The following is a 218636-nucleotide window of genomic DNA, read 5'->3' on the forward strand; positions in this document are numbered from 1 at the left end:
AAGTCACCCTTGTCCTATTCCCTTCGTAAATCCTGACGACCCCAAGGGGATGCCCCCCAATACCAACCCGCAATCCCCAACTCTTCCAAAAAAGCTGTGAGGTGGGCGGGCTGAGATGACCCCAGGGGAACCTTAGTCCCTTTATCTTGTCACGTTCCTCGATGGCCAGCCGAACCATGGTGCTGGACATCTCGTTCCACTGCCCACATACCCTTTAAAGCCAGGGCCGAATTCCCTTAGAGGATGGGATCTTCTCTTTCAGGGATGTTCAGTCTCGGTCCCTGCGGAAGGGAAGGGAAGGCCGGGTGGGTGCTGGGAGGGACTAGCCGTAGAGTGCAGACTCCCTGCCGGCTCCGGAGCCCCCACTCTACCCAGGACGGTCCCTGGTGGCGACAGAAAAAAACCTACCAGAGACTTGGACGCAAGGGAGGAGAGGACGGTGGAGGAAACTACTAAAGGAGTAAAGGGGGGACTTCCCTGGCGGTCCAGGAGTTAAGACTCCATGCTCCCACTGCAGGAAGCGCAGGTTCGATCCCTGGTCGGGGAAGTAAGATCCCGCATGCCGCACAGCACGGCCAAAAAACTAAAGAAGTTAAATAAAGGAGCAAAGGACTTGGAGTACTCTCCCACTCCCCTTCCCTCACTCGTACCCCCAATCCACTCTCCGTGGGGACCAGACGCCAAGGAGTGGATTTGCGTGAGCCTAAAAGGGGCTCTGGGATTCTATCTCGTCTTTTTCATTTTCCAAGTGTCGGCACCCTACCACTGCCTGAATTAGGGCTCTTGGCCCCCAGCCCGACACTGACGCCCGCTGAATGAAGGGGGAGCCCAAATTGCAGCATCTAGGGGGCAGGCCAGCCAGGGGAGAAGAAGCGAGCGTCCGATTTCTCTGAGACAGAACCTCCCCTCCCTCATCACCTGGTGCCACCCTCCCGCTCACCCTCTTTCCCTTCCTCAGATCTCTTTCTAAAAACTTCCTTCCATCTCTCCCATCCTACTGACCCAAAAGCTAAGCCTGATGTGGAGACGGGGTGACAAGTGGGAAGAGAGGAGGGAAGGGGCGGTGCAGCAGCGTGGGTTGAGGAGGGGGTCCCCTCCATCCCCACCTGGGCAGCCCCAGATTCACATCCCCACCCCACCCCCACCCAAACCGCCCCTGGTTTGGCACCTCTGGGTGCTTCCTCCTTTGGAGAACTCCAAGGAAGTCAACCGATTAGCGGGGAAAGCTGGGGGTTGGGCAGGGAGGAGGGGAGGGGTGGGGAGGGAGGAGAGAGGAGGGGGAAGGGGAACGCTGGCTGGGAGGCTGGGTTTGGGAGGTAAGGGGGCTCGTCCCTCTCAGCCCCGTGGGTTGCAAAGAATTGCTAATTGCAACTAAACGAGGCCTCGGTTTGGGGGAAGGGGCAGTGTCCCGGCTGTCAGGGGCTACCGCCTCTTTGAGTGCCCGAGTAAGGACAGGCCAGCCTGCTCTTCTCATGTAAAGCAGCTTTTTGTCCAGGGGAGCCAGGGCTGGGGCCAGGGGCTGGGGAAGGGGCCCAAGCCGTTAGCAAGCTTCTTGTTCCCCAGAAAGGGAGAAGGGTGCCGAGGCTTCCTTAGAATGAGGACACCCCCCTCCTCCTCCACTCTCAAGACTTTTACGGTGGGGCTTAATGGGGTGCTGCCTAGCGGGAGGGGGTGGGCCTGGGATTCCAGCACCCCCCTTACAGGGCTGTGGGAAAAAACTGAGCACAAAGAAGGGGGCTGGCCCAGCTGAGTCCAGAGACAGGGCAGCTCTGATCCAGGGATGCCCTGAGCTTGAAGTACCCATCGCTGGAGCCCCTTCTCCCCAGAGAATGGCCCCAGTGGCCACCTGTACTTTATCCGACTTCGTCATTCACTTTGCCAACCCTCCAACCCTTTTGCACTATGGGGAAATGAGGATCCAAGCCTGTTTCCTGCCCGAGCCCAACTGGGAAGGAGAAGGAATCAAACCTCTAGAGAAATCCTCTAAACATAGGAACATAGGCATAACGCTTCCAGACCCTGGGGCCACATAACCTCTAAAGACCCAAGAGTCTTGCCTTTTAATTCCGATGCCCCATTTTATGAGCTTCTATAAGCTTGGACAAGAAATTACATAACTTAATTGAGCCTCAGTTTTCTCATCTATAAAATGGGGGCAATAATACCATGCTCTTAAAGTCCTCGGGAAGATATAAAGAGAGGCAAAGCACCCATGTGGCAGTCCCCGGCTCTTGATGTGTTCCCTTCCCTTCCTGGGAACATCCATCCTTTTACACACACACACACGCACACACACACGTGCACGCATACACACTCCAGGGATAATGATGTCTTGGTACCTCATTTTTGAATTTTCCAGAATGCATGTGTCAGCTCTTGAAATACACTAAGTGGAACAGATTTTTTTCTCCTTATTTGATTGGTGATGAAACCAAATTCAGAGGGACAGTCAGATCTCCTGACTCCTCCGCCACTGCTCATCCCACTCCACAGTGTGGCCTCAGAGATGTCACCTCACAGATTAGAAAACAGAGCTGAGGGCCAGCGTGAAACCAGCACTGATGGCATGGTCCAGGCACCAGCCAGGTTTCTCAGGTATACGACTTTTCTTGGTGGTCACCTGGGCTCTTCCCCTAAATCGGTGCTTGTGTGGAAACTTCAGGACCATGTGGGTCCCCTTCATTCTGTTCCATATTAGGGTCCCTGAGAAGCAGAGGGCTATGGGTAGGAAGGGTTGTCTGCTCCCCTCCCACCCTGGGAGCCTCTGAGAGGACACCTTCCCTCTGGGAGGTAGAGGGGAGACACAGGGGGAAATAAGGGGGTCATTCAGCTCTTCCATTTCTCCCTTTACCTGCGAGAAGTTGGCTAGTTCACCCAGGAGTGTCTCCTTCCTTCCTTGTCCCCTCTATTTTAGGGACCCCATGGTATCTCCTCAACCCTGGCTGGGCCTGCATCCTCGCAGCCTCTTGTCCAGGTGGAGCGTGCTAACCCCCGCCTGCCAGACACCCAGGGGCTCCAGATCCCACAGGGCCTTCGGCCAAGGGGCTCTGGCTTTGGGCCAGGGCCTTTCTCACTGCCTGGCTCCCTCCCCACAGGGCCTTAATCCATCTCACCCAGCAGGAAGCCCTTAAGCTGCCTTTTCAGCGGCCTTCCCCAGCCCGCTGTGGGCTCTGCGCCTTTCTATACCACCCTTGGCAGGAGCTATGTTCTACAAGCTGGAGAGAGCGGCCCCTGCAAAGAGGTCATCGTGCCTAAGGCAGCTTCCAGCTCCAGCAGCCTGTCCTCTCTGGTCATCTCCCCAGGGTTTCCCCCTCTAATGCCCTGCCTGGGTATCCGTGGACACTGACAGCCCTGGCTAACTCACATCAAAGCCCCAGGCTGGATCCAGGTGGGGGAAGGGGGGAGGGATTCCAAGGGGACAGCGGGCAGGAGGCCAGGGGCTGGGGAAGTGTGGCAGGCAGGAGGGGGCCTCTCTGGCACTGTGCCTTTGGTCCTTTTGGCTGTTCTCTCCATTTTTCCTCTGATTCCAGCCCCTGCCCCCAACTCCTCAGAGCTCATTTACAGCCTTCTCAGACTCAGTTGTACAGCCCAGACTGAGATCCAGGAGTGCCTGGCTCCTGGAGAGGTTACAAAACAAGATGCTCCCTGGCCCACCACCACTGAGTGTTCAGATACATAGGGAGAGAGGGGCCAAGGGGAGGGGGAGAGAAGGCTGGGGGTGGGGGGGGAGGGGGATAGACTGGATTTTTTCTCTCCTCCTGGATTATATTTGGGTGACTGCTTGTACTCCTGGGGTGGAGACCTTACAGCTGAGGACAGGCTTGATTTCAAATCCCCAATCTCATGGTCCCTGCGAGTATACTCTTACCAGTTCTGATTTGGGGTCTGAAAAATATGGTTCTTGTATGGCCTAGTCCCTACCCTGCCCTCAATCCTTTCCTCCCCTCCCTCTCCAGGGAAAAAGTCCCCCCACTGAGGCCCCTTCTCCGGAGCTGTAGCCCAAACCCCATCCCTGCCTCTCAGCCAGTCTCCAGCTCCAGGAAGCCAGCCTTTAGCTGGCTTGGAGCGGTTAGAGGAGAGTTGGGGGTGCCTCTGGGAGGTCTGTTTGTAGTTCAGATTCTTTTCATTCCAGGCTCAGCAGGCTCTCTCTAAGGGAAGCGCCTGGGATTGGGGCGGGGGGGATCCTTGGGGCACCAGCTGCAGGGAAGGAAGGCTTCCCGGAGAGAGGAGGGAAGTGTGTTTTCTCCTCCCAGTGACCACCATCCTCTAGGTAGGACCTGCCTCTCCCAGTCCTATCCTTGGTGCCCACCTCCCCAGTAGCCGCCTCAACATTAAGGCCCTTCCGAGAAAATGGAGATATGCAGAGGGCTCAGCTGAAGTCCCGATCTCTTTCTTTGCTTCCTAATGAGTCAGCTTCTCTCCTTTTGGGATGCTTAGAATGTTGGGAGGAGTGGAGGAGGGTGTCAAGACGCCTGACGAGTGACTGGGTCAGCCCCAGCTTCAAAGAAGCCTTGTCACCCTGTCCCCCAAACTGAAGTCTCTTGTAGATTTTTTATTGATGGATTGATTGATTGATGGCTGGCTGCGTTGGGTCTTCGCTGCTGTACGCGGGCTTCTCACTGCCGTGGCTTCTTTTGTTGTGGAGCACGGACTCTAGGCACGAGGGCTTCAGTAGTTGTGGCGCATGGGCTTTGTTGCTCTGCGACATGTGGGATCTTCCCCGACCAGGGATCTAACCTGTGTCCCCTGCATTGGCAGGAGGATTCTTAACCACTACCCCACCAGGGAAGTCCTCCCTTGTAGATTTTGACTAAAGTCAAAATCTACAACATTAACGTATTTGTCGGTCTATGCTGCCAGCTCTCAGGCCATAGAATTCCTCAAGGGTTAATCGGAGTGATGCAGCCATGGAGCAAAGCCTTCTGAACTCCTCAGGTCTTAGAAGTCTGACACCTGCTCCAGTTTCCCTGGGAAACCTCTCCAGCTGCCTCTACCTGATCTAGGGGGAGGAGGAAATATAAATCCTAACGACTTGTACCGAGTGTCTACTAAGTGAAGTTGCTGCTCACTTACCCCTTCATCTGAGCCTCCCAACCCTCAGAGAGAGAAGGTTAACATCTCATCTTATAGATGAAGAGACTGAGCTTCAGAGAGCATGAGTGACCTGTCCTGGGGAATGTAGCAAGGAAGTGGAGTGGAGATTCAAACTTCCTCCGCTGTGCAGGTCAGTGCTCCACCCCAGTGTCCCTTCCCAAAGCAATTGTCCCTACAAATCCATTTTCTTTTTTCTTTTTTTTTTGTCTGCACCCTGTGGTTTGCAGGATCTTAGTTCCCCAACCAGGGATCAAACCCATTTCCCCTGCAATGGAAGCACAGAGTCCCAACCACTGGACCTCCAGGGAATTCCCCAAATCTATTTTCTCATTCAATCCTCAGTTCAAAGGGAATAAGACAGATTTTATTGTACCCATTCTGCAGATAGAGAAACTGATACTCAGAAGCAAAGTGATTCACGGAAAGTCAGAGAGCTAGTAAGTAGGTCAGCAGTGGCCTATCAAGGCCATGACCTGAGCACTTAGATCTCCTAGGTCCACTTCATGGGTTCTCATTATTACGTCAAATTTGTTGTTTCCTTTACTTCTTCTAAGATGAGACACCAGAACATATTTGCAATTAAATATGGCTTCAAGGAACTGGATAATCTTGTCAAAACTGGAGGCTGAAATGGCCTCCAGACCCAGAAATGGCTTGCTCATTTCTCTTCCTCAGAGCTTAGCTTCTCTCTTCCTGAAGTGTGGGTTCCAGAATGGGGCAAAGTGGTCAGGGTAAGGGAGTTGGGCTGGGCGTCCAGGGCAAGATGCTTGAATCTCTAGATTACTGAAGCCAGGGAGTTCTTCAGGCTCTGTCCTACTTATAGTGGGCATTGATTCACTTAACAAATGTTTACTGAGCACCTACAATATACCACCCATTATAAGCACTAGGGCATGTACAAAAACTAAGACACGGCCTCTGCCCTCAAGAGACGATCTTGTTGAGAGTGGAGGGTAGTTAACACATACATAAACAACACATACCAAATGCTAAATGCCATAAGATATGCACAAACCCAGAGAAAGGAGTGTGGGAATAGTATCAGGGAAGCATCAGAGAAGGGGCCTTAAAAGATTTACAGTGGTGGAAGGACATTTTAGAAAAGGCCCATTGGAGCAAGGACGTATATCGTGAAAGTACCAAGTGTTCTGCTCTGTCTAGTTCATGGGTAAAGTGAGGATTCGGTGCAAGAAACGCACCATTCTAGATGCTTTATGCAGAAGGGTATTTAATACAGGTGATACAGACTGAACTGTGTCCCCGTGAAATTCACATGTCTAAGCCCTAATCTCCAATGTGAATATATTTGGACAGAGGGCTTTTAAGAGGTAATTAAGGTTAAATGAGATCATAAAGGTGGAGTCCTAATCCAATAGGATTGGTGGCTTTATAAGAAGAGGGAAAGAGAGATTTTTCTCTCTTCTGCAAGTACACACCAAGGAAAGGCCATGTGAGCACACAGCAAGAAGACAGTCATCTGCAAGCCAGGAAGAGAGTCCTCACCAAAACCCAACCGTGCTGGCACCCTGATCTTGGACTTCCAGCCTTCAGAATCGAGACAATAAATTCCTGTTGTTTAAGCCACTTGCTCTATGGTATTTTCTTATGGTAGCCAAAGCAGACTAAGACAACAAGGAATTAGAGCTTGCAAAATTGTTAGATGGACTGGAGGAGCAGACTTTCTAACGTAGCCATAGAAATGAGCCTCCGATGGGAGCTGTCACTTCTGCCAAAATCAGGTAGGGAGAACCACGAGGCTGCCACTGGAACTTAGGTCGCAGATGCAACCCCATAGCCTCATGGCCCCATAGGCATCAGTGCCAGGCTGCTACTGTTGTCACAGAGACTGAACTGGGTGCTGCTGCCAGAGGAGCCCCATCTCCAGGACCTTGCCTGCAAGCAGAAATAGCTAGAGCAGCAAGAACATGGCCATATCTCCCTTCCACCTTCCAAGTCTCGAATGAATGCATTTTGCATCCAGAACGCTAGCCGCAAGGGAGGCTGAGAGATGAGGTTTTTGGCTTTTCAACCTCTGCAGTGCAGGAAGTACCTAGAAGGAGGTGAGAATGGATGCTGAGGGCCAGTCCATCTTGTCCACCACAATGGGGCAAGTGCGGTAGAAATTAATACTGGAAAGACACATCGGGGTTAGATTTGGAAAGGCGGTTGAATGGGTTTGGAGTGGGGGACAGAGCAAGACTGGGCGGCTGCCAAGGTTAACCAGGGCTCTGAAAGCTAATTGAGTGGTCTGGAAAGCAGAGAGCTGGAGCATGTGCTTAAGAGTCACTTGGGGGGAATTCCCCAGCGGCCCAGTGGTCAGAACTCAGCACTCTCACTGCCGAGGGCCCAGGTTCAATCCCCGGTCGGGGAACTAAAATCCCACCGTCACTTGGGGTTTATAAATTCCCGTCATTTGGAGGGCCCAGGAATCTGTATTTCTAATAGGCAGATCCTGCCCTGGTGCCCCTTCTCCGATGATTCTGAGGCATGTGGACTCTAGGCTTTCAGAAACATTGTCCTGGGGCAGGAGCTCTGATGGGTCCGTCCCACATAGTGCTGTGAGCTCTGAAAAGGTTTGATTTGTGGGACGCACATGCTGAATTAGCCTCTTCTTCTCCTTCCTGAGAGTTAGTCCTAAAGGTTGGATGCTTGAACCCTGAAAAATACCAGTGATGTGAGGGTGCAGGGGAAGGGGGCTCTGCCGGAAACCCAGGAGTCCAGGGATCTAACCCCCACCCCCTTGGGGATTCCCTGGCTGTCCAGTGGTTAGGACTCCATGCTTCCACTGCCGGGGCCTGGGTTTGACCCCTGGTCGGGGAGCTAAGATCCCACAAGCCATGTGGCACAGCCAAAAAATTAAAAAAAAAAAAAAAACCCACACTCCCCCACCCCACCGAGGAGAACTAGGTGGTCAGTCAAAGAGCTGCACAAGCATCTCCTGGGATTGTTAGTCACTTTGTTCTCTATTCCCACCTTGGCCCTGGGGTCCAGGACTCTTGGGACCCTATTTCCGTTGCTGAGGCTCCGTTAGAGAGCACCTTACACCTCGAGGAGTTTAAGGATCTGACAGAGGAGAGGCAAGGTGAAACAGAAACGAAACGGATGGGAGAGGAAGGGAGCAGGCAGGTGGCACTGCCCTCCAGAACGGCCTTGAGTCTCCACTGGAGCCCAGTGGTGTCCACGGCCCACACTGAATTTCAACACAAAATAATCCGCTCAAATAGATTTTCCTTTTCTTTCTCAGTCATTTTCTTTTTCTGGTTCTTACTCTCCACCCCCAGTCCCCAACCTCCCAGTTCTGAGGGAAAGGCCACAGACAGATGAAGCAGCCCTGGCCTCCTCCTGTCGGCACCCCCAGCCCAGCCCCACATCTCTGGGGAGGGGCTCCAGTCAAGCCAGAGAGGACCGGGTCTAGAGGGCCAGGCTGCCTGGACGGAGGGACTTTCCTCCTTCCCAGGGTTCCCCTCCCATACCCAGCTCCCTTAGAAGCGTCTGCAGCCTCACTTAGCCAGGGTCCCCGGGGCCTTGCTCCTCTGGGCTGGTTCTGCCAGGACAAGAACAGGCTTTCAGGCTTGGGGAGGGAGTCAGGCCCCCTCACCCCCCAGTTATCACCACAAAGCAAAGTCCAGGGAAGGAGGGGGGAGTGGGCAGGGCTGGGTTGGGGGGTGCAGGTTGGAGAGCCAGGTCCTTGCTAGTAAATCAAAGCTGGTTTCCCAGATGGAGCTGCAGCCGCTTTGATTTCTCAAGTTGCCCCCCTCCCCCTCTACCTCCTCTCACCCCCGGCTCCAGGGTTTCAATTCCTCCCTGAAAAGCAGTGGGGCCTCCTTTCAAACCAGCCCAGCTCCTCCAACTCCCAACAACAGCTTAAGTTACAGGAAAGAGAAAGGGGAGGGGGTGAGGTGGCCCAGCCTGGAGGAAAAGGAGAGAAGTTCTGGGAGGAGGGAAGGGGACAAGGGAGAGTGGAAAGAAAAAAGAAAGAAAGAAAGAGGGGGGAAAAAGGGCAAGTTAGGAGATGGGGTGCAGCCCCAGGAAAGGAAGTGTGTGTTCTGCTGGAGCAGGTGGGGAGCCCCAACCCGGACGCAAACTTGTCTCGGCTCCTTCCCTAGTGAGCACCCCCATCCCCATCCCCCCCAGGACCCCTCCACATCTACAAGTCTACGGTTCAGGCTCCCCCATTCCTCTCCTCTTGGCATTAGGTTCTAGAAGTTTCCAAGAGACAAACTATCTGACTCATTCATTCCCAGGGATGCTGATTTCCTGGGCCAAGAAGGCAATCACCCCCAAGAACCTCGCTAACCAAACTCAGCACTGATTCTTTCGGCTTTATTTTCCCCAGTCTGCTCTGAGAAGCCCACACCTTGCTTTTGCTTGGCCTAGGCCTGGGCTAACTAAAATGCTTAATTAATAGATCATCTGTTATATCTGTTTAATCCTTTTGTGGCCCATTTTGCCATCCAGAGACCTTGGGAAAGGGTGCTGGAGGGATCAAGGGGATAACGTCTGTACTCTGCCAGTTCCCCACTCCCTCTGTCCCCAGAGCTTGTCCCCGGAACTTGGGGTGGAGGAGGGTGAAGTGCAGTGAATGGGACTTACACGTTGGGGCTCCAGGAGTCCTAGACTTCCTGATTATTCTGTGCCTGAAGGGCTGGTTTCCTGAGAACTAAATGGAGGATGGAGTTCAGGGAGAGGGAATTTGGTATCTCACCTGAAGGTGGATTCCAGGCTCAGGAAGAGAGGAGGAAAAGGAAGCTTCTCAAACAGCAGAGGGATACCTTGTGGGTTGGGAATGGGGGTAACCAACTAGAGTCTCTGAAGACTCAAACCTGTTTTCCACCTAGCGTCCAGAACCTACCCCATTGATAGTAGAGTATGTTTGCCCAATCAAACCTTTGAGGATTCAAAGTATCTGAAATCACATTCTCATCCTCAGTCCTCCCCTTCCTGAATGGAGACACACACCCCTGCCCTTTAGGGTGGAGGGACCTCAGTGCTTCTGGAGGGAAAGAATACTGACCCGGGATTGAGGAAACAAAGAGGGGACCTGTAACTGCTAGGGAGGATGATTTCTCTGGAAGGAGGGGGTTTTAATGCGAAAGAAGCAAGGAGACAGGGACACGTGCAATTACTAGGACTCTTTGCAAAATGAAACGTCAGAGGGAATTCCCTGGCAGGCCAGTGGTTAGGATGCTGAGGGCCCTGGTTCAATCCCTGGTTGGGGAACTAAGATCCCACAAGCCGTGCGGTACCGTAAGAGTGGGGAGTGCTGGGTAGAGACCCCCAGGTTTCCATAGCTTGGAGAAGTTCCCTGCGCTCTCAGAGCATACCTGTGGTGTGTTGGCTGTTGTTGACTGGCTATAACACACAAGCCTTTCACCTTGTCCAGCTGGCACCCAGCAAGGACTGTTGCGATGATCCCAATGTATTATATTCACAGCGTGGCTCAAAGGTAAAATCTATAGACTTTTAAAAAATGAATTAATTTGGATGCATTGTGTCTTAGTTGCGGCACGTGGGATCCTCGTTGCAGCTCTTGGGCTTCTCTTAGTTGCAGCGCCTGGGCTTTCCAGTTCTCGCGCACACTTGGTTGCCCTGGGCATGTGGGATCTTAGTTCCCCTACTGGGATCGAACCCACGGCCCCTGCATTGGAAATGGATTCTTAACCACTGGACCACCAGGGAAGTCCCAATAGACGTTTTTATGATCCCCTCATGCAGATGAGGCAGCTGAAGCTAAGGGAGGAAAATGACTTGCCTGAGGCCGCTCAATAGGCGTAGGTGGAGCGAAGCCTGCAGCCCCAAGGCATTCTGAGCCCCAGACCAGGTTTCCTTCTTCTCCACCAGCTATTTGCTCTGCTCTCTGGTAGGGTTGAGACTTCTGCTCCAACAGACCATCCCACGGAATGGAGTGGGTGGCATTTTTTTTTAATATTTATTTATTTATTTGGTTACACCGGATCTTAGTTGCCACACGTGGGATCTTCGTTGCCGCATGCGGGGTCTTTGTTGTGGCATGCGGGGTCTTCGTTGTGGCATGCGGGTTCTTTAGTTGTGGCATGCGGGATCTAGTTCCCTGACCAGGGATCCATCCGCCTGCATTGGGAGTGTGGATTCTTAGCCACTGGACCACCAGGGAAGTCCCTGGGTGGCATCTTTACAGTGGGCACTCAACTCTTATCCCAGATATCAGATTTGTAAGCCAAGAGGTAATTGACAGTAGTGTCCCAGGATTTGGGGCAGAAGTGGCAGTGCACTGGGCACTGGGAACACCTGGGTTCCCAGTCAATAGCAGAAGCCCCAGACCAACCGGAAATATTCCTCAGGAAGGAACAGTAGCCAGGTTCTCTGCAGACCATCACCCGCTAGACTGTAAGCTCCCTGAAGCTGCAGCCTAGGTCTCTGCAGACTTTGTCTGCTTTGCATATAGTAGATGTTCAATAATTTGTTGGATGAAAACAATAGCTATTATTTACCAAGCTTTTAGCCTAGCAACAGGTCAAGCTAGTGCCATAATCTATCTCATTTAATTCTCACAACTGAGACAAGGTGAATAAAAATTCTGACTTGAGACTCTCAAGATCCAGGAAAAACAAATCTGGGACATTCTCCTGTTGGCTAGAGTCTTTCCTGGCCCTACGGCTCCTACTCAGTGTCCCTCCTCCACAGCTCATGGTTCTGAAATATTGACATCCCTGAAACTTTAGTCTTCTCACCCAATCCCCTTTCCCTAGGTGATCTTAGCCAATCTCATGGCTTCAGCCACAGGCTAAAGGTACCAGATCTAAATCTACCCAGAGCTCCTTCCTGGTCCTGTGTTAGAATAGCTAACTGTTTTCCGGACATCTTCTCTTGGACATACTATAGGCTTGACCTGTCTTGACTGTGCTCATTATCCACCTGTCCCTGCATTTCCTAGCCTGGTTAATGACATCAGGGCATCTAGATCAGAAAACTTGGTTGGCCTCCTCCCTTACTCTCTCTTCTCTACACTGCCTTGGCTCAGTTCACGCCCTCAGCATCTCTTGCCTGGTCTCTTGCAATCTATTCCTAACTGGTATCTCTGACTCAGCTGACTCAAGTCATGCTCCTTCTAACTGTCCAAATGCACCATCTAAAACTTAAGTGTGGAGACTTCCCTGGTGGTCCAGTGGTTAAGACTCTGCGTTTCCAATGCAGGGGGCACGGGTTCGATCTCTGATCGGGGAGCTAAGATCCCACATGCCATCCCACATGCCTCACGGCGCGACCAAAAATTTAAAAATGAAAAATAAAAAAATATAAAAGTTAAGTGTGACCATTTCACTTCCCTAAACACTCCAGTGCTCTCCACCTCCAGGAGTCCAGATTATGTGCACAGTATCTCAGGTCCCTACTTATTTAAAACCTCCTCTGCCGGGACTTCTCTGGTGGTTCAGTGGTTAAGAATCCACCTTCCAATGTGGGGGACGAGGGTTCGATCCCTGGTCGGGGAACTAAGATCCCACATACTGCGGGGCAACTAATCCCAAGCACCACAACTACTGAGCCCACACGCTCTGCAGCCCGCGTGCCACAGCTATAGAGAAGCCTGTGCACCGCAGCGAAGAGCCCTCAGGCTGCAACAAAGATCCCGCGTGTCACAACTAAGACCCGACGCAGCCAAATAAATAAATAATCAATTAATTAATTATAATAATAATAAAAATAAAACCTCCTCTGCCATCACTCTCCTAGATGTTCACGGGGCTCTAACAGGACCAAAGTGCTTGTATACTTGTGCCCCCTGCCCCTTCCATCCATTTCACTGCACTACACCCTTGCACATGGTGTTCCCTCTGTCTGGAAAACCTATCCCTGCCTTGAGATTATAAGTTCATATATTTTAAAAAATTTATTTATTTATTTTTAGCTGCATTGGGTCTTCATTGTGGTGCACGGTCTTCCTCTAGTTGCGGCAAGTGGGGGCTACTCTTCGTTGCGGTGTGCAGGCTTCTCATTGTGGTGGCTTCTCTTGTTGAGGAGCACAGGCTCTAGGCGCGCGGGCTTCAGTAGTTGTGGCACATGGGCTTAGTTGTTCCGTGGAATGTGGGATCTTCGTGGACCAGGGCTCGAACCTGTGTCCCCTGCGTTGGCAGGCAGATTCTTAACCACTGCTCCACCAGGGAAAGCCCCTAAGTTCACATTTGTATACCTAGCACCTTACACATGGTCTGCAAGGCCCTGCAGGTGTCACACCTGCTGGCCTCTCTTTACCTCATCCTATTTTACTCCTCAGTCCAACCTCAGAGGCCTCCTCTGCCCTCTCCAACTCAGTCAAATTCCCTCCCCAATTATGCTTTCATAGCACCATGGACTTTCCCTTCGTAGCACTCAATCCTATCGCAATTTCACATCCATTAAAGTGACTATGTGAGCTTCCCTGGTGGCGCAGTGGTTGAGAGTTCGCCTGCCGATGCAGGGGACACGGGTTCGTGCCCCGGTCCGGGAGGATCCCACGTGCCGCGGAGCGGCTGGGCCCGTGAGCCATGGCCGCTGAGCCTGCGCGTCCGGAGCCTGTGCTCCGCAACGGGAGAGGCCACAGCAGTGAGAGGCCCGCGTACCGCAAAAAAAAAAAACAGTGACCATGTGATGACTGTGAATCTCTCCCACTAGAATATAAGCTCCACAGGAATAGGGGTTGGGTCTGATGGTCAATATATATTTGTTAAGCGCGTAAACGCACACAATTTTTATAGACATTAGGGGCTGTGTGGTGTAGGAGACAGAACACAGCTTTAAGATTCAAGCAGGCCTGGGTTTAAATCTCAGCTCTGCCATTTACTACGTGACCTTGAGAAAGTTGCCAGATCTCATCAAGGTCAGATTCTTCATCCATAAACACAATGCAATACCTACTTTGTAGGCATGCACGTAATGTATGCGCAGTGCTCAGTGAGTGCTTGATAAACCTTAGTAATTACAATTACTAGGCATCCATTTCAGGTAAAAATGCAGATAAATGTAAGATCTTCATAGAATCACTTTTCTTCTGGGATACCGTCAACTCGTAAAGGGCAGGGACGCCGTCACTTTTCTCTGTCTTGCCCACAGCACCTACCACAGTGGTCTAAAATCAGAAGACTCAATAAAAATGCGTTGCAGAATGACAGGTTGACTGAGTGAATGAAAGGATGTCTTTTATTTCTTTTTTCCAGCTTCAGCTCCCCCTTTGCCTTGGGGGTGGCTGGGGAACGGATAGCTGTCGCTTGTCACTCAAGCCTGGCCCAAGGGTAGGAAAACAGGTTTGTCATGGAAGGAAATTGAAGATGCTGCATTTCTATTGGAGATTTACTCTCAATTTCCTATCGGACTGTGAGAGCTTCCTGAGTAGAGTGGAGGAACCTGTCTTACTCATTTTTTGTTTTCACCGCTCAGCTCAGAGGCTTGGTACCAGCTCTAGAGATGTCCTGGAGGTAGAGTAGGAGGGGAGATTTGAAGGAGCAGCACCTTGGGCTTAGTTTGGGTCCCACAGAGCAGGACAGCACAATTTTCCCATCTCTAGACTGCTCTGGGGTGAAGGTGGACTTGTGGGTGGAATGGAAATAAAATGGAGAGCTAAGACATAGCCCCCTGATTTTGAAGGGAATCTTTCTGCCTAAAGTAGTGAAAAGTCGACCTGTCCAGGAAGTGATAAGGAGAATTTTCATGTTGTAAAGAACCTGAAAATCTGTATTTCATTCAATCAAGAAAAAAAAAAAAATTGAATCCTATCAAACCTGGATCCATTGTTTTTATCTATGACTTAGAATTTTCTTTCCTTCTTCCTATTCTCTTCTTCTTTTTTTCTCTTCGGTTTCTCTTTTTGTTGTTGTTTGTTTTTTGGTTTTGTTTTTAAAGCAGTCCTTTTCTAGATTGGATCAGGAAACAGCTCGCCAGGCTGGGAGGATTTGGCCCATACAGAGAAGGAAGGGGGTTTTCTAAACTCAATTTTCTTTCTTCTTTTTACGTGTCCCCCCTTCCCTCTGAGAGACAATAAAAATATTTGATCCACCATCCAGTACCAGGCTCAGGAGATTTACATGCAAATTCCCCCTCTCCTCCCCAGAACCCCCTCTCAAACTTAAAATCCAAGAAGGCAGAAAACAGAAGAAAACCTTTCTAAGCTAGCCGGAACCCTGCTGGCCACCGCCATCCACCCCCAGCCAGGTAAGTGTGGATGTGTGTGTGTGGGGGGGTTAAACCACACAACCCCCGCCTCCTCCCTCGCCACACACACCACCCGTTTCTGCTGTGGAATCACTTAAGATTTGGGTAAAACTCCCCTCTCTCCTAGGAGACCAAATCTGGAAGCTTTTAGGGGGCGGGGGCAGAGGTGGAGAGAGAGGAGGAAAATTCCCCCAAACGTCCTAAAAGAGTCATCTCTTCAGCTCAAAACTGCTCGTCATCCCCCACTCCTCACCATTAACCTCCGATTAAGACCTCCTCGTTATGGCAACTAAACTTTACTTTGCATAATTAAGATTTGCCTCGGAAGAAAGGGGAGGGAGAAGCCGCAGCTCTAGGCCATTCTCCTTCACCTCACCCCCTCCCACCCCCGCCCCAACCCTCCAGCTCAGGGCCTCTGAGTTCCTGAGTTTTCTCACTTTGAGGTGCCACCGAACACAAAGAACCATAATGGGCTCCTTTGTACTCGCTACGGGGCAATTACGCCCCGGAGTCCAGGCCCCTTTAAGAGCCTCTTAAAGAGACAGGCTCTCGTTTTTCAGAGGGTTATTTAAGGGTGTATGCAGGGGGAGGAGCGAGGCAAACTCCTAGGGGTCTACATATAGGGCGACAGGAAATTTTGTCTAGATTCCATGGGAAGGGGCTGAGAGAAAAGTCTTTGTAAACTGATAGTTTTTAAAAAGTCTCTCCCTTAAACAATTTTTTCTCAAACTTAATACTTTTTTTACTTGATCTGAAAAATTGGACTGGAATAGGTGGGGTTCGAGGAGCAGGGGCGGAGGCAAGGATTTAAAGAGGCCCTATCCCGGAGAGATCCGTGGCCCCCCGGAAGAAGAGTGATCCAGGGCTGAGTGACTCGGGTCCGCCGCAGTTCGGGGAACGTGTGTCTCCGGATCTCGCCGCCGCGACTCCAGAGAAATCCCGTGCTGGGCAAAGGGCCCTTAATATAATAATAGCTTGTCTCTTTAAAAAGCAAAAGGCGGGGGGAAAGTTTTGTTGGCATCTGGTTTCTGATCTCATTATGTTGTGGTTGACCAATCCAGCCCTCGGGGCTGATCCTCGGGTTTAAATCTCATTGGCCGAGAGAACATTTTGGGATGGTGCTTAGAGCTCGACGGGGCGGTTTCAAGGATCCCTTTTTTGGGGGGCTGAGGAGAGGGCGGGGCCGCCGGCGGGGGCCCCCTTGAAACCGACTAATTGGGATCGGAGAGGCCGAGGTGAGGGCTGGAGGAAGGCACAAAGGAGTCGCTGGGCGGAGAAGGGAGGGGAGAGGCGAGAGGAGGAGGACGAGGAGGAGAGAGGGCAAGCAGCGCGCGGTGTCTCCGGCGGCTCAGTCCGACCTCGGCGAGCCAGCGGGCGGGTGCGCCGCCCCCCTCCCCCGCCCGGCCTCCCCAACTCGGCAGCCGCGAGCAAAGTTTGCAAAGAGACGCGGGAGGCGGCGGCCGCGGCGAGGCGGCGGCGGGGAAGGCGCGCGGTCTCGGGGCTGGGGGCGGGGGCGGGGGGGCGTCCGGGAGCCGGGTGGGGGGCGGCGGCCAGCATGCGGCCCCGCAGCGCCCTGCCCCGCCTGCTGCTTCCGCTGCTGCTGCTGCCCGCTGCGGGGCCAGCCCAGTTCCACGGGGAGAAGGGCATCTCCATCCCGGACCACGGCTTCTGCCAGCCCATCTCCATCCCGTTGTGCACGGACATCGCCTACAACCAGACCATCATGCCCAACCTTCTGGGCCATACGAACCAGGAGGACGCAGGACTGGAGGTGCACCAGTTCTACCCATTGGTGAAGGTGCAGTGCTCGCCCGAACTGCGCTTCTTCCTGTGCTCCATGTATGCACCCGTGTGCACTGTGCTGGAGCAGGCCATCCCGCCGTGCCGCTCGATCTGCGAGCGCGCGCGCCAGGGCTGCGAGGCGCTCATGAACAAGTTCGGCTTCCAGTGGCCAGAGCGCCTTCGCTGCGAGCACTTCCCCCGCCACGGCGCGGAGCAGATCTGCGTGGGCCAGAACCACTCGGAGGACGGCGCGCCCGCGTTGCTCACCACCGCGCCGCCGCCGGGCCTGCAGCCGGGTGCGGGGGGCACCCCGGGCGGCCCGGGTGGCGGCGGCTCGCCCCCGCGCTATGCCACGCTGGAGCACCCGTTCCACTGTCCGCGCGTCCTCAAGGTGCCGTCCTATCTCAGCTACAAGTTTCTGGGCGAACGCGACTGCGCGGCTCCGTGCGAGCCGGCGCGGCCCGACGGCTCCATGTTCTTCTCCCAGGAAGAGACGCGCTTTGCGCGACTCTGGATCCTCACCTGGTCCGTGTTGTGCTGCGCCTCCACCTTTTTCACCGTCACCACGTACCTGGTGGACATGCAGCGCTTCCGCTACCCGGAGCGGCCCATCATCTTTCTGTCAGGCTGCTACACTATGGTGTCGGTGGCCTACATCGCGGGCTTCGTGCTCCAGGAGCGCGTGGTGTGTAACGAGCGCTTCTCCGAGGACGGCTACCGTACGGTGGTGCAGGGCACCAAGAAGGAGGGCTGCACCATCCTCTTCATGATGCTCTACTTCTTCAGCATGGCCAGTTCCATCTGGTGGGTCATCCTGTCGCTCACCTGGTTCCTGGCGGCGGGCATGAAGTGGGGCCACGAGGCCATCGAGGCCAACTCGCAGTACTTCCACCTGGCCGCGTGGGCCGTGCCCGCCGTCAAGACCATCACAATCCTGGCCATGGGCCAGATTGACGGCGACCTGCTGAGCGGCGTGTGCTTCGTGGGCCTCAACAGCCTGGACCCGCTGCGGGGCTTCGTGCTGGCGCCGCTCTTCGTGTACCTGTTCATAGGCACGTCCTTCCTCCTGGCCGGTTTCGTGTCACTCTTCCGCATCCGTACCATCATGAAGCACGACGGCACCAAGACGGAGAAGCTGGAGCGGCTCATGGTGCGCATCGGCGTCTTCTCGGTGCTGTACACGGTGCCCGCCACCATCGTCATCGCCTGCTATTTCTACGAGCAGGCCTTCCGAGAGCACTGGGAGCGCTCGTGGGTGAGCCAGCACTGCAAGAGCCTGGCCATCCCGTGCCCGGCGCACTACACGCCGCGCATGTCACCCGACTTCACCGTCTACATGATCAAATACCTCATGACGCTCATCGTGGGCATCACGTCGGGCTTCTGGATCTGGTCCGGCAAGACGCTGCACTCGTGGAGGAAGTTCTACACGCGTCTCACCAACAGCCGGCACGGCGAGACCACCGTGTGAGCCGGAGCTCCGGCGCCGCGTCCCCAGCCGGGCCGGCACCTCGCGCTCCGCCCCCAGGGAGGGGGGGGGGCGCTCCTACAGACTCCTTATTTTATTTTTTTAAATAAAGAACAATCGAAACCATTTCTTTTTTAGGTCGCTTTTTAAAGAGAACTCTGCCCAACACCCCCACCAGGTTTGTAATTAAAACTGTAAATAGTTTTTGTAAATTTAATTATATATTTTCTATTTAAAAGAAAAAAGGAAAAAAGGGGGGGGAGCAGTGAGGGGCGCCAGGCCTGAGGAATGGGGAAGAGGGGGAGTTGGGGGGGTTCTCCTTTCTTCAGTCCCCTTTCAAACACCACCCCCTACTTCGGTTTGAGTATTTTGGTGATTTGACAGGGCTGGGCCTGCTGGAAGAGGCTATAAGTAGTTGGGAGTTACATTCAGGTTCTAAAGCCAAATTTGTGAGCCTTCTCACTGACGCTGGTCTGTGGAAGCAGTTGGATACTTTTGATCAAGACTTGGATTCGTTTTGATTTCCCTTTCCCCCTTTCTCACTTGTCCTGTCTCCTTCACTCGCTCTTTGGAAACTTCCCAAAGGAGATGAAGACGTGGAAAAAAAAAAAAAAAAACCCGAACCAAAGGGTGGGGAGAGGGCGGAGATCGTGTGAGGAATGGCCTCCACCCCTACCCTCCGGGCCCACCCCCCTGCTGGCAGGAAGATCTTTCTTCTCTGACTCTTCTTCTTTTCAACTCGCTGCCCCGAGCACTTGGAGGGGGCAGAAAGTGTTTTGCGATGTGTGTTTTGAAACAACCCAACCTCCCCACCCCACTACGTTGAGTACCGATCCTGACCGCCTCCATTTTTAGGGGGAGCATCATCAGCTCGCAGATGCTGGGATCTGGAGATCACCTTGCATCTTCTCCTTTCCCCTGCTGTCTGCTCCTCACCTGCTCTCCCCCCCACCCCCAACTGACTATCTCCTCTGGCATTCAGGTTAGAAGTTTGTGGGGTGGTTTGTGCGCTGTGTGGGGGGTTTTGTTGTTGTTGAAGTTTTTCGTTTTTGTTTTTCAAAAGGCAATAAAATGGGTTTGGTTGGAGGGAGGGAACGGATGGATGGGCTGGTGGGATTTTTAGTTTTCCTTTGACAAAAGACTGGTTTCTTTTCAAACTTGTCCAGAAGGGGGAAGGGGGGAAAAAACGTGAGTATCTTTGCTTTGGAAGAAGGCTCTGGGCAGGCTCTTTGTGACTGTGGGGGTGGGGTTGAGTGTTCACATGACATTCTATATCACAAGATTGATAGAATGTTTATAACATGTTTCTTATCTTCCCCCTAACTCCCACAAATAAAAGTCAAGACTTCTCTTAAAGTATCTTTCACGCTGGTATGAGAATTGCAGTTTCCAATACACATCATTTCCCTCAACTATTTGGAGTATTTTAGAATTTTAATTACCATGGATCGATTTGAAGACCAAGGGATGGGGTGAAACAAGTTTGCCCCATAACTCAACTTTTCAGCATCTCCTGTTTCTTGATAATAGTGCAAATTAAAGCTAATAATCATCATAATAAAGTGCATTTAATTATCTTCTAGAGAGCTAGCCCTTTAATTGTATTTAACAGGGTTGTAACATTTTATTAGTTTAACCAAACCAAACACCTCCTCCTTCCATCTCCCCCTGACCTAGTTGGTTGGGGGTGGGGTGGAGAAGAGGTTCCCTGCCCCGATCTTGCTTTTTTAGCCAAACCGTGGTAGGGAAAATGGTGCCTTAACACCCTTTGTTAGCAGGCTTTGGGATAAGGGAGAAAGTAAGTTAGAACCCCTACTTCGAAGTGTTTGCCTGTGTTAGTTTATGTTGGGGGAGGGGATCTGGAAATGTTTGGTGGTAATTGAACACGTATGTGGGGCTTTGCTGGGAATTGAATGAGGCCTGGGGATTTCAGCAGAGTCCCCTTCCCCAAATGTATAACCCTCCCCCAGATGATTGGTACCAGTGGCCAACATTATAAGTTAAAACTAGCCTCTTCTCAAATGATGGTGTGTGTGAAGTCCCAACAGGAGATTCCCTCAACTATCCAAGAAGCAGGCCAGGGAGGTGGCACCGCCCTGTAGCTCCATTTGTTGCAAGATTCTAAAGGAACCCCACAAGGGCTGCAGGAAAGAGTTAAATTACAAACAAATTGTGAGCGTCTTTCCTGGAAAGAATGGCCAAAGCTTGCGAAAGGGGGGTTGGGGAGGTGGGGGGAGGTTTCCAGTGGCTGGGATGGAGCCCAGTGGGAAGAGGAGTGCTCGTCTCTGCTGAAGATTTGGGAAGAGCCTCCCCTGCCTCTCAGCCCCCAGATCCCAGTTCTGTGTGCTCTGGGTACATTTTGTCAGTGGACCGTCATGCTGATGGCAGGAGGAGATGGTAGACTAGCAACAATACCTTTTTCTTCCCGGAGTGGGGTGGGAGGGAGGGAATTTTGGTAAAGATCCTTCTCAACCCTCCTCCCTCAAAGTCGCCAACGGAGGGGAAAAGGGCCTGAGAACACTGAAAAAATAGGTTCTGTGGCTGGGGAGAGGACAGACAATGAGATAATTGCCTCTCTAGGAAAGGATACATCTTCTAGATGCCCTTCCCTTCTCTAAAGGGCTGAATTACCTTACAGAAAGTATGGGGAACTTTCTCTCTGGCTGCTCTCGTTGCTCTAAGGAAACAACTCTTAGACGGAGGGGGTAGAGGATTTAGGGGACAAAGTGCCCTGGAGTGGAGACCCATAAGTGCAACACTCGAGCTCACTGCCACCCCTGGAGAGGGGTCTGTCTCTGCTCCCTTGTTAGGAAAACCCAGTTAAACACGTGGGCTTGGAGGTGTACTTTCACAGATTTCTAGGTCGCCCTTTAGATAGGACACGGTTTACCCCTTGTAAGTGGGTTGGTCCCTCCGTCTGGAAGACGGAGGCTTTGTCTGGTGAAGGGTCAAGGGCCCAGTAAGAAAGCCCTTCCACTGAGGCCCCCAGGCCTGGGGCAGGTGTTAGGCCACAGCTGCTTTCTACCTGCCCTCCCAATCGTACCCCCTCCCACAAAGGAGCAGCAGTGCTTGGTCTCTAGGAGCAGGGCATCTCTCCTCCAGACTCCCCTGCCTCATGGATCAGACATTTGCTTTTCCTCCCCCACCCCAGATGCCCCTCCCGAAGATGCTTCCACTGCTGACAAACTGTCTGTCCTTTGAAGTGCCCCAGAAAAGAACACTAAGGTTTTCTAAGGCAAAATGCTTCTGGACATCCCCAAAGAGTGAGGATCAGTGGGACCTGGACTTCTAGATCTTTCCAGAAAGCTCTCCAAGAGGGTGTTGGGATCCCTGATCTGGGCTAGATTCTGGAGGTGGGGAGATGCTGTCCCAGGGTGCTGTGGGGCACATGTTTGGGGGAGCAGAGCCCAAGCTCCTGCCATTTCTGAGGCATCATCCCTTTGATAATCCCACTGCTCACTGTAGTAGGTCCCTTCCTTCTTCAGACATAGTCTCCTCACCTCAAAATGCATCTTAAACTTCTGGGGCCACTGACTCCTCTGAGAACCTGAAATATCTTTGGACATCCTCCTGGGAAAAAATGGCCAGACCCCGGAACACAATTTTGTATGTAACGTTAGGGGGGTTATGCACTGTCTAGCTGCACACCCCTCCCCCACACCATCCCCGAGCTGGTTTTTCAGTCCCTGGTTTAGACGTTATCTAGTCTTCATCACTGGGTAGCTCGCCTTCTCCATGGGGCAACCCTTACCTTCTCAGACTCCAGTATCCCCCAGCCTGTAATTCCCTCTGCTGTGGAAAGGAGGGTCAGGAGGGAAAACCGTCAGATCTACAAAACCAGGAACACCCTCAGACTAGGTTATTCACTAGATCCTGTCTCTCTTGCAGGTATCAAGACGCAGCAGAGTAGAATGAATGTTAATACTTTCATAGTCGAGGGAAAAAAGAAGAAAGAGACAGACCGCGTGTGGGGAGTTACAGGCATTGGCATGACACAGTGCAGCTGTGAGTCTCTGGGGACATCTAACCTCTGAGCCTCAGTCCTCATCTGTAAAAGGTGATAGTACCTGTCTGCAAGGTTGTTGTGAAGATTAGATCAGATGATGCATGTACAGAACCAACACATAGTAGAAGCTCAATAAATTGTAGCACTCTTCCAATTACTCAGGATAAATTCCTAAAAATAGAATCACTGGATCAAAGAATGTACATTTCTTGAGGACTTTTGGACTTACTGTTACTGGTAGTTTTAACAAAGCAGAATGATTTCCTGTGCTCCTACTTTTTCTCCCTGACTCGGGGTACCAGCTCACAATCTAGAGGATCCCCGGGGTGGTGGTGGGCAGTGTTTTTCTCCCTTTCTCTCCTCTGATTAGGACAGAAATGTCTTACCCGCCTGAGTGAGCAGGGCACACACGCAGGCGGGCTCTCTCGCTGGCCGGCTTTGAAGCTGGCTAATTAGGGCTAGGGCTGTCACAGCTGGCTTCCCCTGTGCCTCTCCCTGCCCCTGCGCCTCTCCCTCCCCCTGCTCTGCCCCATCCCCAGTCTCATAGCCTGAGAGCGCCTCCCCAGCTGCCTTTCCTTCCACTGCAGGCTTGCGGCTCTTCCCAGCCAGCTGGGAAGACCCTGGGATTTGAGGCCTGGAAGGGCCAAGGTGAAAGCAGCCGAGAAAGGACAAGATAGGACCTGGGACATGGAACAAGCTCATAGACCATTGGTTGGGTTTATAGAGGACTGTCTGTAGCCCCGGACCCCTCCTTATTCCTCATGCAGTCTGGAGAGGAGCCGGCCTGGGCTGGGGGCTGAGCCCTGGGCCCTTTGTTTGAAAGCCAAGCTTTCTGAAGGTTCCAGCCTCCCAACCTGGCCCTTATAATTAGCCCCAATCAGAGTGTTTATGTCGGGGCCTCGTGCAGAACTCAGAGCCCCATGATTTCATTCCAAACTTGGAGTGGGGGGAAGAGCGGAGAGGGAAAGGGATTTGTGTGGGGATGAGCAAAAGAAGGGAGGCTGAGGGTAGGAGGTGATGAGAGCGAGACCTGGGGTGAAGGGTAGAGGAGAAGGTCCTGGGGAGGGGAGGACCACCGCCCTCCATTTGGCCCTTGCAGGGGTCGGGACCCCTCCCAGGGTAGCTGGCACCCTAGCACCCTGACCCTGGGCCAGGCCTGCACGCCTCTGGGCGGGCTCTGTGGGTGGGTGGGCTTGTGCCAGTCGGAAATGGTTTGGATGTAATTAACCCGGCTAATCACCAGCTTCAGCCTGGTGGGAGGGGAGGGTACAGCCCAGAGCCTTGTCTCCCCCGGGAAGCTCTGGCCTCCCTATTCTCCTTCCTCTGACTGGGGGCTGTGGTGCGCCAGTCTCTTCGGCTCCTGGGGATGGTGGAGTCAGAGGGTGGGCAGGGAAGGAATGTAGGAAGGAAGGTGCTTAATTCTGATCTCTGGACTCACCCAGCATGTGACTGACAGGAGGGAGTGTGCCTGAGGTGGCCACAGTGGTGGTGGTTGGAGACTGGGGGGTGACAGCAGGAATCCTGGACACGAGGGAGAGAGGATGCCCAGCCACTGCTCCAGGTGGCACTAGGTGTGTCCCAGAATCAATCAGCATCTCCTTCCAGGTCTAGGCCTCCCAGGGAACTCTGGCATGGGATACGGCTTGTAGGGAATTAAGCGTACTGGGTTTAGTGTCCTGTGGGTGGGGAGAAGGCAGAGTATGGAGTCTGAGCTTCTAACTCCCCTGCTTAAAATACTGTGAAGCCAGCAAGGAATGTCCCAACTCCCGCCCTCACTCAGCACATACAGCTTTCCATGACGTGGATCTGGCTCCTATATCCCCAGTCCTACTTCCCATCATTCTTCCCTACACTCTCACGTGCCAGCCTCCAGAACCCTTATGTTCTCAGACCAACCATGCTCTGTGACTTTGCACATACTGTTCCTGTGGTGCAAATGCCCTTCCCTTCCCCTCACCTGGATATGAACTCCTAGCATCTCAGAACTTACCTGAGGTCAGGTGGCCCTTCTTCAGAGAGCCATATCCCAGGCCAATCCTGTCCCCACACTGTGTTCTCACCTGTCACAGCATATCACATGACTGTTACTCATCTCCTTTCTTGACTGTGACCTCCTTGAGGGAGAGTCTGTGTTTGGTCTTTTATCTCCTTATCCCTGAGCCTAGTAATATGCCTGCCACATAGTGGGTGCCCAAGATCACAGGTTCTGGAGCCAGACTACCTGGGCCTGAATCCTGCCTCAGCTCCTTGCTAGCTGTTGATCCTGGGCAAGTTAATCAACCTCTCTGTGTATTATCTGTAAATGGGGATAGTGATTATACTTACTTTGCAAGACTGGTTTGAGAATTAAACAAACTAATGCAAGTAGAATGTTTAAAAGGTGCCTGGCACCTAGTAAGTGCTTAATAAATGCTAGTTAAGCTTATTCATTCATGTGTTGGCTCCATAGATGTGTATTTAGTGCTTACCACGAGTCAGGCGCTCGCTGAGCTCTAGAGATGCACAAATTCAGTCCCTGCCCATATGTAGCCTGCCATCTAGTTTCTTGAATCAGTGAATGGATAAGTATTAGGTGTAGTACTTATGTGTTTGGTTGTTATATGTTTTGTTAAGCAAGTTCACAATTTAACTGTTTGAGAATGTGTCCAGGCTCAAATATGGGATCATGGTCTACTTGGATTGTGTAAAACAAGCAATGCAATTGGGGACAATCCCTGATAAAGTTGACATATGTAATCTTGGTGTTTGGCGAACATGGGACAGAGGGTCCGGGAAGCCTCCTGCTCAATCTTCACTGCTAATGAGAATGTTTTAAAAAATATTTTTTCTGCAAGGCAGAATAATTACTCTCATAGAAATATACAATGAACACATCAAAATTTTCATTTAACTCATTAGTTAGTGAAGGTAAGACATTCAAAGTAGAATCCAAAGAACAGAACATGTCTAGGCCACCAAGAAATAAATTTGCTTAATGCAAAACTGGGCAGTTTCCACTGGACAACAATCAATTGCATCTCCACCAGACACAATTTACATGGACAAAAATCATTTCCATTACTATCAGTTGTCTGAGTTGTAAAATAACTGAAGATAATAAAACTCAGAGACGATCTTCAAGGACATACAGTAATATTTTTGACCATTACAAAGTCTTTTAGTTTTCTTCGATAAGGAGTTCTGAACTCACATACCTGAAGATGACAAGTGCCACTCACCCCTTCCAATCAAAGAGCTTTAGTGCCAGTAGGGAGCCCAGTTCCATCCAGAGAGAGCTGGAAATCTTCCAGCCATCCCCAGCCTGGCACAGCTTTTGTCCACCTTTTCTTCCCCACCTTTATCTCTCTGGCTCTTCTCTCTCCCTAACCCTAACCCTATCCCCACCACTCACAACCCCTCTAATTGTGCAGCCAATCCATTCATCCCTCTATGTGGTAACCATCATTTATTGAACACTTTCTATATGCTAGACACTGCTAAGCTCAATACATTCATAATAGCATTTAATGTTCAAAAGAACTATGAAATGAGCGTTATCTTTACCTCAAATTACAGCATATTAAAGTACCTGAGGGAATCGCCCAGTGGTCCAGTGGTTAGGACTCGACGCTTTCACTGCCATGGGCCTGGGATCAATCCCTGGTCGGAGAACTAAGATCCTGTAAGCCGTGCGGTGTGGCCAGAAAAAAAAAGAAAGAAAGAAAAAAAAGAAAAAAAAAGTACCTGAGATTCATGGAAACAGCTATTCCAAGGGCACCTAGCTAGTCAGAGCAGAGCACATGCAGTCAGACTCTTTTTTAAAAAAATTAATTTATTTATTTTATTTATTTTATTTTTGGCTGCGTTGGATCTTCATTTCGGTGCGTGGGCTTCTCATCTCGGTGGCTTCTCTTGTTGCAGAGCACAGGCTCTAGGCACACGGGCTTCAGTAGTTGTGGCATGTGGGTTCAGTAGTTGTGGCTCGTGGGCTCTAGAGCGCAGGCTCAGTAGTTGTGGCACACGAGCTTAGTTGCTCTCCACCATGTGGGATCTTCCCGGACCAGGGTTCGAACACATGTCCCCTGCATTGGCAGGCGGATTCTTAACCACTGTGTCACCAGGGAAGCCCAGCAGTCAGACTCTTAACCACAGTACCAGAAATAGTAAATGGGGTCACTTCTCATGCCAACTGTTATTAACTGGTAGTGACTACCTGGAGGATTGTGTTGAGAAGGATTCTGAGGCATCCTCTTGGTTCAGTGGGTGATAGTGCTGGGATCTACTAGTGATGTCTGCCATGGTCACCAAATCAGAGAATGTAAAGGTTGGCAAGCATGCCAGATGCTTGTCAGGCTGGCTTTATACTATACTGTCTCGTGCCTCATCTCCTGAACATTCTTTTTTTTTACATTGCTGATGGCAGCTTCTTACTTTAAGGCCTGAGCTCTGAGCCCTCCCTCACTGTCTGGATCTCAATGCCACTTTTCTAGGTCTTTGCTACTTGAAGTGTGATCCCATCAGCTTTCTGCCCTGCCCTCCCCAGCCTCCCCCCACACCCAGCAGTGCCAGCACCTGGGAGCTTGTTAGAAAAACAGAATCTTGGGCCTGACCTCATACCTACTGTATCAGAAGCTGCATTTTAACAAGATTTCCAGGGGATTTGTTTGCACATTCAAGTGTGAGGAGCACTGGTCCAAGGGACCGCTTTACTCAACTGCACCTGCCCCCACCTCAGTAGCCAGAATCATCTTCTAGAAAGGTGCTGGCTCAGGCCCAGGTCTACATATTCCCAACGGACCCTAATACTTAGCCCAGCAGAACCAGATGCATTTACAAACTATTTCAATTGAGGTATAAAGACTTTAAGACATCTTCCCCCACCCTGGAAAAACCTTGCAGGATTCTCTGGCTTTTCCCATTAGGGCTGTGAGTGCCTCTGGGTCTGCTGGCCACACCTCTACAGCTCAGCACCACATCCTTTCCTGTTTTCTGAGACTCTGCACAGTCTCCCTGAGGCCTCAAGAATCCAGCCCGAACTTTCCACCCTAGCCTTTGAGACCTTTGCCCCTTCTCATAGCGGTCGGAGGAGTTAGATTGGAGTTGGATGGGCAGCACAGAGACGTGGAGGAGAAATAGTTGCTGAATCTGAGAGCAATAGGTGCTCATTCGATCATTGGTTCAACCCGTGGTGTTGAGAACTGTTCTGTGCCAGGCACTGAGGATGCAGCAGTGAATAGAGCATTGGTCTCTGCTCTTGAGGAAAGTGGACATGTAAGCAGGTAATTGCAATGGAATGTGACACAAAAGGCAGACAGTAGGGTTGCCTGGAAAAAGACAAGGGTCCTCTAGGCAGAGGGAACAACGTGAGCAAAGCCATGGAAGAACATGGCCTGATCAGGGAACAGCGAGGACAGTGGGCCTGGGGCATAGGCAGAGTGTGGAGGAGAATGGCAGGGCCCATCTAAGTGAGGATTTGGGCTGATCCCCAGCAAAATTTAAATCTCATGGTGGCTTGGGCCTGTAGCACATGTCTGAGCCACCCCTGCTTGCTCTTAACACCAGATCTCATTTCTTTGCTGACGTAAGCCAATCAAAATCAGGAAACATTCTCTCTCTCTCTCTCTCTCTCTCTCTCTCACACACACACACACACACACACACACACACACACACACACACACACGACATGTTTAACAAGACATGTTAAAGTGAAATGTTAGTGGGTTTGGGATCTATGGCCTCTCTCCAATCAAAGACTGGTTCCATCCCTGCCAATACCCCCTTTTCACACAAGTAGGAGCAAGAATGATCAGTGAATTAAGGAAAGAACTCTAGGGCAGGACTTTGGGTCTCATCTAGAGATGGGGGCAGGCATGGCTACATGTATGTACCAGATCTGACAGTGTGCCTGTGCCTGTATGTGTGTGTGTGTGTGTGTGCATGTATATGTGTGAGTGTACACATGCCACACCTCTGGGGAGGGGTAGGAATCCATTCCCTTGAAATCTCAGGAGATATCATTCCAGTTCCTTGTCAGAGAAAGAGCGATAGACTGTTCCATTGATGCCCCTCTAGGATTTCTATGGGAAATTTACTTGGGGCTTGAAAAGTGAGGGGACTTTAATACATAACTTCAAATTCTTTGACACTCCTCTTGAGAGGTGGGGTCTATGTTTCCTCATCTTGAATCTGGGCTCCTTTGAGCAGTTGAGTGTGATGGAAGTGATGTTCTGTAACATGCAAGTCTGGATCACGAAAGAACCCTTGCCTCTTGAGTGGCCTGAGCTGCCATGCAAGAAGTCGGACTAACCCGAGGCCGCCATGATAGAGAGGCCAGATGTAGGTGCTCTGGTTAATAGTTCTAGCTGAGCCCAACTTTGCAGCCATCCCGCCTGACACACCAGACATGTGGGTACAACCACCTTGAATCCTCCAGGCCAGCCTGTCCTCCAGCTGAATATCATCGTGTCCTCAGCGATGCCATGTGGAACAGAAGAATTACCCAGCCAAGCCCTGCCCACATTCCTAACCCATAAAATGGGTGAGATATACTAAAATGGTTGTGGTTGTAAGCTACTAAGTTTTGGGGTACTTTGTTATGCAATGGATAACTGAAACAAGTGGAAATAATAATAATTAAGTTTATTAAGTACTTACTATGTGTCTGGCACTAAGTATTTGACATGTATTAACTCTTTCATTCCTAAGAAGAGGATTCCTAACTCAAAGGAACAGCTTGTAAGTGGGATCACTTAGAATTGAACCCAGGCAGTCTGAAGCCAGAGCCCATGCTCTGAACCCTTACCTTAGACTGTAGAATAGTAGAGATTAAAAGGATCTGAGGACTTCCCTGGTGGTGCAGTGGTTGAGAGTCCGCCTGCCAATGCAGGGGACACGGGTTCGTGCCCCAGTCCGGGAAGATCCCACATGCCGCGGAGCGGCTGGGCCCGTGAGCCATGGCCGCTGAGCCTGCACGTCCAGAGCCTGTGCTCCGCAACGGGAGAGGCCACAACAGTGAGAGGCCTGCTACCACAAAAACAAAAACAAACAAACAAAAAAAAGATCTGAAAGATCACATGACTGAACTCCTTTATTTTACAGATAAGGAATGGAATATCATTAAATTCACCCTTGTAATGTATATAATTCAATGATTTTAGTATCTTCATAGAGCTATACAACAATCAGCACTATCTAGTTTTAGAACATGTTCATCACTCCCCAGAAAGAAACCCTGTATCTATTAGCAGTCACTCCCCAATTCCACTCTCTCCTCCTCGAGCCCACTGACATACTTTCTGCCTCTAGAGCGAGCCTATTCTGGACATTTCATATGAATGAAATCATACAACATGAGGCCTTTTGTGTCTGGCTTCTTTCACATAGTATCTTTCAAGATTCATCCATGTTGTTTCATGTATCGGTACTTCATTTATTTTTATTGCCCAATAATATTCCATTGTATGGACATGTCACAGTTTATCTACTTAAGAGATGGAGAACCAGGAGAATTAAAAGAAGAACCCTAGGATCCCACAGTCTCTTTGTGCCAAGTCAGGACCAGATCCCAAGTTTGATGACTCGGTCTATGGAAAAAAACAGAATGGAACATTCTTCTATCTCAAAACCCCCTTCCTCTGGACCACAGCAATTGCCTCCTATCCCAGGGTCACCTTACCAAAAATCTTGGTTTCAATCTCTGCCATTCACTGTAGGTGTGCAAAAATGACTAGCTCCTTCTCAGGACTTCTGGGTGCACACGTGCACGCACACACACACACACACACACACACACACACACACACACATCTTCATCAGAGCTAGGTAAAATTTCTGTTGATACCATCTCAGTGATCAGGATTTTTGCTTTCAAAGGTATCAACCTGGCTCAAGGTCCTGCACTAGGAACTTCTCTTGTCCTTCTCTTCTTTCCCATTCTTTCCTCGTGTCATTTAAAGTGGAAAAACTCTGTGACTACATGTGGTTGTCAGCTTCTAAGTTGGCCCCCACTGATCCCTGCTTCCTGGGGTTCATGTCCTTGTGTAATCTCTTTCCTGAGAGAGACTGAGGCATGTGAATGAGCTTGGAAGCAGATTCCCTTCCCCAAGCCCTGCCCTAATCAAGACTTTGAATGAGACCACAGCCCCAGCCAGCAGCTGGACTGCAACCACATGAGATATGCTGGGCCAAAGACACCCACCTAAGCTGTGCCCAACTTTGTGACCCACAGAAGCTGCAAGATAATAAATGTGTGCTGTTTAAAACTACTAAGTTTGGGGAATTCCCTGGCGGTACAGTGGTTGGGACTCGGTGATTTCACTGTGGGGGCCAGGGTTCAATCCCTGGTTAGGGAACTAAAATCCCACCAGCCGCATGGTGAGGCCAGTAAAAGGAAAAAAACAACTACGTTTGGGGATAATTATTTACATAGCAATAGACAACTATTACACTGCATATTGAAGAAACTTGGGGGTACAAGTGATGCATATGTTAAGTAAGAAATAGATATAAGAGAATTCTTTCCTCAGTCCATCTATCCATTCCTTCACTCATTCTTTCAACATGCTTTACTTGCTTTACCTCTAGGGACACAAAGATGAATGATACCATTTCTGTCCCTGAGGAACTTCCAGTCTAGTGGGGGAGGCAAACTTTAAATGAATTATTAAAATTTTAGTGAAAAATGCTAATAGAGGAAGGTTCAAGGCACCAGGGCAATACAAAAAAAGGAAGAAAATAATTCTGCCTGGAGATATGAATAAAGCTTTGGAGGAACATTTGGTTGGTGTTTTGAAGAATGAGTAGGAGTTTGCCAGACAGGCAATGGGAGGAAGGGCATTCCAGAAAGCAAGAGCTATAAGCACATATACTGAGAGACCAAGAAAGCCCATTATGTCTGGGGACTCACAGGTCATCCCACGTGGCTGGATATTAGACCACTAGGTGACAGGGAAGTCTGGCAAGGGAGGTTGACCAGGCAGTCAAGGTCCTTGGTACCAGCCTCAGGTTTTTGGCTTTTATCCTGAAAAAAAAAATGAAGAACAGGTGGAAGTCTTTAAACCAAGGCATGTTGTGGTCAGATTTGTGTCTTAGAAAGAGAACTCTGAAGGGTATGGAGGGTGGCTGGAGAGAGGAGGCTGAAGTCAGAGAGGTCAGGTAAGGTGCTGATTCTAATCCAAGGGAAGGGTGATGAGGCGTAGATGAAGCATTGTCTGTGAAATCAAGAGGAGGGTGAAGGAGAAAGGAGGAAGGAGCTTAAGGTGGTTTCTAGCTGGGATGACTGGGTGGATGAGAAACCACTTACCAAGAGAAGGAATAAAGATAACAATGGGGCAGTGGAGAATCTATTAGCCAGGATCATGCAGATTATGCCGCAGTAACAAATAACCTCAAAATCTCACTGGCTTAACAAAACAAAGGTCTCTTGTTTCCTGCCTCATATTACAGATCCCATGTGGTCAACAGGGGTCTCTACTCCATGTGATCATTCAGAGATCGAAGCTGACAGGGGCTCCCCCATCTTGTAGCTACGTCACCTGGAACACGTGGCTTCTTCAGACACCTCTTCAATTACACGGCAAGAGAAGAGAGAGATACTAGAGAACTGTGTATGGGTTTTTTACTACTCCAGCCCAACAGTGATGCACATCCACTTCCACTCACATTTCATTGGCCAGAACAAGTCTTGTGGCCTCTCCTAACCACAGAGGGTTGGGAAGCATAGGAGAGCACGTGGGGTACTTGGTGAGCATGATTATCTCTGCCACATGGAGGTGAGGAACTCAGTTTTGAACACATTTACTTTTTTTTTTTTTGCGGTACGCATGCCTCTCACTGTTGTGGCCTCTCCCGTTGCGGAGCACAGGCTCTGGACGCACAGGCTCAGCGGCCATGGCTCACGGACCCAGCCACTCCGCGGCATGTGGGATCTTCCCGGACCGGGGCACGAACCCGTGTCCCCTGCATCGGCAGGCAGACTCTCAACCACTGCGCCACCAGGGAAACCTTTTCCTTCTTTTCTTTCTACCTTCCTCCCATTCTTTCTTCCACCGGTGTGTGGTTAGTATATACCTTGACACAGGCATTCAGGAAACAGCAGTGAGCAAGGCAGGCTTGGCTCTTGCCCTGTTGGAAGTGTGTGCCCTACTGGGAGGGACAAAGTGAAGCACCAGGTCATTACAATACAGCATGATGAGCACAGTGCTTGTCAAGTCCAGGGTGCTATGGGAATTCATAGAAGAGGCAGTAACCCCCAACTTTATGGACCACAGAAGACTTCCTGGAGGAAACATCTAAGCTGAGGCTTGAAGGATGATTAGAGTATTGTGAGCAGTCACCTGTGTAAAAGCTACAAGGCAAGAGAAAGAATAGTGCTTTCAAGGAACTACAGGAAGTTCAAAGTACTAGTTCTGCTTGGCTGGAGCACAGAGTGCAAAGTGGCTGCAGGCCAGGCGGGGCAGATCACGAAGGGCTTTGTAAGCTCTGTTAAGGAGTCCAAACTTTATCTGGGAGCACTGGGCCATCACTGAGGCGTTTCATTAGAAGAGCAAATGAAGGCTTGGTTTATTTTATCTATTATTAAATTTGATTTTGAATCATTTTTTAAAAGGCATTTTAGTTTTGGGGGTAGGTACACACATGGTACAAAAGGGCACATAATGTATAGAAATGCATACCTTATTATATTAATTTAGTTGTTGTTGTTTTTTTGCGGTACGCGAGCCTCTCACTGCTGTGGCCTCTCCCGTTGCGGAGCACAGGCTCCGGACGCGCAGGCTCGGCGGCCATGGCTCACGGGCCCAGCTGCTCCGTGGCATGTGGGATCCTCCCAGACCGGGGCACGGACCCGCGTCCCCTGCATCAGCAGGCGGACTCTCAACCACTGCGCCACCAGGGAAGCCCCCACCTGCGGCTTTATAGTCTGGAGCCTTGGTCTAGGGGGTTCAGGTGTCCTGGTCTGTTGTTTCTCCAGTGCCCACATCAACAACTCCGACATCCATCGCAGGTTGATGACTGTTTCCTTAAGTCAGCCTAGGGTTGGTTCCAACTCCACCTTTGGTTTTGGGGAAGGAATTTTTTTTTCTGACATCATACCCCTGGAGGAAATGTTATTTCTTTGTATTCCTCATTTTCGAATGCAGGACTGAATACAAAGTGGCTGTTCGCTAAATGCTAGATGAATGACTAATGAGGTTCCCTTGGAGACCGTCCTAAACGCGGTCCAATTCCTGAGTTTCTGTCCCCAACCCAAACTCTTCAGTTTCTCTGTTTATACGAGGAGAAGGTCTCACCTCTCCCTCTCTCTCCAACTCAGGAGCTGGTCCCATAGCTGGGGGTGGAGAGTGGGGTAGGAGATGCGTAGTAAGGATGAATTAAAGGGCTCAGACACAATCAGAGAGCTGTCCCCTCTGTGCCTCCAAGGAGAAAGAGCAGGGGCCACGAGGAAGCAGGTGATGTGACGTGGGCAGGTGATTGATGGGGACAAAGACCTGAGAGGTCTGTCTGCATTCCTCAGCAGGGGCCCAGGAGGAGAGCATATGTGTTTGCTGTGTGTACATGACTGACCCCAGGCTCTCTGTCTCAGTGACCCTCTTCTCCCCTAACACAGGACTGCCACCAAGAACTCAGCCAGCTAGGAGACAGTCTGCCATTATCTGCCTCCCTGTCTAGTGGTTCCCCGGGGCAGGGACCACCCCACTTTCTCTGAATTGCCCCTCCAGGGGACCTTCCAGGCAGTCTCTGTTGACTGCTCTTTGTGGCCTGCCCAGATCCCATTTCTCCACAGCTCTGAAGGGACGGAGCATCTTCTTTGTGTCCTCAAATCCAGCTCTAGTCACAGTGGGATCTAAGCAGGGACTCAGGTGAGACTAGTGCAACCTTCTCCTATTCAAGATAAGGAAACCAAGGCCCAGGTCAGGGAAGTCACCTGTCCGAAGTCCCCAGCTGGCTCATGGCAGAGCTGAGGCCAGGACCCAGTTGGTTCCCTTGGTGGCCTCCAGCCTCTAGTGGGGCTCTGCTCTCTCTGGGTTCCCTTGTCTCTTTACCATTCTTTCTTCTCTGCTTCTCTCTGTCCCATGGCCCAGGAGAGGGGCACTTCCCATGGGGGAGGGAAGGCCAGCTGGCAGCCTTTCCTAATCAGTGTGGAACTTACGAACCCCACTTCTGCACACTAAGAGGTGGATGTGTGCATCTGCGCACACACTCGTCCACCCGCAAACACCATCAAATAGTGCCATTTAACACAGCTGCTCGAGCTTGGGCACAGAGACACACGCACGCCCAGAGAATCATACACACGCCTCTACTGGAGTCACCTGTGCTCTCCACAGTCCCCCCCCCCCCATGCCCATGGACCCTGGCACAAACACAAGTCACAGGACTCCTCGCCTGGCCTCAGCCCTTGGTGTCCCTCCAACTGGCCCAACTGGTGGCCCCTGAACAAGGACAGCTGAACGATGGGTCCTGGCCCCGGATCCAGAGGTGGGAATGAGAAGACAGGTGCAGAGCGGTCATCAATACAGGCACGGCTTTGTCCACCCAGGACTCCTGCCACTGGGTCCCTGAATGTCCCTCCCTGAGTGGATAATGAGAGGGTGAGGACTCACTTTCCTTCTTCTTCCTGCTCCCTTTGCCACTCCCTCCCCTTTCTTGATAAGAACCTGTTTGGATGAAGCTCCTGCCAGGACACAGCTGGATCTCTTAAAACACAAGGGGAGATGTTTATCTTTCCTCTCAGCCTTGCCCTGTCACCTCCCCCTGGGCACTGCCAGCCAAGGGCACTGCCTGGTGAGACAAATTAGGTACGACAGAGCTGGGCCCCTGGAACCTAGGGCTCAGAGTGGGAGCCCTGTTGGCGGGGGAGGGTGGGGGAGGGTGAGCAGCAGAGCGGGAGAGGGAGGACAGGTAGGGCAGGAACTCCTGAGGTGTCCCTTCAGAGTTTGTTCACCTCTTCCCATCTCCTCTCCTCCCCAGCCCAGCCCAGCCCCGGCCCCAGCCGTTCCAATGCCCCCCACCTCTGGAAAAGCCGAGTTGGGATTCGATCCCCAGCCAGTTGCTGGAGTTCCGGAGCAGCTGTCCCAGGCTTGTGGGGGAGGGGGCCAGGAATGCTGGGGCTGAGGCCTGGGCCACCCCAGACAGAGCCGGCTCTGAATTCTGGGAATGTTTGTGCAGCTGGAGCCCATTAGGGGAGGGAGCCGGGCCGCTTATTAATCCCAGCCTTGTTCCCCGGGAGGGGCCAGGGCCCTGCACACGAGTGGAGGGGGTCGGGACTCTGCTCCAGGCAGGGTTGGGGGGAGGAGGCCAGCCCCCAGTCCCCTGCTTGGTTGAGTCTCAGACAGGAACTTGGAGATCTGGGGCCCTGCACCTCCCTTTGTGTGTGGATGGGGTGTGGGCACATGTAGGGGGCCTTGGGGGCCATGGTGAGGTTTGACAGAAGTGCTCCTACCTGGGGAGCTGAGAAGCACACAGTGCTTCTCACAGGACTCCTCAGGGGTCCTCACCAGCGGGGGCAGGAACTCCTGCTGGCTGGCACCCTGGCTAGTGCGAGAGGAAGAGAAGGAGGGGATGAATCCCTGATGCCCCAAGTGCCTGAATGTGTGCACAGAGGCGCTGAGGCCTGAGCGTGGAGGCAGCCACGTGAGTCACATCCTGCCCCAACTCCAGGGGGTACCATTTACCAAGGAGCACCTCTGGAATCGTGCAGTGTGTGACCTGCTCAACCACGCGCGGCGATCCTGTGTGTAGGGAGTCTGGGGGCCTGGTTTTGGTTCCAAGCTAGCACTGCTACAGGATATGTACCCCAAAAGGCCTGGTGTGGTGTTCCATCTCCACTGACTAGCTGTGGGGCCTTGGATACAGTTTCTACGTCTCTTTATCCACAAGCTGGGATAGGGTCTGTCCTATGCACCTTGTAGGGTTATATATAGATTGTATCCCTTTGCCTGTCTGTGTATCCATCCATCCATCTATCCATCCATCCCACAGACTTGATGGCTACTATATGTCGTACACTCTGCTGGTTACCAAGGTCACGAAAGTGAATAAGGACCCTGAGCATTAAGAACTCATCCTTAATAGCATGGGCTGGGGTGGGGTTAGTCATACACACACACATGCACACGCGCATGCACATACGCATGCGCGCCCACACACACAGTGTGAATGTGGACAGTGCTTTAACTCTGTGCCGTAGAGAGTGGAGGAGGAAGCACTGCTAGCCAGCCTGTCACCTATACGTTCTTCGGATGACATCAGTGAAGGTGCCCCGTATGCTGCTGTAAGGCCCAGCACAGTGTGGGAAGAGGCTCTGGCAGGACCCTCTGGGACGGAACTGAGCTCCCCCGTATTGACTGCTCTCACTGAGACCGCGCCACATCGCCGGCCTGAGGCTGGGGCTGTTAGATGCGCAGGGTGATAATTCCAGAAAGTTTCCAGAATAAACCCTGCTAGAGCTTTGGTAGGTTGGGAGCTGTGACAAAAATCCCAGCACCCTCTTTAGGGAGCAGGGAGGAAGGCTCTATGACCGATTCCTTAGAGAGGGTTAGCTTTGATGTCTTTGCTGAACTATAGTTGCAACTCACCAGTCATGGGAGATGGTGGGGAGGGTCTGGGGCAAACGAGAGAGGAAAGGTCACTGAGGGGCAGGGGCCTGGGGAGATATGGGAAGGGGTCAACTGCCTCAGCCATCCCGAGGCCTTGGCCAAGGGGAGAAAGGAAGACCTCTCCTCTCCCCCTCATTCCCCACCGGACTCCCTCAGTGTACAGGGTCTGCAGCTTAGGTAGGGTGAGCTCCCTTCAAAATGTAGAGAATTTCCCGGGAGGGCTGGTGGGACAGGAGCCACAGAACACCAGAGCTGGGAATTAGTGTGACAAAAATTTGGAATCTGGGGATGGGCAGGGAGTGAGAGCAGCTGTCTGAGAATTCCCAGGTCCCGAAGCGGTGGCCCCAATGGCTCCAGACGCCATCAGCCATTTCAGGCAGGGATGGTCTGTGAACCGAGTGCTTCTTATCCAAGGGCCTCTCTGCTCTTCGGTCCCAGACCACATGGCTAAGGGACTAACACCAGGCTGTGTGTGTTGAAGAGAATCATGGAGGTGAGAAGGAGGCCCACAGAATTCTGGAGGCTCAGTGTCTGCTTTGAGGTAACCCCATTCTAATAGGGGAGACGGCCCCTACCCTCAGGGAACTCCTGATGGAAGGGAAGCATTGTTTGTCCTCTAGGAATGCCTAGACTGATGGCAGAGACGTAGGCTGTGTCCTTGGGAAACCCTCAGTCTGATGGTGGAGGCAGTACACACACACACACACACACACACACACACACACTCCTAAGCTACAAAAAGTTATAAACATGGAGTGAATACGAGATGACCTGATGAACTTAATATCAGTCGTGGGCAGGCAGGAGTAGTAGAATGAGTGATAGGGGAGAAGAAATACGCAGTTCACTCAAGGAAGACCCTGTATGATGAAGTGGACTAGGGTCGGTTGGGGGACGGCGCTTTCCGACGTACAGGTACCCTGACCCCCTCCCCCTTCTGGGGGAGGGGTGTAAAGTGTCCACACTGAACTGGTTGATCCCTGAGATCCCTTCCAGCTCTAACAGCCTAGACTTCCTGACCTCAGCCCTCTCACCCCTGTTTCCTTTCCCTCAGAGCAACCCCACCCCTGCCCTTCCTCTCCATCTTCCATTTGGTCTCTCCTGAGGCAGGTGGTCCAGCCAGCTGCTTGGCCTGTGTGGAGATGAGATCCCACCCACAGTGTGGGGTGGCGTTCAGTGGGGGTGGGCTGTGGCCTGAGGAGCTGACAGCTGGGGCTGGGGCTCAGGCTGGGGGCACTGGGGTGAGGACATGGCTTGTGACAGTTTTTCCCAATCCCCTCAAGAGGGGAGGTTTGCGGGGAAGGAGAGGAGGGTTTGGGAGATGTCATGGGTCCAGGCTGTGGTAGGTCTGGGAGGGTCATCAGGGAAGAACAGGTTGAACTCCACTTCCCCGGAGCTGGGGGACATTGGGGTTAGAGCTGGGCCAGGCTGGGCGCTTCCTGCAGCTGCTGGGTGTGCTTGTTGTGAGGGAACTGGGGATGGGGGGGCGGCTGAGGTGTGGATTGGAAAGGACAGCTGGATCTGCCAGGAAGCCTCGCCTGCCACCCCTCCTGAGACACTTCCCCTCCCCCACCCCATACACATGGGCTAGGATGGGGGGTCCCAGAACAAGAGGTCAGACAGAGGCAGGGGAGAGGCTACGGTGGTGGTGGGGGGGCTGGGCCTGAGGGAGCCACGTTATTTCCATCTTTGTGCCTTTCCCTCAGAAAGGCTTCCATGAACAGAGTATCCAGCAAGACGGGATGGCTGGATGGCTGACCTGATGGACAAATGAGGATTCAACTCCTATTTTCACAGATTCAGCCTAGAGCACTTCGCACCCCTCTATACTGCTGGTTCTTAGACTTCAGCAGTGCCTAAGTGTCACCTGCTGGGGTTGTTAAAACAATGCCGCAGAGGCCACCTTGCTTCAAGGTTTTGATTCAGTAGGTCAAGGGTGGGGCCCAGAATATGAATTCCCAGCAGCTTCCAGGCGAAGCTGATGCTCCTGGTCCGCAGGCCCTGCTTTGAGCAGCGCTCTACTCCTTCTTCCTCCCTCCCTGCTCAGCTGTCTCATCCTTCTCCCAGCCCCGCCCCCAGCACAAGCCACTCCAGCTGTTAGGGGCTAAGCACATGGCTGGGGTGGCGGAGGGCCAGGGTCAGACGCTGCGGGAGGAGAGTGTGTGGAGCTCAGCTCAGCTTGGCTTTTTCTGTCTGACCCAGACGCTGGCAACACACTGAGGTGATTCTCTACCCCTTCCTTTCCTCTCTTCCCCAGCACAGTGACCTTCAACCTGTGGGTGCCCTGGGAATTCATAAGCAGACCCAACAGAATCTGTAGATTGCAGATTTCCCACTGTCTCCCAGATCTGTGTACTATTTTTTTTTAATAAATTTATTTATTTATGGCTGCATTGGGTCTTCGTTGCTGCACGCGGGCTTCTCATTGCGGTGGCTTCTCTTGCTGCGGAGCACAGGCTCTAGGCGTGCGGGCTTCAGTAGCTGTGGCACTCCGGCTCAGTAGTTGTGGCTCGCGGGCTCTAGAGCGCAGGCTTGGTAGTTGTGGCGCATGGGCGTAGTTGCTCCACGGCATGTGGGATCTTCCCGGGCCAGGGATCGAACCCGTGTCCCCTGCGTTGGCAGGCAGATTCTTAACCACTGCACCACCAGGGAAGCCCCCAGGGAAGCCCCCAGATCTGTGTACTATTGTTCTTCAAATATGTGTGGATGTTGTTGTGGTGAAAAAACATAAAATCATTTAAAAGTCTTAATGAATGTATGCTTTCTTAAACAATTATAAAATATATCACACTTACGAAGCATATTGGCATTTTGTCTAGACAAATGATCCCTAACACAGCCCAGGAGAGCACGCACAGCTTGCTGCAGCCCTGTCTAAGTTCCCTCTCTCTCCTCACCACACAAGCCTTTCTTCAGTTACACAAATGGACCTCACTCCCTCTGGCCTCAGGGCCTTTTCACATGCTGTTCCCTCTGCCTACAACAATCCATCTCACTCCACACCCACTCCCTCCCCTCCTTGGCCTGCTTAACTCTTACTTTTCCCTCCAACCTAGACTAATCACTTCCTTAGTGAATCTTTCTCATCCCCTGACCATGTTAATTCCCCCATTAGAGGCTCTCACAATACTTATATGTACTACATATTCCTCTCTCTGAAGCCCTCAACGTTTTTTTTGTTTGTTTTTTTAGGCTGCGCCACACAGCTTATGGAATCCTAGTTCCCCTACCAAGGGTTGAACCCCGGGCCCTTGGCAGTGAAAGCACAGTGTCCTAACCACTGGCCCGCCAGGGAACGCCCTCAACATTGTTTTAATTTTATATTGTGTACGTGGCTTTGATTAATTTCTGACTCCCCTATCGGTCTGAAATTTCCATGAGGCAGAGCCCACTTGTTGTAGTTCTAGAGGCAACCATAGTGCCTGGCACAAACCATGTGTTTAATGAACATCTGATAAATGATGGAGTCAATTATCAACAGAGAAAAATCCCCTGCCTTGCTGGAGGCGTCAGTCAGGGGCTTCTTTTTTTTTTTTTTTTTTTTTTAGGTGCTTCTTAATAACAACTGGTACACCTGTACTGCTGCTTATCGGGATTTTCTGACCACCTGTTCTCATAGGTGGACCATGGCTTTGGCTTCTGCAGTGGAGGTGAGGGAGAAGCAGAGGTGATTGGCAGGCAGCCAGAGTAGCAGGAGTGGGGAGGAAGAGAGGAAGTTGGAGGGAGAAGGGCAGAGATGGGAGAGAAGAGTGATGGAAAGGAGAAAAAAGATCTGAAGAGAAGCAAGAGGACAAAGCCCTCTTAGGACAAAGTGAAAGGAAGAGAATTTCCAGAGATCAGGATGGGGTCATCGGGTGGGGTCAAAGGGGTGTCATTTGACTACCTTGCTCCGTGACCTCCTCCACCATGCTCAGTCACCTTCTCTCTTTCCCCATGCCCCGCTCCCTCCCCCTTTGCCCCAGGAGCTGGGCTAGTTTATTTTCCTTGGGAAGGCTTCCTGAAAGGGGAGCCTGGTTTTCCTTACACATGAAAAGTGTCTCAGGCTGCCATCTGACACTTCCTGCAGAGCCCCAGCTCCAGGGAGTTTGTCTGACATGCAGTCACACACGTGGACACATGCACATATCCTGGCACATGGCACCCACATACACCCAGGGACCCCAGGGTAAGTCTGGAAGTTGTGTGACCACAAATGTGTATGCACACAGGCACCCCCTCGCATATAAGGTGTAATGCACATACACCCAAATCGTATCCCCCGCATGCATGCCTGGGACCTGTGTTTGTATGCTCAGCACATCATCTCGCTTGTTCACACCTAAGACGTTACTCCAGACACCCTGAGTGTGCCCATTTCCACTCTTTGCTGTACTACTGGGGCAGGAAGCATCAGAGTGATGGAGACGTGGCGTGGCTGGTGGTGTGAGGGGCTGGTGTGGCCCTGGGCCAGCTGCAGCTTCTCCCTGAATCAGAGGAGGCGCTGGTCCAGGAGACCACCCATGGCGTTGCTGTGGGTCCTCCCCCTGCCTGTGGGTGGGAAGTGGGATGTCTGTGTCCTCAGGGCTCCCTGACTTCAGGCTCTTTTAGAGTCCTCCTGCCATCTGTACTTCCACAGAGGGTCCCTAGGAATTGGAAGGGAGTTCTCTCTGACACACACACACGTGTGCGCGCGCGCGCACACACACACACACACACACTGGCTTGCTGACTCCGCCTAGCCTCATTGTCCCCCCTAGCCCACTCCACTGGGCCAAGGGCTCCGGCCCTCTTGAGAAGAGCCTTGTCGGGGAGTGGAAAGCTCAGGGATTGCTCTGCCCCCTACCAGTTATGGGACTGTCCAAAAATAATAATCTCAGCATCTACTACATACCTCTTCCCACATATTTCATGAACCATATCTTACTTAATACTTCCAACAAGCCTGTGAAGAGCCTTATACCCTTCCTTTAGGGATGGGGAAACTGAAGCTTTGGGGGATAAAAATCTTGCCCCAGTCAGAGAGCTCATGAAGCCGAGAGCTGGGATTTGGTCCCAGGTCTGTCTGCTGCCTAAGTCCATGGTCTTGAACCCTGGCCATACTACATCCAACTTTGCTTGCCTCACCTTGTCTTTGGCTGTTAAAATACCTATTTCAAAAGCTTTCCAGGAAGGAATTGAGATGACTTTTGTAAAATGGCCTGGCACATAGGGTGCATTTGAAAACTCAGTTTTCTTTCTACTTTGGGTTCCTGTATGGAGAAAACACTCCCCCGACCTGTGGGAGGGGACTTTGGCAGCAAGGAGTGAGGTGGGCAGGGTAAGCAAAGAGGCAAATTAGAAGCAAAGCCCTCCCACCCACCCTCTGACCTCCAGAACCGTGCCCTGGTGGGAAGCCGGAGAAACCAATGGTCATCATTCCGTGCCCGCCCACCCGTCATGGAAGGGACATGGCTGGAGAGGACAGGGAACCTCCCAACCCACAGCTTGTCCACCTTCTCTCTGACACCTCCAGGGAAAAGGAGGCATTCCCAGACTCCCAGACAGAAGGATGAAGGGGAGGGACTGCGGGGGAGGGGAGGAGGGGCCACCACACACTGAAGCCTTTGTGGGATTACCAAGCATAGAGGTGGAAACACTTCATATATCAAGTGTGTTTGTCCCTCCCTGGGGAAGGTGGAGGCAAGAGGGAGGGAGGCGGGGGTGGAGGCCAGGCGATCGGGCTAGGGCTTAGGGCCTGAAATAGGAAACACCAGTGTGTAACCCGAGTCAGGGGAGAGGGGTCCGCCCAGAACATTTCTTGAGGAAAGGACCTGTTCTTGGCTCCTGGGATCCCCATTCGAGGCTTTCACTCCCTTTCTCCAGGCCTCTAATCACTGTGCAGAAACACACACACCCGTCACTCCTTCCAGATCCTGTGCTCTTCCTGCCAGGCCCCGTAGCTCCCTCCCCTGCATCTTACTCTGGCTAACTCCCTGGCCTGCCCCTTGGTCCTCCCAGAACTAGCTCTTTTCTCCCCTCCCCATCCGCCACCGTAAGCCTGGGTCCCCTCCCTCTTCCTCTGTCTTCCAAACCCAGCTCTGGTTGAGCCCCTGAGACCCCTGGCCTCTATCTCACCTGGATCTCCTCCTGGACCTCACACTCTCTTCAACCACGGTCTTGCCTCCTTCTGCCCCCAACCGGTCCAGGATCCTCGCTCAGTCTCCTCTCTAAGTCTTCACACATTCCCTGCCTCTGTCCTCTGACTCATGGCCTTGACCCAGGCGACAACAACGTGATGATAACAGGGGTGTTGGGGCTGCACTGGGAGTCACTGTCCCAGGAACCTTGTAATGGATATGACTGTGATTGATTTTGGAAGTTAGTGCTATCCATTTGCTTATTCAAGAAGTATTTATTGGGCTTCCCTGGTGGCGCAGTGGTTGAGAGTCCGCCTGCCGATGCAGCGGACGTGGGTTCGTGCCCTGGTCCGGGAAGATCCCACATGCTGCGGAGCGGCTGGACCCGTGAGCCATGGCTGCTGAGCCTGCGCATCCGGAGCCTGTGCTCCGCAGCAGGAGAGGCCACAACAGTGAGAGGCCCGAGTACGGCAAAAAAAAAAAAAGAAGTATTTATTGAGCACCTACTACATGCCAGATCCTCTGCTAGATGCTGGATGCATCGTGAAGCTCACAGTTAGTATGCATCACCCTTAGGCTCCAAAAAAGAAGGTTCTCTGTTCTGGGAGCCTCCCGTTGCTCTCTACCGCACAGAACAAAGAGTCCATGGGATGCACCTACCCAGAGCCTACAGGGCCCCCTCTACGCTCCCTTCTAGATCATGCTCTGGGTTCCTGGCCAAGCCCTGTGTGGAACTACATTGAAGTCTGAAACAAAAAACAAAACAAAACAAAAATCAGTAATACCGATCCCATCTTCATTAAAAATTTTGATATTTTGTTTATTATGGGTCTTTTACATTAATTTTGATATTTAAAATATCGCATTAAAGTATTATTTATCATTTTTACTGAGTTTCTTGGCATCCTGAAATTTTGTCCCTGAGCTGAGGGCCTCACTGATCCCCAGAACTTCCTATCTAAGTGACCCCAGACTGTTTCCAAGGCCTGCAGAGCTCCTTCCCCATCCATCCTTCCCACCGAGGGCAGGCCAAATACAAGTGTGGATACCCTCAGGGTTGATGGTGGTCAAGGGTGGGCTGGCTATGGGGGTGGGTGGGGCTTGCACATGTGGGCTGGGGAGGGGTCCTCACCTGAGCAGAGCAGAAAGGAACTGCTGGTGGGAAGAGAAAGTAGGTAGGTGGGGCAGCGCCGCCACATTCCAGCACTAAACTCCAAAGTGATTTTAAAAGTAGATTTGTCAAGGTAAGAGATAGGTCTTATTTAACATTTGATTTATAACTTGTATTTTTTTTAATTTTTATTTTATATTGGATTATAGTTGATTAACAATGTTGTATTAGTTTCAGGTGTACAGCAAAATGATTCAGTTGTACATATACATGTATCTATTCTTTTTCAAATCCTTTTCCCATTTAGGTTATTACAGAACATTGAGCAGAGTTCCCTGTGCTATGCAGTAGGTCCTTGTTATAACTTTTATTTTGTTTTCTTTTTATTTATTTGTTTATTTTTTGGCTGCTCTGGGTCTTTGTTGCTGCGCGCGGGCTTTCTCTCTAGTTGCGGCAAGCGGGGGCTACTCTTCGTTGTGGTGCGCGGGCTTCTCATTGCAGTGGCTTCTCTTGTTGCGGAGCACGGGCTCTAGGTGCGCAACTACTGAGCCCGCGTGCTGCGCAATAGTTGCAGCACGCGGGCTCAGTAGTTGTGGCACATGGGCTTAGTTGCTCCGCGGCATGTGGGATCTTCCCAGACCAGGGATCGAACCCGGGTCCCCTGCATTGGCAGGAGGATTCTTAACCACTGCGCCACCAGGGAAGTCCCATAACTTTTAAATATTTAGAAATTTTGTTTGCAGCTTTTTATCGGTCCTCTTGCCCCAAGATCCGCAGATGTTAAGGGCAGGCCTGCTTACAGGGATGGTGAGTGGGCGGACAGAAGTTATCAGGATGGAGTAGACCAGTCTGATCTCACTGCCACTGCATTCCCTCCTGTGTACCTTTGCTCCTGTCCTTCCCACCACAGCTCTTACCCACCCGTTAAATCCCTTTCCTCCCTCTGCAAAGTCTTCAGCCATTCCTGCTGTCCTTGGTGGCTTCTTCCTCCTCCAAACTGTGACATTTACTGCCAGTACCACACCCTGAGCCCTCCTTGCGTGTAGTACCTGGCATCAGCAGCCCTCCAAAAGCTATTTTGTGCTGTCACCTAACTTTTAGTGTGTGTGTGTGTGTGTGTGTGTGTGTGTGTGTGGTGTCCGGGGTTATCAGTGTTTTAATGGTGCTGACGCTATATTATTTTATTCTTTAAGTTCCCTACAGTGTCAGACTGGAAAGAATGGGTTTGAAATTAACCAGAGACCTAGGGTTGATGCTGGCCCCACCCCTTATTAGCTCTATGACCTTGAGCAAGTTAACCTCCCTGAGTGTCAGATTTCTCCATATAAAACAGGATAATAAGGCTTGCTTGGCAGGGTGCTAGGAACACAAGAGTTAATCTGTATAAAGGGCCTGACAGAGTAGGCAGTCCATAAAATGTTAACCGTAACGATTATATTATTACACGTAATATATTACTATACAGTTTATATTTATTATGTGCCTGCTATTATGCTGTTCATAGGACAATTATAATTGTGTATTATTAAAGACATTACATAAACTAGATGATTGAATGGGACGATCGGCAGGCCCGAGAAACCTAAGGGAACGGAAACAGAGCCCTTTTGACTTGAGGCTTTCCTGACTGAGAGAGACTGAGGACATCTCCGGAACTGGGCTGCTTTGGTGAGGGGATCCTTGGAACTCATGCTTCCTCTCTGGGCATCAGGCGTAGGAATGAGCAATACGGGGCTCAGAATTAATCCTTCCACGTGGCTAAAGCCTCTTGACCCCGGGGCACTTCATTCAGCTACATCAGCCGCACCCTTGGCACAATCCTGTCCCTGCCCTGTTAGCAGAGGCAGCTGTGTACCAGGCACCACCTCCATCTGCTGCGGAGTTGGCCAGTCTTACCAAGTGAGTCCCCTGCCCCAATACACCCCAGAGTGCCTGCCTAGGAGAAACCATGGGAACGGAGGGCTGGGGGAGCAGGAGACGTTGGATCCTAGCTCCCAGGACCACCCAGCCTGACCTCCTCCCCTATGATTATTAAAAACATATTTCCAAAGGATTAGCAGCTATGCCAGGGATGTTGATCGCTAACCCTCAGTCCAACCAACGGTCTCAATCACTAGCTGCAGCCACATTAGCACTACTGACTAATGAGAGTCTGCAAGGCGGGGCGGGCATAGAGTGGGGTGCGGAGGGAGGCACCTGCTATACCATGGAGCCAAGGGGCCACCCTGGGAGAGAGTGGCTCAAAACTGCATTCCCCCCGATCAGAAGACCAGCTCCTTAGAGCATTGAAGACACTGATTTAGGGATGGGGAGCCTGTGTCTAGGCTCTCTGAATTACATCTTGGGGGAACCACCAGTTAGGCTCCCGGTGGGAGAGTCCACAAAGCAAGGAGGTCACCCGTGCTCGCCACGTTCTTAGACTGGAGCCCCTGTAAAGACCTAGCTCTTGGCTCACAAGCGTGTGCAAAATGCGGGAGATTCAGACTCAGAGACTTTGCCATTGTCCCACGGCAGGGATGATGGCTAAGTCCACTCCTAGTCTTACCTCCACCTGTCCCAGCTGGGATCCCATTTTTAGCATGTGATTGTGATGGTAAAGAATTTGTCCAATGGGGGTGGGGGCACTAAAGATGGCCATTCGTGCACTCAAGTTAGTTCCCTTTGAGGGAGCAGATGGGGAGTTAAGAAGGCAGGAAGGGCATAGCCCGGGACGATGATAGGAGAAAGAAACAGAGGTAAATGAGGCGGTGGAGGGAGAGTAGATAGGTTAAGGAGGGTCTGGAGACCCCTCTGGCTCTTAGTAACACCCTAGGAAGAAGGTAGTTGACCCAGAGAGGACTTTGTCCTTGTAGCTCATGGTTGGAATTTTTTTTTTAATAGTGATAGTTTCTTTTAATTACATTTTTGGCTATGAAAACATCTTACTTCTCTCTCTTTTTTATTTTCCGCACTGCACAGATTGTGGGATGTGGGGTATTAGTTCCCCGACCAGGGATTGAATCCAGGCCCTCAGCAGTGAGAGCACTGAGCCCAAACCACTGCGCTGCCAGGGAAGTCCCCTGGTTGGAAACTTTTCTGTTCAACAACTGGTTACCAAAGACCTGGCCCTGTTACTGTCCTCTTCTCTCTCTCTCCCTCTCCCTCTCTCTCTCTCACCTTTTGTTCATGCTCCGGCGAATGGCTAAGGCCTGGAGTTGGCTTCCTCTTCACTCAGTGCAGATTTTTTCCCAGGGCCAGTCCTAGGAGCTTACCTCCACCCAGGCCACCAGCCCTGCATCCTCTGCTATCAGCTTCCCTGAAAACAGCGCCTCCAGGCTTCCCTGGTGGCGCAGTGGTTAAGAATCCGCCTGCCAGTGCAGGGGACATGGGTTCGAGCCCTGGTCGGGGAAGATCCCACATGCCGCAGAGCAACTATGCCTGTGCACCACAGCTACTGAGCCTGTGCTCTACAGCACACAAGCCACAACTGCTGAGCCCGCATGCCACAACTACTGAAGCCCGCATGCCTAGAGCCCGTGCTGTGCTGCAAGAGAAGGCACTGCCATGAGAAACCTGCGCACCGCAACTAGAGAAAGCCCACGCACAGCAAGGAACACACAACACAGCCAAAAATAAAAATAAACTAATTAAAAAAAAAAGAAGTAGCACCTCCATCCGCTGTCTGGACAGAGCATCCCTCTTCTCCGTGTGCACACACCCTGCCAGGTGCTGGAGAATGGGCCATAGGAGGGAGGGGTTCTGCTCTAACCTGCAGGAACTCAGAAGTAAGAAAGGTGCGGATTCCAGAGCCTAACGGAGCCAAACGTTTGTCAAATAGCTGAGTACACATTCAGCCAATCAGATGAAAAGAAAAGCTGTAAAGACTTAAAGAAGGGGAGGAGGTGTTGAAGGAGCTGGGCTCCAGGCCCGGGTGCGGAGGGGCTGAGATGGTGAGGTGTGGAGTGGAGCGCTGTGTGCTTGGAGTGAGCCCGCGGATTCTGAGGTGAGGGTTGTATGGGGGTTGTGCGGAGGTGGTGTGGACTTGACCCCTGGAAGCCCAGACTGAAATGTCTGGCATAAATTTGAACGGAATGGAGGCTCCTCTGCGGGGCCCTGGGCAGGCGAGAAGGCAGCTACCCCTTGTGCTCTCCCCAGGCAGAGGCAGGCGTGGGGGACACAGTGTCCCGGGGACCGTTGCCCTAGACACTGTCTGGTAGCCCTCCACCCAGGCCAACCCGATGTCTCTGAAATCAAGGGCCCCAGCAGCCCCTCCTGTCCCACCCCGCACAGCCAGTGACAGCAGAACCATCTCTGAAATAAACACCATATAAGAACAACAACCCCCAGAAACTCCAAAGGGGCTTTGATGTTGGGGCCAAGGGTTTTGACTAAACAAACTGGAAGCGATTTAGGCCAGAGAATGCTGGCGGCGGCTCTGAAGCCGCTGCACTAGAGAATTGAGTCAGGTCGCCAGGAGCTAATAGGGGCCTCTAGCCTCCCCACCCCCAATCAGTCACCCTGGGACCTCAGAGACCAGTCCAGAGAGGCGAGGGTGTGTGCATTTCCCCTGCTTCCCTCCTTCCTCCTTCCAGAGGGGCTGGACCATCTAAGGACAACATATCCACCCAGCGAATGCTGGGCTGTGAAGCGGACCAGTTGGAAGTCTCCCCCTCCTCCGCCTCCAGCCCCAGCGCACACAGTCACTGCCCTCCACTTCCCCCCACGTCTTCTCTTCCCCAGCCAGTCCTTATCTCAAATGTCCTTATAAGGAACAACTAATTCTAGGAGCAAATCTTGCCCCAGTCCAAAAAATCCCTGACTCTCTAACAGCCACGTTGCTCCGGCGCTGAGTGGGATCAGTCCCAAATAGAGTGGCGAGTTCCATCCTCGGAGGTCACTGACTCCCTCCCTAGCGGGTGGCCTCCAGGAGGGCAGAAACTACATCTGGCTCGTCTGTGTCCCCCCCAGGATACCTAGCATCCTGCCTAAGGAAGACAGGTGTTCAGTACCTGTCTGTTGAATGAACAAATGGATTATCACTTGGGGGGAATCATGGAAGGTTAAAGAAGAAAAGAGTCCTGGTTCTATCATAGGCCTCCGTTTCCTCTGCCAAGAGGTATGGTCCAGCTCATAAGTGGTTTTATGAAATCATACACGCATACACACACACGCATATACATACATACATATATATACACAGCGCTGATACAAAAAGTATGTCCAGTGTGCAGCCCAGGGTCCAACATGCAGCAGGTACACAATGACTGGGTGTAAGTCTATGCTTTAGGCTACTTCCCAACTGGTCTCTATCTCATCTGTAGCCCAAAGAACTTCCATTGGTGAATATGCACAGAAGGGCTTAGAAGAAAGTGGCTGACATTCCTTCCAGGGTGGCGATTCGGGCAGGAAGGCACTAGCAGCTCCCTCCCCTGCCCAACCCTGGAAGTGTGGAGAAAGCTGAACCTCTCTGGAAGTGCACGGTGCCCTTCTCTATTAGAGAGGTTGGGGGAGGGGCTGGGGTTTTATCTGTACCCCTCAAAAGAGAACCTCTGCTCTCCCTTCTGACTCTACTCTGGCTGTTTCTGTCCCTCATACCCTCTCCCTGAAGGCCATCTGCCTTCCTGCCTTTTATTTTCTTATCTTAATTATTGTTTTACATTTAATCACCCAGTCTTGAGTAATAGGACCCTAAAGAGCTCGTGAGATCTCCCCAGGCTGGACTGACTCTCACAAAGGGACAGAACAAAACAAGGGAGCCACTCACAGAGAGCCAGACGCGCGCTTACACACTTTCTTACACACACACACACACACACACACACACGCACAGAGTCCTATACACGAACAAAGAAGTACAAGGAACATGGGCGTGCCGCACAAACACTCAGACACGTGCACTTAGACGCGTACACACGCTGTCTCAAACACAGATGTCTACACACACATACATTCACTACTAACAAAGAAACTCCAACAAAGCAGTGCACGCGCCCGCGCACGCACACACGGACTTACAGGAGACCGGATGACTGTACTTCAAGCTTCACCTCCCCAACCCAAGCCCAAAAATCTGTCTCCAATTATCTGGCCCGTGTTGGGAGCAGCAGGAAATCCAGAGCTGCCTCTGTCTTCTGGGGCAGATGCCGGGATTTCAGCCGTTTCTCTATCTTTGGAAAACAAAAGCCTTCTGGTCTTGCCTCCTTCTCCCTGCTTCCAAGGCAGCTGGGGCTAGGAGGGTGTGGGGTGGAGGGAAGTGTAAAACTCGAGCCTAAGAACCTCTTGGGAAGAACAGACTGGGAGAGCGGCCAGGGGTCTCTGAGCCCTGAGTATGAGCCATTCCAGCTTCCTCCCAAACACTGAACAGGGCAGTTGTTTGGGTCAAGGACAGGGGCCTATGGTGGGGACCTCGGAATCAGCAATGACCCTAGGCACCAGCCTCGTGGGGTGACAAGGCACAATAGTGCCACAACCACTAGGCTTCCAATCAGAAGGCCTGGGCTCGTGTCCCAAATCTGCCGTGAGGCCGCTGCCAGCGACTTCACTTCTCAGAGCCTCACTGGGAAAATGGGGGTAAGAACACGCCTTACGGGGTGGCTGTGAGCAGGCAGTGAGCTGGTCCAAGTGCCTGTGTAGCTCTTGCTATGAGACGGTGTCCCAACACGTGTTAAGCGGCCGACCTCCTGCCCAGATAGGAAGCTCCTCTTTGTCTCCCCCAGATACACTTGGCTATTCCCATAGAAGAGAAAATACTGTTTCAAGAAACCTGAATCGGCTTCTTCCCCCCTCTCCCCTTATTAGGTGGAGCAAGTCTTCCCATCTTGTAGCTTTCCTAGTTGACCGCACAGCCCGTCTCCCACCACGTCCACTCCCAGGTTTCCTCACATGATCTGAAGGCAACGGAAGTGGCTTGGGGCAGGGGAAAGACCGCTAGATTCGGGGATCTTGTTCTTTATACGTTTATTTATTGATTTATTTTTGCTGCGTTGGGTCTTCGTTGCTGCGCGCGGGCTTTCTCTAGTTGCGGTGAGCGGGGGCTGCTCTTCGCTGCGGTGCGCAGGCTTCTCACTGCGGTGACTTCTCTTGTTGTGGAGCATGGGCTCTAGGCGCGCAGGCTCAGTAGTTGTGGCTTGCGGTCTCTAGAGCACAGGCTCAATAGTTGTAGCGCACGGGCTTAGTTGCTCCGCGGCATGTGGGAGCTTCCTGGACCAGGGCTCGAACCTGTGTCCCCTGCGTTGGCAGGCAGATTCTTAACCACTGCGCCACCAGGGAAGTCCCCGGGGATCTTGTTCTTAAAGACACCTAACCCAGGGACAGCTTCCCCAGTGCAGCTCAGAGTTAATTTCCCTGGATAATGGACACTCTACCTGGCTTTGCTTAGGGAGGGTTAGAAATTGTGACTGCATACATGTGATGGTTCCCACGAGGGCTTTAAGGAAGCCTTTTGAAGGACTCTTGCCACCATCTCAACCACTCTCTGGAGCTTCAGTGTTTTGTAGGCTTTGCAGCTGGGAACATACTGCTCTGGGAAATAGTATTTCACTATTTTCATCTAAGTTCCTCCACCAGACAGGGACTTCTGGGTCACACTTTCAACACCCCAGTCCACTCCTAGCCCAAGCACGCAGGGAGAGTGGACTTGTGATGTGCTAGAATTGCAGAGGGAAATGATTCAGCAGCCCGTCCCCATGCCCCTGAGGTGGGACCATCTTTTTGGAGATGCAGACGTCAATGGATGCTCAAAACAGAGGGAATCCTAAACCAATTGAGTAAGATAGACGTGGAAGGCATTCCCCCCCCTCCTTATTATTATTTTTTTGTCCACTAAATGCAACTGCAAACACATTCGAATTATGATTTATTGTTTTCCACTTTTTTTATTGGGGTATAGTTGTTTTCCCCCTCTCTTAATTCTTTCTTTATTTATTCCTGGCTGTGTTGGGTCCTCGCCTCCATGCGAGGGCCCTCCCCAGCTGCGGCGAGTGGGGCAGGCTCAGCGTCCATGACTCACGGGCCCAGCCTGCTCAGCGGTATGTGAGATCTTCCCATACCGGGGCACGAACCCGTGTCCCCTGCACCGGGCAGGCAGACTCTCAACCACTGCGCCACCAGGGAAGCCCCACCTCCTCTCTTCTTTATATTGTGAAAGATCTGATGGGCTGATGTAGTGGATGGGAAACAGTAGGATGATGGGGAGGAGGAGAGAGGAGAAGAGAAAGGCATGTGAGGGCCACAGGTCAAGAAATAATCTTGAACATGGGGAAGAAAATAATGAGAGAGTGCCTTGTGAGGGCACGGGAAGCGGTCTGCTTGATTCTCACTAACTCCAGAGCTGGAGTTTGGGTCCCCACAGCCAGTCAGCAGTGCCCAAATCTTTTTTTTTTTGCCGTGCGCGGGCCTCTCACTGCTGTGGCCTGTCCTGTTGCGGAGCACAGGCTCCGGACGCGCAGGCTCAGCGGCCATGGCTCACGGGCCCAGCCGCTCTGCGGCATGTGGGATCCTCCCGGACCGGGGCACGAACCCGTGTCCCCTGCATCGGCAGGCGGACTCTCGACCACTGCGCCACCAGGGAAGCCCCAGAGCCCAAATCTTTTGGGGAGGAAGGTCAGGAGCTCAGATAGGTCCCCCTCCTCTGTTGAAAAGCACAAAGAGGACACCTTTCCTTGCGCCTTTCAGGCTCCCAACACATGACCTTTGAACATGTGGGGTCAAGGGGCGTGAAACAGTCCATCTCGGGAATAAAGAGATCCCAGCTCTGCCAGCCCAGCCTGGCCCTCAAAGGCTGACTCAGGGGGTCCACCCACAGTCCGAACGGCCCTCCTTTGAAGGCCAGGCTGAGAGGTTCAGCTTTCCAGACTGCGGTGCAGCGTCAGCAGCGGCGGTGGGAGTGAGTCACGGTCTAACAATGTGATCTGTCAAGTGCTGCAGCTCTCTGGGCCACTCGTACCCACAGCCTCCCACCGCCTGGATCCTCACTGGGCGTTTCTCAGTCTCACAAAACTCCGAGATCATGCCCTGGCTTTTCTGTGCCCTGTGCACCATCCCCAGGTCCAGTTATTACTTTCGGGAGAGCCCATCTAACATGGACACCAGCCAAAGAGATGGGTCAGAGATGGAAAATCCTGGAAATACAGGGCAACTTTTCCGAATTTGAGTGCAGACTCTTATGACTGGTTCCTTCAGAAGTATTAGGGTGGAGGGAGAGCAAAGGAAAAGGAAGCAAGTTGGTCTGGGTGGCAAAGAAGTTCTGATTAGTCTGCTGCTCATTACAAGAGGTTTAGAGGGTCTGTATACTAAAGCCCATTGAATGGTACACTTGAAAAGGGTGAACTTATGATATGTATATTACATATGTCAATAGAGCTGGTTTGTTGTTGTTGGTGTTTTGCGGTACGCGGGCATCTCACTGTTGTGGCCTCTTCCGCTGCGGAGCACAGGTTCCGGATGCGCAGGGTCAGTGGCCATGACTCACAGGCCCAGCCGCTATGCGGCATGTGGGATCCTCCCCGACCGGGGCACGAACCCGTGTTCCCTGCATCGGCAGGTTGACTCTCAACCACTGCGCCACCAGGGAAGCCCTGTTGTTGTTGTTTTAAATGAGTGTCTAAGTGGGAGGCAGGTGGGTCTGTCCCCAGAGGGGGATAATGCTAGTTGCGCAGGGTGGTGGGGGTGGACAGATGGTTAGAAGGACCTGGCTGCCTCCAGGTTCAGGTGGATCTGGGCTGGACTAAAGCAGTAACATCTATGCAGAGGGTGAAGTTGGGACCAGTCCCTGTCCATGGAGATCTGGGGCCCATCCAGAATGTGTAAGCCCTGCTGTGAGGGTTCAGTCTCCATGCTGGACACCCTGAAACACCACCACCCAAGCAACCCCTTTCACAGATTCAGAAAACACTTCCACAAAATTCAGCAACCTTTAGATCCACCTGTAGCAAACAAGGGATGCATTTAACCTCATTTTGGGCTCATTATGTTCTCACTCTTTTTTACCTCTGCTAATCACACTTTTAATTTATGCTAGTTTATGTCTTCTGTATCTTTCAAGCCTCTTGGAAATCCATTGCCCAAAATAAGGCAGGGCATAAATAACATTTTAAAAAATACAACTTGCAAAACACTCTTGGGTACATTTTCTCTTTCGGTGCTGAGAATAGCCTATGTGGAAGGTAGAGAAGGTGAAGCTCTTTCTATTTTTAGGCTAAGAGAGATGAAGGCACTTGGTCAAGGTTATCTGGCTATTGGATGTGGAGTAAGAATTAAAACTGGGCTCTTGGAACTCCAAGGTACCACTCTTTCCTCTGTGGAAGGCACCAGAAGCAAACCCTGGGGAAGGCCCAGGTTGTCTTCCTCCAGCCTGGCCAGGGCACACACCACCTCCCAAGGACGCAGATGGGACTTTTTTAACAGACAAGTGCCCCAGCCCATCTGCTTAGTGGGAGAGACCAGGGCCACAGGGCAAGGGGAGATGACTTTCCATTTCCTTTTCCTGGCCTCGTCCCTTCCACGGACTGGAAGCGAAAAAACGCTCCTCCTTCCAGTCAGTTAGACATGTAACCATGATAACCTCCCTCAGGAAAAGGGCAGACAGGACAGTTTTCTCCCAAGTCCCAGGCACGGGTGCCCACTGTTCTCTGTAGGGCTTGTGTCAGGAGATAATGGGGTGACATTATCTCCTGACACTAGTGGGGCAGCTCTGAGCCAAGAGGAAACCCCTCTTAGAGGAGGGTCTGAAGAGACCTTGGTGACAGGTCCCAAACTCTTCCCATTTCTCATACTCAAAGTGGGAAAGAGGGAATTCCCTGGCAGTCCAGTGGTTAGGGCTCTGTGATTCCACTGTGGGCTGTGTGTGCGGGGGTTCGATCCCTGGTCAGGGAATTAAGATCCCACATGCCACACAGCTCTGCCAAAAAAAGAAAAAATGTACACAGATTGGGCAAGATAGAGCTTCATGGGAGACGTATAGACAGCAGTCTGACTGGGGAGCTAAGGCGTGGGGGTAGATGATATCCTGCTGGTGGATCGATCTGAACAGGAGTCTTTGGGGGTAATTACATTTTGAGAAAGACCTGGAGAACTCCCTGGAGGTCCAGTGGTTTGGACTCCATGAGTCCACTGCAGGGGACAGGGGTTCGATCCCTGGTTGGGGAAATAAGATCCTGCATGCCACACAGGATGGCCCCCCCAAAAAAAAGAAAAAAGAGGACCTGGATGGTTATGTAAAATTTTTCTTTCATCTTTTTAAAAACCAATGACGCTTACTTTTTGTTTGTTTGTTCATTTAAGTTTTAAAATATTCTTCCTTTTTTCTTTTATTGAGGTAAAATTGATATATAACATTACATAAATATCATATGTACCACATTATAATTTGACATCTGTATACACTAGAAAGCAATCAACACTAAAGGTCTAGTTACCCTTTATTGACATACAGTTGATCCCCTTCACCCATTTCGCCCACCCCCAACTCCTTTTCCCTCTGGAAACCACCAGTCTATTTTCTGTATCTAAAAGCTTGTTTTTTTGTTTTTTGTTCACTTGTGGGGTTTCTTTGGTTTCTGTTTTTTTTGTTTTGGTCACACCAAAGTATGTGGGATCTTAGTTCCCAGACCAGTGGGATCTTAGTTCCCTGAACCTGTGCCCCCTGCAGTGGAATCTCAGAGTCCTAACCACTGGACCACTAGAGAACTCCCTGTTCATTTGTTTTGTTTTGTTTTTTCAGATTCCACATAGGAGTAAAATCATACAGTGTTTGTCTTTCTTGGTCTGATTTACATCACTTAACATAATACCCTCAAGGTCCATCCATGTTGTCACAAGCGGCAAGATTTCATTCTTTTTTATGACTGAGTAGTATTCCATTGTGTGTATGTCACAACTTCTTTATCTATTCATCCATCCATGGACACTTAGGTTGTTTCCATATCTTGGCTGTTGTAAATAGTGCTGTAATGAACATAGGGGTGCACATGTCTTTTCAAATTGGTATTTTTGTGTTCTTTGGATAAATACCCAGAAGTGGAATACTGGATCATTCAGTAGTTCTATTCTTTTTTTTTTTTTCATTTATTTATTTTGGCTGCGTTGGGTCTTTGTTGCTGCGCACAGGCTTCCTCTAGTTGCAGCAAGCAGGGGCTACTCTTAGTTGTGGTGTGCAGGTTTCTCATTGCAGTGGCTTCTCTTGCTGTGGAGCATGGGCTCTAGGTGCACGGGGTTCAGTAGTTGTGGCTCATGGGCTCTAGAAATCAGGCTCAGTAGTTGTGGCGCACGGGCTTAGTTGCTCCATGGTGTGTGGGATCTTCCCTGACCAGGGCTCGAACCTGTGTCCCCTGCACTGGCAGGTGGATTCGTAATCACTGTGCTGCCAGGGAAGTCCCCACATATGTTTTCTTCTAGCAATTTTGTGGTTTCAGGTCTTACATTCAAGTCTTTAATCCATTTTGAGTTGATTTTTGTGTATGGTATAAGACAGTGGTCTAGTTTCATTCTTTTGCATACGTCTGTCCAGTTTTCCCAACATCATTTATTGAAGAGGCTGTCCTTTCTCCATTGTATGTTCTTGGCTTCTTTGTTATAAATTCATTGATCACATATGCATGGGTTTCTTTTGGGGCTCTCTATTCTTTTCCATTGATCTGTGTGTCTGTTTTTAATGCCAGCACCATACCATTTTGATGACTGTAGCTTTGTAGTATAGTTTGAAATAAGGGAGTGTGATACCTCTAGTTTTGTTCTTCTTTCTCAAGATTGCTTTGGCTATTTTGGATCCTTCATGGTTCCATACACATTTGAGAATTATTTGTTCTAATTCTGTGAAAAATGCCATTGGAATTTTGATAGTGATTACTCTTACTTTTTAAACAAAGGGTGGGGTGGGGAGAGAGACAGAAGAGGGCATCAGTGATGGAAGGCAAACAAGGAGGAAAGCGTTCCAGGCAGAGGAGGGCTGCCAAGGGCACAGGCAGGGGGGTGGAATGTGGGCACACTTAAGAAGCATTGAGTAATTCCTCTTGATTGGCGCATGAGGTAGTGGAAAAAAGGACTGGAAAGGTAGACTGGAGCCATATCACCACAGAGGCCCTTAAATTCCAGGCTAAGGAATATGTGTTTCATTTAGTAGGCCACAGGGCACCCCCACAAGTGACTGGCTTAGCGTGTGCTTTGGGAAGAAAACTATTTGGCAGCCAAATATGGGATGAACTGGAGGTCCCTCTAGTTAAGCTATTAGAGAATGGTGGAGGTCTTCGCAAGGATGCTATCCTTCAGAACTGGAAGGCAGGAAGATATTCATTCAAAATTCCCATGTGTTGATTCTGCCTTTATTCTGAGGAGAGATACAAAGATGAACAAAGACACAGACTAGTTGATTTCTAGCCTTGCGGAGAAGGCCGGCAAAGGAACAGTTACCCTACGATGAGGTCAAGTGTGCTGGGAACCCAACAAAAGGAGCATTTGAGAAACAGTTCAGAGGTTTCTCTCTAAGAAGAGAACAATGATCCTAACATCTTGTCTTCCTCGCTTTAATCTAAATAGTCCTGCTCTTAACCATATTTTACATTTAGGAGGCGCCTAATCTGAGGAATTTCAACCAGCCAGTCATGAAGCAAATAATATCCACTGAATACAGACAAGTGTCCAGGTACCTGCTCTTTGTTTTCCTTTCTAACACCCCAGAGTGTTAGGCATTGACTGACCCATTTGACTGGGTGGGTCTGAGAAGCCCAAGGACTCAGGGCTAACTCTGACCTCAAGACACATGTCCCCCACCTCTCAGCTTTGCTTAATTGGGTTACAGGAATTAGTCTCGAGAAACAGAGAAACTACATTCTCCTCACTCCTAAGCCTCTAAAGAAGAGGTCAAGCAAGGTCGCCCCTGCTTGACCTGGTGAGGATAGCCAAGCAAGGAAAATAGCTTCTTGGAGGATATGATAGGGCAGGCCAGTGCAGGGTAGACAGGAAAAGACAACAGAAGTCAGATCTGGGACAGCTGGAGGAGGAGACCCCCGAACGGTGCCTGGCACATAGGAGGCACCTGCTAATTATTTACGGATTGCATGAATGAATCTCAGAGGTTGGGGGCGGGGACTCATTTTCAGAGAAATGCAATTAAAACTGCAGTGAGAAACCATCTTTCACCTACAGGATAGGCAAAGACCAGAAAGCTTGAGAAGATTTTGTGTTAGTGAGGGTGTAGGAAATAGACCTTTGCATGCCCTGCTGAGGCAGCAATAACTGGGTAGCCTCTGTGCAAGGCGATCTAGCAATATCAATCAACATTATAAATGTGTGTAATTGGCAGGCAAGCAATTTCGCTTCTGAGGATTTATCCTGCAGGTACACATGTGTGCAAAGTGGCCTGTGTACAGTGGCTTATAATTGTAGAAGATAAAAAATAACAAGGAGCTGGCAAAGTTGATGATGGTTTATCCATCCAATTAAGTATCATGAATTATAGTATGGATGGATCTGCAAGATAAATTACTTCAAAAAACTAGAGGAAGAATAGCTGGTGTAATATGGTACCATTTGTGTGAACAATAAAAAACAGTGTGTGCATGTTTGTAGGCTATCATTTGTGTGGGAAGAAAAATACATATTTGCTTACATAACATAGAATATCTGGAGAAGGAAACAGGAGAAAACTTCCTCGGTTTGCCTCCAGGAGCGCGATCTGGGTAGTTGTGGAGCAGGTACACCGTATACATGCTCATTTGTACCTTTAAAATTTTACACTATGTACAAGTAGTACTTAGTAAAACTTTTTTTTTTTTTGCGGTACGCGGGCCTCTCACTGTTGTGGCCTCTCCCGCTGCGGAGCACAGGCTCCGGACGCGCAGGCTCAGCGACCATGGCTCACGGGCCCAGCCGCTCCGCGGCATGTGGGATCTTCCCGGAACGGGGCACGAACCCGTGTCCGCTGCATCGGCAGGCGGACTCTCAACCACTGCGCCACCAGGGAAGCCCACGAAAACATTTTTAATATAAACAAATTAAAAAGAAGAGAGAGAGACTTATGGCTGTTTCCTCCAACAGGGTTCCCGGGGCAGCACGGTCCCTCCGAGCTGGTCTACAGCGCCCCCTGCTGCTGTTTGTGAGTAAGTACTGAAAAGTGGGTGTAGCGGGGTGACCAGCAGTGGATTCGAGGGAACGTGAGGCCTCTTGGGGAAAAACAAAGAAGAAAGAATAGTGTACGCTGTTGGAGCTGCGGGAGGTGAGAAAGGAAGGACAGGGTGTGCCCTTTGGCATCTGAGGTATAGCAGGAGGGGCACCGGAAATGAGCAGTCCTGAGTTCAAGTCCTGATTCTGCCCTCGCTGGCTGTGTGCCCTCGGACACACGACCCTCTTAATAAGTCTCAGCTCTTGCCCCGTAAATAAGGCTAATAATTTCTACCCCTAGGGTTGTTGTGAAGATCAAATAGGGTACAGAATGTGAACAGTGGTTTAGAATTGGAAACGTGCTATAAAAATGCTAAGGAATTATTTTAAATTAGCCCCCCTCATTTTATGAGAAAATAAGAGGTAGTATAGGACAGTGGTTAAGACGAGGACTCTGGAGCCAGAACTGCCTGAGTTGTAAGCCCAGCTCCACCACCGCCCACTGGATGGAACCATCTAGGGTAAATTACTTGCTTTGAAGACCTCCATTTTTCCATCTGTGAAATAGGGTTAACAACATTTCCAAAGGATTGTTGTGAGGATTGAGTGAATACGAACATGTAAAGCATTTGGTATCATGTCTGGCACACATTAAGTTCTAGGTAAGCATCTGCTATTAGTGATTTCTTATAATGCATGCAGTGCTTATGTGCTTCATATAGGTGCTTGATAAATGTTAGCTAGTCTTACCATTTTATATGTGAAGAAATTGAGGCTTAGAGAGGGGATGTGACTTGCCCAAGCCACCCAACTAACGAATATAATAATTCCAGAACCTTCTGGACATGAGTGCTCTAGTTTAGAGGGAATTTCCAGGTGGGGCTGTGCTTAATCCTGGCAACCTGAATTAGAGCTGGATGGATCCCTTAACCACTGCACCACCAAGGAAATCCCCCTGTTCAGTTATTCTTTTGCTGAATCACTGGACTATAAGAATCTGAGGGCAGAATCAATGTACCTCTAGAATAGCAGTTTTTAGACTTTTAAAAATAATAACCCAGGGCTTCCCTGGTGGCGCAGTGGTTGAGAGTCCACCTGCCGATGCAGGGGACGCGGGTTCGTGCCCCGGTCCGGGAAGATCCCACATGCCGCGGAGCGGCTGGGCCCGTGAGCCATGGCCGCTGGGCCTGCGTGTCCGGAGCCTGTGCTCAGCAGCAGGAGAGACCACAACAGTGAGAGGCCCGCGTACCACCAAAAAAAAAAAAAAATCAACCCATAGCAAGAAATACATTTTACATATGTCCCAGATCACATATACTTATAAAAATATATAAGTGGAACAAAAGTTTCTCAAGACAATACTTACGGGCTTCTCTGGTGGTGCAGCGGTTAAGAATCTGCCTGCCAATGCAGGGGACACGGGTTCGACCCCTGGTCCAGGAAGATCCCACATGTTGTGGAACAACTAAGCCCATGCACCACAGCTACTGAGCCTGAACCCTAGAGCCAGCGAGCCACAACTACTGAAACCTGCACGCCTACGGCCCGTGCTCCACAACAAGAGAAGCCACCGCAATGAGAAGCCCGCGCACTGCAACGAAGAGTAGCCCCCGCTGGCCACAACTAGAGAAAGCCCACACGTAGCAACAAAGACCCAATGCAGCCAAAAATAAATTAAAAAAAAAAAAAAAAGAAGACAATACTTACTCTTCCTACCAGCCATGCGTTCTGATCTTTCCTATTTGATTCTCTATTTTCTTTCTAAATGCCGCTTACATCTCACTAATTGATTTTACAACTCACTAATGTATTGTAACTTGCACTTTGAGAAACTGTTAACAAGCGTGTGAAAAGGTATAAGAACAAAAAGCTGGGTTTAAGCCCCACTTCAGCCATTAGCTGTGTGGCCTCAGGCAAATTACTTTGTCTCTCTGGGCTTCATTTTTCTTATCTGGAAAATGAGGAAATTAGACTTAATGATTCCTCAACTTCCTTCCAGCATTAAGGTCTTTTAGCTCATCAATACCCCCAGTGCTCCACACACGCCCTCACCCCCCAAATACACTCAAACATAGCGCCCAAGATTGGGCTCCTGTTATCATTGATGGAATGAATATGTCACCTAGGAGGCCAGTCCGATAAAGTGTCATCTAATAAAAAGAGTTATTGAAGTTAGTGCTCATCTAACATCTGCTTGGAGGAAAAGTCTTATAGCCATTTTACAAATCGTCAGTGCATTTGACCAAATTTGGTCATTATCATTACTTATTACCTCTCTGAAGTCTTTATCATGCAGTTAAATGATGATAATGGCTTGATAACTTACAGCAAACTGTAACCATGATGTTACAAAAAACTTATAAGCAGGTAAGAAAGATGCTATCATTATAACCCCCCTCCTTTTTTTAACAGATGAGAAAATGTACTAGGACCAAGTGTCTTGTCTGGTCACAAAAGTCACACGAGCTGCTAAGTGGTGTTGCTGCATTATGAACCCATGCCTTCTGCTTCCACATCTGGGGCCTCTGTCCCTGAGAACACAGATCCAGGACCACACCATCTCAGAGGTGGCCTGTCTTTCTGCACCTGTGAGGGAGAGGCGAGGCTGTGTGATTAGGGTTTGCTGATGTACCCCAACCCTGCCATGCCGTACTCTGAAGCCCATCTGATCTGTGTTCCATTTATTTTCCTTTCCACTTTAAAATGTGAGTCTCTTCTGAGGGAAAGCCAATCCACGTGTTTCTGAATCGTTTACACCTAATTTCTTCAAATAGCATTCTCTGACATCCCTGAGCTTCACAGTTTCTAGAAGACAGGACATTGGGAGATGCTGCGTGAGTAGATTGAGAAGAGATGGCACTCCCCAACACCCCCTTAGGAGAATTATGTCTTCCTTTCTTACAGTTGAGACTGCACCTGTCTTCAACTCCAGATACCAGCTCCAGCTCTAGCCAAGGAGACAGTTAAAACAGCTGGGCCAGCCAGCATGGGACTCCATCCAGAATATAGATTATAATGGAGCAAGGAATGATGTTGGTCCTTGATAGCTTGATCAGGGCATGAAATAAGGTCCTGTGTGAGAGAAGAGGTGATTCTTTGGTGCTTATTGGCTATCCTAATCATATACTTCAGCAGGAGGGCTTAGATGTTTCCTTTAAGCAAACCTGACTATAACAATAAAAGTGAACTGGGATAACATGACGGGTAGCCCTTGATGGAGGGAATATATGGAGACAGGACAACACTCTAGAAAGTGCTGTGTAGTCAGGCAGACTTGACTTCAAAGCTTGGATCTGACATTAAGCCCAGGCACTTTATTTTTATTTTTTTAAAAATTCTTTTCTTTCTTTTTTTTTTTTTAAACCCCACATTTGTTTATTTATTTATTTTTCTGGCTGTGTTGGGTCTTCGTTTCTGTGCGAGGGCTTTCTCTAGTTGTGGCAAGCGGGGGCCACTCTTCATTGCGGTGCACGGGCCTCTCACTATCGCGGCCTCTCTTGTTGCCGAGCACAGGCTCCAGACGCACAGGCTCGGTAGTTGTGGCTCACGGGCACAGTTGCTCCGCGGCATGTGGGATCTTCCCAGACCAGGGCTCGAACCCGTGTCCCCTGCATTAGCAGGCAGATTCTCAACCACTGCGCCACCAGGGAAGCCCTAAGCCCAGGCACTTTAGGTAAGTTGCTTTACCTCTGTGAATATATAGCATCAGTAAACCACCACTCCAGACTGTTGTAAGAATTAAATGGCATGACAAGACAGTTAATAGACACTTAATAAATGACAGCTAATGGTTTCATATCATCTGAAATTAAAAGACTGTGTGTTGAAGTCCCTCTTAATTTTCATTTAAATCATGCTACAGGCAGTCTTTATTGGACCCTGCTGAGTCCAATACGGAAATTTTGATAACCATCAATCAACAATAATTTACTGAAAACGTGACAGTGTAACTCCAGAGCGAGACGCTCTGAGGGTGGACTGGAGAAGAGGAAAAAAAAGTAGCAGGACTACAAGGCTGTTGAGGAGACATAACACAAGTCGCAGATGCTTGAGAAAAATCACAAAGCAATTTAGCAGATTAACAGAATCCAAGTTGAGTTTGGGCTACCGGGGATACGGAAGCAAGCTTGGAGGATTCAGACGCAAGCTTGGGGGATGCAGAGGCATGCTGGAGTAAGGCCTTAATCAGGAAAGTCTTCTCTATGATTCTGAACTTGGGCTTGAATTTTAAGCTTCCTTAATACACGGTAGACATGAAGCCTGAGGTTTTATAATAAAAGCTCAATTTTTTGTGTTAAAAATTTATGGATGGGGGAAGGAGGAAAAACTGTTTAGTGGGATAGGGTTTCCTTTTAGGGTGATGAAAATGTTTGGGAACCAGATAGAAGTGGTGGTTACTCAACAACGTGAATGTACTAAGTGCCACTGAGTTTTCACTTTAAATTGGTTAACTTTAAGTTACATGAATTTCACTTCAATTTAAAAACTTGTGGAGTAATAGCCTAAATGAGAAAATAATCTGAAATAGAACAGATATATGTATATGTATAACTGAATCACTCTGCTGTACACCTGAAACTAACACAAAATTGTTAATCAACTATACTCCAATATAAAATAAAAATTTTTTAAACAATTGTGGAAATAAAAACTAATATTTTTAAAGGAGTAGCCCTACCAGATATTAGAATTAGATATTAGAATTTTAAAGGAGTAACCCTACCAGATATTAGATATTAGATATTAGAATTAGATATTAGAATTTTACTTATTTATTGGCCCCACCACGCGGCTTGCAGGATCTTGGTTCTCCTACCAAGGATCCAACCTAGGCCCCCGGCAGTGGAAGTGCAGAGTCCTAATCACTGGACCACCAGAGAATTCCCTAGAAAATATTTTTAAGCTACAGAAATTAAAACAATGTGTTATTGACACAGGAATAGACAATAGATAGATCAAGGGAACAGGGTAGAGTCCAAAAGCAGACTCAAATGTACTTGGGAAATTAGTATTCACTAAATTAGATGGTTAAAATTAGTGCAGAAGAGACGGACTGTTCAACTGTTCAATAAATGCTGTTGGAACAAGAGCTAACTATTTGGGAAAAAATTAAAGCTAGATCCATACCTCACAGTTTATACCAAAATGAATTCCAGATGGATTAAAGGATCAAATGCAGGAGAATGGAAGCATGAGAGTTCTAGAAGGAAAATATGGTAGCACTTTGTATAATCCTGGGGTGAGGGGTTTTTTTTTTTTTTTTTTTTTTTAATAGGCTTGACATGAAGCCCTGGAACCAAAAAAAAAAAAAAAAAAAATTGATCAATTTGACTACACACACAAAACACAGAAATGAAAGCACATTCTGTATGGCAAAAATTAATATAAATAAGTTGGAAAGACAAATGACAAATTGGGAGAACATTTGCAACTCTTATGATAGATAACTAATTTCTCCAATATACAAAGACTTTTACGAGTTAATAAGAGAAAGCCAATCATTTCTATTGAAATGAGCAAAAGAATGGATACTTTTTAAAAGAAAACCTGAAAGGTCACTAGATATTTAGAATATGTTTCACCTTATTAGTAATCAAAGAATTATAAATAAAATCAAAAAGGAAAGTGTATTTATTCCTTACCAAATTGATGAAGAAAAAAAATTTATTCCCAGAAAATAGATCCTTTCTGCACACTTTTTTTTTTTTGCGGTACACGGGCCTCTCACTGTTGTGGCCTCTCCCGTTGCGGAGCACAGGCTCCGGACGCACAGGCTCAGCGGCCATGGCTCACGGGCCCAGCCGCTCCGCGGCATGTGGGATCTTCCCGGACTGGGGCACGAACCCGCGTCCCCTGCATCGGCAGGTGGACTCTCAACCACTGCGCCACCAGGGAAGCCCCCAATTGTTTTATATTCTAATTTTGTGAGAAAGAAAAATTACTAACAAAGCTTTCAAGAAACAATTTTAGGTATATATTATTAACTCACCCCAATCTTATCTATAGCTCCAGTGCTGTACAATGGTTATAAGATTTCAGACTCTATTCTGAAGGCATTATAAGAGGATAAACCAAAAATTTTATGTAACGGTTATCATAATTCTGTTGTTGGTATTTCTGTTCTAATTGCATAAATATTTGCTAGTGCATGTATGGTATATAACCACTTTCATTTAACCACCATACGGAATAAACTGTAATACTCTGTTACCTGCTCTTTCTGATTAAGAGGGAGTTCAGTGAATCTCCCTGTCTTCTGGGGAGCTCAACAAGTTTTTATTTCTGGCAGTTCATTAACATTACTCAATCTTTGGATGGCAAGGATAGAGACTATTGTCTCTAGGTTACAGATGGGGATGTGGAATCAGAAAAACTTAGAGCTATAAGGAACTTTAAAGCTTGACTAATTGGACCCTTTATTTTACAAATGAGAAAAGTGAAACCAAGAGAAGGTAAAAGACAGAAATTTGGAGATCGTCTGGACAAGAGCTGGAATAAAACATGAGGCCACTTGATCCCCCAGCTTATTTCCCAACAGTAACCCCTGATAGATTTCCCTCTTGTGCCCAATATTTAAGATAAGCTAGATAAGAAAAGCCAGGTTTGTTTAGGGTTTACCCATGGAAAAGGATTCCTGCCTCTTCCCATCCCCAGTCTAGGGTCTAAATTAAACTCAACTATAGAATCTAAGACACTTGTCCAAAGCGAGAGTTCTTTTTTTTTTAATTAATATTTCTGGAGTATAGTTGCTTTACAATGTTGTGTTAGTTTCTGCTGTACGGCAAAGTAAATCAGCTATATGTGTGTGTATATATATATGTATACATATATGTGTGTGTGTGTATATATATATATATATATATATATATATATACATATATTCCCCTCTTTTTTGGATTTCCTTCCCATTTAGGTCACCACACAACACTGTGTATATGTCAACCCCAATCTCCCAACTCATCCTCCCTTCCCCCCTTGGTATCCATATGTTTGGTAGACGTAGAGTGAGAGTTCTTAAATGAACAGAGATGAAAGACCTCTTTTTTTTTGCTCTTTTTTTTTTTTTTTTTTTTTTTTGCGGTACGCAGGCCTCTCACTGTTGCGGCCTCTCCCGCTGCGGAGCACAGGCTCCGGACGCGCAGGCTCAGCGGCCATGGCTCATGGGCCCAGCCGCTCCGCGGCATGTGGGATCTTCCCAGACCAGGGCACGAACCTGTGTCCCCTACATCGGCAGGCGGACTCTCAACCACTGCACCAGCAGGGAAGCCCGCAAGACCTCTTTTTAACTTTGACAATGAAGTGTGGTTGAAATGAGGTGCAACATCTCTCAGTGAGGCCCCTTTAGTCATTGATACTCACTTCATAACACTGTTCAGGGAGTTTGCTTACAAACTAGCTCATATTAGAAAGTTAAACAGCCCTAGGTGTAATCCATAGAGCAAGGAAAAAAGGAATGAAGGTGCGTGTGTGTGTGTGTGTGTGTGTGTGTGTGTGTGAGAGAGAGAGAGAGAGAGAGAGAGAGAGGAGAGAGAAACTCCTGACTGGTGCCAATCTACTAAGGAATGATGTTATTATTATGAGTGGAAGGAGCAGGTTAAGGAAGGAAAGTCAGAAAGAACATGGTTGCCAAGGACTGTTATCAATTAACATTCTGGAAACCACAGCCATACTTTTCTTTGGGGAGACTATAAAATGAGACCATAAAGATTCATTGAGCCAACAAGGCTTTGCTTGCATATTGGTGTGGGCAGTAGGGAATAAGGATCAAGAGGCTCACAAAGGGATCCAGACATCTGCTTTATTGGAGTGGAAAAACCATCATAGCAATTTCCACAATATATCTGGCAGGACAACGTGTCATGGAAGCCAACTAAACTGGCTGAGAGTAGCCATAAGCTTCATAAGGAGAGAGAGAGTTTTAATTCAAGAGGTGCTGCTGAGTTGTGAAAGAAGCGGGCCAGCCCTATATCATAGGCTCACATCTCGGTCTGATGGAAATGTCAATCCTGGGTTCTCTTGTTTTCTGAGAAAGAAGGACCCATCTTTGGAGAAACAAGCTATTGAACATCTCCCTGTTCCTTTTTGCTGGTTCCATGAATTCTTTGTGCCGCTCTAGAAGGCAATAACATTTTTGGCCTGCCTCTTTGTGGCCTAAATAATGCAGAGGTCAAATCTTGTAACCCCAAAATACTACTGAGATTTGGGCATGATGGTCAAGGAGTTGGGCCTAAAAGCTTAGCAAATGTTGGGAACAAAGAACAGGGTCAAGTTAAAAGCAGGGCCCTCTCCCAGGGAGTAAGTGGAAGCTGACAGTCTAGACTAGGAGCCAGCAAAGTTTTTCTGTAAAGGATCAGGTAGTAAATATTTCAGACTTGCAGGCCATAGAGTCCTAGTCACAGCTACTCTTCTGCCATTGTAGAGCGAAGGCAACCATAGACAATACATAAATAAATGAGCGTGCCCATGTTCCAATAAAACTTTATTTATGGGCAGTGAAACTTGAATTTCATATAATTTCCATACCATTTTTTTTGTAAAATTTATTTCCAACCATTTAAAAATTTAAAACCATTCTTAGCTCATGTGCCATACAAAAACAGACAACAGATTTGGCCCACAGGCTATAGTTGCAGACTCATCTAATGTGGTCCGATAGATGTATGATGAGAGCCATGTATGTAACCTAAAATTTCCTAGTAACCCCATGTCAAAACTAGACAGAAACAGGTGAAATTAATTTTAATAATATATTTTATTTAACCCAATATATCCAAAATGTTGTCATTTCAATGTTATCAGTATAAACATTACCAATGAGATATTTTACTTCCCCTTTTTTCATACTAAGTTTTTAAAATCTGGGGTGTATTCTACACTTATAGCACGTCTCTATTCATTCTAGCCATATTCCAAGAGCTCAATAGCTACGTATGGCTGGAGGATACCATGTTGGACAGTGCATGCCTTGAACAGTGTTTTCAAACTTTAGCTTGCATCAGAATCACCTGGAGATCTGTTAAAATACAGATTTCTGGGCCCTATCCCCAGAGCTTCTCATTTAGTAGATTTGGGGAAGGCCCCAAAACTTGAATTTCTAACAAGTTGCTAGGTGGTGTTGATGTTGTTGGTCTGGGGACAACACTTCAAGAACAAATTGTCTAGAAGCTGAGCAATAGGAGAGAAGCATCAGGAGCCAGGTATATGTAAAAGCAAGAGGTAAAAAATGAACATTAAAAAACAATGAGGTACCACTACAGACTAATATGGACAGAATTCAAAACACTGACATCACCAAATGCTGGCAAGGATGTGGAGCAACAGGAACTTACATTCATTGCTGGTAGGAATGCAAAATGGTGCAGCCATTTTGGAAGACAGTTCGGCAGTTTCTTACAAAACTAAACATACTTTTACTATGCAATCCAGCAGTCATGATCCTTGGTATTTAACTTTGTAGGTGTCCTAGGAAAGGGAAAGATGGAGAACTCTGCCTAATTAGGAGTCAGCTCAGAATCTGAGCAGGTTTTTAAAGCTTTTGCAATGGCATAACTATTTCCAGGCTCTAATATAGAAATTCGGCTGCTGAAAGATTGCAAAACGGAGGTGGGCTGTGTGTTTTCAGGAAGATTCTATAAATCCAGAATCTACTTCCCACCTTAAGGATACAAAATCATTCACTTTGAAAACCACATCTTTTGAGGAATGTCCTTTAATTTTTTACCTTTTAGAAGGAAGCCTGCTTGCAGCAGTATATCACAACACAAAGCTTTAATGGAACTTTAAAAAAGGACCTCTAGTAAGTTCTCAAACTCTGTGGTCTAAATTAAAACTCTGGATATTAATCAAAGAAAAAAGAAGAAGTTGTTTTCCAGTCCCTTGGTGTCAAAAGACCTTTCATTCGATAGCCAGGGGATCCCTCAAATTCAAGAGAATATTAAAGGCCTAAAGGAAATTTATAAAGACATCTTTTTAAAAATGTCTTTTTCTGGTGGCACTCATTTATGAATCTTTTCTAACCTCCAGTTCCAATCAAACACTGAGAAATAGCAACTCAGTTTTGGAGAGCCATGTAACAGAGGTATTCAGAACATTTCAATTTACAATGAAAACCCTAGTTCCATGCCTAATTCATAGCTTAAATATCAAATATACCCCCATTAGAATCCATCCAAGACATAAATGCGATATTTAGAAAAAGATCAGAATATTAAAAGATGAAAGAGAACATTAATTCTGACCTTTGAAGGGATAAGAGAAGTATTTGCCATATGAAATGCACATTAATGTTATCTTTGATAAATATCAACTCAAGTACCTCCCCCCACTCCTAGTAGAAACATTTGCTCAGCAAAGGTAAATGCATGAATTTTTCAGGGTCTCATCTCAAACTAAGTAGAAACCTACAAGTTTCCTGGAGCACAGATTAAGAGAGAATGACCTACAACCCCATCTAACCAGAAGGGGAAAAGCAGAAACAAGCTTACTACCTACCAAGGAAGAAGCTCTAAAACTAATGCTAGAGATCCAGAAAAACACTAATTTGAGTATACGAAAAAGAAAACGTAGTGTTTTTTTTTGCAGTACGCGGGCCTCTCACCGCTGCAGCCTCTCCCGTTGCGGAGCCTGCTCCGGACGCGTAGGCTCAGTGGCCATGGCTCATGGGCCCAGCCGCTCTGTGGCATAGGGAGTTTTTCACGGACCAGGATACGAACCCACGTCCCCTGCATCGACAGGCAGACGCCCAACCACTGCGCCACCAGGGAAGCCCGGAAACGCAGTTTTAAATAGCTCTAATAAAGAGCATTTTGTAAGCCTCCCAACAAGCTATTAGAGGTTGAGAAATAGTATCTGGCAGCCCAGTTAATTTCAAAAGGTATAATTTAAGGAGTTTAGTCCCTCAAATCAGAGAAGCCTGTGAAGAACTGCATGGTTGAAATCACAGCAGGTTTGCAGCCCATTTGAATCGTTGGACCAAGAGTCCATTGAGAAGCTGGAAAATTCATTTAATAGAGATGGGAGCATATATAACAATTCTGCAGCGATTTAATTATATACTGACTTGAAATTATATGACAGCTTTCTATGGAGGATTAATTCAGAGTTCTCTCTTTGGCATTGAGGTTGTGCCACTAATATTACACCTTGAATTTTCAAAAATAAGCACTTGGGGGCTTCCCTGGTGGCGCAGTGGTTGAGAGTCCGCCTGCCGATGCAGGTGACGCGGGTTCGTGCCCCGGTCCGGGAAGATCCCACATGCCGCGGAGCCGCTGGGCCCGTGAGCCATGGCCGCTGAGCCTGCGCGTCCGGAGCCTGTGCTCCGCAACGGGAGAGGCCACAACAGTGAGAGGCCCTGAGAGGCCCGCGTACCGCAAAAAAAAAAAAAAGCACTTGGGGACTTCCCTGGTGGTCCAGTGGTTAAGAATCTGCCTTCCAATGCAGGGGATGACGGTTTGAGTGGGGAACTAAGATCCCACATGCCGTGGGGTAACTAAGCCCACGCGCCCCAAGGAAAGATCCTGCACCAGCACAACTAAGACCTGATGCAGCCAAAAATAAATAAATAAATAAATATTGTGAAAATAAGTGCTTGATTTGAACTGAAAGTTTTTCTCAGGAGAATAATGGAATACTATTTATTACTCAAAACATTTCTACAGGGCAGGCTGATTTTTTTTTAATGAAACCAACAATTTATTTTTTTACAAAACAGAAGGTTTAAATATTTGTAAAAGTATAAAAAGGGCTTCGCTAATGTAACTGAAGAGTACCACATTGTACATTGTCTTTCAGGGTTGCAAGAAGAAGAAGAAGGAGAAGGAGAAGAAATTAACCTTTAAATATATTTTGGAGGAGAAAGTCTGCATTCTGCAATAAGTTTTCAGGATGGAATACATTTAAATTGCTCTTAAAGAATGTTCTTAAATATATTTTAAAAAATCATAAATTCAGATTCACTTACTTATCCCAAAAATAGCAAGAAAAAAAATGAATTTATTACTTGAGGGCACCATAATTCTGAGCTGGATCAAAGTTACTGAAATGTGGTCATCTTATGTAAAGATCTTCCCTGGTTGCTCCTATATAGGAATATTCAATAAATGGAGACAGGTCACCATTTCCCCCAAAACTTTAAATTCAGATGAAGGCAGAGAACACATAAAACAATTATTTGAGTATTTGTAACCCCTTCTCATTTTAGTCTGAGGTTTGTATATATCTTTAGGTAATATTGTGAAACTAATCCCATCTACCTTTCAACATACCCATTCAGAATGAGATCTTCCAAAAAACAAATAAAAGAGCTGAAAGAAAGAACTAACTACACACTGAATACTTGTTCTGCTCCATAACCAAAATGTTCCCTTTACTAATGTATTCACTTGAGTTCAATGGAGTGTTACATTTTCCTGTAATATTCATTTTCAAAACAAACCATATCAATACTAAACAAGACAGTACAACCTCAAAAATGAGCAAAGGGGCTTCCCTGGTGGCGCAGTGGTTGAGAGTCCACCTGCCGGTGCAGGGGACACGGGTTCGTGCCCCGGTCCGGAAAGATCCCACATGCCGCGGAGCGGCTGGGCCCGTGAGCCATGGCTGCTGAGCCTGAGCGTCCGGAGCCTGTGCTCCGCAATGGGAGAGGCCACAACAGTGAAAGGCCCGCGTACCGCAAAAAAAAAAAAAAAAAAAAAGAGCAAAGGAGTTAAATAGATATTTTTCCAAAGAATGTACACAAATGGTCAAGAAGCACGTGAAAAGATGCTTAACATCATTAGTCATAAGGGAGATGCAAATCAAAACCACAATAAGATACGTTACACCCTCTAGAATGGCTATTTTTTTTTTAAAAAAAGGAAAATAACAAGTGTTGGTGAGAATGTGGATAAATTGGGATCCTGATGCATTGTTGTGGAAATGTAAAATGGTGCAGCTGCTGTGGGAAAGTTTCGTGTGGAAAATGTTAAACAGAATTACCATATGACCCAACAATTCCACTCTTAGGTATATGTATATCCAAAAGAATTGAAAAAGGGAATCAAATAGATATTTGTACACTAATGTTCGTAACAGCATTATTCATAACAATGAAAAGGTGAAAACAATCCAAGTGTCCATCAGCTGATGAATGGACAAAATGTGGTATACACATAAAATGGAATACTATTCAGCTATAAAATGGAGTGAAGTTCTGACACGTACAACAACATGGATGAACCTTGACATTATGTTAATAAGACAGTCACAAAAGGACAAATATTGTATAATTCCACTTATATGAGGTACCTAGAATAGGCAAGTTCATAATGATGGAAAGTAGAATAAAGTTCCCCAGAGAGTGGAGGGAAGGGGAAATATGAGTTATTTTTTTATTGGGTACAAAGTTTCTGTTTGGGATAATGAAAAATTTCTGGAAATGGATAGTGATGATGGTTGTACAACATTGTGAGTGTACTTAATGCCACTGAATTTTACACTCGAAGGTGGTTAAAATGCTAAATCTTATGTATATCTTACTACAATAAAAAAGATACATAAGAGAATTCACAGCTTTTCAAAATCATTCTGGGTGTTATGGGAGAGAGAGAAAAGACAGTACGCTCTGTGAATGGCAGGGTGGAATATGCTCCACGTCAGCAACTTTAAGGGTGAGGTAGGGAAAGAAATGTAATTGGTACAGCCACGTCACCTAAACAGCTTTCTTTTTTTTTTTTCATCTTTATTGGGGTATAATTGCTTTACAATGGTGTGTTAGTTTCTGCTTTATAACAAAGTGAATCAGTTATACATATACATATGTTCCCATATGTCTTCCCCTTGCGTCTCCCTCCTTCCCATCCTAAACAGCTTTCTTAACTCAAAGCTGAGAAGAGAATCTGAAATAACTCTCAGAATAATACGGGCCAATAAAACGTGTCCCCCTATCCTATTTCCATTTGTGCCGGAGTTAAAAAGAACATCTTCCACTTAATTGAGCGCTTCTCAAATTTTTATTTTAAACATACGTGCCCTAAAGGTGGCTACTGTGTTTACTTTGATCGTCTTCAGTATTTCAACGCACACGAAATTGTTTAGCATTATCTGGGGAGAAAACCTTGAGATATCACATCCCCAAATGGGACCGCCGATGTGAACGGCCTGTCTGGTACAGGTCAGAGTAAACTTTGTTCAGGAGTTCCATTAGCACCAAGATGCCTTCACCTCCACCGAAGTGTGGGGCCTAGGACAGAGAAAAGCTCTCTTCCCCCTCGGAAGGGGCTCTCCCAACAACACCCAACTCCATAACTGTTTCCTCACGCTCCGTTAAGCGGGCCCAAGTCTATCACTCTCCGGGTTGCTCCAAAGGATTCTGGGAGTTAGGGGCGGGACCAGGGACAAAAAAGAAATGTTGGCCCAAGGTGAGCAGCCGATAGGTTTAGGATTATCGGCTGGTTGCTGAGCGATTTCTCAAATCTTCCCGACAACTTGCATCACTTCTCCCACCGGGTACGCCCGCGCTCCTTCTCTTCCTTCCACGCTCCGCCCCCTAGGCTGCCCTATTAGCCAATCATCAGGTGGGTGCTTGACGGGCCGGGCCAATCCCGAACACGCTTACTTTGAGCGGGAAAGTCTCAGAAGCTCCGGGAGAGAGAGGTCGCCTAACTGCCGGTTCTTGGCCTTGTCTCTGGGTGGGAGAGTGGTAACAGGCCCTGGAGGCAGCCGCCCATTGGCCGGGCAGCGGGCCAATGAGGGGTGCGAAAGGGGGAGCGGCCCTGCCATAGGGGGCGGGGCGAGGCGGGCAGGTGCCAGGTCGCGTGCTGGTAGCGAGCCGGTGCAGACAATGTAACGGCCTTTCCCCCCCACCCCGCCCCTCCCTCCCTGCTCTGGTCTCCGCACCCACAGACCGGCTCCAGGCAGAGCTGTGGGCGGCGGCGGCGGGGTGCGGGCTGAGGGAGCCGGGCCTCGACGCTCCCTCACCCCTGTACCCGAGGAGCTGTGCCTAGTCCAGGAGGGGCTGGGGGCACCATGGAGGTGAGCGGCGGAGACACCTGTCCGCCCTCTTACCCCCCAGGCCTGAGGGAGGGACCTGAGGTAACCCACGGGGATGGTCCGGGTCCGGGTGTTGGCCGGGCTTGGAGGACGGCAACGGTGAGGAGAGACAGAGGAGCGAGCGCGTCCCTGGACGCGGGTCTCTGAGGCGGCCAGGCTGGGCGGGAGAGGCCGGGTCACCAGCTAGGAGCCCCGACGGGGCGCCCGGGCCGCGCCGCGGGGGTGAGCGGGGGGCGCAGCAGTCGGTCGGGCCGGGGCCTGGGGGCGCGGTGCGGGCTGACAGGACGGGCGGCCGGGCTGGGGCGGGAGGTGATGGCCCGCGACGCCCGGGCTGCCGCTACCTCCTCCACGTTGGGCCGCGGCGGCGCTGAGGCGGAGGCCGGCGGCGAGGGCCCGTCGGGTGGGCGAGGGCCGCGCCTCGGGGTCGGGCCTGAAGGTGGAGAGGGAAGCCGGGGCCCCCAAATGAATGTCCTGGGAACTGATTCCGGGTGGAGCTGGGCGCACAGCCGACGTGGAGCCATCGTCCGGCCGTTTCGGTCCTGGCTCTAACCTGCATGATGTCTCTCTCCCGTTCCCTATCCCCGTTTCGTGCAGCGGAAAGTCGCGTTACGTGGAGGTGCGAATCGCTGCTGGAACCTCAGTGTCGACGCCAGCAGTCGGCTAACAGATGTCTTCAACAGCGTGATGTTGACTGGCTCCCCTTCCTTCTATGATTGCTACAAGTCGCAGGTCAGTTACTCGGCTCTGCCTTTGGTAGAGGATTTTTTTCTCCATCAGATCCAGCACCACCCCCACTCCCACCCCCCAGGCCATTCACATAGGTGTTTAAATTGCTCCATGTTTAGGACCAGACACCCGGTAACAATATTTTTTTTTTAATAAATTTATTTATTTATTTTTGGCTGCGTTGGATCTTTGTTGCTGCGCGCGGGCTTTCTCTTGCAGCAGTGGGGTCTATTCTTCGTTGCGGTGCGGGGGCTTCTCGTTGCGGTGGCTTCTTTCGTTGCCGAGCACGGGCTCTAGACCTGCGGGCTTCAGTAGTTGTGGCACACAGGCTCAGTAGTTGTGCTGCACGGGCTTAGTTGCCCCGCGGCATGTGGGATCTTCGCGGAAGGAGGGCTCGAACCGGTGTCCCCTGCATTGGCAGGTGGATTCTTAACCACTGCGCCACCAGGGAAGTCCCCGGTAACAGCATTTTAAATACAGAGTCTGCAGAATACACACTGGTTTCGAAAAAAAGTTAAGGAATAAGATTTTTCGTTGATTCTTATTTTTGTCTTGTCCTCAGCATGACGTGATGCCAGAAATGTAAGAAAAATCTGTATTTACTAAGACCATAAAATATTTCTTCCTTCCGGCGTTTATTGTAAGTCGGTGCAAACATACGTTTTATAATTTAAATTTTTCTTTACTCTTTTATTCTCTGGCTCTAACAATGTCTTTGGTGACATGCTGCCTTTTACCTCACGTAAAACATTCAGTTTTGTTGTTAATCGTGTTAAATTAAGCTTAGGTTAATGTAAGCCATTTTCATTTGAAATTATTTAACCAGGACATCACTGTTGATATTGTTATACTTTGAATTATAACAATCCTGAAATAAATAATTTTATTTAATTCACACTACAACCTTGTATAGTATTATACCCACTGTACAGATAGAGAAACTGAGGCTCAGAGCGTTTGACTTGTGCCCTAAGTGACAAAGCCCATGTGGAACCCAGCTCTTTTTCACTGCCAAGACCAGCATTCCACTGCTCTCTGTAATGTTTACATGACTACTAAAATTTACTTGGATTTAAACATAGCAAGGATAAAGTGATACATTTTGCAGTTATCTAGAGTAATTAATATGCCAACCCTAAGCATTTGCATATTTAATTTCCAGAAATATTTTGACTGAGAAGGATCCAGATATTTGAAGTATAATTGTTAGAATCCACCACATTACTTTAGTTGCTTGTTTTATCCTGGCATATTACAGTTAAATCAATCTTTTAAAAGGATTTTTTCTAATACTCAAATCTTACTTTAAAGTATAAAATATACTTGAAATAATACTCCCAAAATACATTTAGTTTCAAATACTGTTTACTTCATTTGATATTATATAATCTGAAAATGCTTATTTTGTTTAAGCAACTCTTTCAAAAAATGAACAATTATTTATGTCACTTTGGATACTTCAAACCTAAAAGAGAGTTAAGGGGGTCTGTGATTAAAAACTGCAGAACTAAAGAAATAAAATTATGAAAGGTTCTAACAATAAAATCCTTTATAAAAGTTACTGCTAACAAACAGAAATTTTGGAAAGGCAGTTTTTAGTGGCACTCTTAGCAAAATCCCTTCTGTGCCTCAGTTTCTCCAGCTTCAGAATAGTCAACAAAATATAAGCTATAAATGAGAAAATTATAATGTGTAGGTTTCAAATAGTAATCATAACTGGAATTTAAACAAATGGCTGTAAAATATTTGAGATTCTTGAAGGTGAGTGATTAGAAGTTATTAATTTTCATATATTATTGGTATAAACTCAGTGAATGTTTAAAGTGTTATTTTTCAATTATCATGTCTATGAAGAACAGAAGTTTAGGAATGTTTTGATCTAAACATGTTTTATCTCTTTTTACATAAATTTCGATTAAGAGAATGAAAGCAATTAGAAAATATTTTTAGCCAGGATTATATACCTTCTATATTTATAAGAAAATACTATTTCTACTGTGTTTATGCCTGGATATTTATAGTTATTACATCTCACGTTTTACTAGCTCCTTATTTGGAGAGTTAAAAATTGTGAATCTGGGCTTCCCTGGTGGCGCAGTGGTTGAGAGTCCACCTGCCGATGCAGCGGACGCGGGTTTGGGTCCCGGTCCGGGAAGATCCCACATGCCGCGGAGCGGCTGGGCCCGTGAGCCATGGCCGCAGAGCCTGCGCGTCCGGAGCCAATGGGAGAGGCCACAACAGTGAGAGGCCCGCGTACCGCAAAAAAAAAAAAAAAAAAAAAAAAAAATTGTGAATCTATACTTTCAGACTATTTTAAGTATTTAAAATTTGAGGGGGCAGTATTTTCACTGTACCTCAATCCCTTTGGGAAGGAGGCAGGACTTTTAATAATTCATTAAAATCTTAAAACTCAAACTTTTTATCTTATTTACTCAAAATTCATTATAGAAGTGTTAAGAAAATGAGCTTGTTTCTTCTAATTGTAATATCTTTAAAATTTCTTAAGATATAACATGTCTCATCTCATTTTTACACTTTCTCTTGGAAATAGAAACTAGGCTGAAAATTAAAGATATTGTTTTAAAAGGCCCTAATGTAGGAGTAAGAAGGCCTTGAGATTGGGTTTTAGTTTTGTCACCTCTTAGCTCAGTAACTTTTAGCCTCCATTTCCTCATTTTTAAAATATAGAGAATATCCATGTCATAAAGTTGACTGGATACAATAATGTTTGTGGAATTTCTTTGAAAATTCTATGTAAATGTACATTCACTTTTTTTTTCACAGATTGGGAGCAGTAAGACTGAGTTTTGTAAATGATTTATTAAAAATAATACTGCTATAGTCCACATAATGCTCATCTGTTCAAAAAATTAAAACTGCAATAACTGTAGGTGTTTTATACCAGTGATAAGCAACAGGTACTGAACGGGACCAAAATTTTCTTGGAATAACCACGCCCACTTGTTTACATACTGTCTATAGTTGCTTTGGTGCTAGAACAGCAGAGTTGAGGAGTTTCAATAGAGACCTTAACACAGCAAACGCTAGAATATTAATTATCTGGCCCTTTACAGAAAAAAATCGCCAACCCCTACTGTAAAGTAAGCATAAGTGGCTAAGTCTAGATTTGTCTCCCAACTCCTCAAATTTCCTATTATTTGGCTAATATTCTGTAATAAATGCAGTTTTGATTGTGTCTGGTATACAAACATGTCTTTAAAATTTCAGAGTGAAGACAGTGTTGACCTAAGGCAGACCTATGCTCCACTTTCTTCATCAACAGAATATGCAAGTTCTGTAGATTCTTCACTTTTCTATGCACCATCGTCTATGTATGGAGATGATATTAAACAGCCCTCTAATTCTCAGATCAGTGTAAAGAACAGGTAAATTAATAAATTAGATTTCTCAGGCTAAATGAAGTGTTTTTAAGTTTGATTACATGGGAACGTAGTTGTATTAGCCCTTTGTTCCCTATATCAGCATTTTTATGTTATGGCATAATTTTGTTTATCAAACTTTTAGGAAATCTTAAACAGGATAGTTACATGTGTATAATTTTTTCTTATTACTTTTTTTTCATTCATTAGAGGCAACCCTGAGTAAATCTTAAGTTCCTCTTTCTAAAGATAACTTATATAAATGAGTTACAGTTTTTCAATCTATTTTTTTAATCCGATTCTAAATTTTAGGTAATTTTTCCTTCACAAGTATACAACAAACAGGATTTTATCAAACATAAGATACTTTAATTATTTTTCTGTTCAATTCCAGTAATAATAAGGGCCTACTCTATGTCAGATTCTCTCCTACTGGGGATATTAGAATTAACATGGCAAAAATTATCCCTGCCTTTATAGATCTTACAGTAATGATGATGATGATGACGACAACTTGTCAGGCACTGCAAGTATAATGAGGTTTGAAAGAAGTAGTATAGAATATTATGGGAGCTTACTGCCAAGAGAAGCTTAAGGGAGTGACAATACCTTTATGTTAATTATAATAAGGGAGCAGTTAATAGAGGCCGATGCATCTTTAGTTTAACCAGGACATAATTATTTTTAAAATCTGCTAATTAATTAAATAATTGTTAAAAAATTTTAATTTGGTAAGTTCTCTAAAATAGTGATTTTATTAGAAGGACTATATAACATATAATTCCACAAAAAACAAAAATATTTTTTAAGTTGATACTAGTTCATTGAAAAACTTCACACTTTACAGAAATATATAAAGGCAAGCAGAATTTTACCATAACCTTGCCTCTCCACCTCCCAGTAACAACTATTAACAGTTTGGTATATATTACATAGAATATTTTTCTAGATATATACTAACATTATTAAACAAAAAAACTTTATATTGAATCTTTTTGAAATAACAAGATGTAGTGGAAAAAGCATTAGACTTGTAGGCAGACCATTTACTCAGCAAGTGTATAGTAAAGCATGGCAAATCACATGCCCTTGCAAAATTCAAGTTTCTTAATATCACACATGATCATTTATTCAACAGCTTAACGATTACTAATATCTTCCCTTCCTATGTTATGAAGATCAATGAAATTTTGAGTGTTATGCAAATATAAGGTATTTTTATTTATTTCTAAAATGTCCTAACACTATGAAATGATAGACATAAAATATGAAAAAACAAGAAATTACAATTTAAAACAACATATTACTTCTAGGAACAAATTACCCCAAATCCATAAGCGGTAAAAAGGCACCAATTTTCCATCTCCTTGTGGCTTTTACATTTTGTATTATTTAGATAGTTTTAGTCACTAGGTAGGATTTCAGGTACATGGAGTACCAGTCACTTCTTCGGCAAAGATTTAGGGGTAGCCTCCAAATCTTTTACATTTAAGGGACAACTGCAATGTTGCTGTGATATCTAGGATGACCATATCACATTTCACTTTTTAATCCAACGTTTAGTATGAAGAGTCACAAAATAGAGCAACAGGTTCATATGGTTTTCAAATCACAAATGGAAAAACTGAGCAAGTGTTGTTGATGTAATGATGTATACTAGGACTAAACATGATTTCAGGAGCAGCCATGGTACCAACCGTGTCTGCAACATCATGGATCAGAGATTTGTATCTTGATCACCTAAAACGAATAGCATGTGTTTTGGAGAAATAAGAGGTAAGCATACATTGTGAACTAGACATAGGATTTGGAATGAAGGAGAAATACTTATGTAACATAAACACTATGCTAAAGTGGAAAATATTCTGAGTTCCTGTTCCCTTTTTATTTGAAATGATGGTATAGAGTCAATCCAAATATTTTATTGAAAAATAATGGCAGAATAAGTCTGGAAATAGAAATCAATATATTGTATTTCAATATGAGCAAAAGTATTTACATGTGATATTCATTTATCTTTAGGATTCAAACAGAAAGAAATGACTATGGTAGTGAAACAGACTTATATGGACTTGTGTCTAACATTTTGGAAGAGCAAGATAAATCACAGCCATATTTCACTGAGGGGTTAGTATATTATATAAGCTATACAGTGTGTAGTAAACCTTTAAATTCCCAGGTACTAGATTACCCTATTAACTTTTATTTTTAGTTAATAGAGGATCATCTGACAGTAGACATCTTAATTCAGATATTTGTTTCGAGAAGCCTTGATTTTGCTGTGGTGCTTGCCATACAATTGAAAGTTTAATTTGCTATTAAGAACTTTCATTTGTTGAGGTGTGCTTAGAGCAGGGGGTCTGAAGAAATGGCTCGTCTGTTTACAACATACCCGACAGGAATCTGGGTTCATTGTGACAAGGGGCACAAAACTTGTGGCCTTCCTATGAACAAATACCCAACACGTATCCCCCTGCACCTCCATGTGGCTGCTGGGCAGGACCAGTGGGACAGGGCTCAGTACTGGAAGGAAAGCTACAGCATGCAGTGGGGAAGTTTGCCACGTGGAGCCTGTCTGGTCCACGTGTGGGTGGGCCATGAATGGTCTTATAGGCATAAAGGCTTTGAACCCCTCTCTTCAAAAAAAGCAGAAAAATAGATTCCAACTTATGCCATTCTGGAAAAGGCAAAACAATGGAGACAATAAAAAGATCAATGGTTGTCAGGAGTTTGCGGGGAGAGGGGAGATGAATACATAGAGTACAGAAGTTTTTATGAGGGGTGAAAATACTTTGTATGACATTATAATGATTTTATGTCATCATACTTTTGTCCAAACCCATAGAACATGAAACACTATTCACTTCGTAAAGTGAACCCTAAGATGAACTAGGGATGTTGGTGATTATGATGTGTCAATGCAGTTCAGCCTTGGTTAAAAAAAAAAGTCTTAAAATGAATTAACACTCGGGGTAGACGTTTTTGGCAAAACTTTTGTTTCACTTTTATATATGTATACACATTATATATGTGTGTGTTTGTTGGATTGTGATGTAAAATGTGCTTTTTAGATTAAAAAAGTTTGCAGGCTACTGTAGTTATACTGGCAAATAAAAGACAAATTAATTTTTTTTAAAAAGAGAACTTTCATTTGGAAACTTGCATAATTATTCTTGCATAATTCAGAGCTATTTCCCTTGAGTTCATGAGCTAAAATTTGGCTTAAAGAATATACATTCCAAGGACTTTTATACTTATACCTACAAAAATAAAACTATCATTACTGCTGTGCAGAAATATGTATGGATTTTATTCATACGGTAAAAATTTTTTAAGTATGCTTTAATCGTTTTATTTGGGTGTGGAAGCCATGTTATGCGGCACGTGGGATCTTTAGTTGCAGCATGCGGGATCTTTGGTTGCGGCCTGTGAACTCTTAGTTGTGGCATGTGGGATCTAGTTCTCTGACCAGGGATTGAACCTGGTCCCTCTGCATTGGGAGCACGGAGTCTTAGCCACTGGACCACCAGGGAAATCCCAGCACATCTTTTTTATTTAAAAAACATTGAGGTCAACAACACTTTTGTATTATATAATAACTTAATTAAAAGAAAAACTTATTTTGGTTTCTACTTACTATATATAAACAATTCACGTGGGGACTTCCCTGGTGGTCCAGTGGTAAAGAATCTGCCTTCCAATTCAGGGAACACAGGTTCGATCCCTGGTTGGGGAACTAAGATCCCCCATGCTGCGGGCAGCTGAGCTTATGCACCTCAATGAGAGAGCCCGCGTGCCACAAACTACAGAGCCCATGCACTCTGGAGCCCGTGCACCCCACAACTAGAGAGAGAAAACCCACATGCCACAGCTAGAGAGAAGCCCGCGGGCCGCAACATAAAAGAGCCTGCATACCTCAACAAAGATCCCACGTGCCGCAACTAAGACCCGACACAGATAAAAAAGAAAGAAAGAAAAATAAATTAAAAAACAAAACAAAACAATTCATGTAAGACCATGTAGTCACCAGCCTCAGGCCTTAGTATATGTCTCTTGGGAAAGTATAGTGAAGACATATTAAGATTACAATGCATATTTATATAGCATATAGCACATTTCAAGTTATAGTTATTTGGATGTAATGGCAGCTTATAAGGCAAAGTTGGAAAGGATTAGAGATTGGTGAGGTGGGGCAATATAAATGTTTTTGAAAGCCTTTCCTACCTTCTCCACTAAGAAAATAAAGACTTTTAAAACCTAAATTGTAATTAAATGTATTTACTTGTTCTAGGACCTGCTCCTCCAATTTAAAGTCAGTTTGGCCAGTGAACACAAGCAGATTTGCAGATCACCATGACCTCTTAACAGAAACCAAAAGGCCAATAGATACAGCCATCTCTCAGCAAGCTTTTTATACTGGTGAATCTGTGTCAGCAGTGGAAAAGCAGTACCTGCATAATAGTAATCTGATACCACAACAAAAAATAGATGAACTTTATCATGGATTTACTGGTTTAGACCTTGAAGAACAATGGATGTACCCCTCACGAAGTGATCATTCTAACTGTTACAGTATTCAGACAAATGATACAGCTAAGACGACATTTCAAGAATATCTATCTATCAAAAACTGTTTTACACCCCACATTGGTCTGTCTGACATCATGAAAGAATCAGGAGTTGATACCTCCTCTTATGGAAGAGAAAAAATATGTGCTAAAGGTCTTGAAGCACCATTACAGCAAAAGAGGGCAGAGATGTTTCTTTCCCAATTTAATAGATACAATGAAAATGCAGATTATTGTAGATACCCAGAATATGCTTATCCTAATAAGGCTAAGCTGAATAAGTGTTCAAATTTTAGTGTCCAAGATAGTAAAAAATTAGCCAGTGGCACACCTGAAACACCAACTGTAGAAGCAGACACCTACACAAAGTTATTTCAGGTTAAACCAGCAAATCAGAAAAAAATGGAGGCGACAATACCTGACCAGCAGAATTTCACATTTCCAAAAACTATACCACATCTGACAGAAAAACAGTTAGCAAAGGAAGCATTTACTGCTGATTTTGGCTTAAAATCAGAATGTGGACTAAAACCTCACACAGCTTGTCCAGCTAATAATGATTTTGTCAATGTCACAGAAAAGCAACAGTTTACTAAACCTGACCCCCCAAATTCTGAGTATTTTAGGTCAGTGAATTTACTAGCAAACTCAGCAGCATCTTCAGGCAGTATCAACTTAAACAGACCAACTTGGATGAATGTCCAAACAAAAAATAACACTCTTATTCCTTATCGAAATCAAGGTAACTTGATGAAATTAAATACTCATTTAAGTGCAGCTTCAAAAGGTTCTAACCATTCTTCAGATTTCCTGCAACTATCATCTACAAATTTAACAGCAAATAGCAATTTATTTCAGAAGTATTGCCAAGAAAACCCTTCAGCATTTTCTAGTTGTGATTTTGGTTATAATGGTGCAGAAAGAATTCAATCTGTCAGTCACATGAAAGGACTGACAAAGACTGGAGAAGAAAATCTCTTTGAATCTGTTACCGATAAAAAAATAAAGCAGCCAAATGGATTTTATGATAACTATTCAGCTCAGCAGTATGGGATCATTGAAAATGTAAACAAACATTATTTTCAAGCTATGCCCCAGAGTGGCCATTATGACCCTGAGGAAGGGCCAAAGCATTTAGATAGCTTATCTCAAAATACATATCAAGATCTGCTGGAGTCACAGGGTCATTTTAATAGCCACAGACAGGGAAGTGGAGAGAACAATATTAATAGCCGTGTGAATCGCACACAGGTGTCATGCTTTTCTAATAATTATATGATGGGAGATTTAAGGCATAATCAGAGTTTTCAACAACTTGGTTCAAATGGGTTTCCCCTAAGATCCACACACCCACTTGGCCATTCAGTTGTTCCACTGTTGGATTCCTATGATTTGTTTTCTTATGATGACTTAAGCCATTTAAACCCGTATTTCAATGATATGATGTATGGTGATAATTCCTTTTCTGGTTTTGTGCCAACTTTTGGATTTCAAAGACCAATTAAAACCCGTAGTGGACCAGCCAGTGAACTTCATATTCGTCTAGAAGAGTGCTATGAACAATGGAGAGCATTAGAAAAGGAGAGAAAAACGGTAACACAAAACTATCCATTTAGGTGTAACGTAGTATATCCCCTTTGCCTATCTTCATTTTATTTACCTTAGTGTAGCTTAAGAAAGAGTACTTGCCTTATTTTTAAGTTGCATTCTTCTATAATGTGTAGTATTTGTTAAGTTCATGACTATAGAGAATTAATTAGGTAATTTAGAGACTAAAAATGCTTGGGGTTTAAAAAAATTTGTTATTTTAAAGTTTATTTTGCCTATTAGGTAGACTTTTTCCTTAATGGGTTAAAAGTTTATTTCTTTGAATTTTCTAAGTATTAAACTATTGGAGTGTTTAGGTATTTTATGCATTAAGTGTGACAGAAAAGTACTGTGGTACTGTGGTTTGTATTTGTTGCCTTTTGATACCAAAACAATTTTTATCTAAAGGAGTAATTTTCAATTTACTTCTTAGGCCTATGAGAAATATTATTCATGATTGAATCATATTTAGAAAATTTAGCATCTAAAAGTCATATAATTTTTTTACAGACTGAATTGGCCCTTGCCAAAAATTATCCAGCGAAAAAGGTATCGAGTACTAATAATACTCCAATTCCAAGGCTAACCTCCAACCCATCTAGAGTTGATCGCTTAATTGTGGATGAACTTCGAGAACAAGCCAGAGTAAGCTGTGAAAATATCCAATAGCAGATTTTTTAAACTGATAAAATTTTAAAATGCTTCAGCAAGTTAGAATTCTGAAGGATTTTAAAATCACATTTATGTGTAACTCTCTGAAATGTATTCTTTTCCATGTTTGGACCTAGAACTATTAGTTATTTAGGAAAGGGAAAATAGCCCCACTCAGTCATTGAAATAGTAGGTTTAATAGTCTAAGTGGTTCCTCTTCAAGAAACCCAAATTAGCAATGGAACTAATCCTCAACAGAAAGAAAATTCTTTTTAAGCAAAAATCATTTTACCTTTTACAGGGAAAGTCCCATTTCTTAGTCACAAATATTTGTTTCCTAGCTTCATGAGCAAACTGCTTGCATTATACAAGATAGTAAATTAACAGGAAATTACCATATCTCATTTTCTTAACTCTGTACTCTTAACTTTATTTTTGGCTGCATTGGGTCTTCGTTGCTATGCATGGGCTTTCTCCAGTTGTGGCCAGCGGGGGCTACTCTTTGTTGCAGTGCATGGGCTTCCCATTGCGGTGGCTTCTGTTGTTGTGGAGCACAGGCTCTAGGAGCATGGGCTTCAGTAGTTGTGGCCCACGGACTCTAGAGTGCAGGCTCAGTAGTTGTGGCACACGGGCTTTGTTGCTCCGTGGCATGTTGGATCTTCCCAGACCAGGGCTTGAACCCGTGTACCCTGAATTGGCAGGCGGATTCTTAACCACTGTGCCACCAGGGAAGCCCACAGAGTCTTATTTTATTGAACATTAGTTTCTTACTTGTACCATGCTGTCTTTAAAATACAGATATGAACTACTTCAATGGAAAAAGATTGATTTTACCTAGCTTTCAGCCTCATTCAGTTGTAATTTTTAATCAAATTTGTAAATTTGTACAATGGAATTTATCAGTGGTATAGTCAGATACTGACATGGGTTATAGCCAAACGTTATAAAAACTTAGGTCTTCTGTTTTTTTCTTAAAACTGTTCCAAGTTAAATTTTCTTTTTCTCAGTAATACATTTCTAGGCAATAAATCAAAGGATTGCTAACTGTGGATATTAAGAAATATACTTTTTCCAGCCTTACTTAGGCTTCACCCTAATTTAGAAGGTTATGTTTATAGCTGTTATAATAATTTTGTTTATATTTAGCAGCATTAGATCAGTAATACACAAAGGGCAAAAATATTTTTATGTGTACCACTTTCTAGTTTGCTGGTTTTGTGGAATTCTGAAAAAAATCTTTTAAAAGTTTATTAAGGGCTTCCCTGGTGGCGCAGTGGTTGAGAGTCCGCCTGCCGATGCAGGGGACAAGGGTTCGTGCCCTGGTCCGGGAAGATCCCACGTGCCGCGGAGCGGATGGGCCCGTGAGCCATGGCCGCTGAGCCTGCGCGTCCGGAGCCTGTTTTCCGCAACGGGAGAGGCCACAGCAGTGAGAGGCCTGCATACCACACACACACAAAAAAAAGTTTATTAAAAATCACCTGTGTAAATTTCTTTCTTTACACGTATCATTTATTCAAAATGATTGTCTTATTTTAAAAATACATAATTTGTAGTTCACTGGAGTTTTTTCTATGGTATTTTCTTTTGTTGTCTTATTTTCCCCTCAAGAATCTGGCTGGTTGTACAGTTGGGAAGAAAATATTTTATACCTGTACACTTGTGTTTTCTCCATGAGCTTAAACTGGGATAGACTTATTCCAAAGAAACTTGATAGGAGTGTGAGGTTAGAGGCATCATTCAGGTGCTTATTAATTGAGAGGTATTTTTCTACTCTCTCCAATCACTGAACACCAAGTTCTTAATGTAAATTTTAAATCATTTAGCTCCCAAAGGCAATTATTGTATTTATTTGATGTCCAAATCCTACTTACTCAAAAACTGCTCTTTCCTTACACCTTACAAGTTTAGAATTTCAAACAAGTTAGGCATATACAACTATGAAACGTACTACCCTTACTGATATACAGTGCTCTTCTTTAAGCTTAATTAACCAGAAGATTGAGACTTCCTGATTTTCCTTAGCAGTTTTGACAGTTATAGGATTTATTTTGTATTAGTTCAGCATAAGTTTAAATTGGTATTTTCTGGATTATGGATTCCTTAAAACTACCGCTAGCCAGTATTATTTCTGATTTCCAAAAGGAGAACTTTGGAGGCCCAGAAAGGAATTGCTGAAGTCAAGATTAATCAATCTAGGATTTCTCCTTTTTAGCTCAGTTTTTTTCCCTTTTAATTACAGTAACTCCTAATAATGCTCTATTTGCAGGCTATTCTCTTATTTGCCAAAAAGAATGTCATATCTTATATTTGCACTTACTGTTAATAACATGGAAATATTTGAATGTTTGACTTTTTCATTGTTGCTTATTCCCAGTAACTGACTACCCTTAAACCTTTTAGAATTAACATACACAAATGGGTACAAATACCGACTTTCCATCTTTGTTTCCTCCAGCATGGTGTCAGGACATAGTAAGCATTCACTTATTTATTGATTATTACTGCTCTCATCTCTATTCTGCTTCATTGAAGATTTGTTTTAAGTTACTGACAGGGCAATGTGGTTACATGCCTCATCAAAATTTAAAATGTTTCCCTCAGGTTGTGACTTTACTGGGCAAAATGGAACGGCTTCGAAGCTCTCCCCTTCATGCCAGTATCTCTACAGCTCTTGATAGACACTTGGAGTCCATTCACATTGTACAGTCACGTAGAAAGGACGAAATTGTTAATGCTTCAAATCGGCAAAGGCAAGGTGTTCCTAGATGCCAAGATGACAGAGGTACAAACATTAATGCATATTCTTTTGATAAGGCACTGAGATAATTTGAGTGTTAATAAAATCAGACTCTAAAGTTAAAGCGTTGAATTTCTAACATTTATACTTATCTAAAGAATAAATTGTTAAATGGTGCCCACATAACTTACTCCAGAAGTACTTTGATCTATTTTGCTAATATTACCCATTTAATTATAATAACTCTGTTAAAGTCTGTGTTCTACCTAAAGCATAGTCATGGTTATACAAGTCAGAAATAAATACAAGTATCAACACTTTTAAATATTAAGTCAAGTACTTTGGTTAGCTCAGTCAATAGCCATCCTTCTTTTATAAAAATAATGTTTGATCATTTAGTAGCACAGCACGGGGTTTTATGAGTTAAGGGGTACTTAAATGGCATCTGATATGAACTGACCTCAAATATTTCTTTTACAGATGTTTTTGCCCTTGCTTCAGCAATTAAAGAGATGTGTGTGGCTACTCGGAAAGCACGCACTACCCTGTGGTGTGCACTGCAGATGACCTTGCCAAAAACAGCCAGTACAGCTGGCCAAACAGATGTGGAAAAGGCTTTACAAGATATAGTAAACTGTGAAGATAAAGTCCATGAAAGCCTAAATAGTAGCAATCCAATGAACCAGAGAGGTGAAGCAAACAAACATTAAGGAAATGCCAGCAGAAAGAAGAATAAAAAGCTGATAAGTAAATGTATCAAAACATGCTAAAAAATGTTAATGAACTTGTCAAACTTGAAAATTTCATTACATTAATTTTCTTTCACATTTAAAGGTAATACCTTAATGAAGTCTAACTTCTATTTAAAAATCTTCTATTTGGAATGAATCAGATGTAGTTTAAAGTGAACTCAAAGCTAAAGTTGACTACCCTAGGGGTTCCTGGGTAGTCAAAGGTAACAAGTTTAAGTAAATTAAATATTTCCTAACAGCTAAAATATTGCTGAAACCCATTCTGCAGTGCAGGTAAATGCAAATGTGAAATTCTTCTAGAAGATGTTTCATTTAGGTCTGCCTTAGTAAGTATAATTCCAAATAATGAATCTAAGTGACTGTAACCCAATTATGGCTACAGTCTAGTAACCAAGACATAGTTTTGATTGTGATATAAAAGTGTTTTCCTTACAAAACTGGATAATACCTAGGAAACAAAGGAAAACAAGGATGAACCCAATATTCATGTAAAAATATTTAAAATACTACCATATTTATAAATTTGAAATCTTAGTACCTAAGTATATGGAGGAAAATGCATCTGATTCTCCTAAAGCAGGGATAAAAGTGCCAGTGAAAAGACCATGCAAGTTACTGAATATAAAGCCTGTTCAAATCATTTGTGTATATTCTTTAAAATTTAATTATACTATCAATTATTAAATATTTCCAGTTTTAAAGTATTTTAACTGAATCAAAAACAAAACATTTCCTTTATCTGGATCTTTTAGACTTGATGCACAGTAACTAAAATAATGATTATTGTTTTAATATCCTTAGTTTGCTGCCTTTTATGAGGGTATCACGAAGTTCTAAAATGTATTTTTTTAAGGTTAATCTTTAACTTGTTTAGTTTGCAATTGGTTAGTGTATATTTTGTGTAGTTCTGTTCATTAGTTTGCTTCTGTATTTTTTTAAGAGCGTTCTTGAAAGCTTGGCTTTTTCTGTTTCTCATCACTTAATATCTTTGTATGGAACCTGAGTAATTCATTAATATGAAATGTTGGTATTATGTGACTCAGAAGATCTTGGGTTTTAACATTTCTAGCATGAGTTAAACTATGATATAATGTACTGATGAAATTTAATTGAACTATCCTTGACTAGAAACACTAATGTTTCAAATGTTGGTGTGTTTCCTAGTTTTAGAAATCCTGGTATTAAAAAAAAAAAAGTGTAATCACACCACATAAATTTTCTTTAGATGATATTCAGAAGAAACTGATTGAGAATGCAGGATTAACTGTAGGGAGAAACACTTTGATCACTGAAATGCCTTAGAACTACCCAAATGAATTACATTGAGGGTAGTCAAATAAAATAGATCATCCCACCACAGTCACTGTATAGAAAGTGGTTAAGTTTGACGTAAGACATGTTGGGTGTTATGAAAACAAATATTGAACTGAATTTAGTCTCTCAGGAAAAATAAATAAATTACTTTGTTGAAAATATTTAGTTTCATTTTTTTACATGTTTGTATTAGTTTTTTTTTAATATTTATTTTCTTTTATTCTTTTTTGGCTGCTTTGGGTCTTAATTGCAGCATGCGGGATCTTTCCTTGTAGCGCGCCAGCTCTTTGTTGCGGCGTGTGGGCTTCTCTCTAGTTGTGGCTTGCGAGTTTTACTCTCTAGTTGTGGCACACAGGCTGTCCAGGGCGCGTGGGCTCTGTAGTTTGCAGCACACGGGCTCTCTCGTTGAGGCGCGTGAGCTCAGTAGTTGTGGGAGCCGGCTTAGTTGCCCTGCGGCATGTAGGATCTTAGTTCCCCGACCAGGGATTGAACCGGCATCCCCTTCATTGCAAGTCGGATTTTTTACCACTGGACCACCAAGGAAGTCCCTGTATTAGTTTCTAACATTAAGAGTCACTCATGCCAGAAAACCAATTAAATTTCATTTAACTGATAAGAACTGGTGGTAAGTTTTAAATTTCATTATTAACACATAAATAATAGTGTTAGTAGATAATAAACCAATGCCATTCAGATATCCTTAGATCTAACCTGACCTCCTTCAAATAAATTTTTGTTCTGCCTTTGTGCTATTCCTGGCAAACCAGAATAAAAATTCTGGGGAAACTTTTACATGACAGTGGTCAGAAATTAAACACTAGTCCATTAACAAAATACAAACACAAAAATTCTTTGAAATTCTGTTAATCAAGTCATGCTTTGGATAACTCAAGTTAGTAGGTTGTTCCTTTCTATTGTATACCCTCTAATGGATGGTTCTTAAGCATTGTACTTCTGAATTACAACCTATGAATAATCTGGTACTATAATGTTTTAGAGGGTTGGGAATTAATGTTGTGACCGAAATTCCAAATTTGGCCTAAAATGTCAATCATACCACAGAAAATATGGTTGTTTAAAATTTGCCTTTTGCAGTATTGAATATTTTAGACATAAAGGATTTACTGGCACCTGAGTTAACTGGATAACCTTACTCAAAGCCTAATGAGCTGATCCTCTTTTTCTGTTTAAGCATTAGTTCAAGTGTACACTAACTATAACCTATGTAATAGAGTCCCAGAAGAAAGAATTGCCTACTGTTATAACAGATTGAAACTAGAACCCTTCAGGGGTCTATGGATATAACTTGACTCTGCTTCAGAGACCAAAATCAAGGTGAGAACCAACCAAAAATCCAAAATATGGGTTATTAAATTAAAATAGGCTCTCTCATATGCTATCTGTAGCCACAGCCACATATGAAACTAAGACTCCAACAGTACTTCAGAGACTTCAAAGCCAATCTACTGACTGTCCAAAAGAGAAGGTAACCTTTCTGATCTCCTAATATCCAACTCATAGAAAGGAAAACTGAGGCAGAGAATTTATAGATTCCAGGAAGAGGTTCTACTAGCAGAAGAGATAACTGGGCTAATCAAAACATAAGTAAAATTCAAACCCATTCCTAAGTGACCATCCACACAGAACTCACTTCCAGGTGGAAGGAATCAGAATAAATCAGAAGACAGTGATTTAAATAGTTTATTTTTTTAAAAGGTGGTTATTTAAAAAAAATTTTGCAATGCCACGGTTATAGGAGTGTATAGAGGTGACACATCATTTCCTTAACCATGCGTTTTACCTTCCACAGAAAGGTAAAAAAATTTGTTAATCTCATAGTTAATGGTATAAAACAGAGGTCAGCAAACATTTTCTCCAAAGGGCCAGGTAGTAAATATTTTAGGCTTTAAAGGTCACATAAGGTCTCTGTCACATATTCTTTCTTTTACAGCCCTTTGAAGATGTGAAACCCGTTGTTAGCTTGCACCGCACAGAACCAGACTGGGCAAAATTTGGCTGCTGGCAGTTGTTCGCCCACCCCTGGTATAAAATATCTACTTTCTGTCTTGACAGAGGAATTGCTGTCTTCAGGCTTCTTGACAGGCTACTGCCTGAAGTAGGGAAAGGCCTATTTACAGCCGAATGTGGCTTGTGACAAAAGTAGACATGGAGGAGAGTTCCTACTCACTTTTGACTCTCCCAAGCAGTTTTTCCATTCACTCACTCGTTCAATAAATTTGTTGCACCTACTATGTACACTCTTAAATATCTTTGTGTTAGCAGAGCTTTCCAGTGTTTCTTCCTTAAAAGGGTTTCTTTAAACTTGTAATTATCAGGTCCTTATATGTTTTAGGGCAGATCAGGATTAAAATCTCTACTAGCACTCAAGAGGATTCATGATTATAAAAAATGAATCTAGCTAACAATGATATCCTTGCACTCAATACTGACACATCCTTCTTAAAATCACAGCCCAGGGCTTCCCTGGTGGCGCAGTGGTTGAGAGTCTGCCTGCCGATGCAGGGGACACGGGTTCGTGCCCCGGGCCGGGAAGATCCCACATGCTGCGGAGCGGCTGGGCCCGTGAGCCATGGCCGCTGAGCCTGCGCGTCCGGAGCCTGTGCTCCACAACGGGAGAGGCCACAACAGTGAGAGGCCCACTTACCGCAAAAAAAATAAAAATAAAAATCACAGCCCAGATAAGGAAAAATATATAACTAACTCTTATTAAAAGACACTTTGTTTCCTACCATAGGCTGAAACTTTTAAAAAAATCTCAAATGTAGAACAGCCACCAAATAACTTCTCATTTTCCTAGTTTGTTGCCATGTAACATAAAGTCTGGATCCAGGTGGGGCTCTTCATCAGCTTCCTATTTCAGCCATAAAACAATACATTTAGGGGTGAATACTACTTCTGAAGCAATTGACACTCCTACATTTCATCTCAGGGAAGGAGTGGTCATGATTCTGCTCCGTCAGGACAAAAACTGTCAGCTTTCTGAATATTCCTGCTCTTTATCCCAGGTGAGGGAAGACTTTTTAAAGTGGCCAAAAGGAGTACAGGACTTCAGTATTAAAATATAAAGATTGCCCCCATTCCAGATCTTTGGTACAGACATCAACTACAATAATCTGCTTACCCACATCACAGAGACATGGCACATTTTGTAATTAGAAGTGTTTGTGATTTTCCTTTTGACCATGTAAACAAAAGGGGGAATGCCTTGGGAAACCACTTTTGCAATGTTTTCTCATTTCTCTTAAATACACAAGTGCACAACCAGTTCTCCCTTTGACCAAGTTCATGAGGAGAAAGAATAGAGTGGACCAAGGTTATCGCTTTCGCTCTCCTCTTTGAGTCCTTTTCTTTTCCTTTTCCTTGCGCTCCTGCTTGGCTAGCTTGTCCCTCTCCCTCTGCAGCTTGTCCTGTTCCTTCTTCCTTTGGGACTCATCCCGAAGAGAGTCTCGCTCCAGTTTTCGGGCATTAAGGACATCTTCCACGTTGGTGTTTCGAAACAGGGCTACAGGTGAGTTAAGGGATGAGGGTCCAGGTCACACAGGTCTCAACTACTGCTCTCTCCTCATTCTTGCTGTCATCTCTCTACATGCCAAGTCTTCAATACTCTCTACCTATCCCTAGTCTTAAAAAAAAACCCTTACGTTTATCTTTGGTCTAATGGGAAATCCTAAAACTACCATTAGTAAAAAACTAGAATAAAAATCTCATTCAGACTTATCTGAGTGTTAAATATTTCATGAAAATGAAATTTCATTCTACAATAAGTACTTCTATCATTCACTGACGCAATATTGTATAGTGTCCAGGCTAGTTTTAGTAACTAGAGTATTAAAGTAACTGGCAAAATTTTTATGTACTTGGCATTATTAAAATGCTTGAAAAGAGTTAAGTTGTTTAACCTTACTAAACTTTATCAGGTTGCTTTTTACCCTAGACCACTAAAGCTTAAGTGAAAATCATGTTCTAAGGAAATAAGTTTAACCAGTTAGAAAATACCTAGCCAAAAACTTTACTCTTCATTTCTTACAACTTTAAAACATAACCTGTTACTACCAGACAAGCTCCTCTTTACACTTAAAACATAATTTTTTTCTGCTTTAGTGCTTTAAAATGAGTAAGTCTCACTGAAATAACCCCCCTTCTCAGATAATCCACCTTACTCCTCACCTTTAAGGCGGATTTCTATCCACGTTCTCTAGGAAGCTGCTCATAAGTGATTCTGTTGGTAGGGATTTTCCTCAGCACGTATGTTCCAATCTGTCCGTATTTTAACTTAAAGTCTTCAGTGTTTGTAGTCTCTTTCCACTGAATTATAAGATCTTTGAGGACAAAGACCAAAACTGCAATATTGTTCTATTTGCTTCCACATTGCTCGGAAACCCAGCGCCATATGCAGGGAATATAGATTCTCATTTTCCCTTAGAAATCCTTTCTCTAAGCCCTTCACAGTTCATGTTAACATATTTTCTTTGGGGAAAATTCTTGCTAAATTGACTATTTAGTACTGTCCTAGGACTGAGGCTCACAATGCTGGCCTGACCTGTGTCATTGGAGGTAAATGGAGCCCCCAGCAAGGACAGTAAAATAAAAACTGACCCACAAGAATATTCTACGGAGGAACACATGGGGATGGACACAGAGAAGGATACATTTCTCAGAACCAGTGCTCATCATGGTGGCACCTGACTCATCCTTCTCATCTGCTTCAGTGAGTGACGTTAAGGAAAGTCAGATGGAAAACAAAGGTTAGTACATCCCAACCCAACATCAGAAAATAGTGACTAAGGTGATGGGTAGGAAAAGCGCGCTGAATGGAAGGACTCTGTCAGGGATATGACGGTAGACCCAGGAGAGTCATCTTGGGAAGTCTCAACTTGGGGAAGACTGCTCAGAGCTTCTGTAAAATCCTTCTCTCTCAGAGGCTGAAAAGAAACTGAAGCTGGTCTAGGTGGACTGCCACATTACCTGGGAGCCAGGGGATGGCAAGATAACCTCAAAAACGGTGGTTCTCAAAGTGTGGTTCCCAGAACTTGTGAGAAACACACATTCCTGGGCCCCATTCTGGATCTACTAAATCTAAAACTGTGGGGCATAAGGCCCAGCAATCCTCCGGGAGAACCACTGCTTAAAACATTCTTTTCTAGCCCAAGAAATGAGATTTTGTAGTTGGAACCTCAGCTCTGCCAAACCTGGCAAGAAAAATCATGAGGGAAAACTAGAAGAGGAGTTGGCCCCAAAGAGCCTGAGAATTCTTTCCTAACCTAGTGACGTTTCTGGTATGATGTCCACTCCATTCAAGCTGGCTCAGTAAGCTAGGCATTCCCTAAACAAACTTCAAATTCACGGGAAACCAGATCTGCCCCCACCAGCAACACCTGCTTTTCACACAGTCCCCGCTCAAATTCCAGGTTTATTCTGGTGTTGCTTTGGGGGGTTCAGTCTCACTTTGGGGGTTCAGTCTCACTTTTATTAATTATGTGGTCACTGGAATATTAAAAAAAAAAAAAAGATTCAAATGAAATTGCTCCAAATTTGGGAATCCAAATTCAAATCCAGGTTCTAGTCCTGGTTTTGCTATTAATTCTTTGAATGTCTCTGATCACCCATTCATCTCTTAGTGCCTCAGTTTCCTTATCAACTGTGAAAAAATATAAAGATGGATTATACATGTAACACTGTACTTCATAGAAAGGTATCATACAAATGTAAAGAATCATAAGTGTAAATCAACTATAAAGAATCACAGTTAGAGCATATTTTCTGAAAACACAGTAACAGTGGTCCATTCAGGCATTATTTGTTTCACACTGAAGTTTTCAGGAACATATAGATTGTGTCTTAAAAAATGTAAGTCCAGTATCAACCATTCCAACATCATTCCTCACGCCCACCGTGGGCTACAGATCACTGCCATTTCAAAGGAGAAAATTAAGCTATAGAGGGGGACTGGCAGCTTCCCAGAGCTCACTGTAAACCAGCAAAGGCTTTTGGCTCAAGCCTCAGGGAATAGCGCTGAGACTCCAGAAAGGATATTCCTCTTCATCTGTCACGTCAGCATACTGCGCCAGGAGCGCAGCTTTCCTCTGCTTCTCCTCTTCTGACACCATCCTGGGCTTCACCACAATCTGCGCCTGCTTCTCAATGAGGGTGGCAATGGCCTGGACCTCATCTGGGAGGTGGTGGGAGGGCAGGGAGGGACAACAAGGTTGTATGTGAGAGGAAACATGCTCACCGAACCACTAGTCCACCACCCTGGCAGTGCTTGGAGTAAAGGCAAGGGCATCTGCTGACTCCTTAGAGCTCTGGGGTGCAAAGGAGGTGCCTCGGGGGCCAATGAGAAAGGCAAGGAAAGGCCGTGAAGGCCAGGCTTTAGGTCTCGTATTCGTCTTCAATCAGAGCAGCCCTGCTTTTACTTATTTTATATAATGAAGTTCTGCTGCTTTAAAAAAAAAAGGTTAAAAAGCACTGCATTAGAACCATAGACAATGAAGCCTCCAAACATGAAACTTTCTCTCCTCTCAGCTCAGAAGCCAAAGAGGGAATCTAGCACCAACTTAAGCTGGCCTATTTCATGTTGATAATTATGCTAGGTGAAATTCTTATACTATTTTAAAATAAAATCATCTGTTAACTTCTCCATTCTCAAAGAAAGGAGGCAATGGTGTAAAGCAGTGATTCTCATGCCTGGCTGCATATTAGAATCATCTGGGGGAGCTTTAAAAAAGATAGCAATGCCTGGGTCCCCACCCCAAAGATGTTTATATAATTGGTCCATGGTGCAGCCCAGGCACAGGCACTTTTATTTTTATTTATTTATTTTATTTTATTTTTGGCTGTGTTGGGGCTTCATTGCTGCACGTGGGCTTTCTCTAGTTGCGGCGAGAGGGGGCTACTCTTCACTGTGGTGCGTGGGCTTCTCATTGTGGTGGCTTCTCTTGTTGCAGAGCACGGACTCTGGGCACATGGGCTCAGTATCTGTGGCATGCAGGCTCAGTAGTTGTGGCTTGCGGGCTCTAGAATGCAGGCTCAGTAGTTGTGGCGCATGGGCTTAGTTGCTCCGCGGCATATGGGATCTTCCCGGACCAGGGATTGAACCTGTGTCCCCTGCATTGGCAGGCGGATTCTTAACTACTGTGCCACCAGGGAAGTCTTGGCATTGGCACTATTAAACGTACAGCAAGCAATTCTAGTGTACAGCCATGACTGAGAACCAACATGCAGATGGCTTAGAACAGATTCTGTTCAAGTTTGGATTTATGATTTGAGCTTTCTGCAGCTGATTTGTCATCCTAATGGTAACATCTCTTTCATTTTAAAGGGTGGAGGGTTTAGCTGAATAAAGTAAAAGACCAATCATAATTTGTGTTATGAAATGAGAATATGAAAAAGATGGGAAAATATAGTTGACCCTATACCTGCAGAGCAAATCTACAAGGGGAGTGGGAAGAGGAATGAAAACGAAAAAAGAAAAAACCACAGTGAAGAGAGCCATGGTCAGCTGAAGCAGAAAAATGTAAAAGGAAAAAAGAAAACCAATGTTCAGTTAAAAAGTTAAAGTAGGACTTCCCTGGTGGCGCAGTGGTTGAGAGTCCGCCTGCTGATGCAGGGGACACGGGTTCATGCTCCGGAGCCTGTGCTCCGCAATGGGAGAGGCCACAACAGTGAGAGGCCCGTGTACCGCAAAAAAAAAAAAAAAAAAGTTAAAGTAAGCTGCTCTGTGTTTGCCAGTTTAACTTATTTTAGGGCAAATGAGCATCCACTGGAGAAAACTAAAAACTCTTTCTCTAACAGCTGTAGAGTAAAGGTTGTTGGAGATTAGACGTAAAAACTCCAACTCTACCTTCTTTTTTCACTTTGGTGACAACATTCTGAGTTTCCGACCATCGTTCCACAATCTCCTTGCAGATGTTAAGAAGGGAATCTTCTTCCTGGTTGGAAAAGTAGACCAATTAATTTCCTGAGAGCCCTCAACCTGAACAAAGTCTATGCAGAGGGCAGAGCTCCCCCTGCTGGTGATGAGAAGAAATCACAGGGAAGGTTTGGAAGCCACAGAATAGAGATTATGTTTCTCTTCTGAGGCTCCAAACACAGAGGTAATCCTATGTGTGAGTCCCAGAAGCCACACCTGCTAGGTCAAGAGCACCCACCCCATCCTGTCAAGCTCCAAAGGAAAGGATTCTCACCAACTCAGGGCAGTCCTTCTCCTTTCGGGGCAAAAACCTGTTGCTTGAGTCAAAACTCTATGAAATCTTCCTTGGCCAATTTACTCAACTCAGAACACTCTCCAAAGTTTATCAACTTTCTTGCTGGAACATATCCACGAGCTTGCTGATCCATAATAAAGAGAAGTTAAGTGAGTAGATGGTCTCCTATACAACCATCCCTCTGTCCATTTTTCATAAGCAGACATATTCTGCACACCAACCAATCTTCCTCCTTAGCATGGTATGACAAAAAGGATGTTGGCTTTGGTGTCAGGCTTACTTAAATTCAAATCCCAGATCTATGAGCAAGTTTCTTAACTTTTCCAAGCTTCACATCTTCCCAGGATTTGAGAGAGGATGAATGTGTATAAAGGGCCTGCAGTCCTAACCGCTGGTGGTCCAGTGGTTAGGACTCTGTGCTTTCACTGCCGTGGGCCAGGATTCAATCTCTGGTCAGGGAACTAAGATCCCACGTGCTGTGCACCGCCAAAAAAAAAAAAAAAAAAAAGGCCTACACCACTGGGCAAAGAACAGGCATTTCAACAAATATGGGTATTTCCCTCCATCTTCATTATGGCTGCCTTCACCACCTTCACCTTCTATCCCTCAGGATGAGTTGTCAGTGTTCACATTTCCTAATGTGTCAGGCACTGTTCAAATACATAAGAACTCTCAGAGTTCTTAAAACAGTCTCAAGAAGCACTCTCAATTTAGAGATGAGGAAACCAAGGCACAGAGGTTAAGTAACTTGCCTAAGGTGATAAAAGTAATAAGTGGATTAAACAGGATTTGAACCCAAGCATTCTGGCTTTGAGCCCACGTTCTCAACCGTTATATTACACCATCTCTCAGAGAAAAGTAAGGAGAGGCAGAACACAGACTTACTGTGGATATCCTTATTCTGCACCCAACAAAGGATTCCATCCTCTACCCTGCATACTTTTAGCATGCATGCCAGACATATTGGACTTCTTTGGTCCAGAGTTCCTGACTTGCAAGGATCCCCAGCAGGAAAAGCAAAGGGAGAGGAAAAGAAAAAAGGGTAGGAAAAGGAATGGAGAGGCAAAAGAGAAAGGGCACTCTTGGAGGACGAGGTGGTTTATTCCCCCAATCCCCTCATCCAAACCAAAGAAGTTCATTCCTCCATTCGTTCATTTATTCATCCAGATGGTTCCTGCCATATTCAAGGCACTAAGATGAATGCTAAGAGATGAATGAGAAACAGTCACTAGCCTCATAACACTTACAATTTAGAAGGCTGGTATATAAACAGCTGTGACGAAATGTAATCTCCTGTTTACTAAACTCATTGTGATAATCATTTCATGATGTATACTGTACACCTTAAACTTATGTAGTGCTGTATGTCAATTATATCTCAATACAACTGGAAGAAAAAAATGTAACATCCTCCTTAATGCTATGACCCTACTTAAAGCTGCTCACCCCTCCATTCCACTCCTGATCCTCTTACAATGCTCCTTTTTTCCTAGCACTAATCATTTTCTAACATACTATATAATTTACTGATTATGTCTTTCCTTACCGGAATATAACCCTTTGAGGGCAGGGATTTCTGTCTATGTTGTTCCCTAAAGTACCCCAAGCACTTAGGGCAGTGCCTGGCCGATGGATATTTTTATCCATCAATAAAAATTTGATTAATCAGTCAATCAGCGCGGGACTTCCCTGGCAGTCCAGTGGTTAAGACTTCGTCTTCCAATGCAGGAGGTGCGGGTTAGATCCCTGGTGGGGGAGCTAAAATCCCACATGCCTCACAGCCAAAAAACCAAAACATAAAACAGAAGCAATATTGTAACAAATTCAATAAAAGACTTAAAAGAAAAATCAATCAGTGCAAGTGCAATCAGAAGGAATAAAGGGAAGGATGACAGAAGCTTTTGTTTACTGTCATTTGCTCCCAATTATATATACTATTCTTGAATCTTACCTCAAATTGTTGCTGACAAACTTCTAAATTCCTAATATTGAATCTAGCCCAATATGGCAATTGAGTTGGCTATGCCTTTTGTTTTTCCTAGAATGGGAAAATAAAATAAATAAATTTTTTAAAAAGTAACTTAAATTGCTTGCCTCCTACTCTTTCCCTCTATGACCTGCAACGTAATAGTTCAAGGAAATATGTTATTCCACTGTGTTGTATTTCCACTGAACTTATGAGTTGCATCACAAGCTGTGTTAAGGCTTTCCCATTTATAGGTCGATCTCACCAGAGCAGGCTCTGGAACTAAAAGGGGGCCCTTGCCAGGAGGCCCTGGGACAGCTGCACTAGTGTTATGTTTTAACCACTTGACCAGTCAATGAACTGCACTTTCACCAAGTAAGTGTAGGTAGAGATGAGGGCAGGAGAAATGATCAGGTTGGAAAAGTGGACATCTTGGTGACTTACCACTTAAATACAGTTTAAATAAGCACAATTTCTGAATTCTTGAATCTGCTTCTAAAAGGCTAAGTATCAAGTTTATCTCTCTTCTTTAAAACTCTGATCTCTCTTACTCCCCAACCTACTCCCCCCAATGATTACTGCATTTCTAAATACAGTAAAGGATCAAGCACAAAATTGGTTTCCATTCTGCCTAGGCGTGAAAAGACCTCTACCGCCTAAACTGACCCTTTTTGGACTCCTGCCTCCAAAATAGGAAACCGAGAGGGTACCTCCTGCAGGCTTTTGTCAGGGGCACTGCCTCTTAAAGGGCACAGACATCTCAGAGCACTTAATTCCCCCCTCTGAACACTGTCAGCGGATGGGAATGAAATTGGTTGTTACACGTTTATGATAAAACTCATTCAGACATTTCAACGCCTTTGGAAGAATACTCACCCAGCTCACCGACAGGCATCTGAGAGGGCCTTGTCCTCAAGAATAAGGTAAAGCCTTTCCTCTCTATGCACCTGCAACCTTCCGGCTCCCAAAACCCTGGATGGGGAGCAACCCCCTTCCCCCGAGGCCCAGGGCTCAGAAGAGTATTCCTCTCCCAGGTGAGACCACTAATCCTCTGGGACACCAAGTAGGGGAAAGGGGATACGAAGTACTGACAGGGGCCGGCAGAGAGGCTAAAGGAATGTGTCCGGGCTTCTCACCAGGAAAGCAGAGAGGATACCCTGCAGAGCGTCCAGCTTCTCCTCTTCCTCCTCCTCCTGAAGGACACCCAGGATGTAGGCACCGTAAACGGCTCGGTCCACTCCCAGCGCCTCCAACCGTCCGTCTAGCCACGATTCAAAGCCGCTGCCCCCTCCATCGCTCTCGCCGGAGGCAGCAGCGGCCACTGCGCTGGGCGCCGCCATCTTGGGGCCAGGGTCCTGCCAGCCCCCAGGGCGCCTACCGCAGCGCCTGACGGGCCGCGCCACGGGCTCACTGCGCATGATCAGAAGCGAAATCCACGCCCCGGCGCGCGGGGCGTAGAACCTAGTCGACCCGTAGTGACCTGCCGGGTGTTTTGTACCTTCTAAGTAGAGCGCGTCTTGGTTTACGCACGGTCATGTGTTCTCTCAGGAATCCTGGCTGGTGAGTAGTCTTAACCGACTCTTTTTTTACAGTTGGGGAAGTTCGGAGGGGTTCAGTGACTTGACCAAAGTCACGCGGCTAATAACTAAACGGGACTGGAACTCACCTTCGATTCTAGCGCCTCGACCGGCCTCACCAAGCCGCCCTTTCACGCCACTCGTGGGAAGCTAAGCCACCCACTCCCACACAGCTTTCAAGGAGGAAACAGCTGCCTCTGTCCGGAATGCCGTCTCTATCAACTGCTACCACCTGCACCTTTCCATGCTCCTCCCGTATGAAAATTCAAGCTCCAGAAAACCTTCCCTGATTCCCTGCAATCTGTGTTCAGACCACTCCAGTGTGCTGCGGTTGCTTCTCTGCATTTACCGTGCTGTGCTTAACGCGCTACCGGACACATAGTGGGTGCTCAATAAATGAACAGGCAACCTCGAGTCATTTCTTTCATTCACTCAGTCAACACACAGAAATAACTCCGAGAGCCTTCTTTACCCATTGTCAAGCATTATCTAGGAGCTTTTGATACATTATCTCTTTAATCCTCCCAACAGCCGTGTGAGGAGATGCTTTTATTGTCCACATAGTAAAGATAAGGAAAATGAAACACAGAGTCACACAGTTACAGGGAGCCCAACCAGAGGCAAGTGCGCCTGCACAGCGGGCGGAGCCTCAGATGGCTCTCAAAACACCTGGCTCTGGGCTGAAATGAACTACCCAAGAACCCCGGTTAGCTTTCCCTGAACTGCAGAGGGGGGCTGGCAGGTCACTGGCCTGACTTTTTCATTCACTAAATATTTATTGGCATTGCTGCTAGGCACTGAAATATAAAGATAAATGTCACAAAAGCTCTCCCTTTAAAGGGTCTTCAGTGGAAACAGACATGTTTAATCATGACAGTACAGTGAGATAAGTGTTTCAATATCTAATGGAGATTGCAGTAGGTTGCCTGGAAGGAGATTAGGTTAACATTGCCTGTTGGATGGGAGTTGGAAACTGGAGATGGGAGATCTAGGAAGGCTTCTGGTGGAGGCGATACTTTCACTTTTTTGAAGAACAAGTGAAAGTTTTTTAGGCAGAAAGACTAGAAGAGAAAGGGAGCAGACCCAGATGCATGGCACTGTGTGGGCCCTCCAGAGAATCATGGATGGCTTGAGCAGCAGAGTTCAGATAGAAGATTTTCAAGGGATGACAACAAAAGGAAAGGAAGGGTCTTATATACCTGGCAGAGCGCCTCCTGAGAGAATCCTCTACCCTTATTATCGTTGGGATAATGTAAATGAATGAACATGGAACATTGTAAAGCTCAGTAGAAATACAGGATACTGTGACTATTATTCCCATGGCTTCTGTGTGCTCCCTAAGTTAGAATGTGACAATAATGGAGTCAGAGGCCGGAGTCAGCCCCCAAAGACTTGCCCCTATTTCAGATCCTCAGATGTACTTTCTAACCCAGTGGCTGTCTTGCAGGTGGGGTTTGTTGGTTAACAGATTTGAGAGCCATCATGACTCAAGGATCATAGTTTGAGGTCAGAGCCCCCACGATCAGAAAAGGAGCACAGGGGACTTCCCTGGTGGCGCGGTGGATAAGATTCCAAGCTCCCAATGCAGGGGGCCGGGGTTCGATCCCTGGTCAGAGAACTAGATCCCACATGCATGCTGCAACTAAGGAGCCCATGTGCCGCAACTAAGACCAGGTGCAACCAAGTAAATAAATATTAAAAAAAGAAAAAGGAGCACAAAATTTTGTTCCTTTTTAAGTTTTCACTTTGAAATAATTACAGACCCACAGGGAGTTGCAAAAGTAGTACTTAGAGACCTGTGCATCTTCACTCAGTTTCCCCCAATGGTAACATCTTACATAGCTATAGTATAATATCAAAATCAGGAAATCGATATTGGTACAGTGCACAAAGGCTTTTTGAAGACATCCTAGAAACTTCTTACAAAACTGAGTGAAGGCTCTACAGACCCTGCATTTTACAAAATCCTCATTGGCTATTTTATTACAAAAGTTATAGCTCATAGTTCAAAAAACCAATTCATACCACTGGACAAATGACAGAAAGTGTACAGAAAAAAATCAAGATGGCTTTTTACACTGGAAAAAAAAGAGTCATTTATAACTTTTAAAATATGCAAATTAAACTTGCAATGAGATAACATGTTTTCTTCTCAGATTTAAAAGTCTGATAATACTGTGTTGATCTGACATTGGGTAACAGGCACTGGAAAATGTTTCTGCAGAAAGTAAATCGGTACAATCTTGTTGGACGGCAATTTGAAAAGACCCAGCATTTATCCTTCTGGGAATTTATTATAATACATGCATGTGTGCAGAATGACATATTTATAAGGATATCCGTTGCAGTGACGCTAATTGTAGTGAAAAGACAGGAATAGTCTACATTCTATCTATAGGAGACTGACTCAAAAAAGCCACAGAAGGAAGTATTGTGCAGCCATGAAAGTGGAAGAAGCTCTTTATGTAGTGACATGTAACAAAATTCAAGATACATTGTTAAAGAAAAAAGTGAGGCTCAGAACAGTATGTAATGTTTGCTACCATTTGTGTTTAAAAAGTTGGAGGGATGGGGAGAAATACACACACATATCTGACCTGGCATGTGCATAAAATATCTCTGGAAAGATACACAAGGGAATGTGAAGAGGGTCGTCGCTGAGGAGGAGAACTCAGGGAGACTAGTTTTAAAACATCTTGTTTTAAAAGTATGAGCTATTTGTTATATTAATTTACCTTGCATCTTTTTTAAATATTTATTTTATTTTTGGCTGCATTGGGTCTTTGTTGCTGCATGTGGGCTTTCTCTAGTTGCAGCGAGTGGGCACTACTCTTCATTGTGGTGCATGGGCTTCACATTGCGGTGGCTCCTCTTGTTGCAGAGCACGGGCTCCAGGCGTGAGGGCTTCAGTAGTTGTGGCACGAGGGCTCAGTAGTTGTGGCTCGTGGATTCTAGAGGGCAAGCTTAGTAGTTATGGCGCATGGGCTTAGCTGCTCCGCGGCATGTGGGATCTTCCCGGACCAGAGATTGAACCTGTGTCCCCTGCATTGGCAGGCGGATTCTTAACCACTGTGCCACCAGGGAAGCCCCATCTTTTTGTTTTAAAGAAATAATGCGTCCAATCTCCTTTGCTTCCTTCCCTACCAAGAGGTAACCTCTATTCCTGAATTTGGTATTTGTCCTCCTCTTGAATGTTTTTAAACATAGTACATATTACTACATATGTAATACATATTATAACATATGTGTGTATGTATCCATATGGATGTATCCATGAACAATATATCACATTGTTTTGCATGTTAGACTTTTCATTCTGCAGTATGCTTTTTTCACTTAAGATCTTGAAAATATTTACCCATGTTGATACATGTAGCTCTTATTCATTCATTTAAAGCACTGTATAGTATTCCAGTGCTTGAATATAGCCCAGCTGATCCATTTCTCCGCTGATGGACATTTAGATTATTTCCCAGTTCTTCAAACAGTGCTTCAAGTCACATTCCTTTTTATGTCTCCTTGCCCACCTGTGGAAAAGTTTCTCTAGGCCAGCAAGCATCAAACGTATTTTTGCCACATCCTCTTAGCAGGAAAAATATTTTTGCTGTGCACCCCTAAAATATGAATATGTATTTATTTATGAAATACATATGTGAACCACTATTCCAAATTAATATGTCCATCATAAGATATACAAAAAGATAACTGTAAAAAGGGCAATTGAAAAAAGAAGGAAATAATATATTACAAATATTTATTTCTTTGTAGTACAAAAATCATTAGTGAGGGACTTCCCTGGTGGTCCAGTGGCTAAGCTCCACGCTCCCAATACAGGGGGCCCGGGTTTGATCCCTGGTCAGGGAACTAGATCCCGCACGCCGCCACTAAGACCCAGTGCAGCCAAATAAATAAGTAAATATTTTTTTAAAAAATCTTTAGTGAAAATAATGTGGCTGAATATGCTTCGTTACTTTCCCACTTATTATTTATTTAAAATTTTAACTGTGGCAAAATGCCCATGATATAAAATTTGCCATCTGAACCACTTTTAAGTGTACAGTTCGGTAGTGTTAAGGATTCATTACTGGCAAGAGTTTCTCTTGAACTTCAGTGATTTTCTCACCCACTGACCAGCTGACTCTCTCATTGAACCTGAGAGTTTGTACTCACACTTGTGTGAGAGTCATTAGGATTATTTGTAATCTTAATCTTGCTTCTTTGGAGGAATCTTGTTAAGCCTCTTGTTCACTTTTGGGGGCTAGGAAAATCCAAATAGCATAATCTGTAATTCCATTTATCTGGGGATTTGTAAACTGTGGAGAACAGTGAAAAACACGTCGCCAAACCCTGAAAAGAAAACACAGACAACCCCTCCACATATGAAGCTCCCTTACCCTTTACCCATATAACTCACTTGCTTTACTTCATAACCCAGGATCTCTGACAAGAGCACAGGGAGGGCGCCAGCATCAGTCTGTTTCCTAAAGATTAGTAAAACTTACTTGTTTTTCTTTTGGATAAAAAAATATATTTAAATACTAATGCTTCCTTTTGGCACCTCTGTGATTATCTTGTGTCTGAGGGGTGCACATCTCTCTTTGGAGACCAGGATATACCTAGAAACAGAATTGCTGAGTTGAAGGGCATAAACCTTGTGGATATCACCATATTGCTGTCCCAAGGGCTTGTCCCAGTTTGCATTCCCACCCTTGTCTTCGCATTTTTACTAAAACTTGCTTTTAATATACTTTAATTTTTGCCAGTCAAAGGGGTGTGAAAGAGCATCTAATTTAACTTGCATTACTAGTTTAATTTGCATTTAACTACTAGTGAGTCTGAGCACTTTTAATACATTTATCAGCCATTAAAATTTCCTCATCTTTTATCAGCTTGATGCTTTGTGACAATCTAGAGGGGTGGGATAGAGAAGGTGGGAGGGAGGCTCAAGAGGGAGGGGATATAGGGATGTATGTATACATATAGCTGATTTACTTTGTTTTTTTGTTTGTTAATTTTTATTTATTTATTTATGCCTGTGTTGGGTCTTCATTGCTGCGCACAGGCTTTCTCTAGTTGCAGCGGGCAGGGGCTGCTCTTCCTTGCGGTGCACGGGCTTCTCACTGCAGTGGCTTCTCTCGTGGACTGCGGGCTCTAGGCGCTCAGGCTTCAGTAGTTTTGGCCCACGAGCTCAGTAGTTGTGGCACACGGGCTTAGTTGCTCCGCGGCATGTGGGGTCTTCCCGGACCAGGGATCAAACCCGTGTCCCCCGCATTGGCAGGCGTATTCTTAACCACTGCGCCACCAGGGAAGTCCCAGCTGATTTACATTGTTGTACAGCAGAAACTAACACAACATTGTAAAGCAGTTACACTCCAATAAAGATACAAAAAAAAAAGAAAATGAGCAAAAGACATGAAGATATTTTACCAAATAAGATACACAAGTGGCAAATAAGCACATAACAAGGTGTTCAACATCATTAGCCATAAAAGAAATGTAAATAAAAAACACTCTGAGTGAAAAAAGTAAAAAAAAAATTTCCTCATCTTTGAATTGCCTGTTTATATCCCTTGTGGGTTTTTCTATTGGATCATTTGTTTGTCTTTGCCATGCTAATTTGTAGGAGTCTACTTTTTCTTTTTTCTTAATTTTTTCATTAATTTCATTAATTTTTCTTAATTTCATTAATTTCTATCCTTTATTATTTCTGACCATCTGTAGTCTTTGGGTGTACTCTTCATTTTCTGACCTCTCAAGGTGAACACTTAGCTGATTCCTTTTCAGTCTGTCTTATTTTCTAATATAGCATATACATTTAAGGTCATACATTTCTCTCTGGTTACTTAGCTGAATTTTACAACTTTTTAAAAGGAATCTCGCAGCTTTTGATATATCGTTTTTCATTGTTGCAGTTCTAGATATATTACAATTTCCACTGTAATTGTTTTATTCTCCTATCATGAATTATTTAGAAATGTGGTTTTTTAAATTCCAGAGTAGTGCATTTTGTTTTATCCTTTAACAAACAAACAAAAAACTTACCTTTTTGTTTTTGGTTTCTAACTTCATCATATCGTGGTCATAGGACGTGTTCTGTATGATGGCGATTTTTTGGTATCGGTTGGTACTTTAGTGGCATAGTATGTCAAGTTTTATAATGTTCCATGTGTAGTTGAACATATTTTCTAATATTTATATATTAATGTTTGTTAGTTATATCATTGAATCTTTTATATGTTGCTAATGTCGTTTTATTTTTGTTTCATCTATCATCTGTTTTTTGGAGAAAAGTATCTTAAAATGTCCAGTATATTTGTAGATTTTACAGTCTTCCCTTGTAGTTCTGGCTTAAATATTTTGATGTTGTTAGAGTCATATAAGTACCAGGTTATTTCGTCCCTGGCAAATTGTTTATCGTCAAGAAATGACACCTGTATTCCTAATAATCCTTTATCTCTTGAAATCTATCCTGTCAGATTTTAATATCACTGTATCAGTTTTCCATTTTGCCCTACACTGAGAGGCAGCAGAGAGCAATGTTAAGAGCATGGACTCTGAAGTCAGGTTGCTGGGGTTCAAATCCCAGCACTGACACCTTCTAGCTGTGTGACCTCAAGCAGGTTTTAACCTCAGTGTTCCCATGTATAAAATGGGTGCAGTTACTCCCTACCTCAAAGGATGATTATGAGGATTAAACGAATTACTATTTTTTTAACCTAATTACTATTTTTAAAGCACTTTGAACATCATAGTAAGCACTCCATGTGTATTTGTAAAATTAAATAATTAAACATATATATGTGCAGCCCTTTTCTGTGTCACTATTTTATAGGTATTTGTCTGACAAACACCATATAGCTGCTAGATACTGTAATGCTGCAGTAGATACCTTTATTACAAAGTCATATCCCATATGTCTGAGTGTATCTGTAGAATAACTCCTAGAAATGGGATTGCTGGGTGGAAAGATATGTGCATTTGTAATTTTGCTAGATAGTGCCAAATTGCCTTACATAGGAGTCTGGTGCAACCCCAATGTAAGGCAATTTGGCACTATCTAGCACAATCGATCTTCGCCAGGCTGTTAAGTGGAAAATGGTATTCAGTATAGAGGTAATTTGCATTTCTCCTGCTTTAAGTGAGGTTGAGCACATTTGAATGCTCTTTGTATTTCCTTTTCTGTGAATGTGCCTTTACCCATTTTCAATTCGGTGGTTGATCTTTTCTGGATCTATTTGTTAAAGTTTTTTAGATATTGGGAAATCAGTCCTTGTTCTATGATATAAGCTGATTTTTCTTTTCTAAGCACTTCCTCTCAGGAATCAAGAAAAACAATGAGAGAGAACAACTTGAATTATTATCTCAAAATATTTTTGCCGAGTGGTAAATGCTCCCTTTTTCTGTTCACAGACTTTGTGCTAAACGCATCTTTAATCTTTAAAACCTCACTTCCTGGTAGATATTATCTTCACTTTACAAATGAAAAAACTGAAGATCAGAGAGATTCATTTTTTTTTTCACTCACTCAACAAATATTCATTAAGAACCTACTAAATTGGGCTTCCCTGGTGGTGCAGTGATTGAGAGTCCGCCTGCCGATGCAGGGGATACGGGTTCGTGCCCCGGTCCGGGAAGATCCCACATGCCGCGGAGCGGCTCGGCCCGTGAGCCATAGCCTGCGCGTCCGGCGTCTGTGCTCTGCAACGGGAGAGGCCACAACAGTGAGAGGCCTGAGTGCCGCAAAAAAAAAAAAAAAAAAAACCTACTAAATTCTTGGGGCTTCCCTGGTGGTGCAGTGGTTGAGAGTCCGCCTGCCAATGCAGCGGACAAGGGTTCGTGCCCCGGTCTGGGAAGATTCCATATGCCGCGGAGCGGCTGGCCCCGTGAGCCATGGCCACTGAGCCTGCGTGTCCGGAGCCTGTGTTCCGCAACGGGAGAGGCCACGACAGTGAGAGGCCCGCGTACAGAGAAAAAAAAAAAAAATGGAGAATGCCAAACAGCATTTTTGCTTATGTGTGTATTTGTTATTTATTGCTGTGTAACAAATCACCCAAAATTTAATGACTTAAAACAACACTAATCATTTATTTTCTCTGGGTTGCTGCGGGCCTGCAATTTGGGAGCAGCTTGGCTGGGATTTTATGACTTGGGATCTCTTGTGAGGTTGCAGTCATCTGAAAGCTAGACTAAGGCTGAAGGATCTGCTTGCCAGATGGCTCCATCACAGGATGGGTAAGTTGGGGCCAGCTCTTAGCAGGAAGCCTCCATTCCTCTCCGCGCAAGCCCCTCCACAGGCATACTTGAGCGTCCTCATGTCATGGCTGCTGGCTTCCCCCATATCAGGTGATCTAAGAAACAGCATTACAGATACTGAAATATCTTTTATGACCTAGCCTCAGAAGCCACACATTATTATTTCCTCAATACTCTATTGGTACATAGCCCTGTTGGATGTGGGCATGCTATCAGGAGTCGAGGATAGTCAATGCAGGCCATTTTGGAGACCGGCTACCACAATGTGGGTATCTTTAAATTTATACTAATATATATATTTTATGTATTTGTGTGTATATATATTCTTATAAAATCATATTTGATATTTACCATCTTAGGAATTAAACCAAAATTTTAAAATACTAGTTTGTTCATTTAAAAATAAGCCCTCTGAGATGGGATAGGGAGGGTGGGAGGGAGGCTCAAGAGGGAGGGGATATACATATAGCTGATTCACTTTGTTGTACAGCAGAAACTAACCCAACATTGTAAAGCAATTATACTCCAATAAAGATGTGAAAAAAAATAAAAATAAAAAATAGGTGGGGCTTCCCTGGTGGTGCAGTGGTTGAGAGTCCGCCTGCCGATGCAGGGGACACGGGTTCGTGCCCCGGTCCGGGAAGATCCCACATTCCGCGGAGCGGCTAGGCCCGTGAGCCATGGCCGTTGAGCCTGCGTGTCCGGAGCCTGTGCTCCGCAACGGGAGAGGCCACAACAGTGAGATGCCCGTGTACCGCAAAAAAAAAAAAAAAATAGGGACTTACCTGGTGGCGCAGTGGTTAAGAATCTGCCTGCCAATGCAGTGGACACGGGTTGGAGCCCTGGTCCAGGAAGATCCCACATGCCACGGAGCTACTAAGCCCATGTGCCACAACTATTGAGCCTGCACTCAGAGCCCTCGAGCCACAACTACTGAGCCTGTGTGCCACAACTACTGAAGCCCACACGCCTAGAGCCCATGCTCTGCAACAAGAGAAGCCACTGCAATGAGAAGCCCGCGCACCACAACGAAGAGTAGCCCCCGCTCGCTGCAACTAGAGAGAGCCCACATGCAGCAATGAAGACCCAATGCAGACAAAAATATAAATAAATAAATAAATTTTAAAAAAATAAAAATAAGCCCTCTGAGGGACTTCCCTGGTAGCACAGTGGTTAAGAATCTGCCTGCCAGTGCAGGGGACACGGGTTCAATCCCTGGTCCGGGAAGATCCCACATGCCGCAGAGCAACTAAGCCCATGCGCCACAACCACTGATCCTGTGTGCCACAGCTACTGAAGCCCGCGCACCTAGAGCCCGTGCTCCACAACAAGAGAAGCCATCACGATGAGAAGCCCGCACGCAGCAACGAAGACCCAACACAGCTAAAAATAAATAAATAAATACTTTTTAAAATAAATAAAAATAAGCCCTCTGTGTATTAACATAGATGATGCATTTTTAATGGAAATAGAATTAGAAGAATGGCATTATTGTACATTTCTGCAAATGTCTTTAATACCTGATTTAACAGAAGAGTGTTGGATTCTCATTTTTGCCTCTGCATACTCCACTGAACATTCATGAGAGAAAGAGAGCAAAAATGGATAATGAGCATTTGGTGCCCTGAGAGTGAAGCTACAGGAGTGGACCTTTCTTGGGATAACCAAACCTATGCCAAGAGAACAGGCTGGAGACAGGTTCTGTGGTGTTCTTGATCACCCATTTATGGAATTTCAGAAGGGCAGTGGAGATTACTGCCAGGCCCAGCATGACCTCTGTGCAGACAAGTGAACTGTAGAAATTCATTACTACTCCACCGAGAAGCCCCCATAAAAGTGGCTAACCTGGACACGGAAGCGTGGAACTGAAATCCTCAGAGCATTGTACTTCCTTTCTACTGCCTCAGTATTACTGGATTGAAGAATTGCTGCTTTTTGTTAGGAGGTTCATTTCATTTCCCATTACTCCCAATTTCATACTCAAAAGCACTGAGAATTTCAAGTGCAGTATATTGAAGTAGACTCAGCTTCTTTGCATCATTTCTGTATTCAATTTTTAAAATTCTTTCATAACCCTATTGAGTGTTTTTTAACTAAATTAACATGGCTCAAATGATCCATGTGGAAGTCACAAGAACATGAGGTTTCTTATTACACACAATCCAACAAATGTGGCCTTAAGCAAATTTATAGAGGACCTTAAGAAGTGTGGAGTTACCACAATAGGAAGACTATGTGAAGCAACTTATGACACTACTCTCGTGGAGAGAGAAGGCATCCATGTTCTCGACTGGCCTTTTGACGATGGCGCACCACCATCTAACCAGATTGTTGATGATTGGTTAAGTCTTGTGAAAATTAAGTTCCGTGAAGACCCTGGTTGTTGTATTGCCATTCATTGTGTTGCAGGCCTTGGGAGAGCTCCAGTGCTTGTCGCCCTAGCATTAATTGAAGGTGGAATGAAATATGAAGATGCAGTACAGTTCATAAGACAAAAGCGGCTTGGAGCTTTTAACAGCAAGCAACTTTTGTATTTGGAGAAGTATCGTCCTAAAATGTGGCTGTGCTTCAAAGACTCCAATGGTCATAGAAACAACTGTTGCCTTCAGTAAAACTGGGGTGCCTGATGCCATTGCTTAGAAGTGGAAACTAGACGGGATGGAATTTGTCATACGTGTTAGCCAGCGCGTTGGCTTGGTGACGTCTGAGGAAGCTTCCATAGGAGTGTTGAAAAGCAGTTTTACCAGGCCAGAAACCTGGCAGAATTGCAACCTCTATGTTTGGGTTATGATCAACCTACTTGGACACTTAGCAAAAGATTCTTGCTGTTCAGCATTTAAAATGTGCTTATCATTTGTACCAATTGACCTTTCCTGAAATCATACAGTATTAAGTCATGTCTTTAAATCTGTTTCCATGCCAGAATCTTATCAATATATAAGAAATTTAGAAAGACTAGGTGCCAAAATACCCAGGACAATACTTATATATTTTTTGTATCATATAGGATTGAAATCCCAGGAACTATGAACACTCTGGACCTTGTGTGGTTTATTCCTTCCATCATTTCAAACATAGAAAGTAGGGCCTGTAAGCTTCTTTGCTCACAATTCCCACATTCATACCAGTATACATCAGATTTGCTCTTTTTTTTTAGTTAACCAAGTCTTACAGTGATTATCTAATGTCTTTCTGTAAATCTCATTTTGTGCTGTTATAGAAGACCTCCATTTTGAAAATCTACATTGTACAGAAGCACATGTTTTTAATGTCTCCAGACAAAAAAGCCTTAATTTTAATGTTTGCGCTTTGGGGTGCAACTTACATGGGGGGGGCCTGATGAAAGAATGGGAGGAGGCTATTAAGTACTTTTAGTAAAATGTTGCCTTTGTCTTGTGCAGGACATATAGAACATGCCCTTTAACTTAGTAAATTTTTTTTTTTTTAGTAAATATTTTTTAAAAGGTAGAAATACTTTGTTATTGTAGCTAAAACAATTCTTAATCATAAAATTTCTGAAATTCTTGTAATTATTTTTCAAACTTATCTGAAGTTGTTTACCAACTTAATTTTGTTTGAAGTGTGATTCCCAACCTCTCTTGCAAAAAAAAAAAACAAACAGAAGTGGGTTTACATTTAATACTTTATATGCCTTTTGAGCTGTGTAACTTAATATTTGGATACTTGACAATTTGTTTTATTATGTAATTGATAATATGGTGATGTGTATTAACGTTAGCGCAACCATATATTTATACTGCCCGGGAACATGTGGCTATAGTTCTGTGGGAGAAATAATTCGTCAGTGTTCACCAGCTTGTAAAAATCTAGTGTGAGGGCTTGAACCTTAAATAAATGATGAAATGCATTTATCGTCATTGAAAAAAAAATGGGTAATGATGTTAATATCACTGTAAAAAGTTTCAACCTCATGGAACCTTCTGAAAGGGCTGAACCACACTTTGACAATCTTGAGCTAGATTCTGATATGGTAACAAATGATGCCGAAATCTCAGTAGGTTACAACAGCAAAGGTTTATTTTTTTTTAAGGTGAATGGCTTTTTTTAAAAATTAATTTATTTTATTTCTGGCTGCATTGAGTCTTTGTTGCTGCGTGCAGGCTTTTCTCTAGTTGCGGCGAGCGGGGACTACTCTTAGTTGTGGCGAGCGGGGGGCTACTCTTAGTTGTGGTGCACGGGCTTCTCATTGCAGTGGCTTCTTTTGTTGTGGAGCACAGGCTCTAGGAGCGCGGGCTTCAGTAGTTTTGGCTCATGGGCTCAGTAGCTGTGGCTTGCGGCTCTAGAGCACAGGCTCAGTAGTTGTGGTTCACGGGCTTAATTGCTCCGTGGCATGTGGGATCTTCCCGGACTAGGGCTGGAACCCGTGTCCCCTGCGTTGGCGGGTGGATTCTTAACCACTGCGCCACCAGGGAAGCCCTATTCCTTAATCATGCTACACATCCATTATGGCTTGCCCATGGTTCTGTTCCAGGTACTCTTCACCAAAGAACCCATGTTGACAGGGCACCCTTTGGCTGGACATCACTAGATAGGGGAAGAGAGAACTTGGTAAACCAGCCTGCCTTTTAAAACGTATTCTTGGAAATGATGTGTCACTTTTTTCCTTGTTTCATAGCCAAAGCAAGTCACATGGCCAAGCTGGATTCTTCAGAGCTGAGATGTATACTCTTCTGCAGGGAGAGGCCCCATGGGAAGGGATACCAAGTATATGTGGTATATAAACTTCTACCATGGTGCTTAAAGAATATCACTGGTTGCTCATGGAGAATGGATTATACTGGGAAGAGGTAGGAAGCTATTCAAGAGTAGAAGTATGTTAGGAATTGACTGCAGTACTTTAGGCAAGAAATAACAGTGGGTTGGACTACAGTGGTGGCAGTGGTCTGATTCAAGATGTACTTTGGAGTTGGTAGAATTCGTTCTGGGAGTGGGGTGGGGATAAGGGAAAGTACTGAAAGATAACTTATAGGTTTGAACAACTGAGTGGATGATGTGACATTTACGGAGATGGGATAGGCTGAGAAAAGGATAGGTGAGTTTTTTTGGGGGGTGGAACAAATGTTAAACATCTTAAGCCTGAGATGCCTATTTTACACCTAAATGGAAATGTCTAGTAGGTACTTGAATATATGTCTGGAGATCTGGGGAGATGTCAGAACTTGGGCGTTAGCATAGAGCTGAATTGTAAGGCCATGGAGTTGGAAGAGATCTCCTTGGGAGAAAGTGTTAATAGGGAAGAGAAGAGGGCTGAGGGTTAAGGGCTAAAGCCTTGGCCTACGCCAACATTTTTAAATGGAAGTGGCTTTGGATCCAGCAAAGGAGGTTGAGGAGGAGCCATTGAGGTAAGATGAAAATGGGTAGAAATGGAAGCAAAAAGAAGAAAGTGTTTCAAGAAGGAGGGAGTAGGCTGTTTCAATGTTCTGTAAGTCAGATAGGATTGGGGAAAATGCAAGTCACAGTTGATAAGTGGAGGGGTGAGGATCAAACTCTAATTGGGTGAGTTGAAGAAAAGAAGGGAAGTGAGGAATGGAGACACCACTTTTGAGAATTTTTGGGGGGGGGTTGGATAAGTGGAAAAAGGGAGACAAAAGGTGTGAAGATGAAATTGTGTGTACGTGAAATCTTTATGTAAACTATAAGCTTTAGGCTTATTTTGTTAGTTATTATTGAACTCCTAGGAATTTCAAACTAGCTTAGTGTGAAGAATCACTAAGATGCTACTGCTAGTCTCCAGCTTGCTGGCTATTAAGCCTCAAAATATCTCCAGCCTATGAAAAGCCGAGACATGAAGAGACAGAAATAGAAAACAGAGCGGAAAACGAAGGGGAAGGGGGGGGAAAAGGTTTGCTGAGTTAATATTGTCCTCCCAGGGCCCCCGTAGGGCAGTCTCGCAGCTCTTACGTAGTTTTAGAGGCGGAGACGACAGGAAATTTAAACCGAAGCCGCGGCCCAGGGCACCTAGAGAATGATGTTATAGTTGCAAAGGAACAGCCGGTGCACGGGAGGCTGAAAGCTCATGGAACCCGCGAATGTGATACGGCGGCCTTAAAGGAGTACGGAGGCCGAGAAAGAGCCGAGAATTTGAGGAGGGAGCCGGGAAAGGGTACGGATGCCGGGAAGGGGAAGCAGGGGTGAGAAGCAAGGCGGAAAGGGGTCCTAAGAGTTAAAGAAGGGTGCGGGGTTGGGAAGTGGGCACAGGAATTGGGGAGCAGATAGGTCCGGGAGCTGGGGAGAGTAGAGGGACCGGGAAGGGGTCACAGGAATAGAAGGGATAGAGGTCTAAAGGGGGCAGAGGGACTGGGGGGACAAGAGCCTGGAGAGAGGCACGGGAATTGAAATGTAAGACAAGGGGTGGCGAAGAGGCCACGAGAGTTGAGGGAGCAGAGTATGAAAGGGGGCTGAGGGATAAGAACCTAGAAGGAGGCGCGGGAGTGGAGAGGGGACATGGGTTGGGATGGAGTTGAGTCTTGGGGTTCCTGGGACCCTCGATGGGAATTGTGCGGGGTTTGGGAGGCGGGAGGAGGGGATGATGGAAGGTCGAAGGCTAGTGAAGGTGGTTCAGCTGCTGTTTTGTCCTTCTTTTTCAGGCGACGATTGCCTTGAACTGGAGAGTTCAATGGCTGAGAGTAGGCTCCGGGCTCCGGACCTAGGTGGGTAACAGGTCAAACCTAGGGATGCGAGGTCACAGTTGCAACTCCCGCCCCAGAGTCTCTTGGGAAGAAAAGGCCGAGAAATGTTAGTTCTCTTAAGGTTTTCTAATTACTTTGTGTGGCGGAGGGGGAGTGGGGGAGTGGAGTATGTGTTGAGGGATGTCATGGATCATTTAGGAATTCATGATAAAGGTCAAACAAGAGCTTTCAGTCAGATATTATGAATAAGATTAGAGGACTTGCTAATTATTAACTTATAAAACCCGTATCCATGGTTATTTTTACCATAAAATTCTTAAAGTTATCGATAAACGGCCCCACCCAATTAGATAAGTATTCTAGCATGTAGTCACTTCCCTAGGTACTGCCTTCTCCCCTCTTAGCATCATCTAGTTTGAGTCCTGGATTGTTACAGATATGCCATTTGTTTGTTGCCTTTCAAACAGTGATACACCTCACTAAATTATTTACTCTCCCTTCCCATGTCTGTTGCTTTCTTCTGGATCTATTTCTCTTTTTGCTGATGAACTTTCTCCAAGAGTGTTTTCAAAAGGGGGCTTTATGTGATAAACTTTCTGAGGCTTGTATGCCTGAGAACATGTTTATTTCACCCTTGTGTTAAAATTCTTGAGTCAAAGTTTTTTTTCCTTCAACACATTGAAAAATGACGGTGGTTTCTTCTTGCAAAAAGCAGGTGCTGTTGAAAATTGATGTCAATCTGGTTCTTGTTACTTAGTTTGTGACCTGCTTTTCTCTGTAGAAGATTTTAGATTATCCTCTTTATATTTGTTCTTATAATTCACTATACCATAACCATGTGTGAATTTTGGAGGGTTTTAGTTTTCATAAAAATAAAATTATGAGAAATGAAAACAAAAATTACAGTTTTATGCTTACACAGTTTATTTTTATTTTTTAAAATTTATTTATTATTAATTTTTGGTTGCGTTGGGTCTTTGTTGCTGCACGCAGGCTTTCTCTAGTTGGGGCGAGCGGGGGCTACCCTTCATTGCGGTGCGAGGGCTTCTCATTGCAGTGGCTTCTCTTGTTGCGGAGCACAGGCACTAGGTGCACAGGCTCACAGAGTCAGTAGTTGTGACTCGTGGGCTCTGGAGTGCAGGCTCAATAGTTGTGGCACACGGGCTTAGTTGCTCCGCAGCATGTGGGATCTTCCCGAACCAGGGCTTGAACCCATGCCCCCTGCATTGGCAGGCGGATTCTTAAGCACTGCACCACCAGGGAAGTCCCTATGCTTGCACAGTTTAAAAGGCCAAGGTATGTCACATACACACACACACACACACACACACACACACACACACACACAAGAGTGGGAGTTGCTCCTCCTTTCGTAACTCCTGATTCCCACTCCCTAGGGTACAACCATTTATGCTCTTTTAGCTATTTCTTCTAGTATTTACCTTCTTATTTCTAAATAGTGTGCTCATACTGCTTTTGTTGTTTTCAATTTTAAATTATATCTATTGACTTTCTGATATAGAGGATAAAGAGATTTTTCTGGCCCCCTCTCCTCTACATCACACATAAACACATACACATTTCCCTCTTCTCCTCCCATTCCCCCAATATATATGTAGTAATTTTTGTTGTCATTTTTGTATTTACATGATGATGATATTAGCTGAGCCATATAGCAAACCGAAGTAAGCTTTGTTTTCTGTGTGTGGATCACGAATTCATGTCTAAATATAAACCAAATATAAACCAAAAATATAAACCTTCTCTCAATACTTTCAAGCTCATCAGAGAATCAGTTTCTTCTTTGTGGGGGACATACCTCCTGAGACCATTTGTCTTAGTACTACAGTCTGGTCCAGCTGTGCACTAGGCCTGTTGCACTGATTCCATCCTAGGATCTCCCTTCATCATTCTGTGGAATTCCCTTTGCCGCTTTCCTCTGTAGGGTTCCCTGTGTTCTAAATTCCATATTTTCCTCTCTTTGTTTACATCCTCATTTTGGGCGAGTACATCTCCTAGTATAGCTTCCTGAGAAAGGGTATGTGACAAGTAAATTTTTTGAGACCTTGTAGGTATGACAATTCTTTATGCCACATAAAGAGTTCTAGGTTGGAAATAAGTTTTCTCTGAGTTTTGAGGACACATTCCATCTTTTAGCTTCCACTGTGCTGTGGCCAAGTCTGACGTTACCAGTATTTCCACCCTCCTCCTGAACACTGACTGCAAGGGCCTAGACCCCATGTGCTCTGAACCACCCCTACCCCATCTAGCATGATTGCTGTCTAGCAACAATACTGTTGTTATTATTGTCTCTCCTTTTTACTTCCGAATTAGTCGTCATTATGGTTGTTTTACACAGTCAGTGACTGTTTAGATTTATACATATTTTTACCAGTTTGGGGACATTTCAGTCCTTCCTTCTGGGTTCAGTTTCCCTCTTTCCAAAGTATACCTTTTAGAAGTCCTTTAGTAATAATTGGTTGATGATAAACTGTTTGGGCTTTTGTTTAAAATGTGTTTAGTTTACCCTCATTCTTTATTTAATCAGATGTAAAATTCAAAGTTGACATTTATTTCCCCCCAGCATTGTAAATACTTATTTTAATAAAATTAAAGTATTTAATAATTTAAATACTTCTTTTATAGTCTATGTCTGATCATTCTGTTTGAAGCTCTTGGGGATCCAATCTTGCTGTCTTTAATTTCTGCTGATTCTTATCCATGATGGTTTGTTTTCTTTGTGTGTTTTTTAATGTTGGAGTGTGCGCTAATGTTTGATGATGGTTTTTTTGTGGTTTTTTTTTGCGGTACGCGGACCTCTCACTGTTGTGGTCTCTCCCGTTGCGGAGCACAGGCTCCGGATGCGCAGGCTCAGCGGCCATGGCTCACGGGCCCAGCCGCTCCGCGGCATGTGGGATCTTCCTGGACCGGGGCACGAACCCGTGTCCTCTGCATCGGCAGGCAGACTCTCAACCACTGTGCCACCAGGGAAGCCCCATTCCCTTTTTTTTAATTAAAAAAATTTTTTATTGAGGTACGATTGACATACACCATTCCTTTTTATTGTTGAATATTATTCTGTTGTGTGGATTACCACATTTTATCTATTCAACAGTTGATGGACATGAGTTTCCACTTTCTGGCTATTATGAATAATACTGCTGTAGACATTTGTTTCCAGGTTATCATGTGGACATATATTTTTTTCCATGAGTGTACACCTAAGAGTCATATTGCTCGGTCATATGGTAACTCTCTGTGTAACCTTTTGAGGAACTGACAGACTTTTCCAATTGGCTGCACCATTTTACATTCCCACCAGCAAAGAATGAGGGTTCCAGTTTCTCTATGTTCTCACCAACACTTGTTATTATCTGTCTTTTTTTGTTAAAGCCATCCTAGTGGGTATAAAGTGGTATCTCTCTGTGGTTTCAATTTGCATTTTCCTAATGGCTAATGACTTTGTGCATCTTTTCATGTGCTTATTGGCCATTTGTATATCTTTGGAGAAATGTCTGTTCATTGCCCATTTTTAAATTGGATTTTTTTTTTAATATTTGAGGGTTTTTTTAACTATTATATTTTTTACGTCCATTGTCTCCACTTACTGCTTTTCTTTACCTGCTCTTCCTATTTTATGTTTCTAGTATGCTCCCTGCCGTCTTGAGGATATTTATTATGCTTTAAAATTCTTTTTCCTGTCTGGTCCATTACTTATGAGAGAAAGACAGCCTATACCAGAGAAAGCATCTTTTATAGTACTTGCTTTCTTCAGTTGCCTCATATTTTCTTAGAAGCTAATGTTCTCTTGAGACTGTTAGCCACTCTGATTGGTAATGTGCTCCTGGAAGAAGATGCGAAAGCTTAGGTTCTCATGTTATGCCCCTCCTTTGAGTTTAGGGCTTGGGGGTTGGATAGAAGAGGAAAACCACCCCAAGGTGGGGAACCCCTGGTTCCAGTGTGGGCTCAGTCACCCCCCGCCTTTGCAGCAGCATTCTGAGCTCCCCAGTACACACACGTTGCTTTGTTACTCATTTGCAAGAACTGTTCCCTTGAGTTGTAATTACCAAACTAACCAAATGGATGGGGCAAGGGAGGGTGGCTCATTCGTGCCATCTTGACCTCTTGTTAACTGTTTCTCTTTCACACATACACACACACACACACACACACACACACAAAAGCATATTCACCCCAAGGTAGGCTCCACCACTGCCCTGATGTTACCCTACTGTGTCTGGTTGGTGCTGGGCTGCTTATCTGGCACTGGCAGTGACCCACTGAGCACAACTAGAAGGCATTCTCCAGTCTCACCCTCCTGCGAGTCCTGGCATTCCGCTCTAGGCTTGCTGTTCACCCAGCCCTCCGTTTCTGACTCTGGCATCCACGTAATTCCCTCTTCAGTGGCTTCCCTAGGATTAGGTCCTGTGGAGAAAGTCACAGGCCTTGTGTGAAAGTCAAAAGGGCTTATTCTGAGAAAGCCTTCTATACAAATATTGAATCCTTATGTTATATCACCTGGAACTAATATAATGTTGTATGTCAGTTATACCTCAATAAAAAGAAAAAGAGGGACTTCCCTGGTGGCACAGTGGTTAAGAACCTGCCTGCCAGTGCAGGGGACACGGGTTCGAGCCCTGGTCTGGGAAGATCCCACATGCCGTGGAGCAACTAAGCCCGTGCGCCACAACTACAGAGCCTGTGCTCTAGAGCCCGCGAACCACAACTACTGAAGCCCGCGTGCCTAGAGCCCGTGCTTCGCAAAAAGAGAGGCCACCGCAGTGGAGAGTAGCCCCGCTCGCCACAGCTAGAGAAAGCCCCCACGCAGCAACAAAGACCCAATGCAGCCATAAATTAATAAATAAATAAATTATTTTTTAAAAAAGCAAAGGAAAAGAAAGCCTTCTGGAGAAGGTGGCCTTGGGGAGGGAACCAAAATGGCTACAGTTATAATAATTCCCCTGGCTGACATTCAGCGCATACTCCTGGTATGGCTGTATCAGGTGTTTCTGGCCAGTCTCCATTCTGAATGGTTGGTGCCTGTTTTGAATAGCTCCTCAATGAGGGTGGGTGTTACCATTATCACTATTTCAGAAGTGAGGAAATAGGGTTTCATAGACACTAAGTGAGATTATTGTGACTTACCGAGGGTTACACAGCTAGTAAGAGGGTGAGGCAGGACTCAGAACAAAGACCTTTTCTGTAAAATGCCAAGCTGACTTTCCAGTATTTCCTGTCTCTATATACCTAGGACTTTCAGGAAAAGGGTGGTTTATGGGACCAGAAGGTAAGTGCTTGAGGGTCAGGTGCCAGCTGAGGATGGGAGAGCAGGATCTGGTTTAAGCATTATGGGAATGATAATGATGTGTAAGTCAGAGGACTCTTCCCAAAATAGTTCCCAGTCTACTGGGGAGATCAGAGGTGGACCTGAAGGAGTGAGTAAACAAGAATATGAAGCTGAAAATACTAAGAGGACAGACAATCAGTAATGTGGAACTCAGAGAAAGAAAAACAGTATCTCATCAGGGCAAGCAGGGTTTAACTGAGGGGGTCCAATCAAAAGTCTGGCTGGCTGGTAGATAGGAAAAATTCAGGAATTCATGGAGTCAAAGAGTTTTAGAAGATTTTAAAAAATACCAGGTCCATGGGACTTCCCTGGTGGTCCAGTGGCTAAGACTCTGCGCTCCCAATGCAGGGCGCTCGGGTTCGATCCCTGGCCAGGGAACTAGATCCCGCATGCCTCGACTAAAAGATCCCGCACACGGCAATGAAGATCCCGCGTGCCGCAACTAAGACCCAGCGCAGCCAAATAAATAAATAAATATTTTTAAACAATAAAATCAGGTCTAAACCCCTCATTTAAAGTCCAGCAGTTCTGCTAACTATATCTTGGTATCAGCTATTCTGGGTCAATTTTTTGAAGTATGTGTCATGCTCTTTCAATATGTTAGTTTCAAATATGCATTTTTATTTCAGGAAAGTTTTTAGAGTTTTTAGTATTCTGGGTGTTTCTGTTTGTTTTAGTTTTTGTCTTCAGAGACTCTGATTATCTGTATATTAGAACTTCTGTGCTTATCTTCAGTATTTGCCACTTTCTGTTGAATCCTTTTTATCTCTTCAAATGTTAACATTTTGTTGTGAAAGTTTTCAAACCTGCAACAAAGTCGAAAGTAACAGTGAGCACAGACACACCACTTAGATTTTACCGTTGACATTTTATTTGTTTTGTGTGTGTGTGTGTGTGTGTGTGTGTGTGTGTGTATGTGTTTTGGGTTTTTGTGTTTTGTTGTTTTTTGGCCGCATCACGCGGGTTTTGGGATCTTAGTTCCCTGACCCGGGAATGAACCTGGGCCCTGGCAGTGAAAGCACCGAGTCCTAACCACTGGGAATTCCCTATGACTGACATTTTAATACATTTGTTTTATCACATATCTATCCATCTTATTTTGATACACTTCAAGTAATTTGTAGACATTATAATAATTCAGCATGCATTTCATTGACCAGAATTCCATATTTGTTTGTAGTTTTTTTCCTTTTAATGTAAAATGTGTATACAATGAAATGCACAATGCTCAAAGGTATGTTCATTGAGGTGGGGTTTTTTTAGCTTTATTGAGTTATAATTTACATACTGTAAAATTCATGTGTTGCAAATGTACACTTGCAATGCTTTTTAGGTAATTTACAGAGTTGTGCAATTAACACAACAATCTAATTGCAGAATATTTCCATCACCCCAGAAAGAACCTCATGCCAGTTTGCAAACACTCCTCATCCCCACCCCCAGCCCTAAGCAGCCACTAGTCTAATTTCTGTCTCTCTATATTTTTCCTTTTCTGAACATTTCATAAAAATGTAATTTACAGTATGTGGTCTTTTGTGTCAGGCTTTTCTCACTCAGCATATTTCTGAGGTTCAGAACTGTAGCCTGTTGCTGTAGCCTGTGTCCACAGTTCATTTGTTTTTATTGCCAAATAATATTCCATCGTATGGATAGACCACATTTCGCTTACCATTTTATTTACATTTGAATTGTTTCCACTTTGGGGCCAAAATGAATAATGCTGCTGTGAACATTCTTGCACAAGTTTTATTTGGAAGTATGTTTTCATTTCTCCTGGGGGTATGCCTAGGAGTGGAATTGCTGGGTTTCATGTTAAGTCTATACTTAACCTTTTGAGAAGCTGCCACACTGTTTTCTAAAGTGGCTGCACCATTTTACATTCCCACCATCCATGTATGAGGGTTGGGTTTCTCCGCATCTGGGCTTCCCGAGGACAGGAACACAAGTCTCACGTCCACCTTGGTGGACGGGTGCCCGAGGCCTGGCCAGGTGCCATGCAGGGGCTGTTTGCGAGGGCTGATTGACCTGCAGGACCCTCTCTTACCTCAGGCTTCTCACTTTGCTCCCCTTTGTTGTTGTTTTCTAGGGGCTCAGCTAGGAGTTTCCAGTTGTCTGGGAAAATGCCCGAAGAGCTCACCGGATGCTGGGAGGCAGCCCTTTTCTGGAAAGTCCTTTTACTTGGATCTGCCCGCTGGCAAGAACCTACAGTTTTTGACGGGGGCCATCCAGCGGCTGGGCGGGGTATGTAACCTGCTTCCCTCCTGTGGTACCATGTGCCTTTGCGCGTTGTAGGGCAGGAGCTGGAGAGGGATTATATCTGTGACCTCCAGGTATTTTCAGGGCTATCACTACATTTTCCAAAGCAATTTAAGTATAAACCATTTTTTTAAAATAAAGTTAAATTTGTTCCCTAATTGGAAAAGTAATATCTGTTCATTCTAGAGACTTTGGAGAACATGGAACTGTTCAAGTAACAACCATCATTGTGATACATTTATTTTCTTGTGGATTCTTTTCTTCTTTCCCTTCCCTCCCCTCCCCTCCCCTCCCCTCCCCTCCCCTCCCCTCCCCTTCCCCTTGCGGGCGTGCGCGCTCTCGCTCGCTCGCGCTCTCTCTCTCTCTCTCTCTCTCTCTCTCTCTCTCTCTCTCTCTCTCTCTCTCTCTCTCGTGGCTTTATTGAGATATAATTCACATACCATACAATTCACCCATTTAAAATATACAGTTCAATGGTTCTTAGTATATTCACAGAGATGTGCAAATTGTGTGATTACACAGTCAATTCTAGAACATTTTCATCAGCCCCCCCCAAAAAAGGACCCATACCTATCATCAGTCACTCCCCATTTCCCTCAACACTCCCAACCCTGTATAACCACTCATCTACTTTATTTTATTTAATGCTTATTTTCTGTGTAGCTATGATCATGAATACATTTTTGATTACCAACTTTTTGCCCATAACCTTAAAGCATTAGCACTTGCCTATCATTCTTACCCCTCATGGACATTCTTTGTAATGAGTATATAATATCGTTTTGAGTAGATTATTAATTTATTTAACAGTTAACGTATGGGCATTTAGATTATTTCTAAATTTTAGCTCTTATAAATAGTATTGTGGTGAACAACTTTGGGGTAAAAGCATTTGCTGTATCTGAGTCCATTACAATATTTTCTAGAGCACATCATACAGTACTTTTAGTAAGGGGTTGACAGGGGTATTTCTGTGTTTAGAAAATAGGATGGTAACACTTGGCCCAAAAGAGGCAGGTAACTGGGGAAATTGCATGAACAGGATCAGAATGCAGAGGCTCTTTGCCATCAAACGAATGGAAACTCAGGGATATAGAAACTCAGCAATGGGGATGGACAGAATGAGGATTATACACCCCAACCAGCCCAAAATTACATGTTGAACTTTCAGTCTGTTCTTTCATTTAGCCTTTGCTGTGTAAAAAACCACCCCAGAACTTGGGCTTAAAACAATTTGTTGTTTCTCACTGTTCTGTGTACTGGCTGAGTGCTTTCTCTGCTGGTTTCATAAGGGCTCACACCTGCAGCTGCGTTTGGCTGCAGGGTCAGCTGGGCTGGAAGGACCCAAGATGACCTCCCCCACACAGCTGGCTGTGGGTGCTGGCTGCCTCTATGGGACTTCTCATACATTGTAGGAGAAGTGTCTTACATACGTCATAGGTATATACACCATCATATGTACATACAGCGAGCTAGACCAGCTAATCTACAAGGTGGTCTTAGGGCAGCTTTCCCAGAAGATGAAGGGAGAAGCTATAAGGTCTCTTGAGGCCTAGGCTATAGAACTCACACGTATTACTTTCATCACATTCTGTTGGTCAAAAGGAGTCCAATTCAAGGGAGTGGACAAATGGGTTCCATCTCCTGATGGGAGGAGCAGCAAAGTCAAAGGAGTGGGTTTGTTGGGATGGGAGGAACGTGTGGCCCTGAAATCATCTATCTTTTTGCCATATTACAGAAGATAGGCACACTCCTTCAAGCCATAGCTTTAAAGATTTTTTTAAATTGTGATAAAATGTATATGACATAAAATATGCCTTTTTAACCATTTATAAATTCATTCTTTTAAGTTCATTGGCATTAATTACATTCATCCTGTTGTATAACCATCACTATCTGTTTCCAAAACTTTTTTCACCCCAAACAGAAACTCTGTAACCTTTAAGCAGTAACTTCCCATTTCACCTCCCCCTAGCCCCTGTAATGCAAATCTACATTATGTTTCTGAATTTGCCCATTCTAGATACCTCATATCAGTGGAATCACTGATGTTTGTCCTTTTGTGTCTGGCTTATTACGCTTTAGCATAAAGTTTTCAAGGTTCACCCATGTTGTAGAATAGATCAGAGCTTCACTTCTTTCTCATGGCTGAATAATGCTCCATTGTATGGATAGACCACATTTTGCTTATCTATTCATCCATGGATGGACACTCGGGTTGTTTCTGCTTTTTAGCTATTATCAATAATGCTGCAGTGAACATCGGTGAACAAGCATCCATTCGAGTCCCTGTTTTCAATTCTGTTGGGTGTATACCTCGGAGCGGAATTGCCGGGTCATGTGGTAATCCATGTTTAGCTTTTTGAGGAACCTAAACTTTTTTTTTTTAAACCTAAGTGTCAGGTTTCTCATCCAGTCACACTTCAGAGAGATCAACCATCCTTACTTGCACAGGTGTGCTGGAGCTGGCAGCTGCTGGCTCACGGGAACCAATTGTTACCATCTCTTTCCAGTTCCACATTCACTGATGTCATCTGGCTAGCTTGAAATAAGCCACAGTAGTGTTTTACCCCACAGAAATCGGCAGATACTACAAAGCGGGTTTTTTCACCCGGAGAGTTGGTCATTAAGCATTTGCCAGCTCACTACTGCTTATTTCCGTCTTGTCTTCTTCCCACAGACATGAGTTTTGTCATTGCGTTTCCAGCACTGTGTTGGGTTCTTGGGATGTAAGATGAGTCAGACCCTCTCAGTGCCGTGACGGGCTCACAGGTAGGATGAGCAGATATTTAGGTAGCTGAGTCGTAGCCAAAACCCATTTTTGTTTCAGGCTTTTGGTAGGGTGGTCAAGATTACCGATGCAGCGTGTGGATGTCCCAGTGTATCTTCACAGCAAAATCATGGCTTAGCCAAGTTCTAATCTTCTCCGATCACTTCAGTGTGCTCTCACTCCATGCAGACTCAAACTAGTCAAATACTCAGAGCCTCCGGGCTTCTGCTGCTGGGGCAGGAGGAACTGCAGTTCTGGAGACAAGAACCTGTGTCATACCCTGTTGTATTTCAGGGTGATGTCTTCTTGGGGGCCTGGTACCGAACTGCATTTGGTCTATTTAAAGACATTGATTCTAGAACTTCTGGCAGCCAAGATTTCCTTCCCCTACCTCTCGATATTGATGATTCTACTTCGGCCTTCTGGGTTTTAGCCACCTCTGTGATCTGGTTCCAGGTAATTGAGGGGTTTCTGAGCAAAGAAGTAAGTTACATCGTGTCCAGCCGCAGGGAGGCGAAGGCCGAGAGCAGCGGGACAAGTCACAGAGGCTGCCCCAGCCCCAGCGAGGTCACAGTGGAAGCACTGTCCGTAGCCAACCCAAAAGGCAGCCGTGCCAGCCCCGCACAGAAAGCTGTGGACTCGGTAAGAACCTCATGGGGAAGGAAGTAGGCCTCGGTGAGCCCGCTTCGGCAGTTTCTGGTTTTAGTTTCATCTGGTTTATTTTAATCTCATATTTGAATTCAGGGGCTGAAACTGTCTTATCATAGCTCTGGATCCACACACCTCAGCGACATGCTATCCCCACGCCCTCCCTTCTGTGATACACGTTCACTTTTTCTGGGACTTCAGAGTCTGAGGTTCAGAAGCAGTAGGAGCGTCCTCTGTAAACCAGAGAGGGCTTGTTGGATTGGCCGAAGCTTGTCTGCTGGGGAGTGCGGGCTCTTCAAGAGAGGTCTCAGGACATTTGTAACGCTTGATCTTGGGTGAATTCAGAATGCCCTTCACCAGGCTCCAAGCTGCCTCGGCTGCAGCTCCCTGTGGGTGACCTGAACTTGAGTGTGGCTTTACCTTTACCTCTGAAAGGTTCTCCGGGCTCTCACTTCTGCCACTCCTCAGCTGTCACTGCTCCCAGCTTTCCGAGGGATGTGACTCCCAGACGTCCTTGCCAGCCCCCCTGGAAACTTCTGTTTGTGCACAGGTGGTCTCCACAGCTGCCCCCATTGCTCCTCTCTTCCACCAGGTGCCTCTGAGCAGAGGGAAGGAGCTCCTGCAGAAGGCCATCAGGAACCAGGTGAGCTGAGAGGGACGGGCTGGAGGCCGGTGTCTCTGGCACAGGGACGGAGTCAGCCTTGCCTCTGGAGGTTCTTCTGAAGCACTAACACAAAAGGCACACCCGGGCAGACGTGTAGAACTGTCGAGATTTTCTCCTTACAAACGAGGAAGTGGGGCTCAGAGAAGCTAAGTAATCTGCCCAGAGTCACCCAGGGTGGAGGTGGTAGAGCCAGGATTTGACTCCATGATCTTTCCAACTCCAGGGCCTCCCAAGAGAGCTTGGGAGAAACGCTGTGGCACGTGTCAGACTTTCACAAGTAGCTGTTTATCCTTTTTGTGAGAATCCAGGGCCATTACAGTGAAGTGGCAGGAGGAGGCGTTCAGGTGCCATCAGTGGGCACCTTGGCTGTGGCTGTGACGCGGGAGGGTGGTGTCGCCGGACTCGGGCAGCCAGTGTAGTTTCCTGCTCGATGATGGTGACTGTTTATTGTGTTCTTCTGGTCCCAAGGTGGCCGGAGCAGAGCCTATAGGCAGATCAGCAGTCCGTGCCCTCCCGATGTGGCCAGCCCGTGCGGAGGAGAGGCTCTTCCCGGGGGTTGGGATCAACTGTCCAGGCCCTGTGCTCTCGCGCCTGTCCGCCCCGCCCCACACAACAACCCCGCACATGGATGACCCGGGGCTCCCAGAAGCCAGGCCAGCCTGTCCCCTGGTGGTCAGGCCTTGGGGGGTCTCATGCTCCTGCCTGACTTGGCTTGTCTTTCCAGGGCAGCGGCGGCGGAGGCGGTGGCGGGCGCGGCAGCAGCCTCCTGAGCAACGCCCGCTCCTGGGGGGTGCGGATTCTCCACGTGGATGGTACCCTTCCTGCCCGGGGCCTGCGGAGGGGAGGGTTGCCAACTTTGTCTGGGAACCTTGGCTGTGATAGGGACCAGAGCCGTGTACTAGTTGAAGCCAGATGTACTCAGTTACTTACTGTGCTGCTCTGCTACGATGGGGGGGGTGGTGGCGTGGGGAGCAGCACCAGCAGTAGCAGAGCGCGGGCGCTGGGGAGGCTGCTTTGTTTAACCCACGCACAGCCCTCCTCAGCTGCTGTGACGATCCTGTTTTATAAATAAGAAACAAATCCTAATATCCATGACCCCTTATCAGGTATTTCCGCTGTGCTAGGAATCGCCTAATTTAATCCTCACCGCAGTCTTCTGCCCATTGTACAGATGAGGAAATTGAGCCTCAGAGAATGGATTAAGTAAATTATCCATAGTCTCACCAGGAGTGAATAGTGTGGCTCACATTCCCACCTATTTTGGCTCAACTAAATTTCATGTTCTTTCTTTCCTCTAGGGTTGCCTCACACTATAACCACCTGTTTGCAGGTTATAATAAATTTACATGAGAATAGCTGTCTTGAATCTGCAGCCAGCCCTCACACCCAGCTGCACTTTGCTTCTGGGGTTTTTTCTCTGACCCATTGAAGGGGGATGGTCCAGATCCAGCCCTAGATCTGTGGTCGGTGGGGGGGGTGCGGGTGGTAGGGAACTGTGCTGGGGAAGATCCTGGTCTGGGATGCTGGGGGGTTCCATCGCCGCTGGAAAACCAGCCATTTCTGACTTGATCTAATTTCCTGCCTTCCGTGTATTAGAGAAGCTGCAGCATGTGTAGCCCCTGCTGGGTCTGCCACCTAAGGGTGCATCTGAGTAACTGCCATGGCTTGGTCTCCCCCACAGAAGCCGCTCTTCAGTAGAACCTTAAAGCTCTTTATGGGTCATAAGGCACCTCCTGTTCAAGACTTGTATTCAGTGCTCCAAAGGAGCGTGAAGCCAGCTTAGGTACTTTTCCAGGGATAGAGGACCCAGCCCTCTCTTTTATTATCAGCAGGTGCAGAGATGACACGTAGCCAGAAGGTGGCAGGCAAGGCTGGTGTGATCCAGCAAGCCAGGCCGGGTGAGAAGTTTAGTCCCCCAGCCCCAAGACGGGGCTGTGCTGGGGAAATGAGGAGAGGAAGCCTTCGGCTGCAGCCCTCTGTTTCCTCCACAGAAATGATGATGCATGTGCAGCAGCTGTCTCTTGATGCGCCATGTGTGAAGAAGCAAGGGCCAAAGAAGCCAGAGGTAGGTCATTCCCCTGAACTGAAGGGCAACAGCAAAGTCTGTGACAACGCTGGTAAACCCAGGACCCACTCCAGCCACCTCCTTCTGGCCTTGACCGAGAGGCCTCTCGGTCAGCTCATCCCCGGTGCTCACAGCCCTGCGTTGCCCTGTCTTCTCTCCTGCCTGTGCTACCTGCGCATCCCCCGTGCTACACTGAGGCATTCGTTGCAGCCTGGGCTGTGGACTGCCTGCGGGTAGTCCTGGCCTGGATAAAACACAAACCCTCGTGGCCTGCTGGCCAGCCTGCCCTTCCGAGGATGGCTCTTGGCCCAGGAATGAGCCTACAGATTGCACGGGTGGCGGCAGTGGGGTGCTGGTGTGGGAAGTAGCTGCCGTATTCCAAATCCTTGTTTGGCTTTTCCTTCCTTTGCTGGAGTTAGAAATTGATGTGTAACACATCAAGAGAGCCGGGCTGATTTAAAGCCACGGGGTATTCACCCAGCCTGCATCCGAGGAAAAATTAAGCCCCACAGGTCCATCCAGGGCCTGATACCCAGGAGCAGAACCACATCCACACCAGATGGCGCGCTCAGCCTCGACACCCCTCGCCCCAGCCCCTCTGGTTTGGGCATCTTTAGGGTCTTGCTGCCGCTGCTGAGTAGATTTACATTGCTCGCATTTGGGAAAAGTATACAATGAAAGTCTCGTTCCCCTCCAACTCCTGCTCCCCAGCCGCCGAGCTCCCTCCCTGAGGCCCACAATGTGAACAGTTTCTCAAATGTCCTTCCAGGACTCCAAGCATCTACAAGCAGATACATCAAAATTCCCCCCTTTTACGCGAATACATAGTATTTTTACTTTGTTCGCTTAATAATCTCTTTTGTAGTTACTTGGGACCCTTTCGGAGCAAGTTCTGGGTACAATCTGCTGATAGGTGAGGGCAGCTGGAAGGCTTCTTCGGGCTGTGTTTGCCCCGGCAGTGCGGCCTGGAGGAGAATCTGGAACCTCCTCGGGCCCAGAGGCGCACACAGTCATGGAGCCGTTGGATCTCTCATCCTATCTGCACCCTCCCAACTCTTTAACTGATTTTTAAAAATTTGTTCCATTTGGTTTTTAATATTAGCTTTGTTTGAACTTCGCCTAAAAGTTGGTTTGTTGTTTTCTTTCTTTGTTTTATTTATTTATTTTTGGCTGCATGGGCCTTCGTTGCTGCATGCGGGCTTTCTCTAGTTGCAACAAGCGGGGGCTACTCTTCGTGGTGGTGCACAGGCTTCTCATCGCAGTGGCTTCTCTCGTTGTGGAGCACGGGCTCTAGGCGCACGGGCTTCAGTAGTTGTGGCACATGGGCTCAGTAGTTGTGACTTGCGGGCTCTAGAGCACAAACTCAGTAGTTGTGGCGCACAGGCTCAGTAGTTGTGGCTCGTGGGCTCTAGAGCACAGGCTCAGTAGTTGTGGCGCACGGGCTTAGCTGCTCCTCAGCATGTGGGATCTTCCCGGACCAGGACTCAAACCTGTGTCCCCTGCATCGGCAGGCGGATTCCTAACCACTGTGCAACCACAGAAGTCCCCTAAAAGTTGGTTTTGACAAACACAGTCAGGGTATGCGAGATAGGGCACCGTAAGCAAGAGGCGTTGTCTTCACCCTTTTCCTATCAGCTGCCCTGAAATGGCAGCCATGCCTAGAAAATACAGGCTGCCGTTAGCAAGCACATACTCTGCGTCAGGTCTGTTACCTGCTGGAATTTCATCTGTGCCACATCCAAAGAGTTAAGTGGGAACTCTGCACATCGGCCCCCTAGCCCTTGCTCTTTGCTCTGCCCTGCATTCCCTGTACAAAGTCAGCTGCCGTTGAGATTCACGCACAGAGTTCACCACACTTCAAGTCCCTGGGGAGGTGGAGGGAGCCGTGGTGCTGAGGTCTGCTCCAGCTCACAGTCCAGCCGTGGGCAGGAAGCTAAGTGGGGCAGACTGGTGGCAACTCGGCTTACTGGGCCCAGTTCCTCGACCCCCCCCCCCCCACGCCGGCTGCCTCACATCCTTAACCTATTTTCCCTTTCCATTTAGGGAACATGTCCAGCAGAGTCAAGAACACGGAAAGGTCAGTGTGATAGCTCCTCCTCATTTAATTGCCATCCCTCCCTCCCTAAATGCTTCCCCACGACTCCCTCTGTGGCAGCATCTGCTCGCTTTTCTGCGGCAGGAAGCAAGTCCAGGTTGTATGGCCCCATCGTGTTTCCAGGGCCTGAGCTTCGGAGAGGAGAGTGGTGGGAGAGAGGCCTCCATGAGCGAGTCCCGGGCTGCTGGGCCGGGCCTTCTCTTTACAGCCAAGACCTCAGGCGGTCGCTCTGGCTCCTGCATCCTCTGGCTGTTCCTGGTCACTGATCGCAGTTCAGCATCCTTTTCCTTCTGATTCAGGAGCAGTTTGGGGTGGGCACTTTGACAGCTGCCTACCACTTGCAGAAATGCCAGACTCCCTGAAACTGACAGACAGGCAGAATGGTAGGCCGGCTCTCCTTGGACAGCAGGAGAGTTTCTCCCCCTGGATGTTCCTCCCAGAGATGCTCTTTAAGTGGCATTTATTCGTGCACAAACAGGAGCTAAGAAAAGTCACTTGGCACCTCTCACATGTGAAATCCAAGGAAATCTGTAGGGGACTTGATTTTAATCACTGGCTCAGTTAATTAGAAAGACGAGAAGTCGCCCCAAAAAGTAATTAATGGGATCTGCTGCTACTCAAGGAGAAAGGCTGCTTCTGTTTGGGCACTGGTGGCCTGGAGCGGGTCTGGGAGCTGAGAGGGGCCAGCCTCTTTGGGGATTTGGTTCTGCCCAGGCTTCCAGTGCCTTGGCTTCTCCTTTGACAGGACTTCTGGTCATTGTGGGAGCGTGGAAGTGGTTTATAATGCCTAAGAGAGTCTGTAAACTGTGCAGATAGGCAGCTAGTAGGGGATGAATCTCTTGATTAATTGACTCCAAATCTGTCTTCTCAGCACCCCTTTGCCCTGTTTTTTCAGGAACCAGATTTCACTTTTGATATTTTTTTCCTGTCCTTCTGCCAGGACCTTGAAACACTCTTTCGCTCCCTTCCTCACTGCTCCTCCCCTAAAAAAAACCCAGGATTCTCGTGGAGAATTCTGTCTAGGAGCTGTTCTCAGGCCCCTTGGTAAAGGTCTGGGAAGGAGCTGAGGCTTTTAGCAGAAACCAACCGGGGCTGGGTTTCTCCCATGCAGCCAAGTTTCTGACGGTCGAGGTTGACAGCCTCCAGCACCCACGCCCAGGAGGCTGAGGGCGGGCACACCTAGGACCCCGGGCACCCTGCAGCCTCTCCCCGCAAGAGTTGCTGCCTCTCTCCCAGGTAGAGGCTGGAGGAAGTAAGAGTGGGTGCCTCACTCTGCAAGTGGAAAGGTGCACCTCGGGGCGGCGAGCGTTCCAGCTCCGAGAGCCCTTGAGGCTGTGGCAGAGCCTCACCTCCCTGCGTATTTCCTGCGTGTAGAGCTCAGGGCCCACACCGGAGCAGACAGATGGCTAACGGGCACACTCTTCCTTCCAGTGGCCAGACTGAAGGCACCGTTCCTCAAAGTCGAAGATGAGAGCAGGTGAGTGGGCCACCAGACGCAATGGAGGAGAGGTACTCGGGGGCCCCAAGCTGCCACGGGGACATGGAGCCCCTCAGCCCTGCACTTTTGTCTTCCCCGGAAGTCCCTTTGTCCCCTCTGTCATGGAAAAGTCGCACACGGTGCCTCTCAGGGGGCCCCGTGCCCAGCCGGCACTCCTCTTGGTCGTAAGTCAGAGGTTAATGATCCTGTGTGTGAATTCCCTCCTTTTAATGCTCTGCTTTTGCGAGTCCATGGTGTCCCACCCAGGCTCGGTTTTGCTCCTCGTTTCCCCCCAACATGTACACTGACACTTAATACCGAATCGTTGCTGGTATTAGTGCGAGTACAGTCTTGGATGAAGTGAAGATCTCTGGGGTGATATTGGGGTTCCCTTGTCAGACCACCTTGTACTTGATGAAGCCTTTCTGTCTGGCTGCGTAAAACCCTTTCCTGGTACATGTTATCTCGTGACAGCCCTGGGTAAAACCGGCATGAGGAGAGTCCATTCTCTTCCCAGTGGGGAAACTGAGGTCAGAGAAATTAAGGGACATGAACACGGCCACTTTCCTAATGAATCTTAGCCCAAAGCTAGAATCCACATCCAGCCGGGCGCCCTCTCCACTCTGCCCTGTCTGCCCCCACGAGGGCCCCTTCTTACCTAGAGCAGGAAGGTCACATTGATGATAACCTGATGAGCTGTTAGCCACCTGGGTTACCACTGACTCTTCCGTAGAAACTAGATCAGGAGTCTGTGAGAATCTAGAATTAACCCAAAAAGTTTTTTTAAAAGAGAAAAAGCCCACATGTACCCAGCAGCACCTCCTGCACCAGAATTCTCTGTGTCCCTCAGCTCAGGTGGGCCAGCTAGAGGCCCAGGCCCAGGAGCCTGGCCTGCCTGCCCACCCTCCAGATGGCACCGGCACACAGTACAGAGCTGGCTCTGGCAGCTCGAAGGCCAGTAGACAGAACACAGGGGTGGAAGGAGGCCCCCTCGTCTGCTGTGCCAGTGGGCCGGGAGGCACGTCCTTCACACTCAGCCCCTTCACAACCAGCTAAGTCAAGTAGTCATGACTCCAACGCAGTGGCTGAGACACCGCCAGGGCCTCAGTATCTCTGCACACGGCATGCACAGGCCGTGTCACTGGTAACCGGAGCAGGGTACATGGGTTTGTGTGCCCCTGGCATCGTAGGCAAGATCCAAGTGGAGTTGAGCTTTCTCACGATCCTTTTTTACATGTGGTTCTAAAGCAGGCGGTCTTCAAAGCCCAGCATAGCCACACCAAACTCAACTTTCCAGGCTCCTAAGCAGGAACAAAGAAACATGGAGGAGGCGAAAGGCGGGTACCAGGGCTGTGAAGGGCGCCTCCGTCTCCTTCAGGGTCCAAGAAGACTTTTTTTTGTCTGTGCCGCACGGCTTGCGGGATCTTAATTCCCCGACCAGGGTTTGAACCCGAGACCCCTGCAGTGGAAGCGCCGAGTCTTAACCACTGGACCACCAGGGAAGTCCCCAACAAGACTCATTTGTTAATTCACTCCTGAGGCCGCGGGGCTCTTACTGTGCCACCCAGCAACCCAGGGCCTGCTCTCCTCTGGAGCACCGGCCACTGCAACCCAACACGGTGTGCCCAGGGTTTGCTGAGCATCCACAGATCGCCAGATCTGGCTCTGAAAGTCTCCTGAACGTGAGCAACTTGAAGCAAACCCCCCAAATCACTCAGTATAGGTCTGACTATCCAGAACCTTCACTGTGCCTCTCTTCCTTCCAGAGCACCACCCCTCAGATAGTACAAAGGACCAGCCCAGAGCAGAGATGTTCCTCTTCATGGAACAGGAAGATCACTGCTCTGGGTTAAACATCCTTGCATTTAGATTCTGCCAGGCTAGAGTCCTCAGAGGTCACGTGAAGATCGAGAAACAAAATGGAAAGATGGGAGGAACTAGATCAGGATTTGGGAGACGTGGCCTCCCATCTGGACCTGGCCACTTACAGGTCGTGAGCCCTTGGGCAAGTCACAAAACCTTTTGGGCTTTGTTTCCTCTTGTGTAAAACAGGGTAACACCGTTGCCCCGCTCAGCTCAGAAGTTACAGGATTCAGGGGAGGCAGTAAGTGTAAACAGTCTTGGAAAGTAGACAGGAAGAGTGTTAATTTAAAATATTAATCTCACCTAGTAAGGCAGATGAGAGCATTGTTCTAGAATTTAAAAGTTGGGCAGGTGAGAGTGGAATTCTCGGGAGTTGGGCCAGCCCCCCTTCCTCACCCTTTCCACTTCCCCACTGTAGTCAAAGTGGAAGTTTTCTGTGTTTCAGGAAGTTTCGTCCTTTCCACCATCAGTTTAAATCCTTTCCCGAAATTTCTTTTCTGGGACCCAAAGACGCAAGTCCCTTTGAGGCCCCGACGACTCCGGGCATCTCGCAGCATACCAGGTGGGTCTTTCTGGTTCCTGAGTACCAAGAGCTGGTTCCAGGCCAAAGTCCTCCCCGTTGGGCCTGCTGGTCAGGTTTGGGAATGGCCATGTGTTAGCTCCTTAGGCGAGGTCTATTCCGGGAACTTAGCCCAGAGAAGAGAGACGCCAGGAGTGTTCATTTTATTTGGTGCTTTCCATCCATACTGAAGAATTTGACTTGTGTCCAGAGGGCAAGAGGCTGTTTTCTGAAACTCGAATTATAGACCACCTTCATCAGAGTCCCCTGGGGTCCCTTTAAAAATGCAGGGTCCTGGACTCCACACTCATAGAATCACAGTCTCTGGTGATAGAGCCCCCAAACCTGCATGTTCGTGGGCTCCCCATGTGATTTCAGTGCACATCAAAGTTCGAGGCCTTTTGGGCTAAACATGGGGGCAGGGGATCTGGGGGACCTGCCACACCATGTGGTCCAGAGTGGCTTGTATGCTGGTCGGTATTCCTACTCTGCAGATGGGTGAGAGTTTGAACCTTCACTGACCAAATCACAGAAGGAAGGTGGTTCGGGTGATGGCCTGAACACCTTCTCAGCCCCTTTCTAACTTGTGGGCCACAGGGTTAGTTTACAGACCAGGAGAATAGAAGGCAGATGTTCAGCCCGAGGGTCCCCAGGGCCAAGGAGGACCTGTGGCTTCCACCAGCAGAAAAGGGCCACGTGATCAGGAAACAGTGCTAATGGTAAGAAAAACAGAACGGGAATGTGGCAGTAGATGGAAAGCAGAGGAAGGCAAGAACAGGCTGGGGTGAAGTCCAGGTGGCCCTCATCCCTTTCCCAGAATGTGCAAGGGACAGCAGAGAGGAAGTCATGAGGCCGCCCGGGCTGGGCCTGGGCGGGGTGCTCGGCCTGGGGTGGCCTGGGGATGGCAGAGGAGCCGACAGGTTGCAAAGGGAAGACAGTGAAGCAGTGAAGCTTTGGTGACCAGATGTGAGGAACAGAGAGGGGGTAGCCCAGCGTTTTGGGGGTGTGCATAGAAAATCTGTGGGAGGAAATGTTAAATTTTTTTTTAATTTTAAAATTGTTATATTTTGGTTCAAAATTCAAGAGTTACAAAGGGTTTAAAGTGAAAAACCTACATTCTACACCCATCCCCCAATCTCCAGACTGTGAGTCTCTCTCCAGAGAGAGTTTATGGACAGAAGTACATTGTGTATCCTTTGTTCCCTCTTCTCACAATATTCTTCCCTGTGCTGGATCTTGCTTTTCCACTTAACATATCTTAGATTAATTTCTATTAGTACCTAAAAAGCATCTTCATTCCCTTTAATGGCTGCAGGGTATCCCATGGTATGGATTTACCGTATTTTATTTAACAGACACGTAGATGATTTCCAGTCTTTGGCTATCATAAACAGTGCTGCAGTGAGTAGTCTTGTTCAGAGTAAATTTGTGACTGTTCAAGTATATTTGCAGGATAAATTCCTAAAAGTGGAAATGCCAGGTCAAAGGGTGCTTACATTTGTAATTTTGAGAAATGCGGCCAAATTGCTTTTCATGGAGGTGATGCCAGGGTACGCTGTCACCCGCACTGGACCAGAGCCCGTTTCCCCATCCCCTTGGCTAATACTGTGAGCCGTCAGACCTGTTGACTTCGGCCAATCTTATAGATTAAAAACCGTATCTCAGTGTAATTGTAATTTTAATTTTTTTTCTTTTTATGAATGAGCTTAAGTGTGTTTTCCTGTGTTTGATCATTTGAATTTCTTTTTGTGTAAACCTTTTTCATATCCTTTGCCCACTTTTCTGTTCAGTTATTGATCACTTACTGATTTGTAAGGAGCCCTTTGTGTTTCAGGGAAATGAGCCCTTTGCTATGTTATTAGTTATAAATGTCCTCCCCAGTTTATGGTTTGTGTTTTAACTTTGTTTATGTTTTCTGCCATGCATATATTTTTAAAAATTGCATGTAGTTGAATTTTTCAGCTTTTTTCTGTTTCCTGGGTTTTGTGTCATACTTGGAAAGTCCTTAGGGGAATATTTTGGACCCGTTGAGTTTGCTGGGACAGCCAAACACCAATGCCCTACAGGCTGTTAAAAATGCAGGACTGACTACAAATAATAAATGCTGGAGAGGGTGTGGAGGGAAGGGAGCCCTCCTGCACTGTTGGTGGGAATGTAAATTGGCGCAGCCACTATGGAGAACAGTATGGAGTTTCCTTAAAAAACTAAAAATAGAGCTTTAGTTTTGATGCCATATGATCCATCAGTCCCAAGACATGGAAGCAGCCTAAATGGCCACGGACAGATGAATGGCTAAAGAAGATGTGTGTAGAGAGACACACACACACACACACACACACACACACACACACACAGCGGAATACTGCTCAGCCATAAAAGACACTGAAATAATGCCCTTTGCAGCAACCTAGGTGGACCTAGAGACTATCATACAAGTGAAGTAAATCAGGTAGAGAAAGACAAATACCATATGACAGCGCTTATATGTTGAGTCTAAAAAATAATACAAATGAATTTATTTACAAAATAGAAACAGACTCACAGACATAGAAAACAGACTTATGGTTACCAAAGGGGAAAGGGGGTGGAGGAGGGATAATTTAGGAGTTTGGGATTAACAGATACAAACTACTGTATATAAAATAGATAGACAAGAAGGTCCTACTGTATAGCACAGGCAACTATATTCACTATCCTATAATAAACCATAATGGAAAAGGGTATGAAAAAGAAAAAATACACACACATATATATATATAAACTGAATCACTTTGCTACATAGCAGAAACTAACACAACGTTGCAAATGAACTATACTTCAATTAAAAAAAAAAATACAGGACTAAATTCAGAGGAGAGGTCAGGTTCAAGAAAGATGTGAAAGTCCTCAGTGAAGGTGCAGCTGTGCGGGTCAAACGAACATGGGTTTGGGTGCGTGTGCAGAGCTGGAATGTCCTCAGGGATTCTTGCTGCCACTCATCAGCCGTCCTCACCTGTGGTTTGAGATGTGTGGGCAGGGACAGGACAGAGCTAAGAAAGGGTACTCACAGGGAGGCCTCGCCTTCCTTGCTGTCTCTCCTGAGGCCAAGTGTAGGCAGGCCAGCCTGTGCCTGCCTGGCTCTGGCCATTTTGGTCCATCCCTGCCCTGGTCTGGGCTCCAGGCCCCGGAGCAGCAGTTCCTGCTCTGAGGGCCCCAGCAGTGACCGCTTTCCCCCACCCTGTCCCCTCGCCAGAGAAGCCAGGGACCAGGAGCCAAGCCGGCGATCGGCCGCCTGCACGGTGCCCAGGAGGAAGAAGGGGTACTGCGAGTGCTGCCAAGAGGCCTTCGAGGAGCTGCGCAGGGTGAGCTCCTTCCCCACCACACACAGCAGCTCCCAGCCTGTCCTGAGGCCGCCTGCCCCACCCGGTCTCTCCCGCCTGCTCCGCTTGTCTCCCGCCCTGGTCTGGTCTAATGCCCCTGCCTCCTCTCACCCTGGGCAGCATCTTCAGAGCCCCCAGCACCAGGGCTTTGCCCTGGAAGCCCACCCGTACGCCGAAGTGGATCGGATCATCGCCCAGCTGGGCCACAGCTTTGCGGACATCCCCTTCCAGGCCAGCCTCCCCGGGTGAGCGCCACCGTGCCGCCCTGCTGCGGGTGGCGGGCACGACCACCTGAGGTGGGAAGGACCCTCAGGTTGGCGGCAGCAGGGACCAGGCTATGGCGTCCCTTCCCTTTCTTACTCCTTCCTTCCCTTTCTTTCCCGCCATCTCCTGTCCTGTTGGTTTCGGGGGGGTTGGGGTGGGGGAAGACCTCCATTTGTGGCTTCAGCTCATCAGATCAGGATGGGCCCTGATCAGAGTGTGGCTCCCTTTTCAACGCCCGGGCATCGCCACAGTTGGGGGCACAGGAGGAGCAGTTCAGCTGCTGTTTCCCACCATGTGCCTGGTCATGGGCCTTTCTGGCCTTCTAGAAGTGGGGAGGGGGATTCCTGGGTCCTTCCCAGGTGGGTGAAGAGGAGGATCTTGCTGCTTCTCTAGACGTTTACCCCCAGAAAGGATTGCAGGGGATTCAGCAGAATCCCAGGGTCCTCTGAGCCCCAGCTTCCCTCTGCTGCCCACCAAGGAGCTGTGGCTTCACCTCCCACCCCAAGTCTCCACCCCGGGCAGCCTCCCTGGGCTCAGGTTGGACAGCCAGGACCTGTGCTGCTTTCTCTAGCCACCAAAGGGCACAGCCTCCTGTGTGAAGTTAATAAATGGAGCAGCCTCTAACCTGTTCCTCTGGCCAGCCCTGAGCACGGGCCGCAGAGCCAAGAACGGGCCTCTCACAGGGACCCAGAATGGCCAGCTGTCTTCAGCACAACCAGAACACAGAAGGCCCTCGCTCTGCCCTCGGCCCCAGCCTCAGCCCGGGAGGACCCCAGCTTGCCACCTGCTCTGGAGTTGAACGCTATGGCCCGCTGGGTGCTTTTATCCCCACAGGCAGCCAGGCTCCTTGGCTTCCGATTGTGACCCTCTGTGTCCTGAGACTCCGCCTCCCAGCCAGCCATCCTATCTCAGGGCAGCATCTCCCAGGAGGAGGAAAGAAGACGATCACCAGGCCCCAGGTGCCTCAGAGCAAGATGGGACAGTGGGCGGCATGAAAGCACCAGCTGAACCTGTGGAGGCTGGCAAGATACCTGGACCAATAGCAAGCCGCCAGGAGCCGGGAGGGTCGGCTGATGTCTCTGTGGACCCCCGAGAGACACCAGTGTCCAGGAGCCCTGCTTACCAGTGCCTGCTGACCAGCTCTGGATTTGCTGAACTCTCCTCTGGCCCAGACCTGGCACTTGTTGGCCACAAGCGGAAGGTTCAGTTCCCCAGTGGCAATGCCGAGAAGAGGCCAGGGGTGTCCTGGCCACAGGCCTCATTCTTCGTCCCGAGAGCCCCCAGCCCCTGTGGCACCAGGACAGCCAGTGGCAAGCATCTTCCCTCCCTTCCCCTTCCAGGCCATGAGCCCAGGCCTCTGGCCTCCCTCCAGCCCGTGTGCCACCAGCAGACCTGCCTGTCCCTCCCGGGCCCTTTTCCCGGGCAGCCCACAGACAGGCCAGCAGAGTTCTGGGCCACACAGGCCCCCTGGCCTGGGGGAGGATGGCCCCCAGGATCTAAGGATTCTGAGTGCGCAGCCTCTGGCCCTGTCTCCCAGCAGGCTGAGCAGCTCCCCAGCGGCCCCGCAGCTCCAGGCCAGCTGCCAGCCCACCTGCACTCAGCTGCGGGCACACAGACCCCAGGAGGACCTGCAGAGAGCCAGGCTACCTCTCTGCCCCCGCCCCTTCCAGCCAGCCGGGGGGCCAGCCGCTCCCGATGGTCCTGGACCCCCCAGCCTCTCCCTGTCTCCCAGTCCCAACCCCAGCCCAGTGCCAACAGAGAACTACTCCTGTGAGTCCCCCCAGGCACGCAGCTCTGGGGCCAGACAGCTCCCGACTCAGGGCAAGTTCCACCTCTGCTGAGTGCTGCACACCCAGCCCGGGCTGACCGGGCACACGGGGAGGAGCTGCGCCAGGGGCCTGGCCCTTGAAGTCCACGTGAACAGCTGTGGTCATGGCCAAGCTCTGTGGGGTTGACGGGGCCAGTCCTCCCACCCGCCAGGTCTTCAGGTGGGACCAAGAGGGTCTGGGCTGGGGGCTGCCCTCTCCCCTTCCTCCAGCCATGGCTTGTGCAGCCATGGCCAGCTGCCCAGGCCAGGAGGCAGAGGCAAGGTTGGCATAGGGAGAGCCCACAGAGAAGCTAGAGCAGCAGGCGCCATGGCCTGGCTTACCGTCCCTCTGCAGGTACTTGCTCTGCAGAGCCAAGAGGGTTAGTTGTCGGTGTTCACAACCACCCCCCCAGCCTCCTTTCCCACAAGCATGTGGCTCTCCTGCTTTCTGAGATGTGTTGTCCCCTCCCCCAGCCCCCCACGCTGGTGCACACAGATCCTCAGGAACATATGAAGCAGAGGAGGGGCTCGGCTGTGCACTTCCAGAGCTCCCTCCCTGCTGCACTTAGTGGGGGCCCGGCACTGACCTCTCCCCTGAGCCCAGGATGTAGCCAGAGCCCCCTCTGGGGACCCCTCTCAGCTCTTCCCTGCCGCCTAGCTCTGGCTGCCCACCCAGAGTTCAGTTCCAGTGTCAGTGGCTCACCTGCCAACTTCTGCAATCACCCTCCTCCCTCTCTCCTTCCCCAAGGACCTCCCCCCATTTCTTTCAGGCAAGCCATTAATCTGGAGACAGAGATGAGTTTGCTATCGATTCTTTGGCCACTTTTTTTTTTTTTTTTTTACATTTTGTACTGTGGTTCCTCTCACCCTTCTCTGCCTCTGTGTGTTTCTCTCTTTAAATGTGGGGCTACCAGAAGGCTGGTGCTATTCTGTATCTCATTTTGGAGGAAGAAAGGGGGGCCTACCTGCAGGTGAGGACCTGAGTTGTTAGTTTGGAAATAGAGCAACTATGTGTGCAACCCTCATAGAGGTCGTGTTTGTCCTTTTTATGCCATCCTGTTAAATTTCACAATTAATCTTGGTTCAGGAGATGTAAAATAAATTTGTTAATAACAAATAGCAAAGATAGGGGGGCTGGAGTATGTGTGTCGGGCCTTGATCTCCCCTCCAGGGACCTGAGCAGTCTGACAGCCCAGCAGATACAGACAGAACAACTGGTAAAAAGGACGGCTGCCTCCTGCAAGTGGGAGAGCATGTGTGGGTGCCACCGCCCTCCTGAGGGCTGCAGGGAGGTGGGGCCGTGCCTGTCCAGTCTGCTCAGGTCACTCACTGGCCCTGCTGCCCACTGAGTGGTCGCCTGCCAAGGGCATGCTCGCCGCCCACTCCCAGAGAAACTCCTTCGCCCTAATGAGCGTTCTGCTCCAGGCCCTCTCCCCTACCCTGGGGCCCAGACAGTAGCTTCCTTCTGAGCTCCCTTTCCTTTTGTGACACATGGGCATGCCTTGTCCCCCACTGCCTTTCCCATGACTCTGCCACTCTGGGTGGGGAGCTCCCCCGCCCCTTTCTGAGACCTCTGATAGCCTCACATGCTACTCACTCCAAAACCGATGCACCAGGTCCTAATACCTTCATCACCATCTGCCCAGGACCTCACATCCAACTGTATGGAATTCCCCTCCCATTTCAACAATTTCATGCGACCTTGGACATCACATCTCTGCCAGGTCAAGCCCCAAGGTAACATCTCTCCACAGCCATGTCTCTGTTCTGGCCTCCAGGATATAAGTTGAGAGGAACCCAGGACGTCTGAGGTCCGAGCCAGGACAGGTAGGTGCTGCTTGACCTTGATCTTTAAGTGAGGGGGCTTGTTTGAGATGATTTCAAGGGTCCTTCCTCCGATAATAAAATACCATAACCTCCTAGGAATCCCTGCGTCCCTCCTGTCCTGCTACCACCACAGAGGGACTCTGGTCCGAGCCTGGATCCCCTGCCCACTTCGTCATACGTCTCTCCTGTTTCCTCCACCAGCCCCAGGGCCCTCCTGTGCACTCTCCCTGCTGGCAGTGCTCCCCTTAACCCACCCTGCCTCCCTGTCCTCTCCGCCCCCTCCATCTCGGACCCAGCCAGACCATCGCGGGCAATGCAGCCCCGTGTCCTCACTCTTGGGCCCTGACGTAGAATGACCCTCCAGAACGGCCGGAATGCCCACTCTTCAAGGCACAGCTTCCATATTTTCCACAAACCCTGTAGCTTTCAGGCCACGCAGGCCTGAGTTTAAATCCAGATCCTGCCACTTTAGACCTTGGGCAAACTCCTGAAAGTCAGTTTTCTTAATCTGAAAAATGGAAGTAATTGCCATTGCCACATCACCAGGAAGTAAGAATTAAATCTTATGTCAGCGAGGTGCTTGGCATGTTGTAAACACTCAGCAAACTAACTTATTATTACATCCTCCCACCAACACACACACCTGCAAGGCCTGCCTTCTAGACATTTCATCAGAGATGAATTTCACTCCTCTCCCACCTCATGATGGCTCTCTGACCCATAGCCCTGTCTCCAGTGTAAATTTGTGGATGAAGCTGCTAAGGGGCTCTGTGAGACACCCCATCCCTGGGCACCCCACTTTCTAACAGCCGGTTCCCCAGAACTCCAGGAGGATCCCTTGCATGGGACAGGAGGGGCAGTGGGGTGGGCGTACTGTTGGCCCCCCAGGGGCACGACTGCATTTGTGCGCTGTGAACCTCTCAAAGGGTGGGTGTCCCCAGGATTCTGGCACCCTAGGCACCTCCAACTCCTCCCTGAGGCGAGGCCTCAGAGCTTCAGAGATTAAAGGAGGGGACCACCCAGACAACCAAGAGGGAGGAGCTGAGGCTTCCCTCGGAAGGGTATTCGGACAAGAACGGTCCTCTCCTGGTGGAAAGGACAGGGCACTGGGTGGGACCTGGGAGGAAGCAGAACGAACTTCTTGTTCCACCCCCCACCCCTCAGTATCATGTCATTAGGCACAGTCTCCCCACATGCTGGGTAGAGAGGACCCCGAGGCCCCCAAGCCATAAAGGAGTCCTTTGGGTCCTGGACAACAGCCAGGAACTGGTTTCCTCCTTGGCACCATAAGGGCAACATGAACAGTGTGAGCCCAGGGTGAGTGAGCCCTTCTGTCACCAGGCACTGCTCTGAGCACCTGAGGCTCATCCACTCATTTATCTCCCCTGCAACACTGCGGGGAAGACTTTTTACCCCCATTTCACAGATGAGGAAACTGAGGCTCAGAGAGGTTGCGGGACTTGCTCAAGGTCACACAGCGATTAACCAGGACTGGGACCCCAGTGGGTTGCCTGGAGCCCTGAGTCCTACTCTTACTCACCTCACCACCCTGCCCCCTTGCCTGGCGTGGTCTCTGCTGCAGGCCTCGCAGACTAGGCAGGGGGCCTAGACTGCCTCTGTTGGCAGGAATCCCTGCCCACCATGCCGCCCCAGGGCGGAGGCAGCAGACACCCCTCCCTTACCTGCAGCTGCTGCTGGGACTAGGTCTTGGTCCCACATACGCCCAGCTTTGCCCCTGTGCAGGAAAATTTGAGGGGAAAATTGGCTGAAGGGCAGGAAGAATGTACAGGGAAGGAGGCCCCCAGCCTCCTGATGGTAGGAGGGCTCCTGAGAGAGGACTGGGGGTGGGGACCAGAGCCTAACATCTCCCCAGAGGGTGGCCCGAGGATGGCATCAAGACAGCAGTGGCCACCAACCTCTGATTTCTTCTGCGTGGGGAAACAAGTGATGGGCAGAGGGTCCAAAGGAGCCCACCATAGCTGTGGGGTTAGGGTGAGCATTCCCTCAGGGAAACCAACCCCTGTTTGAGGGGGAGACACAGGCCCTGCCCTCAGGGGCCCCCATCTAAGGAGAAAACCATCCTTGCTATCAGGGGCCAAGTAGGATGGGGCGGCAATCCCTACTCTTGTGAAGTCCCAGGCTGAGCAGAAGCTGTCTACAGCCGCCACCCCCGACGTCAGGCAGGAGGTTGCGTGAGGGAATTGAAGCAAGCTTGGGAGTGGCGTGCAGCTTGTAGCAGAGCTGCCACTGAGGACAAGGTGGGGAGGAGGGGACTTGGGTGAGGAGTGGAGTATGGTCAAGGGAAGGTCAAGCTGTCCAGCTGGGTGTGCTCAAAGCTGGGAACCCAGAGAGATAAGGGGCTGTTGGAGGCCAGTGGGCCCTACAGTTGAGCTCCAGGGGAGCTGGGCCAGAAAGCCACGGGAGACGTGTCACTCAGGACCAGCAAGATCTCCCCACCAGGAAGACCAAGGAACCAGGGCCACAGAAGTTGTAGGAATGTGCTTCAGCCTAGGAGGTCCGGGCCACAGACTGGGGTCTCTGTGTGGTCTTGGGCATGTTGCAGGAGGGTATCCAGACTCCCACAGGCCCAAAGCCCTCCATGGTGAAATGAAACCCTGGGAGGCCGTGTAACATGGCGAGGGTAAGGTAGGACAGACTCACCCTGGTAGTGTCTGGGGTGCCAACCAAAGGGGTAGAGGGTGGGATAGATGGACCAGATGGGCCAGTCCCTTCTAGGTCCCAGATAGAAGGCAAAGGTGGGGATAGGGGTGGCCAGGGAGGAGGGGGACCCTGGAATATGGGATGTACCTCTCACCGACCAGCTGTTTGACTTTGGGAGGCTCGTGTAGCCTCTCAGAGCCTTAGTTTCCCCACCTGTAAAATGAGAAACACAGTCTCCCCCTCCTGGATAATTGTGGGCTTCCAGGGAATATCACACAGTAGGTCCTAATTCCTCAGAGCCCCTACACCCTGGAGGAGGTTTCCAAGATGTCTCAAGGGTGAAGGAACAATTGACTCAGACTTGCTGAGCATCTGGGTCTGGAATGGCAGGTGGTTGGAGGGGGGTGGGGGGAGTCACCCTGTTCCCAGCATTGATGTCAGCGCCTCCTGGGAAATCACCTTCTCACCTCTCCTGGGCCTAAAATAGAGCTGGGGGGGCCTGTCATGAGCCAGAGGCAGCTCCCTCCCTGGCAGAGGCCCTGGGTCCCTGGGGGAAGCAGAGGACCCAGCAAGGGGATCCCTGCCTCCATTCCTGCTCCTCAGTGATCTGTGGTCTCCCAGTGTGGGTGTGAGGATGCTCTGGCTTGGGGCACAAAGTCAGGGTGAGGCCTCACCAGCGGGGCTCACGCGTCTTACCACACCCTAACCCATCACTGACTCTTAGGATTCCTAGCAGGGGTCAGAGATCCCAAGCCCCCAGTGTGGGCACCCACTTTGCCCAGGAACCTGGGAGCTGAGCTGAGGGCACAGCTGGGGAGGTAGGTTGGGAGGCCAGATGGTCTATAGACAGGGCAACCTAGTTTGGCGAGAGAGGGGAGGCTGGGGCTGCAGAGGTATCTTCTGCTCCTCAAAGATGTGGGCTGGCAAGGGAGGGACAGAAATTGGACATGCTAACCTCATGTAAATTACCTGGCTAGTTTATATATTTAGGGGAAGGGGAAAGAATTGAGGTGTCCTGTGTGAGGGACTCAGCCCAGTGAGGGGAGGACCCCCCGGTGACAGCAATGCCTGAAGCCCTCCTGGAGGCAAGGGCGTCATTCGCCCAGAGAAGGAGGCTGCTGGATGGAAAGGGGTCTGGCCCAAGCGTTTGAGAGGACCCAGCAGTGCCCTACTCCACCGGGAGAGATCCCAGAGGCACTCACTGAGTTGGGTTGGCCGCAAGAGCCCCTGCCCCTCGCTTCCATCCCTGGGGCCTCAGCCTTCCCAGCTCCAATAGCCTTCAGTGGAGCAGGGCTCTGGGGGCTGGGTCCAGGGAAGCCCTCTCCCGGGTACGAAGCCAGAGGGGTGACCCCAGGCGGGGCAGCCACGCCCCCGCACCTCGATCGCGCGGGTCCCCAGAAGAGCCGTCACCAGATCAGAGCCCGGGGGTACCTCTGTACCCTGCCTCCCTCCCCCTATGAATCGACAGGTCCTCGGAGCTCCCCAAGCAAGGGCAGCCGAGGGGATCGCGAGGTGGAAACCGCGTGCGCCCAGCCCTGCACCTGCCGAGGGGGCCGAGGAGGGGCGGGAAGGCTGGTCCCGGGCGGCGCCTCTTTTGTCCTCCCGTCGCGGCGGCCCCGGCCCGGCCTAGCTGCGGGTGGGGGTGGGGGGCCGCGGGGGGCGGGGGCGGGCCCTCGGCTCACGTGCTCGCCGCTCGGCTCTTAACCCGGCCCGCAGCCCCGGGGATGGCCGCAGCCGGAGCGCGCTGAGCCGGGCGTCCTCCCTGCCGCCGTCGCCGCAGCCGCCGGCCCGCGCACCGCTCCCGCCCCTCTCCCGCCCCTCTCCCGACTGCCCGGCGCCCCCGCCCGCGGCTCCCGCAGCCCGCGCCTCCCCGCCCGCCCTTCCTCCCGCCCGCGCCGCGCAGCTCGCCGCCGCAGCCCCCGGACCCGGAGGATTATGAGCGAGCCATGAGGCGGCTGCGGCGCTGGGCGTTCGCGGCGCTGCTGCTGCTGCTGCCGCTGCTCCCCTCGCCCGGTGAGTGACCCCCGCCCGGCCCGGCCTCGGCGCCCCCTCCCTGCCCCCTCCCCGGGTTTTGCGGCGGTTTCTGCTGCAGCCACATTTTCCTGCAGTGCTCGGGGTGACAGCAGGTCCAGAGCGCGGGAGGGCGTGGGGGGGGGGAGGGAGGGAGGGTGCGTGCACCCACCTGTCCACATCTGCCCCCCACCGCGGCCAGCCCCCTGCCGCCGGCCGGCGGACTCTGCAGGTCTCTGAGGCTTTGGTGGGGGGGCAGTCGTGACGGTCGGGCTGGAGTGCAGCTCCTGGCCCCCTCCCCATCGGGTTCTTGCCTCGGCAGGGCAGCAGATCCTCCCACCCAGATCCCCTCAGGGTTCCAGGGGCCACATCAGAGTGGGGGATGGGCGTGCCGTACCCACCCCATTCCCGTCTCTTGCCCCATGGTGGGCATCTGTCTGCAGCTATGCCCTTTTCTCCCCAGGTGTGGGGACCCGGGGTCCCGCCGGAGCTCTGCGCTGGAGGGTCTCTCCCCCGTTGGGGGGCCTGGAAGCCCCGGAGGTCACAGAGCCCAGCCGTCTGGTGGGGGAGAGCTCCGGGGGAGAGGTCCGAAAGCAGCAGTTGGACACCAGGGTCCGCCAGGAGCCTCCTGGTGGCCCGGTGAGTGGGGCCGGCAGTGAGGCCAGGGGGCTGGAGCAGGCCTTAGAGCCCAGGGGAGACCACGGGGCAGCCAGGGCTTGGGCGCCTGCCTCCCCAGCAGCCGGCTCCTGCAGCTTCCCCTTCTGTACAATGGGCTACCAAGGGAGTGCTGGAGTCCACTAGTGGGAGCACACACCTGCCCCTCTCCAGGCCCCCTCCCATCAGGGTGGGGATCCCCTGCCCTCCGCGGACCTAGAAGGCCCAGGGCTCAGTCCAGCCTTGGTCAGCTTTCCGCCAGCCCCCTCTCCTGCCAAAGCAAGCCGTCCTACACCAGATGGGGCTTGGGGAGGGCAGTGAGAGGCAGGAAGAAGCAGCTAAGAGGCCAGTCAGGGGTTAGGGCTGCTGGGTGCCCGCCACAGCCACCCTCAGTGGGCTTTTTTGGGGCCCAGCTTAGTGCTTGCTTCTGCCTCAGTTTCCCCCTGTGCCCTGATCGAATGGTTGTTCTCCTTTCCGTTCTCGCTGTGGGTGGGCCTTGGGAAAATGTTCAAGGCCCCAAGCTCACTCACAAATGCCCACTCCACTCACCCGCTGTCCCTTTCAGCTGCCAGGCCCCTCCTGCCTCCCTGAGGAAGGTTGGGAATGAAGGAGATTAATTGCAATTAATAATTAATTAATGTCATGTGAATAATAATCACCCAGATGGAATATTCATTCAGCATGCCTAGGCTCTCCAGGAGCTCGAAGCTGAAAGTTAGCCAGGCCAAGGGGTCAGCGAGGGCAGGACGGCAAAGGCCTGGCAGAAATAGGAGGAGGAGAGAGACTCAGAGGAGTACAATCAAGGTCTGGGAAGTTTTGGCAGCTGGGAGTGGTGGGAGGTAAATTGGGCTGGGCAGAGGGAGGAAGCAGGGAAACGGAGGCTAACATTGCGGACATCTGTCAGACTGGCTTCAGGCCCTGCCTAATGTACTTGGTTAAAAGCCCTTAGGGGGGGTGGAGGGGGCTGTGGCGTTGCCGGGGGGTGGGGGGGCGGGGGGGGCGGGGGTACTCGGGGAAATGGAATGGAGCAGGAAGGCGGCATGCATAATAGATGGACCATCACTCAGGGCAGTGTGGAGTGGGGGAGGGGTGGTTAATGGTCCTGAGCGGGCAGGCCTGGTGAAGATGGGGAGGGGTGGGGGGAGGTGGGCTGGGAGGGAGGGGAAGGCGGTGGAGGCTGCCTTTGGGGCCTGCCCAGGCTCCCTGGCAGGTGGTAGATGGGCAGTAGGGATGGTCCCAGGGCCAGGGATAGGGTGTCCTGGCTGGGTTTGGCCCTTGGTCTGACTTTCTTCCTTGGTGGCCCCCTACCTGTGAACCGTGCACCCCAAGCCTGTGTTGGCTGGGGGTTGGCTGCCGTTCCTGGCTGCTGGGAGTCTGACTGGTGTCTTAGGGGATGTCCAGATTGGAGGATGGGGTGGTACCACAGTGGGGTCAGAGGACAGGGATGAGGGAAAGCCGGGGGGCCAGGGAAGGATGAAGAGTGGGTGCTCTTTCAGCTTAGTCCTTCCTGAAGAGAAAGAGTGGGGGCAGGAGCCTGAGGTATGGTGGTACCTGTGATGGTGGGGAGACGGGGATGGGTGCGCTTGGACTGGATGGGTTGAGTATGCAGAGGATGGGGGAGCCTCTCTGGGTGTCTCTCTGCTGGGTGAGTGGGTGGCATGTGTGCATGTGTTACAGTGTGTGAGTGACCAAGTCTGAATAAGCCCAACCGGGTGTCTGGAGGGTAGGAGTGGAGCTTCTGCGGAGCTGTGGGGCAGTGGTCACGGTCGCTTCCAGTGGGGATCTCTCTGGGACTGAGCCTTCCCTGGGACCTCCCTGCAGCCTCCCAATGAGGCTCACTCATTGCCCTGACTTGTCTGTACCCCATTTTCCCCTGGGGTGGAATTCTTACAACTCCGTAAGGCGGGTAACTTTTGTCTGCCCATTTTGCAGATGAGCAAACTGCGGCTCAGAGAGATTAAGTAACTTGCCCAAAGTCAGTGAGATTTTAATCAGTGGGGTGATGTTCTCCAAGAGCAGGGCTCTTCCCACAGTGCCGTTCTGCCTCCAGGCACTCTCTGGGTTTTGGCATGGGGGTGGGGGTGGGGGGGCATTTCCCAACCTCCCTCCCCACCCCAGCCCAGCACAAGGTGGAGGAAGGCCAAGGGAGACAGAAAGACATGTCCAGAATATTCCCACCTGACCGGAAGGAGGCCCCTCTAGCTCCCACTTGGCATTTCTCCCTGGAGCACTTCTGGCCTCAGAACCTCAGGGGCCGATGGTGGAGCCCGTGCAGCATTGAGCCCAGTGTCCCAACAGGAAGCGTCCCACCCTGCTGCTGTGTGGTTTTGTCTGAAGTTCTTGCACCCATTTGGGATCTCAAGCCAAACAAGGTCTTGGGTCAGCAGCAAGATCTCCATCTGCTGTGGGTCATGTGACAAGTTTGGGGGCACGTGCGGGCCGGCAGGGCTGGGATGGTGGGAACCAGGGTGCTCACCTGCTCTGGCCTTGGGCCAGCACCTTTCTGAGCCCGGATCCCTCAAATCAGGATGATGAGAACATTGATCTCAGACCCACCCACCGCCAGGAGGTAGTGATAGGGAAAGACTCCTGGCTTTTGTGAGGGGGGACCAGGGAGGGCGAAGCAGCCCAGGAAGGAGCTCGAAGCTAGAGAAATTACAATCTACTGGGCCCTCAATGGGACAGGCACTGCTCTACCTTTCTATGTTATTAATTTATTTCATCCACATCACAACTCCAGGAGGCGGGGCTATTATTATTCCCATTTCACAGATGGGGAAACAGGCACAGAGAGGCGAAGTAACTACCCCAGGTCACTCAGCACTTAAGCAGCATGGTCAAGCTTGATTTTCAGGGCAGCCCTCTTAGCCAGTGCATGCCGCCGGCCCCTCGCTCAAGGGTACAGCAAAGAAAGGCCCAGGGGACTCTACCCTCCTTGCCACGGCTCTCAACATCTCACTTCTGTCCAGTTTGGAAACAGGCTAGGCCTGAGGCCGAGAGGTCGGGGAGCTTCTGGAAGTGTAGAAATCTGGGATCACAGGGAGCCTGCAGCTGGGTGTGAGGCGGAAGAACAAGCAGGGCCTCAGTGTACAGTTGGGCTGGTTGTTCGCTGCACAAGGGTGCCCGGGCCAGTGGGCTGAATGAATCGGAGGACTCGTGAGGCTGCCTGTGTTCTGAAGGGACCCTTTTTCTAATCCACACGAAGCGGCTGTGCAGGTTGTGCCGCCCCCTGAAAAACCCAGCCTCCTTCGGAACCACGGAGAGGGCAGGATGTGAGTTAGTGAACGGGGGCGTGGAGGGTCCCAGGCCCAGGAGTCAGCTGGCAGAGGGGACCTCAGTCACTGGGTTGAGCTCCTGTGAGAGCTGCCCAGACCAGCATTTGCCACCTGAAAGCCCTTAACCAAGGACGTGTGCTGTGGTGTCTGCGTTTTCTTGCTGAGGAGGAGTGGGGGGCAGTTAGGCAAGGCTCAGTCCTCAGCCCCTTGCAAGATGGCAGTCACGGGCAGGAAGCCACAGGGCCTGTGCCTGGAGCCCTAGTACCTGACCCGGGCCAAGGTCACAGCTCTGACCTGGGATCAGAGGCAGGAGGGGGTTCCTGGGAGGGGGCTGGTGGCTGGAAGGATTTGTGCTGGGCCCAGCTTGCTCCAGGTGGGCCCTGAACGAGCCCTGCCGTGAGGTTGGGCAGAGGGAGAGTTCCTGCAGGAAGCTCAGCTTCCATTCGAAAGGCTGTACCTGTGGCTTTGGCGCGGGACAGCCTCAGTGGGTCCTGGCTCCCCTGCTTCTGACTGAGTGGCCTGGGCAAGCCTTCCGAACCCCACCTTCCCCATCCATGAGATGGGGGTAACAGTAGTCTCTACTTCGCCCAGGCTGCTGTGAGGATTAGAGGAGATGATGGGTGTCAGGTGTCCTGCCTGGGATCCGGCAGGAGCAGATGTTCAACATCTGGCCTCCTGAGTGTCCGGGGCCAGGTGTGGCAGGAGGGCTGGATGTCAGGAACAGGAGCCAGGGCATTTGGGGTTACCTGTCAGACTCCGTGCAGGGTTGGGGGAGGGGCAACGTGGCAGGAGTCTTAAGTCCTCCCCAGCCAGACTCCAGCCTGTGGGCTTGGCCTCACCAAAGCACCCCTCCTGGCTGCCTGGAGGGACCCAGCTGCCCAGAGTCTGTCCCCAGAGAGACTAATGACCCTGTCAGGAGTCACTCTGTCCTCAAGCATTTAGGTCAAATCCCATTATCGGAAGTTGGTCCAACTGTTCTCACTATCTGGGACTCCCGCTGTCCTGCCGAAAAGTGCAGGCCCGGCGCATCTTGGGGGACCAGGGCTGGGAAGGCGGGGATTTCTCCCAGGTGGGGCTCCTGCCTCTCTGGCTTCTCCCCCTCTGCCACCACCAGCCCACGCGGTTTCTCCAGTGCCTCAAAGCCCTGTTCAGCGGGAACATTTACGCTTCCTTTTTCATTGATTATTATATTACTAATCCTTGTGAGAAAAACACATTTGAAAGGGCTTTCATTTAGTCCTCATGACAGCATCATTTTACCAGTGGGGAAACTGAGGCTCAGAGAGGGTAAGCAGCTCACTCGGGCCTTCTGATGCCTTTCCTTCAACATAAGTGTTGAGCCCCTGGGCAAGGAAAAAGGTGGGTGTAGCCCGAACCCCAGGGGACTAAAGGCCGCCCCTGTGAAGAATGGAATCAGTGACCAAAGAAATCGATGTGCCCGAGGTCCCAGGGATAGAGAGGGGCCGAAGCCCCGTCAGGTGGGGTCGGTGGGTGCACGCCCTGTGGTCGCAGACGAGGGTGAGGAGAAGGTCCTGGGAGGAGATGGAAGCTTGGGAGGAGGGATTCAGGGTAACTGTTTGAGGGGTAGCGCCTGGATGTTCAAACTTTCTGAGGTGTTTGGGAACCCGAAAGATATTTAGGCTTCCCCTTCCCGAGACTGTGATTCTGTAGGTCTGGGGTGGAGGCCTGGCATCTGTATTTGTGATTCTGGGACTTCAGTGGGGATTTTGCCTTCTTGCCTCCACACTCATATCTGGTGGGGGGCAAGCAGGTGCCTGGAGAGTGGACCAGCTGGCGACAGGGGAGGGTGAGGTCACCGCAGCCAGGTGGTCACAGCGGCCATGAGAGACAGGAACTCCGGCCCGAGGGTGAGCCTCGACCCAGCTTCTCCCAAGCATGGCCCTGGGCCAGTCACCTCCAAGTGTCCCTCCCTGGCGTTTATAAAATGAGCACCAGACTGCCCGGGCAGGTTGAGATCCAATGAGCCTGAGCACGTGACAGCCAGTGGCCGGGGAGCGAGAGGCAAGCACGGGGCACAGGGTGGAGGCCCGGTCGGCCGGTCACCAGCAGCGCTGAGCTGGGCGCAAAGGAGGGCAGCAGTCGGGGACAGAAGGGGCTCCCGAGGGAGGGACTGAGGGATAGCGAGAGAGGTCAGGGACAGGTCTGGCAGGATGCAGGCCAGGAGCAGTTTGGATTTGACAGAACATGGGCTGAAAGCTCGGCTGGGAGTGTGTGGGTTGGTGGGGGGAGGTTAAGACTCTGGTGCCAGCAGGAACCCCCTACCCGGGCGCCTGGGGTCCAGAGGGCCTGGGGACTGAGGTGGCTTTGCCTGATCTTTCTCTTCCTGCAGACAGGGGGTGTCCCCCCCAGCGCCCCTGCATCGGGCCAGGTTAGGCAAACATGCCCCATTATCTACTTTCCGTCCTCTTCTTCCCGTAGCCTTTGGTGGTTCCCCCAACCCCTCCTGGGCTTGCCTCCCAGTCCCAGCAGCTGCCCTTGCACTGCCCCAGGATCCCACCTGGCCTGAACCCTGTGTCCTGCTGGGAAAGAGGGCCTCCCAGCCCCACAGTTAGGCCTTGCCAGGTAAGGAGAGGGATGAGGCCTCAGCAGGCTGCAGGAAGTGGTGGGGACAAAGGCCACCTGGCGTCTGCTCGCGCATCGGTCCGGGCTTTACCCTGAGTCGGGGTCAGCTTGGTCTGCAGAGAGAGTGGGGAGGCCAGATGGGTTAGCTCGCTGACTTTCTGAGTGGGGGAGATTCTGCAAGCACCAGGGTCGACTCTTCCAGAATCCTCCAGGCCCAGGACAACCTCTGCCACACAAGGCAACCTTGCAGCCTTGCATCTGGGCTCATCTTACCATTTTCAGTGGGAAAATCTGAGGCTCAGAGAGGTTGCTGGATTATCCGTGAGGCTACCAACTTTAGAGAGCAGAATCAAGGCAAGGGGCCTGGACAGGCTGCTCTCCTGGGCGGTCACCATAGGGGCCGGGATACAGGCTTGTCAGTGGGGGCCAGAAAGAAGAAGCAGGAACAGACCTGAGGGCAAGAGAGGGCACAGGTGGTCCAGACAGGGGTGGGTAGGGAAGGCAGAGATAGTCCAAGTCCAGGAGGGGAGAGGGAGGGCAGGGATGGTCCAGACAGGGATGGGTGGGGAAGGCAGAGATAGTCCAAGTCCAGGAGGGGAGAGGGAGGGCAGGGGTGGTCCAGACAGGGATGGGTGGGGAAGGCAGAGATAGTCCAAGTCCAGGAGGGGAGAGGGAGGGCAGGGATGGTCCAGACAGGGATAGGTGGGGAAGGCAGAGATAGTCCAAGTCCAGGAGGGGAGAGGGAGGGCAGGGGTGGTCCAGACCAAGGAGTTAGGGTATTGGGGACAGAGCTGGTCGAGGCCCAGGGGCAGGGGGAGGGCAGGGGTTGTCCAGGCCAAGGTGGGGAGAGGGAAGCAGTGACTCCTTGTCTTTGACTTTCTATTTCAAATCTGGTTGACGCTCTAGGGGCTCAGGATGGAGCTTGGAGCCTCGGTCAGCCTGGGGTGGGGTGACTCAGTGTCTTTGGGGCTCAGAGGGCTGCCTACCTCACCCTGACTCCCAGGGCCTCTCATGGACACTGGGCCGTTTCCATCTTACCTTACCGTTGAGGGGAGAAGGCCCTAGAAGCTGGTTCCCTAGGCTTGAATCCCAGCTCTACCACTTCTTAGCCTTACGACCATGGGCATGTTAGTTAGCCTCTCTGTGCCTCAGTTTCCCCATATGTTAGATGAGGATAACATTAGTATCTATCCCACTGGGTTGTAGTGAAGATCAAATACGATGATACTTGTAAAGTGTTTAGAACAGTGCCTGGCGCACAAGCGCTCATGAAGATTAGGAATCTGGGTGGCTGATCAGGAAGCCGACTACACCAGGCTATGGAGTTTTGTGACATCGGGGCTCCCCTCCATCTTGTAACCTGCTCCCCCCGAAGGAAAGGCAGCCAACAAACTTCCTCACATCTGTACAGCCCAGTGGTGGGCCCCTCATCTGGGGATCTGGATTTCAGTCTCCTTAAATGGACGGGGATGAACAGAAGGCTCCAGCCCCCCTCAGGCCCTTCCTGTGCTTTGAGATCTTTTGTAAGACCTGAGGCTTGGGCTGGGGACGTGGGACCCGAGAGGCTGACTTCTCCTCAGCCCAGACTCTCCTGCCCCTTCTTCTCTTGGGGTCGCTTTCCCTCCAGGCACACTAGCGTCAGGTCTGGAATCCGTACCCGCTACAGTAGCTGGGCACCCAGGCCTGGGAGGGCAGCCATCTTGCTCAGGCCTGGTACGTTGCCATGACAACCTGGAGCCTCCCAGCCCCACTGCAAAGGCCCCTCTGAAAAATTTATCAGGAAAACTTCCGTGTTTAAAAATTAACCATGGGATTGAAATATCAAAGATGAGCTGCTTTGGGCGAGGCAGAGGGCAATGGACTTGGGGGTAGAGGAGCCACGTTCTTTCCCCGACAGGATGGCATTTGCCCATCATCCCAGCTTCCAGGGGCCCTGCGATCATTTCTAACCCATTCCACCCCTGTCTGCAGTGTACGAGGCCTCCTCCATAAGTTGAGGCTAGGGCCAAGGTAGGGGGACAGGAAGGGAGGGGCCTGCTTCAGCAGGGCCCTGGGGTCACACTGCACCCCATCTCCTGTTTGCCTTTTTCCCGTGATACTTCTCGGGGCCTCCCTTTAGTTCACCTGTGGGTGAGCGTGGCCCTGCCAGCAGCAGGGAGGGCCTGGCGTGAGGCAGTGGGCAGGCTGAGCTGCCCCTGCCCATCCCTACCGTAGACTGGCCCCAGGGCCATACCAGAGAGGGTGGGCTGGCACCCAGAGAGCCAGGAGGCCTGTGCCCCGGGATGCGTGCTCCTGCCCCTCCCCCCAGGAAAGGAACAGGGTCTTGGAGGAAGATGAGCTTGGAGGAAAGCATCTTCCCCCTAGATCAATGGTACCCACAGCTACTGGGCCTGGGTCATCCCCTCCCCAGGGCTACTCCCCTTACTGGGGTTTCGCCAGTCCCCCCAGTTCCCACCTTCAGGCCTCCCCAGGTTGACTCCCCTTCTGCCTTCCCCCACTTTCTCCCAGCCTGTCCACCTGGCCCAGGTGAGTTTCGTCATCCCAGCCTTCAACTCAAACTTCACTCTGGACCTGGAGCTGAACCAGTGAGTGTGGCCTTGAGTCTGGGGGAAGGGCAGCAGGCGGGCAGGCTGGCTGGGGCAGGGCACCTGGATCTGAGCTGTGGTGGGACCCAAAGAGGACCTAGCCCCACTGTGACCCGCTCCTTCCTCCTGCCCACTCTGTCTGTTCCAGTCACCTTCTCTCTTCGCAATATGTGGAGCGCCACTTCAGCCGGGAGGGGCCCACCCAGCACAGCACCGTGAGTGCCTTTGGAAGGGGATGGGGAGGTGGTATGAAGGGACAGGTGGCCGGTGGAGATGGGGTCTGGGGTATATTCTACACTCGGGTTGGGCCTGGCCCCTCCAGGATTGGAGTCGGGGTGGCCTGTCGAATGGCATGGAGTCCTCAGCTCCCCTCGCCCAGCTCCAGAGGGCTGACCCCCAGCCAGCCTGTCTGCCAGCATGGAGACATTCCAGGACCCCCACTGCTCCATGCCCAGAATCTTCTGGCAGGGGGCGGTTGGGGCGACACCCCTCTTGCTCAGCACCAAGGCCCTGGGAATTCCGGGCTGCCTGGGACCCCAGGGTCCCAGCCCTGAAGGCCCAGGGGTGCAAGCAAAGATGAATGGGTGTCTATAGATAGCCTCGGCCCTCCCCCTCCAGACTGGTCAGTAATCGGAGCACCAGTAATTCTGCAGGAAGCAGAGGGGAGGGGGTGCTCGTCCCCACTGACCTGTGAGCCTGGCCAGGAGGACACACGCTGCTCACGTTTCCTCAGCCACAGACCATGCGTCCAGGGGTGGCCCACAGAGGCTGTGGCGTCTGTGAACACACCGTGTGTGAAATGGTGTGTGTGTGTTGGGGGTGAGTCCATAGCTTTCATCTGATTAAGTGAGCGGATCCGTGGTAAGTGCTTAGAATGGTGCCTGGCACCCAGTAGGTGCTATATGAACGTCAGCTATTCTTCTCAGATGAGTCTGTGATCCCTGTACCAGCCCCAACTCATGGTTAAGAGCCACTGATGTGCCCCAAAGTCCTCACGTTGTAGGTGAGGTAAAGCAGGCCCAGAGAGGGCTAGGAACTTGCCCAAGGTGAAACAGCACATTAGGAGCATAGCCAGAGCAGAGCCGGGCTCCAGATCCCCAGGTGTATCCAGGGACCGCAGCCCTGCACACGGGGCAGCTTCAGCGGCCCTCACCCGTCCTCCTGCCTTCACGCGGGGAAGGGAGCATGTCCACTCACGCTCTCTGCTCCCCCAGGGGGCTGGAGACCACTGCTACTACCAGGGGAGGCTCCGAGGGAACCCGAACTCCTTTGCTGCCCTCTCCACCTGCCAGGGGCTGCAGTGAGTATGGGGAGGGGCTGGGCGGCCAGGATGAGCCTCCAGCCCTGGGGACGGTGGGGAGCTGCGTCTCTCTCGCTGCAGCGGGGTCTTCTCTGACGGGAACTTCACCTACATCATGGAGCCCCACGAGGTGGCCAGGCCTCAGGAAACCCTCCAGGTGAGCCCCTCCCTGGCCCCTCTGACAGCCCTGCTGCGCTCGTCCCAATGGCTGTCACCTCAGTGGCTACTGCTGCCTCCTCATCCTCCTGCCTTGGTAACCTCAGCCTCACTGCCCTCCCCCGTGCCCCCAGCTCTGGTTCCCTCCCCCGTGCCCCCAGCTCCAATGTCCCCTCTGTCCCCCAAGTGACCTCCCATCGGGCTCCAGTGTCCTTTGCCCCTGTCTCTCAGGGTGCCCCCAGGTCTTGACCCCGGAATCTGAGCATCTGGGAGATCAGATCCGACATGGGAGCTCTGGCCAGTTCTGGGTCACCCTGGGGTGGGGTGGGGGGAAGGGCTGGAGATGTTCCCCCGCAACTGGGCTCAGAGCAGATCTGGTCGGCCTCCCCAAGAACTAATTTCCCCTCATTGCAGGGACCCCTTCCCCACCTCATTTACCGGACCCCTCTCCTCCCAGCCCCCCTCGGATGCAGGGAACCAGGTAAGGGAGGGAAAATGGGGCTAGGGAGGGGGTCGACTGTGCCCCCCTCACCGGCACCCTCCCCCCAGGCTGCCTGTTTGCTGCCCCTGCCCATTCTGCTTCTCCGAACCGACCAAGGCTGAGAAGGAAAAGGCAGGTATGGGGGCCCGCACAGACCTCCTGCTGCAGAGGCCTCAGGCTGTGGCCGGGAGCAGGAGGTCACCCCCATCCATAGCCGGGGCAAAGGAGGGCTCAGACTGATGTGGCTGGAAGCCAGGGAACCACCTCTGGCAGGAAGCGCCCACCCTAGGCCCTACCACTAGTGTCTAGGCAAACCGAGGCTGCCTGCCCTGGTACCAAGGCTGGATGGGACCCGCACAAGTGGGGAACCGACACTGTCTCTGGCTGGAGTCCAGCCCCTCCTTGAGTCTGTCTGTGGCTTGGCCACGATGCCAGGCATGGAGGGGACTGATTCCAAGTGCCCACCTCCCCCCCGCCAGGTCCGCAGGGGCCACCCTACAGTGCACAGTGAGACCAAGTATGTGGAGCTGATTGTGATCAACGACCACCAGCTGGTACAGTCCCAGGCTGGGAGTAACTTTGGGAGGAGGGGCTGGAAGCAGACTGGCCCTCCGCCCACTCTCTTCTCTCCCAGTTTGAGCAGATGCGACAGTCGGTGGTCCTCACCAGCAACTTTGCCAAGTCCGTGGTGAACCTGGCAGATGTGGTGAGCAGCCCTCCCTTCCCTTCCCTCTCCTCCCACCCCCCACGCCACCGCAGGCATCCTCAGGGTGAGCTCTCAAGGGCACCGTCAGCCTCTGACCCCCACTTCCTGGAGGGACAGATTGAGACTTTCCTCCAGCCCTGTTCCCCCACACCCACTCCCACCCTCCAGCCCCAGCCCCCTCCTCATCTTCTCCCTTCCTGGCCCAGATGTACAAGGAACAGCTGAATACCCGCATCGTGCTGGTTGCCATGGAAACGTGGGCAGATGGGGACAAGATCCAGGTGCAGGATGACCTCCTGGAGACCCTGGCCCGGCTCATGGTCTACCGGCGGGAGGGCCTGCCTGAGCCCAGTGATGCCACCCACCTCTTCTCGTGAGTCCCTCACCCCATGAACCCTGCCAGCCTCTGCTGGTGGCTGTGGTGCACAGGGTTACTGAACATGGCTCTGGGCCAGGCACGCTTGCAGGGTGTGGGGACTGGGCTCCCCTTGTACCTACTCCCAGCCATTTGCAGCAGTGGCTGGGCATCTTCCCCTGCATCTTAGGCTCAGGCCCCTTTTCCCTACCACCCGTGGTCTTCCTCTGCCCATACCTCCCCTTCGTCCCCTCTTCCCCTTTCAAATGGTCCCAGCACCCCTTCCTCAGGGCATCCCTTCCAATGCCCTAGTAGGGAAAAAAATCTGATAAAAGGTCCTTGCAGTTAGAGATGATCTATTAGGAATCCCTCATTTGGCTTAAGGGCAAATGAATCCAAAGAAGGGAGGGGAATTGCCTGAGGTCACACAGACTGACATGAAGGGCAGAACTCACCTCCTCATGGCCGGGGGGGGGGGGGGGGGGGGGGGCTCACCTGTCTCCCCATCAGAGCCCAGGGGAGCCACCACGGGGAAGGCAGTGGGTTCTCCTGACAAGCCTCTCCCTTCCAGGGGCAGAACTTTCCAGAGCACCAGCAGTGGCGCTGCCTACGTGGGGGGCATCTGCTCGCTGTCCAGGGGTGGGGGTGTGAACGAGGTGAGCAGTGGGGGGGGCGTGGCCAGGTGGGAAGGAGAGGGGCTGCGAAGGGCATGAGCCCTGTGCCTTTGGGAGGGATGTAGACATCTTTGTGCTCCATCTTCCTCACCCCAAGTATGACAACATGGGGGCCATGGCGGTGACCTTGGCCCAGACGCTGGGGCAGAACCTGGGCATGATGTGGAATAAACACCGGAGCTCGGCAGGTATCAGTGAAGACCCTCACACCCCGCCCAGACCCACACTCTAGAGATGAAGAAGGTGCCCACGGGAGGGGGGCAGTTCTTCACCCTCCCTTATATTCACCTGGCTTACCTCTCAGGGGACTGCAAATGTCCGGACAACTGGCTGGGTTGCATCATGGAGGACACTGGGTGAGTTCTTGGGGACAAAACGGGGGAGGATCTTGGGCAAAGGGAGTCCTAGAGCGAGCACTGGGTGACATTCTGGACCCGGCGGCCTCAAGAGACCCAGCTCTCTCTCGGGACCACTCAGAATTCCAGGAAGCACAGCTGTCTGTGGACACTGCATAGGGAGACGCACATTCCCCAGCCGGACGCCCGAATTGTTCAGGCTTGTAGTGCGCACTGTCGCCACTGGGCACCGCCAAAGCCTCATTTGGAGGCACCTTCCTTCCTTGGCGCACAAACCTCCGACTCCCGGAGTCCTGAGGTTTCGGGGAGAAGCCAGGAGCGGCGTCCCCTGCCCACTCCCGCTTGATGGGCAGGCGGGAGGATTCTCATGCAGTGTCCAGGCACATAGATCTTCAGCCTCCTCGAGATGGTGACCGAGTCCGCCGGTGCACCCCATCCCAGTCTTGAGAAAGGACGAGACAGTGGGCTGGCGGGGACTTAGCGGCACGGCCCCCTCATCCCTACCCAGGTTCTACCTACCCCGCAAGTTCTCGCGCTGTAGCATCGACGAGTATAACCAGTTTCTGCAGGAGGGCGGCGGGAGCTGCCTCTTCAACAAGCCCCTCAAGGTACCAGCCCCAGGGCTGGGAACGTGGGAGCGGGGCTTGGGCAGGGTCCCGGCCAGACTCCCGACACCTCTTCCCCGTCCAGCTCCTGGACCCGCCTGAGTGCGGGAACGGCTTCGTGGAGGCGGGGGAGGAGTGCGACTGCGGCTCGGTGCAGGTGCGAGACTAGTGCTGGTGCCAGGTGGGGGGCGGGGAACGCAGGGGTGAGTGCGAGGGAGGGTCTGGGTGGGGAGGGTCAGGGCTCGCCCTTTCCCTGCGTCCCTCAGGAGTGCAGCCGCGCGGGCGGGAACTGTTGCAAGAAATGCACCCTGACTCACGACGCCATGTGCAGCGACGGGCTCTGCTGTCGCCGCTGCAAGGTGAGGGGGACCCGCCGCTGGGACGGGAAGGAGCGGGGACCGGGAGGGACTGGGCTGCGGACGTCCAGATAGGGGGCGGGACTTAAGGAGGAGGAGCCGCTGGAGGCAAATCTGTAGGGGCGGGGCTTGACGCGAAGAAAGCGCCAATGGGGAGGGAGGAGCTGGGCGTGCGGCCCTCTCCGTTCTGTTGAAGGCGGAGCTACGGGGAGTGGGGCGGAGCACCTGTTGAGAAGTAGCGGGGTGGGCGGAGCCGTGAACGGATCTGGGGGCGGTGCTGAGTGGGCAGGGAGCGGGCGGGGGCCGGGCCGAGGAGGCGGGAAGACGAGGGGTCGGTGGTTCTTGCTTGAGCCCCGCAATGCATCCCTTCCCTAGTACGAGCCGCGGGGTGTGTCCTGTCGAGAGGCCGTGAACGAATGCGACATCGCGGAGACCTGCACCGGGGACTCGAGCCAGGTCCGTCCGTCCCGGCCGCCCTGCGGAGTCCCGAGCGAGGCAACCACTATCCCTATCCGTTTAGCTCTGCTGGGTGACTGTTCTGCGCGCCCCTCCTCTCCGCTGCTGTAGTCGCCGCCGCTGATCAGCCTCCGTTTCTCATCTGAGAAAGGAGTTCTTCATGCCTTCTGGCTTTGTTTCTCCAATCGTTAAACCAGTATTTATAGTCTAGCGGGTGTTCCCAGTGCCTGGCGCAGTGCCTGGTGTCTACTAGGGATCACAGTGGATAATAATATTATTTAACCTCTAAGTCCTTATTACATACCAGGCATTCAGTGCTCCCAGCCCTGTGAAGGAGGTGCAGGAAACTGAGGGAGACTGGAGAAACTATGGGACCTGCCAATCCATGTGGTCTGAGTTCCCTCCTCTTGTCCTTGACCTGGAGGAGCCCTGGGACCTGAGCCCCCACCTGGTGGGCCTTTGGCACCCCTTTATTCTTCCCTGGAGCCGACCTCAGCTCCCAGTCCTGGGTCAGCTCTACTCAGTCCAGCCCCTTTCTCCGCAGTGTCCCCCCAACCTGCACAAGCTGGATGGTTACTACTGTGATCACGAACAGGTATGATGGGGTGGAGCTTCCACCCCCTGTGGGTCTCTGGCTCAGTGCAGTCTCTTGTCCTCAGTGTCTGTGTCCCTTGTCTCCTGTCTGTCCCTCAGGGCCGCTGCTACGGAGGTCGCTGCAAAACCCGGGACCGGCAGTGCCAGGCCCTTTGGGGCCATGGTGAGTCTTTGGCTGGAGATGGGAGAGGGGAACGTGGAATACCTGGAATGGAGAGGCTGGGGACAGGCTCTGGCTGAAATGCCTTCTGCCAGATGTGCGGCTCCCCAGGATCTCAGGGACCCAGCTGGACTTGGGGTCAGGCCTGAGGCCCCAGGTGGGTTCTGGAGTGGGTGGGGTGATGCCTGGCGTCATCTCCCTACAGCGGCTGCTGATCGCTTCTGTTACGAGAAGCTGAACGTGGAGGGGACAGAACGTGGGAACTGTGGGCGCAAGGGGTCAGGCTGGGTCCAGTGCAATAAACAGTGAGTAGTCAAAGCTCCTGGTTGGGCTTCCCCAGTTTTGGGGCTGGGGCTCTGGGGCTGGGCAGGGTTTTTTCAGAGATGGGGCGGGCTATGAGTCCCAGCGGGAGACTATGTGAAAAATCAGGGGGAGAGGGCAGATACAAAGTCAGTTGTTGGGTCTGAGGTCAGACTTGGGGCCCACTGTCTCCACACTACCCCAACAGGGATGTGCTCTGTGGCTTCCTCCTCTGTGTCAACATTTCTGGAGCTCCTCGGCTGGGGGACTTAGGGGGAGACATCAGCAGCGTCACTTTCTACCACCAGGGCAAGGAGCTGGACTGCAGGTGTGGGCTGGGACCATGGCTGGGGAAGGGGAGGTTGCAGCCGTGATGGGGTCGGGGGCAAGGGCAGAGGTCGGCTGTGCTGTTTCCCCAGGGGTGGCCACGTGCAGCTGGCCGATGGTTCAGACCTGAGCTACGTAGAGGATGGCACAGCCTGCGGGCCCAACATGCTGTGCCTGGACCATCGCTGCCTGCCAGCCTCTGCCTTCAACTTCAGCACCTGCCCTGGCAGCGGGGAGCACCGGATCTGCTCCCACCACGGGGTGGGTGCCTGGAGGTCAGGGATCAGGGGAAGGGCTTACAAGTGGGAACAGGGCCCTGCTCACCTCTACCGGCCCCACCCCACCTCTAGGTCTGCAGCAATGAAGGGAAATGCATCTGTCAGCCAGACTGGACGGGCAAGGACTGCAGTATCCACAACCCCCTGCCCACGTCTCTGCCCACAGGGGAGACGGAGAGATATAAGGGTGAGGCTGGAGCTGGCCAGGGTGGGGCTCCATCTTTCCTGTCCTCCATGACTGTCCCTGCCAACTGAGCCCTGCCCTCCTCCCTAGGTCCCAGCGGCACCAACATCATCATCGGCTCCATCGCCGGGGCTGTCCTGGTTGCAGCCATCGTCCTGGGCGGCACGGGCTGGGGATTTAAGTAAGACACACACATGGCCCCTGCACCCCCTGGCATCCTCTGGGGTTATCAGAACCCCAGGCTGTTGGAATTGAGGGGGCCTCCCTGAGCGGTTAACCAAACCGGAGCTCGCCTGTCACAATCCAAGCCAGCCCACAGCGTCTTGTCTTAACATTTAAAAAAATTGGTTGCTCACATTTAAAAAACCAGGAGATTTTACATTAAGAATCCTGATTTCCAGCTTCTCTTGAAATGTGAGAAGATGGGGGCGCCTTGTGCTTCAGTGCATCCCAGCCTGGCCACAGTGGAGCTGAGCAGGGAGCTGCCCGAGTCCTCAGTCCCCAGGCCCCACCCAGCCTACGGTGCTCTGTGGGCACCCGTGTCTGGGGCCCTCGAGCTGGTCTAACCCCTGAGTGTACAGAGGAGGACCTGAGGCTCAGGGTCATGCGGTGAGTTAGTTGCAGTCAGGACTCAAACCCAGGACCCAAGTTCAGTAGGTATTCCTGGTAGCGCTCCCTGGGCCTGTCATTAGCATCTAGGTCCTGGGGCCCCTGGCCCATCTCTGGGGCAAAGGGTCTCCCGGGAGCCAGAAGGCCCCTCCCTGGGAGAAGGACAAGGTCACAGACGGCTCCTTTTCCTTTCTCTGCCTGTCCTCTCCTTGGCTCCTGAAGAAACATCCGCCGAGGAAGGTATGACCCGACCCAGCAGGGGGCAGTGTGACGCCGGCCACGCCATCCCTCCCGCTGTCCCTGTCTCCTCCATCTCATTCGTCACCTCGCATTCTGTGGATGGGGAGCTGGGGCTGGTTCCTCCACCCTTGCTGTCACTGCTGTCACTACAGGGGTGGGAGAACCCCACTCCAGGAAGTGTCCTCGACTTGCCCCTTGCCCCTTCCTCCAGTCCACCCACCCCCTCAGGCCTTGGTCGTTTAACTCCTGCCCTTCCTACGGCCAGACCACCTCTGGCCCCGTGGACCCTGGAGCTGTGCCCCCGCCCACACAGGCCCTAACCCCTGGGAAGGGAGCCTACCTCTGCGTCCCATCTGTTTTGTCTTTCATGTCACCGCTGTCTGACCTCCCGCCAGATCCCCTCCCTGACCAGCCTGTGACTTGCTGTCTCCAGGGCCCAGCACTGACCTCCCAGGGCCCAGCTCGAGGGCTCTCCTGGGCCCTGCCTTATATCCTCCCCTGATGCCCCCTCTCCATTCCAGGTCTGGAGGAGCCTAAGTGCCCTCCCCCTCCCTCCGAGCCTGGCGTCCACCATCTCGGCCCTGAACCAGGAGTCTGCCCCCGCCCAGCCACGGAGGGAGGCATCAAGCAAATGTCTTGCGGGCTCAGCCCTTCAACCCCCGGCCCTACAGGGGCTTGGGGCCGGGTTGTGGCCCCGCCCTCACACCACCAGGGTGGACCAGGCCTGCAAGGCATTTCCCCCATGGTCCCCCACCCCACCTCATGCAGCTTTGGCCTTGCACACCAACCCTCCCTGTGTGAATGTACCTTCCATCATCACAGATTGCCACAGCTCAAGTTGGGTGGGGGGAGGACTAGAGGGGTGCCCCAGTGGGGCAGGCAGCCACCAGTGGGCATGGCCTGGGATGGCCCCTCCTCAAAACCTGGCAGCTGGGACCAGGCAGGGTTTAAGCTCTCTGGGACCTAGTGGGAGAGGGCTGACATCTACATTCTTTTTTTTTTTTTTTTTTTTACTGAATCTCAACTGATGAATGTAACTTTGGGGGTGCTGGGCCAGGGCAGTTGTGGGGATGTTTCGACATTTGCAGGAAGGACTGGAGGAGCTGAGGTCTGACCATCCCCGCCGTCCCTCCCCTGGGATGGTCACACCTGGAATCCTCTCACTGAACACAGACGTCCCCAAGCCAGGCAGGGGCCTGGCATCCCTGCTTGCCCCCTCCGCCCAGCCCTGCTGAGCTTGGAGAGAAGTACGAGTGCTGATTCAAACCAAAGCTGCCTGTTCCGTGCCCAAGGCCTAGGTTATGGGTGCGGCAACCACATGTCCCAGATTGTCTTCAATTCCAAAACAACCGTCCTGCTGTCCCTGCCAGGACACATGTATTGGGGGGACGGTCCTAGAAAATACAGTCCCTAAAATAACACGGCACCTTCCCCCTTTCAAGAAGGGTGATTCTGACTCAGGGTTTAGGTGCCCCCTGGCGTGGCCTGGACGTTCCCGGCTGGGCCATCTTCCCAGGGAGCACTCTCCCAAGGACGGAAGGCCAGGGGTGGCCCAGTGCCTGGAGGGTTAGGGGCTCTGCCTGTGATGTGCAAGAGGACGCAGGAAAAGGCAAGTCTCATGTTTGATCCTCAGCTTCTAGAAAAGTCCTCAAGTCCCTGTCAAACCCATTCTGCTCCTTAACCCCACTCCAGGGCAGAGTAGTAAGTTTACAGTCGTTTTCCCCATTAGTCCTCTGATCCCCACTGCAGCTGAGCCTGAGACCGAGGCTGGCAGAATTCCTCAGTCCCCCCACAAACACAGTCCTGCCCAGGGCCTTTCCTCATGACCCTCGCTTGGGACAGAGGAGCTGGCTCCTTAACTGCTGAAAAAAAGCCAGCAGGGGCAAGCTGGGGGTCAAGCCACCTTCCGGATGAAAGCCACAAATGAACGGAGCCCGTCTTCCCAGGGATACCCCCACCCAGACCAGCAGGGGTTTCTGAACACCCCAGGGCCTTTGAGCTGCCTCCGCCTGGGGCATCTTTGAGGAGGAATCATGGAAGAAATGGCTCCCTGTTTATTTGCACCACCCCTCAGGGCAACCTGGGGACTGAGGCCCACTGACACCCTTTAAGGTGGCTGGATGCAGCTGCAGTGGGGTCCTTGATACTGAGCTCCAGCTGGTACTGCCCAAGTGAGGGGGGTGGATGGGGTACCCCTCTGGCCAGTACTGCCCCACCAGCCATACAAACTGAGGCAGGGGCAGGAGGCTAAGGGCCAGGTTTTGCACTATTGCTGCGGTACCTTAAGGCATCCTCTGGTGGTACACACGTGCACACAGGTGGCGGTGCATCTGGCACAAGCATTTGGATCCACATCTCCGCACAAGTCTGAATACCTCTGCACGCACAGGCACACCTGTGTGTGCGTGCACATGGGGGTGGGGGTGAGCATGTGGAGAACACAAGACTTCCTGTGACCAGTCCACCTGGCTCCCAGCTGTCTGCATCCTCCTGCCCCACCCTGGCAGCGCCCACCCTCGCAGTGCCCAGGGAGGAGTGGAGGCCGCACTGACCTGGGCCTGGAACTGGCTCCATACAGCATCCTGTAAATATGTCATCTGGGGCTCGGGGTGGGGAGGCAGGGACAGGAACATCAATTAAAGATCACGTCCAGGGGCTTCCATGGAGCTCACACCGACTTGTGTCTCTCCTTTCTGTAAATGACCGCGCGGTGGCTCAGGACCCTTCCCTGTCCTCTCTGGCCCAGGAGGGAGTGTGATGACTGGGCACTGAAGGTGGGACGGGAGCACCCAGGACTGGGCTCTGGGGGGCTGGGAGGAAGGGGGCGTAGCTTTCCATTCCCAGACAGGAAATAGGCATCGACTGGGTGGAGGGCCTGGCACTTCCGCTTCCTTGCTCTCCTGACAAAGATAACTGCTGTCTCTGGCTTCAGCAAAGCAGATGGGAGTTGAGTTAGGAAAGCATCTTACCAACAGGCAGAAGACCCAACTTCCCTTTTATGGTTGAAGCCAGAGCAGCCTGTCCTCACCTCCCAAGAGAGTCCAGAAAGCTGGATAAAACCGCTATCTGGTCCCAAGGGCACTGTGCTCTTGAGCCCGCAGAGAATTTTCTCTTTCCCCACTGTGCCCGGGGCAGGAAGGGGCTGAGCAAGGCCAAGGCTGGGAGTCCCTCCCCCACTGGGGACCCAGTTTGAGCCAAGAACCTCCTCCTCCCATCCTCCCCTCCAGAGCGTTTTGGGCCTGCAGATATCTTGCTCTGAAAGTCCTGCCTGTTCAGGGGAAAGATAAGATGAGAGAGGTTGGGGCAAGGATGGAGGAAGGGAAGGGTAGAGAAGAGATAAGGGGAGCAAGAAATAGCTGCAGTGGGCAAGGGCCTGGGGAGGGCGAGCAGCTAGAAGCTGCCGGAAGGGCAGGATTCCTAGGACCACCTCCACGCGCAGAGAGAGTAGGGCTCGGGGCAGTGCCGGCCTAAATTCCTGGTCCCCACCCTGTTCCGGCATCTCAATCCCCCAGCACATCTGCAACCTCTACCCCCAGACTCCCCCACTGCAGAAGGTCAGTGACGACCGATGACGACTCTTCTTGCCAAAAGGACTTACGGGCTGTCAGTAACGGCTTCAGCTTCAACATTTGGCCTTTGAAGATGGAGATTAATTCTCATTTCTTAAGATGCTACAGATACATTTAAGGGAGTGAGATCTCTGCACCCCAGGCTCACACAGACCCCCAGGCGCTCCCGCCAAGCCCAGGAACCCTCCGCACCCCAACCTTAGCTCCGCATTCACAGTGGCTCTTCAGGCCTCCCGGTGTTGAAAGCAAGGTGGGAAATAAACGTCGATCGGTGCTGTGCTTCAAACTATCACTGTTCTTTTATGACCTTACGACCTGGACGCCACCCCTGGTGACAGTTCCTGAAAGGTGCGGCGACAGCCCTTGCGGCAGGAGTCCTCAGGAGGACTTGCTGTCGCCTGAACCTGGGAGAAGTGTCTCCGTACTTCCTGAACTTGATGAGGCTGTGAAGCCCTGGATCCCATCCCCCGCGCAGTGCTGCCTTCCAGCTCAGCTGTAAGGAGATGAGGCACACTTGGTCCCCCTGAATGCCAACAGAGCATCCCTGATGCTGGACTGCCCTTTGCTCTTGCAAAGAGCTCTTCACGTGGTCCGTCTGACCACGAATTGAGACCCAGCCTGACCCACCCCCCGGGAAGTACACTCACGGCCCCAGGGCAGCCCGGACCACTGGGCTCAGGCCTCGCGCCCCCACTGCCGTCTTGGGCTCCGAAGTGTTACCTGCTGCTCCCTGCAGATCCCCACCCCGGCCCCTCAGGGACAGTCCTGGCCTTCAGCCACCTGAACCCCTGCCCACTTGGCGGCCTACATGCTTCCTGACAAGTGTCTGACCAACTGCCAACCTCTATTCCCCCCAAGAGCTGTCTGCTCCTCCCTGGCAGCTGGAGTGCCCACTTGGGTTTAAAAATAAACTCATGCTCTGCCTTTCTTCAGCCCGACCCCTGTAACTTCCTCCAGGTTAGGCCTGATCCCGGCAGCTGCTGAGAGTACGGGGCCTCCGTCACCCCAGAGGCCACTGCAGGAACGTGTTCCAGCGTCTCCACTGAGGGCAGCCCGTATGAAGTTTGTCCCAGAAAACTCTGTTTTGTCATGAGATGATTGTCAGTTCTCTGGGGGTCATTCCCAGGTTGAGGTGTGGTTGAGGGCACAGGGGTAGGGTGGTGGGAAGCAGGGCTGATCTTAGGGGGAGAGACTCTCAGGCTTGCCCAGGTTGACATCATTACAAAACCGTAGCCTCGAAACAACCTAAATGTCCATCGACAGATGAATGGATAAAGAAGATGTGGTCCTTATATACAAGGGAATACTACTCAGCCATAAAAAAGAATAAAATAATGCCATTTGCAGCAACATGGATGCAACTAGAGATCATCATACTAAGTGAAGCAAGTCAGAAAGAGAAAGACAAATACCATATGACATCACTTATCTGTGAAATCTAAAATATGACACAAATGAACCCATGTACGAAACAGAAACAGACTCACGGACGTAGAGAACAGACTTGTGGTTGCCAAGGGGGAGGGGATTGGGGAAGCGATGGGGTGGGAGATTGGGGTTAGCAGACATAAGCTATTATGTATGGAATGGATAAACAATAAGGTCCTCCTGTATAGCACACAGAACTATATTCAGTATCCTCTGATAAACCATAATGGAAAAGAATAAAAAAAGAATACATATATGTATAATTGAATCACTTTGCTGTACAGCAGAAATTAACACAACATTGTAAATCAACTCTACTTCAATTAAAGAAATAGGTAAAATTAAAAAAACCAAAACCAAAAAAAACACAGTAGTCTCCCACCTCAGCTGGGTGCTCACAGCAGCGGCACAGGCACACCTGCATTTGCCTGGTCGATGCTTTCCTCTCCCCGTCATTTAATCCCACCTCCTTTGCTCCCGACAAACTCACCCCATCCCACCCCTTCTCACCCAGATAACCACTCGCCTCCTACTTCACACTCAAACTGAAACCCCACTCTTAAGCCCTGCCGGGGTCCCACTTGCATTCTTACCAGTGCTCTTGAGTCCTTCCTCCCAAAGGTCAATCCCTCTTTAGCTTGAACCGCAACCCCCCCTACCTTCTCAGGACATCATTCTGCCATTAATTTTTTTTTTTAAGTTTTACTTATTTATTTATTTATCTTAGTTGCGGCACGTGGGATCTTCGTTGCAGCACATGAACTCTTAGTTGCGGCATGCATGTTGGATCTAGTTCTCCGACCAGAGATCGAACCTGGGCCCCCTGCACTGGGAGCGCAGAGCCCTACCCACTGGACCACCAGGGAAGTCCCCATTCTGTCATTTACTAATCCTCTCCCCTGATATCTTCTACTTCTTTGCAAACTCAAGACCTTTCCATCTTTAAAAACAAAACCACCACCACCAGAACACCCCTGGCTACCAGCCCTGAATCTTCACAGCCACACTTCTTTTTTTTTAAATAAATTTATGTATTTGTTTATTTATTTTTGGCTGTGTTGGGTCTTCATTGCTGCACGCGGGCTTGTTGCAGTGCGCAGGCTTCTCATTGCGGTGGCTTCTCTTGTTGTGGAGCGTGGCCTCTAGGCGCGAGGGCTTCAGTAGTTGTGGCACCACAGCCACACTTCTTGATAGAATTGGCTGCTCCTACCATCACATTTCCTCATCAATCATCCAGGGCTTCCCTGGTGGCGCAGTGGTTGAGAGTCCGCCTGCAAATGCAGGGGACATGGGTTCGTGCCCCGGTCCGGGAAGATCCCACGTGCCGCGGAGCGGCTGGGCCCGTGAGCCATGGCCGCTGAGCCTGCGCGTCCGGAGTCTGTGCTCCGCAACGGGAGAGGCCACAACAGTGAGAGGCCCACGTACCGCGAAAAAAAAAAAAAAAAAATCATCCAGTCCTTGGAGCAAACACTGGAGGTTGTCAACTCCAAATCCATCTCCTTCTCTATCCCATCATCCGGACCCTGGCAACGGCCAGCTCCACTCCTCCAGCCACGCCCTCTCCAGTCATTCCTCAACGCGGAGCTCTGGCTCACCTGCCTGTTCTCTACCTGCCTTTCCAGCTCACTTCAAGTCCACCTTCCCCCTAGACTACAACCTTGGGAATCTCTTTCAGTCTCTTGAAGTTTTTCAGGACCTTCTCCCCATTTATGACGTGACTGACCCTCATTTTCTCCAGCTAACTCCTATTCATCATTTAGGTCTCAATGGACATGGCTTGCTCCAGAAAGACACCTGGGTTGGGTGTCTCCCCCACATGTTCTTGGAACACTTGTTCTCCTTCCTAGATCAGAGCACTCAGCACACTCCATCACACTAGCCTGTCCACGCATGCTTCCCACCCCTCCAGACAGCATCAGCTCCGTGACGGGTGGGCAGAGCCTGCCTTTCACAGTATCATATTCCCAGCATGTAATGTGATGCCTGCAATATTCATGGTGCTTAGTGTTTGTCAAGTAAAAAAAGGCAGTGCCTCCAAAGACTAAACTGGACTGGATTGGATGGCTGTGCACTGGGCTAGGGAAAACAATAGGAAACGTACAACTGGACCTGAAAATCCAGACTGGCTCACAACTGTCCTGCTTTTTTGTTTTTTTGTTTGTTTTTCTCGGCCACACAGTGGATTCTTAACCACTGGCCCACCAGCGAAGCCCCTGTTGTGTTGAACTGGGGTTTAATCTGGATTGTGAATGATCTATGGGGTGTGAGAGCAAAACAGTTTCATTTGAGACATACCCCACAACAGGTGTTCACTGTGGAAATTTCTTTCCCAATGCACAGCAGAAAGAATATCTGACTTGTTACTGTAAAAAAGAATTGGGATTATATTCCCAATCCCACACCCTCTCCCTCAACCATATTTCCTCTGAGCCTTTCCAGGTTTATTGGTGGAAACACCATTCGTCCCACCAAGTACCCTCATGTATGAAGCCTTAGAACTCACAGCCCCTAGTTAGTAAGGGCTTACAGTGGGCCGGGCACTGGCGCAGCATCTCAGGTGATATACACTCACCAAATGCAAGTCTATTTTAGCCCCACTTGACAGATAAGGAAACCCAGCCTTAGAGGACACGCCCCCTTGAACCCACTATGTTGCTTGTAACGTTCATCTGACCCTGTTAACTTTGATGTAAAGCTCCTATTTTCTACAACTCTGTAAAGGCACTCAGGGAGTCTCATTTTCTGTCTTTTTGCAACTTCTGCAGAGTTTTTTCTTATGTGGGGCTACCTAACATCCTTGCTGGGGAGGACGCTAATACATGACACCCTGTGCAGTTGCCGTGGCCCAGAGCGGAGACGGTGGAGCTATGAGGTAGAACAGGCCTGCTGCTCCAACACAAGAGCCGGCCACTAGCTTCAGAGGATCTCCATGGGTTCTTCCCTTTTCTGAGTAATTCATAAACTTCAAAGATTTATAGTGTTTACTTACTAAAATACTTGCCCAGCCCCTCCAGGAGCTTCAGGGGAAAGAATAAAAGAAAAAAATCCTAATAATCAGTGTTGTTGAAAGGGGGATGGAGACTAAAATCTTGTTTATTCAGACAGAACTGCAGAATCAGGAAATGAGAGGGACTTGAGAAAGTATCTGTCCAACTTCCCGCTTGATTCCTGCTGCAAACCCCCCAGTTTAGCCTTCGTGTGAATTACAATGATGGGAAACACACCACCTCAGAACCCTAGAGATTCTTTATCAGAAAACTTAAATTGTAACCACGTTCTTCCTCCCTCCGATTCCTCCTTGCTAGTGTCCTCTTATCTTCCTAGGACTGTCCTTTTTTTTTTTTTTCGTCCCGCTGCATGCGAGATCTTAGTTCCCTGACCAGGGATCGATCCGGTGTCCCCTGCGGTGGAATCCCGGAGTCCTAACCACTGGACTACCACGGAATTCCTAGGCGAGTCCTTTAACTGCAAGGACTGCTCCTACTTCCCCAGTGCAAGTCTTCTCTCCCTCAAGCTAAAGATCCTTTCGGATTCCTTAAGTGCCCTTCACGGGCCAGGGACCCAGGTCTTGCCCTGTCCTGTTATTCTCCTCTGGACATGCCCCAACCTACCCATGTGCCTCCTAAAGCACGTTGCCCAGAAACAGAGAATACTCCAGTGTGTCACGACCAGTAGAGCCAGAGCAGTGGGCCCATTACCATCCTTGATGAGGAAGCCTCACTTCTACAGAAGCAGTAACTGTGCTCTGATCAGACCACATCAGAAATGTGTATTTACTGGCCTTCATCTTACCATGATTTGGCCTAACTCTGTAGATGTTAAATCTGAGAAAATTTTGGGGGCTAAATTTAATAACAGCTTTTAGTTTTTAGGAAAGAGCCAAAACTACATGTCAATCCTTGTTCAGAGGATGTATTATACGAAGACACTAGAAATTACGAAATTACGCTCGGAGAGACAGCTGAAGACCCCCCATCAAGCACCTGCATGGTCTTCGCTTTTGGTAAGCGCTTGCAAATTCACTTCTGGGAAGCTCTCTCTCCTGTTCTCTTGAGAACATGGTGTTGAGGGTTGCTAGGAGCATAAAGTATAAAACTGAAGGCATCCAGCAAAGCAGGTCTACAAATGCTGGTGTGAAAAGTGCTCCAAGATGTAGGAAGTGAAAAAATAAGACATGGAGGTGTCTATAGGATGACACCTCATACGTAGACTGATATACGCACAGGAAAAACCTGTGTAGAACTCACAAAAACAGACCAGCATTTACATTTGGGGAGAAAAACTATTGGGAAAGGGATATTTACTCTTCACCCACTTAACACATTTTGGTACATTGAATTTTTGTTTGTTTTTGTTTTTGTTTTCTTTTGCGGTACGCGGTCCTCACTGTTGTGGCCTCTCCTGCTGCGGAGCACAGGCTCCGGACGCGCAGGCCCAGCGGCCATGGCTCATGGGCCCAGCCATTCCGCGGCACGTGGGATCCTCCCGGACCGGGGCACGAACCCGTGTCCCTTGCATTGGCAGGCGGACTCTCAACCACTGAGCCATCAGGGAAGCCCCGGTACTTTGAATTTTTAAGACATGTGCATGTATATTACTTTTTAAAAAATATATAAATGTATGTATTTATTTATTTTTGGCTGCGTCGGGTCTTTGTTGCTATGCGCGGGCTTTTCTCCAGTTGCAGCGAGCGGGGGTTACTCTTCGTTGTGGTGCGTGGGCTTCTCATTGCGGTGGCTTCTCTTGCTGTGGACCACGGGCTCTAGGCACGTGGGCTTCAGTAGTTGTGGCACACGGGCTCAGTAGCTGTGGCTCGCGGGCTGTAGAGCGCAGGCTCAGTTGTTGTGGCACACGGGCTTAGTTACCCTGCGGCATGTGGGCTCTTAGTTCCCTGATCAAATGCATGTCCCCTGCACTGGAAGGTGGATTCTTAACCACTGGACCCAGGGAAGTCCCTACTCTTCTAGCTATTTCCCGGGATCATAGCCAACAACTCAAAGGGCTGGCTTGAGCAGCTGCTCACTGCCTAGGGTCAATTAAGATAAAGGAAAAGCAGTTCCTACCCCACACTATGTGTCTTCTGGGTCAACAAGCCCCCCAAAGCAGACCACTGGAACTAAACACCATAATCACAAGCTGGTCTATAATCACAACTGGTTCAAAAGCTGTAGCTCAGGCTTCCCTGGTGGCGCAGTGGTTAAGAATCCGCCTGCCAATGCAGGGGACGCGGGTTTGAGCCCTGGTCCGGGAAGATCCCACATGCCGCGGAGCAACTAAGCCCGTGCGCCAAAACTACTGAGCCTGCGCTCTAGAGCCCGTGCTCCACGAGAAGCCGCCGCAATGAGAAGCCCGCGCACCACAACGTAACCCCCGCTCGCCGCAACTAGAGAAAGCCCATGTGCAGCAACAAAGACCCAACGCAGCCAAGAATAAATAAATTTATATTTTAAAACAAAGCTGTAGCTCCTTTGTCTGTGATCATTTCCACATTTGAATGTGAAGTAAGCAATCCACTGACAATTCGCGCTGTTTCCAGGGCTTTTGGCATTAAAAGTGTCTTACGGAGCCCAAATCCTGTGCAGACCCCTCTGCAGTCAGAAGTTGAGGCCTGTCATTGCTCTCTACAGCACCTGGGTACAGGATCGAACATCAGTCTCTGCCTGCTGGGCAGAAGCCACAGCTGCAACACGCTTTCAGGAAAATGGGCCAGGCTGAAGGAGCTCCCTGTCAGTGTTTTTCAATGTTTCCAGAGCAAAGATAAAATTTCACTTTCACGGGACTGACTGTACAAACTAAAAATAAAATTGAAAAAAGCTATCTAGTTCTGTATCATTTTTCCCCATGGTCAAGTCCCATTCAGGTCACTGGCTATGCACCGAAATCGGTTATGAACAGTTGCTTGGTTCTGCCTTGCCTGGAGTTTAAGGCTGTCAGCCAGCCCATACCCTGTGTGATGGCCCCGCAGAGCAGAGCAGACAAGGATACTTGTGGGAGGTTTGGCCGAGGGTAAAGAGGGAATCCGGTCAGCTTTTCCTTGAGGCACTAGCAGTGGGCTTCCATAGGTTTTCTTTCACAATCCCTGAATCTCATTTAAAGTAGGCATAGCATGTCAAGGGCAGGGCAAGGAAGTGCTGTGCCATTTCCTCAGGATTGAGAGGGCAGGAGAGAAAACCAACTGACAGCGGATGCGTGTTACCATGTCATCATCTTTTTCCTTTTGTTTTCCAACCCTGAGTCACTTCCTATTTCTAATTTCCTCAAAGATGTTATAAAATGTAGGGTGGAGAAACTCCGAAGTAAAGACACCAAACTCGTTCATATACAAGGTGGGATGGTTCTTGGTCTAGTCATAGTCATAAGCCAGAAGTCCTGAGTGCATATTGGAAGATGTTTTGAAAATTTATGCTTGGGGGGGAGGGATAAATTGGGAGATTGGAATTGACATACACACGCTACTATATATAAAATAGATAACTAATAAGAACCTAGTGTATAGCATAAGGAACTCTTCTCAATACTCTGTAATGATCTATATGGGAAAAGAATCTAAAAAAGAGTGGCTATATGTGAACGTATAACTGATTCGCTTTGCTGTACAGCAGAAACACATTTTAAATCAACTATACTCCAATAAAAAAACACTTATGTTTAAACATCTAGTTGGAGACAGCATTCTTCCCAGCGGCCCCCGCCCCTCCCCCAAATCACTTACGGACTAACCCACTGATTCCAGATGAGAGTCTGAATCATCTGCAGTCCTCCACTCCAGACAGCCATCAGTCTGAGCTGGCACGTGAGATGACATTCATGTGCTATGTCAGGTTTAAACCTCCTTGAACAGAGATCGCTCAAAACAATCCCCCTCTCACTTTTATTCTGGCCCACATTCCATGTTTTCATTTTTTTCTTAAGTGGTTCTCAAACCTCAATATACATAAGAATTACCTCGAGAGAATTTTTGGGTGATGTCACTGTTCTGCATCTTCCGGTGGTAGTTGCTCGATGCATGCATTTGTAACTATACACTAAAAAGGGTGAATTTTACATCATGTAAATTACACCTCAATAAAAGATTCAAGATCACCTGGAGAACTTATTAGTTCGTATTATAGGCCTCAGATGGGTCCAAGGAACCAACATCTTAATAGGAATGCCCTGTTACTTCTTCATAGGTGGTCCAAGGGTCACATTTGGAAAAAACGCCGTAAACACAGGACGGTCCAGCCAGCTGGATCCACCCCCTGCCACAGTGAGAGCCCCACTCATATCTGCTTCTGCACTTCGCTAGGAAAAGAACATAGGATGCTGGATTAAGCCACTGCGCAATCACTGTGCAGACCTGGATTCTGTTCTCAGCTCCGCCTCGACCCCCCTATCCTTTATGCCCCTGTGTAACATGCTTCCAACTCTAAATAACTAAAGGAGGCAAACGCTAAAAGTATTACATGTTAAGATTGGTATAAGTCCTTAAAACCTTAGAAATATTGTTTTAATCTCTATGTAGCAAAGAAAACAGACTTTAACTTTGATGCAACACCTTTTCCAGGTACTAATATCTGTTCTGATGGCAAATCTGCCAAAGAATCCACTTTCCAAACTAGCAGTGACTTAACAGCTCCAGCAGCTTTCAAACAGCTCACAAGTTTATTACCAAATATGGTTGGCTGACCAGTTTACAATCTGTGCCGCTGAGGGTGGGCTTGACGCATGACCTATTCTGTCACTCAGTCAGCTATTCTGTGTCTGGGGTAACAGAGGGCATTGTTGGAATAAATGCTACCCTCTCCTCAGCCCTCTCCCACATCCGCTATTCTCACAAAGTGGATTAGTCACACCAAGACTGGTCTACGTCTGTGAGGAGCATCTTTCTCAGAAGGCACTCCTCTTCTCCAGGCCTCGAGAACCAAAGGGAGCCAGAGAGCGGGTATGTTCCCGGTTTCTGTGCTTAGACCTTAGCCTCCACCCTTAAGGCCACCTACGCCTCCCAGACTGTGATGCCACAAACACGCCAAATCCTTTTAGCCACAGCCATTCCAGAGGAGTTCTAACCCAGCTATGAAAAAGGGCATCTTTTGAGCCCAAACCTCTACTTGGAAAATTTCCTGCTCACGTATTTCCACTGAGATCAACTTACAGGTGAAGGTATGGGAAGAGATTTTCATATCAGGTTTTCTGTGTAAACCATTAAGCTCTCGGGCACTATCTGACACAAAGAATGGGGTAAAAATCCTCAATATGACATCTCCTGGCAGTTGAGTTTTCACGTTTGGAAAAAGATGCACAGACCACGAATGAATCTTCTAAACTGTATTTGGAACTGACAAAAACATCTGGAACTGACAAAAAATCTTCCTAGAGACAAGGCCCTCAGCAGAGTCTGTCCCCACCATAAAATTTTACATCAACTGTACAGAACAAAATTAGCAACGAGTGATCTTTGGCACTAGAATGGGTAACTCCTTAGCTGTTCATACAATATCCAAACTGCACATCACATGACATTAAATTGCTGGTTAACAGTTGAATTTTACATTTAAATTATCTTAAAAAGTTGGAAGTCCTAGCTAAGATTTTTGGTATCAATATGCTAATCATATCTAACACTTAGTGCCTGAGGTAGAGACTTCTGTAAGAGATTTATCGAAGAGAACACAATAGAGAGTACAGAAAAGAAAACCACTTCCAATCTTGGAATCATGCAGCCAAATGTCTTTGCTGGTTCAGCAAGCCAACCCTGAAGTGCAGAACTCTTACTTCTTTTATTTCTGTAGAGATTTTGCACGGGAGCAGGGCTTTCTTTTGTTTGGAATCCTGAATTTTGGAATCCATGGATTGCTTCTTTCAAAAGTATGATTATTAACATGGAATGTGCATGAACCAAACTCACTTACCATCATTATTAAAAACAACAAAAACAACACAACTGCACATTAGGGACAACAAATAAAATCTTTTAAAGTCTCCAGGACATGTGGCCAGAATGCGTGCAAGTCAACCTAGTGGCTCTAATCTTTGATGGTGACTGTGGATGACTACAGATTCACGATATATAGGCGAGCTGAAATTTTATTTCCAAACTCTGCACTGTATAGGTGCAGGGGCTTTACTTTCAGGTGGTAAGACTCTTCGTGAAATTACATGATTTTATAAAGATAAAATTAATCTAACAACTGGAACCTTCCAATCAAAATGACCAGCAGCTGCATATCTCTGACTTCAGGTACTTTTCTTCACAGTTGGGAAAGACCTTTCCTGTATAAAAAGGCATTTGTGAAGTAGGTTCAAGTATAACATACTTGCCTTTTATAAAAAAACTGGCTGGCCAAAAATTTATCCTAAACTATAGGTATTATTTTTAGCAGTGTACTGTCTCTTAAATGAGACAGAAAACGTAAAGCCTAGACGTTTATAAGCATAACGGGTAAAGCATAGGTATGACTAATAGGAATAACATTTAAGTCCATTCTTGGTATAAACTGCTTAGAGCAAGTTAAGTGTTTTAAACAATCACTGATTCCTGTGATAAAGAGCACTGAAGGACTTCTTACTACATCACGTAGTTCTTTCACCTATTTTTTTTTTGAAGCTCCAAGGTCAGACAAATGACAATAATAGTTGGTTTTTTAATACTTTTTACCAGACGCTTTTTCTAACTACTTCATAACACTTCTGAGAGGTAAGTGGCTCCTGGAACTTGGAAAAGTAAAGTGAACTGCCTAGTCTCATACCATGAAGAAATGACAGTTAAGGTACCTAATGATGACGTTTTTCTTTTTAAAGATATAGGTGTCCTTCTAAAAGACAGATATGTGGGAGCCCTAACCTGTGAGAACCATTTTAGTTGGCAAAGTTCCTTTTTATCGAAAGTCTATAGACGTCAGTCAAGGAAAATCCCCAGACAAACTGACTTCAATGAAGTAACACGCGTGTGGTTTTAAATGAACAAATATAGAAACAGGCGAAACTAAGGCATAAAGCAAAGAGGAAGCCACAAAATGAACAGTAACATTTCTTTAGGGGAAAATGTTATATAATTCTTCCCTCAAATTTGAACTAAGAAAAAAAGCCCATTTGTTTTACTGATCTCTTCTGAATAATTGTAACAAAGATGAACAAAGGACACACAACATCTGAATAAATCCAACTGTATTTTAAGGAATATAACATGTTGACCATATCCTGATTGTAGTCTGTGAAGGACTAAGCACTCAACTTCTATTTAGAGAAGCAAATGTCATACGACAGAGCATGTCTTTTTTTGCGGTACGCGGGCCTCTCACTGTTGTGGCCTCTCCCGTTGCGGAGCACAGGCTCCGGACGCGCATGCTCAGCGGCCATGGCTCACGGGCCCAGCCGCTCCGTGGCATGTGGGATCTCCCCGGACTGGGTCATGAACCCGTGTCCCCTGCATCGGCAGGTGGACTCTCAACCGCTGCGCCACCAGGGAAGCCCTACAGAGCATGTCTTATACAGCAATTCAAAGGAATGATTTTGATAGGGAAAAAAAACCCTGCTGACAGGTGTTTTATACAAATACCTGCAAGTTCCAGAACAGTAACTGGAACGATATTTTATAGACTCAATGTAGACCCAATTAATGGGTTAACAAGCTAGACACTGATAGGGCCGTTTTCTTAATGTAAGTCCACGACATGTTGTTAGGGGAGAATGGCCTTGGCAAACTCATATGTTCAAAGGCTGAAAGAAATGGACTAAGAAAGCAGTGAGAGTTGGGAAATCTATGTCATAATTAGAACTTTAGTGAGAGAATAAAAATAGACCTTAACACATGTGAAGTGACCCAGAATATCTTTCTATGTACTTGAGGAAGTTGAAGAATTATCCAGACACAAAAGATAACATTCTCATCAGAACAAGCCCAGATGAAACACCAGAGGCCCTGTTTGTAGAAACTAAGTGGATGCTTCTGGCGCCGAATGTCTGCCTGGCATTTCTGCTTGACTCCTTCCCTCTCTCTCACTCAGATCCCCAACGCTTCCACTGGCAAAGCCACTCTGTTCTCCTTCAGGCTCTGAATATGGATGTGAATGTATGTGTATTTTTTCTGTCCTTCAATTAAGAAATATACATGAAGTTCTACTGACATAAGAATTATTGCTAGTTCTTTATCTTAGCTGGCCTGAAGTATTTAAAATCCTCCCTGTTTTAGAATAATTATTTGAAATTCCTTATTAAACACTTGGTTTCAAGGAAACTGTGCAGGTCTATTAATTATCAAGGATCCATACATGTAGAAATCATTTTCTGAAATTTCCCCTTCAGTCTCAAGGGAGTTTACCTTTTGCTTAAGTGTTTAGAGATCCCGAAGAACTTCTCTAGGCTAAAATTTACAGACTAAAAAAAGCAAAATAAAGGTAAATGCATGGTTAGAAGATAAGCTTAAATTTGCAACTGAGTGTCTTTTGCGGGGGGTGGAGGTGGGGGAGAAATGCAATGGACAGCAACAAAGAAAAAAAGAACTGCATACAGGACGCTGTTCTAAGAATAGAGAACTGACATTTAAAAATTAAGTCAAAAAAATAGCACTCTTGGAATTTCAAAGTTGGAGGTGGCTTGCAATAACTTTCTGTTGGAAGAGAGTGAGATACCCAAAATGAAAGCTCCCTGGTGAAGCAAACACCGCTCCCTTTAAATCTTTACCAAAAGCTCTTACTCAGAAGCTCATAAACTGTAAGACAAATGATGTGAACATGACAGGAGAGCAAAGTTCTCCAACGTTAGAGAAGGTTGAAAATGGCAGTAAAATACTACTGCAAATTACGAGTGTTATGTGAACATTAATGCTTGTCATTAACTAATAGATATGCCTATAGCAAATAAATACTGAAATTCTCTTTCGGTCTATTCACAGATAGAATCCCAGGTCTGACTGGTCTTCCAGGCAGAAACCTACATTGGCAGAGATATGTGAATTATAAAAGTTCCATGGTGAATTATAAAAAATAAGGAATTTGAATTTAGGCCTTCTGCCATATGCAGTTTAAGGTAGCTTTAATTTTTAGCCTAGAAGGGAATTTTCGTATTTTTACTGTTACCATATAAAAAAAATACCCAGCACTGGCTTCTTAAGAAACCAGAGAGGCAGGTGTTTGGATACAGGTTTAAGGCAAATCAAACAGGTCCACAACTAAACATCTTATCAGGGCTTATTTCCCAGGAGTGCCTTTGTTTTGTGACAGAGGAATCTTAGAACAGTTCTAGCCAGGGTCTCCACACTGCTACTGGATGAGGACAGCTTTGTGCACCAGCCTTTTGAAAGAATTGACATTATATACACACCATCAAAGCATACACTGGCAAGGCTTGATATTTAAAGGACTTCTGCAGTGAATCACTTTATCTTCTTTGAAAACACAAATAGGTTTTCAAAGACTAGATACAAATCTGGACACATGAATGAGATTCAAAGATTTCTCAAGTCAAAGAAAGATCTCAACCTCCCTCTACTATGGACTTTCTTTCCAAGACTGAGAACTGATTCATCCTCCTCCGGCTCCTTACATATCTGAAATCTTCCCTGCAACACGAGAGGCACTTTTATTAGGTATGTAGCATCTATTAAAACTTTAAATCCAGGGTAGAATTTGCTGAACAAAGTAATAACACTAGCCTAATAGGCATTACCTTAAGAATTATTTCCCCTTTAATATAAAAGTATAACTACAGTGGTCCAATATACAAATACAAAGAAAAGTTCTCATACTAAAAAAAAAAAAAGTACCATAATACTGTACATACAAAAACTGTTCAACAAGAATGATTTAAATATATCTGTTCTTTTCCAGATCTGGAAGACGCAAATGTAAAGTTCTGCAACTGTATTATTGCTGGAACATGTGTCCAGGAACACTGTGTTTCCCGTTCTTTCCCCCTGTCCCAGCCCCCACTTCAGAGTCCCCTGAGCTTGGATCATGAGCCAACAGCATCCCTGAAAATAACCAGAGCTGAATGTTTACTCAGTGGAAGTCGTTATTCCGTGAGCCGCTGCTTACCGTGAACTATGAAAAGCACAAGTTTTAAGCCCAGCCAAGGTTAAATCCAGACGGAGGTCTTCCCATCCCCCGATTTGCTACTAGCACTGCTTTTGTTGGACCCAGCCTTGGACCCCACTTTGGCTTTTTTGTCCCGGGGACCATGGGGGTTGTTTTGGTGACTGTAGGCCTGGATTGCCAGATCCAGGCGTTCCTGAGCCATTTTGATTTCCCTCTGCAGAGTCTCCAGGTCAGCTGGGAGGTTGTCCTCATGGCTGCCGTACTGTTGTTCCTGGGCGATGTTGGCCTTGTTTTGCTTGTAGGCAATCTTAGCGTTGGACAGTTCGGTGTACTGGATTTGATCTGGTTTGACGGCAATGTTATAGCCAGGGGGAGCAGATGGTGTGTTCCAAGTGAAAGGATAATTATAAGCACCCGGATCTTCCAGTTCCCTCCTTTTACTGTTTAGTGAGTCTCGAATTGTCCCAAATCCTAAATGAAGCATCTCCCAAATGTTAAGCAACAGGCAAAGGCCTGTGACACCATACATTATCAGAAGAAAGATGGTCTTTTCAGTGGGTCTGGAAATAAAGCAGTCTATCTTATGAGGGCAAGGAAGTCTGCTGCACACATAAAATGGGTGGACTTGGAAGCCATACAGGAAGTACTGCCCTATCAGAAAGCCCACCTCAAACACGGTCCTTGCCAGCAGCTGCAGCACGTAGATTTTCATGAGCCCGTCCTCCTGAATCCGGTGTCGGCCGTCATGCTTAGGTTTAGATTGGTTCTGATCTTTATTTTCTTTTTCACTTTCTAATTCCATTTCTGGATACATCATGGGATCCTCCTCATGGTCCTCTTCTGTTTCTTCCAGGGCCCGGTGCTGTTTCCAACGCATTGCATAGGGTTTGCTCCGAGCGGCCTTCTTGTCTGCTTCACCGTGCTCCATTTTGGCAATCTTATGAATGGCGTAGCCCAGGTACATCACTGAGGGGGTGGCCACCAGGATGATCTGGAACACCCAGAAGCGCACGTGGGAGAGGGGTGCAAAGGCATCATAGCAGACGTTCTCGCAGCCTGGCTGCTCTGTGTTGCACACAAATTTGCTTTGCTCGTCGTAATAGATGGACTCTCCTCCTACAGCTGTAAGGACAATCCGGAAGACGATCAATACAGTGAGCCAGATCTTCCCCACGAACGTGGAGTGGTTGTGGATCTCCTCTAGCAGGCGAGTGAGGAAGCTCCAACTCATGGTGACTGAACTGGTTCACCCTGATAAAAATGAAAAAATACTAAAGGAAAATCAGCAAATATTAAAATCTTAATTTTTTCATTGATGATATCTCTAGTAACTACTTCTCTACATACTTGAAATTTATCTTCAAGGCTCATACTAGAATGACTGTTAGAATAAATAGCATCTCACTCTCTATACTACCATCAGGTAGGACCATTCACCCCAGTCTAAGAGCACTGGTTTGGGCCTACAGGGTCCTAGGAAGTCTGATTAGTTTTCGTGTCTTCCTTAGCTTAAAAGGTAAAATTATAGCTATCATTTGAGATATATATCTCAAAATATACTGGATTTTTTTTTTTTTTTTTTTGCGGTACGCGGGCCTCTCACTGTTGTGGCCTCTTCCGTTGCGGAGCACAGGCTCTGGATGCGCAGGCTCAGCGGCCATGGCTCACGGGCCCAGCCGCTCCGCGGCACGTGGGATCTTCCCGGACCGGGGCACAAACCCGTGTTCCCTGCATCGGCAGGCGGACTCTCAACCACTGCGCCACCCGGGAAGCCCTATACTGGATTTTTTACATACAGTATTATTTCATAAGACCTTCGAACTTTGTGGAATATAGATAAGAAAATAGCACAGAAGTATGGCTATTTGGTCACAGTAAGACTGCCACTGAGAACATAATGGGGACACCTGGGCTGGATGGACTCCATTGTGAAGAGGTACCTTATCAGGAAAGTTAAATTTTGGACCTGGTGACAAAGTATTAAAAAAGAATTAAGGAGATAGTACAGCTGCAAATAACTGGCAAAGATCAAGAACTAAAATAAAAGAAAGAAACAAGGAAGACACTTCTGAGCTAGGCTGCATCACAGAGATTCTAGCATTCTGTATTATATTTCTGTATTTTGTTTACGGTAGAAGTTAAAAAATGCCTGTAGATTGAATTGTGAGGACATTAAAAATCCAATCAATAGACAAATCCACTTAAAGCAGCATTTTGAAGGACAGTTTTATTCTGAGATTCTTAGATCTATGTCCAGAATCCAGGTAAAAACCATCAAATGAGATAATGTACGTAAAATCCCTAATACACCCCCTGCCACATAGCACACCTAGCTTTTCTCTTCTATCTTCCCTCTCTTGGTTTACTTCTGCAGATAACAGTTGATTATCAGCATCACCAAAGAAATCTAAATATACTTTTTACCTGTTATCCAGAATTTCTGTTATCCAAAATTTTCTAAGAGAAATGATGTTTTGCTTACAAGTTTTCCAGATTCCCTCTGGAAGGGAAAAAGAAAAAAGAAGGTCATAAGTTTCCTCCCACAGAAAACAATAAATCACTAGAACGCCATTTTCAGGGAGAAACAGTTTTCTATGTACCATAGGAATCAATCAGCATGAGATGGAAACAGGCTTGAGTTTGAATATCACTGTTCTCTCCTCCTATACGTGGTAGGAGAAACTACCTAACAGTGACTCAAAGAGTCTTAGGTCACTGTAGTCTAAGAAAATATGACAGGAAGATGAGTCATTGGTGAAAATCTGAAGCAGATGAACTCTGGCACCTATAGGAAAAAGCCAAAGTAGAAAATTTCACCAAATTTAAACTGGGTCACTAAAGGCCTTGCAAAAATCTTCACCCTGTGCGCTCTATTCCTGTTCTATTCTCTGGAGCAGCCAATGCCTCTCTCAATGGGATCTGAGCAGCCAACTAGGAGCGAGCTGTTCAGTTAAAACACCCAACAGCTGGCTCTCAGTCATTGGGACACCCATATCCACAGAAGGTGATTTACAGACTCAACTGCTCACAGAAGGAAAACACCTGCATCTGTATTGTGATTAAAAACTATATATATAACTGATTCACTTTGTTATAGAGCAGAAACTAACACACCGTTGTAAAGCAATTATACCCCAATAAAGATGTTAAAGAAAAAAAACTATATATATAGGACAAATTATTGCTCATTATCAAGTTCTGCAAACTATGGAATAGCTATGGCCAAGAGTCATCCACACTTACTATCATTTAATTTAATAAATGAATGTAAAACAATCCCTGAGTGTTCCAAGTTATTATGTGTTCAAAATAACTTAATAAAAAAGATACACGAAGAAAACTCAGAACAGTTCCCAAAAGGTCAATGAAGAAGAAGAAAAGTTCAGGCATCTGCATAGCATGCAAGTACGAAGATTCACATACAGAATCCAACCACACAAAGATCTCACCATAGGACTTCAAGTACAACTCTTATTTCCAGCCCTGATGTCCAACTGAGCTCACCACTTCTCTCACTGCATACACAAGTTATAAAACCACACCACAAGAAGTAAATAATATGCAGTCTTTAAATGGTGATGTAAGCCAGATTTCCAACACAGAACTCAATAATGATTCACGTCCACAAGTCCAGATTCACATTTTCCCCAAACGCCATATATATCTAAAACATTTCCCTTAAAGCCTGAAATTCTATTTGTTCCAATAAGCCAAAATCATGAAAGTGCAATTGTTAATTAGTTAGGAAGCTCATCCTCTACACTGCCGTCCATACCGAAAACAAATGGGTACCTTTTTAATAATTATTGCTATGAAATAATTTCTCAACAGTTCAGGGGGAAATTAGTGACAAACCCTTCAAAGCTTATAAGTTATAAAGCAGCCACTTAAACACATCCAGAAATACACACTGCATACTGGTTAAGCTGTAGGCCTAGACAATGATGAGCCCTTAGAGCCTGGTTTTCCGAGGGTACTTATAAGTGCCACAGCACCCCATACCTGAACCCTGAGTATAAATGATGTGTAAAGTAATGTAGCTTCAGCACCTCATAAAATGGGTGACGGGTGATTTTCTTCCTAAAATAACCATGGGCTTCCTAATCAAATGGCAGCATCACCACTGTGGATCTACTGAGCTGTCAGTAGGCTTTTCTTTGATACTCTTCCCTTTCCAAATCCCTTTCTTCTCCTTGTAAGCATTAAGAGAAAGGCTTAAGTATCAGAGTAGACTCCTCCAATTTGGGGGGTGGGGTGGAAAGGGGAAGAGGGAGGGAGGGTGAGAGAGAGGAGAAAAAACTGAATGAGTAGAATGGTGGGTTCTGGAATTGACATTTCTAAGCAAAAACGTGTCACTGCCAAGTGTGGTCTTGCTGTGTTCTTGCTCCACTAAAATTCCCTTTTCTCAGAAACATTTTTTCGCTCTCCTACCAGAAGCCTAAGATTCAGAACACAGTCTTCTCTGACTTCCCTGTTTCAGCACACAGACTTGGTTATAGAGTAGGGAGTGAGAGCATGCAAAATTAACCTGTGAACAGCTCTCGTGAAAAAAATAAAAATCATTTCCATACTCTATGAATGGAAAATATGGGAGCATGTGATGAGTGGTGGTGAGAGGTGGGGGGATGCCAAACACCTAAATATTTTTTGCCAATTAGGAAAGCCAACTGATTTAAATGTATTTTGACACTTAATGTCTTCTTGAATATATTCCTTTATACTTTGGTTGAATTTATCTATAGACAAATTCTAGGAAGTGCTATTATCAGGACACAAGAAATGTAAGTCTGCGTGGTTTTTGCTCTGTACTGGCATTTGCCTTTCTAAAAAGGTCTTAGCAGTTTACAATGCCTGGCAATGAATGAGTACAATTTTACCTCAACCTCATCAGCACTGTCTGTTATGCTACTTTGCTAGGTATAAAATGGTATTTCAAAATTATGTCAATTTGTATGTTTTTAATACAGCAGGATACCCTTCCCCTATATTCCTCCTTCTTTGTGAACTATTTCTATCCTTTTGCCCATTTATCTGCAGAATGTATTCTTAATACAGTACAGACATCAATCATTTGACATTTAATAGGATTCTCAATTCTCTCTCCACCCCCCAACACATACTGAAGAAAATCATGTTTGCTTTTATAACATTTACTGGACAGAAATCAAATGTGCTATTTTTAGTCTGTTTTCCAAATAACTTTCAAATCTACCTTGTCTTACACTAGAAAATAGAATTTAAAAAATTACTTGGTATCAACACGGTAATAAATTAAGTAATCCCCTCCCAAATTATTTATATTTGAAGAGTTTTCTATCAGCTACATCCTAACAGGATCAAGTCAAAGTTTACTGTATGTCTAAAACTCAGGATCTTTGAAGATTAAATATAAAAGCTCATTACTTGGATTATCTCTGGAGGTGGATTATATGATTAGATCTATTTTAAAGATGAAGAAATGAGGTCCAGAAAGTTTATAAAATTTGCCCGAGATCATCCAGGTATTAAGAGGTGAAACTAGAATCTGAAGTCAGCCAGTCTTGTTCTAGTCTCAGCTTTTAACTACTAGTAAAGAATTACATTCCAGATGAGGTGGAACTATGTACAGGCCCCATGTGAATAAAGAGGAGGGCACCTCGCCCCAATCTTTGGAATCGGAATTAAACTAAATAATAAACTCACAAAGATTAAAGGTGGGGGGTTAGTTCTGCTGCCAAAAGAAAGTGGAAAAAAAAAATCAAAGGGGGAAATTTCAGGGTTTAAGATCTTACACATAGAATGAATTGAAAGTTAAAACAAAACAAAACCCCCCAAAACAAACAACAACAAAACATAAAACCCAAAAAGAACTCCAAGGTTGTTTCTTGGCAGTTGGAAGGGAAGAATAAACTAGAAAAATGGTATCTTCAACAAAAATGTTTTTTTTCACTAAGAAGGATAACTTCTTTGGGCATTGAGAAAAGTGACACAGAAGGTGGTAAATTTAGTTCAGGGGTGAAAATGCTTGTAAAAGGGTAGATACAAAGATGGTATACATATGAAGTGCTCAGAGCTGTGCCTGGTCTCAAGGCAAGCACCATTATTACCATTACTACCAGTGTTGCTGCAACTTTTTGTCTTACCACCTCAACTGTACTGGGAGCCCTTAGATGTTAGACACATCTTTTATCTCTGCTTCCCTAGCATCTAGCCCGATGACTGGCCGTTTTTTAAAAAAATCAATTACCTTATTTATTTATTTTTGCCTGTGTTGGGTCTTCATTGCTGCACACAGGCTTTCTCTAGTTGCCGTGAGCCGGGGCTACTCTTCATTGCGGTGCGCGGGCTTCTCATTGAAGTGGCTTCTCTAGTTGCGGAGCACAGGCTCTAGGCGCACGGGCTTCAGTAGTTGTGGCACGTGGGCTCAGTAGTTGTGGTTCACGGGCTTAGTTGCTCCGCAGCATGTGGGATCTTCTCGGACCAGGGCTTGAACCCGAGTCCCCTGCCTTGGCAGGGGGATTCTTAACCACTGTGCCACCAGAGAAGTCCCTGATTGGCCATTTTAAGTGCTAAATAAACATTTGACAAACAAATGAATAAATGCATTCCTATCAGATTTGCCTTACATTTTTCACTGCAATCTCTTCTCTCTCTCTCTCTATTTTTTTCCTCCTAGATTCCCACTGCATCAGCCTGTCCAAAAATGGAATAAGCAGCCTCATGAAGCAGTAAACCCTGGTATAAATGCAGCAGGGAGGGTAAAGGGATATAAAGGGAGGTGTCTGTACTTCACTGAAATCTATAAAATGTGACACCAATGATGGCAATACATTATGTATGTACAGTGTAATACCTAAAACAACCACTAAAAAAGCACACAGAGGGACCTCCCTGGTGGTGCAGTGGTTAAGAATCTGCCTGTCAATGCAGGGGATATGGGTTCAAGCCCTGATTGGGGAAGACCCCACATGCCACAGAGCAACTAAGCCCATGCACCACGACTACTGAGCCTGCGCTCTAGAGCCCACGAGCCACAACTACTGAAGCCCACATGCCTAGAGCCCGTGCCGTGCAACAAGAGAAGCCACCGCACCACAACGAAGAGTAGCCCCTGCTCGCCACAACTACAGAAAGCCCGCGCGCAGCAACGAAGACCCAATGCAGCCAAAAATAAATAAATAAATTTAAAAAAAGAAAAGAAAAGAATAACCATACCTAGTGTTGGTGAGGATGCGGAGAAACTGGTACTCTCATACAAGTAGGAATGTAAAATAGTATAATCACTTTGGAAAATAGTCTGGCAGTTTCTTAGAAGTTAAACATATACCAACTATATGATCCAGCCATTCTGCTCCTAGGCAAGAAGTGAAACCGTATGTCTATAAAATGACTTGCACATAAATGTTCACAACAATTTTATCTGTAATAGGCAAAACGTGGAAACAACACAAATGCCCATCAGCAGGTTGATGAGTAAATTGTGGTACACTCATACAGTGGTATACTACTCAGCAGTAAACTATTGATACGCATAGCATGGAGGAATCTCAAAATAATTAGACCAAATGAAAGAAGTCAGGCAAAAAAAAGGCACACACTGTATGATTCCATTTATATAAAATTCTAGAAAATGCAAACTAATCTATAATGACATAAAGCACGTCAGTGGTTGCCTATGGATGAGTTGGGGGTGGGAGGCAATGAGGGACTGGCCAGCCTGATATCAAACTCTCGTGGCTATTATTTTTCAGTTTCTACTTCCGTCTTACTTTTCCTTTTCCAAACTTCTAAATACATATCCTGATTTTTGTCCTATCTTATTAGCCTCCTTTTCAGTGCTCTTTGCTGGTTCTTCCACCAGAATCCAAGCTGGAAATGATGTCCCACTTTGCTCCAACATCTCCCTGAAACTTCAGACTTGAAATTCATCTGCTACTCAACATCTTCTCTTGGATGTCTAATAGGCACGTGAAATTTAACATAACCCAAACCAATCCTCCCATCCTCCAAAGAGCTACTCTTACTCTGTCTGCAGTTTTCCCAAACTCAGTAAGTAGTTTCACCATTCATGCAGTTTTTTAGGCCAAAACCTTCAAGGCAACCTCACTCCTTTTTCTCACTCCATAGGCAAACTATACCAGCAAATCCTGTCAGTTCTATCTTCAGAATATACCCACAATCCAACCACTTCTTTCCACCTCCACTGCCATCAACTCTGATCCAAGCCCCCTTCAACTCTAACCAAGATTATTGTAAAAGCAAGAGTCTTCTAATTGGTCCCCTAGCTTATGCTCTTATGCCTCTCAAATCTCTTCTCCAAAAAGCAACCAGAGTAAAGCTTTTAGAAAGTAAGTCAGATCATGTCCCTCTTCTGCTCAAAACTCTCTCAGAACAAAACCCAAAGTCTTTACTATAGTCTACAAGGCCCTTTATCATACAGCTACGAGCACACTTCCGGTCTCATCACCTTCCATTCTCCCTCTTGCTCATTCCGATTTAGGGATATCTACATCCTCACTATTCCTCTGATCATACCAATCATGCCATACTTTTGCCTCAAGATTTCTGTACTTGCTATTTTCACTGCTTTGAACTTTTTTATTTCATAGATATTAGCAGAACACTCTCTCATTTCATTCAAGTCTGCTCAAAAGTCATCTCCTTAACTTTCCTCAGACCACTTTCCTAAAATAACATCTGTCATTCTCTAGCCCCTTTAATTTTCTTTATAGCACTTAACCCTCACATAATTTTTATTTTACAATTTTACTGTTTATAGAATATAAGCTCCCTGAAGGCAGGATTTTGTTCTTTTATCCCCAATATCTAAAACCCCACAGCCTGACAAATGGTAGTAGGTTCTCAATAAATATCTGTTCAATAAATTAATTCAAACATTTAAAAAAAATGCTCCTGATGTATTAACGGAAAAATATAGGATACGGAACAGAATTATCCCAATTTTGGAAAATTTATGCATTAAAAAATCCTAGAAGAAAAACAAAAATGTAAAAAAAACCCCACCAAAACCTGAAAGGTTATATACAATACCCACTACTTTCTCCCTGCTTCAGCCTGTTTCCTGCATCTCTACTAGAATTCTCTAAAATGGATCTGTGTTACTCCTTTGCTGAAAAACCACTAATGGAGGTGGCTCCTCAAACCAGTGGGGCAAAGACGGACTTTTTAAAGTATTAGAATAAAACATAGTTGATATCTGTTATAACCCTGGATATAAGAAGAAAAGATGAATCTGAGTACAAAAACTAAAAAGTGTCTCCGTGGTTAAAAGAAAAAACAACCTAAGCAATACTGAAAAACAATGGGAACTTGCCTGGTGGCGCAGTGGTTAAGAATCCGCTTGCCAATGCAGGGGACACAGGTTCAATCCCTGGTCCAGGAAGATCCCACATGCCACAGAGCAACTAAGCCTGCGAGCCAGAACTACTGAGTTCGCAAGCCACAACTACTGAAGCCTGTGTGCCTACAGACTGTGCTCCGCAACGAAGAGTAGCCCCCGCTCGCTGCAACTAGAGACAGCCCATGCACAGCAATGAAGACCCAATGCAGCAAAAAATAAACAAAAATTAAAAGAAAAACAATGAACTGGGGAAAAAGGTTTCAGTAACTCTTTTATAAGCAAAGAGCTAATTTCTAATATATAAAGAGTTCAAAACATACATTCTACAGAAAGAAAAACACAAATTCCGCTTTATAAATGCACAACGTGGATGAACCTTGAAAACATAATGCTAAGTTAAAGAAGTCAGACACAAAAGCCACCTATTGTATGATTCCATTTATATGAAATGTCCAGAATAGGCAAATCAGTAGAGACAGATTAGTGGTTGTCAGGGGCTATGGGAAATGGACTGTGACTGTTAATGGATACTGGGTATCTTTGGGGGATAATGAAAATGTTTGGAATTAGACAGTGGTGGTGGTTACACAACCTTGTGAGTATACTAAAACCACTGAACTGTACACTTTAAAAGGACAAATTTTAGCACATGTAAATTATATCTCAATAATAAACTACTCTAAGATACAATTCTTCTCCTATGACACTGGCAAAAATCCAAAAGTTGGAGAGGCTATGGAAAAACAGACATTCTCACATATCACTGATGGGAGTGGTACAACCTCTGGTAGCAATTTGATAATATCTAACAAAGTCACAAATGCATCTATATCCTTTGACCCAGTCATCTCACTTTTGGGAATGATCAAACTATAACACTGTTTTTATATAACTCAAATGTCCACTGTCAAGGCAATGGTTAAATGCACTATGGTCTATTTACACAACAGAATACCACGTGGCTGTAAAAAATAATGAGGAATGCTCTCCTTGTATAGAAAGATATTTAAGGGCTTCCCTGGTGGCACAGTGGTTAAGAATCCGCCTGCCAACGCAGAGGACACGGGTTCGAGCCCTGGTCCAGGAAGATGCCACAGAGCAACTAAGCCCATGCGCCACAACTACTGAAACCCGTGCACCTAGAGCCCGTGCTCCGCAACCAGAGAAGCCACTGCAATGAGAAGCCCACGCACCTCAACAAAGAGTAGCCCCCCTTGTCACAACTAGAGAAAGCCCGCGCACAGCAACGAAGACCCAACGCAGCCAAAAATTAATTTAAAAGATATTCAAAACATTTAATTAGTGAAAACAGCAAGGAAGTGTATATATGTATATGCCTTTTACATAAGAAAAAAAATATCAATCTGTGTTTTTGCTTATATTTCTACAAAGAAACACAAGGATACATTTTTTAAAAAAACGAATAAAAGTGGGGGAGGAGACTAAGGAGGATGGGGTAGGATCAAGACTTTGATTATTAATCTACTTAATTAACTTATTTGGCTGTGCCGGGTCTTAGTTGTGGCACTCGGGATCTAGTTCCCTGACCAGGCACCGAACATGGGCCCCCTGCACTGGGAGCACAAGACTTAACCAATGGACCATCAGGGAAGTCCCTGATTATATTAATATCTTTTTACATTGTCTTATTTTTTTTAACCAAATGAATAAGTTGCCTTTTTAAAGAAAACACTGCTAAAAGCATTCCATGCCCTACAGAATAAAGTCTGCTTGAGATTTTAAAGAAATCCTTTTGCAAACTTTTTGAAGTTAAAAAAAACACATATTTTTCAGAAATTAAATGTTTTATAAAAAGATCATCTTTGTAATGAATTCCTTGGAGGTCCAGTGGTTAGGACTCAGCGCTTTCACTGCCAAGGGTGCAGGTTCAGTCCCCGGTCGGGGAACTAAGATCCTGCAAGCTGCGCTGCACAGCCACATTAAAAAGAGTTCATCTTAATTTCTGTTTAACCCCAAATTTAAATACCACCTGTACATTTCTCATCAGCTTACACTATACATTTTCACATATGCATTTGTTGTTTCCCTCCATTAAACCCACTTCCTTTGGACATCCTCACAGTTTACTCCCTCACTTCAATTTATGCTTCCCTTCAGATGTCACCTCCTGTGGTGAGGACTTCCCTGACCACTTTCCTACGATAACATTCTTCCATCACTCTCTACACCCTTACCCTGCCTTTTTCCTTCAGAGCACTCAACACTACCTAAAACACTTTTTATTTGTTAATCTGTTCATTATCTGTCACCCCAATAGATAAACAAGGACTTTGTTCTTGTATCCCTGGCACTAAGAACAACTATTAACTGAGTGGTTTAATAAATTTGAATCTCTGCTCACTGATTTTCCTCTGCTTTATATGGTCTTTCCACAATTTCCTATTTGGAAAAATTTTTATCCTTTAGGTTCTAGCTCAAAGGTCACTTCAAGTTTTCTTGACCTCCTCGCTTAATCTCCTCAGAAAGTCCATAATAATTTTTCATTCCACAAATAATCAGGACTTAATCTATTAAACTGAGGTTAGTACTATCCGTTTCTTCTGCTGGAATATAAGTTCCTTGAGGGGAAAGTCCATGTTTTTTAAAATTCTCTGAGCCCTCAGGATACAAAAATAACTCAATAAATGTGTGCTATATTTAACAGAAGATCTAAATGAATTTATAGGAGGTAGAAAATATAAAATATGTTCACTAATACAATCATTTCAGGGCAGAATACAAGGAATGGTATAGAAGTACAAAATGTGAAAATACTCAGAGAAGGAAAAGAGACAATTCCTACAAACTAAGAAGTATAAGCTGTCAATTACACCTCAATGAAGCCAGAAAAAAAAAATAGTATAAGCTTACTGCAGAAGACAAGTGGGTCTCTGAAGAATGGGTATGGTTTCACCAGGCAGAGCTGGGGTGGGAAGTAGAGGCAAGGCAGATGGAGAAAGTGGTGTGAGTGAAAAGTTGCACAAGAAGGCTCTTAGACTGGAACATGATGGAGGATGTTTGGGAAGTAGTTGTAGAGAAGGCTGAACAGGGAAGTCAAAGACCAGTTTGCAGAGGGCCTTAGCACACCATGGAACCTGAAATTAAAGCATGTAAGTAATGATGAATAAATGTTCCTCAGATGTGGTCCACAGACCACCTTCATCAGAATTATCCAGAGTACACGTCTAAAATGCTGATTCCTAGGTCCTACTTACCCAATTCCCACTCTCAGGCCTACTGAATCAGAATTTAACATATCTTCTATGGTTAGACATTTAAGTTGTTTACAATGATTTATTACAATACTTATAACTTTGTACACATCCCCAGTTATAGATTTAGGATAAATTTTTCTAAAAGAATTGCTGGGTCAATAGTTGTACAAACTGTGAAAAAACTGTGTGTGTTATTAAGAAAAGATCAGCTTCTTTATGCACTCTCTCTCCAAAAATTCTAAGGCTTTTAATATGTATTACCAAATCACCCCTGCAAAAAGCCGGTACCTATTTATATTTCCACTACTGAGAGTATGAGAATACTGGTTTCCTCACTCCCTCACCAATGATTTTAATGCATTTTTCAAGAAACAAGGCTTGGGTCAATCTGTGTTTAAACTATAAGAAGTTTTAGATGATCATTAATCATTAGGGAAATGCAAATGAGACAAATAATGCACAGTGAGATACCATTTCATACTCAAAAGGATGACTACTATTAAAAGAAAAGAAACAAAAAAGAAAAGAAACAAGTGCTAAAAAAGTTATGGAGAAACTGGAATCATTGTTGTGCATTGCTGGTGGGAATGTAAAATGATGCAGCTGCTGTAGAAAATGGTATGCTTATGATTTTCTCAAAATATTAACTATAGGGCTTCCTCGGTGGTGCAGTGGTTGAGAGTCCGCCTGCCAATGCAGGGGGCATGGGTTCGTGCCCCGGTCCGGGAAGATCCCACATGCCGTGGAGTGGCTGGGCCCGTGAGCCATGGCCGCTGGGCCTGCGTGTCCGGAGCCTGTGCTCCGCAACGGGACAGGCCACAACAGAGGCCCGCGTACCGCAAAAGAAAATATATATATACATTAACTACAGAATTATCATATGATCCAGCAATGCTACTTCAGGATGTATACCTAAAAGAAGTGAAAGCAGGGACACAGATATTTGTACATCCATGTTCAGAGCACATTATTTACAATAGCTAAAAGGTGGAAACAACCCAAGTGTCCACTGACAGATAAATAAACAAAATATGGTATATATCCACAATGTTATTCAGCCTTAAAAGGAACGAAATTCTGACACATTCTACAATGCTGATGAACTTTGGAGACAGTATGCTAAGTGAAAGAAGTCAGTCACAAAAGGATAAATATTACGTTTCCACTTATATGAGGGCCCACTTATATGAGGGCTATAGAATAAAATTCATAGAGAGAGAAAGAAGAATGGTGATTGCCAACGGCTGGGAGGAATGGGGAGTTAGCATTTAATGGGTAAAGAGTTTCAGTTAGGAAGATAAAGTTCTGGAGATAGATGGTGATGATGTTTGCACAACAATGTAAATGTACTTAATGCCACAGACCTATACACTTAAAAAATGGTTAAAATGGTAAATTTTATGTTACGTATATTTTACCACAATGAAAAAGTAAAAAAAAGTTTTAGACTAACTTCATTCATGCAATTAGTATTCACCTACCATCAAGAAGCTTGCAATACAGTAGTTTATAGGAAATTACAAACACTTAAAAAAACCCCTACAGTTGTTTTCAAGAAGTATTTAATGTTATATATGCTATGCAACAGAAGATGAGGAAATAACTGGAATCATCTGTTAAAGTTTAAACATATTTTATAGCATAGTGACTCTACAGGGAAATGCTTCATTTTCCAGTTTATCTGATTCATTTTTTCCATTACAACCTCTTTACTATAATGTTGGCCACAAAAACACCGTTAATCCAAAAATATCTTTCATATATATATCTTTGGAAAAGTTTCTCATAGACTCATGTTTAAAAAAAAAGCTCCCAAGGGTTTCAGATCAACAACTAAAAAAGTGTGTAACTTGTCCCTTGTCAATTTTTTTTTTAAATAAATTTATTTATTTTTGGCTGTGTTGGGTCTTCGTTTCTGTGCGAGGGCTTTCTCTAGTTGTGGCAAGCGGGGGCCACTCTTCATCGCGGTGCGTGGGCCTCTCACTATCGCGGCCTTTCTTGCTGTGGAGCACAGGCTCCAGACACGCAGGCTCAGTAGTTGTGGCTCATGGGCCCAGTTGCTCCGCGGCATGTGGGATCTTCCCAGACCAGGGCTTGAACCCGTGTCCCCTGCATTGGCAGGCAGATTCTCAACAACTGCGCCACCAGGGAAGATCCCTTGTCAATTTTTTAATGCTCACTAAACTAAAATAACCAGGAAATTTAAAAAATTTAAATAAGTAGTGCTATTCTAAATGTTTTACAAATTCAACAACTGAGTCCAAATGGGTCAGAGCCAAGTTTTAATCTGCTTCTAATTAAAAAAAAATTTTTAAACCTCAAAATCTATAATAGGTAGACCATATTTAAAAACCTTAATTTCGGGCTTCCCTGGTGGCGCAGTGGTTGAGAGTCCGCCTGCTGATGCAGGGGACGCGGGTTCGTGCCCCAGTCCGGGAGGATCCCACATGCCGCGGAGCTGCTGGCCCCGTAAGCCATGGCCGCTGAGCCTGTGCTCCGCAACGGGATAGGCCACAACAGTGAGAGGTCCACGTACCGCAAAAAAAAAAAAAAAAAAAAACCTTAATTTCTTTTCTAAACAAAAAATCCAGGATGAACTAATATTCTAGAAAAGTGATTCTAACTTTGATTTTTGTGAAACTAAGAGCAAGCACTTAACTAGGAGCCAAGAGATTCTAACAGGCACTTCAGGAATAAATATTTCTTTCCACTTTTTCATTTGTGAGATAAGTGAAGAATATCAGATTAGATTATTATTAAGGTCCCTTCTAACAGTTGATGAAAATCAACTCAGGCAGAGTACTATTCATAAAACAACCAACAAATTATGTGGAATTCTGGACTCTAGGGACAGGAAAGAGGCAAAGTAAGAGCCGTGAAATTAAACAATAATAAAATGTCAAATTTTCAAAAAAGCACTTCCTAGTCATCCCAGAAAATCTGTGGTTGGACTAAAATTAAAAATTTCAATATTGACTCACCATGATTCTACAGTATTAACTATCTGGGCATCCCAGATTATGAGCTGAGCGATTAAGAATAGTGCTAGTGACTCACATTCCTGAATGAGATTGCTTTATGTGTAGAGACAAAGAATCAATTAAAGGGTTTACAATGAAGTTTTGTTTAACTGGAACGTTTTAAGTGGAAGTTAATTCTGCATGAATGATAATAGATGTTTAATAACTAGCTAGCGACAATTTCTAAGCAAAAGCACTATGGCAGCCTTAATCTATGTATTACAAACAGTAATCTATGTATTATAAATATGAAAACAACTTGTTTTTCAAAAGAGCTCTTGGCTATGGACGATATTTGAGAAACATAAATTTTTTTGTAAATCAAATTATAAAATAAAGGAGAGAAAGTAGTTTGAAATCTTGGCTCCATTAACAAGGAAACAAAATACACCATTGTGGGTTGAAGTGTCAATCTATGCTGGCAAAAAGCCATTCTATTTGAATGTAAGAACCTTCAGGAACCAGCTGGAGAAGTATGGGGAACCTGGGATAATGTGTTCATTCACAGTGCATCGTAAGTGGTACTGTCTTCATGTAAAAAAGGACAGTATTGGTACACTTGTCCAAAACAGCTTAAGTCAAATCAAAAGGACGACATCAGTCTAGGAAAATGACATGTCTAAGAAAAAATTTAAAAAATAAACATATAACATTACCAGTATGGCTAGGGTCACAACACAAAATTTACAAAAAACATTATCATACACTGATGGTGAGGATGGTCTGATACAAACTTTCTGGAAGGCATTATGGTAATATTTATCAGAAACTTTAAAATGTTTTATGTCCTTTGATCAGTAACATCACATCTAGTAATTTATCTTAAATGAATGCCCAATAAAATATAAATATATTTATAAAATAAATATCTTAAATGAATGCCCAATAAAAGAAAAATTTTACATAATTTATGATATAATCTCTATGAGGAAATACTGTACAACCATTGTAAATCTTGTTTTCGAACAGAGATCACAAAATCCAAATGTCTACAACTATATAGAGACAAAAAGTAGATTAGTGGTTGCCTAGGACTGAGAAGAATGGGGAAGAGTAGGGAATGACTGATAATAGGTACGGGGTTTCCTTTGGGGGGAATGAAAAAATTCTAAAATTAAACTGAGGTGATGGCTACACAACCCGGTGGATATACTAAAACCATTGAATTGTACATTTTAAACAGGTGAACTGTACAGTGTGTGAATCATACATCAAAAAAGCCATTTAAGACATTTTCTAAATGTCTAGGCACCAGTAAGTGACACAAGGAACTGAAACAGAAAAATGGGGCCTGGACAACACAGGCACCAACTAAAGAGGGGCTACTGATTGTTAGCTACAGCTGTTGTTGTTACCAGACTGTCATATCTTTCAAAATAAGTCTTCAAGCTGGATTTTTATGTGAAGCCTGATTTGGGGGTAATTTTTTTTTTTTCTTTTCTTTTCTTTTCTTTTTTTCCTCTGTGTTGGGTCTTCGTTGCTGCACGCGGACATCCTCTTGTTGTAGTGCACGGGCTTCTCATTGCAGTGGCTCCTCTTATTGCGGAGCACGGGCTCTAGGCGTGCGGGCTTCAGTAGTTGTGGCTCGTGGGCTCTAGGCGCGTGGGCTTCAGTAGTTGCGGTGCATGGGCTTAGCTGCTCTGCGGCATGTGGGATCTTCCCGGACCAGGACTCGAACTCATATCTCCTGCATTGGCAGGCGGATTCTTAACCACTGCGCCACCAGGGAAGTCCCTGGGGGTAACTTTTTGATTGAAGTATAAAATACCTACAGAAAGGTGCACAAATTTAAGTGTGCAGCTCAATGAATTTTCACATATCCATGTAACTAGCACTGAAATCAAGAGCAAAGCATTACCAGCCACCCAGAGCCACAGTTATGCCCCTTCCTACCCAAGGGAAACCGTCACTATTGACATCTTGGGAGACTGCCCTATGCATTGTAGAATGTTTTGCAGCATCCCTGGCCTCTTCCAGTTGTGACAACCAAAGATGTCTCCAGATACTGCCAAATACCCCTTGGGGAACAATATTATACCACACTGAGATCCACTAGTTTAAACTGTCCTTGAACGTTACATAAATGGAATCACAGAATGGACTCTCTTGTAACAGATTCATAAGGAATACACTTATAAAAAATTTTTTTAAATAAAAGAATACACTCTCGTGTCTGATTTTTTTTTCTTTTTTTTTTGCGGTACACGGGCCTCTCACTGTTGTGGCCTCTCCTGTTGCGGAGCACAGGCTCCGGACGCGCAGGTTCAGCGGCCATGGCTCACGGGCCCAGCCACTCTGCAGCATGTGGGATCCTCCCGGACCGGGGCACGAACCCGTGTCCCCTGCATTCGCAGGCGGACTCTCAACCACTGCGCCACCAGGAAAGCCCCTGTGTCTGATTTTTGTTCAACATCTGCTGAGTCACCAATCTTATTGCATTTAGCTCTATCTAGTCTGTTCATTCTCTTTGCTTTATTGTATTGCCAGTGTGTATATATCACAATTTATCCATTCTACTGCTGATGGGCATTTGAGCAGTCTCCAGTTTGGAGCTGTTATGAATAATGCTACTGTGAACACACCAAATGTGCCTTTTGGTGATTATATGTACATTTCTGTTGAATACCTAGACCCAGAATTGCTAGTTGTAGGGTATGCATATGTCAGCTTCAGTAGATCAGTACTTTTCCTAAGGGGGTTGTATTCATTTACACTTCTACCTGTCTCCTTTTTTTTTCATGTTGGCAACTAATAGAAAAAATTTTTTAAATAATATTGAGCCAGATATTTTATTGGCTGAGTAAAGCCTGCCAATTTGTGATCTGTTTAAAAAAAAAAATGTTTCACTATGTGAGAAAATGCTCATATGTAGTAAAGGGACAAAAAACAAACAAAATAACTCCCAATAACATAATATGCCTGAATGGAAATACACCAACATTAACAATTGCCTATGAATGTTTTCTCTTCTATTTGCTTTTCAGTATCTTCTACAATAAACATGTAATAATGAAGTTGGCAAAGCCTTCCTATGCAACGAAAGCCCCAAGAGAAATTTAAAAAGTAGGTCAGGGTACAAATTTCATAATATTTGCATACATACATATTTTACATTCATGAAGACCTAATTAAGTAATGAATACATCACAGAAAAGTTAACTATCTCATAGAATCTTTTGTACAATTACCACACGGCCCCTCCACAAGGGGGTCCACGACAGAACTTATATAAAATTTCACCCTAGAGTAAAATATAGGATGGTGAGAGTACAGGGTAATCCTTAATTTGGAAGGATATATCAAAAGATAGTAGTCCTCTGACATATGTTATATAGCAGTTAGTATAATAATGCTGCTCTTCCCATTTCTTTAGAGACTCACTCTAAAATGCTCCAGAAGCAACACAGAAAATTAACATACTCAATACTCCCTTGAAATGCATAGTTGTTGCCATTGCTACCTGCTGGTTATTGAGTGCCTGATATTGAATATTTGGAAAGAGTCACCTCTATTTGAGAAAATGATTATTAAAACAGCCACCAAAACCTTTCCAGTGTCCCTTATGAGTTCTATTAAATGTTTACTTGACACGCGAAAATGTTACAAACCTCATACTTCCTGTCCTAATCACTCCACTTCATATCAAGGATTCTGCTGTTGGGATAAGACTGTGCCCATGAGATTCACTACAAACCCAAAAGATGTATCTCCTGAGTCAAGATACTAAATGCTAATATACTGCCTTAAATGGAGTTTTTTAAACCAAAATAACCTGTTACTTTAAGGCTTTGCTAAAGGGCACTAATCTGAGCACTGCTCCCATCTGCATTTTCCTATCAAGAAACTACACTGACATGTATATAATTATAAAACCAAATGGCAAAAAACAGTTTTCTGAGGCAAAATAAATAAAAAGCAGTAGAAAAAAAAAGCAGTAGAAAATAAAGCTTTTAACTACTAAGAGCATTCTAGCTGGGGTTCAAAATGCTAAGGTTGCTTTAAATTTCTCATTGAACTAGTAACCATAATTAACTGGCAACCAAAATAAATCTATTCAAGCTATGCATACATAATTTTCCTCCCAGGATATATCACAGATCATAAACACATTTTCCCATCCTCTTTCCTTTTCAGAGTTCAAGTATGATAGGAGACAATGGCTTCAGATACACAATTCAATAAGAACTGAGATACTCCCCCAACTCCCGGTAATTTTTCCAAGCTCAAAAAAGAAAGCTTTCCTTTCCAAGTGAATCTGAGAAGTGCACATCTGCTTGAACTGCTCAACCTTTAATAAATATAAAGCTTTCACTCTGAATAACATGAACATCTAGTACTGAACTGGAATGTGAGATCAAAGAAAACTATTTGAGTTAGACAAGCAAACAAATTCCCTTTCAGAAAGTACTATATGGCTTCTCTCACTAAATCATTTTCTGTACAAATCCAGATAGGCTAGTCAGTCAGGTCTTTTAAAAACAGAACTAATAATTAACATTTCTGACATTATAAGCTTAAAAATCATTATCTTAAGAAACAAACAAACAAACCAAGCACCTTTATCACCCAAATCTTCCACAAACACACGGTTTCATAGGTTCACACACTATATCAATGGTAAAAGAAATGTTAAGAGATTGGCTACGCTAGTAGTAGTCTCCAATTTCTAGAGTCTGAGGACCTTTATGTAACTGCAAAAGATTTTCCACTACATAATAGTGGTTATACATTTATTATCTATCTTTGGAGAAAACACATACACTGGTAAAGTTTAAAAATAAATCTGCAGTTTATGTATCATAACATCACTCATATATACATTTGAAAAGGTTATACGTATCTGTAAGACATTACTTATACACTTCACAGATAATACTTGCATGGATTCTGAGGTCATCCTTCAACTATTCTGCAGTGGCCCATTGTCTGACACCATAGTATGACATTAATATCCTTATTTTACTGAAGAGAATACTAAAGATCATGATGACTTGCTTAAGATCACACAACTAATTAGCTGTAAAGCCTAGAATACAACTCAAGACCTACTGATCGTTTTCCTATACCATGTAGATTTAGTATTTAATTTTATTTTAAGACCAAACAGAAGGTCACTGAAAAAACTGACAGTGATATACAATTAATATAACTAAAGAAAAGATTCCATTTAAAACAGCAACAAATAGATGAAAAAAACTTAGGAATAAGCCTCACAAGAAACATAATACCCAGGAAAATACTACCGAGGAACACAAAAGACTTAAATGCGTAAAACACATTAAAGACTTAAAGCATTCTATGTTCTTGGATATAATAGCCATCATAAAAATATTAATTCTTCCTAAATTAATCTAAATTTAATGCAATCTTGATTTCTAAAAATGCCAATAGGATTTCTTTGGAATCAGACAAACTAATTCTAAATTTAATGTGTAAAATTAAATAGTAAGAATGGTTGGGAAATTTCAGAAAGAGAAATGAGGGCATACAAGCTTCTCTCAATATATACTATAAAGTTGTAATAATTTTAAAATGTGGAACTGGCAAAACGATTAACAAACTAGAACAGAATAGAAAGTCCAGAAGATCCAAATACATCTGAGAATTTAATGTATGATAAAGGTGGCATTTCAAACTAACGGAAAAAACATGGAATATTCAATAAATGATATTGAACTACCATGGGTAGCTATCTAGAAAAAAATTAAAGTTGGATCTTTAAATTCCAGATGGATCAAAGATTTTAAATTAAAAACAATACAATAAAAGTTAGATGAAAACATGAACATTTTTTTCTTAATAATCTTAGTGAAAACTTTTCTAAAATGACACAAAACCTAGAGGTCAAATGAAAGAAATGACAAATTCAATTATATAAAATATAATTTCTAGAAAGCAAAAAAATACTACAAACAACTCAAAAGATACACTAAATGCTTAAAATTATTTGCAATTCTTAGAATAAAAGGCTAAATTCTCTTAACACATAAAGCGCTCCAGCAGATCATTAAAAAAAACAAAAACACTCAATAGAAATGTGAAATGCAGACACAGAAAACAAACTTATGGTTACCAAAGGGGAAGGGGGGAGGGATAAACGAAGAGTTTCAGATTAGCAGATACAAACTATTATATATAAAACAGATAAACAACAAGGTCCTCAACTATACTTCAATTTTAAAAAAACGTGCAAAGAAGAGAGAGTTCTCAGAAAAATATAAATGGCTTTTAATAATACAGTATGAAAAGATATTCAATATCACTTGTAATTAAAGATTTACAAATTAAAACTATACCAATAGGGCTTCCCTGGTGGCGCAGTGGTTGAGACTCCGCCTGCCGATGCAGGGGACAAGGGTTCGTGCCCCGGTCCGGGAAGATCCCACATGCCGCGGAGCGGCTGGGCCCGTGCGCCATGGCCGCCGGGCCTGCGCGTCCAGAGCCTGTGCTCCGCAATGGGAGAGGCCAAAACAGTGAGAGGCCCGCGCACCGCAAAAAAAAAAAACTATACCAATATACTACTTTTTCATTTATCCAATTGGAAAAAATTTAAAAATTGATAACAGATCAGCAAGAAGGAAGGGTGTATATATAAAAAGGCATTCTTTGTGCTCTACTGGAAGTGATGGGGTAAAATGGTAAGCTTCTATAAAAGACAACGTGGAAATATCCATCAAAATTGAAAATGTAGATGTATTCTGATCCAGCGATTCCAGTGCTCAACACTTATCTAATGAAATGTTCAGACATACAAAATAATGTACAAGAATATTCACTGCAGTACTGCTGATAATGGGCTGTAAACAATTTAAAGTCTATCAGTACGGGACTGGGTAAACAAATTACAGAACATCTATTAGTCAAAAAAAAAAAGAGCTCTATCTGCAATGATATGAAACAAACTAAGATATATTAATGAAAAATGCAGGGTACAGAACAGTGTGTAGAGTATTCTACCATTTATGTACGTTGGGGGGGGTGGGGGATACTGAATATATGGATATCTGTAGAAGAATTCACAAAAAAAGCAAACAGTAATTGCTTCAGCAGAGAAAAGAAAACTGAGTGACTGAGAAGAGAATAAAGGAAGACTTACTTTTTTAAAAACATATTATTTGTTTGTTTTTGGCTGCATTGGGTCTTCATTGTTGCCCATGGTCTTTCTCTAGCTGTGGTGAGCGGGGGCTACTCTTCGTTGCGCTGTGTGGACTTCTCATTGCGGTGGCTTCCCTTGTTGCAGAGCATGGGCTCTAGGAGCACAGGCTTCAGTAGTTGTGGCATGTGGACTCAGTAGCTGTGGCTCACGGGCCTAGCTGCTCGAACCCGTGTCCCCTGCATTGGCAGGCAGATTCCCAACCACTGCGCCACCAGGGAAGCCCCAGGAGACTTATTTTTCACTGTACATCCTTTCATACCTTTTGATTTTGTATTATGTATACCTATTTCAAAAAAAAATTTTGTCAGTGAAGTGAAATACTCAAACTGTCGATGTCAGCCTTAATGTATAACTGCATAATATAGCCAGGTTTCTTGGGACATTAATTATACTGACTCTTGGCCCACCAAATGGGGAGAAATTAAAATTAGAACTAGGTACAGTATGTCAAAGGAAAAAACTAATCTTCAATTTCTTTATTCCATCTGATAGCAATTTCTTTATTCCATCTGATAGCCTGCCTAAGCCTAGCTGCGATTATCTTCCTGGGAGACAAGAGTCTCCACTGTGTATACCACACCATAAGTGATCATTGTATTTCTGGTCTATTAAAACTGCTGAAGCGAATTCCCTGGTGGTCCAACGGTTAGGACTCCACACTCTCACTGCCGAGGGCCTGGGTTCAATCCCCTGTCAGGGAACTAAGATCCCATAAGCCTTGCAGTGCGGCAACATGGATGGACCTAGAGATTGTCATACTGAGTGAAGTAAGTCAGACAAAGAAAGAGAAATATCATATCCCTTATATGCGGAATCTAAAAAATGATACAAATGAACTTATTTACAAAACAGAAACAGACTCACAGACTTAGAGAATGAACTTATGGTTACCAGAGGGGAAGGATGGGGGGAAGCGATAGTTAGGGAGTTTGGGATCTACATGTACACACTGCTATATTTAAAACGGATAACCAACAAGGTCCTACTGTGTAGCACAGGGAACTCTGCTCAGTGCTATGTGGCAGCCTGGATGGGAGAGGAGTTTGGGGGAGAATGGATACGTGTATATGTATGGCTGAACCCCTTTGCTATGCACCTGAAACTATCACAACATTGTTAATCAGCTATACTCCAATATAAAGTTAAAAAAAAAAAAAACTCCTTAAGACTGATCAGGCCATGGCTACCAGTAAGTTCACATCAGTAAGTATTTACTGAAGACCTAGCACTGTAATGGCATGTAAGACCAAAAATACAAAAAACAAAATACAATAATAAGGCTTCTAGTCAGAACAAAAGCTTTGTCAGAAGTTACTTCATTACCATCAATAACTACAAATAAAAAAGAAATTAGTAAACATCCAAATAATTGCTGAATACCTAAATGAACTATGAGCTGGGTGGCTGGGGATACTGGCCATCCTTATGGAATATAAAGTATAGTCTGGGAATTCCCTGGTGGTCCAGTGGTTAGGACTCGGCACTTTCACTGCCGGGCCTGGGGTTCAGTCCCTGGTCAGGGAACTAAAATCCCTCAAGCCAGGGCATGGCGGGGGGCAGGGGATGGGGCGGGGTATAGTCTAATGGTGACACAGGTATTATACAAATAATTAAATTAATTAAAACTGTGATCTGTCCTACAGAAGGGAAGTGCAGGGTGCTATAAGAGTGTATTATAGGGGTCCCTAATCTAATATAGGAGAATCAGAGAAGGTTTTTCTTCAGAAGTGATATTTAAGCAAATTCTGAAGAATGAAGAGCTGCCTTCCAGGCAGAGGGATTAGCTACAGCACGTACAAAGACTGCTGGGTGAGCTTTGAACCTTCAGGGAATGGGGCGGAAAAAAAAAGATCAGTATGGCTAGACCATATATACCAAGAAAGCAAGTAAAAAGAAACGATGCTCAAGAAGCAGGCAAGGCCAGATCACATCATGTTAAATGAAGAGCGAAGGGAAAACAACAGAAGTTTTCAGGTAAGTGACTCGATTAAATTTTTTTTAAAGATAATTTTAGCTGCTGTGAGAAGAATACAAGAGGGTATATTGCTTAGGTGTATATAATACATAGTAAAAGTACAAAGAAATGCAAGAGAATAATAAATTCAAGTTGGTGATTACCTCTGGGAAGGACGCCTACAACAGTGGTTGTTTGGGGTACGGGGGTGCAATCAGGTAGGGAAACAGAGAAGACTTCAACCGTACTGATAATATTGTATTATTATTATTATTTTTGAAACAAGAGTGAACGAGGAAGGACCATTTAAAGTTGACCTATAATAGGGACTTCCCTGGTGGTCCAGTGGTTGAGAGTCCACCTTGCAGTGCAGGGGACGCGGTTCAATCCCTGGTCAGGGAACTAAGATCCCGTGTAACGTGGGGCAACTAAGCCTGTGCACTCTGGAGCCCGCACAACACAACTAGAGAGCCCTCGTGCTAGAGAGAAGCCCGCGTGCTGCAATGAAGCATCCCGCATGCCACAACTAAGACCCAATGCAGCCAAATTAATTAATTAATTAATTAAATTGACTATAATAATTGTCGGGACTTCCCTGGTGGCGCAGTGGTTAAGAATCCACCTGCCCATGCAGGGGACATGGGTTCCAGCCCTGGCCCAGGAAGATCCCACATTCCGAGGAGCAACTCTGCCCGTGCGCCACAACTATTGAGCCTGAGCTCTAGAGCCCGTGAGCCACAACTACTGAAGCCTGCGCGCCTAGAGCTCGTGCTCCACAACAAGGGAAGCCACCACAGTGAGAAACCCACGCACTGCAATGAAGAGTAGCCCCCGCTCGCCACACCTAGAGAAAGCCCGCGCCCAGCAACTAAGACCCAATGCAGCCAAAAATAAATAAACAAATTTATTTTTTAAAAAAATCGTCTTGGGAAAAGGTGGCCTAGACTAGGATGGGGAGACTAGAGTGGAGAGAAACTGCAAGAATCTAGCCTCAGTAAGTTGTTGATAGAGCCACTTAATGAAACTGAGTACAGTGAAGAAGGTCTAGGTTTGGAGCCAAGATCAAGAGCTCAGTCTGGGCAACTCAATTAAAAATACCTCTGAGTATCTAAGTGGAGTTGTTGATTGAGCAGGCAGCTTGGATCAGAAAAGGGGTCTGAACTACAGATTAAAAAATGGTTGTATTCAAAATATACATGGGAACTGAAACCACAGAATGGATAAGATTAGAGTGAGAAGGGAGGAAGACTAAGGACCAAGACCTGAGAAAGACCATCAATTAAAGATCTGGTTGGGGTGGAGGGGACCTGAAGGAATAGCCAGAGATCGAGGAGGGAAAATTCGAACCCAAATAAACACCTACTCTAGATAGGCACTTAGGAATCCAAGGTTCAAGAATGAGTCAAAGGGAATTCCCTATAAATAGACAAGAGTCTAGATCCACTTTACTCTGAACATTCCCAAAAGGAATGCTGTAACTCAGTTAAGTAACAATAAATTCCATCAAAACTGATAAATCCTTCCAAGATGTAGATGAAAAGTTTTCTAACTATTTGAGACTTAAATACAATTAAGAGATTAGTCGAAAACAGGGATGTGGAGTTTATTCCATTTCTGTAGAGAAAAAATGAAAACCCGAAATCCTATACATTTCTTTTCTTTCAAAGATTTTTAGATAATTTCCAGATTGCTAAACCTTTTTAGCATGTTAAACCAGGGGTCCAAAATTGAAATCTGGACTTCCCTGGTGGCGCAGTGGTTAAGAATCTGCCTGCCAATGCAGGGGACAGGGTTTCGAGCCCTGGTCCAGGAAGATCCCACATGCTGCGGAGCAACTAAGCCTGGATGCCACAACTACTGAGCCTGCGCTCTAGAGCCCACGAGCCACAACTACTGAGCCCGTGTGCCACAACTACTGAAGCCCGCATGCCTAGAGCCCATGCTCCGCAACAAGAGAAGCCACCATAATGAGAAGCCCGCGCACCGCAACGAAGGGTAGCCCCCACTCGCCACAACTAGAGAAAGCCCTCGTGCAGCAACGAAGACCCAACACAGCCAAAAATAAAAAAAAAACAGGGGTCCCCAACACTTGGGCCACGGACTGATACCTGTCCCTGGCCTGTTAGTAACTGGGCTGCAGAGCAGGAGATGAGCAGCAGGCAAGGGAGGGAAGCTTCATCTGTATTTACAGCCACTCCCCATCGCTCACATTACCGCCTGAGCTCTGCCTCCTGTCACCATTATGGTGAGTTGTATATTTCATTATATATTACAATGTAATAATAATAGAAATAAAGTGCACAATAAATGTAACGCACTTCAATCATCCCGAAACCATCCCCATCCCACCCCCATCCGTCTGTGGAAAATTGTCTTCCACGAAACCAGTCCCTGGTGCCAAAAAGGTTGGGACCGCCGTGTTAAACTGTAAGCATTTTGAGAACAAAGCCCACATAACATTCATCTTTGAACTGAATCTTCAGCCCAGTTCAGTGTTTAACATAAGTACCTGACGGAAAAAACAGTTAACTGAATGAATGGCCACCAGAACACTTTTGTCCAAACTGTGCTAGTGCTACAGCATATATAGCCTCATGGAACAGGCTTTAACTGAGAGTTCTACTCATTCCACAGAAATAAAGATCTCTCATCCTTGTCTTACGGTAAAAAAAACCCCATGGGGCAACACATTCCACTGGTCTGAATGGTAAATCCAAGTGCTGTCAGCCACTGCAATGCTTGCAAAACTCAAGAATGTACCACCCTATGCCAACCAGTACTGACTGATCATTCATTCTTTTTTTTCTTTTAAATAAGTTTGAATATTTAATTAATTAATTAATTAAGTTGGCTGCTCCTGGTCTTAGTTGCGACACGTGGGCTCTTTTTCAGTTGCGGCATTCGGGATCTAGTTCCCCGATCAGGGATGGAACCCGGGCCCACTGCACTGGGAGCGCGGAGTCTCAACCACTGGACCACCAAGGAAGTCCCTGATCATTCTTTCTTTCTTTCTTTCTTTCTTTTAAATATTTATTTATTTGGCTGCACCAGGTCTTAGTTGGGGCATGCAAGATCTTTAGTTGCAGCATGTGGGATCTAGTTCCCTGACCAGGGATCGAACCCGGGCCCCCTGCATTGGGAGCCCGGAGTCTTAGCCATTGGACCACCAGGGAAGTCCCTCATTCATTCTTGAGAGCTGTAGAAAACAGCAATGCTCAGACTTAACCAAATAGGTCCTTACTTTCACACAAACTAAATTCATCAGCTGCGGTAGTGTGCTTGAAAAACAACTGTTGACACTTTGCTGATATTAACAGTTCATAACTGTTTTCTATGTGTAAGCTTCAGGTTAATGATAATAACCAAAATCTATCGTATATGTATTCTCAAAGAAGTGGTCTACAAAAGCAAAAAACCCACAAAAAACCCATCCTTTCTCTGCCTAAATCTTCACTAGATATTTTGGATAGGAGCCACACATTTTCTATGGCCACAAGAAAAGCACAAGTTCAGAAATAAGTAATTATACCTCCAGGTGCACTTAACTATCAAGATTAATATTAAAAGGAAAACACCTCATTTATTTTGAAATGTGAACTAAAAAAACCCAGCTTTTTTGGAACTCATCACTTTGCACTGAATAAGTCATGGAACAAACTATGTATTTATTAAGAAAGTCATGCTCTGAATTTTAATTATATGTTTTGTATTCTAGGATCCCAATTAATGAATTGATAGGTAAGCCTGAAGCTAGAAGTGAAGGAGGGTGTAGCTAATCAGAGACCCACCCTGAATCCTTTCACTTTGGCTAATTTATACAGACACAAAATAAGAGTAAAAATGATTAAGAGACAGCGGCATTTATAAGTAAGATTATTATGTTGAAGATACGTTAACTTCTTAAATCCTTTCTTTTTTTTCCTTTTTTTTAATGGTTAAGATGGTAAATTTTGTTACATATATTTTCCCACAATTAAAAAAACCAAACACATCTATCTTCCCTCCCTCTCCCCCCCCCCCGCCCCCGCAGGTGAACTCCTTATCTTGATCCGTATTTAGTTGATGTAACCTGGAGAAAGCTGGGAGGAATTCTTAAATCCTTTCAATTAAAGACTGAAACTCAATTCAACCTTCATGAACTGAATAGAAAGTTACTGAGTCCTTTGCTCCTTTTTAAGAGCATTGTGGCTACTAGCACAAGTAGAAAACCAATTCAAAAGTCACACAACCTAAAAGGAAGCTAAAAGCGTTGACTTTTGGAAAGGATGTTGGAAATGCTCTGGAAAAGTGCACAACAGTTTAAGATTATTAGTAAATAGTATTACAAATTACAAATCAGGACAAATAATAAAAGGAGAATTTTCACATAACCACCATGTATTCTCTTCAAAATGTCCTTTGCCTACAACACCCTGCTCACAAAGATCTGGTGAAAACTAAGACACAGATTTGTTTACCAGCGCTTTTTACCTTTTACCCAGAACAGTTCATGTTTCTTTAATTCTGCCATTACATAGCACTTAAGAAATCCAAGCAACTGCAATATACAAAACTCTGCTAAAATCCAAAAAATAAAACAATAAAACACACACAAAAAAACATCAAATGTAATCACAATTCACATACTTTTAATCGGGAGCTCTGCAGTTAAGTTTATTTTTCTGCATTCTTATTCTGAAAAATACTTAAGCCCTCTTCCAGGGGTAAAGGATTTGATCCCTAAATTACATTATGAAGCCTTTTTTCTACAGATATTAATGTACTCCGTTTATCAGGGAATTAAAATCCCTTTCATTTATAGTTTGATTTTTACAGCACTTTCACCGGAACGTATACACAACACGAACGTATAATAATTTTAGATTAATCAGGCCTACAAGATAACGCTTATCCAGAACTTATTCTAACTTGGTTTATTCGATCCCACAAAGTAATCTCGATGCTAACAAAATAAAGCTCGAGCACAATGAAATCTGTAACACTGCTGGTTCTCAACGAACAAAAATTCCTTCAAATGGTAAAAACCAAACTCGCCCATTTCCCAAAGAAACTGTAATCCCAATCTTAGAAACAGTCGCAAAAAAAAAAAGAAATAAAAAAAGAACAAACAATTCTAAACCACACAATCATGTAAATCTTTCCAACTCAAAGCTCCAAGAGCAGCCGCCAACCACACAACTGGCCACAATCACAGCGTTAGCGCCTTCTCGTAATTTTGAATCTCGAGACAGAAGGAAAAAAAACCACAACAACACCAGTCATCCAAAGTTTCACGAAGAGGAAAAAAAAATCATTTTAAGTAAAGAAAACGTGTTAACCGAGAGGCGACTACTGCATTCCCCATCTCCCACTACCAGCCCGCGAACTAAATCTCTCATTCAAGGAGACAGAAGTCCCGGCAGGGATGTTAGAGGAAAGAGCCAGACGAACCGCACGCCGCCCGGAGAGATGTCAGGAGCCAAGCATCGGGAGACAAAGACCAGCCCGCGAAGAGCCCCGGCGCGGCCCTGCGCCCCTAACAGCCCGAGGAGTTGCGAGCACCGCCCAAGAGCGAGCCCAGGTCCTTCAGGCTCCCCGCCCACCCGGCGCCGCATCCGCAGCCCCGGCCCACCCCCGAGCCGTTTTCCCTCCCAATTTGGGAACCGCGCGCCTGGGGACAAAGAGGGAGGGCGCGCCGGGGGCAGCGGGTCGCGACGCCCCTTCGGGCTCGGAGGGAAGCCCTTGGTGGCGTCCTCTCCCTCCCCCCTGCCCCCGCCTCACTCTCCGCCGGCCCACCTGCCCCTCTCGGGCCTCCCCACAAGTTCTCCCACACACCCCCTCGGGCCCCGCCCCTGGCCCGCCGCCTCTGCGCCGACCCTGTGGCCGCCCCTCACCTGCCGGCGGGGTCCCCCGGAACCGCCTCCTCCACCGGGCCTCGGCCCGTCCCGCCGGCCGCCGCCTCATGTGCCCCGCGTCGCCATCGCCTTCGCCGCCACCGTCATCTCTCCTCCTCCTCCTCCTCCACCGCCGCCTTCGCTTCAGTCTCCGGCCGCGGCCAAAGCCGCTCCCGCCGCCCAGAGCCACAGGGAGGCGCCTGCGCAGTGCGCGCCGCGGTGGGGGCGGGGGCGTCCCGCCGAGGTCTGGGAGCCGGGGGTGCGCTGCACGTGGAGCTGTGGTAGGAGGGGGCGTCCGGAGCGCGGGGGCGGAGGCGCGGGCGTCCAACTTTCCGCGGTGGGGTCCGCGCGCTCCCGGACGGGGCAGTGGCGCGGCGCTTGTAGGAACTACCCAGGCGCGTGGAGTCTGGGCCCTGGGTGGGCGCAGCCTTCGCCTCCCGGACAGTTCATTCCTCCAGCTTGATCCTCAGGACAGGAACTCCGCCGTGAGCAGTGCCTCACTTCGAGCGGGCAACTAACGGCGCAGTGAGGACACGCCTTACCTGGGTATCCTGGGTTGCTGGTCCAACGAGCCCCGGAGTTGTATTCTGTGCACTCCGCCAAGGCCTGGGTCCAGTGTAACGCGGGATGCTGATTTCCCGTTCTAGGTTCTGCTCTACAATTACTCCAGGATCCTACTGGCCTCCGTCGGGTTAATCGTCCGAATTCCTTGGCCTCTGAGCTTTTAGTGTTGTTCTAGATACTTTTGAAATCCTGGACTTCTCCGATTAGCCAGACCCTAATAGGCCATTTCCTTTTAACCCCTTGCATCCCAGCAGGATCCCATTTTCAAAGGACTTTGCATAGGAATCTCCAGCCTTGAATTGCCTCGTAGGAATGTGAAAACTCCTCAAATGGTTTAAGTAGAGGGAGTCCGTGCATAACAACAGAAGTCGTACTAAGGAGATGAGAGAATACTTTACTTTGTAAAGTGCTCCTGAATTATCTTATTCACCATCATTATGCGGAAGGATAGGTTTTCATTTTACCCTTTTGACCACAGAGGAAATTAAACTCTAACTAGTGAGGTGTCTTGCTACAGTTCAACCCCACCCCCTCTACGAAAAGCCAGGCCCTTATGGCCAGTCAAGTGGCTGAAAACTTGAGGGCTGAGCATCTGGCCCACTGACAGATGTTTTGTTTGGCTAGTATGATGTTTTCCAAAATTATGAATTAGTTGCCACATTTTAAAAATCTGTCTTTTTGACTTCTCTCTAAAAAGTCAAAAGTTTCGCTCATTTTGAGCCTCTCTTTTCACGTGACAGTTACTTCTGAGTAACATCTGTCCATCCAGGGCAGGCGCTGTCTCCACTTAGCTGCTTGAATGATTTTCGTTAGCTGCTTGGCCTCTGTATTTAAATTATCTTCCCCCTATACTTGCCATGCCCCAGTCTCCGTCCCCTCCCCATTATCACGTTCCCTCTCTACAAATGTATTTAAAATGACAAGTGTGAAGACCCTGTAAATATGTGAAAACAGGAATAAAGAACATGTTAGCTAAGATGACACAGGAGACAACATCCATACTGACTACAACATTAAAACTCTCATCTATTGCTAGTACAAGTGTAAATCGCTACAAATCACTTTGGAAGACTCTTTGGCGGTGTCTACTAAAGCCGAAACTGGGAATGCACTGTGAATCCGAAATTTCACAGAAATGTGTACAAAATACTTGTTCTAGAATATTCATGGCAGCACTATTTGTAATAGCCAAAAAACTGGGAACTACCCCAAATGCCCATCAACCATAGCAAGGGTAGATAAAATGTTATATGCTGACAATGGTACATTATGCAGCAATGAGAATGAATAATCTACAATTACACGCAGCAAGATAGATGAATCTCACAAAACTTTCCATTTATATAAAGTTCAAAAACAGGCAGAACTAATCTGTGCTGTTAGAAGTAAGGATAGTGGTTATCCTAGGGTAAGGATACTTATCGGAAGGGAGCCTGAGGGGACTTCTGGGGGCCTGTTCCTGTTCTGTTCTTGAGCTGGATGCTGAATACACGATATACAGGTATCTTTAGTTGCCACATTTGAGCCGTTCTCTTTTGATAGTGATAGTACACTTTTCTGTGGCATGTTGACTTCAATAAAAACCTTTAAAATATTTGGTTATATATGTATATATAATATTTATAAACAAATATGTATTGTATATTTTATATATATATATATATATATATATATATACTCAAATGTTTATTGGGTATTATTTTCCTATAAATTCATGGATGAACCTGCCAGGAAGTGTGGAGTCCTAATCACTGGACTGCTAGGGAATTCCCAAGAGCAACCTTTTAAAGATGGAAATGATGTGCTTCCCTGGTTAAGAGTCTGCCTGCCAATGTAGGGGACACGGGTTCGATCCCTGGTCTGGGAAGATCCCACATGCTGCGGAGCAACTAAGACCGTGCGCCACAACTACTGAGCCTGTGCTCTAGAGCCCGTACTCCGTAACAAGAGAAGCCACCACAATGAGAAGCCTGCGCGCAGCAACGAAGACCCAATGCAGCCAATAAATTTAAAAAATAAATAATTTTTTCAAAATAAAATAGAAAAATAAAGATGGAAATGAGACCCAGGGAAGCTAAGTTGTTTTAACTGCAGATAGTTAAAAAAACAGAAATGTAGCCAAAGACTCTGTCTCCTAGTCAGGACTCTTCGTCCGTTCCTCTGTCGCCTTGCCAGCTACTGACATCCTTTAATCCAGTTACAGGTGGGGAAGCTGAGGCCAGAAACCTAAGCCAGAGGTCCAGGCATTCACCATGGTCCGGAGCAAACCAGGGCAACTGCTAGAACGTGAGCTCCCTGAAGGCAGGGCCGCTGTGTCGCAGCTCCTTGAGCCCAGCCCAGCACACAGTAGGAGCCTGGCAAGTGTATGCAGAGTGCATGAGTGAAGGAAGGCTTGCCATTGCTAACATAAGAAAGGCTACGGGAGGGAAGAAAAAAAGCCTCAAGTTTCAAACAGGGAAATGGGTCTGGTTTCCATCCTCTGGCAGGGAGTGGTAGAGCCGGGTGCTGTGAGAACCATGTCACTTTTTATTCACATGGGGCCCAGGCAGGAAAGAATCAAAACCCAGTTTGAGAACTTGAGAGTCGCCCTGGGGCTCTGTGGTTTGGAAACTGTAGGGTCAACTTGAAGGCTGCAGTGTGTCACTATTTCCATTACACATTTTCCAGGGTCCCCACTTGGCTGGTAAACTCGGAGCAGATTCTTCTGTCCAGGGGGATGGGAGCAGAGGCCCAGAGAGGTAGGATTTGGGAAAGCTCCCGGTTGGCAACAGGAAGCCCTGCTTGCCCCAGACTGGCTGGATTAGAAGTTCTTGATTACTTGTGCTATTGGGCGGGGGGTGTTAGTAGCACAACCCCCTGCCCCCATAATCCCCAGCAGTTTCAGTTAACCTGTGAGACACATTATACTGCTCCTCCCTGCCACAGGGATGTTGTTTGAAGCAGATTTTTTGGAATAGGTAATGCAAGTAGTATAGAAGGAACAGTAAGATGACTCCCCCCAGTGTTTCCCAGAGCCCAGCTAGCTGTTTCTTGTGTAGTTAATGCTGGATTTCAAGTTAAGGTCAATTTACTTGCAAATGAAGGGCAGATGAAGTATGCTCAGGAATTAGGGGTGGGGAGAAGGGTATGGGAGCTGAAGAGACCTCCTCTGGTACCACCCACAAACAAGGACTTTTGAACACGCTCAGAACACAGTGGGGGGGAGGGATGAATTGGGAGACTGGGACTGACATATATACACTATTGATACTATGTATAAAATAGATAACTAATGAGAACCTACTGTGTAGCACAGGGAACTCTACTCAGTGCTCTCTGGTGACCTAAATGGGAAGGAAATCCAAAAAAGAGGGGATATGTGTATACTTATAGCTGATTCACTTTGCTGTACAGTAGAAACTAACACAACATTGTAAAGCAACCATACACCAATAAAAATTAAAAAAAAAAAAAACACAGTGCGCTGGCTCAGGACCTACCCTGCCTTGGTGAGAGGCAGTGCGGTGGGTGTGCAGTCCTCGAGTGTCTGGAAGCCCTGGGTTCAGAGGTCTGCTCTGCCCAGCTGTGTGCTTTCATTTATGTGTATTTCTAAGATGGTGTGAGGATGTGATGAAATGTGCAGGAAATCACATTGTCATATGTTAATTTTTCATTGTAAAGTGGTCTATAGTGGTTATCATTTTTTTCTTTTTCTTTTTTTTGGCCGCACCATGCAGCATGGAGGATCTTAGTTCCCCGACCAGGGATCGACCCCAGGCCCTTGGCAGTGAGAGCACGGAGTCCTAACCACTGGACCACCAGGGAATTCCCTGTAGTG

The 218636-nt window shown here is 47.2% G+C and overlaps 6 protein-coding genes, 1 long non-coding RNA gene, 1 other non-coding gene and 1 pseudogene across 35 annotated transcripts; 6 read left to right on the top strand and 3 right to left on the bottom strand.

The window, feature by feature from the left end:
- The first annotated feature begins 16780 nt into the window (after positions 1 to 16780).
- On the top strand, positions 16781 to 22714 carry FZD2 (frizzled class receptor 2). Of its 2 annotated transcripts, XR_010937652.1 has the most exons (3): positions 16795 to 18504; positions 18644 to 19487; positions 22394 to 22714. XR_010937652.1 is itself a non-coding variant. In XM_067716819.1 (1 exon), the coding sequence occupies exon 1, from the start codon at positions 16811 to 16813 to the stop codon at positions 18506 to 18508; it is 1698 nt and encodes a 565-aa protein (XP_067572920.1). In that variant the 5' UTR covers positions 16781 to 16810; the 3' UTR covers positions 18509 to 18631. The 2 variants fall into 2 exon arrangements, 1 of the variants encoding a protein (XP_067572920.1); XM_067716819.1 differs by lacking the exons at positions 18644 to 19487; positions 22394 to 22714 and having other exon boundaries at positions 16781 to 18631.
- On the top strand, positions 19355 to 90271 carry MEIOC (meiosis specific with coiled-coil domain). 2 transcript variants are annotated; one of them, XM_067716814.1, is made up of 8 exons: positions 19355 to 19487; positions 74990 to 75124; positions 78350 to 78507; positions 80524 to 80628; positions 82793 to 84662; positions 85167 to 85301; positions 87909 to 88089; positions 88525 to 90271. In XM_067716814.1, the coding sequence occupies exons 1-8, from the start codon at positions 19383 to 19385 to the stop codon at positions 88752 to 88754; spliced, it is 2919 nt and encodes a 972-aa protein (XP_067572915.1). In that variant the 5' UTR covers positions 19355 to 19382; the 3' UTR covers positions 88755 to 90271. The 2 variants fall into 2 exon arrangements, with proteins under 2 accessions (XP_067572915.1, XP_067572917.1); XM_067716816.1 differs by lacking the exon at positions 19355 to 19487 and adding an exon at positions 74357 to 74437.
- Positions 39449 to 43278, bottom strand: LOC137211898 (uncharacterized). The gene is made up of 2 exons (XR_010937270.1): positions 43184 to 43278; positions 39449 to 39780 (listed from the first exon to the last, which is right to left on the bottom strand). It is a non-coding gene; the product is annotated as an uncharacterized lncRNA (long non-coding RNA).
- LOC137213756 (small nucleolar RNA SNORA11) lies at positions 80839 to 80968 on the top strand. The gene has a single exon (XR_010938377.1). It is a non-coding gene; the product is annotated as a small nucleolar RNA SNORA11 (small nucleolar RNA).
- A 1526-nt stretch (positions 90272 to 91797) lies between the features above and the next one.
- CCDC43 (coiled-coil domain containing 43) lies at positions 91798 to 101710 on the bottom strand. Its single transcript, XM_067716848.1, has 5 exons — positions 101438 to 101710; positions 97972 to 98059; positions 96165 to 96300; positions 94781 to 94848; positions 91798 to 93633 (listed from the first exon to the last, which is right to left on the bottom strand). Exons 1-5 carry the CDS (start codon positions 101639 to 101641, stop codon positions 93446 to 93448), a joined length of 684 nt encoding a protein of 227 aa, XP_067572949.1. The 5' UTR covers positions 101642 to 101710; the 3' UTR covers positions 91798 to 93445.
- Positions 101711 to 101724: 14 nt separating this feature from the next.
- On the top strand, positions 101725 to 143079 carry DBF4B (DBF4B-CDC7 kinase regulatory subunit). Of its 2 annotated transcripts, XM_067716817.1 has the most exons (16): positions 101725 to 101861; positions 110005 to 110110; positions 114768 to 114939; positions 116023 to 116255; positions 116740 to 116802; positions 124215 to 124369; positions 127611 to 127796; positions 128395 to 128445; positions 129191 to 129278; positions 130458 to 130531; positions 132575 to 132608; positions 134058 to 134103; positions 136412 to 136528; positions 139758 to 139866; positions 140005 to 140129; positions 140983 to 143079. In XM_067716817.1, the coding sequence occupies exons 2-16, from the start codon at positions 110107 to 110109 to the stop codon at positions 141920 to 141922; spliced, it is 2397 nt and encodes a 798-aa protein (XP_067572918.1). In that variant the 5' UTR covers positions 101725 to 101861; positions 110005 to 110106; the 3' UTR covers positions 141923 to 143079. The 2 variants fall into 2 exon arrangements, with proteins under 2 accessions (XP_067572918.1, XP_067572919.1); XM_067716818.1 differs by lacking the exons at positions 101725 to 101861; positions 110005 to 110110; positions 114768 to 114939; positions 116023 to 116255 and having other exon boundaries at positions 116749 to 116887; positions 130296 to 130531.
- Positions 109980 to 215284, bottom strand: GJC1 (gap junction protein gamma 1). 22 transcript variants are annotated; one of them, XM_067716829.1, is made up of 6 exons: positions 214256 to 214437; positions 206369 to 206711; positions 190892 to 191030; positions 189924 to 190245; positions 186122 to 186197; positions 178977 to 184968 (listed from the first exon to the last, which is right to left on the bottom strand). In XM_067716829.1, the coding sequence occupies exon 6, from the start codon at positions 184926 to 184928 to the stop codon at positions 183738 to 183740; it is 1191 nt and encodes a 396-aa protein (XP_067572930.1). In that variant the 5' UTR covers positions 184929 to 184968; positions 186122 to 186197; positions 189924 to 190245; positions 190892 to 191030; positions 206369 to 206711; positions 214256 to 214437; the 3' UTR covers positions 178977 to 183737. The 22 variants fall into 22 exon arrangements, 17 of the variants coding, with proteins under 17 accessions (XP_067572930.1, XP_067572922.1, XP_067572924.1 ...); XM_067716821.1 differs by having other exon boundaries at positions 178977 to 184948; positions 214256 to 214436; XM_067716823.1 differs by lacking the exon at positions 214256 to 214437 and adding an exon at positions 213813 to 213949 and having other exon boundaries at positions 178977 to 184948.
- LOC137212922 (protein tyrosine phosphatase type IVA 1 pseudogene) lies at positions 111690 to 113750 on the top strand (annotated as a pseudogene).
- ADAM11 (ADAM metallopeptidase domain 11) lies at positions 148295 to 166706 on the top strand. Of its 4 annotated transcripts, XM_067714177.1 has the most exons (27): positions 148295 to 148456; positions 148917 to 149092; positions 157474 to 157550; positions 157699 to 157765; positions 158765 to 158850; positions 158932 to 159007; positions 159421 to 159487; positions 159556 to 159623; positions 159967 to 160041; positions 160122 to 160193; positions 160400 to 160566; positions 161120 to 161204; positions 161320 to 161410; positions 161527 to 161578; positions 162087 to 162186; positions 162269 to 162340; positions 162450 to 162542; positions 162915 to 162995; positions 163540 to 163590; positions 163689 to 163752; positions 163955 to 164054; positions 164258 to 164377; positions 164469 to 164637; positions 164727 to 164841; positions 164929 to 165019; positions 165670 to 165687; positions 166209 to 166706. In XM_067714177.1, exons 1-27 carry the CDS (start codon positions 148390 to 148392, stop codon positions 166222 to 166224), a joined length of 2316 nt encoding a protein of 771 aa, XP_067570278.1. In that variant the 5' UTR covers positions 148295 to 148389; the 3' UTR covers positions 166225 to 166706. The 4 variants fall into 4 exon arrangements, with proteins under 4 accessions (XP_067570278.1, XP_067570277.1, XP_067570279.1 ...); XM_067714176.1 differs by having other exon boundaries at positions 165670 to 166706; XM_067714178.1 differs by lacking the exon at positions 164258 to 164377 and having other exon boundaries at positions 165670 to 166706.
- Positions 215285 to 218636: the final 3352 nt, after the last annotated feature.

Source organism: Pseudorca crassidens, chromosome 19, assembly GCF_039906515.1.
Source record: "Pseudorca crassidens isolate mPseCra1 chromosome 19, mPseCra1.hap1, whole genome shotgun sequence".
NCBI classification, from domain to species: Eukaryota; Metazoa; Chordata; class Mammalia; order Artiodactyla; family Delphinidae; genus Pseudorca; species Pseudorca crassidens.

Coding starts and splice junctions, on each gene's coding strand:
- FZD2 (XM_067716819.1), top strand. CDS start 16,811: ATGCGGCCCCGCAGCGCCCTGCCCCGCCTGCTGCTTCCGCTGCTGCTG.
- MEIOC (XM_067716814.1), top strand. CDS start 19,383: ATGCTGGGATCTGGAGATCACCTTGCATCTTCTCCTTTCCCCTGCTGT. Junction 19,488..74,989: donor CTATCTCCTCTGGCATTCAG/GTTAGAAGTTTG, acceptor CGTTTCGTGCAG/CGGAAAGTCGCGTTACGTGG. Junction 88,090..88,524: donor TAGATGCCAAGATGACAGAG/GTACAAACATTA, acceptor TTTCTTTTACAG/ATGTTTTTGCCCTTGCTTCA.
- CCDC43 (XM_067716848.1), bottom strand. CDS start 101,641: ATGGCGGCGCCCAGCGCAGTGGCCGCTGCTGCCTCCGGCGAGAGCGAT. Junction 96,301..97,971: donor CACCAAAGTGAAAAAAGAAG/GTAGAGTTGGAG, acceptor ACCACCTCCCAG/ATGAGGTCCAGGCCATTGCC. Junction 93,634..94,780: donor GAGCACTGGTTCTGAGAAAT/GTATCCTTCTCT, acceptor ACTCACCTGTAG/CCCTGTTTCGAAACACCAAC.
- DBF4B (XM_067716817.1), top strand. Junction 132,609..134,057: donor AGAGTCAAGAACACGGAAAG/GTCAGTGTGATA, acceptor TCTTCCTTCCAG/TGGCCAGACTGAAGGCACCG. Junction 134,104..136,411: donor AAAGTCGAAGATGAGAGCAG/GTGAGTGGGCCA, acceptor TCTGTGTTTCAG/GAAGTTTCGTCCTTTCCACC.
- ADAM11 (XM_067714176.1), top strand. CDS start 148,390: ATGAGGCGGCTGCGGCGCTGGGCGTTCGCGGCGCTGCTGCTGCTGCTG. Junction 159,008..159,420: donor GGCCTCAGGAAACCCTCCAG/GTGAGCCCCTCC, acceptor CCCTCATTGCAG/GGACCCCTTCCCCACCTCAT. Junction 161,205..161,319: donor GGGGTGGGGGTGTGAACGAG/GTGAGCAGTGGG, acceptor CCTCACCCCAAG/TATGACAACATGGGGGCCAT.
- GJC1 (XM_067716831.1), bottom strand. CDS start 184,928: ATGAGTTGGAGCTTCCTCACTCGCCTGCTAGAGGAGATCCACAACCAC.